The sequence below is a fragment of the Coturnix japonica genome, chromosome 1 (assembly GCF_054131305.1).
Source record: "Coturnix japonica strain WE chromosome 1, WE-NBRP24, whole genome shotgun sequence".
In the NCBI taxonomy this organism is placed as follows: domain Eukaryota; kingdom Metazoa; phylum Chordata; class Aves; order Galliformes; family Phasianidae; genus Coturnix; species Coturnix japonica.
The window spans coordinates 46,141,120-46,429,477 of record NC_140663.1 but is presented as its reverse complement, the minus strand read 5'-3'; the positions used below and the strand labels follow the sequence as shown (position 1 = coordinate 46,429,477).

At 39.9% G+C, this 288,358-nt stretch overlaps 6 protein-coding genes, 2 long non-coding RNA genes and 1 pseudogene across 33 annotated transcripts in view; 5 read left to right on the top strand and 4 right to left on the bottom strand.

Moving 5' to 3' along the window:
* LOC107317379 (uncharacterized) overlaps positions 1–14,069 on the bottom strand; it is a 45,839-nt gene extending 31,770 nt beyond the window's left edge. Inside the window, exon 1 of the long non-coding RNA XR_001556855.3 lies at positions 13,975–14,069. This is a non-coding gene — a long non-coding RNA (uncharacterized LOC107317379). The remainder of the gene's footprint in view (positions 1–13,974) is intronic.
* Positions 14,070–18,610: 4,541 nt separating this feature from the next.
* On the bottom strand, positions 18,611–49,330 carry SULT4A1 (sulfotransferase family 4A member 1). 3 transcript variants are annotated; one of them, XR_001556869.2, is made up of 8 exons: positions 49,103–49,330; positions 33,367–33,497; positions 31,923–32,003; positions 31,683–31,809; positions 28,369–28,463; positions 25,550–25,688; positions 21,819–21,948; positions 18,611–20,264 (listed from the first exon to the last, which is right to left on the bottom strand). XR_001556869.2 is itself a non-coding variant. In XM_015870044.2 (7 exons), exons 1-7 carry the CDS (start codon positions 49,269–49,271, stop codon positions 20,152–20,154), a joined length of 855 nt encoding a protein of 284 aa, XP_015725530.1. In that variant the 5' UTR covers positions 49,272–49,330; the 3' UTR covers positions 18,611–20,151. The 3 variants fall into 3 exon arrangements, 2 of the variants coding, with proteins under 2 accessions (XP_015725530.1, XP_085373980.1); XM_015870044.2 differs by lacking the exon at positions 21,819–21,948; XM_085517854.1 differs by lacking the exons at positions 18,611–20,264; positions 21,819–21,948 and adding an exon at positions 22,311–24,073.
* LOC146762393 (uncharacterized) lies at positions 26,593–28,194 on the bottom strand. The gene has a single exon (XM_085517876.1). It carries the CDS (start codon positions 28,048–28,050, stop codon positions 27,457–27,459), a length of 594 nt encoding a protein of 197 aa, XP_085374002.1. The 5' UTR covers positions 28,051–28,194; the 3' UTR covers positions 26,593–27,456.
* Positions 49,331–49,396: 66 nt separating the features above from the next.
* On the top strand, positions 49,397–91,518 carry LOC107317383 (1-acylglycerol-3-phosphate O-acyltransferase Pnpla3-like). 5 transcript variants are annotated; one of them, XM_085517697.1, is made up of 9 exons: positions 49,397–49,542; positions 78,053–78,285; positions 79,030–79,095; positions 81,948–82,157; positions 83,240–83,300; positions 85,059–85,274; positions 86,262–86,394; positions 87,582–87,698; positions 89,486–91,518. In XM_085517697.1, the coding sequence occupies exons 2-9, from the start codon at positions 78,160–78,162 to the stop codon at positions 89,772–89,774; spliced, it is 1,218 nt and encodes a 405-aa protein (XP_085373823.1). In that variant the 5' UTR covers positions 49,397–49,542; positions 78,053–78,159; the 3' UTR covers positions 89,775–91,518. The 5 variants fall into 5 exon arrangements, with proteins under 5 accessions (XP_085373823.1, XP_085373819.1, XP_015725494.2 ...); XM_085517693.1 differs by having other exon boundaries at positions 49,401–49,738; XM_015870008.3 differs by lacking the exon at positions 49,397–49,542 and adding an exon at positions 74,174–74,423.
* A 124-nt stretch (positions 91,519–91,642) lies between these two features.
* Positions 91,643–108,253, top strand: SAMM50 (SAMM50 sorting and assembly machinery component). 3 transcript variants are annotated; one of them, XM_085517708.1, is made up of 16 exons: positions 91,643–91,777; positions 93,685–93,795; positions 94,380–94,480; positions 94,804–94,905; positions 95,864–95,951; positions 97,711–97,817; positions 99,579–99,709; positions 99,926–100,013; positions 100,411–100,539; positions 101,163–101,234; positions 102,214–102,300; positions 104,656–104,726; positions 105,318–105,385; positions 106,652–106,798; positions 107,126–107,267; positions 108,044–108,253. In XM_085517708.1, the coding sequence occupies exons 4-16, from the start codon at positions 94,861–94,863 to the stop codon at positions 108,087–108,089; spliced, it is 1,221 nt and encodes a 406-aa protein (XP_085373834.1). In that variant the 5' UTR covers positions 91,643–91,777; positions 93,685–93,795; positions 94,380–94,480; positions 94,804–94,860; the 3' UTR covers positions 108,090–108,253. The 3 variants fall into 3 exon arrangements, 2 of the variants coding, with proteins under 2 accessions (XP_085373834.1, XP_015725513.1); XM_015870027.3 differs by lacking the exon at positions 94,380–94,480; XR_001556868.3 differs by lacking the exons at positions 94,380–94,480; positions 104,656–104,726; positions 105,318–105,385.
* A 9,328-nt stretch (positions 108,254–117,581) lies between these two features.
* Positions 117,582–253,836, top strand: TSPAN9 (tetraspanin 9). 10 transcript variants are annotated; one of them, XM_015871566.2, is made up of 8 exons: positions 117,582–117,652; positions 196,637–196,716; positions 242,947–243,138; positions 244,764–244,838; positions 246,383–246,484; positions 248,726–248,857; positions 248,954–249,037; positions 249,852–253,836. In XM_015871566.2, exons 2-8 carry the CDS (start codon positions 196,654–196,656, stop codon positions 249,921–249,923), a joined length of 720 nt encoding a protein of 239 aa, XP_015727052.1. In that variant the 5' UTR covers positions 117,582–117,652; positions 196,637–196,653; the 3' UTR covers positions 249,924–253,836. The 10 variants fall into 10 exon arrangements, with proteins under 10 accessions (XP_015727052.1, XP_015727041.1, XP_085373887.1 ...); XM_015871555.3 differs by having other exon boundaries at positions 117,582–117,682; XM_085517761.1 differs by having other exon boundaries at positions 117,582–117,708.
* Positions 253,837–262,565: 8,729 nt separating this feature from the next.
* On the bottom strand, positions 262,566–266,816 carry LOC107318155 (uncharacterized). The gene is made up of 2 exons (XR_001557216.3): positions 266,680–266,816; positions 262,566–263,216 (listed from the first exon to the last, which is right to left on the bottom strand). It is a non-coding gene; the product is annotated as an uncharacterized LOC107318155 (long non-coding RNA).
* Positions 266,817–266,863: 47 nt separating this feature from the next.
* On the top strand, positions 266,864–279,746 carry PARP11 (poly(ADP-ribose) polymerase family member 11). 9 transcript variants are annotated; one of them, XM_015871596.3, is made up of 9 exons: positions 266,864–266,913; positions 269,443–269,530; positions 269,963–270,091; positions 270,187–270,307; positions 270,643–270,718; positions 272,246–272,318; positions 272,413–272,543; positions 276,598–276,749; positions 278,252–279,746. In XM_015871596.3, exons 2-9 carry the CDS (start codon positions 269,504–269,506, stop codon positions 278,563–278,565), a joined length of 1,023 nt encoding a protein of 340 aa, XP_015727082.1. In that variant the 5' UTR covers positions 266,864–266,913; positions 269,443–269,503; the 3' UTR covers positions 278,566–279,746. The 9 variants fall into 9 exon arrangements, with proteins under 9 accessions (XP_015727082.1, XP_085373932.1, XP_015727072.1 ...); XM_085517806.1 differs by having other exon boundaries at positions 266,864–267,138; XM_015871586.2 differs by lacking the exon at positions 269,443–269,530.
* A 4,579-nt stretch (positions 279,747–284,325) lies between these two features.
* Positions 284,326–285,448, top strand: LOC146762392 (uncharacterized; annotated as a pseudogene).
* Positions 285,449–288,358: the final 2,910 nt, after the last annotated feature.

Sequence of the window (288,358 nt, the reverse complement as noted above, 5' to 3'; positions counted from 1 at the left end):
TCTTTCCTGATCATTTTTTTCCACTCCTTTCTCTATTTAAATCAGCCCTTCCCAAGACTGATCTTCAGCAGTTGCGTCTGACTAGAGACAATGAGAGAATTCCTACAGTCAAAACTAAACTTAGCACTTTGCCCTGGCGCTTGAAATATTCAAAGTCTTCCTGGCTTATCATTGCTTTACTGAGCAGGTTAAGAATAACTACAGTGGCAGCTAAGCTTGCTTCCTGCAGATACGATGAATAGCTTTGGTGCCATAAAAATGTGCAAGGACAGGCCTGGATCATTTGATTAAATGAACTGTCATCATGGCTTGGATTTCTAAGTTTAGGACAGTGATGAGAAACCCAAGGTTGTCTGTCAGGTCTTGGCTCCCCTATGTCTTTTCACTAGCTAGAAGATGCTCAGTATCACCTGCTGCTTTCTTGATCTCTTGATCATCATAAGTTATGATGTCTAAATGGAGGTATGTATGATAACTGGTCCTAATGTAGCTTCCTGCCTATACAAGGTGATAATTACTAATCCTTATTTTATTGTGGACATTAGCTACTTAAAAATTAAACAAACAAACAAACAAAAAAACATGAATGCAGATATAAATTCAGAACCAACCACAATCACCAGTATAAATATATCCTTGACTTATGACGGGGATCAAAAGAAGCAGAATAAGGTTTAGCTTAGGAAGTACATGTGCAGTATGTTAAAGATGAATATCTAAAAGATTGTGTGAACTCCTAGTACCTGAATAATTATGTGTATGTAGTTCCTTTACACATTTTGCAGTACTTAGTTAACTGAATTGTTCCTAGAAAATACAGGTAGCAGTAAACTTGCCCTAAGTTAATGATGTTTTCTGCTAATGTACTGAAATATATATAACTGCTGTATTTCACAAAGCTGTTAATATATATATATTATCCCTGTAAATTTAATGTAGTAGACATCTAATTAGGACTTTGGAAGATATTTTCAATACATAAATTCTGTAATAATAATACATTTCAGCTGTTTGGTTTTTTTTGTGGTATGAAATACTTAACATGGAAACGTAAATGTTAATCTTCAGTTAGCTGCATATAGCCAAATGAATAAAAGCTATGACATTAATAACAACTATACCCAGTCATGATTGATAGGTCTTTCTACAGTGAGAAAAGACTGTCTTGGATACAATCTGTCCTAACAGCCTTGCGATATGTTAATATTTTATTCAGGCTAGAGTGAGGATATATTCAGATGTCCTACCCAGTGGAAGGGAAGCAAATGGGTTGCAAATACTACTGCAGCCCTGAGGTGCAATAACAGCTGTGAAATCAGAAAGATTTTATTTCCCCCTCCCAAATTACAGGCCAAGTCGATGCCAAGCTCAGCAGGAGGTTGAAATTTCCTTGAATTTTACATCAGGTTATGTTTAATGTATTTCTTCTTCTACAAAGTGTCTAGTAGTGGCAGTAAGACTGTCACACAGTCCTCTAGAAGGGACAGAAGCGTGCTTGCAAATAGCAACTATTACCATGCCATGTGACATCAGGTTAATCTTTAAATGTCCAAATGCAGTAGATTGTGATGCTAATGGACAGGTTTGCATGGCTCAGTTTCTTACATAAATTAGTAAATTTATGTTTCTCGTAGCCAAATCACCACATCTTCTCCAATTCAAAAGTGTTTTCATGCTGTTCAGCAATGTGTCTGAGATGTAAGAAGCTTGAGCTCTTAGGCTGCTGAATATTTTTAAGAATACAAAATGGTTAAAATGCAATTCTCGTGATGCAACTAAATGTTTTACTTCTTGCAAATGGCTAAACAATTACAGAAGTTGTACTGGTATGAAGAATCTAGTTTCATAGCTAAGTCAAGCATTGTAATTCAAGGCATAAGCATCTAGTAACTAAGAAATAAAATCACAGTGGGAATATGCTAGCCCTCTGCCAGAGGTTTATTGCAAGACTTGAAGAGTGCTTCAGTTTTTGGTGCTAAAAAGGGATTCACAGCATAGATTAGAGACAAGAACATTTTAAAACACTTAGTATTATAGCATAAGAAAAAAAACAGAACAACCAAACCTTAAGCATACATAAATGACAAGATCTTCATAATGCAACAAGCCAATATCCTCTAACGTACATTACTAGACTGACAGCAATACATCAAGAGCACTACCTACTTATTATCTGAAATAAACTACTATACCAGCATGAGGTTTCTGTTATTACACTGGTCAACATACTTTCTTGGTGAGCAGGAATTCCAGCTGACTTAATATCATTCTTTGGTAACTTTGGTTTAATAAACCAAAAATAATAAACCAAGAAAGTTTAATGAACATAAACCAAAAGTTCACCACAGCACTATTGAAGACCACTGCAGGGACATCACTGTAAGAATTTTGTCTTAGCATGCAAACAAATAAAAATGCAAGAAAGCAGCTTGATCCTGCCTTCGCTGTGGCTGCTCTTCCCAGTTCCGTGCTTCTTACAGACAAAATCACAAAATCTGGATCCCTGAGCAGCACAGATGTGGCAACTGTCTCTCATCCACAAGCATGATGACTGTTAGAGTGGAATATTTTTTGTTCAAGAATGCTTATTTTTATTTTTTGCTGCTGTATGGGGCACAAGTAGCTAGATCTCACCCTTGGGATGATACAGGAATCACACGGTCAAGAAAACCGTAGTGACAGTTCTCCCCTCTTTCTCTCTTCAAGTGTTCCTTAGAGAACATTAAGCACCCTCCCCTGCACAACTCTGAGATCTTACCATCACCAGAAACATTTTAAATTTAAAATCTTTTTAAAGTAAAAGATGTGTTGCCTTCCCTTTACCTTTCTTTCCATAATCCATTGGCTTGCACCAAGTAACAGGCCAGGTCATTTTCGGAGTCAAATACCATCCAAGTATATTTTTCTAGTAGTCTTGACAGGTGCCAAATCCTACTCTTTCCATGCTTGTCTCATGTCTCAGCCTTAAGCAACTGCTTCTGAAAAGCTTTGAACAATTTTATTCATATTAATATCTGTGGGATGAAGTTCTCAAAGCAAACTTCTGCCATAATTTCAGCCTCTGATTTCAGTGGAATTGACAGATTCTTAAACAAGGGGATAAAGTCGTCCTCATAATCCCTTTTAGAAAAACTTTCGGAAAACAGCACCTGTACTGCCCTCCAGTGGTGGTTGTACAAACACCTATTTCTAACAGATCTCAATTCCACCATTACCTTTGCTTCCCCACGCTGTACTGTTTGAGAAAAGATCCCTAGTCAACGAACCGGCCAAAAGACAAGGTCTTCAAAGGATGGCCCCTATTTTCCACATTTTAGAGAGTTTAAAAGGAAATCAAGAGTAACATTCGCCTTGGATGTTAGAGGAAAATCTAATCCTGAATGTATAAAAAGCCGTACCATTTTATTATATTCCATGTAATAAGCAAAAGATTAACCTTTTATTCCAGGAAAGATCCTTCATTTGTTATTTAATTAGTTTTCACTAATTAATTAGAATTTTTAAGCTCTCCCGTCTCTCTGTGAGAGAGCCCCTCCCTTTTTCTGCTTTTCTTTTTGCTGCTCCTCTTCTTCCTCCTTTCAAAGTCCTAATCCCATTTTTGTATCCCCAGTATTACACTCCTTCCTTCTCTCTTTGTCTGAGAGTTTTCTTAGCTTTGCACTTGCTGGGAACAAAGTTGGACTGGAATATACAGAATATTTTTGAGGCCCAGATCATACAAACCCACAGTACAAACTGAAGGAAAAAGAACTTTCCTGCAGATTCTTTTTCAAATTTACAACCTTTATATTACACCGGGGGGAACAAGGAGGGGTAGAAAATGCAGTGGTGAAAAAATATTTACTGCTTCACTAAAGAACACTGCTGTGAGAGCACAACTTTGTTTTTTATAATTATTATTTTTATGTAAAATGCAGGTCTATTTTCTGTTTTACTTCTCAAGTATCATATTCCATTAAAAGGGAAGAACTCAAACTTAATCCTAGTTCACACAGAGTTGGCATCTTAATTTTACTGTTGAAAAATTACTTGCACTGAAAACAAAGAAAAATGAGAGCTATTTGATCCTAAGGAACTGGATTGGGAAGCATCTCAACATTCTGACTCCCTTATCTGGGCTTCTGTCTTTCACTTAAAGACGTCAGCTTTAGCAGCATGCTTTCGAATCTTTATGAAACTGCATTGGATATAATTTCTTTCATATAGAGTAATTTACAGTGTCAATTCAGAAAAGAGACAGATTCGTCTTAAAGATTCGTATTTTTCCAATATCAGATCTGTAGCTGAAGAGACTTGTCCCTTCCCTTTGGCAATTAGTCAACATTCCTACAGCAATTACATCAATTAAACATACAGGAAAAGAATTTATTGTATGACTGTCTTACTAGAAGCTTGCATCAGCAGCTCGACTCTGCTTTGAGAGTTAGATTCTTGACTATTCAGGAGCAATTTGGCTGCATAATACAGAAAGTTTAGGTTTTTAGTGTGCTGCTACCTCCAACAACTTTAGTGAACTGTGATAGGAAATCAAGATAGGGCGCCAGTAACTTTGCCAATATTTGAGATCTGTATTTCAATATACATAAATAAATACATGCATAAGTACATAAATATGTCCTTCATGTACACAAACACATAACATACATGTGCATAAATATGTCCTACAATGTTCAAGTATCGCCCAGGGAAACAGCGGAGTCCCCGTCCCTGGAAGTGTTTGAGAAGAGGGTAGATGTGGCACTGAGGGACATGGTTAGTGACTATGGTGGTGTTGGATCAGTGGTTGCACTGGATGATCTTAGAGGTCTTTTCCAACCTTAATGATTCTATGATTCTCCAGTGATAATAGATTATTTAAATACTTCATTTGTATTACTAATTTTTTTTTTTTTTTTTTAGTAAAACTAAATTCATCTTACTTTCTCTTTTGTTCTGTATATTATGCATTACTACTTCTCAGCAACTTGTCTATAATTAAGCAGAATATAAATTTAATGCTTCATAAATCCTCCAGCAAGAAAATACAACCTACAAATCTTCCCATCAAGTAAGACAAATATTTCTCAAATCTGTAGCTCTGTGATCTTTCACATGTACATATGAGAGCAGATTCATTCCCATCACAGAGTCACAGAATTGTAGGGGTTGGAAGGGACCTCCAGAGATCATCGAGTCCAACTCCCCAGCCCAAGCAGGTTCCCTATACCAGCTCACACAGGTAGGTGTCCAGGCGGGTCTTGAATATCTCCAGAGAAGGAGACTCCACAACCCCCCTGGGCAGCCTGTTCCAGTGCTCCGTTACCCTCACCGTAAAGAAGTTCTTGCGCATATTCATGCAGAACTTCCTATGCTCCAGTTTCTGGCCGTTTCCCCTTGTCCTGTCTCCACACACTGCTGAAAAGAGTCTGGCCTCACCACTTTGCCCCCCACACCTCAGATATTTATAGATCTGGATCAGGTCCCCTCTCAGTCTTCTTTTCTCAAGGCTAAACAGACCCAGTTCACTCAGCCTTTCTTCATAGAGGTGATGCTCCAGGCTCTTCACCATCTTTGTGGCCCTCTGCTGGACTCTTTCCAAGAGATCCCTGTCTTTTTTGTACTGGGGAACCCAGAACTGGACACAGTATTCCAGATGAGGCCTTACCAGGACAGAGTAGAGGGGGAGGATCAGCTCCTTCTTTTGTGCAAAAAGAGTGTTTAAAGTGTTTCAGGTGGGTGGGTGTGTCCCCAAGGGCAATTTATCATTAGCAAGGAATTTAATAATAATCTTAGCTGAAATGGGCTTAACCCATTAAGGACTAATTAGTTTGAAAGCAAATATTATTATATTTAGTTCAAGTATATTCGGGGAAGGAGAAAAAAAGGATATATAAAAAGATATAAAACTATTGCCTACATTTACAGGACAAAAATTAAAGAGTACAATAATACCAGTACCAATTGTTCAATAGAATCCACCCTGTTTATGACCAGTGTCTCAGTTGCAATACCATATTAATGCCCAACATTCCTTCAAGTTCAGTCCTACTATGGTTCATAAGTTAACAAATTGTGAAGTGTGCTGACAAACTCCCCATCCAGACAAAAAGCATCTGGTCTCCATCTCAGAGTTCACAACCTAATCCATGTGCATTTGTAACACTGCATGTATATGAATGTAAGCTTTCAGTGGTGTCACAAAGTCTGGTAGTAAATTGCAAATCTTTTGAATAGAAACATGCCACAAACAAAATATTTTTATACGGAAGTTGCTCTGAAAGTAATGCCTGCTATTTATTTCCATTAAAAATACAACAGACGCAAAAAGCACAATAACTCTATTCGATAGAGCACATTCTCAGCTACAAAACATTGTTTTTCAACATATTCATCACCTCTAGACAGTTTCCATGGATTAGCTATTTATTCAAAATGCTTTTGCAGGTTCTCTATTACTTTCACTTGAACTACTCATACAAGGTTTTAGCCATATTTATTTGTCTTGAATCTGCTCCCATTGGAACATGGAAATTTTGTTACTGACAGGTAGGAATAGCCTCTAAGTGGTTATAAACAGCAATGACTTATCATACTTCTACCAGCATAGAATCAAATTCAGATTTTGTTAGATAGATAAGAAAGGTTTCGGTTACTCTCCTGAATTAATCTTTTGTGGCTGTCAGGGTCTGCACAACATCAAGCACCTGAAATTCTTTTATTAGTTCATTTTTTTCAGTTGTCTTTTGAAGATCTGTCCAATGTCCTGTGAGAAGAACACAGGATCTAGGACAGAGCTCACAGATGTAGCTGTAAAATACATTAGATAGTCATGAGATACTCATAGCCAAAGTCATATTTTTTTTTTCTGAGAATTCAACAGAAGCTAGTTAATTTGCAGACACATACAAATAAATCAGCTTCTGCTTGTCCACTTGTCCACGGATTTGAAAGCAATAAATAAATAAACACAACTGTAATGACAAAATAACAGATCTGTAATTCCTGAAAGGGCTAGTTATTATTTTCTCTATTTTAAATGTAATTTTAAAATAAAAAATAAAAATAGATAAATAGATAAAAGATCTTCTGCAAAATAAAATCAGCATATTCTAATAAAATATTCCAAGGCCTGTCTTTCTGGAACTACAGCCAAAACACTGAAGTTTTAGAAACTGAAAACAATAAAGTACAGTGCATAAGTGCGTTATATGACAGTATCCCCCCTGCTTCGGACAACAGATCTCTTTGCTCTGTATTTTATTCAGTTACTGAGTTTTCTGTAGAAGCATCACATACTAGAGGGCTCAGCATTCATTATTTGTATGTTGAGCTCACAGGTAGCATGTATTTTAGTCCATGTCAGCCTCTTTCCCTCAAAAAATTTGCCCAGCGATGGAAAAAGAGCAAATGTCCTGACAGTGCAGCACAGTGTGTAGAGATGCCTTGTGTTACTTTAGTCACCTTCAGCTCTCAATGAAACTGAAAAAGTACTAGAAGAGGATCAGAAGTTTTTGCCTGATTTTCTTTTGGATTCAAAGTGAGTCAAATTCAGTCGCAGCATAAGCAGTTACCTGCAGAAATCTGAAAACAGAGACTATCTCATCTGTATTTATGTTTGTTCCAAATTTAATCTAGGATCTGCTCTTAAAGAAAGGACAATCACCTTTGGAAGAAAATTTGTTTGTAACAAGGAAGATGGCAAAAAAACAGGTTCTTGTTATTGGCAGCCTTGCTGCAGTCTTCTAGTAGGGAGTCTTCTAGTAGCATTCTTATGATCATCTCTGTCTTGCCCAGAAAATATATGATCATGGATGTCGTGTATGATTAATTTCTACTCCTACCCTTTCTGACAAAGGAATGAATTAAAAAAGCATGGTTGGATACAGCTTCAGTGAAATCAACAACGTCATCACTGCTCACTCCTACTCCTTCTCCCTATATCTGAAGCTCCATTGCAGGAGAGGAGGATGTGAGATGTGCCATGAAAGAGGAAGCCTTGCATGATGATAATTACAAATTACTTGCAAAAGGAATGTCCACATTGGGATTGACAGAAAATTCATACTTGCTTGGAACAAACGACTAATCTTACAGTTTCAGAAAATGGATTGTAAAAGGAGCGGTCATTTCAAGTGAGTACCCAAGGGACAAGATGTCTGTCTTATCTCGTAATATGTTGTAACTGGCAACAGTGACCTTGTAGTGATTTAAGAATATAAATGAGATAATAGTCCAAAGATCAAATGGACTTCAGAGAAGGGAATAAAATAAAGATGCAGTTTACCTATAGATACAGAAGCAATTGTAACAAGAATTAAGTGAGAAGGGCCATGGTTCCTTCTTACTCCCTCTTTCCACCAGTAGATCTAGATTGATGTTGTTAGTCTACAGAAGGAATGTCCAACCTACAGCCTGGACCAGACCATCCTGAGACTTTCCCCCACCCCACACCATCATGGTGTTGGCTCTGCCTTGCCATACAGCCCAGCCCCAGGCACATAACCATCGGTCAGCAACAACCACACATTGGTGGGCTATTAACACTATCTTGGCTTGGGTTAAACACTGTTATGTGAGCAGAGAAAAATACACTGCCATGCTTTCCATTCTGATAAAGGAATATGAGAAAAGGTTTCAAGACTGAAGAAAAAAATAATCAATTTTTTTCTATATTTGAAACTCCATTTTCATTCGTCATAAATATGTTTTTCAAACTGAATGTATAGAGAATATAGAGACACTGTGATATTCAACTCAAAATTCTGAACATGCCTCTTTACCAGACTTTTGTAAGACCTCTCTTACCAGATAATATCCCTTGCTTCACAATCCCACCTTATTTGTGTCATGACTTGTCAGTATTTGGCATTTGTGAACAACTGTTGTCATGGATGAAGCACAGGAAGAGCAGAATTTAATTAAGAAGTATCTCTGATGAGCACCTTGTAAGCTCACCACTGCCACTGAACTGATGCATTTGCTTCACAAAAATCAAGGTCAGATATCAGACCAGTTTTATGTTTTTGTTGTTCTTGGTTTTTTTACTGTTTTAAAAGAAATATTTTAAAAATTAGCTTTCTTATTTATATACATTAACTACAATACATATTTCAAAAGAGATGCTCCAAAAGCAATGCCTCCTATTTTATTATTTTGGCCTGCAATATCAGAGGTGAATGTTGGTAGTATGGCAGCAGAGGTTGAACCTTCCCACCAGTGTTCCATTACATTTTGTTGCTGTTTGACAGATGGTAGCAGAGGGGCAGTCTGACAAAACAGTGTCTGACATGGAAGTGTTCATAAAGCAAAGACATGCCATTGAATTCCTCCATGAAGAAAAAACGGCAGTTGTTGACATTCATTGGCACTGGCTGAACATTTATGGAGATCAAACAGTAGATGTGAGCATTGTGAGGTGGTGGGTGGTGTGTTTCAGAAGTGGCCACAGCAGGTCACCTTCAGTGATGCAGGTTTTGACAAGCACAGTAAGCAGGCTCTTGTTCATTGCTAGTGAAAATGGTGGTGAGTATGCTAAAAAATAGTGTTTTGTAGCTGAGAATTTGCTCCATCAAGAAGCGTTGCTGTGCTCTTTGTATTTGTTGAAGTTTCCACAGAAATAAAGAGAAGAAATTACTTTTAGAGCAATTTATGCAGTCAATTCCTCTTCATTTAATGCATTCCAGGCAAGCCAAAATGTTGGACACCCATGGTCTAGAAGATCCAGTAACCATAGTTTATCTGTGTGAGAGGACATCTCTCAAAGGGCTGAAGGAAATGTGCCCTGTGACAGAATAGCTCCTTGACCATCACAGTTTGCTACACTGAAAGACAGCACTGACTCCCAGCAAATCATGCATGAAGGACTGAGAGGACAAGACTATCTGAAAGTTATGATACGCCTTCTAAATCAAAATCCTTCAATCACCCAGTGCTACAAAAGCTTAGATTTCAGTACAAACCTGCAGCTGATTTAATTCAGTGCTGCCTTTGCCATGCAATGATGCTTTGTTTAGCTTAAAGTGAAGTCCTGGAACAAATGTGACTCCTTGAGAGGATGAGTGCAAGGCACTGAAGTCTTCCACATTTGTCACACCTATGGTCTCCCATGGGTTTATACTAGAGTTATCAGAATATACAAGAATATAGGACATGAAAGGAAATGATGTGGCTGGCAACAGCAGTAAGAGAAAAAAAGAATTATACCTTGTCATGAGACAATTTGCTGATAAAATCTTTGACTGTAGCAGTATTCAGTACAACCACAGATATTTTGATCTCCCTTCATCTGGTTGCTCTAGTCAGCAAGCGCTATGTCCTACATCAGCACTTTTTTTTACAGTTTAGAGCAGGAAACTAGAGCAGGAAATTAACATCTTTACCAAACAACACAGAAATATCAGTAAAAATGCTTTTAGTTGCTATCTTTAAGGCTATTCACACTAATGCAGTCAAAATCATTAAAAAAAAACAAAAAACAAACAAACAACCCCCCCAAACATTTTACAATTAAAAATAAAATCAAAAAACAAAAGCAAAAACCAAAAACAGAAAATAAAAACAGAAAATAAAAACAGAAACTCTGCTGTTTTATTAAACAGTTAAGTTGCTTAGATGTTTAGACTTCAAGGCTTTTGCAGGAGAAAAACACATGTACCAGACATCAGTTAATTACACTAATTACTCTGTTTTATGAAGAGCTATTATTAATTTTTCATACCAGGAAATCTGAAGCAAACTATATTGTAAGTATAAACAGAAGAGCCAGCTGGGAAAATAACAATCAGACAGGGATAGTATAGCATGGTATATACAACTGTTTCATAACTGTGGCTCACTGGTGACCTACGGGGCAATGCTAAGCGATGTTAAATGATCTGCATCTGCTCCGTGCAACCATACAACTTCAGCAGGGGTTACTATTGCAAGCACTGTTATGTGAGCTGTTGCCCTTTGGTATATTCAGATATGATGAGGCAAAGTTTACACACTATTGTGCCCAGTTCTGATCCCCATCATACAAGAGAGTCAGGGGGGCAGTGGAAAGAATACATCGTAATGCCACCAAGTGACTAGGTGATTAGGCTGGAGAGCAACTCTGTGAAAGGAGATCTAGGGACTATGTGCGTTAGCAGACAAAACGGTCATTCATACTCAGGGGAGTATCAGGTACATTGCTGCTAAGCAATTTATGCTGGTAGCAGAACAGCTCATGCACAGTACCCTACAGCTTCTCCAGAAGGGAAAAAAAAAAAAGGGGGGCAGGCAATGATCTCTGCTCTCTGGTGACAGCAATGGGGCCTGAGGGAATGGCATGGAGCTGTGTCAGGGGAGGGTCAGGTACTCCTTCACTAAAGGGTGGTCAGGTACCAGAGCAGGCTCCCCAGGGCAGAGGGCATGGCTACAAGTGTCTGAGTTCAAGCAACATTTGGACAATGCTCTCCTACAGCGTCTGAATTTGGAGTGGTTCTGGACTCAATGATCCTGGCAGGTCAGTTCCAGCTCCTGTGAGTAAAATCTTAGAAAGTCAAGCTTGTTTAGCCTAGAAAAAAGAAGGCTCATCAGTATGTACAGATACTTGAAAGGAGGATACAAAGAGGATGGAGCTGGCCTCTTTAGAGGGGTGCACAGTAACAAGAGCTGAGACAATCCTAAAACAAATCATAGAATGTCTGGGTTGGAAGGGACCGTAGAAACCTAGATTCAATTCACCTGCCATGGGCATTGTTGCCACCAACTAGTTCAAGCTGCCCAGGGCCCCATCCAATCTGTCCTTGAAACCTCCAGGGATGGAGCTTCCCAGCTTCTCTAGGCAGCCAGTGCCAGTCACTAAACATTATCCAAATAAAAAATTTCCTCACAACATCTAACCTAGATCTCTCCTCTTTTCATTAAAAACCATTCCCCCTTGTCCTATCACTATCAGACCAGGTCAGTCTCTGTTTTGTTTAAAAATTCCTTTAGTGCTGAAATGATGCAATGAGATCTCCCCAGAACCTTCCGTTTTCCAAGCTGAACAAGCCCAACTCCCTCAGCCTTTCTTCATAGGAGAGGTTCTCCAGTCCTAAGAGCTTCTCCGTGGCCCTCCTCTGGACCTGCTCCAACAGCTCTGTTTTTCTTGCACCAGTGGCCTCAGGCCCCCTCAGACCTCAGACCATCTGCTGCAGATGGTGCCTCATGAGAGCACAGCAGAGAGGGACAATCATATCCCTCATTCTGCTGGCCACCACTCTTTTGATGCAGCCTAGGATGCAGCTGACTTTCCAGGCTGCAGCCACCTTCTGCTGGCTCATATCAAGTTTTCACCCACAAGAATCCCTATGTACTTCTCTGCAGGGCTGCTCTCAGTATGTTCCCAGATACGCATACCTGAAATTGCCCTGATGTAGGTGCAGCACATTGCACTTGCTGAACCTCATTCCATCTATGTGACTCCACTTCTCAAGTTTGTCCGGATCTCTTTGGATGGCATCCATTCCTTCTGTTGTATCAACTCCACCACTCAGCTTAGTGTCATCTGCAAACTTGCTGAGGCTTGACTCAGTCCCACAATCTCAGTCATTGATAAAAGATGTTGAAGAGGACTGGTATCAAGACAGACCCAAGAGATGACCTGTAACTAGCCTCTACCTGGACATAGAACCATTGACTACAGTCCTCTGGCTGCAACCATCTAACCAGTTCTTTATCCACTGAGTAGTCCACCCTTCAAATCCATATCTCTCCAACTTAGAGATGAGGATGTGGTGTGGGACCACATCAGATCTTGCAGAATTCCAGGTAGGCAATATTAGTTGCACTTGCTTTGTCCACCAATGACGCTATTCTAACCACTGAAGGTCTCCAGACCAGTTAGGTATGATCTGCCCTTGGTGAAGTCATACTGACTGTCTTGGATGGTCTCCTTGTATTATGCAAGTCTTAACATTGCTTCCCAGAGGATCTGCTCCATGATCTTTCCACGCACAGAAGTAAGGCTCACTGACCTGTGGTTCCCAGGTCTTCCTTCCTACCCTTCTTAAAAATGGGAGTGATGGTTCCCTTTTTCCAGTAACCAGTCAGACACGACTTTTCAAATATGATGGAGAGTGGCTTGGCAACTACATCATCAAGTTCCTTTAGGACCCTGGGATACATGTTGTCAAGCCCCGTAGACTTGCACTTTTTCAGTCTCATCAGATTGTCTCAGACTCACTCTTTGCTTTCAGCAGAAGGAATTTTGCTCCCTCAGCCTCTGCTTAGAGGTTCAAGGATGTGACAGATGTGGGAAGCCCAACTGCCCAGAGAAGACTGAAGTAAATAACTCACTGAGTACCTCAGCCTTCTCTATGTTTGTTGATACCACTTCTCCCTTTACATTTATCAGAAGGTTAGGGTTAGGGTACACTCATCTTGGCCTTTCTAACCTGGCCAATGTACCGATAGAATCTCTTTTTGTTATTTTTCAAATCCATTGCCAGGTTCAGTTCCATCTGCACCTTGGCCTTCTGATTACCTCTCTACATATCCAGAGGGCATCCCTGTACTCTTTCCAGGCCACACACCCCTGCTTCCACTGACTGTACTTTTACTTCTTATCCAATAGAACAGCAGAAGAGATGATCACCTTCTAAGGTAACTTTTTGATTCCCACAACAGCGGAGGCTTTCAGCAACCAGGCTACCTTTCCTTAGCCCCAACTAGAGCCCCAAAGCAAAGCCCGCAGCATCAGCCCTGTCAGCGCACGAGACTCAGCAGCACCCAGCCAGCTGCTGAGCTTGCAGGAAGAGCCTATCCCACAGAGCCCCCTACTCTGGCCTCCAGAGCAGAAAGCCGCTGAGCAGCACTCAGAAGTTTGGTAGCCGTAAGGCAATGCCATTAGCCACCTCCGCGTTTGCTCCGAGTTACCCTTTCCCTTCCCGCCAGACGACACGGGGCCTTTCTGTCACTCCTCTCCTAGCGAGCCCTGCTCGGATGCATCTCCTTGCGGGCTCTGGGTCCGCAACCTGCAGACATTACCTGCCGCCCAGCGGAGGCGGGAAGCAGTTACCGAAGATAACAACACCCCACTCTACTTCTGCCTTCTGCCGTTGCCGGGACGCTGTTGCCGTAGTAACGACTGTCTTCGCTCCTGATTGGGCAGAGGGGCATGGCAGCAGTAAAACGGGCCCCTATTGGGTGCGAGACTCAGCCTGGGCTCATGTTGCTCTTTTAAAGCCAGGAGTGGAGATTTATAGTATCATAGAATACTAGAATGGCCGGGGTTGACTCTGCTATGTGCAGGGTCTCCAACCACCAGGCCAGGCTGCCCAGAGCCATATCCAACCTGGTCTTGAATGCCTCCAGGGATGGGGCATCCACAACCTTTCTATTTTCAACATGGGTTAGTATGTCCTGGCAGAGATAACCTACAGAATAAACATTTTATTTTAAGAATTCGAGTAATGGAATCATGGAATGGCTTGATTTGGAAGAGACTTTAAAGATCATCTAGATCAAATAGACTGGCCAAAGGAGGGATGAACATGCCCTAGAGGGCCTGCCATGCACAGAGGCCCAGACTTCTGAGCACTGGAAGTCTACCATGGACCCTCCTTTGTGGGTATGTGTCCTACCTCCTTGTCAAGGAATAGTCAGCATCATCCTTCTTTTCTCTGGTATGTTTTTCTGTATTCACTAAGCTCCACTCTTTTGATGAGGCATAAATAAAATACAGTGGGGCTTGAAATCCATGTTTTCCTTGGTTCTGATGTTGCTCTGATCAGCTCGCTCATACCAAGTGCTCTGTATTCATGTGTCTATGGGCAGCCCTCTCCCAGATGTATAGAAACAAAGGTAAAGCCTGTGAAGGCAGCTTTCACAGCACACTGTTACACCTGCTGAGTTGCTAGGGTGTGTGAAGATTATGTTATTATCAGTGTTGGCATAGGCTGGATTACAGGACCAAAGCTGGTGACCATGGATCTAACATCTGTGTGGTGGGTTCTTTATAGCTGATAGCAGAAGAGCTATGATGATTTGAGGAGACTGCTTCTATGTGAGGTGCAGGACTGGAGGACATTCTCTGACTCCTCACACAACTGCAGCCCACAGTTCAGGCTACACTGAAACCACCACCCGTATCGGTTTCAGTTAATGTGTTAGACTGGCATTACAGCAGCTGAGGAGCCAGCTCACATTTGCATCTGCTGTCTCTCCTCCGCAGTGGCCATTTCTGGCCGTGAGGCAGAGAGGACAGCTGCAGGTGATGGCTTTTAAAACTGCTCTAGCATGTATTCCCAGAGCTTGTCATCTGTGCACGGGGAGAAATCCAGCAAAAGCTGTTGCGTAGCATTATGATTTACTTGCAGATGAAATTGCAAAATCCATGGCAGTTTGTTGCAGAAACCTCAGTTAGGTCCCTGCATTAGCAGGAAGTGCAAAGACTTCTCCTTGTCTCTTTTGGTATTAACAGCTTTACTGTTTATAATATTAGCTCATGGTAAGGAGTCCTGCATTGCTAACAGAGAATAACTCTCACATAGAGTCATAAAGAACAGAAAATCCCCCTGCATTTTTGTAAACTTTTCTTGCATTCATGCACTCTTGTAAGTCCACACGGCTCAGATGTTTTCAAGACGCAGGATGTTATGAGCTCTGTATGAGTGAAGAATGATATCTGGAAAGAGGTTTTGTTTGGTTTGTTTGAAGATTCTGTTGTAGCTCTGCCATCTTTGTGAGAAGTTATTTATATGGAGAGAGTCCAAGATGGACTGGAATTGATGTTGCTGATTTATTTGCTGCTCCCTGAATACAGAGCAGCAATTTTCATTAAAGTGTGACTCAGCACTTAAGGTCTAAACCTCATGATTATGAAATCTGTGTATTTTATTTTTAAATGAAGATGCTCGTTTTGCAGACCCCCTTCCCATTTTAGAATAAAGTAGGTGGCTGGTTGCAATTACTTCTGTCTTCTCCTTGTGATATACAGCATTACAAGCAGCAGAAATACACATCTGCATACGTTTTGTGATTCAGACACTAGAGGACAGAAGTCTGCAGATCCTGTGGCAAAAGAGAATGAATTAGCAAGTGAGCACTAATAGCTGAGAAGGATGCAGTGAGATTACACACAACTGTTTCTGTACTATGTATGTCCTTTCTGTAGGTCACTGAGTCTGTGATATTTTTGTTAATATTATTTGATTTGGCTACTGAATTGCCTTTTTATGTTGATGGGAGAGGTAAAGGATGTGACTCCCTCTAAACCTTTGTTTTCACCTACTATGTGGCATTATTTACAATCCAAGCAAGTCTGAATGGCTTATGATAATGGTGATTCAGGCCTACGAATCTTTATTCTTATTGTCAGAACTACTGATGCCATGTTGTATATACAAGTTTACATGCAAACACCGAGAGTCTTTAATGATATACTTTCTGCCTTTACTGCCCAACTTCACTGTAAAGAATACTTAAATCTTCTATGTTCCAAACTGTACATTTTTTTAATTATTATTTTTAATCTAGGTCAGTTCCCATTCTGTTTCCTCATGCCAGCACTTAGGTGAGCCACTTAATGCTGCCAGCATTTTAGGCTCTCTTGGCTGAAGCTGCATGAGTAGATAGCCAGTGCTGACAAAGAACAGGTTAGAGGTTTTGGCCCTATTTCTTTACTTCCGTGTCCTTAAGAAGCATCACCTAGAGAATTTTGGCTAAGCCCTTTTGAGTGCTGCTTACTGTGCACCTGCTAAGAGAAGGACTGAGCCTGGGTGGTGGTGTATTGGCTGTGTTCATGAAGGCACATGACCAATGAAGGCTGGTTTTAACTAATTAATATTAAGGGTACTCAGTGCTTTACGGGTTAACTGCTGGCCATTTGGAGTACCATAGCAATGAAACCATCCAAACCTTCCCCCTGTATCATCTTGCTGATTTGGACCACTAAATGGGTTACCAGCTACGTAACTATAATAAATCTCACAAACAGTGACTTCTAACTTTCTAGCAGCTAGCAGAAGAAAATTTGAATGTTGAGGGAAGAAAAATAATTGTGATTTTTATGGTGTTTTTCATTTACACTAAGTTTATATCTGTAAGGCATTCTCTAAAAATACATCTTGGGGCACTTGGTCAAGGGACTTGCACAGAGAGTCATGTTGATGTTGGTTGAGCCCTGAAGGTTCAAATTGTCAAAATATGACAGAGATCACCACATATTGATTTTAATAGATTGAAATGCTTGGAAGTACCTGAAATCCAAAGGTAAAATTTCAGCATGGCTTCTATGGGAACACACTTTGGGCAGGCTTCTGGTTTGGATGTATTCCTCCCAATAGCTCAGGGCAGTAAGGTCAAGGGACTGGAGAGATGAACTCTGGCTGAAGAGAACCTTTCTGGAAAGCAGATTCTTAGCACACAGTAACTTTGTTGTCTAATACATGGAGTTCCAGCATAGCGACAGTAGATTGTCACAGAGGCTCCTGTTGTCTGTTTTTTTTGGATGGCACTATCTGTTCCTCCCCTAGCTTGTGTTAGATGGTGACTCTGTATATACTAAATTTGGCATTAGCACATGTATAGACTGCGGTGGCGCAGTGGTAGGAATGCTGCTTGCAACACCAGAGGCCTGGGTTCGAATCCCCCCTGTGGCACAAGTGGTAGAAGTGCCGCTCTGCTACACAGGAGGCTCGAATCCCAGGGGTTGGACTCGATGATCTCTAAGGTCCCTTCCAACCTGCACGAGACTGTGATAGACATAAGTGTTAAAATATAAGCTTAGAAGCCACTAGCTTTTGTTTGGGGCCTTAGGGTGATTGTCTTCTGCAGCAAAGGAGATAGATAGATAGATAGATAGATAGATAGATAGATAGATAGATAGATAGATAGATAGATAGATAGATAGATAGATAGATAGATAGATAGATAGGCTGTGCATGAGAATGGTAATATGATCCACTAGGGTCTTCAGAAACACAAGAAGCCTTTTAGGTGATTGGTAAGGATAAACTACTTGTATGTCATTAGGTTTAAGCAACTTCAGTGGATTTTTTGTGCTAATGAGATCTTTTTTCTGACTCAAACTTACATTAAGTTTGGGGAAATTTTGTTCTCTCTGTAGCAAAACACGGGAGACAACTATTCCTTCTGCTCCAGCCTTCTTGAAGGCTTACCAGTTTGTGGGTTCTGGCTTTCTGTATGACAGACTAGGACTCCAGAATAGAGCTGCCCAAGAGCTGTAAGAGAGAAGTGTGAAACCCTGAGTGGATGGAACAGTGACTGTATCATCCATCACAATTCAAGAACAAAGGAACATCAAATTACACTATGTGAGGGCAGTCCTTAAGCAAACAAAGGAACTCCTTTTTCTGCACTATGTGTGGAGTCTGTTGCCTCAGGATGCTGTCAATTCCAGCACAGAGGAAGAAAAACTCCACAAAGAGCTACTGGACACAAAGATGCTCACAGAATCCTGTGCTCTGTACTACATTCTTGCATAGGCATTTGTTACTGTCTGTGTGAGAAACAGCTCACAGGGTCAGACGGTGGTCTGATTTGATCCTGTGTTTCTGCAGTTCTTCTGTCTTAAGTTCGGATGTGTTGGTAGTGAAGAGGTTCTGTGTCCCAAGATGACATGGCTTGAATAGGAGGTCTACGAAATGAGCAAACCACAACACATGGAACACATCTTTTATTCAATAAGCAAGCAAGCACAGAAGTATAATGTGTAGTGCTTAATATTCATACAGTACTAAAAATATAAAAATATAAATAAAATTTCACAGAAAGCATTTTCACTCACAAATATACAAGGAAAAGTGCTGTCAAGCCACATCATGCTACACCACTTCCCAGCTGAACCGACTGTTTCCCAACAGAACTGAAACACCAAAAATCTGCTAGTCCTTCCTCACAGCTTTCAGTGAGACTGAGTATTTGACTATCAAAAATGGGCCTCCTGCAGCTGAGAACCTAAAAGGCATTGATGTTGTTACCTAACAGAATAAAATCATCCTGGAGAGCTTTATAGTGATAGTAGCCTACTTCAGGCTGTTTGTATACCTGTCATAGAAAATAAAAAAGATAAAGTAATAAACTTGATTTCCGATTATAATCCAGACAAGTCATAGCTTACTGTTACTGAACTATCATGCATACGGTACTCCCACCTGGTGGTGTATTTTTAAACTCTCTTCCTTCAGTGCTGCTGTTTCCTCTGCCTACTTACTGTGTCACACACAACCAGTCTTAAGTTAGGTGTGATGGAGTCCAGTAGCACAAAAAATAGTACTGAGTGCTTTTAAGTTTTGGTGGAACTGGAGGATATCCAGCACCTTATCTTCTCTTCCTGTATCTAACAGGTGAAATTCAGATTCAAACAGGAAACCAACATTAGTCAGACTGCTTCCTGAAGAAAGACCTCTACATCAGATGTTATGCTTTTAAGCTCAGTTTTGAGGGACTGAAACTGAGCAAGAGCTGGGGGCTTAAAAAGCTTTAGTTTTCTGGCCTTATGTATGGAGCTGAACTTCATCCATCAGGAAGACATGCATCTGAAACATGGGTGGGTTTTGTGATTAGAGTGGCAGTCACAGCTGTATTTCATAACAAGGCCTGTCTTGCAGAGTATGCCAGTACACAGAACCTACTCAGAAATTACACAGATATGGGTGCGCAGAACTTAGTGTGAGCCCCACTTTGATCAGCTACTATTTTGGAATGGGATTTATTTATACTTGATTTACCAGCTATAAAAATAAATATGGTGATTAACCCCTGAGATCATTCTAGCATACAGTTTTGGCCTGTTACTTGATTCCCTCTGAAATAATTTATTTGGTTTATGGACACTTATTTAGGTTCTAGTGAAAAGTTTTTATAAAATATTAAATAATCAATGTGGGGCTGAAAAGGTGTACATTCTAGTTGCATATATGATACATACCTTATACTGATATAATACATTCCATAACAGCTGAATATTCTAGTATTGTCTAGGAAGTTCTTGTGTCTGGATGAAGAATTAAAATACCAGAAAATAAACAGCTGTTTAGGATCAAAGATAATTGTATCTGCGATGGTTTACTTAGATTGAGTTTCTTTCTTTAAATCTTGTTACACATAATAGCTACAGTAGTTTGTCCAGCAGGTAATAAATGAATGCATAAAGCACTTCTAGCTATATCTGGATATCATATGCATGCTTTTTTTTTTTTTTTATAAATAAAAATCAAATGTGAGGTCACATTTTCCCATCTTCTGTTTATATACTAAATCAAATTTCTCATTCATTGAAACAGTGAAGATGTCTTTCCATAGCCCAACTCGACCTGAAACACAGAGAGGGAACACAAGTCAGAGAGAAGACAGGATACCAAATTTCTACAGTCCAGTTATGCAGGGCACCACATGTTATTTGTGAGAAGCTGATCAGTATTAGCTCTCATGGAAACCTCAGTAAGACCTGAGGCTACTTAGTATCTTCCCCATTTGCCCACTGCTGCAACTCTTGCAAAACCTTAAAGGGAGTACTATACCTCGTCATCTGGATTTGGAGAGTATTATAGAGGAAAAAATCCGATTACAAGATTTAGCTCTAGCCTGAATGAGCATTAAATACAGATTTTGTCTTTGATGTTAACTCAGAAGTTGATTTCTGGTGTCAGCGCAAAGAACGGACCTTTAATAATCCCATCACCTAACAACGCATTTCAAAATGACTGCGCCTTTACCATACATGGGCTGGAAAACTATCCAAAAGGTGCATAGAATACATAGCACGAAACAGATTATTGAATACTGATTAAATTTTAGCATAGCAAACTTCTGTTATTTTTCATTTAAAGATTAATTCAACAGATCACCTCATGTTTTTTGAAACTGAGAGCAACAATTTGTTAAATATGAATACTTAAATTATATCCACTGAAAAGAATGTGCACCATACACCCAGTTTGTGCCATTTAATTTTGTACGTAAGGAACAGCAAGCTTTCAGTGGATGTGCTATGGACACTGAACACTTTCCCAGTGTATGGAGTGTTGCATACTGAAGCCAGCTAGTAATATAACTTGCTGACGCTGCTGAAGACACCAGTCAAAGGCTACAGCTCCCTTAGGTGCTGATTCTTTGCAATATGTTTTATTTACAGCACAGTCAGTCAGGGTTATTTGCTGGCATCTCACTGATGTTGGGTATAAATAAAGACAAAATCCAGGCTCGTTCAGCTAGAATAAATGAAAGGAAAACTGAGATTGTGCTACCACTGAGTTTAATCATAACAGCAAGAGCAACACTACATGCAGGGAACTTAATTATGCATTTGATGCATACAAAGGATACCCATTTAATTACCATTGCTTTTATGCACCAACTCTATAATTAAGCCCAAAGACAAAACTGTTTGAAACTTCAGTAAATTACACATTTACACAATGAAGCAGTATGTGTAGCAACGACCATTTATGAAGCCAGGATTGCCCTATAACTCTCAAAGGTATGACAGTGTTGCTGTTTGCTTTCAGGATCCAAAGGGCAAAAGAACATGAAAGTTAAAGAAAATACATCATATGTATTTCTTCTGCAAAATTTGTCCTTTATTAAACAGACAGTTTCAACATTTCCTGCAACCATAAATATCTGATGATGAAAATCAGTTTTATTCTGGCAACTATAATTGCACAAAAGCCTGTATTTCCATTTCAATAATGTTAATAAAACATTTTCTTCTGCTGCTTAGGAAAGATAAATTTTTAATTTCTGAATCTCCCTAAAAACACATATAAACAAATTATAGGTATTATAAAGGCCATATGCAGTAGATTATTTGTAACATGTTCTTTGTTACCATATGAATGGATAGGATGTCAAAAAAAGTCACCCACCTGGTTTATGATTTGAATCATGCAACTGTGTAAACTATGATGTGATATGAGTCAAATATAAGTAATATATCTAATCATTTTTCTGCTTTCACAGAAGCTCAGGGTTATCTTCAGAGTAAAGATCAATGTGCTATAAAGAAAAAAAAATGAAGAACTAAAATAAAGCAAAATAAAGTAAATGTAACTAATAACAAATCAAAAATATTTGAAACAAATTACAATAAGCTGTCATGTTATTGCCAAAATTCTGTCACACAAACGAACAAAAGAACAAAGCTCTTTTAATGAAGCTACATTCTGAAGTAACAAAATATTGTAAAAGCCAAAGACAGTGAACAAAAGAAATACAAAATAAGAATATTTTTAATAAAAAGCACACATAGAGCAAATGACACAACGTATTCAATTTGCTGTAGTAACTGCCTTCCTTCTGCATCACAAAACAGAGGGATCTTTTGGAAAGATTTGTAGAAGGTAAGAATAAGAGGCTCAGGCCTTTGGGGGTTTGCAGGCTCTACTACAAAGCAGAGAACACTAACACTGCATATGGAAGCGTGCGTGCAACAAAAGCAGGCAATACCACACTTGTGTGGATGAACTGGGCAGTGGGGACAGTAGCTGACCTTTCTGCCTGTTGAAGTCCTCAGCAGCAGCTCTATTCCCTTTTCTCTGGTTTTTCTGATATGACAGTCTCACCTTCCTTTCACAACTGCATTTCCAGCTTTTATTAGACAAGAAGGAGTGATTTTAGCTGTGCACAGCAAGTAGCTGTGGTGCTGCTTCACAGATCTTTAAGGTACAAACTTAGGTTTCTGTGTTACTTCACATAATTGAACAGAGAATATGGCTCTGTTGTTTGCAAAATCTTGCTTGAAACTCTAAGATGCTCAGGATGCCTTACAAGGTTCATTTTTTTATCTTGTCTTCACAGCCAAGAAATGGGCTGGTAATCAGACAGGTAACCTGCTGTAAAATTTTATTGTGAGATGGTCTGTGGTTTTGACACAAAATGCAGCTTGTGTTACATGCTGAATTTTCAGTTTGAAGAAGCAGGGGGAGAGTAGGATGAGAGTTAAGATATCTAAGAGCAGAAAAACACACTGTGTGGTGAATGATCTACTGAAAATTAGAGGTCTTTCAGTAAAGCTACAGTCCTTTGTCCTTACCAGAATTTTATCTCAGGTTCGCAATCTTGAGAGATTTATTTCAAGCACTCATCATTTACCATAACCTAACTACACTGGGGCAAAAGAGGTGCCATATCACAGTCACAGAACTGCTCATAGAAGTTCAGTTTCCAGTAACAATTGGAGTGTACAGCTTCTACAAAATAACAACCTCTCCATGCCAGGTTCACAAATTCACAGATAAAAGCAAGGCTTTTTAGATAAAAATGGCTTTTTTAAAGTATGACATTCTGAAAAGTACATTACGACATGCACACAATAAAAATTACCGAGGGTCAATTACTCTGACTGTAGTATGGGCAGGGGGATGAAGACTGGCATAAAGCTCTGCCAAGAGAGACAAAGGCAGTACTGAATACCAGTAAACCTGCTTTCATGGGAAACAGATCCTCTCACACAAACCTGACAGAATGTTCATTTGATTACAGTCTGATTAAAGGTGATTGCAAAGATACAATAGACTTTCTTTAAGGCGTGTGATTTTTAGTACAATTATGTTCTATTGAGTTTACACAGACAGGTTTGAGGGAGCTGCAAAGGTGGCTTCTGTGAGAAGAGTTGAGGAGCTGCTTCACATATTGGACAGAATCAGTTCCAGATGGCTCCAAAGCAGACTCATCACTGGCCAAAGCTGAGCACCATTAGCTGGCAGTGCCTCTATGAGAACATATTTAAGGAGTAAAAGCTGTGAGACAGCTGTAAAGAGAGGAGGTAGAAACATATAAGAGAACCAACACAAAGTGAGGAAAAAAAGAGTGGGAAGGAAGTGTTGTTCCGTTCCACATGCTGCAGTGGATATCTTCTTGCAAGTACATGGAAAAGATCATGGTGAAGCAGGTTGTCCCCCTGCAGCCTACAGGACCATGATGAAGTAGGTTTTCATGGTGAAGCCTATTATGAGTCATCCACGCTGTAGAGTTTCTTCCTGAACTACTGTACCCAACAGCGAGGGCCCATGGTGGAATGGTTCTTGAGGAACTGCAGCCTGATGGTAACACCCATAGTGGAGCAATTCATGAAAGGTTGTGTCCTGTGGGAAGGACCCCCACACTGGAGCAGAGGAAAAGTCTGAAGAGGAAACAGCAGCAGAAAGTAACTGTTGTTAATGGGCTCCCCATTCCCCCTGTGGTACTCAGCTGTGGGATAATGAGAACTGAAGCCAAGACTTGAAAGAAAGGTCATGAGAAAAAGGTGTTCTCTGGTTTGTTTCACATTTCAGACTCAGTTTTTAATTGGAAATAAATTAATTTTCCCCAAGTTTGCCCATGATGTTAATTACTGAGTAATCTCCCTGTCTTTATCATGATCCATTTTCTCCTCCAATATTGTTGAAGGGAAATGAGGAAGCAGCTTGGAGGAGTACTGGCAGCAAGCTCCATGTTAATAAATAAAATGTATGATAAATGAATAAGCAACTGGCTAACTTAAGTAGTCAAGAAGGACTGATGATATTTGATGTTTTTATCAGAGATTTGAAAATACTTACAAAAATTAGAGTTAAGAAAACTTGCAGAAAACAAGAAGACTGGCTGAGAGAAATAATGTGGAAAGGGCTTCTATACAGAAACCTAAGAACAGAGTATTCAGGTCACGCTGCCCAGGTAAGGGACTATAACCTTTAAACGGCTTCCACTGAAAAGACTATGTGGCCATGATAAGCAGAAGGTTTACGTATGATGCTGTAACAAAAAGTGGTAACGTGGCCACAGACAGACAAATGAAGGAACAAAAAGTTCCAGTTAAAGTTGAATTATATCAGTGGCTGAAATGATTTTGTCAGTTTGCAGTCACTTTCAGTACTTCACAAGGGTGCTTGTGAAGCTGACACAGGAATTCTCCATCATGTTCTTAAGCCCTCAAACAGTTGTTAAGTGCTACATTAAATAAGTTGAGGGGGCTTCTTGAGTTTACTCTTCTACACTTATCAGAAATAAGAATTAGAAAATACTTGATTTCTTGACACTGTCAAAGGACAGATTTACTAGACCAAAGGGCACTTTGGATTCCTGCAGAAAGGCCTCACAAGAACAAACATCTATAAGCTAAACACATTTTAGACAGCCAAGGCAAACAATGAAAAAAGCACATGAGAAGAACTACATGTTCTTGTCATTTGATGACTTCAAACTAGAATTACCTGTTATTCCAGAGGATCTCATACAATGAAACACAAGGGTTTTTAAGCCAGGACAAACTAAGAAATTTTATGGCTTTGACTTTCCAAATGTCAGAAGGAGCTAAGAGGTCTTCTCATCATCAATAGCTTAATCAGTTGAAGTAAGCCAAAGTCATCTTATCTTCTTGAACAGAACAGTTTTGATGGTGTTGAATATAAGCTGTTGATCTTGAATGTTTCTGTTCTTTTTAGTCATTTCTATCTTCATTACAAAACAACTCCCAAAATTACACCAAAAATCAGGTTCCTCTCATCATCTATGTATCAACATTCTGCCAACACCTTAACATATCTTGAAGGTTACTAAGCTGTCAGTTGCTTTTTTCAACTTCCACTCTTAAGATTTTTACTGTGGCTTTTAAACATACCCCTGCCAACAGGAACTGCTTCTGCATTACAGCACTGATCAATGAGTTGATGGCAGTGTTCCACCATAGATTCCAGCTGTGCTTTGTCATAAGAAACTCCTAAGAACCTCACCAGTTGTTCAACCATTGTTGCCAAGTCCTGTAAGAGAGCATTTAAAGATGAGTTTATTTTGCAATATTTCAAGTGAATTTATAAAATGATTTGCAATATTACAAAACGATTTACACCATGATGAATGGGGAAAATACCAATGCAGAAATTCCAGAAATATCACTGTCTTAAAATGCTGCCACCTTCTAATTTGCTGAAAATAAGCCCACACACTCCAAGTAATTAGAAGAGGACAAGGAGGAAGCAGAAAGATGCTGTGGTTCTACCAGCTTTCAGCAGCATCCCTCAGTGTGCAGTTAAGAATGAAAATGTTATCCAAATCACAGGTTTCAAGTCATTGCCACTAAATTATTAACTATTCTGCTTCACTGCATCTTCTGTCAGAAAGTACAAGAAAAATACAAGCTGAAATTGTACACTAATTCTGCTTTGAGTTCTACCTTGCTCTTGTCTTTTTGGATGTTCAGACACAGGAGCTGGGTTCATCCTATGTCTGCTGTACGGGTGGCTAATATAAAGATGTTGACCAAGATGGTGGTAAATAGACAAAGGTTATTAGTAAAGAAAACTCATCAATGCCAATGCCTTGACCGGAAAGCTGAGGTAGTCTCCACTGGGGAGCAGTCTCCAAGAGATGCTGGCTCAGTGGTGGTCAGCCATTAAATGAGGTCTCAGAGGAGGTGGAGTTGAAGTCCACCCCTTCCAGGAGCACAGCTAGATTACTCTCACCTGTGCTCCCGCAGCTGACCCAACACTTGCCTCAGATGATTAATCTGAGGTTCAAGCTGTGATTTCCCATACACTCCACCCCTTCACAGCATGAACCAATTATTAGGTGAGTTTTCCCTATTACAGAGACCCAATGCGATGCTGATACAATTTTCCCATTGCCATAAATGTCGATATAATTTGAGTGATGATTTGATGGGTGTTCATAATCTTCCGTGGGCCAGTGTTTGATAGATGTTACTGGAGACAAGCCATCTTAAGGTGCAAGTCTATCTGCATTTCATCAGTCCAAACGAATCGTCCTGTGATGGTCCTAGAGGCTTAGAGTCTTAGGGAGAGTAATACAAATGTTTCAAGGGTACTAGGAGGGCAAGATACAGGCCGTATTCTTATCTTGGGTCAATACTTCTGCTTGTACCGGATTATGCCCTGGCTGCCAATACCATAACCTCTGGCCAGATATCTGTGGCTGTATAACTATATCTGGCACCAGAGGAGGAGTCTTAATTTGCCTTTGAATTTCATTGGGTCTCCGTATATTATAGATGTTTCTGCCCCGGTATCCACTAAGGCCATAACCTTTTGTACATTTTTCTGGGACCAATATATTGTTAATTCTACATAGGGCCTCCAGTCCCATCTGGAGGCCCTAGGGGGACTGACGTCCCTCGTCATGCCATGAATTGGGCTAGATTCAAATCTTTTACCTCTGAAGTCTCAAGTATCATAGCCCGAGACACTTGAGGTGGTTTCTTTTTTCTACTAGGGACAATGAAATCTTCTAAGTTCCAAGTTACTGTTGGCTATTGTTCTATAATTCTTATCTTTGGTCTTTTAGGACGGTTTTGGAATATTTGTTCATCCCTCATCTGTTTCCACAGCTGCTTCCACAGTTGAAGGAGGACATGGTTAGGCTGGCCATCAATTTTTGTAAATTGAAAGCCTGCCCGAAGATCACCAAACATTTATTTTTGGGACACTCTTATAGGTCCTGACTGAGGGGTTCGCAGGGCTGGTTTCCTAGTTCAGTAGGTGTGTAGGGGCGGGCTGTTACATGTAGGTAAGACTAGGCAGGGGGCCATTGATCTGGAGGCACCCTTTTTGGCCGGTCCTGGAGCTTTTTTGTCTTTGGGGTCACCACAGGACGGACTTCTAATAAGTCCACCTCAGGTGGTTCTTCCAGATCAGCTTTGGTGACTTTGTCCTGATCTGTTGTTTTAGGATCTTGTTCATCATTCATTGTAATATATCTAATTTGGGGATTTGGTGAAAAAAATGATGGATTTTTCCCCGTTAATAAACTGAGCTCGCTTTCTAGCTTTTCAATTTGAGCCTTTAATAATTGATTTGCGTGCTTAATATCATTTGATCTCATTTCGGCCTGATTTAAAGCGGTTAGTAAGGGCCAGGCTACTATAGATGCGGCCATTTGTCTTTCTCTAGTAATAAGTATGTCCTTATGTAATCCTTGAAAATATTCAGTTAAACGGAATGGGGACATGTTGTCCACCACCCGTAAGGGACCCCACTGTTCAATAATAGTCGCAAGTTGGAAAAATGGGGATCCCATGAATCCTGGGATTTGTCCAGGAAGGATCTTTCCTAAAGGAGTGGCCTTCTCCCTCTTGAACCAGCTAAACATATTCCACAAGAAAGACATCTCTTTTCCTGTGTCCACAGGCTCCTGGCTGGCTCGCCAAATGTAAGGGTGGCTAATATAAAGATGTTGACCAAGATGGTGGTAAATAGACAAAGGTAATTATTAGTAAAGAAAACTCACCAATGTCAATGCCTTGACCGGAAAGCTGAGGTAGTCTCCAATTGGGGAGCAATCTCCAAGAGATGCTGGCTCAGTGGTGGTCAGCCATTAAATGAGGTCTCAGAGGAGGTGGAGTTGAAGTCCACCCCTTCCAGGAGCACAGCTAGATTACTCTCACCTGTGCTCCCACAGCTGACCCAACATTTACATCTAACCTACCTTGTGCATATCTTCATACTTGAGGAAAAGTACATTGGCATCCATGTGATGTTCCCAAAACTCCTGGACATGTTCAAACCACGAACCATATCCTACTATGAATACAGAAGATATTATGATTGGCATGAGGAAAAATGAATACTGTTGTTAATAATTCCCCTTCAAAAATGTAAAAATGAGAAGACTAAATTAATTAGGGTGGTTCACAGCCCTAAGAGAACTGTCTGGTTTTGTTCCATCACAATGCACAGCGACTAACTTAATTGAAAACAAGCATTTCTGTCAGTTTGGAATACTCAAAAGAGCTAACATACCCAAAAGAAAAAAATATTCAACTGAAAGTGCAACCATATCTCACTATGGGCCTTCTCTGGAGCTCAGTAATGCCTGACTACTGCACCGAAGTTGAGCCAATATAAAAATTACAGAGATATATTTGTAAAAGGAAAACTTTCAGTGGCTCTGACCCATGAGAAACCCTGCAGTTGGTGTTATCACACTCCACCTTCCATCACTCAAAGCTATATACAACTTACATAGTGGAAAGCTATATATAGAGGAAAGTTCCATAAAGCATCTCCTGTGGTGGACGACGAACAACCACTATCCTTTCTTTATTACACAACTATTGAAGAAATACACATATTAATTTGCTTCACTGTCATTCTCAGAATACTAAAGATGTACCAATAGAATATTCTATTTATCATTACATCTTTTACTTCCTCTAAAATCTAAGACCTATTATCTTCCATTGTTACTTTCTTAGCATTTCCATGCAAACTACATAGGTTTGCCAGAACATGGTCTCAGACACTGTATCTAAGGTGGTACACCAGGACGGCCCATGTTCACAGCACTGCTGAGGCACTGGTTAATGAAAGCTTCAACCCCCTCAATTTTCTCCTGCTTTATTTTCCACTTCTCTGATAAAGTCCACATTTGGACTGGTTTGTCTGTCTCTGTGCGTATCTGAGTTACTGACAGTGGCATTTATTATCTAGAGAGTATTTTTGCTGCCAACATTAACAGAAAGGAAAACAAAGGAGTAATGCACTACAGAATCACAGAATTGCATATGTTGGAAGGAACCTCAAGAGAACATTGAGTCCAGCTCTCCAGCTAAAGAAGGTACACTACAACAGGTTGTACAGGTAGATGTCAACATGGGTCTCCATAGCAGATTCCATAACCTCTCTGGGTGACCTGTTCCTGTGCTCTGACACCCTTACTATAAAGAAGTTCTCCACATGTTTGTATGAAACTTCCTACATTCAAGTTCTAGGCCATTACTCCTTGTCCTACCACTAGAGATCACCAAGAAGAGCCTGGCCTCATCCATTTGCATCCCACTTTCCTTTAGCTATTCAGAAAAATGTATCAGATCCCTCTCTCAGTTTTCTTTTCCCTAGGCTAAACAGACCCAGGTTACTCAGCTTTTTCTCATACAGCAGATGCTCCAGAAGCTTTATCATCTTTGCGGCCCTCCACTGAACTCCTCCTAGGAGATCCCTGTCTGTTTTGAACTGGGGTGCCCAGAACTGAACATAGTACTCTAAATGTGGCCACACCAAGACAGAATAGAGGAAGAGGATTACCTCCCTCGATCTGCTGGCCATGCTCTTTTTAATGTATCCCAGGATACCTTCTTGGATACAATTGCACAGTGCTAAGTTCCTCAAAGTATCTCAGATAATCAAGGCAGAAGCTAAGCAAATACAGCAAGCAGTTCTTCACATTTTCTCAGTATTTTCTGACATTTTTATCTTTACAACAAAGCAACTTCAGAAAAGTATTAAACATCATTTCTAAGAAATTAATGCATGAAGTTTACACATCAGTAAGGCAAAAAACCCTTTTCCTATAGCTGCTCTTAACTGCACAGGGCAAGAACCTGTTAGCGTTATGCTAGCAGAGTTTACCTGCATTTTATATAAGAAATTCCTTTAAGCTCCAGAGGGTAGTGTCACAAATTAGCATATTCAAGATTAATCCCCCATTCAAGAGCTAACAAGTACTGAATCTGCTTCCAGACAGACAGATATAAGGAGGGGGAAAAAGAATGGGATTGCGTCATTCGGATTTAGTGCTTCTCCCTTTTGCACTACATTGAATGCTTATTCTTTTTTTGTTTCTATATTGCTTCCATGAGATGGAAACACTTAAATAAGTGCTATATTTACTGTATTGCAACACACTCACTTTGCATAATTATGGACACAGAACACGCTGCGATGCTTAACTGACTCCAGAAGGTTATGACAAATCGCACAGCTGCAATAAGATAAAGTTCTAAATAGCTCCTGGGATATTTGCACGAAAAAGAATGCAGAACCTTCCTCCCAACTTAGAAGAACCCATCTTTAATATGTCTCCAATGCAGAAGCTCCTGCTTATGGGTTGCAGACAAGATTCCCATTCTCAGGGAATGCAGAAGAAAAAGTTGAAGGTGGGTTGGGAATGGAAGGAGATTTACCCTCCTGCACAAAAGAAAGTGGCAAGGATTATAAAGCCTGTTAACTAATCCCCATTGGCAGGCTTTTACCTTTATCTTCTCTTTAGTATTACACAGCTTCTTTAGCATCAAGTCTTCCAAAATCCAGATCGAAATAACATTTTCTGCACTGGATCTAGAAGAGATCCTGGTCTCAGAGCAGACCAAGGTGTCCAGTGACTTCTTAGTATCACATTAGGGTACATAAAGATTTTATAGAGAGAGTAAAAAAAATGCATTGTTCTGTTTTTTGATCTTGCTAGCTACAAAGCATGGCAATCCATTGGCAAAAGGCTCAGTGACAGCTAGTTACATGAGAACACAAGCCTTCACTCCCTTTAAGGTTAGTAAGTTCGTGCAATGGAGCTAATTAAGGTAGTGCAGCCTGAAGGGAACACAGTGGGTGGGTATATAATGAAACAGCCCTTGCTCACAGGAGTTACTGAGCAAGCAGCTGATGAGCTGTTGTAACACAAGTCACATTACAGTAGTATATATTCAGCCTACAGTTACCTTCTTACAGGGGTCCACCAACTTACTAATGTACTCCTACTGATATATTGCATGAGCTCAGTCTCATACAAACTAGAATTTACCTGAGTGAAGTAGAACACAACTGATCCCACAGGGTCAAATACTGAAAGACAATTATTTACAAGGTATGACCACAGTTTGCAAGGACAAATCTAAGTTCATGCAGCACTGTATCACTAGCAACCTCCTTGCAGTACTAATGAAACAGCTGCATCTTTATCTTTTTTATACTTGCAGAGATGAAAATAAACATGTAACAACATGTGCAGAAAGAATCACTCCTTACACTTGTCATTCATAAACCTTCTGCAGAACTCCTGAAATGTTCCTCTGTAGCTCATGGTCCTTAAGGAGCGGTGAAACTGGTAATAAGACACCACCAGGTCTTTGGGGTTGCGAGCCATGTATATTACCTATGACGAGGAAGGGAAATTATCTTAATGAAAGTTTGCTTGTTTTTTCCATTTCCCTGAGGACATAAACAACTGTTGCTGGTTCAGTTAAACAAGCATGAATTAGTTTTTACCTTTGAATTGCCATTATGGAGGTCTGAAGGCAAAAAACGGTATGGCAGGTGGCTTTTTATGAGGCGAGGAGATGTCAGTTCCTAAAATAAAGCAAAGAAACATTTCTCACATTGTATTATTTTTTGGCACATCTTGAGTTGTCCTGAACTAATGTCCTTTACTTTACTGAGTCACATGCAGAAATTAACTTCTTAAATTAAAAGGGGTCTGGACTAGCAATTAGGTCAGGGAATTTCATCTGTCTTAAATCAAAAGGGTGGATAATGCATATGTGCAGAAATTGTTGTCTTATTTATTTATTTATTTATTTATTTGCTTGCTTTGAAACTACTCCAATTTGCAGGATCCTCTCAGGAAGACTAGAAGGGTTGAAGATTCTTAGCATAAAACGGACTCTGTTTTCACTGATGGTCTTACTAAAATTCAGTGAATAACATTAGAGGTGCTGAATGAATGGCTTCAAAACACCCTACCCTTAATTTTTCAACTTCAAAATTAGAATCCTGAGCTTATATTAGCCTCTGAATTAGACCCAGACAATGCAAAGGTTTATCTAAGCATATAAATACTTTTAAAGGTATTTTCCTATCATAATTTGTGGGGGGAAAAAAAACTGTCTTATGATACAGATCATCTTCCAGTGGTTAAAAGCTGTATAAACTACTACTGGATCAAGTAGATAGCAGAGAGTATACATAATGACTAAACCTCTCACTATTGCTCTTACTTATTTGTGTTGATATACCACTGAGGTCTCATTAGACTAGGGTCACAAAGATCTATCCATACTAGCCTTAGCTAGCTTAAATCAGCAAGCACTCTAGCAGTTCTCAGATGGAGCCTAGCATTTTGCATATCTTGGAATGATCAGGCCTGTATCTAAAGTAGAGCAACAACAAGATTACACTTAATATGCCATGACACTAATCTGAGTAATTCTTAACAACGTCTAAGTCATTTCATGCAAAATATTCCAAACTCCTCTAACTACACTGCAGAGTCTATAGATGATCCACAGACCCTGAGTCTTTAGGGAGCTGTATGTGCAAATTCAGAGTAGAGGGTCTACAGATTTACAGATCTCTGTATTTGTAGTTCTTCTGCAGATTCAGGGAACGGATCAGAGCAAATAATTCTCATTTGGAGAGCTTCTACTTGCATCAGTAAGGTAGGGCCGGAACTCTTTTATTCAAGGAATCTGTTGTCAATATATTTAGGACATTAAGAAAGCATTAGGACATTAAGAAAGTTTTAAAGCATTAGAGTATAATCAAGATTAATAAAACCAACTTCAAAATAACCTAGTAACACTCTGAATCATTCCAACAAACTGAACAAGTCCGGTGATGAGAAGGACAAGGACATAGGATGAGATGAAGTGATAAATATGGAGCCTACAAAGATATCCAAATGCTAAGTGAGTTTCTTTGCAATAAATTGTACCTTGATGATGTCCAGACCAGGCTGAGGGTACTCTAGGACTGGAAGTTGTTCATCTATATTCATTAGTCCAATCTCATCTGGATCAGCTCCCTGACTCACTAGATAAACCACTTCCTGTAGCAAGCCTGTGCCTGCATAAACCAAACAATGAAAGAGAAGAGATTGTATTACAGTCCTTATCTAAACAGAAGCATATGAAAGCAGACCCAAAGAAATCATAACTTTTTCCTCAACAGCCTGCTCTGATCTCAGTATATAGCCACTGTTTTAATGTAGTATGTCTGCTCTCTTTATTTTAAATACATGACAATCTCCTATCACATCAATTATCTGAGATTCTTCTTTAGCAGTAACTTAAATATAAATGTTACTGTATCCCAATCCTTTTAACCTGCGAATTGGAAAACATTTTACATATACTGAGGTTTCACTACAAATGTTAGTTAGGCAAATCTCACTATTTCAGTTTTAAGAATAAAAAAAAAAAAAAGTGAAGCAGACAGAGGGCATTCAAGTTCACAAAATACATTAGAGGTTGTACAGGGGAACAACCAGTGTCCTCTATCTAAAAGGTAGGCAATTCTACTGTTAGGTAATTATTTGAAAGTCTATTTATACTTCCATTATATAGATCGGATAAACCAATGAATGCATCAATGCACAGTGAGTTAGAAACAATCTTTAGAGGCCTCCGTTATGTACCACTCTCCAGTCTGAAGACACTTACAAAGCAACCATCAGATAAGATAGCCTTAATGAATGTGCTTGGAAAGTTAGAAGGTATTCTAAATAGAAGTTTGAGCAGGGAAACTACAAAAGTTGCTCCAAAAGCAATGCCTCCCATTTTGTTATTTTGATCCACGATATCAGAGGCAGATGATAGTGACAAGGCAGTAGAGGTTGAACCTTCCTGTCAATATTTTGTTACATTTTGTTGCTGTGTGACGGATGGCAGCAGAGGGGCTGCCATCTGACAGAATTATGTCTGACATGGAAGTGTGCATGAAATGAAGGTGTGTGAATGAAATCCTTCATGCAGAAACAGCTGCACCCATTGACATTCATTGATGCTTGCTGAACATTTATGGATACCAAACAGTGGCTGTGAGCACAGTGAGGCAGTGGATGGTGCATTTCAGCAGTGGTGACAGCAGCATGAAAGTCAAGCTGTGTTCCAGATGGCTGTGCACTGCTGTCACACCATGAAATTCAGAGACTATCAGATTATCTGCTCAAATCAGCTAACAGTAGCTACTACGCCAAAAAGTAGTGCTTTGTAGCCAAGAATTTGCTCTATCAAATACTGTTATTGTGCTTTTTGAATCTGTTTGTAGTTTCCATGGAAATAAATAGAAGGCATTACTTTTTGAGCAGCCTATGTATTTTAATTGATTTCACCTTCAGACATATACATCTAGACAGCAGGAAATTCACCAAACAGGCAAACAAAAATTCAAAGATATTTGATATTAAAAAGAGAAAGGCATTGGTGAGATTGAAGAATAGAAAGAGACAAGATCAGTGATGTAATTAAGAGACCCCCTATCTACTCCATATCCTTGGAAAGATTAGCTAAAAATTCATAAATCATGCCTTATGGTCCCATTTATGTTTGCAAATAACTTGCCAAGTTGCAGGTAACTTGTAACAGTCACCAGGCAACTCATGTTAGCTAGTATGATCATACACAGCAACACATTTTGCTCAAACTCCTGCATTCTGCTCAAACAAAATAAGAATCTAAGCATCATTATTCAGGTTTTTTCTTTTTAATTTAAACTGGCAGCGAGGAAAAGAAAAGAAAGAAAGAAAAATCATGCATGTAGGTACTGTTTAGATGGAACACGGCCTGGACGCAGTACGAAAGAGAGTACCTCTCCAAGAATTGCTTGGGAGAATAAGTACTTCAACACTTCTGTGTTTCCTGACTGATTGTTGGGTAAATTAAAATGGCTTGGAAAAAAAGAAACTTTCACATTATCATCACCAACAGAGGTGGCTGTCAGGGACTTAATATACACTTGCCCTTGAGGCTGCTCACTCTGCATTTTTAAATCCAAGCATGTATTTTATATATTCAAATTAGCATACACATGGTACTTCAGTATCAGTCCTTGTGACTTGGAATGAGCACAACCCTTGTTCTCATTAAATATTTATCCTGACAGAAGACATCCTGGTTTTCTATAATTTATTTCTGTATTTCCAATTCTGCTTGTAAAGAAAAATTGTATCACAGCAACCCTATTCCTTGAAAGGAAAAAGACTAACTGTTTAGGGATAAACACCAACACCAGTGCTTTCTGTGTCTCAGTTTTTCCCTGCTCAGCTGAACCTTGACAAAAGGACACTATCTCTGTGGTGCCTCAATACAGGACGGATGCTGAGGCAGGACTGCTGGAATTTCAGAAGAGAAGCATGTTCCCTACCATCTCTCCACCAGGTCAGCCAGAAAACTAAGAGGTGAAGTCTGGGGAGCAAAGCCCCTGGGGTCTTAGCTAGTTCTGCTCAAATCTGTGGACTTCAACTAGGTCTACGGACATGAACTAGACCCATGCCACTGAAAACTAGAAATTTAACTCTTGAGGGAATTCTGATTCTTTGTTTTACTTGTCATTCTTTGTTATCATTTGCCTCCAACACACACTCACAAAAGCACACAAAACACACACAAAAGCCATCATAAAAAATAACAATCAACTTGATTTTCTGTATTTAAAAAAACAAACACACATTACTTTGATTAAAAAACAAACAAAAAAGCTAAAAGCCTTTATAAAAGCATTAAATATATTTAATTTCTTCACATCTTCACTATGATTAAGAACAACTCAAATCTAAATCACAAATATTGACAGAGCTGAATGCCCATATGGCTTAGAAATGTTGGCTTACCCTAACAACAGACAAACAGCAGCCCAAGTTCCAACCCTAGCTCCTAGGGCAGGGTTTTGCAGTCCCTGAGAACACGAGCTGGATGGAAAACCAACCATCTGGGGTACTGTACACATGCCACCCAGAGCCACTCAGACCTAGACTGAGGCTTGCAGAGTTTATTAAATTTGTCACTGTGGAAACTGAACGAGTTTTCTGGCATAGCCTCCAATTGTAAAGCATCCAGAAATTGGCCACTTGAACCAAATGAAAGACCTTCTCCTTCTGTTTCTGAATGCACGAGCATGTACATGCATGCCTCACCTGTCAAGGTACAGAAAGAGTTAACAGTCACAGACAGATTAATCTGTCAGCCTTTGGGCATGAGGCACCAGATGCAACATTGATAAGTACCCATCAATTCCACCCTTCCTTCTTTCAGTTGCTGCAAATTTGCATTTCATCCTGGAGGAAGTCCCTGCTAGTCCCTGCTAGCTCCAAGGTCATACTGCCAAAACAGATATCAAAGTCATTTATGTCTATTCAGTTTCAACTACAACGAACCCAGTCAGCACCAGGGGAACTTCAGTGCACTGTACCTGAGAAACATTCTTCCCTGATAAGTTCTTCTGTTATGTCTATGCAATGTCTCAGGAGAAACAGTGCCCTAGTTTATCACATAGTATCTGGAAGAGATGGGATAGGAAATGGTGATGATAAACTATGGTCAGAATTGGTAGGATTTTAGGAGAGCCTTCTAAATTATCTGTGAAACTGCACTTCTACTCTTTGTAAGAGCAACTACAAGAGAAGTCCAGGCATAGCAGTTCGAAATTGTGTTTGCTGGGTTGCACTGTCCTTTGCAGTGCTGCCTAACAATACACAGAAATAAGGACTTAGGAGTCATTCCAGACTATAATCTTCTCTACGAGAGTCCCTGCAACGAATAGGAACTCATCATTTGTATCCTTTTTCATGGTCCATGCCTCAGCACCACTAGTAAAGTTAGCTCATAGATGCTTATCAAAAAAGCTAACTGCTCCAGCAACAACTAGACAGTGTAGCAAGGCAGACAAAACTGTGAAATACCTCGCAGTTATTACTTTGTTTGTATGGAGGGAGAAATACTCTGTAGCGCAACTGCTCTCCACCTCCTCTCACTACTTTCTGGTCATCAATAAATTTCAGCTGTCACAGACTGGTCTAGTAAATGCTGTAAAGCAATTCTCCGCCTAGTTCTTACAATTGCCTGCAAGCGAACTCCTCTTTTACCAGTTTCACAGTATCACAGAATTGTAGGGGTTGGAAGGGACCTCCAGAGATCATCAAGTCCAACCCCCCTGCCAAAGCAGGCCCCCTGCAGCAGGCCACACAGGTAGGCGTCCAGGTGGGTCTTGAATATCTCCAGAGAAGGAGACTCCACCACCTCCCTGGGCAGCCTGTTCCAGTGCTCCATCACCCTTGCTGTAAAGAAGCTCCTTTGCATACTGGTCTGAAATTTCCTATGCTCCAGCTTAGAGCTATTTCCTTCTGTCCTGTCACCACAGATTGCTGAAAAGAGGATGGCCATGTCCCTTTGTCGCCCACACTTAAGATATTTATAAACATAAATGAGATCCCCTTTCAGTCTTTTCTCAATGCAGAATGGACCCAGGCCACTCAGCCTTTGCTCATAAGTGAGGTGCTCCAGACCCTTTATCATCTTTGTGGCTCTCCACTGGGCTCTATCCTTGTCTTTCTTGTACCAGGGAGCCCAGAACTGGATACAGTACTCCATGTGAGGGCTGACCAGAGTAGAGTAGAGGGGGAGGATCACCTCCCTTGACTTGCTGACCATGCTCCTTTTAATGCTCTCCAGGATCCCACTGGCCTTCTTGACCACCAGGACATATTGCAGGCTCATGGCCAACCTGTTGTCCACCAGGATACCCAGATCCCTCTCTGAAAAGCTCCTTTCCAGCAGGTCATTCCCCAGCCTGTACCGGTGCATGTGGTTATTCCTCCCTAGGTGCAAGACTCTAAGCTCGCTTTTGTTAAACCTCATCTGGTTCCTCTGCCCAACTCTCCACCCTTTCCAGGTCTCGCTGAATGGCAGCACAGTCTTCTGATTTGTCAGCCATTCCACCCAGCTTTGTATCATCAGCAAACTTGCTGAGGGTGGCCATTATCCCCTCCTCAAGTAACTGAAAAAGATGTTGAACTAGACAGGACCCAGCACCCACCCTGGGGAACACCACTAGATACAGGCCTCCATTTGGACTCTGATGCCAATCACAACATTCTGAGCTCTGAGTTTCAATGTATATCTGCAGGTAAGTATGGCAGATTCAGATTCAGCCTGCAATAGTGGAGGGAAAACCAGATCTTTCCATTAGAGAAAAAGTAAAAAGAAAAAGTAAGCATCTTTTCTTGACCTCTCCTGAAATCGATGTGTACTAGTTCTCCTGCTTCGTGGAATTCCAACTGGCTTAAGAATATGGATTTTCATTTGTACCAGTGTTTTAATAATAAGAAATATTTATACACTTTGATACCATATTTTCCAATCATTTTGTTCCCAGATGTGATTCATGGTTTAGAATAAAAGCTGATTTTTTTTCATGTTATTTATTCAATATTTTTTACTGCCCTACTCCATACAGATTAAAAGGCTTGATTTTCAGAAATAACTGAAAACTTATCCTCTAAGATTAATGTCCCTTTTATGTGGTATGGATGTCCATAAATTCAATAGCCATCTGCCATATGAGTCTGAGGAACACGAGGAAGTTGAATACAGGTCTTCTGAATCTGATGGCAGCTGCTTAAATAAGACTGGATTTAAAGCAAATATTAACTTAATGACTTCCAATAATATTTAATAAGTAGGGTTTTTAGTTGTTAGACTTATTAATCAGTTTTTCTTTTGAAGCTATTGGCTTTAAAAAACCCAAAACCATTAAGCTATATTCAACTTGTCTTTCACTTGGCTTACATCAGACAACAAAGAAATGTGTCCATTAGGTTGAGATGTCTTTTGAATGTGTATCACCAGAGGCTGTAAACAACAAACTATGAAAATGGTATTCTATTTAGAACTAATACATGCTTTCTGTGTGGTAAAACAAACAAAATAAATACATGCACTACCCCTGAACCGATTACAAACATATATTAGAAACACTGCTTCTATATGTAACAGTACCCTTAAGCAATACCTCAATAAACTGGTTACAAAACAGCATTATTTTCAGTTTGTGCATTACTACTGTTTTTAAGAAATGGTCTGAATCCCAATTCTCCCTTACATTAGAACACTAACTACTCAACAGAATATAGGAGGAGAAGTGCAGAACAAAATGTGATGCATCTCAGTCCAGACAATGACTACAAAGACTTCATCACTGTCATAGTGGAAGGCAGGTGATATGGTGTGTTTCATTCCCAACAGCAGCAGAAGCAGCTCCAAAGAAGGCCTACTGACACCTTTTAGGAGGATGGATTCTAAAGCAACATAAGTAAATAAAATGCATCAGGGACTGTTCTCTGGAAGGACAAGAGTTGCAGGCTGGGCCCATATCCATGTAGATCACTGTGTTAGACTTGAAAAAACAGAAACAAGTAGCTTGAGTCACATGCTCCCTAAACACTGCATCCTAACCATGCCTAGGACAACCTGTCCCAATGGGAACTAGCCCAGGCCTCTTGTTAAGGACAGCTGGCACAAAAAGCAGTTCCCTTCCATCCCTCTCAACCAGCCACAACATCCTCACAGCCATGGGAACTGCCGCAAGTAGTAGGTGCAGGCTAACAGCACTATAAACTATGGGTCAGGTCCACAGACAGCTTTCAATCCCTATTTTGAACAAGATAACACTGCTTTGTCTCTTTGTCTCCTGACTGATGAGTCACGATTTGAGTTTTCAAGCTTGTCTCCACATCCATGATTCCACCATAACTACGTCTTACAGATTTTGTTACACCGATAGCTGATGCTGGTTGGTAGCTGATATCCAAAGGGGATATGTATTTTAATTGCGGACATTCTCTTTAAGATTTAGCTATGTTGGTAATATATTTCCCTGTCTGTAGATGCTCATGTCTGTATTAGATGTCATCACCAACAGAACAGTTCCTGTTCTGTTGCCCCAGTTCACTTGAAACTGTATCAGGTAAATTCGCCTAAGGAGTTTATCCTTCTTTAGGCATAAACTCACCTACCTAATTTTGCTGAAGACATACTAGAATGCATTCACACATAATGCTCTGCAGGCAGTACTTAAAGTGACAAGCAGCAAGCTAAGGACACTAAAATTCTGCGCTACTGCAGATGGTTATAAAAGAGGACATCTATCTGTACTCTTCAATTAATTCTCTCTGTTTTGCTCACCAAACTGAACATGCTCCCATGGCATAAGGCAGCAGAAAGAAAAAATGAGCAGTATAACTGAAAGGAGTGTGAAAATAAAAGATAAATGAATTAAAGCTCCATTCTTCCTTCCTGCCTTACCACACACCGGCAGACAGAATTACATCCCTCTTTACCCCTTCCAAACTTTATCAGGTCAAAAATCAACCCGGTACATTCAGTTGTTAACCTCTTTCCCTGGGCTTCACTCTTTGAAAATCCTCACAATCCAGAGACACAACTCCTTTCATAACAGCATACGAGCACGTCGACTCATGCAGTCATACCAAAGGGTAGGCTCACCAGGACGGTAATTCATGGAGAAAAGGGTGCTTACAATTGGCTAGCATATGGTACAGGGCAGATCCTACCTCAAACATGAGGAAATAATCTGGCAAATGATGGCCATGTAAACTGGCAATGGTTTTTCCTCAGAGTATCCCTAGATTTCTCAAATCCTACCTTCTCCCTGGAGCATAGTCAAGAAGGTGCAGGTCCTTACCCCAGTCTTACCTCAGCTGTATCCTGCCCTGCTGCTTCCTCTAGTAGTCTCATTCTCTATATGAAAAAGATACCCAAACTGCTTAATACATTACCCCAGCAGGAGCTCAGCTTAATCTCCAGTAACGTATTCCCCACACTGGGTCTCATTTCCCTCCATTTTCACATGGGTGACAACACTGTTCCAAAGAATATTGCAGAAGAGAACACTGCTGTAATGACAAGTCATTGTTCTTAAAATACACCCTCAAGGACTTCAATAAGTTACAGAGAAGTGCTTAGTTATCCTTGGAGTCACTGATTTCCTAGGACAACTATAGCACTATGTTCTGTTCTTCAGTGTTGGAATATGGACTGTGACTAAATGCAGGGCAGCACAGCAAGCTCTGCTGATTGAAATAGGATCCGAAGGCAGGATGGTGCATCCAAAACAGAAACCTGCATTGAGGTTGTCCTCATACCCTTTTGTTGTGAATCTGTTTCCTTCCCCTACAATAAGCAGCCTTCTAATGGATGACGGCCTTCACATCCTGCACCATAAATAGTGGGCGGGTAACAGCAGATGATATCAGTCTGCATTTTTAAAATTACAAATGTGTTTTGGTATCTAGTAACAAAAATCTCTGCTTAGTTGGTTCTCCATCGCTTTTCATTTTTCTTTTTATCTTTTACTGTCCCATCCACTGCTTCAGCTAGTTAAAATTTCCTTCCATGCTTTCAGTCCCCAATACACTTCCTTTCCCGACGTTCCTCGGTACACCCCATTCTCCTCACAGTGGGTCTCATAAGCGTACACACTCATTTGACTGAAATGTTAGAAAGACAACATACAGGGAGTAGTTTCTTCACCTCAGTATAAAGTGTTCATTATAGTGGAATTGGTAGGAATAAGAGAAAAGCCATTTAATAAAAGTCTGCATAACAAGAAGGAAGGGTCATGTGTGGTTAAGCCAGTTCAGTCCCATGTTCAAGCATTTTGCTTCCTTTCATTAACATCTTTACTATGGAAGATGAATATTAACACAAAATAAGAATAACTGTTTGGTCAATTTACATAATTTCCTAATTCTTCAGTTTTTGAGGTCATTTTCATATAATCCAGTCAAAACTGATTTCACTTATGTCCAGAATACATACTTTACACAGAGTAAAATCTTTTTTCCATGTTCTTTTCCTGAGCCAGCTTTCACAAAGCAAACTGGTTGAGTTTTGCACTACTACAAAGTAGGAAGGCAATTATACTACATTTGCAGGACACTGAACAATACCTATTAGGTAACAAGAGAATTCTTCCTCCTCTGAACTATTTGTTCCATCTCCAATAACACATCTTCAATGTCTTGATATATGGCTCATGAGAGAAATGCTGATAGCTAGATAACCAAAAGCAAATTTTCCTTAATGACACATTTTTCCTCACTACCTTTATTTCCTGCTGTAGGCACTTAAGAACCTATTCAATTCCACTCCCACTGAAATCAAGTCAACCAAGTCAGTGGCAAATTTTCAGTTGCCTTCAATTGCTAGTTATATGAAGTTTTCATTTATCATTTCTTTGTCTGGTGACATTTGGGACTGAGTCAATAGCAGCTGCTATTTTGAGCTACACATACAATGAACAAGAGAGAATCCCATTCCAAAAAGGCTTTCAAAGCACAAGAATCCAAAGGCGCTGACCCCTACAAACACTGGTGTACAAGTCTCACTTTCTGCACCTGGGTGGACCTCAATGGAGTGCATTTCAGAAGCAGAGTATTTGCTCTTCCAGTAGTTGAAAAGAACAAGATTTGCATCACCAAAACCAAGAGCATGAAATCAAATTCAAACATGAGCCCTATACTTCAGCCTTGAACAAGATGTCTCACAGGAAGTATCTCTATCACCTGAAACAGTTTGCTGATCCTTTCCAGTTTGCACAATTCCATTCTTTTCTGTCAATTGGTATGAGAAACAAAGCACCTTCACATTGCATTAAAGAGGTTTGTGATACTTGAGCTTTACAAATTACCCAAGAAGGAGAAACTTAATAACCATGATGTTACTAGAAAAGAGTACAAACATTCTGATTTCCAAGACATTAACTTGTTCATCCACATTCACAAAACTAACAGAGGCCAGGTATCTTTTCAGGTTCTTCCCTGTGACCTGTAAGTGCCCATACTACTGCCTCACAAACCAGAGGGCAAAGAATCCCAAGTGCATTTTGTTTAAAAATCTCTGGATTTTTAAGTAAATTTTGTGGCTTCTTAAGGCATGCCTCTGAGCCACTAACATTTGAATTGACTCTTTAGATGAAAACTGCTTAAACTTGAGGCACCAAAATCCTGCATAGAGAACGGGACTAAAAAAACAGACTAGCATAGTCTGGCTATTCTGCAAGAGGATAAACTTGTTAAAAATCATGTAGGGTGCTCCAAAAGTAATGCCTCTGCTTTATTTCCATGGAAACTACATCGGATACGAAGAGCACAATAACACTATTTGATAGAGCAAATTCTCAGCTACAAAATACTATTCTTCAACACTGTCACCACTATTAGCTATGCATTTTTGCCAGCAAACAAGAGCCTGCATGCTGTGCTTGTCAAAATCTGCACCAGTAGAGGTGATCCACTGTTTCTGTCACAACAGCTGAAACACATCACCCGCTGCCTTTCCATGCTCACATTCATGGTTTGGTCCCCATAAGCATTCAGCAAGCATTGATGGGTGCCATTTTTTCTGCATGGAGGAATTCAATGACAAACCTTTGCTTTGTTGGCACTTCCATGTCAGATGCCATGTTGTCAGACTGCCCCTCTGCTGCCATCTGTCGCACAGCAACAAAACAACAGAATATTGATCGGAAGGTTGAGCCTCTACTGCCACACTGCCAGTATCTGCCTCTGATATTGTGGGCTAACATAAAACAGGAGGCATTACTTCTGGATCAGTCCTCACACAACAATAAAATTCTTGGGAAGAATTCCTTTTAAGAACACTGGAAACCAAGGCAGATCAACTAATTTAGCACACAAACATCCACATGGAGGGTTCTTGCTCCCTGAGAATCTCCAGCTATACAGCATAAGGCCTTCTCAGCCCTGCCATTAACTGGGGTAAACTTCTGCAATCCACTGCAGCTAACTTGCTTCCCTGTGACTGACAGCTCTCAGTCCATAAACTCCCATAGCCAGGGCAGAACCTCAGGCAACCTTTCACCTTATTTCCTCTCCTTTGTGTCTGCACAAATCAGGACTGACTGTTGGTGCTATTGGGCCTCTGCATGTCTAGGTAGATAGGAAGAATCATGTTCCTCATGTTCACAGTTGTCAGCCTGCCACATTGTGGGGTGGCAACTGGAACATGTTTGCTAGTTAGGCAGTAAACCAGGACTCTGCAGAAGAGCAGCTTACTAGGCCACAGCTGGGTGTGCTCATGAGTAGGCTGGAGGACACATGCTGTGAGTCCCTGACATAGCATGTAATCATTGCAGCTCTGTCACCTACTCACTGACTGCTATGTCAGACAACTGCAGATTGGCTATTAGTGAATTAGATGGACACAAAGTGTAGGATGCACCTGCAAGCATAGTTTATGCAGAACCACATAATCCTAGTCAAGGAGTAATACTCTCTATGTTGAATAAGTGCATTTTTGTGCAGTACAATAACACTCAACCAGCAAGACTGGTTTCTGCTTCAGGTATGTGTCTAAAGTTGTATCATGAGAGGACAACAAGCAGGGTGGGACTGCACAAGACAAAGATTTCCACACAAAGTGCAGTCACTTGGTTCATTTTCTTTATAGTGTATTCAATTGAGACATTTTTCCAACCTGTTTTTGTCACAGTCTCACAGTTAAACAGAAAGTGAAGGGGAAGGAACAAGCAATCAGAGATAAGAAGTTCCTGAACATTTTTCATGGCTAGAAGAAAAGTATGTGCAAATACATTCCCCCTTTTGTCTCAAGTATAATAGCTTGAGCACTGGGTCTGATACAGTCAACATTCCAGATGCTTATGAGGATAAATCAGCTAATTTTATGCGGAGAATCAGACAGGTGAGAAAAATGGGGCTTACACTGAACACTATATCTGATTCACAGTCCAGACGTTTCCTCTACTGTTGTAATAGTCAATTGATCAAAGAGCTTCCCCCCATGACTGAAAAAAAAACCAAACTCCATGGGATGCATAGCAACTCTGGTATGGAAAGAATAACAGAGATTATGGTATGAGAAAAATATGCTCTTGAAGAATGTACACTGGGCACCAATATTTGATAAGGAAAAGGGAATGGGCAGTACAATAAACCTGAGTTCCTCACAGAGATGGCAGTGTCCCAGCAAGAGAAGGTGCTGCATCCAGGAGCACTGGAAATAGAAGAGGTTAAGCAAGTGGTAAGCATGTAGAGGCATGGGCAATTGGAGCAGACTGAAAATCAGTGATGTGTGCAACACACTTATCAACAGATACAATGAGAAGCACGACCTTCTTCTGTACAAATGGATTTATTTTAAGAAAATAAAATAATAGACAACTCAAATGAACTTCTTTTTGGCTGACTTCATACAAAACTGAAGGAAAGTGCTAAGCAAGAATTTGAAATATAAGAACATATACACAGGAAAGTTGACCTTGAACTGATCTGCAAACTCACTGTTGGCCCTTTATAAAGCCTAAGGCTTGTAGTCAGCCATCATATTCCCTCAAGTCAGTTGGTAGTTACAGAAATATTACTTGGCAAGGAAAATTCAAAATGTTATCTACATTATATCTACAAAAAGACAGACCTCCAGACAGGTGAAGATGAACACTTGCATTTCATACCAGACAGTGAGTCAGAAGAGGAAGAGTCCTCACGAACTGACTGGACTTAAAGCTGATGTCTGCCACAAGATTCCAGAAAATTATTTGGCAAAATAATCAACACTGGAGAGACGGCTTTGTTAATAATGTGAATAGTTCACTTTAACAAATTGCCAATTTTGCAAAAGGCAATAATCTGTGGGCTTTGACCCACGCTTGCACAATGCATGTTGCTACAGAACAAATACAATATTAAGAAAGCAATCCACTGCACACCACTTAGGAGTGAAACAAATGGACAGATCACATACAGTCAGAATTTGGCATCATGAGGCATGGCAAAAAAAAAAAAAAAAATCAAAAAACAAAACACCTAAGTGAAAATGGAGTCGATACTATATCTTAGGCATGGATTTAATTCCATTGGAATCGCTGACCTTAGGCAATAGGTGGACTAACTCTCAGTCACAGGTCACTGAGGAAATACCATGAAAAAACTTGCTTCTTCATTAATTTTATACTTTATTCAGTTCACGGAGAAGAATTTTAATTTCCATGCAAGGTACAAAAACCCCACAGGATGAGAAGGTTCAAGGAAAGCTACTATAGATGTAAAATGTACTTCCTCTGGAACACTGCATCTCATCTGAGAAGCAGTCTGTTGTGTGAGCTCCAGTTGTTTAGTGCTATATAGAATGATATTAGTACACACTTGCAGCCTACCATAAATCTCAATGAATGCTGTTCAGCTCTGCCCATTCTATACTATCAAGCTATAGTAGTCTTGAAAAGTAGTCTTGACTTAAGCTTTTCAACAGAGTAGATGCATATCTGATTTTAAATTAAGTACCATGACAAAAAGTTTCTCTATAAGTACTGTTCTAACAAATACATATGTAGAAGCACAAATGCACACCAACATATTAACATACATCTGTTCAAAGGAGCCACAAGATTTTATGTACAAGTTCCTCCTATTCCACCAGCTACCAAAAGTTGTTACCATTGATTGGATGCAGGTGTCAGGATTAATTAATGATACAAAGAGTATCATTATTCAGGCCTCCATCAGTGGAAATCACATTAAAGCAAAGTAATTTTCCATTAAGCTTATCATATTACTCCCAGTAAGGCCACTGGAACATTCAATTTTCTGCCATTACTGGACCAGCTTCTTCCTGGGTCACCCCCAAGGTACCAAAGTAATTCTTTCCAAGCACTATTTCCATCTCTCATTTAGGGCAGACTCATCCAGCCTTTCAGAGTTATGTCTGCAAAATGGCACACATGCTTCTTCATCAGTCAGATAAACCAGCACACAGTCAACAGCTACTGATGGAGCCTTTTGATTTTACATTGGAGTATCATGCAGAGCTCAGTAAGAGGTAGGAACTCTTTAGGATTACAGAAATCCTCATTGCCTCCAGTCAACAGAAAAATCTTTCTTGGTGCTTCTGAAAGACAGGAGGATGGAGCTGTAGTTAAGATAATAGATAGTTCTGGGTGTAATTTCTGGCTTTGCTGTAGATTTTCTTCATGACCTTGGGTAAATCAGTGAGAAACAACAGCAGGACTGTCCACCTTCTGGTGATAGTCCTGTTCATAGTCAGCAGACAGTTGACTCAGAAACCCTAAATAAGGCACTGAGCTGTGCGCCACGTAGGATCAGCAGACAACACAAGCTCCAAGAGTTCCAAAAGAACTCAGGCCACTTGAAGGTGAACTGTTTTCTCCTGGAGACTGCAGACATTATGGCTGTGTTTGAGAGCCTGTTCCCATGACAAGAACAACGGATTCCACAAGACCCACTCTAAATACCCTCTTTCCTGGCAAGTAAAATACTCTGGCATCCATTTTCATTCTGAGGCTGCCCCTCTACCTCCTCCAACTCCACTGTATCTCCAGCTCTCAGTCTTCCTTTTCCTTTTCTTTCGGGTCACCATATTAACTACTCTCTTGTCATCCCCCAGCTCTGCAAGTAAGAAGGTGCCTGTCGTTGACCTCAGGGCTGCCCTGAGAGTCTTGCTGTATTCATAAAGTAATTGTAAACCACATCTGACTCGGCAAGCTAGCTTCCTACAGCCAATTGCATAGCCATCCAAGCTAATCTATTGCCAGGTGCTGTATCACAGATATTTTGTGCCCGTAAACCAAGCTTACCTGAGGATATGTAGCAGTGTGCCAAGCTGGGTGCTGTAGTAACACAGGAACCCAGCTTCACAAAATAGAAATGCTTAAAGTAAAAGACCTGTGTTCTTTTTGCACCCTGCATGCTAAGTAAAGAACAGTACCTGCATGGCTGTCTCCTCCTAATTCAAGCATTTCGGGGCCACCCACCAGCCCACAAATTGCCCCCATGCTGTAGTGACTGATGCTTGATGCACTCATCAAGCTTCAGATAGACCTTAAGAGCATCGTTAGTAATGAACTACAATAAATAAAAGTGAAGACAAGCATTTCAAACTCCTTGAGAAATGGTAACATAATAGCGGCACACCAAGGGGAAACAGAAAAGAACCATTTTTACAATAAACAGTGCAATGATCACACCTGGTCAGAAACCTGTGATACCGAAGCATGTCACAGGGGTGTTTACAGAGCTAAGATCAGTCACCTCCAGCAGACTCTGAATTTTCTAGAAACAGATCATCCTGTAGCAGGGCAGTCACTCAGGAGCGAGCTTTGTAAAGAACCTGCTCGCTGCTGCTGGCGTTACCAGGTGGTTACAGAGCTACCATATTGCAGCCTCTCTGCACACAGCACCGTACCCACATTAACTCTGCTTCAGCATCTTTGCACAGAAACGGGGAGGATAAGAAAAGAAGAAACACGGTATGTGAAGCAGCTCCAGGAAGCCCTCAGAGAAGAAACGCAGGCTGCTGGATCTGGCAAGGCTATCTCTGGCCGCTCGGCGCAGCCACAATACACTCGGGGCACATGTTCACAGCCGCCTAGGAGAGGCGGCACGGCGGGGCTGTGGAACAGACGACAGGTACATCAGTAGATCACATCAGGAATACCGCGTGCCGTATCCGTTCCCGTCGGGCTGCCTTCCTCACCTCCAGCGGCGCCTTTACCCGGCGGCGGACGCCCTTCCCTCGTCCCCGGCCCCACCTCTCCCGCGGGGGCCGCCCCGGCCCTGGGGGCTCCCGCTCACCGCCCGCCCGGGGGCTCGGCCCGCCTACCTGACTTGGGATACGTGACGATCCAGACGTCGCTGTCCCTCACCGGGAAATTAGCGATCTCCTCCATCTTCCCCCGGCAGAAGGGCGGCAGCCGCACCCCATTGTACTCGAAGTACTTGCTCTCGAACTCCCCAGGAGTGCTGGGAGTCTCGGCCTCGCTCTCCGCCATCCTCTTTCCTGCTGGCCGCGGCGGGCCGAGATGCGGCGGCCCCGGGCGCTCCGGCGGGCGGGCGGGCTGGCGGCAGCGGGCGCGGCAGCCGCGGCCCCGGCACGCCCCCACGCCCAGCGGCGCATGGGCTCCGCGCGCGGTGATGTCATGCGCGGCAGTCGCAGCAGAGCTGTTGAAGGCCGCGGGCGCGCTCTTGTCTGTCCTCCTGGCTGGGGCGCGGCGGCGGCGGTGTACGGAGCTGGGTCTCACAGCCCGTCACAGCGCAGATGAGGTCTGCTCGTGGCTAGGGATGTGGGCTGGCAGGTCGGGTGCTGCTGCTCAGCGCGTGTAAGGCCTCCCGATGCCTGGCAGGAGAGCAGAAAAAGTTCAGTCTCTGCTCAGCTCTCTTTATACTAAAGAAATCGCGTGTGTCGTAGCTCTTTGGTCTGTTGTAGATAAGAGCCAGTAGTTCAACAAGCGCCAGAGAGGTCAGTAAAGAGTTTAGGTTTTGTTTGCCTTTTATTAGCTTCTAATGGCTGCTTCGTTTAATGGTGTATGTTTTGATAGGGATGTTAAGCTGTAATGTTCTTTGAAAGCTTCAGATGCGAAGGGTCTGTAAGAAGCATACAGCTTCTTATAGTAAAAACAACAAAGTAGTACAAGAGGATACAGTGAAATGGATCACCCTCTGTGTAAGACTGGATAGAGCTTGGAAAAGGAGATTTTAGAAAAATAATGAAATGTGTCATTAATATTTTGTCAAGGGAAAAGATTTTAAGATCAGAAAGAAGTATTTAACCCTGGGGACAGATTGGCTGTTCCCATGCTGTTTAGATACATCTGTGTTTTCTGGTCTGTGCCTACGGAAAGTGCTCTTCTTGAATTCCTGTATAATGGTAACTCAGTCTCCCAGTTCTTCAGTTCTGGCCTCTAGAACGGTGGAAGTATTTACAAGGCTACGTGAAGAGAAATTTCTCCTTATAATTTAAGTGCAAGATTGATGCAAAACATGTATTTCTGGTGCAATCCTGATCAACACAGCCCGAATGCAAGGGTTTCTACTTCTCCAACGCGTTCATAAGTGATCCTTGACAGAGCCAGTTGCTCAGGGTCCCAGGTTGCAGAAGACCAATGTTACATTTAGAAGCAATGCAAGTCACCTGGTGTTCCACCTAGGGCAGGTTCTTACAATATACCATATTTCACAAATATAAGGTGCTTATGAGGTGATAATATGCAGAGTTTCAAATTTATCAGACTTAGATCATAGACTTCATGCACAATCTTTATTCCGAGCACTATGCTTCCCAGCAGGCCACATAGGAGAATGTATAGACAAGATGAGTTTGTCTTACTGTCAGTCTAATCAGTGTGAGGAAGCATGTGATCGCTTTCTGATGAGTCATATGCATCAAGCTTGAAGTGAGGGCAGGGATGTAAAAGGCCTGTAAGTAAAAACAATCAGCACGCTGTGGTATCACCTCATAAGTACAAATGCATGAGGCGCACAAATAAAAAAATTTAAGTGAGTCAAAGCAAAGTTCACATGAGAAGATGATCAGGAAACAAGTTAATACTGTGGATTAATTGCTTTGGTTTTCTGAAAGATCAGAATTACAGTTTTGTGAACCACATCCCCGCCTCTCCCCAGATTACGTAATGATAATTATACCATGTAAGAGAATATGGGAATATCATGAATATGCAAACTAGCTATGCTCTGAGTACTTCTCTAGAGGGCTACAGATTGCTTTTGCGATCTGCAGATTTCCATCTCCATTTTATCTGCCCAGGAGTTTTAACTTGGTGCTATTTTTGACACAGTTTTTATTCAAAAGAGTGCTATTGGTAGATAAGGCACAACTTTGTCTGGGACTGAACCATAAGCAAAAACAATTTTCTACTTAATTTGTTCTAGGTTTCAGTGGAAACCTTCATAGAAGCCATGTGGCCTGGTAGGCACAGTGCTAGGACTTAAGCTATCTAAACTCCTTTGCAAATTCTTAATCAGGCATGTCAGGCCCATAGGCCTCATGTAGCCCAGAACACCTCACAGTGCAGCTCACTCCCTGCCTTATACCATCACAGCAGCGCTGCTCTCGGTGTGCACCCATTGATCTGCAACAGTCAAACCATCAGTGTGATTGGTACTGTCTGGATTGGAACCAGGGGAAAGGGTGGGCACAGAGTAGTGCTGTCTTTTCCTCTGGTGCCATTTGCACACACTCAGTCACAGTGAACCCCTGTGCAAACTATATGTGGCATGCACTTGTGACACTTGTTGAGAACAATGCAGTGATTGCCAGTGCTAGTATTTCAACCTACCTCATGGCATCTCAGAAGAAATCAGAACCCAGAAAAAGTCGTTATGAAGGAAGAGTGTTCAACAAAAAATGGGCAGATGAGTACTTTTTTTCTTCTTTTTTTATTTCTTGTCAAGACAAATAATATGGCACTATGCTTAGTTTATGGGGACGCAATGTAATTTTTCAAAGATTACAATTTGAAAAGACATCTGCAAAAATATGCTGCCAAATTTGATGCACGTTGAGGAATGCTTTCTAAAGACAAAACAGTGGAACTGACAAGTTTATCATCTCAACAAAATTGTTTTTAAGAAGTTAAAACTCAGACGGACTCTGTAATTAAAGCTAGTTAAGTGGTAGCAAATCTGACTGCGAAAATAAATCAAAACCATTTACTGTGGAGAGTTTAGAAAGCTATGTTTGGAAAGTGTGGCAGATACAATATGTATGTCCTAATATCTGATAATAGCTACTGATAGTACTCCAGTGATGGTCAGTTAAAAAGAGGAACTTATGAAATTGATAGAAGAAGATGCAGTTGCCACCAGCAACTCATATTTGATGAAATATCACTGCATCATACATCCAAGAAAAGTTATATAAAATAGATATTGCCATGCACATTGTTACAAATCATTGTAACAGGCTGCCCAAGGAGGTTGCGGATGCCCCATCCCTGGAGGCATTCACGTCCAGGCTGGATGTGGCTCTGGGCAGCCTGCTCTGGTGGTTGGTGACCCTGCACGTAGCAAGGGGGTTGAAACTGGATGGTCATTGTGGTCTTTTTCAACCCAGGCCATTCCATGATTCTATGATTACCAGCACTGAGAATTGCATAAACTCCAATCCATTGAATCATCACCAGTTAGAGCAGTTCCTTAAAAGTATAGATGCTCACTGTGACAACGTCATTTACTTTTCTGAAGGAAGGTGGATAAGTCAGAGTAAAATTCTAAAAAGATCTTATGATTTCCGATATGAAAGTAAGTTGTTTGTGGAATCAAAAGGAAGATTTGTGCCAGAACTTGAAGATGAAAAATGGTTCACGGTATTAGCATTTTTGGTGAATTTGAATGCTCATTTAAATGAGTTAAACATCTGTTTTCAAGGTGAAAATCAACTTACCTATTCTATGTTTCAAACCATAGCAGTGTTTGAAATGAAATTTAAATTATAGCAAACTCAAGTTGAGGCAAATAATTTCATACCTTTTGATGTGTTGGCTAAACACAGGTTTGTGAACAATGAAAAAAATGCAGCTTTGCTTTCAGTTTTGATGAAGGGATTTGAGAATAGGTTTCCAGATTTCATTCACCCATTTTTTGGTATTTCTTGGTTTTCAGATAATATATTAGCTGCGCATTTTCAAATGGAATGTATAGAGTTGCAATCAGACATTACATTCAAAGAACATTTTGATTATGTCTCTTTACCAGAGAGTGGCTCAGCCTACCAGACCTACCAGACAGCAGCTCAGCCTTGCATTTACAACTAATTAACTGGATGTGTGGATTTAAAAGCTTGAAATGATATCGGACAAGGAACTCTGCTCTGTACCTACCCTTTAGGCATTTCTGTAAAGCCACTGATGAGTGTCTTAGCAACTAGAGCTTTGTAAATCGGGCCTCTAGACTTGAAAGCTAAAAAGGTGCATTAAAGGGAATTAGCTGCTCCTGCTATGGAGTCATTTTCACAGTGAGGATATAGATATCAATAAGAGGTCATAGAAGTGAGGGGAGCTGCTCACCTGGACTTCCCAGGAGTGTCCAGAGTTACTCTAGTCACCAAAGCAGGTGTTGATCATGGTTTAGACTTCTTATGCCAGAAAGCAGTAAATATGTCATCTTCCACAATCTCTTATGTGAATGCAGAGATGTACAGAACAGTCTCCTCTACGAGCTACTTACAAACACTGCCTTAAACCAACATGGAAAACAAAATGGATATGCACAGCAGTGAGTCAGCTTTCTGCTTCATTTATTAATGAATCTGTGGGAGAGGAAAGGGCAAAAGGAATGGATTAGATTGATGGGAAGGCATTAAAAATAGATAAACAGACCTCTGCTACTGAGGTGAACATGTGAAGATGACAGGGGAAGGAACAGGATGACCAGAGAAAGATAGTGTGAAGGTAGTGTGTGTATGAAGAATAGAATTGTTTAACAGGTAGAGATAGAAGGATCTGAATGCTGCAATGAATGTGCCAAGTGCTTTCAAGTCTGGCTGAAGGCATTGGATGGCACTCAGTCTGTTGTAGTTAGGAGCATTAAAGGTCTCAAAAATAAGACAAACTGAGAATGATAGAAAATGAAAGACTACACAAGGGGCCTGAAAGTAACAGATTTATGTAGTAATGTAATCTCAAAATAAGCTAGTCTAATGTTGACTAGCACTTAAAATGCCAAGGTTGAACTGCATGTAACCTGAATTATGTAATCCTTGTTATCAAGAACTTGGCTAATTACACACTAAAAATTACCATGGGCATCATTACTTTATTACAGTGAGTTAAAGACATTAAAATTTGAAAACTTAAGTGGAAACTGATAGCAGTTATGTCCTGGAACGTCTGATGAAGCATTCTGTGTGGCACATAAATACTTCAGTAGTTATTTACTATTTCAGAGCAGATTTTTCAAGTTAATTGATGAATAGTTGTTATTGGTCTAATTCCTAAGAGTCCCTTTGTCATGTTACTGTTTTGTTTCTCTACTTTATATACTGTGAGTATGTGAACACTAACTATGACAGTAGTAATAATTCTCAAAAGCATTCCTGGAGTGGTTTTGTAAGTTAAATCAACTGATCCTCAAAACACACCTCAGGAGGTGTGATGTGAACCTCTATCTTAGACACTGAGCAGTTGGCCAGAATTGTTCTCTTCAGTATTCCTGCTTCTTCTTTTTAACTTCTGGGGCAAACCTGGGCTAAGAAGCAGCCGCATTCCATGCAAGACACTAAATAGCAACAACACAATTCTGTTACATAGACAGCCTGTTTGTGGTGCAGTAGAAAACTGAATGTAACTTTTACAGACTACAATCAAAGAAAAATCTTCCTTTCTTCTCTTTGCTTGGAACCTTTGGGCAGGTTGGGTCTGATGCGTGTTACCTGTGAACTTTAGATATAACAATGTTTCCATTCAAGACTACCCTCTGAATGAAGCTGAACATCTTGCATTATGAAAAAGAAACACCATGTATGATTTAATCATACAATTTAACTTACTTACTTCTTTCTTATCCATAGAGGAAGCTTTTATTTTATTTTATATTTTTTTATTATTATTTTTTTGGTTGCCTAAGGCAAAATTCTGTCACCGCAGCTGTGTCCTTGTTACTCATTTGATTCATATGTGTGTGGTAGATACAGAGGAATTGTAAGACTCTTTTTCATTCCTCATCTCTAATTATAGACAGTCCAGGATGACAGATTCTATAGAGCTAAATGTAAAGGAGACCTACCAACTTCTGCTGCAGCTAGTCTGAGGAAAAGAGGCTGCTAGACTCGAACAGAAAACTCAGCAGTAGGAGAACAATGGTTGGAAAGAACTTGAAGATGCAGAAGGAAGTGTGATGACAGATGCCTTGAGGAAGGTAGTTACTCAGAGCATCAAGATGTCATTCCTGCGGCTCACGCTAGAGAGCACAAGTTGTAAGTGTGGACTCTTGCTGCCTGGTGAATGAAGGGCAAAGTAAATCTCCCTCTCAATTATTCCAGATGTTTGTGCTGTAGAAAGCATATACTGCTTAAAAAGGGAGATTTTCTCATACAGTTGTTTGAACTATACTTCTTATCTGTGTAAATAACAGCAGACAGAACAGCTGTTAGCACTCAGTAAATTATGTGCTACACTTTTCCCACGCCTTGCTAAGGCTTATTGTGTGAGTGGCAGCAGCCACTTTATGATATCTCTCTAATACCATCTGTTGTCTTGTGCAGAGTGCACTCCCCAAAGGCCTGTGTGGAGCAGGAAGGAGAAGATGGGATGTCTCTTCTTTCCTATCTCAAAGAATCTGTTCCCCAGTGAGCAGATTAAGATGTGAGCAATGTCTGCACGAGTGCCTGCATGGATTATTTAAGGCATGGAGAACCGATGAATGACTACACAAATCTGACAGCCATGACTGGTCCTGTGACATTGCCACTACTAATTCCTAGTGGCCAGATATATGTAATGGAAATTAACAAACCGTGCTATTAGTGTACACGTTGTATGACAGGCTTCAACACCACTCTGCCCTGCAAATTCTGAAGTGATACACAAGTGGAAGAGCTTGGCTGAATATCTTCCAGTGGCACTGTTTGAATCAGTGGTAGCTTTTGGAAATGAAACAGCTCATCTTTCAGTTGCTGAAACCACCAAAGTTGTCAGTTGCAAAGTTCAGAGATTTGCTTGCAGGCCATCTTCAGCTACATCCTGATCTAGTACTTACAGACAGCAATACAGGTCTTCAGACAAACAGGCACAAGGACTACAGCACAGTATTGGCTGGCATGCTGGAGGTTTCATGATAATACTGGATGTATCATCAGTTGCGTCAGGAAGTCACCAGTGAATAGTTCGGATGTCATGTGTCTTCTGCAAATGGTTGCAGTCATTTCCGGTAGGTGGATCTGTAATGAGGGTAGAGGTCACAGTGTTTCAAGAGCATGTCGTATGTCCAGGTATAATTCAATAACCTGACTGGCCAATAGCCTTATATATATGTATATATATATATATATATATATATATTTTTTTTTTTTTTAACACTGTGCATTATACCTTCAGTAGCAAGCCTACCTGCTAAATATGACTTGAAGCCTTTGAAATATAGCAACCTGATATTATTCCTAACTACCTTTGTTACTGTTGTTTAGGTGATGACACCTAAACCTACTACACTGAGCCTAAGAAAAAAATCTGGTTTTCTTGCAGATGAACCTTTATGTTTAAACCAAAGGAATCTGAATGAAGGTCTTGCTAAACAAGGTGCAAAACACATGTGAACGATTCAAATCCCTATTATCCATCTTCTTGGACTGTAGCCCAGTCATTAGGTTGTGCACTGTGTAATATACATCCTATGGATGCCATGGACTAGAAAATTCTTGTGGCCAGGAGGAAGAAAAGCTTCAAGAGTGTCTCCCAGGAGTCTCTGGCTAGTTTCTTTTGGTCCTGGACAAGCAGAATTCTGGGGACCTTGTTTGATTAGTAACCTAATTCTCAGCAGGCTAGGAATTAGTTCACAGCTCTAGAACTCTGCAAGTAATACTTCTTATCATGTTATTTTTTTAGTTCTATTCTTAAAAAATCGTGATAGAGTTCCTCAAGCTGAATGTCTTGAATTTTACTGAGAGCGTTCTAATGAATGTAACTGAGACATTCTATGCTTAGCTGCAGATATCCTATCACACAATAGGGGTTGAAAGGGACCCCTCAAGACCATCGCAGGTAAAGCAGGTTCCCTGCAGCAGGTTGCGCAGGTATATGTCCAGACAGGTCTTGAATATCTCAGGGAAGAAGACTCCATACCACTCTGGGTACCCTGTTCCAGTGCTCCATCACTCTCGCAGTAAAGAAGATTCTCTTCTCAAAATATTAAATAGCAGATAGATAGAAATCAGGTCAAATTCAGCCATCACTGAATCTTTCTCACTACACTGAAATGGCTAGTAAAGGTGATTTCATTGAATGTGTAGGAAAAATTAACATGCCTAAAAACACTAGGTACACTTACCAAGCATAAACTGCATTGCTTTTCACCTCTCCTATCATAGGCATGAAGCAGTACTAGATTTAAACATGTATTTTAAGGCTTTGTCTTTAAAAAAGGATACCTCGACCTAAGTAATAAGTGCAAAGAGAAAGCAAACAGAAGTTTAGCTATAATAGTCTGTTTTCCTCACCAGTTCTAGGTACTACATGACCTAACTCTTTTAACATTTGTTCTAACTACTCTTTAATTATACTGTTGCATTTGCAAAAGCCAGGCACATGTTCAATGGGGCTATCAGAGCATCTTGATGCAATCATTTATTAAGAAATTCAGCTTAATGGATTTTGAACATCTGACCTTAAAGGGAGTATTCCTTCTTGTGCAACAAACAATTCATTTTTAGTTCTCTTGCTCCTGTTTGTTTTTTTTTTTCTCACGTGCCTAAACCAGCATCGCATTTCATCCTGTTACATGCAGATGAAACAAGAAAAAAATAATAAAAAACTTAAAAATTGGCGTAATAGATATATCTTTGGATTAGATAAACCAGAGCTCCCATTGCTTATATATGTGTCTTTTAGCTACTGAGGTTTTAAACCAAGCTTTCAGGCTAAGGCTGCATTAATCTGTGCTGTACTTGCTTTCTAGATTATTAGAGTTATAGGAAAAGCTGTAGAATTAGACAGTGATGGTTACTGGAATGCTTCCTACATATTCACTTGTAAATATTGTACTATCATTCTCTTTTTTTGGAAGTACCAACAAAGGTCTGCATATGATTCCTTGTGCCTTGCAAGTAATGGTTGATTGGTTAGATCTTAGATCTGCTTTTTCGTTCCCCTTCTGCAAAGGAATCTAACAGTCAGAATAAGAAAAGTACTGATTTCCTGTGTGTGTAATAAATACAGAAAATATTCTGTGACACTTCGAATCCTGAAAATGTGGCTGGATCTTATGACCTGCAGCAAGAATGCTTTATTACTATATGTATTGAACTTGCAGATTCATGCATACTTGATGTATGCTTCAACTTGTGAAAACGACTGTTCTCTGTTCTGTCATCTCTTTCCTGCTATTTTTGTTGTAAGGGTCACTTAAGAATTATAGGTCACTGAGTCTTTCTTTACACGGCACTCTTTTCTATTTGAAAACTGAAAATTTGACAAACTTGGTTGCATTGTCAATCTTTGCAGTGTTCTGAGAATCAAATTCATCTTGCTGTTCCTGGAAACTGCAAGCTAGGGTTGACACAGGAAAATTTTTAAGCAAAAGATAAAATCTATAAATAGAATTAGGATGGTCACTTAAATTCAATTAAAGCAGCTGTTTTGTGTGCCTTACACTTAACCATTCGTATTCTGAAGTAATGACAGCACGTGTCCCAGATCCCAATAAGATCAGCTTATGAAGCAGCAGTTTTCAGACATCCGTTTCACCATACTTTCTCTTGAACAGCTACTTCCCTGTGCCCTCCCTTTACCCAACCTCAGCTGTTCATTCTTGCTTTTTTTTTTTTTTTTTTTTTTTTCTTCTATACCAGCTTCTTGGTGGTGTTATTTTGATCTACTTCTGGACAGGTTAAGCTGCAATCTTCTGTAAGTGTGGAGTTTACTGGGAAGCAGAAATAAAAGGTGCAAGGATGTTGATAGTAAGTGCTTCAATGAGAATTATTTTCAATTTGGGAATCAGGCTTGTTGATAGAATGTCAGTGAACTGATCATTTATACAGAACGTGAGTTTTTCTTTACAAAAAAACCAGAAATATATATGTATTAGGAATAATGCACCATAGAAGTAATTCCTATTGGTACTGCAGGGCCTAGAGCATGTGCATTACTGACAACCATAGTACAAGAAAACAAACAGAAAATCTTGGAAGAAGTGAAAGTAATCTCACATGATTTTGTGTTCTCAGAAAATTAGATGTTTTTGTAGTCTAATATTGAGTTGATACCACATGGTGACTGTGTTTGCAATACTGAACAGGTTTTCTTAAGTTCATTTTGTGAATGCATAAGTAGTCACCCACTTGGGTTTGGTTTTTTTTGGCATTTTTAAAGGTGATGGAATCTGGCCACCTAGCTGCAACTAGAAATCACAGGGGGATCCAGGAGCAGTTTACTTTCACCTTTTCCTTAGTTGTTTCTTAGCTGAATCTGAAGTGTGCACACATTCTTCAGAATGAAGAATATATTAATGCTTCGTTTGGAAGACATGGTGTATTTTGAGGATAGGTTTGGTTTGCTTTGACTACTCACGAAAGAAAAAAGAATAATGGTGGTTGATTAAGAAGAGAACTGAAGTTCTGGGTTCACTAAAGAGAACAATGGATAATAAGGGAGGGAATAGATACCTTCACTCAGTGGACAAATCACAAGAGCTCACAAGATAAGGAGCTGTGGGAATACTTCTTTTTGTTATTGATTTGATTTTGAGAGGTTTTTTAAGATCTTGGGCTGACAGCCAATAGGGTTCTCTACAGCTCAGAGTGAATGAACTGCTTGAGGAACTTGGAATGTACACTAGGCAAGATGTACATAATAGGTCTCCCACATGTGACCTTCTTGAATTGGACCTTCTTGTGCTTTATCAGTGAGGGATTAAATGCTGGACAGTCAAGAGCTTCCAGTAGAACTTTCCCATTAAAGTATGAGGTAAACAAACCAGCATACACTTTCTGTGAGACATAGCATTTGGAACATAAATTATATATGAAATTGTGTTTTTTTGAAATGAACAGTGACTTGTAGCTAGTTTGAAATGGTCTTTAGACTTCTTCTTGATCGCCTGATTTAAATGCACAAATGTGGCTTGTCTTTACATGCTCCTCATCAGAATTATAGCATTATAACTAAGCTGAGTTGACCCATCAGTGGTGACCTCCATTAACATACTTTCAGCTGTAGACTTTATAAACCTCTTAAGGCATCTTAAAGACAGCATCAGTGTAAAGGTTTTTTGGATTATCTTTTCCATGGAGTGGACAGTTCTTGGAGTATGGTTAAGGGCTAGCTTTCATAGCTTACACATTCCTAACAGATGTTTTATAAGATGAGATTGCTTGTACTTGACAACAGGAACAAGTCCTATATTTAATATTTCCTCTTTGAAAAAGTTCTTTGGCCAGATTAATAGGAACAGAACTGTAGCACATGCTGGAGGAAGACTGGAGGGCTGCCTGGTGTTAAGGCAACAGAGGAAGTAGTCTGCTACCTACAAAGCATAAAAGGTGAAAGAAAATGTTTACCAATGATATAAGATGCGTAAAACACCACACACAACATATGCACAGTGACCTGCTTCAACATATAAAAAATAGGGGACATTCAAGCACAAGCAGGAGTATAGATATTAGCAGTCCTAATACCTGGAAGATGGTAGTCCTGGTAACGTAAGTCCAGTTGGTGTCACCTTCTTCCAAGAGTTGCTGCAATGAGTCACCATAAGACATCAGCTAATGAGTCTTGAGCAGGTGCTTCTGCTTGTACAGCCATCTGAGGTCATGGGGAGTCAGCTGGCTGACCACAACAAACTTCATAAGCTAGACAAGTGTCTACAAAACAATGTTCTGTAGATCAGTTTGTTTCCAGGCTTCTCTGTCTTGCCTTCTGACCTTCATCCTGTCCCATGTATAGCTAGACTTGTCATTATCCCAGCTTCCTGGCTTCTTCCATGCACCTGTACGCCTTTTCTTTGTGAAAAGGCATATGGATGTCAAATACCTCTTTAAAAATAACCTCTTGTGCTGGTATAACAGTTAGAAGTGGGAACTTTAACTTCAGCTGGTCCCTTGTATGGCTATGGTCAGAGAGATCAGCCAAAACTGAATTAACTGCTCAGTAACAGCTAGTGGACATGGATTGAGACAAATTGTATTCATCTCTGTGGCAACTGATCATGACTGAATCTTGTTATTTCCAGATGTTACATCTTGCTGTTTGAGACCAGGCTTTCTCTAGAAGGAACACGGAACAGCATTCTCTTGATACTTCAAAAGGCTGAAAAATATAAGCAGACACCAAGGCTAGTATGTGTCTGAGCATGCATGTGCCTACTTAGTTAAAGCATTTATACTTACAATCCCAGCTTTGTCACACAAAACTTAAATGGGTATTTGAATACCCAGAAAGAATTAATCTATGATTGAGTAACATCTTAGTCTACAGAACTGTGAAGGACCTATAGATGTATTTCAGTACTTATGTTGTTAGTACTCCTATAGATATATTAATTTCTGTGGCACCATGGCGATAGGCAAAGCTATATGGAAGTCTTCTCTGAGTGAGGAGAATGACAGCTTATCCTGACAATAAACTGAAACTTCCTGTACACAAAGCATGATTATCTAACTGAACTTTGAAATGCACCCATAAAATCATGCAAAGCTTCTAGTTTTTCTTGGCAAATATGATACAAGATAAAGATGAAAACTACCCAGTCTGGTGTTTTTGTTTTCTAAATAAACAGAACTTGTGTTTATGTTGATCTTGGCAACAAATAAGGTTAAAAGAGGTAACATTGCTTAACTACCTGTGCTTTTTCTTTCTTCTAGTCTTCCAGTTAATGTTCACTTGTACTACTGAGTAGCTGGGGGGAAGAAAAGTAATGGTGTTATTTCTTACCTACTTTAAAATTAGCTTCCCCTTTCCATGAACGTGGAGAAATTTTGCTGAGGCAGGAAAAAGCTGTTCTTGTGCTAGCAGAGTATGAAGTGTAAGAATTTGCTGTAGGAAAGGGTGTGTTCTTCCTGGCACGTGTTGCTGTCTTTACAAGTTCCTTTGCCCTTGCTGTGTTTCTTGGGAGTAATCAGTACCATCTTAACCTAGCGTGCAGAGATGCACAGCCAATTTGAGAGCTGACAAAGAAGCGGTTAATCTAGCTACCAGGACTGTGTTGTCTACTCTGAATGTTATCTTTGGTTGAAATGAGAATCACGGTTCAGCTGTAGATGTGAAGGGTTTTGGTCTGTGTTTCACCTATGGGGCTGAGTGGGAAGTCATTGGCCTGCCGACTGCAGACAGAATGCTTTCTTGAAGAGTGGGAATAGAAATACAGAATTTTCTTATCCAGAGCTTGACTTTCACTTAGACTAAACTTTTTTCTTTGCTTTTAAAATTGACTGAAGCAAATACCTTGTTCTTGGCTTATCAAAACCATTCTGTAATATTATTTGGCTAGGGGAAGGATGGTCATTATATTTACTCCTATTTCTGGAGTAGCGTCATTCATTCCATGTGACAAGTCAGGGCCGGATCTATCAATAGGGTAAAGTTGAAGTTAGGAATTTATCTGAATATACCAGTTGGAAATTAAGATCAGAGTCCAATTGTTTCACAACATAACTGACATATCACTCCACAGCCAAATTTCCTTCAGCAACTTGACATTTGGCAGCTGGGGAGGGATGGAGGAGAAACACAGTGACCTAGATTAGTCAACAAAAATAGATTATGGGAGAGAAGAAGGAGCGTGACTTTTTGATATATGGAAAAGAATTTAAGGCATGAGATGATGGTGGAACTTACTGTTGTATGTGACTTGAGATCACTAAATTTTAAGCAGCGTGGTCTACAGTATTACAGAAGTATATAGAAATATATCTGAACATGAGGGGGTTAAACAGCAGATTTGTGGGTAGAAGGGAGGAATAGATGAAAAAAATCCAATTTTTTTTCCTCAGCTTTTTTTTTTGTTGTTGTTGTTGTTCCAGACGCTTCTGAAGGAATGAAGAAGATAGCTATCTGGTTTCAATGGCATGTTTTTTTAAGAGTGAAAAATGGCAGAAGAGGTAAATGTTAGTCAATTCTCATGCCAGGCACAGCTGAATCACACACTAACCAACTCTGAATGGCTGAAATGTCACTGATCTTATTTACATGCACAAATGAAGATCGAGAGGTTTGAAAGTTCAGCTAACGTATCAATAGTTAATAATCAGTTTATGGAGTTCTGACTAAATAAAAGACAGCTCAACTTCATGGAAATGTGACAGCTGCAGCAGAATTACCTTTACACTTATACTTAACTTCAGCAACCACTTTGCTTTCAGTAAGGTAAAATATTTCATTTAAGCCTGTTCTAGTTGCATATTAATATTGTTTTTTCATACAATTTAACATGATTGACTTGGACATGGAAAAATAACAAATGTACAGTGGCAGTGTACAAGCACTTTTTCTTGAGAAACAGCAACAAAAACATCTGTAGCAGACAGCACTGACCTTTTTTGTTTAATAAAAAAACACCTCTAAAATGAATGTTATGCATATAGAAAATCAAATGCCTGGATCAGCTACATGTATTAGTTTCAGAACAATTAATTTAACAGGGAAATGAAATGCTTGTATTTTAACAGATGTGTCTTAGAATGGTCTGTAAATTAAAAAGCTTTGGTCTGTGTTAAATGAGACCTTCAGCATTTTCCTGTGGAGGCCAATAGTCTTTCTGATAGTACAGGCTCTGCTACATTGTTTATGCAAATTTTCTCTAGTCAAAGAAGTGGCCTTCACTATAACTGTGACAATAAATACCTAAGTTGTTCAGACACTAATGCCTCCTATTTACTTCCTTGGAAATGAGAACAGATACAAAGAGCACAATAACGCTATTTGATAGAGCACATTCTCAGCTACAAAACACTATTTTCCAACACAGTCACCACCATAAACTATGCATTTTCACCAGTGATGAACAAGAGCCTGTATGCTGTGCTTGTAAAAAATCTGCACCAGCGAAGGTGACCCACTGTTTCACAGCTGCTTTGATGGCGTTGTTTCTAGGAAAATGCTGCCCATGCAGTCCATCTTTCATCAGGCTGAACAGATGGAAGGTACCAAATCCAGACTATACAGTGGGTGTGGTAGGACAGTCCAACCAACATCAGCAATGTGCTGCATGGTCTTCAGACTGGCATGGGACCTGGCACTATCTTGTTACAAGACAGCTTCTCCTTCTCTGGCTTGACTCTGGAAGTTTGAACCTTCAGCTCTGACAGCATTATGATGTAGCAGTCAGATTTGATGGTTTGTCCAGGTTCCAGGAAATCCAAAAGTATAACCCCTTTTCTATCTCAAAAGACAGTGTACATTACTTCATCTGCTAAGGGCTGAATCTTGACGTTTTTATTCAATGCAGAATTTACATGTTGCAGCTCCACTGACTGCAACTTTGACTCCAGCTTGTAGTGGTGACACTACATCTAATCAACAGTAATTATGCTGTTCAGTACACCTTGACAAACTTGTGTAAGATGTTCTTTCCTGTGTGAGTATTCATGAGACACACTTGGTACAAACTTTGCAATATTCCACCATCATTTTCAATACATTGAAGCTGATATTCAGCTCTGTGCACAGTTCTGTGCTTGGCTGCCTAGAATGTGCCTTTTCTTTCACCCCACTGTTGCCACTTCTGAATGTACCACCCACTCGCTGCCTTATGGGCTCACATCTACTGTTTGGTATTCGTAAATGTTAAGCAAGTGTCGATGAATGTCAATGGGTGCCATTTTTTATGCATAGAGGAGTTCAGTGACACACCTTTGCTTCTTCTGCAGTTCCATGTCAGACACCATTTTGTCAGACTGCCCCTTTGCTTCTATCTGTCACGTGGAAACAAAATATACTGGGATATTGGCTGGAAGGTTCAACCCCTACTGCCAAAGAGCCAACATAATAAAATAAGAGGCATTACTTTTGGAGCATCCTTTGTATTAATGACTAGAGGGGGCAAAAGTCCATCTTCCAATTGTCATCCTACATGCTCTGAAATCCTTTTTCAATTTGTTCAGCTGTGTTACTTACAAGATTGTTGCACAACAGCGTGAGAAGTGGCAAGCCCAGACAAATGCTTGCTTTGTCGAAAGATTAGTTGTTTTACTCTCTCTTCACCATCATTTTTTCATTCTTGTCATGTGAAACCCAGGCCTTAATCTTCCAAAGCCTTATGCTTGTACTTAAAGGATATGTTCCAGAATCCTTTGTCAAATGAAAGACTTCCCCTAACTTATTATAGGATTGCAGAGTGAGTTTGAGTACAATGAGAAATTCCTCCTCATACAACTGCTGCAAAATTGCTGAGGGGGTTGCACTGGCCCAAGCACGCTAATCGTGGGCAGTGGACATTGGGTGACTTCTCCTTGTACATGTAGGAGAGAACTGTTGTGATTAAGCATTCCTGCTCTCACAGTCTGCCCGTCTTGTTTATTCTTCTTTGCTGTTCTTCTTCCCGGTCAGGTGGAGCTACAGCCCCTTTCTCTTAAGTCGCAATGACAAAAGAGAGATGGTAGTCTTTGTCACACCTCTCTCCTCCTTTCAAGCCACATAACTACATGCAGTCCATTTTCTAGTTATCTCTGGTCCTCAAATGATGTTCTAGCAGACTTACCACATAGGTGTAAGTCATCTGTCAGCTAATTGTTGCTGTCATATTTTATGGGTATAGAACGACATTTAGCTTGCAGATACAATTTTTATACCACTTTTCCCAGTGAAAAACATCACTGAAGCACAGGAAGCCCTATTCAAAGTAAAGGTTTTACTCCAGCAGAGCTGTTTTTCAAAATTACATGCAAGTTCACTGGATTTGAAGAATGTGCTGATTTACAGCAGTGCAAGTTTTAGACCTGGTATTTATTTTAACTGTAATAACAACAGATAGGTAACTGATTTATAATGGCACTCAAACACCTAATGACGTTGGAAGTCTATAGTAAAATTGTTACTGATTGTGTACTTCTGTAGGATTCCTGGCTAAGCTGGGAACATATAAGTTTCTCAGTTTCTGCTGTGCGTATCATCTGCCTACTGAACAGCTAAACAATTAGATATTACCTAATGTCAGCTAGATTAAAATGAAATTATTACATCTGCAATAGGAGTGGGGTGTACTGGCTGTTTCAGTTGCTAACTTGAAAACCTTGATCCCCTGGGATAAAATCTACAGTCCCGAATTTAGGCTATACTTAAATTCCATATGCAACAAGTGGGAAGAATTGTGAATTCTTCCAAATGGAATTTACAGTAACCAGGACTCTGCACAGTTAACAGCCTAAAGTAACTGATAAGAGAATGTGAGGACGGATGTTTAATTTAAGCCAGTGAGATACATAGCTTAGATGCATTCCACACTGAGTTTAAATAACATATTTCCTCTGTAAACAAGTAGAAAAAGCTCTCTATTCCTGATAAGCAAAGTTATAGGATGAAGAGCCTTGCCCATCACCATCCTTACACCAATTCAGTGATTAAAATGAAGTCTGAAGCTGGAGAAAGTCATTTTGGTCCACTTCTCTAACATCTCTTTGGCCCACAGATGAAGCTGTAGCCAGCTCTGATATTTTCATCTACTTTCTCTAATGGTATTCTCCACTGGTTGCTCCAAACTTCCAGATCTTCAACTTACTTCAGGATCCTCTGAAACCTTTTGGGAAAAGGCTGACTCAGAACTGCTTTTTTCATCCTCATATTTAGGAAAACTACAAACTAACAAGCTGCAGTATTAAACTAGGTCATGATGTATGTACACAGTATGATCATCTAACTTCTCTGCAACACTAGGATAGCTTAAAATCCTACCCTATGTATACAGCATAGTTGTTCATCTCAGAAAGGCTGCTAAGCACTTCATTGCATGCATTGTGTGTTGCATGCATTGTGCATCACATGCACCTAGGCTGCCTCCAGCCTCAGTTTCCTTCCCCCTGATATCTGCAAGGAATGCTCTCTTGTTCTGCTTTTTCTTGTACGGCTCTTTCCCCAAGTCAACTTGCTTGCAAAAACAGCAAGAAATCTTGACCACAGTGAGCCTGTGGGTTTAGCTGTAAAGGAGCAGAACTGCTTAGGTTGAGAAACGTCCCAGAGGAGAACCAGTTATTTCTTGGCACAGTAGTTCTTCCAGTCAGTCAGCTGTACACAGATGTTTGTACAAGAGCAGCAAAGAGCAATGACTTCTCAAGTTGGTATTGCAGTCCAAAAGCTCAGTATTTAATGTACTGAAAGACTAAAATTGTCTGAACTCCTTTGGGTAATCTTCTGTGGTGCTTTGCAATCTCTGCTCCCATTATGCTCTCATTATATGGTTGTGTCGACCAGTTATTTGCAAGGTACAACTGTTTGGTATCCATTTCTTCCCTTCTCCGACTGAAAGAAATACAGACATTTCAAGTCTTTGATATTTAAAGAATCAAGGGACTACTATAGTAAGCAGCTGCATTTGTACAGTGTTTATGTTTATCCCACCCACATACTCTGCTGACAGCATCTTCACCTATGCTCATCTCCTTAATCCTCTCTCCAGAATTTCTTACCACATTTTCAAATGTTAAGAAAGGGGCTAATGCACAATAAGCAGCTTACTGGTTACTAATTATACTGGTTCCTATTTATACAAGCAATAATTTCCTTTTATCACAAATGCTAGTTCCACCGTTTTCTATTTTCATCTTTCAGTGCTGTGTGAAGGATCAGCTGTTTCTGTAGCCAATTTCTGTACAGAATGGAAACCTCTGTAAGTAAGTGAATACAAAATAATATAAAATAATCTTAACATAAATTATCTTGAAATGCATCATAACTCTCAGGATGTTTTCTGCTGGATAAATTATTTATTATCTACATATCTATCTCTAGAGCAATTTCCTGAATACTACTGGTCCTAGAGTTGGGAAGACAAGACCTAATCTTTTGAGCAATAACAGGTTTGGAGTCTGTTCTTAGGTCAAGACCATAGAAGAGCTGTGACACTGTCTCAGCAGTTGTTGTAAGATGATGATTATTAGGTCTTTTTATGACAAGATAATGAGGTTTCTAAGTCACAAAATTATTTGCCACACGGCAGTAAACATGTATAGTAATAGCTAGAATTGTTACTGAAAACTACTGTTAATGTAGAAATGACGCAGTTTAAAAGAGAAAGCATAATTCTAGTAACTCCATTACAAGCAAAAAATGGAACTTGTGCTCTGCAAGACAAGATTTGAACAATCTAACTCGAGTGGAGGTCTGAATTTTCCCTTGAGTTTGTTAGCCATACCCAATTTTATTGCCTTCAGTCTTAAAAATTCCTAGTCCTTTAAAAATAACTAATCAGGAAAGCAAAGGTTGCAAATCAGCAGTGGGCACAATCACTGCTCTTTCTCATTAGGATATGTAGGATATATAAAGCAGCAAGTGGTCTTTTGCAATAGACTATTGCCACATACAAATCAGGCCACAAGGTTAGGAAACAAAAATGCTGTGAAAATCCAGCAGGCCAGTTTTTGACCATATTAATGTGAAATAGCATTAAGCCACTTGTTCTGTGTAATAATTATGAAATTATGAAGAATAAAGGCAACAGCTGTGGTGTCAGGCTGGAGAAGCAAATTGCTACTCTCAAGATTTATTTATTTAACCTTGAGGATGAAAAACAGATCACACAAATGAATTCAAGATATGAGAGGTTCCAGCCACTCTCCTAATGTGCAAATATGGACATTTTTAACTGATTTTTATTCATTCACTGTTGAAATTCCTTTAGCATGAGGAGGATAGTTGTACTTTTGATTATAACCAGCTCTTGATTACTGGTGAGTGGGTTCCATGTGCTGCAGATTAACTAGACTCTTGCTAGCAGCATAGTGATGCAGAGTACGTGATAGCATGTGTCACTTGCATCATATCTAAAATCTGTTCTGTTCTTTACAGAGACCTGCTGACAAACAAGCTAGTCAAAGGCAAATGTGCCAAATGTTTTGTTACTTAGCACATTTTTTGTAAACTGAATTCAAACAAACCACTACATTTTCTCTTCCCACATCAGCTTTAGTGAAGGTTGGTGGTAGAAGGAGCATTTCAACAGACAGTGTATTTAGATAAACCTACCTCAGAAGATTTCCTATCTGTTTCGAGATTCAACAACAGTTATAAAATAGCTTCCTTGTAACCAACCAAAGTAACCAAATAAAGTTCTTCTAATACAGCTTCCAGAATTGGTATTCAATTTTCCAAGAACACACAGCATAAGATATGAAATTTATCAAAGCTGGCTCTTTTATCCTCATGCTTCAGTCATTACTGGGAAAACAGGAGTCCATCTCTACAGAATGACTTAGTGTTGGATCCTAGTAAAAGGTATGTGAAATTGCTGTTTTATTTTCTCAGGTGAATTGCATGCTGTTAGGTTTTGTTTTTGTTTTTTTTTTCCCTTAAAAATGATTATGACAGAAACCCACAGAAAACCCCAGAGATAGCTTTACCCACTGATGGATTTTTGCATTGCTTCTGTCATATAAATTTTTATGATTACTTTCCCATTGCCTAAACCAGTGTATGTTAGTCCATTGCCAAATAAAACTCAGAACAGGTCTCTCAGTTTAGTTCAAAGCATACATTAGAACTAGGAAGTGAAGCTTGGAAGCTGCACTGAATCTGCTTAGAAACCATCAGCATCTACTGTTAGCTGAGTACAAACCAATTTTTGAGAATATATGCTGAAATTTGTGTAGGTTTATTACTAAAATAGCTTAGGAATATATTTACCAAAACATTAACCCAAACTCTAAACATTTTCTCCGAGACTAGCAAGGTCAGACCCAAGTCAAAAGCAGGTCAGTATCTTTCAATAAAATGACCTACTTTAAATCTCTTGCCAACGAAACCTGAGCAGTTAACCTGAGACCTCTGCAAGCCTAATGGGCCATGTGAACAGAAAAATATTGCCATAAACTATGTCTGTTGGTCAAAACAGCTGTTTTAGGAAGATCTGGAATCCAGTTATTGGCCAAGAATTATGTTTATGCCAAATGCAGTTTCTCTGTAAAGGCTAATATAGTAGAGGGTAATTCAGCCAGTGCTGCAAATAGATGAAAAACTATAACAGGCTATTTTCAGAAAAGCGTAAATAACATTCTCAGTCCTTGCTCTCCAGAAATATATCTTGTGGCAGAAGCCAGTAAGCAGAGCAGCAGTATGCATGTGGAGCCTTGGCACAAGGAATATAATGGGATTCCTTTCCAGGTTATGATTAGTATTTGTCCTTAGCTCACCTCCCTCTTTAAAGCAACACTCTCTTGTCCTGGCCCTGTGGTTCCTCATGCATTTTTAATAGCCAAGGCTTTGGTCTTCTGACCTCCAATTTAGAAGATAGTGCTGAAATAGTAGTAGGATGTGCCCAAATAACACAGGTTGACTTGAGATGTGAGATCCATTTGTTACTAATTATACTTAAGTCCTCTGACAGATTGGCATATTCAGGGTACATAAATGAGAGTTATGGAATAACAGAGACCAGAGCTCATACTCTTTCTCCCCTCAAGATCTCAGGCCTGATTACTTGTCACCTGTCCAGTAGCACTCCTTTGTTGCCTCCTACTTATGCTTTGTTCTGTGTGGTTCCTCTATCTACAAATAATATACCTTCAGTAAACTTAGTACTTCAGTGTTATCTTTCTTCTAAGTAGTGGTAAGTACTGTAGGAATACATTTTTTTTTACAATGGATTTAGTCTGTCTCTTAGGAAAATGGCACACCTAAATCATAATTAGGATTGTCGCTAAATGGAAAGGATTAAGGGAGAAGTTTTCAGTGGCTACATAATGGACAGATGGCACGCCTGCTGAATTTACATGCCAAGCACTGGGCTGGGTTGGCAGCTGTAAACAGTTGTTTAATCTGCATGCACATTTCCTGGTAGTTTGTACTCCATCAAACTACACTAAATTTCTATTACTTTGCCTGAGGCCTTACTTCATTTCCCTGTACTTACTGAAAATATGGCTATGGAGTGGATTCAGTAAAGGATTTATGATGCCTGCAACACCAATCGCAGCATAGTATATGTAGTGATATGTGAGATAAAATTGAAATTGCATACTGTACAACTGCAGTAAGGTTAATTGGCAGGGCTTGTGAAGAGGGTGCATCAGTTTTCTCAGATGGCCCAGTTTTCTGAGCTAGCTTATAGGGTTTTTATCCTAAAAAGCTATGAGATTCAGAGCAGATAAACCCATATCTGGAATTAAATGAATAAACCTTATGGGAACAACAACAACAAAGGATTTGAGCAGGTTTTGATAGGAAGAACAATTATCTCTATAGGCCTGGAGATAAAAGGGAGATGAGATAGGGCAAGTGATTAGCCAAAGGTTCAGTGTGTTAAACAAATCTACCTTTTTGATGAGGCAGCTGGTTTTCCAGGCAAGGGAAATAGAATCCATCCCATCTACATGTACCACTGGTGATATTTTGAATGAGAAGCTGTTTACAAAGCTGGAGATGATATAGTGAAGAAATTATAAGATCTGTTACTGAGCAGTCAAAGGAGATAAAAACTGGTGCTGAAAAAAAAGAATAGGCATATGCAAGAGGAAGGAGTACTTGTGTAGAGAAAACGTGATGTTGTGTAAGGAGAAAAATATTTCTAAAAGATAATAAAGTAAAATAAATATAAGCACCCTAAAAATAGCAGCAACAACAACAAAAAATCATCAAATAAAAAAAAAAATTAAGCTGAGATGAGGAAGGATTTGATGTATTAGTTGACCATATAATTAATCAGAATTAGATTCAGCTTCCCTAGCAACAACTGTAACTGTAAGGCTCTAGGGGTGCTCTGTCTGGTTACAGGACTGGTCAGGGCACATTTGCATCACCTGTCTCATGACAGAAGGCTGGAGGAGCCCAGCTACATGAGTGTCACAGATGAGGACTGACAGAGAACCAGGCTCATCACTCCATCACTGTCAGTGAAAGAAAGAGTTGCTAAAGTAAAAGAACAGAGAACAAGAATAGATCTTTATGAATGGCTGTGTATCACTGTATGGTAGAAATGCAAAGACTCCTATTAAAGAAATGAGGTCCAGGAACAGGCTTGTAGTGACAGCTTAGGGCTAAAAAATAATTTATAAAACGGAGTTGATCTCTATCTGCAAAATTGAGATTAGCACTGGAAAGTCTCTTGATGGAATAATTAATGGAATCCCTTGCTCCCCTGCTACTTAACTGGCTCTCGCTGTCCAGTTTCTGCAGCTGGTCAGAGCTGTCCCTCTCTGAGCACTTCAGTGCCTCTTTTTCAAAAGCATGGATTAAGAAATGGTACTTTCTTGCATGTAAGCTCTGAGTAATTAGTGTGAGAGCACAAGTGGATAGAGTACAAAAAAAACAAAACAAAACAAAAAAACAAAAAACCAAACCAACAAAACAAACAAACAAACAAACAAACAGATGAGATGGCTCGCTCTTTTAGAAGAAAATGGGGAGGAAAAACTGTTCATCCACTTTTAAGTTTAGGAAGTGTAGGATGTGGATCCCTCTCCATTTTCATCTCCTTCCTTCTCCGTGAGTTGAATGAAGAGAAGCACCAGAACAACAGGTAGGATTGGGTTGAGGACACTCTCTGCTCTGCCTATGGAAGTGTTGAGATGATGAATGAATGGAAATGCATAGCCCAAGCAGATGCAGGTGGCTGGAGAGCTGTTAGGGACAGGGAAACTGAAAATATGGCCCAGTGCTTATGGCGTTCATTTAGAGATAAAATTCAGACTTCCTCATGACAGCATGTATTTTGTCCAAGGATTATTCAAGATCTTGCTGGTGAAACTACCTTGTGACTTTTCAGAATTGGCTTCAAGCCCACTCAGGTGGAAAAACAGCTTGAATCCTGCTCTGTCTTCCTGGCAGTGTGCCCTGCAAATAAATTGCACAACACAGCCTCCCCTAGGTGTGTTTTTGAAAGTGTGTGCTCCTCTCTGTCTCTTTTGAGATGTTAGGATGGTGCATACAGGTGGCTGAATGGGTTTCCAGCAGCCCTGACAGGCAATTAAATCCTAAAGGGTTTCAGATTCTGCTCTGTTTTTCCTACAGCACAGCTCTGGGGATTTCATTGTGAATTCCCTGGAATTGGAGATGGATGGGGGTCACATACAACTACTGGTTCCTCTTACACTGTGAGAGGAAACTGGCACCTTTTTTCCATGGAGATAAATTCTGCCCCCAGATGCTTTTGAGATTTCCAGAGCACTTGAGCACAGAAGCATTTAGAGCACCTCTCAGGCGTGCAATGCAACTCTCCACAGGAATATCTGAGCTAGCAGCGAAGAAAACACCCTACAGACCTGAAAGTGTGATGGTATTGCTACACCAGTGTTGGCAGGAGTCTGGGCGTGCTGATTCAAGGATAGCACCTTCTTAATCAGGGCCATGAGATAGATTACATAGCCATGAGACAGCTCTTCCACAGCACTGCACTGGCAAATGGGTCTGCTCCCTGATGAGTTACTGGGGTGACACTACGCAGACCCCATTGCAGGTGGTTATGGGAGGGCATGGGTTGGTGGGTGGTGGGTCTTGATAGGTCAGGTGGGTGGTTGGACTTTGTGATCTTGAAGGTCCTTTCCAACCCAATGATTCTATGATGTATTATTCATCTATAGTCAATCGGTACTGCTGTGCTACAGAACTTCTGGAGGTGTTCGGGCACGTGGAGATGCCTGGCTCCTGCTGGTTGCTTGGGCTTTGGATGAATTGAGCTGCTCTCCTTATACTTGTTTGTACAGTGTCATGTGATGCTGTTTCAAATCATCATATGTACAAAATTATCTTTTCAGCCTCGGATAATGGGAAAACAGCTACATCTGCACTTTCTACCCCAAGCACGGGGTCAGAAGGCTGAGACATACAAAGCTGAGAGTTTCCCACCGAGCTACATTGTACCGACCGGTATCTCCCCCCTCACCTGCACACCAAAGGGCGCGGGGCCTCGAGCGGCCTCCCGGCCTCAGCGTGCCGCAGCCGCGCCCCGGGGCGGGGCCTCCTCGGAGGTCGCCCGCGGGTTGGCTGTGCCGCCTTGTGCCATCGCGACGCGGCGAGGAGCGGCGGGCGATTGGCGGGCGGGCGACACTGGGCGCGGCCGCCATGTAAAGGCGCAGGAGGGCCCCGTCAGTTGGCTGGTGGGCTGACTGCGGGAGCGGCCAGGACGGCGTCTTTGTGCCTCGCTGCTGGCCATGCTGGACCGCGAGCGCGGCTGGAGTGTTTCTTTTGCTGGCTGCGGTTTCCTGGGTGTTTACCACATCGGTGCGGCCACCTGCCTGCAGGAGCACGCCCCGCACATCATCCGCGACGCCCGGCACATCTACGGTGCCTCGGCCGGGGCGCTGGCCGGCGCCGTGCTCGTCGGAGGCGGCTCTCTGGGTCGGAGTTGAGCGGAGCGGGCGGGGGCGGCAGGCTGGATACGGGCGGGGCCGGCGGCGCGGCGGTGGCGGGCGGGCCGTGTCGGGTCGGGCCGCGTTCCTGCCTTGCTGACCTTGTTCATCCGGCAGCCCGCGGTGCCGGCTGCCCGCAGTTGTGCCGGGGTCGGGGCGGCGTGGGGTTGCGGAGCGGTGCTGCTGCATGGCGGTAGCAGCTGAGGAGCGGAGCGCTCCTTATGGTCCATCCCGTGGCAGTCCGGGGCGCCTCTATGGGAAACGAGCGTGTCCCTGCTCCGGTTACCTTTGCACTAAAGTTCCAGTTCGCTTTGTCCTGCTGTCCCTAAAGCTTCCCTTCCCTTCCCTTGGGGTACAGTTGAGTGAGGTACGATCAACGCTGAGGCTCGCTTCAGAGCGCTTCTCTTCTCTGGCCTTGGCATTGCACGGGTCAGCTAGATGGGTGGCTGGTTAAGGTGGTCAGTGTCAATTAGTTTTGAAGAATAACTTCAGAGGGAACTTGGGCTCTGGAACAGACTCCCCGAGGTCGTGGCACTGAGCTGCTGGAGTTCAAGCAGTGTTTAGTCACAGCTCTCAGATGTGGGGTTTGGTTTTGGGTGGTTCTGTGTGCAGCAGTGGGTTGGACACCGTGAGTCCCTCCGGATAACTCAAGGTGTTCTACCAGTCTGGCTGTGGTTTAAGTAATCGAGATAGTGCTATTTTGCATCTATTCCAGGTATTTCTTGGTGACAGATATTAGTTTGCAAGTAAATACAGACTCTTGTGAAGCATTGCTTGTCTGGCAGTGTGAGAAGCATATTGTGCTTCCACCTATGGAGGGCTTGTGAGAGCCCAGGTGTATTGGCTTAGTAAGTTTAATGTGTTGAATGTTAAAGCAGCTTGGTGTGATAAAATGTTAAGCTTTAAATAGTGGTTAGAACATATTTTGAGAAATGTATGAAATTCCTGCAAATCTATAATGATTTTCCTTTTAAGACGAAGAGATCTGTTGCATAAAGGCTTGTGACTCAGAAGTGACAGTCTTTGTTCATGGTACTCCTAACAAGCTTAGATCTGCAAGACTGTGCAGTGGGAGAGGAGGAAACGATGAGAACTCATATTGAACTGAGAGAGGGTTTGTTTTTTCTCTTCAAGCTTTATGGGGAGTTCTTCACTAAAATGGCAAAAGTTCTCAGCCTTCCAAGGGCTGATGCAGTGAAATGCTTCTCCCTGCTGCTCAGTCACTGGTCTGTACCACTCCTGATTAATTTCTTCAAAGCCTTAGCAATGCACATGTAATACTTGTTTTAATTTAACCTTAAGGTACTAATGTAACATGAGTTGTTATGAGCTTGATGCCAGCTTTTAAAACAAATAATGTTTGTCCACAGTAGTGATTTATTCTTGGTAAATATCTAGTATTAAGTTCTAATTACTCGTAGACTACTTAAAAGGTCTGGGAAGCTGCATTAAATGTTAGAAGTGCTTGTAAGCACAAAAATAGCACGTGTTGCTTGCCTGAAAATATTTGATATTAACAGCTTTTAAGACTGTTAGTGTTTTAAGAACTAAGACTATCAAACTTCATTTTATTCCAACATCATCTCTTTCTTATGTGCCAAATGGATTTATCTGCAAATAATATAATAACTAGTGTGTTTGTAAGCGCTACCCTTGGTACTAAGTTTTATGGGTGAGAGTGTCTCTCCTGGAAACCATCTTTTCTAACACTTGGAGTTATTAGAAGGCATATCAAAAGCAGCCACATTCTAACATCTTTGAATTGTTACAATAAGAGGGAATACCCATGTTAATCCTGCATCCTTTTAGCTGCTAATTTTGTGTGGTTGTGTGAAAGCAGTGGATTACCATTAAGGTCTGAAGAAACATTATAAGAATTCTGTACACTTCACTAGTTCCTACCGTGCAGCTCCTTTACACTGATATCATGTAATGCATGGTATTTATTTCTACAGTTGTGGCTGTACATCCCACATGTTTTCATTGTTGCCTTTTTCTGTAGGAAGAGAGACAGTCAGCTCTTCTGAGAGATGAGAGGTGTAAGGGTTAGACAGGCAGGGGCACAGCTGGAACATGGGAAATTCAGAGCAGATACTGGGAAATATTGGTGATGGGTGGACAGTTGAACTGGATTATCTTAAGGGTCTTTTCCAACCTTGGTGATTCTATGATAGAAAAGAGAACTGCCATGGGATGAGGAAAACATAGGGACAGGTGACCAGAGAGGCTGTGGGATCTCTGCCCTTGGAGATGTTCAAAACTTGACTGAACTCAGCCCTGAATTCATGTCCTGCACGTAAAATTACAATTGTGTTTGTGTACAGCATTTCTGGCTTAATTTGACTTGTATGGTTCACCTTTTGAAGGTTTGTAGCTGGATGTTTAAAATAAAGGCTTTCTTCGTGCTTTTTGTTGTCTACTGGATAGAGTATGTAGAACTTCAAGTTTGAGTTGATGTAAACAGCCATTGAACATGGGGGAAGGGGAGGGAAGGGAGAGGGAAAAGACTGTTCTTTGCTGGACTGGGGGGGAAACTTTCTTCTGTGATTTCAGGGAAAGATGGAGGGAGGAGGTGGCTGTACTTCTGTACTTCAGAAGGTGATGTGCATTTTAGGTTGATCCAAACAGGGGCTGTTGAGATGCTTACAGCTTAGGTCTTCTCCATAGGTGTCTTGGAGACCTGATGTTTTTGTGATGATGTCACCCACTCAGATGTCCATGCTTAGAAGAGGACAGTGTGATTTAGTATGCAAAGGCAGGTTAAGGTATTGCTACCTGAGGGGAGAAAATAACATTGTAATAAGATAATATTTGAAAAAATTTGAACTCAAGCTTAAGTGAAGTTCTTTCTAGTGCAGTGCTGATGGTTAGCTTGGCAAGTTGAATCCTATCTGTTCTGGAAGAAAGCCGTGTAAGTTAAAATTTGCAGGTTCTGGACGTATTTATGGGTGACCTTGTAATGTATCACTCAGGTTAATGACCTGTTACTTTGACCTTCCTTCCCCCTGCTCCCCTTCTGCTTCCAAGCTGACTGGCTTATCAGGCAATATCCCCAAAGTATGTCCTGGAGGAGCATAATACTCAGTATTTAAACAAAACTTTGTCAGGTGGATGAGCTGTTATGTTAGTCTTGTTAAACATGACTGTATGTGGCTGTTAGAGCAGTTGAGGTGTTCCATAGGAACAATGGTCCTTGGTAGTGGTTTGCTCTAGTTTCAAAATGCTGATTTAATTGGAGAAAAATTAATAAGATGTCTGTTACATATTGGCTTAAAAAAAAAAAAGCCAGTTGTGGAGACCTGTGTTGCAGATCTCCTCTGTGTTCCTTACCTACTGCTTTAAAAACTTAACCTGCTGAAGTTCCCTACCTTAAGTTTCTGCTAAATGTTTCCTATGCTGACAGGTGGTTTCCACAGGTGGGTGGTTGGTTTGTGTTAAAAATCTCTTGGGTTTTTTTGTTGGTTTTTTTTTTTTTGTTGTTTTGTTGTTGTTGGTTTTTTTTTTTTTTTTTTTCATTCTGCAGCCAGTTGGAGCTCTAGACATGCTTTAGTAATGGAAGTGTGTGTTTTGATGTTTATTTTGACTTCCATCTTTAAATGAAGTGTGCTTTATTTGCAGCTGAAGCATGCGCTGATGTTCTGGCATTAGCCAAAGAAGCTAGAAAGCGGAATCTTGGTCCTCTTCATCCTTCATTCAATGTGATAAAGATAATAAGAGATGGATTGATGAGAAATCTGCCAGAAAACACTCACCTGTTGTCATCAGGCAGACTGTGCATTTCACTGACTAGAGTCTCAGATGGTAAAAACACACTGATATCTAATTTTAACTCTAAAGAAGAAGTTGTCCAGGTATGTTTGTTTTTGGCAACTTTCTGAGTTTTTGTAATCTTGTGTCCATTTTATGTTTTCTCTTGTGTTTTGATTTTAAACATCTTAAGTTGCTGTTACTTTGACTGTACTTGAAAAATTAATTCAAACTTTATTATGGCACACATTTACAAGTTTTTCCAGTTAATGTAACTATGATTGGAGTGGGTAGGTGCGTGGGAGATCAGTCTGAAGAACAGACGTGCCTTTAAAGTGCTTTGCTTCTAAAGAAACTGTATTTGTCATGAAGAATATTTTGCAGGGTTATTCTTAGGAAAGCAGTGGTCAGGAAACATTTCAAAGTAGCTTTTTAGAATTATTTCTTAATATCAGTGTAAAAACTAGTACAGTATCGTTCCTCTGGAGTCGTGCAGGTGTCCTGAAGTAGTTATATGGCTTATTCAGGAATTGAGGCAATTAACGTTAACTTTTTCTTTCAAATTGTTGTTTCTACAGATGGTCTTTTTTTTAAATCCTTTTTTTTTTTTTTAGATGAAATGTGATTGCATTCATAACAAAATTGAATGTCCTCATCCTTTGTTAAAACAAACAAACAAAAAAAAAAACTTCCTTTTGTTTAGATAATTAGGTAAGAGTACTTCCTGGGTTTTTTTTTTGGTTACTTGTGCAGTTGGTTTTGCCAGCATCTGAAGAGGTGAATGGTAAGTGGTAATTTCAGTAACAGGGTGGTTAGTATTTGATTTATATCATCTTGTTTTCCTACAGGCATTGATCTGTAGTTCATTTGTCCCAATTTATTGTGGCCTAATTCCGCCATCGTTTAGAGGTGTGGTAAGTCTGTTAAGATCTAAAAATAATTCCATCTGTTCTGAAAATAACAAAATACAGTGTTCATGCTTTTTTTTTTTTTTTTTTTGTTATCATAGTATAAAATAAATCCTTTCATCAAAGCTCTTAGTACTGTAGCTATATGTTTGTTACAGGTTATCTGTCTGCTCGCATTAATGCACATAATCTCCTGGTTATGGAATCTCTAGATACTTCATAGCTATACTGAGTTTTCTAAAATTCCCCATTCAAGGGTTAAGAACTACAGATAACTTAGTGTAGTTGCTTGTAGGTCTTTGGGCTAACAGGTCTTGAAGCAGGTATGCGCTTTGTGTCACGTTAATGACTTTTTGTTATGGTGTTGCACTAAGCTGTATTTTCTTTCCTTCCAAATTTCGTTTTCTTTAAAAAAAGAGAAGGGAAGAATGCAGGAAAATAAAATAAAAAACCCCCAAACATTTTTTTAAAAGTCCTTAAAAGTGGTTGGTTACAGACTGTTCTCAAGGCTATCTGGAAGAACTAAAAAGGTCAAGGATAGCCATGAAATGCTTAAATTAAATCAAAAGTGATTAGAACTGTATGGGGATTTTTCTTTATCTGTATTTCTAAACCTTGTATGTCTTCTTAAACTCCTCCAGATTAAAGGTGTTATGAAAACAGGACGTTGGACTGAATCCAAGGTTTAGGTGGATCCAGGATAATCTGGCTATTCAGTCCTTGTCACCAGACAACAATGTTATTTTAAAAGACCTCATTCAGAGTACAAACACATACAAGTGATGCTTTATTTGGCCCTATTTTGAGGGGAGGGAAAGAAGGGACCTTATCCTTTTGTTCTTTGCTGTGATTTTGGTATCATTTTAATGCTTAGCAGACATGTTGTAACTTAGTAGGAATACCATATTTGCATATGCGTGGTATGGCTCCTGTAGGGTTTAAATATTGTAAAATATCCAGTATTTAAACTTGGTAGATTCTTGTCTTTTAGTGGCTTGGTGCCTCCTGTACATATATTCCTGTACATATACTTTAAAACAAAGAATGTGGATGATGTCTAGTAAGTGTGCAATATTAGTAATAGTATTTATTTTCTTGTGTGCATCTGTTGCAACTACTGAAGTTTGGAGTTTTTTCAGAGGATTAACTTCCAGACTGTGTTTCATTCCATTTGACAGCATGGTCAGTATCAGCAAAAGAAGCAGGTTTGCTGAAGGGCTTTAATATAAAACAACTAAACTTCTAGGCTGACTATTCTGTAAGTGGTAGAAATGCCAAAGGCTGGTTTCCGTTGGATTTGAGGCCCTTCCCCAACATGAAGTTTCCTTCTGCTCTCTTTTTTCCCTCCTGTCTTTAATAAGAGACTGTTATGTTGTGATGACACAAGCTATGTGCCTTACCAGGCTAGTGTGCACTTACTGAAGAGAATGACTGAGATCTACCAGTCTTTCACTCACTAGGTAGGAAGAAAAGAATCTAAATGAAGGTCACCTTTTTACCTAATTGCCAGTCATGAAGTGTGTTGGGTTGATGGTTGTTGTTGTATTTTGTTTGCTTTTTGTTTTATACCTTTCACTCATATCCATGGGTTTAGATTCAAAATGCGTTAAGGAAATCAGATAGGCAGAAACTGCAAAAAAAAAAAAAAAGCAAAAAAAACCAAACAACAAACAAACAAAAAACAAAACAAACCCAAAACACCCATAACAAAAAAAAAACAAACAATGACAACAACGGTCCCATTTGCCCCCAGAAACTAACAAAGAAACCAAATGAAAACCAATGTAATTCAGGCATGCGCTTCCACTCCTGAATAATTTAAAGAGAAAATTGCATTCTATGGCTATGCCTTTCCTTCTTGGCCAGACTTCTTATGATGGTTCCACAAAGAGTTTGGTGATTGCATTATACACCAGCAGGAAGTTTGTCAGCAGCTGCTTACTGCTGGGTCTAGAGTGTCCAATAAAGTTGGCAGGTAGGAATAGTCTTCCCTTGGAGAGTTGGTTGAATAAATCGTTCTGTGCTGTTGTTTTTCTCATTCCTAGTTTGTTTCTCACAGTGCTTGGGGAGTGAGTATCAATCCATATTAAACTGGTAATCCAGGTTGCTCCTGACCAAAGCCACTTTGCCTTTCCGTTTTATAAAAGGACCTACTGTTTCTGTCTGATGCCTTAGGAAGGTTAGGAAGGAGGAAAACGGAGCCACTAAAAACAGCAAAGTTGGTAAGGAGGTGATCTTTTGATGTTGTTAGAACAAACTGTCTAAAACTGGCCCTGCTGAAGAGAAGGCTGCTGTAAGTGACTGGTTAAGTTTTGCAGCTGCTGCATTACCGATCTGTTACCTTAGTATAGAACTCTTCAGTTCTTGGATCCCAGTGTTTGAGATGATGATGCATTAAAACTATGGACATGGGCAGCTGAGCACACAAATAGGTACAACTTGGGACATCTTCTACACTAGTGTGTAAAGTTTTTTTTCACTTTTATTTGTAATTAAAGTCTGAATACTTATCATCCTTTGGTTGTGAATTCTAATTGCAAGAGCGATTATAAGCAACTCCTTTTAAATAGAATGGTTTAATCCTGGGGAACCTAAAACTTGGAAGTGTAGAGCTATTCTCTTCTGTTCTTTCTCCAGGAGCACCCTTGTACCTCATAGGTTAGTGCTGTCCTTTGAGGAACAGGAGGAAGTTGTGCCAATTATTCTGTGGAACTACAGGACAAAGCGTGCTATTCAAAATGTTTAGTCTGCTAGCATAGTAGAGACTGTTTTGTTAATCTTAAATGCTACTTAATTCCTACTTGGAAAATCTGCTAGTTGGAAAATGTCAGCATTCTTTTTACTTTTAATTTCTGTAGCGCTATGTGGATGGAGGAATCAGTGACAACTTGCCTCAGTATGAATGTAAGAATACCATCACCATTTCACCTTTTGCTGGGGAGTGTGATATCTGTCCGAAGGGGAATTCTGCCAACTTTCATGAAATGAACGTGACCAACACCAGCATTCAGCTCAGTCTGGGGAACCTTTATCGTTTAACACAAGCGCTCTTTCCACCAGAACCTAAGGTAACTCACTGCCTTCATGTATTCTTTGTAAAAACATTTTTTCCATATAAAAGCTTTGCTTTTGCAGAAAGCTCCAGGAATTTCAGCACTTATATAAAACTTTTCTCGTGACACTTCTCATTTGCATTATTCATAGTCTAGTGTTTGTGGGGGTTTGTTGTTGTTTTTTAGTCTCTCTGACTTACGTTGGTATTGTCTTGCTCAGTTTCTTTAGGAACGAGCACAGGATTCTTTCATAAAATCCACACTGGTAACTTAATAACCGTCAGTTTAGTGTCCCTTCATGTTCACCTGCTAAACAGGTTCTTCAGAACTCTGCAGAAGTTCTAGACTGTTTACATCAGATATTAGTCTTGCTAAGTATTTAAATGCAGATGTGATGAGGGAAATCAACTAGAATTGAGGTTGCTGAAGCTGGAAAAAGTTGAGAACAGACTGCCAGTTGACTTGGGATGCACTGCAGAGGAGAAATAATGTTTTGATCACTGTAGGTGCTTTAATTTTTTTTTTTAACCACTTGGAAAAAGAAAAACATTAAATTCTACTTATGTATATGTTAATTTTTTCTTTTGTCCAGGACTACTGTGCACGTTAGTAGATGAGCTGGTGTTGAATCTGCTGAAAGATGTTTTCATGTGGAAGGCTTAGTTTGAGCTGGAACATGAGAATTGCACAGCTGACCTCTTGTAGCTTTGGGAATTGGGAAGCATGGGGAGGGAAGAGGGGAATTGATGTATTCCACCAGGCAACCCTGCTACTTTGTTACTTGGCTTCTGACATTAAGCAAAAGATGCGAAATGAGAGAAGAAATTCTTCTAAGCCATTGGAATGCTGTCTTTTTTACTGCATAGTTCAGTGCATCTGTGGGAGGTGGTAGATAAGCAGTCGTTTGCATGACCGTATGTGTCACACAGTAGATTTATTAACCTGAATCAATAGGATTGTAGCATCTGTAAGAAAATTTAACACTAACAAGGGTGAAAAATAACTGTAAATGGCTTTCTATTTCATGAACTTGTGATTTGAATTTTGAATTTCTTTTATTTGGTTATTTGGCTGACTTGTTTACCATTGGCTTGCAGGTGTTAGGAGAGATCTGTGAACAAGGATATTCAGATGCTTTTAAATTCTTGAAAGAGAATGGTATGTTACTCTTGTGGATAATTATTGGTGACATGTTGTTAACCTGTGTGTTTTTCAGTGCTTTTTTTAAAGAGGATGGAGGGGTAGCAAGGGGGTTTCCTAAGTTACATTTTCATTCTAAATCTCGGCTAGTAGAAATCATACAGTTTTAGCTACTCGCCTGAGGTAGCTGTCACACAAAAACTGCGCTTTTGAGGGTTTTCAGCAACCTTGTGTGAAGTGAATTCTAGTATCACTTAGGGAAATTAACAAAGAATTCTACTCATAATTATAAGAAAATTATATTAGTTTCTTTTGTGTTACTACTGAAGGATAGGAGTAGACTATGCTGTTATGCAACCTGCATCTTGTTATTGCTTCCTCTCTTGTACTGTCCAATTAAATTTGTGAGTAAAACATTACAGCCCAGAACTGGAAACTGTCTAACAGTAGTATTAAATAAGTAATGGATGAATCCTTTGTCTATATCATGAAAGACTTTACGAGAAGTCTTAAAATGTAGCAGTTACTGGGATCCAGATCAGTTTAGGAGTAACTGAGAGATGCTTTCTTTTTCTCTTGAATCAAAGTAAAATATTTATAAGTCTCATTCCTTGTTCAATTTTGAGACAGCCAAGTTAGAAACAATCATTTATTATTTAGCATGAAGATAACTGTATATAAGAGACGCAGTGCCCACACTCTTTGGGTACAGAAGCAAATAGTGCTGGGTTAGATTATAGGGATGGAAATTATGATGTTTGTACTATTAAAGTTAGTACCAGCTAATGTGCGATAATGTAGCTGTAGCTTGATGTGCTGATTTCTTATACTCTCAGAGCATGTTAATCATGCTTCCTTGATTCAGTTTCTTCATGTTCAAGAACATCCCAGTTCTGCTTAAGAGTTTCATTTATTTTAATATTGTTAAATAATTTTTAAGAGAGTTCCACTTTAGATCATTTGCCAGATAATTAAGAGCACAACAATGCCTATAGTTTAAGGCTGCCTGTGCAAAGATGGGCTGTGTTCAGGCACTGCACCTATGAGTTTCCTGCATGCACACTTCCATCTGGTGCTATATCTAAGATTTCTTGCAGGTCTTTCTTGGATCCTTCCCCTCACATCCCCTCTGTGTGGCACTATTTGTCCTCATTTTCATACTATTGATGTGATACTTTTGTTCTTACCATAGCCTTTCCAAACTCTTTAGTGATACATCTACTTTCTCCTTAAGCTGTTTCAACTGTAGGCGTTTGTTTCTTTTTTTTTCCCTATCTAGAACACTTTGATACAGATAATGTCTCTGCTGAAGTCTTTTGTATATTCTTTTGACGCTTAACAGCAACAAATGCTAATTTAGTTTTATACTTTGAATGTATCTTAATATTTACTGTCTTTCTTTTCACACCTTGTGACAGTGCCTTAGTCTGGTGCATTGTAGATGTTATCTTTCAAATGAAAATGAAGTCAGTTTTCCTCATTTCCTTTAAACCATTTGCTTTGCTGCTGGAAAACTGCTTTGGAAAATTACTGTGGTGCAGATTCTGTTTCAATTAATTGTTTGCTTTTTTTCATTTGCTTTGGAATTTGTTTTAAAATGAGGTCTAAATCTGCACAAGAGTAGTCATAATGATGAATAAATGTTTGTCTGCTTATAAGGACAATTTGACATTGGGTAGATAATGTTCCCTCAAGACATCCTGTAACAATAGAAGAGTTATATGTACTCTGAAGATCTGTGGATTGAGCCTAAGTGGAAGCTCTTGACTCTTTCAGGTATTCTGAATGACTCAATTTATGTCAGCTTGTCCTTCACAAAAACAAATCCTCATGAAGCTACACAACACATTGACTACATGAAGAAAAAAAATAAGTCTGAAAAGAATAGGGTGGAAACTTCACAAGTGGAAGTACTCAATGATCAGATGAAGCAAAATCCGTGGCCTCTGGAGAAGAGCATATTTGAGAGTCTACCTCCTAGGCTTCGTAAAGGTACATTCTTCAGACTGTGTTCTGTAACTTTAAGTGGCAATTAGTAATTTTCCATCTTATCCCCCAACCTGACTCTAATCTTATAATTTGCAAAAGATGTTCTATTTAATTGTATTACTCCCTATGAAATCAGAGATTAGCTGAACTCAGAAATGTTCTTAAAATTTCTTAGAAAATGGAAATGTACACCTTGATTTAGCTACAAAAGTAAGATTGAAACAGGGCAAAGGTTTGACTTTGTGGAGTCATTAATTAAATTCTCATGTAGTTTTGGATTTAGTTTGTAAGTCTACGGTATTTTTGTAAGTGTATATTTAACAATAAAGTTGAACTTCAAATCCAAACACTGGTTACCCCTGTCTTATTTTCATGGCATACTTCAGTAGATTTCTAACTACCTGGTTTTCCTGTTGTCATAACAAGGTGTTAATAGACCAGGAATGCTTCTGATATTTCTTAGTCTACAATTCTTACCAAAATTTTATTGTGGATGCTGATCAGTAATTTCAAGATCTGAAAATTGTAGTCCTGGTGAATTAGGAGAATAAAATTTGAAGTGTGAAACTTCTTAAAGCTATATTAAAAAAAACAAACAAACAATAAAACCCGGAATATGTGGAACTCTAGAATTTAAACTACTTTAAGTTCCACAGTCTCAGACAAGGCAAGAATGTTGTCTAAAATACATCAGGTTCACATATCTAAAAAATACTTACATCTCATAAGTAGTTAATACTTTAAATTTACTGCTTAAGAGATCTGAGTGATGTCTTTTTGTCTCTGTGTTATCTGCCAGTGCTTACCATATTTTAAAATAGCATTGGTTATGCTTATGATAAGTGCCTCGAGATTGCTTTTTCTAGTTTCTATCTGAGCCTTATTCAGTAATACTTGATCACATTGACTGAAGATTACTAAAACTTGAGTGAATTGTTTGAACAGTTTCCAAATAGTCTAACATCTTTCTCAAACACAATTACTCTTAAGCGCTTCAGGAAGCTTGCAAAGAACCAAATGGATTCTGTGCTCAGTTCTCTAAACTCTTCCCTGTCCGGGTGATATCCTATCTGATGCTACCATATACACTACCTGTGGAGTCTGCTTATTCTGCTGCTTTACGGTAAGAAAGTTTTCATGAACCACTTTGTAATTGCACTTGAGTATAATCGAATGCTTATTCAGTTTTATAGGTGCTCTCGTACTCTATAATTCAAATGTTAACTGTCTGAAGACAGTTACCTCTACCTACATAAAGTGTATCCTCCTAAAGCCTCTCTAATCTATATAAGCAGTCATACTAAGAAAAAGTTAAGTAATAAATTTACTGCTAAAAGCTGTCTTTTAATTCCTCAAGGGAAGCACATTTAATCCGGTGGTTGTGTATGTTCTTCCCTACCATTTCTGTATTCTTCAGTAGTATTTGATCTCCATCTGGAGTTCTGTGCTTTTGCTTCTCTCTAAGGTCAGGAATGAAATCTAAGAGCTTATTCACCAAACTTTCTTATTTGGTTTGTTTGGGTTTACTGAAAGTTGTTCTCTTGAAACAGTGCTACTTTAAAGGCTTTCTGACTCTTGCAAAGGAGGAATCATATGCCATGAACCGTAAACCGTGGAGCTGCTTAACTGAATTCTAGTATTTACACTACACATGTCATTACCTTATTTAGGAAATACTAGAAGTCAGATGTTCAGTGGACAGATCTAGGTAGAACTCTAGTAAAATATTTCTCTGTGCCACTTAAAATGATGCAAAACTGCCATGTTCCTCAAACGAGAGGCAATCAACAGAATTGTGTGGGTTTTTCTCCCCTCTTCTCCCCCAGTGTAAGTCATAGAATCACAAGGTTGGGAAGGACCTACAACTGACTTGTTAGGAGCATCTTCAGGGGGGAAAAGGCAAAAAAACATCTGTAATATTATTCTATGTCTGCTTTCACTTCCATTGTGCTTTTCTTTTGTTCTTGTTTCCTCTCTCATGTAACATTTAAACTCACCAGGAAGTTTCTACTATGTAGAAAGAGGGCTCAAAGACAGGAATTTTTTGTAGTCTACCTAGAACTCGGTAGAATGCATATACTGGCCAGATACTCAGCGTAGTTTGGAGACGTAGTGTTATGTGCTGCTCTCCTTCTCTTTAGGTTGTAGAGAAGAGGTGAGTGAATTAGATGGAAATCTAGAGAGGTTTGAAGATCTGGAGATATTGGAGGGAGTTAACACAGCTGCTGTTTTCTCCAAGCTGTTTTGTTGGATGCATTATATAGGAACATGAGCTCTGCTTACAAACTAACTTGTGTATTTTGATTGTAGGTTAGTAAACTGGTTTCCTGACATGCCTGCTGATGTTCAATGGATGCAAGAACAACTTCTTCAGATTGCTGGTACAGTTTATTCCCAGGCAAAAAAGAGGCTGTTCTGTACATCCAGGTAAACTGGTGTGCTGCTGCATGCAAATTATGTATTTTTAAAAGTGTTCTCTTAACAGAGCTTCAAGTACTAAATAAGTTTCCCTCTTAAAAGGATTTTATTTTCCCAAGAGTAGCATGAAATGGTGGTTCTTGCTTCTAACTCTTCTCTGCGTATGCTGTATGGAGTTCTTTGTAGTTCATCAGTGACTGCTGTGTGTTGCAGGCGAAGGGATGTTGCCTATTGGTAGACTTGTACTTTAAGGACTACTAGAGAGCAGTCGTTGGACTGAGAACAGATATCTTGTTTCTGCTCTGCTTACTAATAGTTAAAGCAATCAATGAGAAAAGAGGAGATGGTTGCTCAGAAGTTGTAAATCAGTGTAGCACTTAAGAACTGGAAGATGTTGAGAGCAAAACTGAATTTTTAGGAATCTAGCCAGGGCCCCTTGTTAGAGTATAAAACCAAAAACAATAAAAAAGCCCCACACAGACTAATATGAAGGTAAGGTAGCTAGAAGAAAACTAAGACAAACTTCCATATTTCCATACAGAGAGATAAGGACACTCTATTTCCATGGAAGAGACCTCTTGTGTAACCTAGTTGTAACTAGGTTAATTATGCTTCTATCAAATTGGTATGGGATTTAACCTTCCTGACTTACTACTTCTGTTAGTCTTCGTAGCACTGTGTATATGCAGGAATCAGTGACAACTTGCCCTGGTATGAATCTAAGACCTATTGCTGAGGAGTTTAGTGTTTGCCCAGGGATCTTGAAGAACTACATAATGATGACAGCCCACATTTTCCATTTAAAATAGACTTGTTGCTGTAACAGTGAGCTGAACAAACGTGTCAGCGTAGAACTGGTTTTTGTAGGCTGCTACAAATGGCTGAACATCTGCCTGTTGATGGAAAGTAGTGAATGACTCCTTTGTTTTGGTTGGCATGTAGCTTTTGCTTGACCTGGTAAACTGTGTTTATCTCAATACACAAGCTCTCATACATTTATCTCTCTACTTTCTTTCAACCATCCGCAGTTAGTGGCTGTGTAGTACTTGTCTGCCTCCTGGGGTTAAAGCACAGCAATGATTGCTACCCACAGAACCATTTTCACTGTCAAACTTTGCCGTTTTCTGAAGCCTTTCTTTAAATGGGTTTCCCCTTCAGATAGCTAGGTCCTATGGCTACATATGTAGAATCCCATGCTATAGGTGACTCTGTGGACTTGTACTATGATTCATTATCCTTCAAGAACATAATGCTGCTTTACTGAAATATGGGGAGTTTGTTTAGAGGGGAGTGAATGATGATATTCTGTTTGTTTTTTTTCTTTGTTACCCTAAAGGCACTGCAAGGGAGAGAGAACTTAAGGAGGAAAAAAAAAAAACCCACAACCTGAGCACTGTCTTTCCTGGTGAATGTTGAGACCGTGCTTGTTAATGTCCAGTAATTGCTATGATTCATGAGTGCACGGCCAGGGGAAATCAGAACTATCCAAGTGGTAGTGCACCAATTGGGTTTCCCCTTCTAAACATATTGGAAATAGTGTGGTGACTTGTAATGTATGAATTTTATGTATACTTCTAAAGGACATCACACAATGGTAGGATTCTTTTCTTCTATATAAGGTTGTTTTAAGATCTTTTTCCATCTGTTCTGTGTCTGAACTCGTTACATACATTTAGAGCTAACCTTTTTCTTATAGTGTTCTTTGTCATGAAGATTCCCTGTAAGAAATCAGAATGTTAAGAGAGACATAGTTGAAATGCCACTGATTTTTATGTTTATTATTGTTTCTTAAACAGGAAAGACAGTTACACACCACTGAGACTGAGTCAGACTGCCCCATCTACTGTGGAATTTCGTTCTTCATACTGCCATCTTAAAATGCCTCATTCTTCTGCAGATATTGAAACCTGGCTCTGGGAATCTTCATGTTACATGGACTCGGTTATGAAACATACTTCTAAGACAAAGGAGCAGTCAGTCTTAAGCTCCTATCCTAATTTTCTCCCAAATTCTGATGAGTCTGGTTTGGAAATAGATTTTGACTCTTCTTCAGAGTCAAGTTTCCAAACTGCTCCAGAATATTAATTTGGAAATAGATTCCACAGCTTCCAAAATTCCAGTTTGGCAGAGAAATTTAAATCCCAAAGGACTGCAAGTCACTTTGTTTATTGCCAATAAGTCTTGGAAAAATGTTTACAGCTTCCTGAGAAATCTGCCTTTGGAATTCTGCTGTTTTATGGATCATTGAAACAGTGGCTGCTATAGGAAGTGACGGACTACGTGTCTGTCAAAGCATCAGCTCAGTAAACTATAGTAAGGTTTGTAGTAAACAGCGTCTTTCTGGAAATGAGATTTTGTTTTTTAGATCTGCTTTCAGGACTAAAGTGTAAATTCTGTAAACATCTTGTTAAACAAACATTGATAACAAAAGCTTTTTAAAAACATAATTCCTGATAATGTGTTTTAGGTTTACTTTTATAGCACTTAATGAATTTGGATTTGTACTTCATAAAGGGAAATACACACTTGTGCTTTTTAGTGGCTTCCCATGTCTGTATGCCTTATGTTAAACATACTGTTCTATTTATGGGACAGTTGTCTGCATGAGATAATGTAGGAACAGTGTTAATCTATGTTTTTGTCCATATTGCATAGTTGATATGACTGCTCGGGTTCCTCTGTGACTCTTCTCCTTCTTAAACACTTCAGTGAAAAAAGTCATGAGAACTGGGATGCTTTCACCTCAGATGTAATCATGTACAGTTTCAGTGACTTCATAGGACTTCTGTGCGCTCAGTAAGAGCTTAATACTTGACTAAGTATTGAAAGGTAGGTTAAAGTAGCAGTTGCGAATAGTAATTTTAGGTGTTAAACTTTATGGCAGATAGGAACATACTTCAGTGTATATTGAGTGGTGGCTAATGTTTTGGTCTTCTCTCTAATTGCTGCCCAATCATTCTTGATCCATTTATATCACTTCTAGCTCAGGACATTTTTCTGCTCTTCCTTCACTTTCCTTTTGCTGGAAGTGAGTTGGGGGGGGAAGAAAAAAAAGGTTCCTTTCTGGCTCTGAGAGGCCTGGCAGCCCAAGGAGAGCTTTCCAAGAACTGCCAGACAAAGCAAATCTGTAAGACTTGGTATGAAATGGCAGTATCCAGGCCTTGTGCCAAGGGTCTCAAATAATGGGTTGGAAGTGGACCAAATTGCATCTGTATTGAGTGATAAGGGCTGTAAACACTTCCCTCAATGAAGGTTCTGTGTAAATGTTAGAAAGATGATGCATCAGTGTGTGAATACTTCAGAAGTAGTACCTGTTGAGATGAATTACCATCCTGCTGTTTTAGTATCGTGTTTGTTTCCTTTTGAAGTGGAAGGAAGCAGTTCTGTCTTTGGAGGTCAGGTTGCCACATGCTTGCAGCAGGTGCATGGTGTTTGCAGGCTTCATATGTGTGGATATCTCTTTCATGGAGTGGGAGCTCAGGGGGAGCACCGTGGTGTGGGAGGAGCAGGGCTAACAGGTATGTGAGGGAGAGAGAAGGGGATGTTTCCTTCAGGAGTGTCACTGTGGGTACATAAAGGTTTCCAAGGAGCAAGTGTTGCTGCATCGGACCAGTCTTAGAGCAGTTTTTCAGCTGCCATTCCCCTCAGCTTCAAGTACTAAATAATAGTAAAGCATGAAAATGACGTTTTGTTTGGGGGCCAAACAGCTCCACTGTCACGTTGTTGTTACGGACACCGGGTGCTATTCTACTTTACCTGTTCAGTTCCTGTCTTGTGTGTATGTATCCTCAAATAGAAATATTATTAAAACCACCGTTAAATGATGAAATGTCGGCTTTGGTGCCTCCATAAGTTACTTCACACTCCTACTCTCCGCCACACCCCGTCCCAGGAGCGCCACCCCGACTTCCGTCCCAGCTGTTCCGCTTCCGGGCACCGCCCCTTCCTCTTCCGTCGCCCAATGGGCTCTGGGCCGGGGCTTCCTGTCATGGCCGTGTCCGTGCTGCGATCTTGAACGCAGTGGTCCCGCGCCTGCCGCCGCCGAGCGCCCGCCAGCCCGCGTCACCATGGGCACCGTGCACGCCCGGGTGGGTGAGCGCCGCGCTGGGGGGAGAGGAAAGGAGAGGGGAAGACGGGCCTGTGGGGAACGGCCTTGGGGCCTTGCTCTTCCGGCGACCTTCGAGCGGGTCGCAGTAGCGGCACCCATGTATGGAGCGGCCGAGATCGTCTCTGGGCGCTGCCATCCTTCTCGCTCGCTGGGTCTGACCATGGTGGTTTTGGTGCGGGCGGCCCTCGGTCCCTGCTCGGCCGTGCCGCCGGGTGGGAGGTAGGCGGGCCGCGAAGGAGTCGGGCCGTATCGGCGGACAAGGTGGGAGAGGCTGGCGGTGCTGCTGGCTGTATCGCAAAGAAATCAGTGTAGATCGGCATCGTGCTTGGTAAAACGTGAAGTGCGTTTTGCTGAAGCTGCTTTCCCCTTAGAGTAGCCATGGGAAGCCAACCTCGAGGACAATACGGTGTGGAATCACAGAGTGCCCCAGGTTGGAAGGGGACCCTCAGGGATCATCGAGTCCAACCCCTGTCTCCACACAGGGTCATTCCAGTCCAAACTCTGTGTCTCAGAGCGTTGTCCAAACATTCCTTGAATTCTGGCAACCGCTGCCCTGTACCATGCTCCAACTTGTGACCAAGTTCAGTCCATTCCAGGGTCTGACCACTCTGTGGAGAAGAGCATTGCTAACCAGGTGTGGTCATTGAGCAGACAGCCTATCTGGAGCACGGAGCTCATCTGGGAGGGGGTTCTCCAGACCCCAGGCCCATCCTTCTCCACACATCTGTTGACTACAAAGCAGGCTTTTACATGGCACTTAGTTAACTGAGGAACACATTTCTGCAGAGGACTCTCATGGTTCCAGAGTGTCTAATTGCCACAACTAACTTAATCTCTATTTTAACATTTTTCGCATATTCTTAGTTTTGTATTCATAGAGTCAAAGAATGTTTTGGATTCAAAGGGACCTTAAGCCCACACAGCTTAAACCCCATGCTGCAGGCAAGGCTACCATTCACCAGCTGAGCTGCCCAGGGCCCCATCCATCCTGGCTTCTTGATTTCTGTCAGATATGGGGCACCACAGCTTCTCTGGACAGCTATGCCAGGTCCTCACCATTTGACTCTATTCATCTGCAGTATGTATTGCTACACAGCGTTATGTGGTTGCAAACTGGAGAGGACTGCTTGTTTTTGTAACTTAATTCTGATGTGTAACAGCAGTTTATTACCCTAGTGCTCCTTAAATAATTTAGCATGTGCTATATTAGTGACTTAAGACTAAAAGTGGATTTACTGAGTTACCCAACTCTGACCTCTGCTTCTGCAGGTAACCCTGCCTTCACTCATGCTTGAATCTGTCATCTTGTGATAAGAGTCTGACTTTAGGACTCCCTCAGGTGTGGTAAATAAAGCCATATTCTTTAGAATTAGCCATTCTAATTAAAACGTTCACCTTGAAAGCTTTGATGGCTAGGACCTGAACATCATATGGAGGGATACTTTTAAATAATATTGAAATACAAAAGCATAGAGGTATATGTAAAGTGAAATAGCGCACTGAAAACACCTTTTTTTCTTCATTATTCATCATTCACACTCCTCCCAAAAACCCAGACAAAGTATTGGCTCCCTGATAAAAAGAATAAAATGTTCATGTTTAACACAGAAGGCGTGCTTTAAAAGTAAGGTTATTCTTGGAAGAGCTAAGATTGTTTCTTTTGAGTGACTATTTGAAGAGTTTTAAGATATTTGGCTTTCACTAAAATAGACAGCAGACACGTAGGTAACAAGTGTGCTGGTAACTCCCCCCATTTAATGGTTCTTTTCAGGCTTTTTACCCATGACCTGTTGAGCCCAGAGTCAGGAACGGTCACCTTTCTCCTTTGCAGAAGACAACTTACAAACCAAATCCTTCATTAAAGGCCAGTTATTTGTGTCCTTCCAGAGTTTGGAGCCCCTTCCAGCAAGCGGGCCGGATTTTGGGGCCTTGGGAGAAGAACCTGAATTGGTTGAAGTCGAGCCTGAAGCCAAGCAGGAAATTCTTGAAAACAAAGATGTGAGTCCCCAGGCAACATCCTGGGTTTTTTTCTTAACAGGTGCTGCTCTTCACCATCCCTCATAAGAAGTAACCTCATCTGTGGTGCTGTTTAGTGTTGAACCATGCAACTGCCCTTAATCTGCTTGGGTGCAGTGTTGGCCACATTTGAGTAAACTGCCACCTCGTGAATTGTGTTGCTGTGGTAAATGCTAACTGCAGAGTATCTCTTTGGCCCATACTATGTTTAACCTTGCTAGATGGAAGAGGTATCATGCATTATCTTTGTTTCTATATAATTAACCTTTGCTTTATACTATAGTCTCTTTTATACAGTTTTAATAGTTTGAATACTTATAATTTGTGGCATTGTGTTGTTTGGTTTTAACTCTTTCCATATGTGTAGCAGATAAAACACATGGCTAGCTACAGCTACCTACCTATGCTGTCTGAAATGTGTAAATATTTTGATGTGATTTCTGTGATGACTTATTTGTTCATCTAACACCTATGAAATCCCAGGAACTATCTCTTCAGCTTGAAACAGTGCTAGATTTCGTATAAGCATAGGAAGTTATGCACAAATTTGACAAGAACTTCTTTAGGTGAGGATGATGGAGCACTGGAACAGGCTGCCCACAGGGGTTGTGGAGGCTCTTCTGGAGATATTCAAGACTCACCTGGATGCCTACCTGTGTGACCTGGTGTAAGGAACCTGCTTTGGCAGGGGGGTTGGACTTGATGATCTTTGGAGGTCCCTTCCAGCCCCTACAGTTCTGTGATACTGTGATTAGAGCCTTCTTCTTTTCTCTTGTTAGAGGAACAATTCTCCAGAATTGTAGGCAGCACTGATTTCTTATAATGTAGGTTAGCAGTAATAGATGTAGGAATCTTTGGGTTTTTCATTTGGACAACAGTATGGGTGATTTTATGTAGGTTTGTGTGTGTGTGTTTATTTTATGTGTAGATGGTTTTGATACTCGTTAGATGCAAATCCAGTGTTTGTGTTTAAACATGGGTTGCATTTAGGTGGTTGTTCAGCACGTGCATTTCGATGGACTTGGAAGGACCAAAGATGACATTATCATGTATGAAATCGCAGATGTTTTCAAGGCTAAAAATCTCATTGATGTAAGTACCGTGGTGAATAACAAACCTACTGTTTAAATATTCAGGTCATGATTTTCTCTCTCTATTTGCCTGCATTGGGCTGCGCTTTTCAGACACGAGGCAACTTTGCCAGTTTTTGTAATGATTTTGAATTTATCAAATGGAAGCCAAACTGAAACATACAGTACTGGTAGATACTGTATTTTCTGATGTATTCAGCTCAAAGGTATTGAGAGATGGCAGACAGCACTCTGAGATATTTTCAGGTTCACCATTCCTGTTTGAGAATTGCTAATTCCACAGGTGAAACTTTCAGTTAATTTCCTTAAGAAAAGTGCTCAGCACAAATGACCAGTGCCCATAATGTGGGTGCCAGGAATTGTCTTCCTCTGGCTATATAGGGCAATTGCCCACGTAGTCCAAATTCTTCTTTTGTATGCAGTTTCTTTGCATATTTCCCCCTGTAGCACTTGGTTACACTGCTGAATTTGTCATGAAATTCACAGAGCTTTATCTCCAGATAGGGTAGAAATAGTACATGTGTGAAATCAACATGCAAACCATGCATGCTACCTATTTATTTGGGGCATGCCTGCTTTCAGAACAGTAAAAAATGGAATCAAAACTTTTACCCATAAACTAGTTTAGATTTAAGTGGATTAATGTGTTTGTATTTGTTTTTTTGTCAAAAGCATGGGCCCAGTAAATAGGTGTATAAGTTCTAAGTACTGAAACCAATTTGAATAATAGGTTTAAGCATCTGAACAGTTAGGTTGCAGGCTTGGTAGGAAATCTAGCCGGATGCTCTGAGTTTAATTTCTTTATGGATTTGAGTGTTAAAGTAGTTGTGATCTGTTTTGAAAGCACGTATATGTCTTTTTATATGTAATCTGTGAATACTGCGTGACTTAGCAGCATCTTAACAATTTCATCCTAGTTATTTTCAGTAAGATGAAAGACTGAGCTATTTATCCTATAGGTGATGAGAAAATCCCATGAAGCTCGTGAAAAGTTGCTTCGTCTAGGAATTTTTAGACAAGTAGAGGTTCTGATTGATACCTGTCAAGGTACGTATTGCCTCAGTAACCCTCAGCTGTTTTACATAAACTTCTATAATGCACATTTCCGTGTGTGACAGGTCGGATTGTTTTTGTTTATATAATTTACAAAGCTCCCTCATATACCTTTGTATATTTTATGTGAAAACATAGGTGTTCTATGCATGAGTGTGTGTCTACATCCACAATCTATATGAAAGTGATGTATTCACATCCAAGCACACATACAGATTAGACAGCAGATGGCTTGAGAGCAGCCCTGAGGAGGATTTAGGGATGTCAGTTGATGAAAGATACATCATGAGCCGGCAGTGTGCATTTGCAGCCCAGAAGGCCAACCATATCCTGGGTTGCATGGAAAGGGTGACCAGCAGGTCAAGGGAAGTGAAGAAATTACTTACTGTGACAGTGGTGAGACACTGGAACAGGTTGCCCAGAGAGGTTGTGGATGCCCCCTCCCTGGCATTGAAAGCCAGGCTGGATAGGGCTCTGAGCAACCTGGTCTAGATGGAGGTGTCCCTGCCTATAGCAGGGGGTTGGAACTAGGTGATCTAAAAGCTCCTTTCCAACCCAAACCATGCTATGATTCTGTGATTCATTGTGACTGCATGTGTGTGTATGTGTGTAACTCTTACTTGAATACATGCAAAAATGAGTTAACTACCAACACTAAAATAGTCATGGTGCACCTGCCATAATCCAGATTTTCAGAGGAATAAACACTTGAGGTAAAGCTTGAAAATGCCTTCTATGCTTTCATGTTACAGGTGGCTTATTAATCAATTTGTTTGTGCTTAGTAGAGTTACTAGTAGTTGTATCAGTGCTTCTAATTAAAAATGACCTTATAAGATACATGGGGCAGCTGAGTGTGTGCAGGTTCCTCATTAAGGCTCATTTTGCATTTTCTGCCTTGTGGTTGCTTTGCAAACTTGCCAGTATTCTTTCCAGCAAGAGAAAGGTACACTATTGAGAAGGAAGAGCACTGCAGCCCCACAGGCTGTTAGCAATGGGTTGCTGTCCCAGCTGCTTCAAGCAGAATTAGGTACCCTTGACATCTGTGTTTTGGAACAGCTGCTACATCCAGAGCCCAAGGGGAACCAGTCAGTTTCTGTTGTTTGGCATTTAGCTGTGAAGTGCTGGGAGCTCTGCTCTGGTGACAGCATTCCTCTTGCCATGTATGGACCACTGTATGAAATTCTGTATGCACACACAAATGACATAGAATTGTAGAATATCCTGAGTTGAAAGGTACACATGTGAGCCATTGAGTCCAACTCCTGGCTTATCACTCAGAAACTAAACCCTATGTCTGAAAATGACCAAACACTTAAATTCCTCTCACCATGAGGCCATGCCCACTGCCCTGGGCAGCCTGTTCCAAGGCCCAACCACCCTGTGGTGCAGACCCTTTCCCTCACCCCCAGCTGCCCCTCCCCTGGCACAGCTCCGTGCTGTTCCCTCGGGCCCTGTCGCTGTCACACAGAGCAGAGCTCAGTGCTGTCCCTCTGCTCCCTGTGAGGAGCTGCAGTCGCCATCAGGCCTCCATCAGCTCCTCTGCTCTTGAGCACACCAAGGGACCACAGCTGCTCCTATATGTCTTGCCCTCCAGACCCTTCTCCATCTTTTTACCAAACTGTTTTTCTTTGTAATGTAGTTTCTTTATTATCATTCAGTTCAACTAGATTTCAAAGAACTGAAGTTTTCTTCTGTCTGTGGTTGTTTGTTTTCTAAATAGCTTTCTAGAGATACTGTTCTTTCTTTATTTAGGAGATGATGCCCTTCCAAATGGTTTAGACGTAACCTTTGAGGTGACAGAATTACGAAGGCTAACTGGAAGCTACAACACTATGGTTGGCAACAATGAAGGCAGCATGGTATGGATCATTTCAAATAATTATTAATTCCTTTTGATAGACCTCTTACTTCCATGTTTCAAGTGTAGCAAGAAATTTAGTGATTAAGTAAGTGAAGACTTGATCCAAACCTAATTATTTTCTTGATCCAGCTTTACTAAAGCTTTGTTGGACTTCTGTCTTTAAAGAGCCTTTATATTAGTCAGGCTTTCATTCAGCAAAAGCCTGTTTTGTGCTAGGGAATAGTGTTGTACAAATGCAACTCAGTCATTCCACCTCAGTAGGTTGGGTTTTTTCTTAATTCTTTTTTTTTTTTAATATTTAAGATACTCTGTCTACTAAAGAGACCAGTAGCTTGGCATTTAGCTTGTAAGAGATCTATATATATGTTGTTTTTTTTTTTCTCAGTCAGGATGCTTTATATTTGACTTAGAAGTTGTTTTTGTTTCTCACTAGTTTCAGCTCTGTAACAGTTATTCTGGGCTGCAGAATACTGGGTTTTTCACAACCACATCAACTGTGGAACTGATATCCACTTGATTCACTTGAGAATGCATTCGATTAAAATCGTGTGTGAAGAATATTTACCAACTGAAAGAAGTAAATGCTGCGCTGTTTTGTTAACTTGATGTTAACAGCCATGCGAGTTTAAGTACATCCTGCTTTCTTACGCTTATTCCTGCTCCCATTCTACCTTTGCATGTGCATAGCATGGTTCTTCCTGGGTCTTGTCCATAAGCCAGATCAAGGGACTCATCCTTTTCTTCTTAGAAGTATTTTTAACCTGGCTAAATTACTGCACAAGTCAGGTAATGGTGTTACATAAGTGCAGGGAGAATTGGAACCAAGTGGGTTGAGAAATGCTTGTCCAGCTGTGCTGCTGGTAGCAGTGTCCAGGATGTTGCAGTCCTAGTGAAACCAATAGGAAATCCCACTTGAACCACCTCCTGTCTGATCTCAAGCAGCTTCTGCACTCTTCTCACTGAGAGTAATCCTGCAGCCCCCAGCTGTGAAAAGTTTGGCACATAAATCCAATATGTGATTATAGTGCTTTTGAAAACAGTCTTAGAGCTGCCTTGGTTTCTCTTTTTATACTTAGCTTTCCTTTCTACTTGATGTTATTTTGTTACTGAGAAGTAAAGTATTTGGGTGATAAGAGCATGGTACAAACATACATTGGTCTTGACAGCAGCTTTTGTTTCTTCAAGAGTTGAATTGATTTGATATTTATCCTAACCCATAAATTCATCTAAAACCTGGAAAGTTGTAATGGTGTGTTTTACTGCTGTAAACGTCTTGTTCTTCAGAACAAAAATACCAGCGTGGCTCTGTACTGATAATCTTCCATTGGCTTATTGCTGTGGTTCCAACAGTCCCTATCTGGCAGGTAGTTCTTCTGGTGATCTGCTGAAAAGTCTGCAGTTGCCAAAGATTTATCCAGCCTTTTAGACTGGCTGGGAGATTTTGCTTGAAATAATAGCAGTACTAGTGATATGATGAGAACACATGATGTCAGCAGGTACTGCACAGCACTAAAGACTGAGTGATATACTAACTATCATGTGTACTATCATGATGGCTGTTGCTGCCCCTGCAAATAAAAACCTATCTTACAAGAAAAATCTATCTTACAAGAAAAACTTGCTTAATTGCAAGTATATTTAATGCCTACTTTTCTCATTCACAGGTTAGAGGTACCTGTCTTCAGCATGTGGTTCAGATGCAACTTAGCAAACTATGAAATCGTGTTTTGATGGTGGTTTTTTTTCCTAATTTATATAGGTACTTGGGCTAAAGTTCCCCAATCTCTTTGGACGTGCAGAGAAGGTCACCTTCCAGTTCTCCTATGGAACAAAGGAAACTTCATATGGTCTGTCATTCTTCAAGCCACAGCCTGGAAACTTTGAAAGAAAGTAGGCAATACATTTCTGTGTGTCTCTTTTTTTCCTGAAGAAATATAGAACAATTAGTAAGATCTTTCACTGAGTAGTAATCCAGTCTGTTCCTTTACTGAGGGTCTGTTAGTCTTAAAGGATCAGAGCTGGTTTCTTAATTTTTTTGTGATAATGTAAAATTCCACCTATTTAAATAGTTTCACTTTCAAACCTACCAGTAATGTTGTGGTTCAGTTTTTCAGTTAACCTATATAAAGTAACTGGACAGTTCCCTTGGAGTTCTCTTCGTGAAACTGACAGAGGGATATCAGCAGAATTTAATGTAAGTGTAGCACAAATGTTTGTGGATCACATGCTTCATTTACATTTAATTCAGGTCACAGCTGGCTTTCACAAATATCTGCTTTACTTTCGTAATGACCGAAACACTTCTGCTTATGCACAGGGCAGATTTGTTTGAAAGAGACCTTGGAATGTAATCTTTATGTTTGCCATATAAAAATGCCTCTGCATTTTTCTGCAAGTTTTTAAAGTTTAGACCACTGTTTTAGAAAAGCAGATGATTGTTTTGCTCACCATATTAACCCGTCTGGGCTAAATGGGGCAGTGTGCACCTATTCGGAGAGTTTTTCCAGGGAAACGTTTGTATTAATTTTGTAGCAAAACTGTCTTCCCATCTCACTTCTTTCCTTTTTCCTTCTTTTTCTTTTCTTTTGTAGTTTCCAATCTGGAAGACCAATCACACATTGAAGTGGGAGGGTGTGTGGAGAGAGCTTGGCTGCCTAGCTAGAACAGCATCCTTTTCTGTTCGAGAAGAAAGTGGACACTCTCTTAAATCATCTGTATCTGTAAGGTTTTTTCCTTGTTGTAAATGGGGTGTATGTTATTTTGAGTAATCTCATTGTTACAAATGATTCCAAAGGAGCTTTTTGTCTGGCTTTCTTAGTAGGTAGTGTGTTTTTCTTCAGGTAAGTCTTCTACTGTGCTTGGTCATTCACACAGTCATCCAAAGAGAAAATGGCTGTTGCATTTTGACTGTTGCATGTGCTTGTCTGTTCTTTCTTCAAAACTGTATAAAAGGCCCTCCTTGTCATCTAGCATCTATTGTTGCAGCATTGATTACTTATTATGTGCCACCACTGCTAACCTGTGCAAATAAAGTTGAATTGTTGCAGGGTAGTGAAGAGAGCACAGGCACATCCAGCAAGCTGTTGCTGGGGATCTCATACCCAAAAGTTATTGCTAATCAAGTAAACAAATACGTGTATGTATTTGATGTGGCTTCCTCTAAAGTTAAAACTAAGTTAGACTGTTAAGACATTTCTCCCAGATCCGTGGAGCTGTGCAAGCCTGGAGCTGTGGTTGTCCTCCATGTCCTCCATGTGCACAGGTTGTGATGGAAAATAATGGTGTCACTTTGTGATATTCAGTGGATAAGAGAACTGAAAAGTAATTGTTTGATTCTTTCCAGCATGCCATGGTAATTGATTCCCGGAACTCTTCAATCTTGCCAAAAAGAGGTGCTTTGCTGAAAATTAATCAGGTAGTATTAAATCACTCCTGTTGTTAGTGGATGTTGTCTATGTATGTGATCGTAAACTGACTAGGATAGAGTGATGACCAGTAATTACTTTTTATTTTTAGAGTGTGCCATTTAAAAATGATGATTTAATTTTATTTTTTTTTAGTGGGAGCACATTTTCATTTCTGTATTATGCTCAAACAGTACAGTCCGTTTCTCGCCATTAGCACTCAATTATTTATTAGCTGAGGTGCATTATCACAGATGGTATCTCTTCTATACTCAATAGGCAGTAGTAGTCTCTTGTTTTCTGCAGCTATGCTGTAAAGCTACCAGTCTCTGATTGTATTGCTACTTGAGAAGTTTGAAAGACGAGATAGAAATAACTGAGTGGTGTACACATGGTTTTTACTCTTGTTGCGTTTAAAGCTTTCAGAAAACCTGTCTCTCTTGCTGTGTGGTTTAGCACTTCAGAAGCACTGACTTCTGCAGGGCTGCAGAAGCAAATTGCTTTGAAATCCCATTGGAACCAGAAGTGCTGCTGCTCTGAGTGAGAATGGCAGTTCTAATTCAGGACTGAGTTAACATACCATTTTTTAGATGCTGCGTGTAACACCAATTCAGTCATTTCTTATATTCAACTACGGTTCATGTAATACTACTATTTGTATTCGGTTCTTCAGCCCCATTTTAGTACCTGTGAAATCTTCTCAGGTGCTAAATAAATACCAGAGATTTTATTTTGGTTGCTTGATTTTCAAGCTTTTTTATGTTGTGTTCTTGCTTGAAAGAGGGCTTAGAAAGCAACAGGCTGGTTTAATATTTAGGAGAGGGATAAGTTCTGAGAGTCACATGTACTTTTTCATTGGTTCAGAATTCATTTGTCTCAATATCTGATGTGCTTATTACCCAGAAAACAGTGCTTATGCAGATGCACACATGATGAATTTTGTGTGGGAAGAAATGCCCAGCACAACTCTAAATTTGGTTGTCTTTGCAGGAACTGGCTGGATATACAGGTGGAGATGTGAGCTTTCTAAAGGAAGATTTTGAATTTCAGTTGAATAAGCAGCTTCTCTGGGACTCGGTAATTTCTTTAAAAGATATTTTAGTAGTTGAAATAATGGATGAGGTGACTGAATCTGTGTCTTACAATGACTTCACTGTGGACTGGAAAAAGATGATAGAAATGAAAGATGATGGTAGATATCTTAGTGTGGGTTTTTTTGGGGACTTAAATACTCTTATTTCTGAGCTGGTGTTTCTGCCATGTACAGTCACTTGAGAATTGGACAGTTTGGAAAGAAGGAATTATCCTACAGTTCCCCATAGGAACTGTTTTCATTTCAGAAGGAACACTGGCCATGTATTTTCTATGTAATTTTTCTAAAATTGACTTTTGATAAACTGTAGCCTTTGTTGTATGTTTTTCATTTGACTGTGAATAGTCTGGCTTCTCTTTAGTCAGGTTTAGTTAGAATTATAGACTCATAGAATCACAAGGTTGGAAAGGACGAAAGGACCATATAGTCCAACCATCTTCCCTTTACCTACAGTAAAACCACTAAACCAGATCTGCTAGCTCCCTATCCAGACACCTCTTGAACACTGCCAGGGATGGTGACTCCATCACCTCTCTGGGCAGCCATTCCAGTGCCTGACCACTCTCTGAGAGAAAAAGTTCCTTCTTATGTCCAGTCTAAACCTCATCTGATACAACTTGTGGCCATTTCCTCCGGTCCTGTTTGTTGCCTGGAAGAAGAGGCCAAGCCCCTCCTCTCATCACAACCTCCCTTCAGGAAGTTGTAGAATGTGATGAGGTCTCCCCTGAGCTTTCACCATTTGAAATTCGGAACACGTGGCTACTGATTCTGGAATCGTAGCATGTATTATATGATAATTATCTCTGATATATAAAATTGCTAGGAAAGAAAGAAGTGGTTTCACTACGATACTTAAGTGCAACTTGCATTATGAAGCTGTAAAAATGGAGGTGGCACTAATTTCCACCCCAACATACTAAATTTAGATAAATCCTGTTTAAAAAGTTGAGACCATCTCTGCCACTTTATAGCTTTCTAAAAAGGATTGGTATCATGAAGAGACTGGAAGCATGTTAACATTATGCCAGTGCTAGAACTGGAAAAACTCAAAGCTGTTTTTCTAGTGCAGATATTAACAAACTGGTTCTGTAAGGGTCTGACTGCTGTTATTCTGTATGCTGTCTGTATGCTTTTATTCTGAGGAGATTCAGCTCAGTGAAGTTTTGGGTTAGATCAGTTAGGCCAACATAGGAAAGCATTTTAAAGCAATTTGGTTATACCCCTTTCTTATTACATCATGTGGTGGGAGAACAAGCATAGCATGATAGGTGTGCTTTTAGTCATCTTACATGTATTTGCTGACTTTTCATTGAACAAAACAGCATATTATCCTAGGAAATAATTTAATGACTTCGTGGCTATGCAAAAAGGACTTTCTTTTTTCTCAGTCATGACTAACTAATAAGGTTATATTGTGAGTAAAAGTGAAGCACATCTCATCCTGAGGTATAGATAATTCTGTGAGATATATTGCTTTTGAGTATGGTCTGGGCTGCACCTGGCCTTTGCATATGCTGTGTAGTACTTAGTTAACGAGATGTGCATGCACTTGATCATGGGCTCATCTCTGATCATGACAGAGAGATGTATTGGGTCTCTGGGGACAGAAGGTAACAGGAGAAATTGCCCAGCACCTGTAGTCACAGTGTTGACAGTAGACCTCACTGCTTGGTACTTCTGCTTTGTATGCAGATAGGGGGCAGATCATTAAATGTATTTAGTACAGTGATCTGACTTCTAGCAGTTACTGTATAGATGAACAGTAATTATATGTATGTATTTAGTGCCAATAGAGTGATCTGTGGAAGATGGTATCATTTAGTTTTAAGGCTAAGTCAGTAACTGTAAGTAGTTACAGTCAGGTGATAATTATAAAAAAAGGTATTTCTGTTTTCTGGATTTAACCTCCTACTGGTTTAAAATTACAAGGAATAATTTGTGTCAGCAGGGTTTGTCTTATTGTCTTATTTCAAGGCACAAAAAACAATAAGAACGTCAGAGCTGGATGGGTGCACCCTTTAGCTATTGTGGAAGCAGCACTTGGTTTAAAAGTCCTACTTTAAACTTCAAGTTGCAGCACTGCATAGTGCAGAAAGAGGGCAGCAGTGACCAAGAGTTTCCAAAGAATACAGCTGTTGAAGATCCACACATGCCCTGTGATCAGCTGAAACTTTTGGTTCCACTAAAGGGATCTGTGCCTTTAACTGAGCAATGGCATTTTATTGATAATTTGTTTTTGTTGTTTTTTTTTTTGTTTGTTTGTTTTTTTAAGTGAAATAGAATACTGCATATTAGTAAAAAGGAAAAAAAGAGAAACAACAACTTTTTTTTCTCCAAAGGTTTTTTCAGCATCACTTTGGGGTGGAATGCTGGTACCCATTGGAGACAAGCCATCCAGTATAGCTGATAGGTAAGGTTTGTTTTTAATGCCTCTTAATTTCTTTCAGTCCACCCAGGTAATCTATGAGAAAAAAAAAAAAAAAAAAAAGTGCAGCAGAACAGAGAAGCAGAAGTAGTTCTGTTTTGGGAGATAATAAAAACAAACTACTAAGTAGCTTTTTGTGCACATTAACAATCAAGGCATGCTTTCTAGTTTTCATTTTCATAGTGGGGAGGGATAATTCAGTAAGTAGTAGCTCTGCCTACCAACATTTGCCATTTCTAAGTGGTATTTATCATCTTCAGTATTTTGTATTGGGCATAAATAATACGGCAGGTATTTTTAGAAGTAAAGCCAGGTAATAACTTGGTTTTTTTTAGCAATTTTGCCCTCCAATGCCTATTTTTAAAGATCATCAACGGAAGGCATTTAGACTTTATTTACATTAAGTACTTATTGTCAGTTGTGTTAGCTTTACATGTAATAGATCTTAACTGGAGTATTTCTGTCAAAGTTGTTACAGCAGACTTTACTACATTTGTTATGAAGTCACTTGCTATTTTGCAAACCAAAGTTAAAAGTGTGAGTGGTTTCAAGTGAAGCACTGTTTGTGTTTACTAGGTTTTACCTTGGTGGACCAACAAGTGTGCGAGGATTCAGTATGTACAGCATTGGACCCCAGAGTGATGGTGGGAAACTTTTAAATCCTGCTCTTCTGACAATACTGAAAACATTAGTTTGTAACGAATCCTCAAATTCTGTCCTTCAGCTTTCTGTAGCTTTAAGATAGTTGCTCCCTTTATGTTGTTTGATTCTGAGAAGAGTCACTTCTCTGATCGGTCATGATATATTAGTTCATAGTGGAACAAAACCAAGTAGTTCTTAGCTAACCTGTAGCTACTTCTGTAAACCAAGCTTGCCTTCTGACTTTTGTAGATTACTGTTACATTTGTTCTTCTTATATTAACCTCAGACCTTTTAATGTATATAGAATACATGCGATTTTCTAATGCTCCTTAAAGTGAATTTCAGCAGTGCATGGCTTTACCTAAAATAAATCAAGGATATGCCAGAATTTTCTTCTTATTTTTTAGCCATTGTTTCTTTTACTTTCACGACTCAGAACTTCTAAAACCACATTTTCATCTCCAGGTTGACCCGTGGTCTTTAGCAGGGGTGACCAAGTTTCAAACTTCCATTATGTCTCTTTAATTAGTAAGCTTTTGAGCTTAAAAAAAAACCTGAAAGATAGTAATAGTTTCATTAAATCTCTTTTTGATTCAGCATAAGTTCAGGTAGCTTAGGGGAAAGGTTATCTGATCATCAGAGGTGTTTTGAGAGCCAGGAGTTTCCTCAGCTCTCTTTCTCCTGGCTTGCCATTGTTATAAACTATTTGCTTAGCTGTATCAACTTCCTGTTTTTACAACTGAGGTGAATATGTGGAAGAGCTTCAGAAAGTAACTTCTGATGAATTGCAAGAAGGTGCATGCCACAGGTGGGGGCATGAAGAAAAAAGGTTGATTCACTTGGAAAGCGTAAAGAATGGTGTAAGTCATAGAATCATAGAATGACCCAGGTTGGACAAGACCTTGAAGATCATCAAGTCCAACTGCAGCCTAACCATAGTTCCCTAACTCTAACAACCCTCTGCTAAATCATATCTCTGAGCATCACATCCAAATGGCTCTTAAACACATCCAGGGATGGTGATTCAACCACCTCCCTGGGGAGCCTATTCCAGTACTTAACTACCCTTTCTGTAAAGTCTAATTTCTGCTTGGTAGTTGTGAGGTTGGAGGGAGCTAGAAGCAATTGGTAAGAGCTGTGAAAGGGTAGAACAGTAAGAACAGTGAAGTGTAGAGCAACTTAAAGGATGTACTCTTGTCTCTTTGAGACCTGGTTCTTGTAAGGTATTCCACAGTAAGTGCTTTGATTTCAATGTTTTCTGTAATTAGGTGATTACTTGGGAGGAGAAGCCTACTGGGCTGGAGGTTTGCATCTCTACACTCCTCTACCTTTCCGACCAGGCCAAGGAGGGTTTGGAGACCTTTTCCGAACACATTTCTTTTTCAATGCTGGAAACCTCTGCAATCTTAACTATGGTAAGCCTCAGAAGAACTGTATGTAACAAAATCTGCTACTCTGTATATATAATTTGTGTACTCTCTCTATATATAAAAGCAAAAAGGAGAGAAGAACTGCTAAGGGCCAATTGGCTCAAAAGCATTTTGGTTACTACATATATTTCAGTGGCTGTCAAAAAGCTGTTGCTATGAACTTGTGTTCTTGACATACTGCCAGAAGTTTTCCTAACTCTTTGCAGGAGGTGCTCCTAGGTAATCTGGCTTCTAGCTGTGAAAACCCAACTAGCCTTCAAACATCTCAGCAATCTCCTCTGATTCCTTGTTTTCCTGGTCTTTTGCATTCAGGTGATGGTCCCAAAGCTCACCTGCAGAAGCTGGCAGAGTACATTCGATGGTCTTACGGTGCCGGAATAGTGCTCCGACTTGGAAACATCGCTAGATTAGAACTTAATTACTGTTTCCCCATGGGAGTACAGTTGGGTGACAGGTTTGTTTTTTACACTGATTTCTTTAGTAGTAATTAGTTTTCAAAGCAACTGCACTTCTGTGTGCTTTTGGAAGAAAAAATTATTGTCTTTTGTTTATTCAATGCCAGTTTTGAGATTTCTTTTTAGCACTTTATGCTCTTTCCTTTTAGCTGGCTATGTCCATGTTTGTTTCACAGTACTTCTTAGTTTAAGACTGTTTATATCTCAGGTTTCACAGTTCATAGACCTGGAGATCAGCTGTTGAGATGTGTGAGTAGCTGCGTAGCAGATTTAATTTCTTTAGGGGAAATGATCACTCAAACAGCTCAATGGATTTTCCTAAGCCTTCCAAAAACAAGTGATTGGATAAAGCACAAGTTCAGTGTCCTTGCCTGAAAAATGAACACAAGTATAATTATAGAAAAAGAGAAAGGGAGAACAAATAACTTGTTAGCAACCAATTATTCTACACCAAGGAAATATTGTAATACGTAATAGAAAATATTAAGGGAGCTCTTCGTGCCTGTGCAGTAGCAAAAATACTGTGTGAGATACTGTTTCCTATAGGACTTGGGTTACATTTCTACTTGTCAGTCATGTGAATTGTAAACAAGTAACAGTAATTTTAAATGTATGGACTTTTATGGATGGCACATTGGCAAAGCCTTTGTCAGCTAAAGTTTGAGCTGTAACCCCCCAGACATTGAAAAGCTTGGAAATTGAGGCACAGGGAAAATTGATTTTATCAGTACCTTTATTTTTTCATTTATGTTGTTTATTGTTTATTTCTTCTCAGGATATGTGATGGCGTTCAGTTTGGAGCAGGAATCAGATTTCTCTAATGTGGAAACACTTCACGTCAGTAATAAGAAGATAAGCTCTGATGGAAATCAAGACTTCAGAATAGCTTGATACAGTCTAATTATTTTCTTGAAATACTGATACGCATTTGAATGATTTACCTTCAACTCCACAAGGAGCTACATTAAAAAAATTATGCTTTAAAGGTTCTTTGTAGCTCTGATTCTTATGGGAGAATCTCTAAGATGGGAGAATGTTTGTGGGATTCTAGCTATTTTAATTTGCAGCTTTTACTTGTTATTTGCAAAATACTACAATTGCACTGGGAAACTGGTTCTTGGATATTTTTCACATGGTTGTAATTGTCATTGGCCTGTGCAGCATTCAGGCTTCTAACTGAAGGTCTCACAAGTGTTGGGATGACAATGCATGCGCAAGGTCAATTTTTACCAGCATCAAAGCGCATAAAAGTTACTTGATGCAAAATTTGTGGTTATAAGTAAAATAAAACGTGCTCTTTCAAATACGTTTCACTACTGTAAAATTACCTATATGAAAGTGCCTCCTACAGTCTGAATTGCATACTATAAAAGTTCAACTCCAGCTATCTACCATACATGTGGTAAGGGGCCTGTTGCAAAGTTAGGTCCCTCATTCCCGCTGAGAATTTAACCATGTCTGGGCTCTAAAATGTGTCCTCATAAATTGCCTCCCTCATACCTAACTCTCTAATATAATTCTGAAGATCCTCCGTGGAAGACCATAACCTCACATTTAGTGTCATATCAGTTTTATTTGGCCAGACCATACGGCAGGCAGACATTAACCAGTCCAGAATAGAATGATTTTCTTTTGGAAACTGGGTCCCTTCATAAAATCTCTGCCTGAGGGCAGGATGGTTACAGTTGCCAGTTTAGATACCTCAGGCCCAGGACCATCACACTTTCTGCTCCTGAGTCCCATAAACACAGTAACCAGGTTGGTACACTTTCCCTGGGTCTTTGGCAGAATCGTTGTACCAGGCCCGTTAATTCTGTGGCCACGTATGGTCAAGCCATCACATGAAAGCAAGTTTCAGCAGGAGGCCATTGATCAGGGGGTACCCCTGCCAGTCTATCCTGGACATTTTTTGTTTCTTGTGTAATAATGGACAGAGTTGTAAAGGATCCATGCTAAGGGGTTCTTCCAAGTCTGCCTTAGTACTTTCATTCTCTGGTTTAACCAGAACTGTTGTACCTGGTTATTATCTATTGAAATATTATGAATTTGAGGGATTGGGGAATGTAATAATGGTCTTCTCCACATCAGAATATTGAGCTTATGTTCAAGCTTTCTGATGCAATCTTTCAATAATTGATTTTCATGCTATAAAGTATCTGATCTAATTTCTGCCTGATTTAAAGCAGTTAATGGAGGCCGTGCTACTATAGACGCAGCTAATCATCTCTCCTTTGTGCTCAAGACATTGTATAAACCTTCAAAATATTCTGCCAGACAGAACAGGGGAACATCTCCCACAACCCGTGACAGACCCTGTTGTTCAATTATGGTCACAATTTGGAACCCATAAATCCTGGGATCTGCCCTGGGAGCATTTTCCTTAAGGGGGTAGTGTTCTCCCCCTTGGCCCATTTGTACACCCACCATAGCAAAGACATTATAGCCAAGTCTCCTGCCTGGCTTGCCAATTGCATAGTTGGACTAATACAAGTGTATAGTTGTAATTTCAAAGTAAATAGCCAGAGGGTATCTAAGAAAAGACTCACCGGTGCTGAAGCTTCCAGTTGAGATGAATGCTCACCAGTATTGAGGTACTCCACAAGAGAGTAATCTCCAAAAAGAGATGCTACCTTAGCGGTGGTCAGCCCTTAAATGGGATCTAGGAGAGGTGGAGTTAAGCTCCACCCCTTCCAGGAGCACAGCTGAATTACCTTCACCTGTACTCCCCCAGCTGATTTGTCACTTGCCTCAGGTGGTTAATCAGAGGTTCAGGCTGTGATCAACAGTTTCCCTTATATCTGTGGAGCTTATCGTAGTAGGTCTCTGACTGTATCCTCCTGAATGGTGGAGGGTTTTGTCTGCTTCCTAGCCAAGACTACCAGGTCAGAGAGTGGAGTATCCTGAGGATAACTGGCCTGACTTTTAAACACAGATGTAAATAAGGCATTCAGAACCTCTGCCTTTTCCTTATTATCAGTGTTCATATTCCCAGCCTCATCCAGTAAAGAATGGAAGTTCACCTTGGTCCTCCTCTTACTGTCGATGTATTTGTAAAAGATTTTCTTGTTCCTTTTCATCCCAGTGGCCAGGTTGAGTTCAAACTGGGCTTCTGACTTTCTGATTTTCTCTCTGCACATCTTAACAACTTCTTTGTTTTCTTTCTGAGCTGCCCATCCCTTCTTCCACAGGAGGTAGATTCTCTTTTTCTTTTGGAGCCTCAAGAGTAGCTTCCTATTCATCCACGCTGGTCTTCTTTCCCACAAGCTCATTTTGCAGCTCAGGGGGACAGACTGTTCCTGCACCTTTAAGACTTCTTAAAGACTGACCAGCCGTTTTGGACCCCTTTACTCTCTAAGATTGAATCCCAGGGGACTCCCCCTACTGGTCTTCTGAACTTTTCGAAGTCCACCCTCTGGAAGTCCAGGGTATCAGCTTTGCTGCTCCCTCTCCTGGCTCCCCCAAGAATTGAGAACTCTACCATTTCAAGGGCACTCTGTTCAAGACAGACCTCAAACCTCCACACCTCCCACCAGACCTTCTCTGTTTGTGGACAGCAGGTCTAACGGGCCAGTTCCTCTCTTTGGCTCTCTCATCAGATGCATCAGGAAGTTATCCTCCATATAATCCAGAAACACAGACTGCTTCTTCTGTGCCAGGTTGTATATTGTCGGGGAAGTTAAAGTCCCCCATGAGGACAAGGGCTGGCAATTGCACAGCTTCTGCCAGCTGCTTGTGGAACACCTCATCTATCTATCCTGGTTTGGTGGTCTGTAACAGATACCCAAGCCTCCTCATTACACTGACTTTGATAGATCACTGTACAGCCAAGATCATTAACTTTAGCATAGGAAGTTCCGCATGAATGTGTGCAAGAACCTCTTTACAGTGAGGGTGATGGAGCACTGGAACAGGCTGCCCAGGGGGGTTGTGGAGTCTCCTTCTTTGGAGATATTCAAGACCTGCCTGGACGCCTACCTGTGTGACGTGGTGTAGGGAACCTGCTTTGGCAGGGGCGTTGGACTCGATGATCTCTAGAGGTCTCTTCCAACCCCTACAATTCTGTGATTCTGTGTGATTCTTTTCAGCCCTTCCCCTGATCTTTACCCATAGGGATTCAACCTTATCATACCCAACCATAAACTCAGCAACATCAAAGCACTCTCTAATCTAGAGAGCCATGCTGCCACACCTCCTTCCTTGACTGAAGAGTTTGTATCCACCCATTGCAGCACTCCAGTCATGGGAGTGGTCCCACCATGTTTCTGTAATGGCAACTAGGTCATTGCTTGTCTGCCACACTGTGGCTTCCAACTCTTCTTCTTTGTTGCCAGTGCTGCAGGCATTGGTGTAGATGCACTTCAGCTGAGCCCCTCTCCTCACCCCTAATCCCATTACTGTTTCCCCAGACTCAGTGAGCCTGGTTCTATCCCCTACCCCCTTAATATCTACTTTAATGTCCTCTCTACAAGTCTTGCCAGCTCCTAGGCAAGGATCCACTGAGGTCTGGGAAGGAGTGGGAATTATGTCTGAGAAGGAGTGGATCCTCCCCTGGCTTGGCCCTGCTTTCCTAACAGGTGCTCAATCACTGTTTCAAGACATAGCTTAGCATTTCCACTACACTACCTATGGCTGGTAACTAAAGTCAGTCAAGTTTGGATGAAGGCAAGCCAAGCACTTTAAGCATCTAGAAAACAGTAGCTCAAATTATTTGCTGTTTTGTATATTACATGAGAAATTTATGCAGTCCTGCTCTTGTCCATTGGATATAATTTCTAACCACAGTGAGGTGTGAAATCACCTGGAGTTGAATTATTTACTTCTCTGCAACACAACCAGCACCCACAGTCACCCACGGAAATATGAATAGCATCAACTGACTATAGCTCACTATCAGTACATGCACTTGCCTGTACCAACTCCGTGCAGTTTCCTTCCTAATCTTTGGATAGAGTAGAAAACAAATCAAATAAACTTCATTAATGAAGCAGTAACTGACTTTTGGGAAAAGTATTTTTTGCAGAAGTAGAAAACAAATATGTTTAGAAATTGAAGCCCGTAAATATAAAGGGCAGCGCTTAATTCCCAGCAGTGGATCGTTTATTGTGGTGTATATTAACACACTTCTGCAAATGTAAGCTTGCATGAACCCACTGCAGTTTTGTACCAGCTGAGCTGTTGCCATGGAGAAGTCTCTAGCAGAGATGAGATCTAGAATTCTACGTAGTCTATCATGAATAAAACCAAGTTATTACAGTTATAATATTTTATCAAGGCAATGAAAACAAACCAACCGGCAAAAGAACATTTAACATCTTAAGACAGGAAATTTAGGGACACCCACACAGGTCTTTTTGCTCTAAGCAGCAATCTAGCAGCTAGGTGCTTCTGCCTCTTCTCTGGAACTTTTTCTTCCCACTCTTGCTCTTGGAACTTGGGGCTCCTTGGTGTCAGTAACTAGAATCAGAAGATACCTACTCTTTATACTCAGGGGAATAAAAGCCAAACAAAACAGCAGAAAATTAAATGTTTAGAGAGCTCATTTTTATTGAGGATAGCAGAAGTAGATGGAGTATTGGAAACCCTGATCTTTTGCACTGATTATTTGACATTTTTGTCTGGCTGAGTTATTTTGCTCAAGGTTGAAGCTCCACTTCTAAGATCTACGTGTCTTGCTTATTTAGGAAAAATAACCTTTTTAGGACAGGATGTTTCTCTTCAAAGATTCAAGATGGCCATAAGTAAGAAACAACAAGGACAGATATCCTTGATATGAGACACAAGTCCGAAACAGTAACCAATCAGAAGGGACTAGGTGTATTTGTGCCCAATTATGGATAAAATGAGGACTAGGATATCTCCCTAACTGACCACCAAAGATTACCTAAGATCCCCCATGGAAGTACAGATTCAAATATAACATTTTTCATTAGTTCTTTGACTTCTTGAACTAGATAAAGGAGATGAAGAATTTGAGTGGTGACAGCGAAGAACAAGAACTGATTCACACTGGTAGTTATGCCCTCAAACTTGAGTTAAAGATGTGGTGGTGACAAAAAAGAACATATACTGCTAGAGAGTCATGCTGCTTCATCAGTCCTGCATCACTAGACTGCATCAATACTGAGGGAAGCATCTCCCCTCTTTTCAGTATTGTGGCAAGAATGTTTGCCAGTCAATGTTGTCAAAGCCCAGGTGCTGGGTTGCTAGGATGAGGGTGTCAAGCTTAATAATATGTGAAACATTTATATCAAATACAGCATCTGCAAGTCCTCAGTAGGTCTTTAGATGAAGTTGCTGCAGGACAGAAAACCCTGTGATTTTCCTGGTGGTCAGGAATGTCTCCACCAATATCATCTTCTGAGGACTGAGCGGGTGATTGTGTTCTTCTCAGTGAATTCAGAGACTAGAGTATGGTTAGAGTATTGTGCACTGAATAATCAGAATTTGATGTGATTTGCAGAAGATTCAAGGAATTAAAAATTCTGAGATGATTAAAAATTCCAGTTAACAAAAAAGCAAAGTACTAAATTTCAGTGTAACAGAACCCTACATGTGAATCCATGCCCAGTAGGTTTGCAGGTGATGCCAAGCTGGCTGAAAGTGTTGATCTGCCTTGGTGGCAAGGCCCTGCAGAGGGTTCTGGATGGTCTGGATAACTGGGCTGAAGCCAATGGGATGATGTTCAACAGGACCAAGTGCCGGGTCCTGCACTTTGGCCACAGCAACCCCAGGCGGCGCTATAGGCTTGGGGCGGAGTGGCTGGAAGACTGGAGAAGACATGGACCTGGGGGAATTCATTGATGCTCAGCTGAATGTGAGCCAGCAGTGTGCCTAGGTGGCCAGGAAGGCCAGTGGCATCCTGGCTTGCATCAGAAACAGTGTTGCCAGCAGGAACAGGGAAGTAATTTTCCCTCTGTACTCAGCACTGGTGAGACTGCACCTCAAGTGCTGTGTCTAGTTTTAGGCCCCTCAAAGAAAGAAAGACATCAAGGCCCTGGAGTGTGTTCAAAGAAGGGTAACAAAGCTGGTGAGGGACCTGGAGCACAGGCCTTGTGACGAGCAGTTGAAGGAGCTGGGATTGTTCAATCTGGAGAAGGCTCAAGGGAGACCTTATTGCTCTCTATAACTACCTGAAGGGAGGTTGAAGTGAGCTGGGGGTCAGCCTCTTCTCTCCTGTAATTGATGATAGGACTAGAGGGAATGGCTTCAAGCTGCGCATGGGGAGGTTTAGGCTGGACATTAGGAAATACTACTTCTCTGAGAGAGTGGTCAGGCAGTGGAATGGGCTGCCCAGGGAGGTGGTGGAGGTGTTCAAGGAATGTTTGGACGTTGTGTTGAGGGACATGGTTTCATGAAAACTATTGGTGATTGGGTGGATTGTTGGACTGGGTATTCTTGTGGGTCTTTTCCAAACTCAGTGATTCAATGATTCAATGTTCCTATGATTATTTACTAAAATAATTGTATAACATTAAGCTCTGCTGATTGCTAAAGGTTTTTTTTTGTGTGTGTGTGATATTAAAGTTCTAATCATAGCAACAACCCACTGTCACCACTGCTGAAATACACTAGCCACTGCCTCACTGTGCTTACATCCACCGTTTGGTCTCTAAAAACATTCAGCAAGTGTCAGTGAATGTCAGTAGGTGTTTTTTTTCACACAGAGGAATTCAATTACACCTTTGCATCATATGCACTTCCATGTCAGACACCATTTTGTCAGACTGTCCCTCTGGTGCCCTCTGCCACACAGGAACAAAAAGAAATGAAATACTGGTGGGAAGATTCAGCCTTTACTGCCATAACATTAATATCTGTCTCTGGTGGGCCAACGTAATAAAACAGAAGGCATTACTTTCAGAGTAGCCCTCATAAAATATACAATACTGCTAATATATAAGCAACAATTTTTTTTTCCTAAAATGTTAAAAAAAGAGAGGAACAAAACTGGAAAGCTAGTGGGATATTTGACCTTGTGAAACCAAAGCATCATTCTGATTTGATGGCAGTGATTCCAAGTCTTAGTGAGGTCTCAAGGTATTCATCAGAATTTTTTATGAAATTTGACTCTTCCTGTGCTTCATCCTTGATAATAACTGTTTCAAATGTGTATACTGACAAAAAACAATGACATGAATATCTGATTGCTACTCTAAATATTCCTTTTGAAAATTTGCAGGTTAAATATTTATATCAACTGAAAAAAGTCTTGCAAATGTAAATTGACTTTTTTTTTTTTTTTGGCAGTCTTGAAACTTCAAGCTGTGTGGTGATGTCAACATACCCAAGAGATGAGATGCAATTCAGAGAGACCTAGATGGGCTTGAGCAGTGGGCTCAGGAGAATCTCATGTGATTCAACAAGGCAATTTCTTCTACCAGTATAAGCTGGGAGATGAAAAGATTAAGCGTTTCATCCCCCTGCCAAAAAGGACCTGTGAGAACTGGTGCATGGCAAGCTGGACATGAGCCAGCAATATGCCCTTGCAGCCCAGACAGTCAACTGTATCCTTGGCTTTGACTAGAACTACAAAAATACAGTACACTTGGATGTAATGCTGCTTGTGCAACAGGTAAAGAACTTAGTATTGTGCTGTCTCTGCTAAGACAAAAAAAAGCAACTGAACTGTCAGCTTGTTGCTGACAGTTGCCTATACTCATTTCTTGTACTCATTTTTGAGGAAATGGTTCTTTACTTCCATGATACTCTTATTTAAAGATTCAATACTATTCTTGAATGAAGAACCTTCAGTTCTGAGGTACGATAGGAGTTACTACATCACAACTACAGTATACAGGAGATGGAACTTCTTTGGAACCTAGAAACAAAGAGTCAAATGAAATTGTCTTCAGAGGACTCTATCTCCTGCTGCATTGCAGGAGAGATTTCCTTTGTTATTTGCTCTAAGATAAACACATAGCAACATTTGTGTACATTTGTACCTAAACAAATGAAGAACAGAATACTGCTGCTCAAGCTCTCAACAGAAGTGGGAGAAAAACTTAGCAGTTGCGTTGTTGGCATCATGATGGTCAGAACGCTCAGAGACTGCTATATATCAAGCAGTACATAAGAATACACACACAGAACAGGTGGAAAATATACGACAATATATTGATGTAAGTACGCCCTTAAGTAAAGAAGTGCTGCAACAGGGAACGAAACATGTACAAATAGATCTGCAAATGTAAAATTCAGCTTCCTTCTGGAGAAGGAAACTTCCCTGTCCCTGGAGGTGTTCAAGGCCAAGTTGGATGTTGCCCTAAGCAGCCACTATAAAATGTGGAGGTTGGTGGCCCTGGCTGCAGTGGGGCGGCTGGAGTTTCATGATCCTTGAAGTCCCTTCTAATCTGGGCCATTCTGTGATTCTGTGCTCTATGCACACTGTCAAATACAGTTCCTCCAAACAGGCCTGTGTCCATAACTGCACTGCTCTACTTTTGTAAATATCTCTACCTCAATTTGAGGCCGCTTCCCAACTAGTGATCCAAACTAGAACTTTCCCAAGCTATGTTAGTACTCTGAAGGCATCTCTGTATAATACCACGTCCAATAACTTTTTGTTGAACTTAACTGATGCTTAGAAGAAGGCAGGTGGTGGTCTTTATGTAAGCTTTCAGATCTCTTTCATTGCCTTCTCTCATGCAGCATCACAGATAAAATGTAATGTGCAGATGTAGCCTCCTGTTATAAGAAAAATCAGACAGGCCTATTAGAATCCACAGCAATATATTGACAGTCAGAAGCTTGAGAGCAGCTAGCAGTTTAGCTGTAAGTTTGCCAACTGCAGTAGCCAGCTTCACTTATTCATTCATTTCAGTTTGCTGGCTGACAGCTTAGCGTGCCGAAGAGCTCCACTGCCCTTTAGAGCAGAGGAGGTGTTAAACCGCAGGCCTTTCAGGGCAGCAGAGGCAAATGAGGGAAGGAGATATTAGATGCTCCTCCAGCCTTTGAGTGAGTTAACCTTGGCGCAGTCCCCTAATTCTGGGAGAGTGCAGAAGGGCGCCGCCCCTGGCATCTACCCTGGGGTGCCTCAGGGATCTCTCGTGGTGCGCGTGGGCGGCAAACGGGGCAGGCCGGTCATCTCTGGTGAACAGACACTAGGCAGAGCTCTCAGTCAGGGGAACCGGTGCGCTATGGCCGCACCTTTCTCGCTCCGAACGCCACTTAGCTGGTACACAGGCTAGGACGAGCACGTAGAAGCTCAGATCCGCCAGAGCTCTCTCCTCCCGCGAGGCCGGAGCTTACCCCTAGAGCAGCGCTCCCCAGCTCCTCCCTACTTAGCGTCAGTCCAAGCCCCTCCTTCCATTTCCGCTGGCAGGATCTGGAGTTGTTTCCTGACGCGCGTCTGCAGATTTCTCAGGACTCGGCCCGACACAGCCAGGTCCGGTCCGCTCTAGTCTAATGAACGAGGGTGAGCTCCGAAGCCGCGGGCAGCTGGTGGGAAAGTTGCAGATACTTCCCGGTCTTGGGTGTAGGAAGAGTGGGGTGGCGTGGGAAAGCTGGTCGTCATGGGTGCTGTGGGTAGCCAGTTGTACGGAGTGCAGGAGGGAGACTGGCATAGTCCCGGCGGGCTGGCAGACTTCTTTTTCTGCCTCTTGTTTCCATCTTGGATTTTATTGAATTCCAGGAATAAAAACTGATGGAGCTAATATAGCTTCTGCCTCCAGATCTTTCCTTTTCAAACTTTCAGACCTGTGCTGTTCAAGCTGCAGTTCTTATACCCTAGGCCTTTTCTGTAATGCAGTTTTGAAAATTCTGGCAATTTTGGTTTAAGGCACGTGTGTTTTATTTTTTTTATTAATAAAGCTCATTACTAATAAAGCTGCATGAGAAGACTATGGGGTCAGAATATTACTGCAGCATCATTTGCATCCCTGCAAGAGAGGCACTAGGGGAACACTCCACAAGTAGCAGTGGATCTGCATCCCTACTGCAGCAATGATGATTAATGGAGACAGGTTCCTGCTTGGGATGGCAGGTGACCCCCCTCCTGGCCTACCTCACCTCCCTAGCTTTCTTTGTATATCAGGTATGAGGCCCTGGGACAAGAAAGATGGGTAAGTGAAGAAATTGAAGAAAGTCTATCCAGAGGGCTGTCTAGAATGAGACAGTTAACCCCATATCTCATAACAATCTCTTTCAGTATCAAAAGAAAGCTAATTGTCATATGAGACTCCCTTCTGAGGGGAACTTAGGGCCCAGTATGATAACTGGGCCTTCCAGGGAAGTCTCCTGCCTCTTAGGGCCCGGATCAGGAATGTCACTCAGAAGTTTCCTAATCTGGTGCAGCTCCTAGTATTTCAGGTAGGCAGTGATGAAGTTGCAGGGAGGAGCCTGAGGGCTTTCAAGGGGGACTAAAGAGTTCTGGGACAGTTAATTTATGGAACAGGAGCTTGGGTGGTGGTAACCTCCATTCCTTTGGTAGTAGGAAAAGAAACTAAGAGGAGTAGGAAGACCCATCTGATAAACATATGGCTAAGAGGCTGGTTCTGTCAGAAGTGTTTTGGTGGGTTTTTTTTGATCATGGGATGAATTATTTGGCACCAGACCTGCTGGGTGGGGACCATCTTAGTCAAAGGGGGAAATGGATTCTGGCTCAGAGTTGTCAGGGCTCTTTGACGAGGCTTTAAACAAGGTTTGAAGGGGTGAGGGGATAAAATGGCTTGCATAGGGGTAGCGTTCCAGGTTCAGGAGTGAGACCAGTAGTCTAACTGAAGTGCATCTATACCAGTGCACCCAGCATGGGCAACAGGAGGAGCTAGAAGCTGTGGTCTGACAGGAGGACTATGACCTAGTCGCCATCACTGAAACATAGTGGGATTGTTTTCATGGCTGGAGTGCTGCAATGGAGAGCTCTAAGGGATAGGTAAGGAAGGAGGGGCAGTGGGGTGCCTCTCTGTGCATGAGTGTTTTGACTCTGTAGAGCAGTCAAGGAGGTTACTGGTGTATGTGGAAGATAACCTCCTGATGCAGCTGGTAAAAGAGCCTACCAGAGGAGGCATGCCATTGGATCTACTGTTTATGAGCAGAGAAGGAATGGTGGGAGAAGAGGTGGTTGGAAACTGTGTTGGGTGTAGTGACCAAAAAGTGACTGAGTTTTCTACTCTTGTTGAAGCATGGCATGGCAAACCCAACTGGCAGTGAAGACCAAGACGGTGATCTTCTTAAGCACCTCAGCCTTTTCCATATCTGATAAAGCTAGTTCTCCATTCTTCTTTATTGAGGGTACGCTAACCTTTGCCTGTCTCTTCTGACCAGTTTGTCTAAAGAATCCTTTCTTGTAATTTTTCATGCTTCTTGCTAAGTTTAATTTCATCTGCACCTTAGTTGTCCCAATCGTTTTCAGCAGAAGTCTTTTCCTGATCGCCCATTTCTCTGGTATATCTAGCACTCTTAAAATGGTAGTCATGCTCTGGAGCAAATTCACTGCATCTCCTAGTATTGTCACCCTCTCCAGAGCCTAAGAAGGACAAATCTTAAGATAGGCTTCCATGTTAACTTATTTTCACTGGCCTCTGGGTTGAGTATAGTGTTTCAGTCACTGCTTTTTGAGCCCAGCATCCCAGTCAGCTTTTCTCTTACCTAATTGTCAACCTATCCAGACTCTAATGATGCACAATTACTGTGGGAGAGTATTGAAGGACTTGCTACAATGGAGAGAGGTGATACCTAGGGCTTTCTCTTTGTTCACAAATCGATTTGTTTTATTGTAAGAGGCTATTAGGTTCATGTTATATGAAATATCATTGTTCACTGTGATTGTTTTCATTCACCATCATCTTCAAAGCCCAGAAGTGTGCTCCAAGAGTACCTTCTTCGTGTACCAGTACCCAGTGTAGGCCGAAATTCTGGAAGACAGTTCTGCAGAAATGGACTGTGAGGTCCTGGCTGGCAACAAGCTGACCATGAACCAGCCACACACACTTGTGGCAAAGAAGTCCAGTAGCTACATTAGGGAGAGCAGCATTGTCAGCAGCTCAAGGAAAACGGTCCTCTTCTCAGCAGGGGTGAGGCTACCTCTGAAGTACTGTTCCTCAGTAAAAGAAAGATATGGACATATTGGAACTCATCCAGAAAAGCTTCACAAAAATGATGAAGGGATTAGGGCATCTTTTTTATGCGGAAGGGCTGGGAGTGCTGTGACTGTTCAGCCTGGAGCAGAGAAGACTCAATAGGCAGATCTTATCAATGCATAAAACCCAGTTGGACACAGTCTTTTGCAACCTGCTGCAGCTGACACAGCATAAGTAAAGAGACTGAACTAAATGATCTTGAGAGGCTGCTTCCAAACATCACAGTTCTGTGAATTCATGATATTTTTGCAGGTACCAAAGTAGAATTGACCCAACTACTTAGCTAGATTGTCTTTTTCCCTGTTTGAAAGCATATGAAATATTTGCCTTTCTCCAGTCCTCCATGATCTCTGAAAGGTTTCAAACACGGTAGTGAACAGTCTTGCTATTGCATCAACCTATTCTTTAAGCATCCTAGAGCACATCCTGTCTGCTTTTCAGGTACTTCTCTGGGTTGAGGTTGTTTGTTTTCACACATCTGTGTCTCAGTCCTGGTTGTTATGTACTTTGAGACCTATCTCCAGAAACAGGGACCTGAGACTTTTCCTGTGAAGGCTGAGGCAAAGACATTAAGAAACTCAGCCTTATGGGTATCTACTGACATTGCACCATTTGCCACTCAGCAGGCCCATGTTTTACTTATTTATTCTTTTACTACTGAGGTAGCTTTTCTTGTTGCCTGTGATGTCCCTTGCCAGTTTCAAATGCAGTTGAGCTTTGGCTTTCCTGGCAGTACTCTAAGATGTCAGAATCCCTGCTGTGAAGAAGACTATACCCTGTGTATAGAAGACTATACCCTGTCCTCACTTCTGTCTCCTGTGAATGTTATCTTGATGTAGCAATCCAGATGTGATAGTGACTTTTTTTTCCCAGTAACTAAAACTTAATTTGGACTTTCCTGTCTTAGTCTCACTGGATAGCTTATCTTGATAGATTTTTTATTTTTTATAGCACTTCTTCTTATCTCTGTTTCTTGTATTTTTAGTATGGTGTTATTTTGTTTTTGTTTGTTATTGGTATTCAGGAGTTCACTTCATTTGCTGTAAAAGGATTTTATGCCCTTCATTTACGGTGAGTAGGAAGACACCATAATAATTTCTTGTGTATTTCAGCCTTCATCTTGGCCAGCTTTTACATTAATTTTAACACTAGGTGGCAGCTGAAACATTTTAGGAAATGCTCTTTAGGAGAGAAGCTTTCTTCATTGCCAGAAGAATGGAGATTTGTTAACTTTGTATTATATTTTTATTGTTAGCAAATAATTTGCTTTATTACTTTCAGTTCTTTTAAAAACTGCCAAGATCTAGTTTCTACCAGCACCTGTGTGCTTTTGTAGCACTATTGTACAGTTGTCTGATGTGCAGTCAAGGAGTAAGAATAATTTTTCATTTTAGTAGCTTCGAGAGCATACTACTTGTGCTTCCTGTGTGATTAAATGGCTACCTTGAACTATTTTATTTCAGAGAGAGGCTTCAGTATATTGAAAGGCAATGCTGTTAACTTTTTCCTTAAGAGTGCAGAAGTACTTCTCCTTTGTTTCATTGTTTTTTTTGTTGATAGGTAATTTTGAATTCATTTCCAGAGCACTTGAGTTGGTCTTCTCTTATTCTGTGCTTCAAAGTTATTTTTTTCCCCAGTTTTTGATTTTTTCTGGTATGATACTGTGCTTTTGTTTTAGAAGTAAACAATGTTGATAATACATTTATATTTCTAGATGTTGCTGGGGAGTGTCTGTATAGTGCCAAGGATGTTTCAGTTTTCTCAGCTTCTCATACTGTCCTGCCAGCAAGAGGATTAGGGGCTGGGATGGGACAGAATGAGGACAGCTGACCTAAACTGTCCAAAGGGATATTTGGTATCATATGAGATAAAGGAATGTTTGAGAGAGGGGAGTAGCCTATGGCTACTCAAGAGACTAGCTGAGCATCAGTCAGCAAGTGGTGAAGAATTATTTGTGCATCACTTGTTTTATATATATATATATATATATATATATATATATATATATATATATATATATACTTATGTGTTGCAGGGTACATTTGGATCTGAGTGACAGAATGTCTCAGGAACAAAGGCAAGCAAGTTACACACATAGAGCAGCACAGAGGGTTAAGAGTTTTAGTCAACATACACACACAGGCATTCATTTTTAGATAATCCTCATAAGCAAGAACTGGAAACTCCCTAAGGAAGTGCACTTAGATTGCAGTTTTCCCAGATTTTAGATTAGAATGGATTGGACTATAATCAGTGAGTATGGAAAAATTGTATCGCTTTTTGCTGTGTGTCTTTGCTTGGTTTCCCCTATCATTTCCATTTTATGCTGTACAGAATAGCTATTAGTACACTTTCATGTAGTGAGGCTGATGTGTTTCAGAAACTTATGATTTTCCTAGAAAGTGAATTCTAGCACGAAGGTTTAACCACATACCTGGGTAGTTTCTGGACATCAACTGTGCTTAATAAATTAAGACTCTGGAGAGATGTAACAGGAAGTCGGATAATCAAAATGATATGCTTAAAGTTGTAGAACTGGAAGAATTTTTGTTTTGGTTTGGTTTGGTTTTTGTTTGTTTGTTTTGTTAGACTAAGGATGAAATAAAAACAAAGCTGCTTCCATTTGGATTGAAGAGGCTAAAGTGACACAGAGAGGAGGAATGGACTTTCTGGACATTTTACATAGAACTCAAGGTGTTGGTTGAAGTGTCAGCCTCTGCTGTTTGTTTTGATTAGGACAAGTTAGAAACCTAGCAGAAAGATTTCTGTGAATTGTTCCCTCTCTAGTGCTCTTTAAGAGCTATGAAGTCAAGAGCAAGGTCAGCAAAACTGCTACCCTGGAGTTCTAGAATGCAGACTTTGGATTATTTAGGATGACAGCTGGGTGAATCCCTTGATAGTCAGACCTGAAAGGCAAATGGGTCAGTCCAGGAGTGCCAGACACTGCATATTAAAGGTTCAGGAACAGGCTGTCCCCCTGTGCCAGAAGATGAGCCGTCAAGGAAGAAGACTAGCCTGGCTAGCAGGGAGATTTTGCTGAGATATTTGGGGAAAGAAGAGAGTTCATGTTCTTTAGAAGAAGGATCAGACAACTCAATAAAAGTAGAAGGATGTTGTGAGGGGTATGCAGAGGAAAAATTAGAAAAGCAAAAGCCCAACAAGAACTTAGTCTGGATACTATTGTTAAACATTTTTAATTACCAGCAATAGGAGGGCCAAGGAGAATCTCTTGCTTTTATTAGAGGTGGTGGGAAACATTGTCACTGAGAAAGGGAAAGCTGAGCTTCACAGTGCTTCTCAACGTGTTCTTTTGTCTTTGATAGTCGGGCCAGTTATCCTCAGGGTTCTGAGATCCCTGAATTGGAAGATACTATGAGCTCTAGCAAGACCAAGCACTGCCTCCCGCATTTTGGTTACAAAAATGTAACATGCATTGCTACAGGCTTTGGGCAGTCACTGGCAAGCTGCAGAGAGGAAAAGGGTCTGGGGTTGTTAGTTGACAGCTGGCTGAATGTGAGACAGCAGTATGCCCAGATGACCAAGAAAGTGAACGGCATCCTAGTTTGTAAAAAAAAATAAAAATAAAAAAAAATAGGGTAGTCAGCAGGACTAGAGAGGTAATTTTTTTGCTCTGTACTCTACACTGGTGAAGCTGCCCCTTGAGTGCTGTGTTGCTGTGTTGAGTTTTGGGCCACTCCCTAAAAGAAGAACATTGAGGCTCTGGAGCATGTCCAAAGAAGGGTAACAACTTTGGTGAACAGTCTGGAGCATAAGGCTTATTAAGAGTGGCTGAGGGAACTGAGATTGCTTAGTCTGGAGAAAAGGAGGCTCAGGGGAGACCCTATTGCTCTCTGCAGCTACCTGAAAGGAGGTTGTAGTGTATTGGGGGGTTGACTTCTCAGGTAACTACAAGTAAGACTAGAGGTAATGACCTTAAGTTGCCTCTGGGAAGAATGTTCAAGTTGGATATTAGGAAAAATTTCTTCTCAGAAAGAGTGGTGAGGTGTTGGAACAGGATGCCCAGGGAGGCAGTTGAGTCACCATCACTGGGGGTTTTTGAGAAAAGGTAGATGTTGCACTGAGTGGTCAGAGGCGTGGGCTGATTGTTGGACTAAATGATCTTAGCAGTCTTTTCAACCTTAATGGTTCAGTATCTTTCACTCTGTGTTTCTGCTGTGTGGAGGGATGGGTATTCCTGTTAATCTCTCTTGAGAAGAGTGGAGGGTTAATCATGAGTGTCAATGTTATCTAAGATATCATGATTGTTTTGTTATGCCTCAGCTGACCCTGTGTTGACTAGGTGACCTAAGGTTTGTTCCAGCATGTATTCTCTTATCTGTGATAACACTGAAGTGATAAAATTAATTTAAAGGCTGATCTTAGTATCAAAATGTACAACATAATTTTTTTCCTTAAGTTCTTTTGAAATTTTTTCCTGTTACTGTCCAAATTCCCTGTTGTAATGGATAGTCTGTCATGCTGTCCTAATGCCCGGTATTTCTGAAGGTGGAAGTGACTAATAGCTATTGTGTTTATTTCCATAAACTGTTATAAATAAAAAAAAAAAAAAAAAAAGCATTTTGCATTAACTAGTAAAAAGCTGATTGTATTTCTGAATTTGAGTCACTGCATGTCTCTAGTAATCAGCTGAACTGTGGGAACTAAGCATTAATGAGCATTAATGGTTGTAGTGATGTTGTTGAAATAGGACTGTCTTCTGAGTACAGACTTTGCTGATTTATGGCTGCTTGGACTGGTCTGTGTATTCTCATAAGCAGGGTATGATGAACCTCATACATTTGTAGAACCATCAGGTCTGCAGACACAGGAACATGAGAGCTCTTCCTTATGTGGTATATCTGGGGAGGTGATTGGGCTAGACTGGAGAAGGAACTTAAGGGGAAGTAAGTAGGCTAAGGGGAAGGAAGGGTGAGGTGGTAAACTGAACAGAGAGGAACAGAATTAAAAATGATATGTTGTACCAAGCAAATCTGAAGGAGCCTTAGCTTAAAAGCTTGTCACTTTGTACTAGGAAACTAAGATCAAATCCTAAGGAGTAGGGAGCTCCGTGGGTTTTCTGCATGTTGGTTTTCTGGTGTCTAGTAAGTTTATTCCTAACTGAAGTCATTTGAACTGAAGGATTGAAGGAGGCCGGGTTTGAAGTTGAAATCAGGGTGTTTGGGTGACTAGTGGGAAGAACTCATAAGAAAGATGATGTAATTGGTAGAATTTCATCTGGGGTTGCACTGTATAACTCCATATAGTATACTTACACAAGTGCCTAGTCTTTTGCAGTTTGATAATAGATGCTGTCTCCTTGAGTGCTGATTGGCAGTATGGTGATGAACACTGTTTTCTGTTCTGATTGCAGTCATATGTAGAACTCATGTTAAGCATGGACAAGGAGATTTTCTGTTTGGATTTCCTGATTTCTAAAGTTGCTAATTGCTAAATTTGCTAAATTTCAGTAAGTTTTCTGCAAGTGTAGGGTTTTTGTTTGTTTGTTTGTTTGTTTTTTGGTCTTGTCTATTTATTTTTTCACACAACTCTGTTTGCAGCTCAGTGGAAGGAGGTTCTGCCTACAGTGTTCAGCTGACTTCATTTTGCAGAGTTTTATGTCTACTTATCCCCAAATCAGTTTTGCTGTCCATTTTATGTTCAGATTTTAGCCTTCTGTGAATGAAGGCTATTGCTTTGCTCTGAGTAAAGAAAGCGCAGGTGGAGTTATGAAGGATTGAAACCAACACAGAACTGCAGAATCTTAGGGGTTGGAAGGGATCTCTGGAGATCACCTAATGGAAAGTACCTGCTAAACTAGATTCCCTAGTTCCCTAGAGTGAGTTCCACAGAAATGTATCCAGGCAGGAGACTCCACAGTCTCTCTGGGTAGCCTGTTGCAGTGCTTTGTTGCCCTCTAGGTAGTTGTTTCTCATGTTGATATGGAACTGCTTGAATTCAGGTTTGTGCCAGTTGCCCCTTGTTGTGTCACTGGGCACCACTGAAAAGATTCTGGCCTCATTCACTTGGCATTTGCCCTTAAGATATTTGTAAGCATTGATAAGATATCCAGTACCAGGTCTTAGCCTTTCCTCAAGAGGGAGATGCTCCAGGCCTGTGATCATCTTTGTAGCTCTCTGCTGGACTCTCTAGAAGTTGCCTGTCTTCCTTGAACTGGGGAACTGGAGACAGCATTCCAGATATGGCCTCCCCAGGGGAGAGTAGAGGGGGAGGATCACTTCCTTTGACCTGCTGGCCACACTGTTCTTGATGCACCCCAGAATACCAATGGCTTTCTTGTTCACAAGGGCACTGCTGGTTCATGGCCAACCTCTTGTTCAGCAGGATCCCCAGGTCCTTCTCTGCAAAGCTCCTCCTCAGCAAGTCACTCCTTAATCTGTACTGATTCGTGTGGTTATTCCTCCCTTGGTGTAGGACTCTGCACTTGCTCTTGCTGAATCTCATCAGGTTATTGTTCACCCAACTCTGCAGTCTATCCAGGTCTTGTTCAATGGCAGCACAGCCTTCTGGTGTGTCAGCCACTCCTCCAAACATTGTATAATCAGCAAATTTGCTTAAGGTGTATCCTAACCCTTCATTCAGGTCATCGATTACAGTGAGAAACCAGACCAGTACTGACCCCTGGGGAATTCCACTAGCTACTGTGTATGATACAATGATGCATATTGAAGGAAAACATTCATTTAAAGAGTAGTATAATTAAAAAAAAATTCTGTTGGTCAAGTTTTGTGAATATTTGTTAATAACCAATCTCTCTCTCTCTCTCTCTCTCTCTTTTTTAATACAGTTGTTGTAGATTGTATGAGATTTTTAAACACAAGAAATGATACTGTTCTGTGATTATTTTCCACATGTTTTGTGGAAGTCTTCATCACATGCTGGCTGGTTTCCTGTTTCTGCAGTAACCTTCCAGCATTGGTGTGGTGTGTTTTAGACTCGAAAGTACCATGAACATTAAGTCTTTTGTTGTTTGTTTTTATGTGATTTTTTGTTTTTGTTGTTATAGCAGTGGTCAGTCACACTAGAAATAATGAGACCAATCAGAAAAATGGGACTAATAGAGGAGAGTTCAGCAGGAGAGGTCTTGGCTAATCAGTTCTTGTTGCTGTAAACTTTTAGTCAGGTGTCTTGGTGGCGATAGCATGCCTAAATACAAAAGGAGGGGTTAAACTAGTAGTTCTGATATATTTTGGCACACAAATTAATGTTTACCTATCCATAAACTTCTGTTTTTCCCTCAGTTTCTGTTAGTCTGTTTTAATATTTTACCTGTTGTCAATATTTAAATTCATGTCTGCATGGAATCAGTGTATTATGACCTAGAAACCAGTGTTTAGACTTGTTCCTTTTGTTCAAAGGAGGTGGGATTTGACACAACTTCTTTTTTTTCTTTTTTCCCTCAAGCCCTCATTTCCATCCTCTTGAAGATTTATTTTTTTTTTAATTTTTTTTTTTTTTTTAATTTGAGCTTAGTCCAGAAGGTGGAAAAGTTCACTTTACCCTTCTTCGGCTCTCTAGATTTGCTCTGAAACTTTTATGGAATCACAGAATCACTCAGGTTGGAAAAGACCTTTAAGATCATTGAGTCCAACCATAACCTAACCACACTACTGTAACTTACAACTCTGCTAAATCATATCCTTGAGCACCACATCCAAACAGTTTTTAAACACATCCAGGGATGGTGACTCAACCATCTCCCTGGGGAGCCTATTCCAGTGCTAAGCAACCCTTTCTGTAAATAAGTGTTTCCTAATAGCCAACCTAAAATTCCCCTGGTGCAACTTAAAGCCATTTCCCCTCGTCCTTTCACCTGTCCCTAGTGAGAAGAGACCAACCCCACTCTCACTGTAAGCACCTTTCAAATATTGCAAGAGAGCAATAAGGTCTCCTCTCAGACTCCTCTTCCCCAGACTAAACAGCTCCAGTTCCTTCAGTCATTTTTGTAGGGCATATTCTCCAAGGCCTTCACAAGTCTTGTTGCCCTCCTTTGGACTTGCTCGAGCATCTCTATGTCCTTTCACTATTAGGTGCCCAAAACTGACCACAGTAATCAAGGTGAGGCCTCATCAGTTCTGAGTGCAGGAGCAGGATTACTTCCCTAGTCCTGCTCACCACACCATTCCTGATCCAAGCTAAGATGCCATTGGCCTTCTTGGCCACCTGGGCATACTGCAGGCTCATGTTCAGCCAACTGTCCATCAGCACACCAAGGTCCCTTTCTGTTAGGCAGCTTTCCAGACACTCCTCCCTATGCCTGTAGAGTTGTCTGAGGATGTTGTGACCAAAATGCAGGACATGACACTTAGCCCTATTGACGCTCATGACTGGCCCATTGATCCAGTCTATCCAGGTCCCTCTGTAGTGCCCTTTTCCCTCGGGCAGATCTGCACTCCCTCCCAACTTAGTGTTGTCTGCAAACTTACTGAAGGTGCACTCAGTCCCTTCAACAAGATTGTTAATAAAGATGTTAAATAGAAGCTGCCCCAGTACCGAGCCCTGGGGGACACCACTCATGACCGGCTGCCAACTGGGTTTAACTCAGTTGACCACAACTCCTATGGCCTGGCCATCCTGCCAGTGTTTCACCCAGTGGAGCATACGCCCATCCGGACTGTGGGCAACCAACTTCTCCACGAGTATGTTTTCTGGGACAGTGTCAGAGGCCTTATGGAAGTCTGGGTGGACAACACTGACACCTTTACCTTCATTGACTAAGCAGGTCACCTTGTCATAGAATGAAATCAGGTTTGTCAATCAGGATCTACCATTTGTAAACCCATGCTGACTGGGCCTGATCCCCTGGTTGACCTTTAACTTGTCCATGATGGCTCCCAAGATTATCCGTTCCATAACCTTCCCTAGCACCAAGACGAGACATATTATTTTGTCATACATCCCATTACTTCAAGTATGAAAGATCTTTGTGAAGGACACTTGCAATAAGCCAATCTGATCTTTAATGCTGCTTACATTAACATTAAAGGAAGATGAGTATGATTAACAATGAACCCTTATGAAACCTTGTTGTAGTCTATTAATTCCTTGGCACAAAAGAGAGAGTTCAGAGTAAAATGGTTGCTCATGCAGTTGCATTGAAGTGTTCCCCAGTAACAAAGCAAATGTAATGGGAGAGGACAGTAATTCTAACTGTCTGCTAACATTGTTCTTCCTCTGCTTTCCTACCTGTCTCTGGCATTTGGAGAGATAGGAGGCAGGGAAGAGCCTGCTTTTGATCTGGTACAAAATATCGTCTATGTACCACTTTCATTAACCCTTTCATTAATTATGAACCCTTTCATTTATGAATTATGCAAGTGTACACTTAGAGACTAGCTTGGAAGAACAGATTGTTAGCCTTATGTTTGCTGTCCTATGCGTGAGCTGCAGAGCTATTGCTTTGTGTTTTTATATTCTTTTTCAGGAATATAGCTTTGCCTATATTTGGCAAGTGGGTGTACTACACTGCATTTCCTGCCTTTCATTGTGTTTCTGACAGAGAGGAATCAGGTTTTGAACCTTCTGTGAAATGAAGGGAGAGAGATGGGATGGAGAGACTTTTTTAGTCATATGTTTTGTCATGTCATATATTCCACACTGAGGAGTCCCAGAAGTGGGTTCAGCTGAAAGATAATAGTCTTGACTTGCCAAGAACTGTTGCCTGCTTTTTTGCTGCTTATGTTGAACTTGTAAAAACTACTGTAGGCAAGGAATGTGTGCTGTTGTACATTTGAGGATGAATGATGAGATATTATGGTCTGTGATAGGAAAGAATCTCCTTTGGGCAGCGGCAAAAGGCAAAGAATGTATTAGATGAGGCTAAGAAAACGAAATGTTGAAGCTTGCTTTTACTCTTATGTAAATTATCATTACAGTCGATGCTACACAATGGCTAGTGACTCAGTCTTAGGAGTATGGCATTGATCCAAAAAATTGTTTATGTAAGGGAGAACAGAAGGTATTTTTCAGTGTCAATGCAGTAGTTTTGTTGTCCAGCTACTATGGAAAATCTGACTTGAGTGTTCTGTGTGTTTTTGGAAAAGAACAAAAACAAAAGCAATATGTATTAAGAGGTGAACAACTAGTTTAAAATCTGTACTTTTTTATTGGGAACAAATAATTTCTGGAACTTTCTCATACAAGACAGCACACATGTAGTTGGACAGCATTAAACATTCATACAGGTAACATCTGTATAAGGCAGCATGCTACAGTGTATCAGTTAAAGAATCCATGAAATTTCATGGTGCAGCATGTAAGCCACCTATAAAAAGCATTGGTTTAGGCATACAGCATCTCTTTTGTATGACTGCTGGGTGTTAACATCTAATAATGATTGTTTGGTTTAGTTTGTGCATGTCTGTCATGATCTGAATGTTGCTCTGTTAATTCCCTTGTCCTAGTTAAGCTAGACTTTACTCCTGGGTGAGGAAGGACACCAGAGAAAAGGTAGCTGAAATGGTTGATTTTTGGCCTAGGAGTTTCCTTACTGTTTCTTTTTTTGCCACATGTTATGATAGCAGTACTGTGATCTTTTTTTATCTTGTTTCCATCTCTTTAAAATTTAATACTGTGAAAATTATTGAGGCATTTACTGTGAAATTTAAACTGTCTTATATTATGAAATTGAGAATTCCCACAGCAGCCTTAACTCTGCTCCCAGAAAAGAAAGCATACCAAAAGAGTGTCTTAAGTTACATGATTACGTGAGCACTGGGCACTATATTTGTACTATATTTGGCTAATGTTTACATTACAGATCTGGTCCAAATCCATGGCACTGTTGAAACACTTAGTATACTATACTATATAATTATACTATATGATCATGTTATGCTTGCAAAGGGGCATAGGTTTGATTTCTATAATGATAATATGTGAAAGAATGTGTCGCCTCCCGATTTGGCGACAAATCAAGGCTGCCTAGTGACTTTACCATGTCTCTGCGCACAGGGAACAGACGGGACACACACACAGTGCGTAACGCTGAAAGTACAAGTTGAATGCCTCACAACAAACCCTATATAGTGGTACAGGCCACCACCCCTGGCAGACCCTCCTGACCTCCCTGACTCCACCTCAGGTGCACGCAGGCACAACCTACCCAATATGCAACATCTCCCCCCTCTTTATCATCTGTATGCAACAGAATGCATGTCAATTGAGAGAGAAAATAGGATATTTCAAACATTTTTCTTGCATGTACAGGAATATGCAGTTTTCTGCGCTTTCCATTGTGTTACTGAAATCTGTTTCACAGTAGATTTAAAGATTAATGTCCCGTATCTAATGCAGGCCCAGAAATTCCATTGGTTTCTTTGCCTTGATGATCGGTTTTAACTGTGGGATTTCAGATAGCCCTTTTCTGTAACTCAAGGTTTTTGTTTTTGAAGGTGTTGATTTCTGTTTAGGAGAAAGGATTTTCTCATGTTTAACAGAATAAGAAATGTGCTTTTTATTGTCTATGAAATATATTTACATTTGTGCATATCAAATTGTTTTAAAGTATTGAATTTTGGGACACATCTATTTTTCACTTGTCTAGTTAGTTTTAAACTGTAAGGAGGGCTAATAGTAATGCTCCCAAATTCTTTGTACTGCACCAAATGGAATGAGATACAGAGAGAAGGGACTGAGAAGTACTGTACAGATACAGCCTGTGCAGTTTAACCCAAAATGAGATCAGACAAGGAAGGTGGAAGAATTATGTGAACAGATTTTATTAACTTATTTGGCTGGCTTACAATTACGGAAATAAATTGTTGACCTGACTGCACAGATGTGTGTTTATTAAGTAGATATATATTAATATATACATGTTATTATACATATTATATATACATGTATATATAAAATTTTAAATGTATGTATGTAGCACACCTAGGTGTTCTCCAGTCCACCTGATGTTTTGTTTGTATCTCATTTGAGTTCTTGACATAAGTCTACGTTCTTTGTCATTTACAGAACTTGTGCAATTAAATGGGTAGCATTAGGCTTGGTGGTCAGGGATGTTATTAAAAGTCCTGCTAAGATAGCTTGAGGAAGAGATCATTCCATGAAGCAGCAGCCTTGGGATTGGCCTTTTACATGGGAAGAGTAATTTTGTTTATTTTTGTTTTGCTTGTCTCTATTTTAAACTGGATTCAAAGATCTCAAAGCAGAATTAGCCCTGTCCTGTTTGATGCTAAGTGGTATGATATAGATAAGTTATATTATGCCATAAACATTAATCTCCTCTTTAATGTGGAGAAAAGAAAATTATTTGTCACAGAGATACTGTTAATTACTGGTTCTCCTCAGGTTGCTTGAACCTGGAATTTTTGTTCCCATTGTTAATTAAGAGGTGCTATTTGATGTCACCGTTTTCTTATTTCTTCTGACCCAACAGAAAATTGGATTTATGATCCTCTCCCTCAGGAAGATTTTTCTTCCACATTAAAAATCTTAAATAACATTAACTTTGAGTGTTTATTGATGTATGAAACCAAATCTGCTTGAAAGACTGAGTGAGGCTTTACTCTGCCTTGATTGAGAGGAATTTGAAAATACAGAGATGAATATATTTACTGATAGATTCTCTGGTCTTCCTTAGCTCATTTTCACTATTGCTTTCCACAAAGCTTCTGCAGAGCTGTGGTTTTGGAGAAGGGGAGGGAGAAATAGAAATTCCAACTCTCTGTTGAGACAATATAAAATTGTTTACTATTAGCGTGTCTCCAGGGAATCTGTCCATTTGCTACAGATTTCCATACAGATGGGACTCCCTCAAGAAAAAGGACATAAGTTTTTTTCTGGTATGGACTATATTTCTTTTTTTTGTATAGTGTGTTGTTCAGGATTATAGATGTCTTCACTAGGGTAGATACTTGCACTGAACATTCAGTACATTTGAAAAAAAGTTAAGCATATATCTAGGTGAAAATAACCATTGCTACTAGTTCTGTCTGCTCTATGAAGCTATCTGTGAATCACCCTCCCCTTTGTGTTCTTACTGGAACACAATTTATTTACTGGGAAGGTATTAACTTGTACTCGTCTCTGTATTGTTTGTGGCTAAAATATATTATTCAGCTGTTTCATCTTTTCCTTCTTGCCCTCACTGCCTCCATCTATCCATCTATCCATCTATCCATCTATCCATCTATCTATCTATCTATCTATCTATCTATCTATCTATCTATCTATCTATCTATCTATCTATCTATCTATCCATCCATCCATCCATCCATCCATCCATCCATCCATCCATCCATCCATCCATCCATCTTATTATATCTATATATATATTGCCCTTGGGCTGATATGGGGATTAGTTGACCTAGTGTTGTAGAAGCTTTGATTTGAGGTCCTCACTCAGAGCAATGCATAAGAAGGAAAACAGGAGAGTTAGTCAGTTAGTTAGGATTCAGCATTCAGTATCTGGGGACAAAAAAGCAACACGGTAACATTAATGGGAAAAGCATAACATAAATGCAATATTGCCATATGGAGCTCAGGATGTAGGAGATGGAAAAACAGTTGTATTTCCTCTTATTTGCCATCTTGTGTTTCAGAGCCTCTTAGAGAGACTCCCAAAAGTAGCTCTACAGGAAACTTACTGTTCTAATTGAGCTGTATCAATCAAATTTAATTTAACTGATGCAATTATTTGAGTTGACAGTTGATAAAACTGCTTTAGATTTCTTTAAGGCATTTAGTACAAAACCAGACATTTAAGTCTGATGGAAAATGAAAGGGTTAGTGATTTGAAGAAATAATTACACAAAATATTCTGTTAATATATCCCTATAAGCCTAGCTGGAGTAAGCATTAGGAGTAATGCATGCTTGCAACACCACAGTAGCCCTTAAAGTGTTATGAATGATATTTGTGATGTAGCATTGGAAATGGGGAGGCATATTGTATCATGCAAACTAAGCTTGATACAAGCACTACCCCCATGCATCCAGTGCTGTCAATAATAATACCTGCTTAAAAGTAATAAAACTTTTGCTATTAAGCCTCTCCTCATCAATTTCTTTGTTTCATTAGCAATCAACCAAAGTCTGTTGTGTGGCCAGGGAATAAGTTACAGGCATTTTAAATTGTCCCATTCGATGCTAAGCAAGATAAAATATCAGCTCTATGTATTTAGTTTGTGTGATCATTTTTACCTTTTCTTCTAGAGGTGAGCATGTAGCCAGAATTTAATAAACATTGCTAGCCTTATTAAGATAGACAGAAGGCTCTGTGGGCATGGAGATAGAAATTTGCATGGCTAAGAACAGAAATGGAATTCAGTGCTTGTGACACTAGGCAGGACAGGTGACACGGATTTGTGGGATGCAGTTGCAAAAGCAGGAAGACTCCTGTTTACAGGATAGTTTGAATTTGGGTGGAAAATAACCTTAAGGAAGAATCAGACTATGCAGGGGCTTTGCCTCTGACATGAGAATGCACAGTCTCTTGTCACTAGTTATTTTTCAGTTGTACCCAGCTGAAAGAAATGACAGTGAACTTGTCACGTAGTGCTGCTGGGAGGAAAAAAAAAAAGGTACTGAGCAAATCTCATATGATGAATATCTTTTTGTCCTATTAATTTGTTATCTTTAATTTAAAGAGTTTGTGCAGTTTAAGGTGGAAATAGGTAGTATCAGATGCATTTTATTTTTCAAGAGACTTTCATTTTTAAAAATATATGTTTTTTTTTAACAATGCTTGCAAAATTTCAGATGAGTCAGAAGTGTTGGCTGCTCTAGTGTTGGCTTTTTTTCTACTTTAAGGTTTTGTACACTGTGTTTTATTTGTTAGCATGATGTACTATGCTGTGGAAGAGCTGATGTCAAGGAATGTACATTTTTAATGTTTCCTGCTTTTGTTTTTCATGCAAATGCTTCCTTTCATAGCAGCACATAACAAAACATAGACTAAGCTCTAAGTTTGGTGTCTTGTTTGGTTTTATTTTTTTTAACAATTGTTACTTGTTTGGGAACAGTGGTTTACAGTTGGCTTGTACCAGCTGCCTACAAGTAGTGGATGAGGGTGCAGTTGAAGGAATCCAGCCAAGCTCAGCCAAATTCCTGACAAAGTTATTGTGTATGTTCTGTTATCTTTCAATTTGGTAGTCTTGCAAGTTCCTTAAAGAAAGGTTTTGGTTGCTTTCTGGCATGGTACAAAAAGGGGAGGTTCACTGAAAGGCAAATGTGGGAAAAACAGTAAGAGATGTTGTGTGACAAGCAGTATACAGTCATTATAGATTGTAGAAGTTATTAGAGTTGATGATGGGTCTGTGAGTTTAGAGTATTTAAAACAGTTCTGGAGGTATAGTTACATAATGAATATACACGTTATACTAAAAAAATCTTGCTTGGCAAGGGATTTTGTATGTTTGGGTTTATCTTTTAAGTCTACCCTATACTCATTATGTTTAATTAGGAATTTTCAAGTGGGGACAATTTCCCTCATCTGAGACTCACTATGAGACACTGAGCTCTGTAAGATTTTTGTAATTTCTTGTGAGAATGTAGCAGTTAGCATTTCAAGTGTGCACACAATCCTGTGTTTTAACTGAAGAGCTGTCAGGATGTGAACTTTAAGTTTGCTCCAGTCTGAACAATGTGCCTGTACATTTCTTCTCAGGGAACCAGTGAACTTCTGGTATTGTAAGAAAGTTCAATCACATTGGATCCATGTTTCTTTGTCAGCAAAAACAGTGGCATAGTGCAGCAGGACTGCACCATGGGAGCATCAGGAAAAAGAAGGGAAACATGCTGCAGACCCCCTGGGATTACTCTGCCCACTGTTGTGGAACAGTCAGTGCAGAGGATAGGCGATTCCTATATAATACTATGTGTGATGGTTGTAGTACGTGAGCATACCTATGCAGCAGTAGTGCTGAGAATGTGCACAGAGCAGCAGGACCAGCATGGCGATATGTAGCTGAGCAAAAAGTGATTTTATAACTTCTATACTTCCTGAACTCTGGTTTACTCAAGAAACTTTGACACTCCTGTGAAATATATATATATACATAATTCTCTGTTTTAAAGCTCCTTTTATTGTTTGCCCTTCTGAATATTTATTTAGCTGTGCTTCTTTGAGACAGGCTGCTTACTGTGATGTAATGCTTACTGATTACAGTGGTGTGAACAGTATTGAATTTTTTTTTTTGTCAGATTTCACAAAAATGCTGAATAAAAGTAGATGTGTAATGTGGGTGACTGTTTCTCTATGTGTAACTGAGGGTCATGGGATCAATTCCAAGCCAAGTATTACATCACACTTGTGTGTTCCAGGCAGTGATTTGATTTGACCCTGCTGGGTTACTGCTGCTCTTATGTGTCAGTAAATCTTTTCTTGGTTGATCCGAAGTCTTAATTTAGGTAATGACATTATTAGAACAAACATGATGACTACCCACCGCAGCAGCTTGGATGAGTCAGAAACCCAGAAGGGCCACAACATTTCAGGAATATGCTTTTAGGAAAGATCGGCTGGCAAGGCGGGGTGGTGGAGTTGCTCTTTATGTGAGAGAGCAGCTAGAATGTATTGAACTCCACCAGGGGGAGAGTGATGTAGAAGTCGAGAGCTTGTGGGTGAGAATCAAGGGCCAGGCTGGCAAAGGGGACACTGTTGTGGGTGCGTACTACAGGCCCCCTGATCAGGAGGAGGAGGTTGATGAGGCCTTCCATAAGCAACTGGAAGTAGCGGCACGCTCCCAGGCACTGGTACTTATGGGGGATTTCAATTATCCAGATATTTGCTGGACGACCAACATGGCCAGGCATGCGCGTCCCAGACAATTCATGCAGTGCATTGAAGATAACTTCCTGATACAGGTGGTAGAGGAACTGACGCGGGGTGGGGCGTTGCTGGACCTTATTCTCACCAATAAGGAAGGACTTGTTAAGGAAATAAAAGTTGGGGGCAGCTTGGGATGTAGTGACCATGAGATGGTGGAGTTCGAGATCCTGAGTGGAGGAAGCAAAGCAAAAAGTAGGATTGCTACTCTGGACTTTAGGAGAGCCAACTTTGATCTCCTTCGGGACCTACTTGGGGCTATCCCGTGGGCCAGGGTGCTAGAAGGCAAGGGGGCCTGTGAGAAATGGTTAGTGTTTAAACGGCTCTTCTTCCAAGCTCAGGATTGGTGCGTCCCTGTGACTAAGAAATTGGGAAAAGGTGCAAGGAGACCTGCGTGGATGTGTAAGGAGCTCATGTGCAAGCTCCGCGGAAAGAAGAAAGTACATGATATGTGGAAAAAGGGTCTAACCACTTGGGAAGAATATAAGAATGTAGTCAGGGCCTCCAGAGATGCGACGAGGAAGGCAAAAGCCCACCTGGAGTTGAATCTAGCTAAGGAGATAAAGAATAATAAAAAAGGCTTTTTTAAATACGTTAACAGCAAAAGGAAGGCTAGGGAGAATGTGGGCCCCATACTAAGTGAGGGAGGCGCTCTGGTAATGGGGGATGCTGAGAAGGCGGAAATACTGAACAACTTCTTCGCTTCTGTCTTTAGTGAAAGGGCTCTCCCTCAGGAATCCCAGACCCTGGAGGTTGATGAGAGAGTCCGGGGAATGGGAGATTTCCCTTTAGTCAGGGAAGAGGTGGTCCGTGAGTGCCTATGAAACATTAAGGTCCATAAATCCATGGGACCTGATGGGGTGCATCTGTGGGTGCTGAGAGAGCTGGCGGAGGTCGTTGCTGAGCCGCTCTCTGTAATCTTTCAGAGGTCTTGGAGAACTGGGGAGGTGCCTGAAGACTGGAGGACGGCCAATGTCACTCTGGTCTTCAAAAAGGGCAAGAAGGAAGACCTGGGTAACTATAGGCCAGTCAGCCTCACCTCTGTCCCAGGGAAGGTGATGAAACAGCTTGTGCTGGATGCCATCTCCAGACAACTGGGTGATAAGGAGATTATCAGGAGTACTCAGCATGGGTTCACCAAGGGGAGGTCGTGCTCGACCAACCTGGTGTCCTTTTACAAAGATGTCACTAGCTGGGTGGACAGGGGGAGGGTGGTAGATGTAGTCTACATTGATTTCAGTAAGGCTTTTGATACTGTCCCCCATGACATCCTTATAACAAAGCTGAGGAAGTATGGGATAGAAGAGTGGACAGTGGAGTGGGTCGAGAATTGGCTGACTGGCAGAGTGCAGAGGATTGTCGTTGGCGGTGCGGTGTCTGGCTGGAGGCCTGTAACTAGCAACGTCCCCCAGGGGTCTGTACTGGGTCCGGTCTTGTTCAACATCTTCATCAACGACTTTGATGAGAGGATAGTGACCACCCTCAGCAAGTTTGCTGATGACACGAAGTTGGGAGGATTGGCTGACACGCCTGAAGGCTGTGCTGCCATTCAGCGAGACCTGGACAGGCTGGAGAGCTGGGTAGTAAGAAACCAGATGAGGTTTAACAAAAGCAAGTGTAGAATCTTGCACCTGGGTAGAAATAATTGCATGCACCAGTACAGGCTGGGGGAAGACCTGCTGGAGAGGAGCTCTGCTGAGAGGGACCTGGGCGTCCTGGTGGATGACAGATTGACCATGAGCCAGCAGTGTGCCCTTGTAGCCAAAAAGGCCCATGGCATCAGTACTGGGGTGTATTAAAAAGAGCGTGTCCAGCAGGTCGAAGGAGGTGATCCTCCCCCTCTACTCTGCCCGGCTGAGGCCTCATCTGGAATATTGTGTCCAGTTCTGGGCTCCCCAGTACAAAAAAGACAGGGATCTCTTGGAAAGAGTCCAGTGGAGGGCCACTAAGATGGTGAAGGGCCTGGAGCATCTCCCCTATGAGGAGAGACTTAGGGAACTGGGTCTGTTTAGCCTTGAGAAAAGAAGGCTGAGAGGGGACTTGATCCAGGTTTATAAATACCTGAGGTGTGGGAGCCTTAGTGGTGAGTCTGGTCTCTTTTCAGTAGTGCGTGGGGATAGGACTTGGGGTAATGGGATGAAAGTACAGCATAGGAAGTTCCGCACGAATGTATGGAAGAACTTCTTTACAGTGAGGGTGACGGAGCACTGGAACAGGCTGCCCAGGGAGGTGGTGGAGTCTCCTTCTCTGGAGATATTCAAGACCCTCCTGGACGCCTACCTGTGTGACGTGGTGTAGGGAGCCTGCTTTGGCAGGGGTGTTGGACTCGATGATCTCTAGAGGTCCCTTCCAACCCCTACAATTCTATGATTCTATGATTCTATGATTCTATGATTCTATGCTGGTGGTGGACTCGGTCGGTAGTGCCAGCAGGGTATCCCATTTCAAAGTGCACTTTTCCTCTCTTCCCTACCACAGCCTCTATCCTGCTTTTATTCTCCCCGGGGTCTGCAGGGCTTTTTCCTCTTGTATGCTATACCTGTGTGGTCAGTGTGTAATACAGAGCCCAACAGGAACACCTTGCAAAACAAAAACCAAGTCTTTGTGAAAACAAGATCAACTACCAGGGCCAGCTCTCTCTACAAAACAAGATATTTGCAGCTACAGGCACAAATATCAGTCCCCTTAATGTCAGAATACATTGTTCCATCCCAGGATCCTTCTTTAGTCTGGGGCTTTTAGGTCCTTGACACAGTATTTATATATATAATTGTCAATTCTCTTTTTCCTTTTCTCTATTTTAGTTTTTATTTCAACCCACGAGTTCTAGTTTTTCTCCTGAATCTCTCCTCCATCATGTTGTATTAGGGTGTTTGGAATCGGGGACGAGGTATCCACACAAAGTGTGTGTTCAGACGCAGTAATCCAAAGCAAGTGTTTTGGTGTTTTATTGCATACACATTGATCCACCAGGAGATCCCAGAAAGGTTATTAGCCAGCACATCTCGGATTGGATGTAAAGTGCAGGATTGATAGGCTCAGGACCTTCTGGGCATCCATGCAGAGGCTACGGTGTCCTCTGCTTAGGTTACCTCACCCTCCTGACCTCCTCCCACCTTGAGCTGGGTAATGCACTCTACACATGGCCAGTGTATGAATGCATGATGCAGCACGGTGGGAGGGCTACCAATCCATGAATTATAGCTGGTGTCTTATTACTCTTATGAAAACACAACTTTGGCCACCAAAGTTCCTTTACTGTTTCAGTGTGATTTCTGTGCTGTTTTTCTGTGCTATATTTTCTGTGATAAGGTCTGTTCTGCATTTAGGTTTTCAGGTTCAGTATGGCTACTGTGGCTGCAGCTGTGCTTGTGACACTGAAAATCATTTCAGTTCAGGCATGTAGGCCTGAAGGTTACCTTCAGGCAGTCAGACAGTCCGTACACACCCCTGGGAAGGGAGGGAGTGAGCAGATGACTGTGTGGTGCTTTGCTGCTTCCTAGGTTAAACCACAACAGCCTAGCAGGGCAGGTCCTTGAGATATAAATCTGATGTGTTTATTGTGTGGTACTGTGCCACCTAATGATCATCAGCATCCATTGCAAGCTGTAGAGACTGAATAATGTCATACAGTGTAGCAGCAGTCTAGTCATAAATTCATGCATTGAGTAAAGATGTCTCTTGAGGAAGCTGTGGGAAGCAGTGCAGTGTAATTGCCTCTCCTATGAACACAAGCTGAAAGATCTGGGGCTTTTCATTCTGGAGAAGAGAATGCTCTTTGGTGATCTGATAGTAGCCTCTCAGTAATTAAAGAGGAGCTACAGGAAAGAAGGGGACAGACTCTTCATCAGGGTCTGTGGTGATAGAACAAGGGGAAATGATTTCAAGCTCAAAGAGGGTAGATTTAGGTTGGATATAAGGAAAAAGTCTTTAACAGTGAGGGTGGGGATGCACTGGATCAAGTTGCCCAGAGACATGGTTTATGCCATATCCATGGAAACTTTCAAGAGGAGGCTGGACCAGGCCCTAGACAACCTGACCGAGCTGTGTATGACCCTGTTCATTGCAGGGGAGTTGGACTAGATGGACTTTAAAGGTCCCTTCCAACAATAAGGATTCAATGATTCTATGAGGTGCAAGATAAAAATAGTTCAGTGGGCTATGGCCTCTAACTGACACCATTCCTGGCGCATCACAGAATCACATAATTACAGAATAACCCGGGTTGGAAGGGACCTCAAGGATCATGTAGTTCCAGCCCCGCTGCCTAGCAGGGCCACCAAACATACACATTTACTAGATCAGGTTGCCCAGGGCCCCGTCCAACCTGGCCTTGAACACCTCCAAGGATGGGGCATCCACAACCTCCCTGGGCATCCTGTTCCAGGGCCTAACCACTCTCCTAGTAAAGAACTTCCCCCTAACATCCAACCTAAATCTTCCCTCCTTCAACTTGGATCCATTTCCTGTAGTCCTGCTATTGTCAGCCCTTTCGAAGAGTAAAGAGCATCCTTATTTTAGTTTTGCTTAAGCACCCAATTATAACTCTTTGAACTGAAGATGAAGATAACATCTTCTCACGACATCTAGCTAATGGCAGGGTCAGCATCCAAGAAGACTGATAGCACAGACACACTATTTGAAGTATAACTGTCCTTGGAAGTTGAACACGTTTTTTGAGAAACTTAAGATTTTTTAAAAACTAGATTAACACATTAGTTGCAGTAGGAACTGTTAGAACGGTGCTTAGATTGTCTCTACGTGTGGGTTCTGTGAGCCTCTCTAAGTGGAGAGGAAGGGCAAAAAGTAGAGAGGATAAAGAGAGAAAAGAGAATAATAAAATGTCAGTTAACCTTTATAAATACAACAGATGCTGATTTGTGTTTCATCCCCCTTTCTGTAGAACTGGCCACCTACTTTAGAATTAAGATGAGATGCAGCTAAGATTGCTGGGCATTCCGGCAAATCTATGTAATCTCTTACTAGTCTGTCACTGGGGCTACAAAAATAAAATTCTGCTACATTTGCACATCTTTATTTTTTATTTTTTAGTTAGAAGTAAGTTGAATGAATGATTGGCTCTGGAATTAATAGGTACTTAATAGTTCTAATTATTTTCAGGGCTGTGGATAAGGCAGCTGTAGCTAGGAAAATTTATAATAGTTGTATACTATTGTGATGACTTTTTTTCTTTTATTGAAATTGTTCAGTCACATTAATTTGACCCCATAGCACGTCTTTCTGTAAACATTAGATATTATATATTTTCATTAGAAATTATTCGAAATATTAGAAGTACTCTAGCTTGCCTGATCGTGTGCAGGAATGCAGAGGCAGTCTGACTCTCATTTGTTATTTAGTTTGAGTGTTTGAATGTATTTTTGCTTAGTTCTCCATCTGCTTTAGTAAGAAAAAGTTTTTTTACAATAAGGGAAGTGAAGCACTGGAACAGGTTTCCCAGGGAGGTGGTGGTTCTCTGTCCCATGGGACATTAAAGGTCAGGCTGGGCAAGGCCCTGAGAAACCTGATGTATCTATAGATGTCCCTGTCCATTTCTGGGAAGCTAGACCTTAAAGGTCCTTTCTGACTCAAACAATTCTGTGATGTTATGATACCTAGGTCACTCCAAAAGTAATGCCTCCAGTTATTTCCATGGAAACTGTGACAGATGCAAAGAGCACAGTAATACTTTCAGAGAGCAAATTCCTGGCTACAAAATGCTATTTTTCAACATAATTAGCTATGCATTTTTGGCAGCAGTGAACAAATGCTGTGCTTGTAAAAATCTGCACCAGGAGAAGGTCACCAGGAAATCATGTCTTTGCTTTAGAGATAGAAAGATTTTTTTAAGTGTGCTACTTATACTTAAAACTATAAATTACCTTTCTCTGATGTGATTGAACAGTTTAAAATTAAAGAATACTTTTGCTTCCTTGGTGGGATTAATTGAGGTTATTTATTTTCTGTTGGTGCTTAAGCTCACAGAGAATACTTCAAAACAATGATCTGAAGTAGAAGTACACTTGAAAAAACATATCTAATCTTGTTCTTATTGTAGAGCTGCAACTGAGCTTTTAGGAGAAAGCCTGTAGTCTTTGAATGCGGTCATGCAAACTGATTTAGCAGAAATGCTAATTCATGGCCTGAAACAGTGATTGAGTACCTGGTGGGAAGGCATGCAATGCACCCGAGTGACTGGAAAAGATGGAACCAGAATCCACGTCTTTCCAGACCTCATTTAAGGATTGGCAGCAGAGGTGAGGGTATCTCTCTGGAGATCCCTGCATGTCAGAGGTCTTGCAAAGTTAAGCAGGGATTTTTTTTTAATTTTTTTTTTTTCCTCCTTTGTTTATGTGTTGTGACTATGGTTGCTGTATCCGGGCTTGTTCTCATTTACTGTAGCCTAACACTGTGCCACTCTGCAGTTATTAGTCTATCACATTACAGCACTATGCCTGACAATATAGAAATTCCTAAAGTCTCAAGTAACTACCTTCTGATTTATTGAAAACAAAATGTGTATTTGAACAAAAATGGATGTTTTTGGTGGTATGGTGATTTGGACTTTGGTTGATGAAGAAATTCCATATGTAACTTTTTTTTTTTTAATAATGGGGTCATTATCAAGAATAAAGAGTGTGTAGAAGAGTAGCTGATTCTCTGTAGATACATTTTCGTTTGCTTTCCAGTGATCTGTAGATGATTTGCCTGGAGTGTACTTAAACTGAACCGTAAGCATGCCTTACGTTGTCCCTGTTCTTTCCTATTACCTGCCTTCTGGGCATTTTATTCTTTAACCATCAGTTGTAAATGTGCAGAACTGTGGCATGGAATCATAGAATCAACAAGGTTGGAAAAGACCTCCAAGATCATCCTTTCCAACTGTCCACCTATCACCAATATTTCCCACTAAACCATTCCACCACTACAACATCTAAACACTTATTGAACAGATTCTGATCTGTAGAGACAGAAACACTCTATGACCCCAAATTTACAAGAAGAACAGAATTATTCTTGTGCTTCACATCTTTTATCCAGGTAGGTAAATTCTAAGAATTTAAGAAGAATTACAGACTGAAGGTAAACTTCAAAACTATATGATAAAGGAAAACAGTTTTGTGCAACTCTTGATGATCTGTTTGCTGTGGATAGAACACTGGGGAAAGCAGATGGGAAAAGTTCTTTTATTTGTACTTATTAGAGACTCTAGATGGATGTGTTTACTGTTTTAAAGCCCTGCAATTAGTGACTTCTTAGTGTGCTCTTTAGGTCAAGCACTCATATAGACATCTACATGAGAAATGTTAAACCTGTAGCCATTCCTTTTTTAAGCTTCACAGAGAATAAGAAAATTCAAGACTTTGCTACTTAAATTTAATGAGAGTCTTTGTACTTCCTAAGATGAGCCCCTGTGATCATATCAATATGACTGAGTCTACCATCTTTACCCATAGTGAGCAGCTGAGAGCTCCTTGAGTTCTCTTGCACAAAAACAGTTGGCTGTATGACTGGATCCCCTGTTGAGAAGAGAAACCTCTTGAGAGGTGAAGAGATTCCTTACATCATAATATTGATCTGCCTTGCAAATATAGGTACTTGGTAAGTGAATAACAACTTTAAGATTCTTAAGATTTTCTAAGACTGTATCTTTGATTGCGCACATATAATCCCTTAGACAGTAAACCATTAAGTCTGGGAGTAGGACTGGATTTGTCTGTGCCTGTGTGCAGCTTACCTCTGTGGTTCGAGAAGTGTAGAAAGCAAGGGGCTCCACTCTGAACCACCGTGTGACTCAATGGTGGGGTCTCCTGGATGAATGTGTTTAACCCTGTCTTCTGTGCAGTAAATAATTAAATGTGCTTTGCCATCTCAAATCTTCAGTCACTGTCTTATTTACAACTAAGCTTCGTTAAATCACTGTGATATATCAATAAGTATGTTACTGCTTCTTAAGTGCAGAGTGTATAGTTTTTGTCCATTGCAGCCCACTGACTTGTTCCATTTCGTTCCCTCTGTTGATCTATCAGTACCTTTTCTAATTGTCGTGCTCTAAAGAAGGAGAATTCTGAGGTTATCTTTGCTCATAATTATGGTCGAATTAAGTGCAAGTCAAAATCTCTGTACTTCCTTTAGAATTTATTCCAAAGACAAACATAGAATTTCCTGGGAACTCGCTTTTACTTCACATCATAATACAATATGCAAGAGAAGTGTTTTGTTACCTGTAATTTAAGCTGTAATGACTTGTCCAAATAAGATAGGAAGGCTGTAAAAGCTTGCAGGCTTTTCGGGTTTCAGATATAAGCATATGCAAAGCGCTAAGCAGATAAAAGCAACTTAGTGTCGCAAAATACAAGCTTGTTTGGATTAGAGAGCAAATATAAGTACCAGGACTAGTTGGTGGGATGAAGAAACCTCAGGACAAGTTAATCAGTCAGGTCTTAATAAAAAATGGATTATTTTACTGGCTCTGTGTAGCCAGCATTTTGAAAATTTCCTAATGATTTGCTGTGAGAAAACTATTTGCTACAAAAGCACTAGCAATCTTCAGTCAATTGATTTGTATATTCAGTTCTAAATGCCAATTAAGAATGCTTACTTTCTGTAATAAATTTAGATGGCAGGGGTGTCTTCAGTGTGTTTTGGATAAGTTTATTGTATTTCAGTAAATTCTGTTTCTGAACCATATAGAAATTCTACCATAATGGGAATCTTTGCCTCACCTTTTTATATTTTATACTTGTTGGCCTTAGCTTGAAAGTTTTTTGTTTTGCTTGTTAGTATTTTCTCAATTGTAAAGACCACTTATCAATTCTATCTGATTGATAGTTTGATAACTTTAGTGTTCTACCAGAATACTATTATTGTGCAGTTTATATTATTAATTCCAGTTTTAGGATGCTCTTCAGGTTTTGTATCATGTATATCCATGTATATGTTTATGGTAGATATTAAAGAAATAGTACTTGTCTTAGTAGGTGATCTAGATGGGCAGCAGTATTATAGCTGTTTCTGGTACAACATGGAAGTATTCACAGACCTATAAAATAACTAGATGGAGAAATGAAGCTCAGAAATTATCAAGACTGCTGGTTTTGGTAAAAAAAATGGTAGGCTTTGGCTCGGTACTCTGTGTAGTTGGAGGGAAGAGAACAAGACCATTAAACAATGGCAAAGCAGAAGATGTAGATGGCTTTCTGTGAAGTGAATGAAGTTTGCTGTCTTGAATATTTGAAGTTCACATTTGAAATTAGTTACCAAGTTTTTAATTTGGATAATTTTCTACAATAATGCCGTGAGGAAACCTTTGCAGAATATGGTAGTGCAATAGTTACTGCCTTACTTCTGCCTATGCAGTATTAATGCCAATTGTCTTCAATACTATAGAATAATTAGTAAGTAAGGTCATTCCATGAAGAACTGGGTCTGAATCGCAATCTTGTAAATGCAGTCATTTCCATAGGGAAGTACATTACAGTGTATTCATATATTGTATATCTTTGCAGATGTATAATAGTAGGTTGCCTGTTGGAGTTGCAGTTCAAATCATTTATTTTAAATAGAAAGATAAAACAGCAAGTAGAACTTTGTTGATGTAATGACAGTATCATTTTCCAGTCTCCTTGAAGTTAAGGATGAGACTGGGGTCACCAGTGCTGCTTTACTGTTAAAACTGAAGTGTAGAGAAATAACCTCAAGACTTTGTTGGCCTTTTGGTGGCAGTACTGGCTAAAGTAATGCTTCGTGGACGGTGTACTTTGCCCATTCATTCTGGTCCTTAGAGCTCTAGCCTTGCTTTAAGCTTCTTTCATTTGCTTGTTTCTGTAAGTACTGTTAAAGGGTATTGCAAAGGCTGTAGCTTGAGGACTGTTGGTATGTGATATGCTGTATCTGCTATGTAGAATATAATTCTAAGTTGAGATCCTTGAGGTGGTGATGGAAACTGTATCTGTTCAACCTGTATTACATGATGTGGCTTGGTTAAGTTCCTTTCATTCTGTAACCCACAGAGTTTAAAATAAACAGGGTAAACTTTGCTCATTTACAATGAAAATAAAGGGGGGGGGGGGGGGGGGGGGGGGGTGGAGAGACAGGACTAGGGAGAGGGAGAGGGAAAGGGATGGTGGTATCCAGTATATACTTTGTAAATGAGTTTCTTGTTGAACTGAAGCCTGAACTGGACTTGGGGTCAATGGAGATGCAGTAATGCAAAGAGTCACTGTATGAAAGTGGTGGAAATCTGTAGTGAAAGTAAATAGTCTCAGGGCCTCATCTAGCCTGGCCTTGAATGCCTCCAGGGATGGGGCATCCAAACTTCTCTGGGCTACTTGTTCCAGTGCATAACTACCCTCTGAGTGGAAAAAAAATTTCCACCTAATATTCTAATATGAATCTCCCCTGTTTTAGTTTAAAATCAATGTACCTTGTCCTATCACTTTCAGACTGTATAAAAAGTCATTATCTTTCCTCACTATAAGCTCTTTTTATGTACTGGGAGGCCACAGTAAGGTCTCCCCAGAGCCTTCTCTTCACTAGGCTGAACAAGCCAAGCTCCCTTAGCCGATCTTTGTAGGAGAGGTGTTCCAGCCCTTCATCTTAGTCTGACCGCCATTGTTGAAGATAGTATATTTATAAAAACATTATTTTTGTCAACAGCAAGATGTGAGCCAAGGAGAATTTCCCACCTTTATTGGATGTGACAGGGAATGTTTTCACTGACGATGAGAAAAAGGCTGAGGTTCTCAATACCTTCTTTACTTCCATCTTTAATAGCCAGGCCAGTTATTCTCAGGGTTCTCAGCTGCCTGAGCTGGAAAACAGGGATGGGAAGCAGAACTGTTGGGCAAATAAGGGCAATGGCAGAGCCTTTATTTGAGAAATAGGTGCTATAGGAGAAGATATCAAAAGGAATTAACTCACCCCTACAGGTAACTGCTTGGAGAAAGGGACGATTAAGGAATGTGACCCTCCCCCGTTTGTACAGTCGTGCTGAAGGAGAGGAAGGGGGGAACCCATGCAGACTCAGATTGCATGGAACTAGGGAAGCTCCAGGCACTCACATACTCTCTTAGCTCACTCATTGGTTCAGACTGTGACCCTGGAATTCCACTAGAAGAGTAAACCCTCCACAGTTCAGAAGGAAACAGTGATCTTTTACTCCACCTGAGCTGTCATAAGTCCATGGGGCTGAATGGGGTTCACCCCAGATTACTGAGGAAGCTGGTGGAGGTGATTGCTAAACTGCTTTCCATCATTTATCAGTAGACCTGGCCCATTGGGAAGGTCCCAGACAACTAGACACTTGCTAATGTTACACCCTTCAACAAGAAGGGTTAGGAGGAGGATCTGGGGAACTACAGACCTGTCTGCCTGACCTCAGCACTGGGGAAGGCCATGGAGTGGCTCATCTTGGGTGAAGTCACATGGCACGTGCAGGACCACCAGGAGATCAGGCCTGGCGAGCCTGGGTTCATGAAAGGGAGGTTCTGCTAGACTAGCCTGATCTTCTATGACCAGGGAAAGGCTATGGGTGCAATCTACGTGGATTTTAGTAAAGCTTTTGATTCTGTCTCCCACAGTATTCTCCTGTAGAAGCTGTCAGCCCATGGCTTGGATATATATAGTCTTTGCTGGATGAAAAGCAAGGAAATGCACTGGCAGTGGAAACAGGGACAGGTACCTTGGGAAGTCTTTCCTTAACTTTCTTTACACTAGTCTGTGTAGCGTTGGGGTCAGGAAAGCTAAGGCACAACTTGAACTAGGAACAGGCACAGTACTGTTCTTTTTGGCTAGGGATGCCAAAAAGAACAAGAAAGGCTTCTACAGATACCTCAACCAGAAAAAGAAAGTCTAGGTGAGTATATTCCCCTGAGTGAGTGACACAGCTATGCTGGTAGCAGCAGACAAGGAGAAGGTAGTGGTACTTTTTTTTTTTTTTTTTTTGCCTTAGGCTTCCCTGATATAGCCATCAAGCATTTCATTTAGTAGGAAGGGATTGGGGAAGCAACGTCCTTCCCAGCATAAGTGAAGATCAGGTTCATGACCACCTGAGGAACCTCAGCATCCACAAATCTATGGGTCCCAATGAGATGCATCCCAGAGTCCTAAGGGAACTGGCTGTCATGGTTTTGTAATGTTGCTGTCAGTATTCCACATCATAACATCATGTGCAGTATGGATCATTAAAAGGTTCATATTCCTGTTCTGTGGAATAACATCCCGAATACTCAGCTCTCAGAAGAAAACTACATATCCCAGAAGACTTCGCTACCAGAGATAAGTCACGGGAGGAGGACATAAATAATCTCACTCCCAGGCTTGAGTTCTCTCTCTTGGACTCTCAGAGAGTGGGAAGCGTTCCAGCCGTGTTGCCTAGAGTTCACAGTAGGCCTCTTGGTTTTTGGGGACTCTCTCTCTCTGTTTTGTTCGATTTATTAGCCTAAATCATATTGTATTATATTGTGTTATCTTGTATTCCGGTATCATATTTAGTAAAATAAGTTTTCCTCCTTAAATTGCTGCTACTGTTCTCTTTTCCCATTCCCCTTTTTCCCTTCCTTTTCGGGCCGGGGCCCTACGGGGCGGCTGCCCCTGTCACAGGCACAGGTGAATCTAGTTAACCCGTGACACTGGCTGATGTAGACGCCAAGCTACTCTCTATGATATTTGAAAAGTCACGGCAATCAGGTGAAGTCCATGATGACTGGAAAAAAGGGCAATATCACACACCCATTTTTAAGATGGGTAAAAAGGATGACCCTGGGAACTGCTAACTGAACAGTATCACTTCTGTGCACTTCAATATGTCCAGAGAGGGAGAATCCATAACCTCCCTGGGTAGCCTGTTCCAGTGCTCTTTCACCTTCACTGTGAAGAAGTTCCTTTGCATATTGGTGAGGAACTTTTTATGCTCCAGTTTACGGAAGTTTCCCCTTGTTCTGTCCCCACAGACCACTGAGACTGGCCATGTCCCTTTGACTCCCATAGTTAAGACACTTATACACATTAATCAGATCCCCTCTGAGTCTTCTTTTCTCAAGGCTGAACAGACCCAGGTCACTCAGCCTTTTCTCATAAGGGAGATGCTCCAGGCGTGTAATCATTTTTGTGTTCCTCTGCTGGACTCTCTCCAGGACATCCCTGCATTTTTTTGTACCAGGTAGTCCAGAACTGGGTACAGTACTCCAGGTGAGACCTGATCAAGGCAGAGTAGAGGGGAAGGATCACCTCTTGAGCTGCTGGCCTTGCTCCTTTTAATGCATCCCAGGATGCCATTAGCCTTCTTGGCCACCAGGGTACACTGCTGCTCATGGCCATCCTGTTGTCCACCAAGACCCCTAGGTCCTTTTCCACAGAGTTCCTCTCCAGCAGGCCATCCCCCAACTTGTACTGATACTTGCAGTTATTCCTTCCCAGGTGTAAGACTCTACACTTGCTTTTGTTAAACCTCATCTGGTTACTTGCAATCCAGTTCTCCAATATGTCCAGTTCTTGCTGAATGGCAGCAGAGCCTTCAGGTGTGTCAGCTGCTCCTCCCATCTCTGTATTGTTGGCATACTTGCTGAGCATGGGTGCTATCCCCTCATCAAGATCACCTGATGAAGATAATGAACAGGACCAGACCCAGCACTGACCACTGGGGAACACCGCTAGTCACAGGTCTCCAACCAGACTGCACTGCCAATCACCACCCTCTGAGCTCTGCCAGTCAGCCACTTCTCAACCTTACTGTCGACTGATTATGAAGAGCCTTGCTGAAGTCAGGGTAGATGACATCCACTGCCCTCCCGCCATCTACCCAGCTGGTCCTGCCACCACAGAAGGCTTGACAAGGTTGGTTGAGCATGATTTTCCATTGGTGAATCTGTGCTGACTGTTCCTGATGACTTTGTTCTCTTCCAATTGCTTGGAGATGGCACCTAGAACACGATGTTCCACCACCTTTCCAGGGACAGAGATGAGACTGACTGGCCTGTAGTTTCCCAGATCTTCCTTCTTGAAGACCAAAGTGACATTGGCTGTCCTCCCGTCTTCCAGTAACTCACCTGGTCTCCAAGACCTGTCAAAGATGATAGGGAGTTGTTTGGCAATCATATCTGCTAGCTCCATCAGCACACGTGAATGCATTCCATCAGGGCCCATGGATTTGTGCACGTTGATCCCACCTAGACACTCCTGGACCACCCCCCTCCTCAGCTAGAGGGAAGCTCTCAATTTCCAAGGCTCTCTGTCTTCCATCCAGGAGTCCCGAGGCAGAGTGAAGACTGAAGCAAAGAAGGTGTTCAGCATCTGAGGTTCAACAAGACCAAATGCTGGGTTCTGCACTTTGGCCACAACAACCCCAGGCAGCGCTATAGGCTTGGGGCGGAGTGGCTGGAGGACTGTGTTGAGGAAACGGATCTGGGAGTACTGATTGATGCTCGGCTGAACATGAGCCGACAGTGTGCCTGGGTGGCCAAGAAGGCCAATGGCATCCTGGCTTGCATCAAAAACAGTGTTACTAGCAGGAACAGGGAGGTAATCGTCCCCCTGTACTCGGCATTGGTGCGGCCGCACCTCAAATACTGTGTTCACTTTTGGGCCCCTCACTGCAAGAAAGACATTGAGGCCCTGGAACGTGTTCAGAGGAGGGCTACAAAGCTGGTGAGGGGTCTGGAGCTCAGGCCTTACGAGGAGCGGCTGAGGGAGCTAGGATTGTTCAGCCTGGAGAAGAGGAGGCTCAGGGGAGACCTTATAGCTCTCTATAACTTCCTGAAGGGAGGTTGTAATGAGCTGGGGGTTGGCCTCTTCTCTCGTGTAATCGGTGATAGAACTAGAAGCAATGGTTTTAAGCTGCGCCAGGGGAGATTCAGGCTGGACATTAGGAAGTATTACTTCTCGGAAAGGGTAGTCAGGCATTGGAATGCACTGCCCAGGGAGGTGGTGGAGTCACCGACCATGGGAATGTTCAAGAAACGTTTGGTTGTGGTGCTGAGGAATATGATTTAGCAGGGAAGTATTGGTAATGGTTGGACTAGATGATCTTCTAGGTCTTTTCCAACCTTTATAATTCTGTGATTCTGTGATCTCCACCTTCTCAGCATTCCCTGTTACCAGGACATCCCCATTGTTCAGCAGGGGACCCACACTGTCCCTACTCTTCCTTTTCCTGTTAACATACTTTAAAAAACGCTTATTATCCTTTATCTTCTTTACAAGCTTCAGTTCCAGGTGAGCTTTAGCTTTCCTCATAGTTACTCTGCAGGCCCTGACAACACTTCTTTACTCCTCCCAGGAGGGCAGGTCCTTTTTAGACATTTCATAGGCCTTCTTCTTCCCGTTGGACTTATCCATGAGCTCCTTGCTCATCAATCCAGGTCTCCTTCCTCCCTTCCCCAGCATCCTACTCTTACAGAGGCACTGATTGTGAGCTTGGAAGTACTTTTTAAATGTTGCCCTGCTCTCATGGGCCCCCTTACCTTTTAGCACTCTAGCCCATGTGATACTGCCAAGTAAGTCCCAGCAAGAGTTGAAGTTGGCTATCCAAAAGTCTAGGGTAGCAATCCTACTTTCTGCCTTACTTCTTCCACACAAGGTCTTGAAATCTGTTTCATGATCGCTACATCCCAAGCTGTTACTGACCTATGTTACCTCGATTTGGTAACCTGGAAAGTCAAGTCCCTTTGTGAATGTGTATCGACGGCCCCGACCAAGTCACAGCTGTTTGTTACACCATTATGGTGAGCGGTAAAATGGCGTTTATTGGAATGTGAGGGTCCCTTATATAGGTATCCAGTTTCATCCTTATCTTTTTTACATATGCATGACCCAGCAGGGGAGGGCCTATCACGTTACATCCCGAGGGTCTGATTTCGCCTAATATAACAGACCTATATGTCCCTAACAGCCCTGTAAGAACAAGGCCCAGAAGCACCCCCTGCCTTTTTGGCTCCTCCACCATGTGTTTGAGAAAATTCTCTTCAGTGCATTGTGGGAATCATCTGGACCACGTGTCTCTGGCCACGTTGCTTACACAACAGATGTCTGGATGATTTTTTTTTTTTTTTTTTAACTGAACGTAGTGTACTATGGTTTTGTTTGTTTGTTTGTTTTTTGTCATATGTTCAACTATTCCATGTTACTAGAATCAGTGAAGCAGTTTAAACTGGGATGTGTTTTATTAGTTGGCTTTGTCTCTGTCTTAGTACAGAGTAATTACTCCATCTCCATTTGAGGTAGGAAGACAGAGGGGCTGAGATGAAGTGTTGCAGTAGTCTTATTTAATCCAGTTCCCAGAAATGCCAGAAGTGAGTATGCCATCAGATACATTTTGTGCACAGTGGTCCTGACCACCTAGGACCTGGCTAATTGCCAGCAAGGATTTCAGAATGTGCCTGTGGTGGTTATGAGGGTCAAATTTCTGATGTCTCCCTGAAGTGAGATGTAGTAACAGCTGTGCATTTCTATCCTGCTGCCAAACAGGAGTGGGATTCATTTTTTGATTCTGATTCATACTCATGTGCTAGAGTATATTTCTGATCACCTTTCAAATGGTGTTCAACTCACTTTCAGTTGGGTGTCTTGAAAGTGCTTCATATCAGAAGACTCCAGGAGTTTCAAGTGAAGGAACAGAAAGAATAATAATCAGCAGTTTTTGAAGGTTTTGTCAAGGATCGTGGGCTGAGAAGGAGTTTCTTTGCAATATAAAGCATCAGTGACCCAGTGCAAAAGAATATTTTCAGGGAAATAGGAAGTTCTGTTCCAGGTGCTTTAAGCCACTTCTTAGTATTGGTTTGGTAGTTTTATCAGTCTCTGCTTCAGTATTCCAGTCAACTTCATTGAATACTTCTCATATGATAAACTGTTGTAAGATAAGATAAAAACTTGACAAAATGAAATTCACTCTCATACAGCTGATTTGTATGGATGATAATTTCTATTATAAGTTGGTGTAGAAAGTATACAGAAAAAGAACAATAAATAGAAATGAGTAAAAAGTATTCAGTTCAACATTTTATGCCTTTGTTTCATATGATTACATCATTGTGTTTAACAGATTTAGTTCCTACCAATAAGATGCTGGTGTGTGCAAATTCTTGTAAGACTCTTCTTTATTTTCCCCTCTTATAAAACTTGTAATAAGCTGCTGATTCGTAAGGGTTTCAGTTTCAGTTTGCCTTGTGTTTTTTCTCTGCTCTATAATTTTCCTTCCTGAGGTCCTCAGCCCAGTCTAATTACTGTCAAGTGCAACAGCTGCTGCCACTGCACTGCTTAAATTGGTAATAATCTCTGTGTGTCTGTTCGGTCAAGTGAATTCACCTTTAATATCCAGCAGAGACATACCATTCCCACAGTGCATCTTGTTTTCATTTCCTGTTACCTAGTAACACTTTAGTGTACAGTCTGCATTAAAGAGAACAAAGTAAAGCAAAACAAAAAAGCACTAAATAGAACTGTTTTTTTTATGAACAAGTGCCTTGTTTAAAGCATTATTTTTGAGATCCATAGGCAGAGGGTGGGGGATGTTCGTGGTTGGAAAATCGTACTGTACATCTTCATGTTATGCTGAACTCATTCCATTGAGTTAAGATCAGCTCTCTTTCCCTACAACTTATTGTTTGATCAGGAGCATACAAGTATCCAAGATATAGAGCAACACAAAGGGTTGCTGTGTCTGTTCATGTAGCATAAAAACAGAAGATGAGAGAACATAGTCTGAAAACATACTTACAAAGAAATGATGATTAAAAAAAAAAACAAAAAACGTAAAACATAATTCCTCAAATATTGGTCCTTTCAGAACAAAGAACAAATGTGACTAGTGGGGAGGGGGGTGGGGGGTAGGGGGGTTTACACTGATATTCCAGTAGCTGCATTTTTTTTCTTTGCCTACAGGAACGCAGTGGAAGAATTAATTAAATAGACAGTAACTGTAAGATCGCAAAATAACTACTAGTAGTGTGTTTAAGAATCACCTTCTGTAAGCTTGCTTTCATGGCTCTTTTTAGTGCAGCGTAAAGCTCATATAATGAGCGTAATGTGTCAGTAAGATATGGGGGAAAACCATGTAAAGGTTGCTTTTAAAGGTGTTTGTTTCTTTTGTATATCTCATTTACTTAGTTTGTTCATTCCCATACACTAGAAACTCAGATGCACCAGCAATGTGAGGTAAGGAAAACTTGTGGCTGTATGAAAGAAGGGAACTGGAGATAGAAAATAAGAGGAAACGGGAGGCATTAAAGCTTTGCTCTTCTCTGCCACTCATTTTATTGTAAAGTCGTTTTGCATTTGCCATTAAACATTTTTCAGGCTTAGTTTTCATGATTCTGTAGAAACTCAACAATCTTGCTAGTATAATTGAACAAAATATCTGCAATTCCAAAACTTACAGTACAACTATGAAATTGCCAGGTGGTAGTAATGCTGCATGTTTGTACTGGTGCATCTAAGGAATGTGGTCGTTCCTTGACACTAGCACACTTGTGTGCACACTTAATTTTATGGTAGTAGCCATACATTGACTCTTCTGTCTTCCATCTCTTCCTTGTTTCCTGCCTCTCACTTTGATTGTAGTTTCCTCTGTTTGTACTTAAATACACTGTGAAACTGGCATACTAAAAACAACTTGGAATTTGCAAATGGTGTGTTTGAGTTGTCTCCTTATTAAGGTAAGAGCTGTTTTATGGCTTCTGTTTAGGCAGAGCAGGGCAAAAGAGAAACTTGCCATTTGCCTGTGATTTTGTGATGTCCCTGTCAGAACTACAGGAATTTTATGAGCTCATAATACTCAGTGCACTCTGTGCAGTGCATGTATTTGGACTTCTTTCTTATGCTTTTTGTATGGTCTTCCTCTGCATTCCATAATATGTCCCATACTTCTAGGCAGTAGCCCCCTGATGTAGTTGTTAGGGTGACCCTGGGTGCCTTTCCAGTTGCCTCATCTGCTGAGTGTCACACTTGGGCCATAGAGCTGGTTGAGGCATCCTGGGGTGACTGTTTTCTGAAAACTGTTGGGGTCCTCCTTGCCTTTGTGCCTCTGTGTGTGCATGCATATATGTGCATGCAGATAAAAGCCTTTGAGAGGCTGATTAATTTCCTTTCATGGCCCTAGTATTCCCTTAAATTGATTGATCAGAAAACTAGGACTCAGGGGTGTTAGAAAGCAGATGATGTTCTTTATTCTTGGTGCCAAATCCTTTGGACATCCTTTTGGACATCCTTTGCACAAAAGATCTTCAGCTTATACATGTTACATGTGTTACATATGGAAAGGTTTTCCCATACAGCTCATACAAATTCAGTACTTCCCCCAAAGCCATTAACATAAGATTCTGACTCTTTGCCTTGATTGCAGGATACTTGCTTTCACAAATAGCGATTCAAAGCAGAACTTTCCCTTATCTGCTTGATGAGAAGACTTGAGGGAACTCCCTTATCTGCTCAGTACAGAGTTCAGCGTATCATCCTTATCTAACTATTGTTTTCTAAACAAGCTATAGGTCCACCCATCAATAGGTGTTAGCAAACTTAACAATATAGTTACAACCAGCCTGGTTCTGTGACTAATGGGGTAGGGGGACCCACAGACTCACACCCACGGGAAGGGGGAAAAGGGGAAAGGATGAGGAGATGGGCCTAAAACCAAAACGGTGGCAACGATCTGAGGAAGAAAGCTAATTTACTAAATGAGATTTTGGAATGCAAAATAACAAAGTGTAATACAATATAACTGTAATTGAAGCCAAGAAATAAAATAAAATGAGAGAGCATGTGCGAAAACTGAAGGCCTTACTCTAATGCTGAAGACAAAATGGCTAGGGAGCACACACGCTAGAGACCAGCAGAAGGGGAAAAATGGGACATCTCGTGAGCTGCAAAGAGTTTTATCTTTCCCTCTGAATGGAAAATGGAAACAGAACAGTGAACAGTCTTCTGGGATATGTAGTTCTTCTTTTCTGAGACAGGTATACCTGAAACTACGGACAGTCCATGAAACTGGAGCATTAACTTTTTAACTCACAGCGCTCTGCATGATGTTATGTGGAATACCAATAACAAAAATCGTAAAACCTTGACAAACTTGAATCACTGGAAGTAACTAAAAAGAGGTGTAACTGAGGTTTCCTCACCTAACATAGTCTCTGTGCTTCTTCATGAATGTGGAGAAGAGCTTTTTACCAAATGACCAGTCACCATCTGCGGTAAAGGTCAATAAATAGACTTCAGCCTTTGGGTACCAATTAATTCTCTATAAAATTGAAGTAATCCATTTTTCTCCTCATTTCTCTTTTTGTATGACTCTTATTTGAGAATTCTCAAGTACTGGATTGCTGCAAAACTTCTTTGTATAGGATGCGATTAGTGATTGATGCATGGTTGTATTTCTAGTCTTTTTTTTTTTTTTTTTTTTTTTTTTTTTTAATGTAAAGTAGTTTTCTATAGTGTGTTTAAGTGTTCATACAGAGAAGATTTGTGCTGTGATGAATGATGACCTGAGTTGATAAGAATGATTCTAGGTAATTTATGCACTCCTACATTCTTTCCTGTAACTAGAAATATATAGTAGAGATAAAAATGGTGTGGGATCTCCAAAGATATCTCTTGTCTTGTGCTGATCCAGCTGCTAGCTTTGTTCCAGTCCTCTAGTATCCCCACTCTGTGTCCCTTTCATCAGTCTTAATTTCCTATTAACATCACAGACCCTTAAGTTTCAAGGGGGAATGTCAGCTGTGTGCCTTGCATATGGACTGTTGTTGGGTGATTTGTCTCTAATATATTCAACAGCGTTGAAAAGCTGTATGTCTTGTTAAGATGCACACTTAAGACTGAGAAATGCTGAATAGTGAGAAATGCATACCCTTCAGAAATTCTTAAACTTTGTTGGTATGATCTGCCTTTTAGACACCTTTGTACTGTTTTTTGTCATATCAGTATAAAATTTAACAATAGATGGCAGTAAATTTATTCCATTTGGCAGTCTTAATGCCAAGTAACTCTTGTCTATTTCCCCTTGGATCTCCTTAACACTATTCTTACTTTTTTCTTAGTATATAATACTTGTGCAGAGAGCGTATTTGCAATATAAATCACAAACCCTAGGACAACGCCTGTATATTTAATTTATAAACCACCAGGAGACAGAATAGGCTTTATAGTCATGATGGACAGGAGGCATGTTGATGTGTACCCTATATGTGTGTATCTGTGTACCAAAAGAAATGGTGTGAGCATGGATGAATAAAAAGTCATGGAAAACGTGTTATCTCTGATGTGGAGCTTCTGCACTTTTTCCATGTCTGAGCACTGCGGATGTGTTCAGTGTTACATGTCATTGTTTGTTGACTCATTTGAGCAATGGATGCATGTTGTTAATTCCGTTGTGCAAACATGACCTTACTTTGTGCCACCTAAGACAGTTTAAAGTCAAATACTGCTCTCTGGACTTTCTGTTCTTCTCTGTCAGAAAGTGGCAAGGGTATTTGCATAACTCTTGGACAATTCTGGATATTTTTCTCTGTTCTAATGCAGTTATTTCATTAAATCCTTTGCAGAGAATAAAGAATTGTTCTTTTGCAGTTTTAGTTCTTTGTACAATGCATGGTTTTAGGATGCTTTCCTGAGGGCAGGGGTTGCAGAGCTGAAGATTTGCTGGAGTGTAATGCTTGACATTGGTGTTTACTTTCTGTGATAGTGTATCATGCTGACAACACAAAACCAGTCATGCTATTATAAATTAATAAGAAAGAGCAGCACTGTGAATTGTACAGAATCCCGACACTGGCAGAGGAATGCCTCAGTGAAGCATTGAAATGTCTGTTACTTAATCAGTTGTGCAGATCTTGTCATCTTGTGAATGTCTTATTTTTCTGTTTCTAGTTAACACAGTATGATGAACAGACTGGAGAAGGGGTGGGTTGTGAATTTTTGAGATGATGTGACTAAAGCACTAAAGCACTATTTTGAAGAAGGAGATCATGTTTAGAACAGAAACAGAAAGGAAATTTCTCTGCAAATGACTGATCAGTTTTATCTATGACGACTTAATCTCTGAATGATTACTGCTTCTCTGCTATGAGCAGAATACAGCAATTACTCGAAAACTTGTCAGCATCACTAAAATAATTTTCCACTTTGTATCTTGCTACTGCTCTTCTCTTTGAGGCTGCCATAATTTTGTTTATCATAGAATCATTTGAGTTGTAGGGGATTTTTAAAGGTAACCTTGTGCAGTGAACAGGGATATCTATGGCTAGATCATGTTTCTCAGAGCCTGGTCCAGCCTGACACTGAATGTCTCCAAGGCATGGGGCATCTACCACATCTCTGGGCAAGCTGTTCCAGAACTTCATTACCCTTTTTGTAAAAAGAAACAAACAAGCAAACAAAAAATCAAAACAAAAACTTTTTCCTTATATCCAATCTAAATCTCCCCTCTTTTACTTTGAAAAAGTAGCTAAGGTACTTCTGCTTTTTGCTTTGAACGTGCAAGGAGACAAACATCCATTGTCTACCCATATACTTATGGGCTATGGGGTAGATAAAAGTTTGTAGAAGATTGTATGTAGAGAGATTTGAACCTTTGAACTACAGAGATGTTCTGCAAGAAGCACAGCTGGTCGCCCATTTTTCTGAAGAGAGATTAATGAAGTGAACACATTGTGGTGTTACCCATTCTGTATGTTCAGTTACTGTACTGGAGACAGCTACTGCTCATTAGTTTTGAAATCCATAGTTATATTGTGTTTAAGGAAGGTTCCTTAAGTGTGAATTGTTTGCTAGCAGAGCTGGTATGCATTGACATCTCATATCTAGTAGTAATTCTTAGTGTGGCATGCTGAAGAAGATGAAGTGGTAGCAAGTACAGTTTCATTTATTTCTCAGTTACTTTCGTATCTCAGAGTGAATGCAGGGTCTTGCTGTGTGACCTAGATGGAAAGCAATGAATGTATGACTCCATTGCACAAAACCTGAGAGTGTTTCTCCACTTTGGAGCTCTTGGAATTCCCCAGTGATGAGGACTGTATGTGTCCACTCTGTGTTTTAGTACTTCAGGAAGGCTGCTCTGTACTGCAGAATGTTTACTAATATGAAGGCAGAAATTAATACCTTTGGTGCTCATCTTTGATTTTGTAAGTTGAAAACATCCTTGGTTGAAATCTGTATGAGATTTTAAGAAGCTTGAGGATTGCAGATGGTGTCTCAGTATGTGAATCAGCGCATTTTGAGTTAATAGGGATGCAGTGGTATTGCGACAGTCTTGGATGGATCTTTCTGTTTCTTAGTTTTACTCATCAGGAGAGATTTGCTTTCTTAAACTGCCCATGACTTGCTGGCCTCATTATTTTATTCTGTTCAGGACAGAATGCTCAGCCTCCTTCCACTTGGTGTTGAATACTAGTAGTTGAAAGCTCCATCTGGTATGGTTAATATTCTCATTAAGCAATGCTGAAATTACATTTTTATCTTGTGTTTTCTGACCTAAAGGTTGTGATTACTTAGATGTACTTTAAGCAGTGCATTTAAACTCTGCAAGCACTGGTCTGAAAAAAAGGTGTTGAAAACAGACTTCCAGCTTGTTCTGGGGTTGTGGAACACTTATGTGGTTTGTTCTGTGAACAAGGGTTTTAGTATGGACTTATCTTTCTACAAATTTCATCAAATCCCGTCTACTTTCAAATTGCCAAACATTGCCTGGTAATCTACAAGTGTGTTCCTTCAGCTTCATTATGTATAAATAATAAAACCTTTTTTTGGCTTAAACACGTACAAGTCATTGACAGAAGTTCATAGCAGCTTATGTATAATGTGCTGCATCTGGCAGTGTTATTTGAAGAACCAGTGGTACTGTGGAAAATCAGCCATGCAGTGTGATGTTCCCAATAAGCTTTTTACGAGAATAAAACAAAGTAACACATCTTTACTATGCACCAGAGAACTAGGTATACTAGACTTTAATGTACTTATCATTCTGAAGCTGAACAATTGACTTCTTAGTCATTTGCAGGATACAAAGTGATTTACCTGCAGAACTTCTCTATTTGTCCTTTCATATGTGGCATTAGTAACTAGTGATAAGTTAAACATTTAGACTGTTGCCAAAGCATTCTAAACAATTGCTTCATAAGCAATTCGAATAAGTGCTTTGAATTATTTTAAAATTCTGTCTTCTTACTTATTTTACATGTTGTGCCTTAAACTTCTGCTCTGTAAAAATAAGAATGGGAGTGTCATCAAAGTTGGGAAATAACTTAACTCCCACGTTGTGTTAGAAAGCAGACAGTCTTTATTAATAACACTAGTGATGGATATCCTGGGCCAAGCCAAGTGCACTGGCCCAAAGTCAGATACATAATTTATACATTCAGAATATACATACGCAACACAACTTCACATATTCATTACTTTTCTGGGAACTCATTGAAGATATGTTAATTTCACTTGAGTGTGTGCAAAACAGCCCTCTGATGGTCATCAGTGGTCCCAAGACCCCTGTTCTTCATCATTCTTCATTTTCCTCTTCTTGACTGTTAGATGACCCTTTTTTATTTTCTGACCAAGTTGGCTGTTTTTCACAGTTGTTTCTACAAGGATAAGAGCTGCTTCTGTCAGTTAGGCCCTCTCTGTCTGGTCCCATTCTTCTTTGGAGAATGGCTGACCACCAAAGTCAGCATGACTCTCAAAGATCAGTTCATTGTTCATAAAGCTTACATTAGCCTAACCATTATTATTGGCCTTCAAATTTTAACCTTTTTGTGACTTCTATCTATGAGTTAATTAACTTTATTAGTATCAGTAGAGTTGCACACTCAATCTGCAGTGCCATTTCCAAGGAAAGAAAAGCAAGGAAAGTCAGATTTTGTCCATGTCATTCACTTACAAGTAAGACTAAAAGGCTATTGACATTGGCTTTCCCTTCTGCCAACCCCACTTCCCCCCAAATAGTTATAGACTTCACATAAGAATAAAATCCCTTTAGCTGGGTTCCTTTTTATGAGAGGTCTGTATTATATTACATGTTTCTAGCTGCTGGCTCAAATTTCTGAAGTAGGAGAAGTAGGATTTTTCTGATTACAAGCTAAAGTTTGAATTTCCAGCCCCACTGCGTACCCCTGCAAACCTGCTGGCTACACCAGGCTTGTGGATTTGTTGATGTTCAAGCTACATTCTTACCATTCTTTTCTCACAGGAAAATATCTGGAATTTACTGTCTATAATTCCTTTCTCTGCTGGATTTCCTGTCACCCTCAGGAACTTTTGTGCCTTCTTTATTTTGAATATTAGTATACCTCTTAAAAATAACCAGCCTGGGGAATGGTGAAAGATTGCCATTTGGGTAAAGGAACATCTGTTGAAGCATGTAATTCCTACCTCCTTTTAAAAGCATGTGTGCTTGTGTTCATTAAGCATGTTATTTCTAGTTTTTATTCATAAAGCAGCGTTATTGCAACACAAGTTTTTTTAGTTGTTTAATTCATGTGTCATTAGTTCCATTAAGATTTGGTGCTTGATTTCACAAAGGTTTTCTTTCTATTTCTAAAGTTTTCATCCATAAAGTTTGGTGTCAACAATTGTTATATTCCGGTGTACTTTGACATACAAAAATAAAAAATAAAAAAAGTCCAGCTTAAGCAAGAAAAAAAAAAAAGCAACAAACCTCCAACTGTTAACAAGGGCATAAGCTAGATGCAGTCTTGATTGATTTCGAGACTTTCTTCAACTTCAAGACAAACTGGCAGATTTTTACTTTTTTTTCTGTTATTCCTGATATTACTCTTATTGCTTCTTTTGATTCAAAATAGATAAGCAAGGCTGTCGTTACTGGTGTGTTTAGGCCAACATTTTCAAACTTGCACATTTAAAATATAGACTTGAGTGTATTTCCATCTTTTTTATTAAAATATATTTTTAACAAATTTGTGTCAGTTTTAAAATTTGAGCTTAAATATGATTTTCAGAGTTCTAGCAAACAAATTTCAAAATTGAAGGTGTGTAATTTTGACTGGTAATAATTAATCCAATTCTAATTATGATTGGAATGTGAGGTTTCTATGTCTATCTGAAGAGTTTTTGCTTGATATTCTTACTTGCTAATTTCTTTTAAAAAATCACCAGAACTTAGTTGTTACTCAGTTTAAAAAACTTGACAGGACATTGCAGAAATGCCAAAATAGTTAACATTCATCATGGATATTAATCTTGAATCTCCAGTGTCTTTTTGTGTTGGTTTTTTTTTTTGTTTGTTTGTTTGTTTGTTTGTTTTGTTTTTTTAAGTGATCTTTAAAAAGTTTTGAAATTAACTAAGCTTACTACCCCAACTTATTTCTGTGAATAGATAATAACAAAACATTTCATAGAAGTTCTTTCCTGTGCTACTTTGACTCTCATTTGCTTTCTCCTTTTGGGTAGCCTATTAGATTTTACAATAATCCTGTCAACAGCAAAGATAAGACAGCTAAGATAAAATCTGGGCCCTGTTGAATCTGTTCCTATAGTTCACAAAATCGCAACATGGTTAAGGTTGGCTGAGGACTTTGAGTGCATATGGTCTGACCCTGCTCAAGTAGGGATGCCTAGAACAGGTTTCCCAGGCCCACATCCAGGTGGCTTTTGAAGATCTCCAAGGAGGAGACTCCACAGCTCTCTAGGCAACCTGTGCTAGTGCTCAGTCAACTGTATAGTAAATGAAGAAAGTGAAAGAATCATCAAGGTTGGAAATGACCTCTAAGTTCGTCTAGTCCAGCTGCCACCTACCATAAAAAGTGTCAACTAAACCGTGTCCCTAAGTACTACTATCTACCCTTTCCTCACCTCTAGGGACTACCACCATCCTGGGTAGCTGGTTCCAGTGCATTGCTACACTTTCTGAGGAGAAATTCTTCCTGATATACAATCTGAACCTTGCATGGCACAACTTGAAGCCATTCTTTCTTGTCCTATTGCTGTTACTAGTGAGAAGAGGCCGACCTCACCACAGCCTTTTATCAGGTAGTTACAGAGAGTGAAAAGGTCTTCCCTGAGCCTTGTCTTCTCCAGACTAAACAATCCCAGTTCCCTCAACTATTCCTTATAAAACTTGTGCTCCAGACCCTTCACAGCTCTGTTGCCCTTCTCTAGACACACTCCAGGGCCTTGATGTTCTTCTTACAATGAGGTAGCCCAAAACTGAGCACTGTATTCACTTCATGTTAGATGGAACCTCGTTTGTTGCAAGTTTCTAAGTAACTATTTCCCTAGTTACTAAAGTACCTTTAAATATTGCTGTATGAGTCAGTTAACAAATTAGTTAGGATCTTCTAGCACTGTGCTTGGAGCAAGAACAAAATGAAATTGTGTCTTCGTTTAAGAGCTAACTTCTAGCTGTACTGTATCTGTATCCAAAGGTGTCTTAGGAGTGTGTGCAGAAAGTGTTACATTACCTATAATCTGAGGATATGAGAGTTCTTGCCTCTCTGCGCAGTTGACTGCCTGAGTTGGATAAAAGCATTATCCTATGCTTCATCTGTTGCAAGTGAAAGGGTGGGATATCTGCAGCTGTTGGGAAGACCTGCGCATATAAAATCATAGTGTTCTTATAAGCACTACCTTATGAATTTCAGTTTTAGGTTTTCTAGTTGTTGTATTGACCATGGGGGTTAGATGCTTTGTATGTGAAGATGAATATACTGTAACAATATACTTATTGGCTGTGAGATGACAATCTGTAGACAGGCATATGCAACAAATATGAGGCGATATTAAGTACTTTGTTTAAGGAAAAGTCCTCTTGCTCTGATTGGGTAGTAGTTGGGACTTGATTGAATCTTACTTTTTATTTCTGATAATTTAATTTAATTGCAAAAGACTTAGTGACAGGAATATTATAAACGTACTTCTGGGTACTTTGTAATACAAAGCATTTTTAGGAGCTGTCAAGTTTTGAACAAGCTGCATTATCATACAGAATATCTAGGAGCATATGATTTATGCCAAAGGTATTGTAACACTGCATAAATTTAAGACTTTTATTATTCAGAATAAAAGACCACATTAATACATTAAAATAATTATAGAATGCTGGCAATACAGTGCTATTTAAGAAAATGAGTGACTGAATGTTAAGTCTGTTGTCTGTTGTTTGAAATAAAATAATGCTTCTATATTTAGAAGAGAAAAAAAAAAAAAAGAAAAAAAAAGACAAACCCTGCACAAGAAGTTGAAATGCTGCCACTGCCAAATGATAGATCATAACACTGGAATTGAAAGTGACCGTATTTGTGGAAAAATTGTCTGTTTTTTTACCTCTTTTTATAAACATGCCTCACATTATAGAAAAAGACTTTGCAACTGTTGATATTTGGAGAGATCTCTGCTGCTGTTGACTTTCCATGTTGACAGTATAAAGTTGTGGGCAGTAGTCTGATACGAACTGACAGACTGAAACCTGCTGTCATTGCCTGTACTCAGTGTCAATGTATTCTTTCTTTGAGGGGGAAAAAGTCATTAAAAATCCTGATGCAGTGGTACTCAAAAATACTGAAGCGTTAGACCTTGTTTGTATACTTAGTACTGTGTGCTATGCTTGATGGTTAGTGTTTTGGTGCAAGTACTCACCCACACCTTGAACTCAGAACCCAAGACTGCTTTTCTGTGTTGTTTTCTGTAAATTGGCTTCCTTCACGGCATCCATAGAACCTCTGTGGAGACACGTTTGTGCTGAAGGAATCCAGATTGTTTTCACTTAGGCATGTTGTTCATGAGACCTGTAGAGAAGGAAGAGTTCACAGAAAAGATCAATTCTGTCATCATTGCTCTTGAAAACTGATTAGGTTAGATTTACCAGCAAAGTATTACATTTATCTTTATCCGACAATCTAGATGAAAAGCAGTATTAAGCTATGAAAAAGTCTTAAGGAAACGGCAACAAAAAAACAAGCTTTGTCTGCTATGAAGAACAGCCTGAAAAGACAGTCTGGAATCCAAGAACCTGGATAGTCAGTAGACAAGGCAAAGAAGTGATGCTGAGAGATGACCTCTTTTAAGCTATGTACCAACTTTGTATCAAATTGAGAAGTAGCAGCCAACACTCAGGCGTCCTTTCCTTATGCAGTACTGTCTCCTGTTAGGCTGTAATCAGCACTGGTTACCTATTAGTAGCCTACAGCTATGTGGTGAGTTTTGGTGTTGTCCAAATGTAATCCAATGGAAGCAGTGCAGTTGAGAAAAAGGAGAGATTCTGTGAGGAAGATGCCTGCTTTGATGTTGATACAAGTTGCAACTTGATAAGACCCTTAATGGATAACTTTGTAGTTTGTTTAGATGATGGGAAGGGTGTGTGTCTTTGTACTGAATAGATAAGGGAGATTTCCCAAACTTTGTATAAATAGGGAAGGATACACAAGTCTTTGTATGGAACACCTCTAGGAAGACCTCTTAATGTATATAAACTGAAAACCTTTCTGTGCAAGTTGTGCATGACAGGAGGAGAGTATCTCCCATGCTTCCAGCACATTTAAGAATGCCTACTTACTGACACTCCAACTTGAGTCTCAGAGAGTTTCATGATTGGCAGCTTTATGTAAATGTTGTAGATATTTTGTGCTACTACTCCTTGACTCCTTGTGCAACCCTTATAAGAGCCCTTAGTGTGACTACAGTGTTAATGAGACGACTGTGGTGTATCACAAATTGTTTCCTTTCAGCCATTTCTTACTCATCATGAACATGGAAAGAGAAATGGAAAAAAGTGCAGAAGGGGAGAAGTAACTGATAAATATCTGAAAAGCAATTAGTATCAGTTCTTTATAGGTCAGTATAACTGACACTGGCAAAAAAAAAAAAAAAAAAGCCAGTCATGCTAGATTTTTTTATTTTTTTTTTAAGAGCTCACACACTTGATATTTGAGGTGACCATTCCAGATGAGGATGTGATATGTCTTACTGTTTCTTATTTTATTTTATTTTGGATGTGTGTGCATATATATATATATGTGTGTGTGTGTGTGTATCTTACACTTAATGTAAGATATTCAGTTTTATTTCTTTTATTATTCTGAGCATTCTAATCTTCTTTTTTTAAAAATAAACCTAAACTATTTATGTTTTATAGTCACCTATAAAGTGGTGTGATGATACAAACACATACCTTACAAGAAAACTACTTCTAGTACTCAATAGCTAATGTGAAGATATTAATTTGTCTTCAGTAGATTTCAGTAAGTTATGTGCATTTAGTCTTTTGTGAAACTGTGCTGTATTCTTATAAGGTAGATTTAATTCCAACTTTTTAAAAACAAGTGGAAGAAATGTATGAGGCTTGACTATTGCAATAGTGACCTGTAAAGAGGGAAAAAGTGTTGAGCTTCTTCATAGGTTTTGCTCTGTGCTTTTTAAAAAAGCTTGAAAGCTTGTCTCCATATTTTTATCACCTTAAACTTACCTGGTTAAACTTTAGAAGACCTTTATTAGTAGAATCACATCTATCCAAGTACTTGGACTTAGAAATAAATTAGTTTTTAAAAGATCTCTTTTTTTGTTTGTTCGTTTTGTATCAATGTATTTTTAACTCTTTCAGAATTCTAAATTCTAGACCATCCTTTCCCCCCCCCCCCCCCCGCCTTTTATTTTTTTTTTGGTGTGTGTGTGTAGTACAGTTTTAAGTTGAATGTGGCTAAAAATCTGGAGCTGAGTTAAAAGTGTAGAAATCTGTTGCTTAGTTACTTAAAGCTACATTAATTGTGCTGAGTCTTAAAGACAACTGTTTTTACAAACATGCTTTGCATTTAAAATAACTATTCTAAGTAAAGTGTGCCCCGGTGGCGCAAGTGGTAGGAATGCCGCGTTGCAACACCTGAGGCCTGGGTTCGAATCCCCCCTGTGGCGCAAGTGGTAGAAGTGCCGCTCTGCTACACAGGAGGCTCGAATCCCGGCGAGTTGGACTCGATGATCTCTAAGGTCCCTTCCAACCCGCACGAGACTATGATACTATGATACTATGATACTATGATGATAAAGACCCAAGTATCTGTGGTATGTTAAGCTACATTTGTTCTATTGTGTTAAAAATATTATCAAAAACCTGTGTAATGTTTTTTGTAGAAATGAAAACAATTCTTTTTTTAAAACATCACTTCATATGAAGTGATGATGGAGCTAAACTAGTTGCTTAGACTGGAATGAGAGGAGTAGCCTCTTGAAAACATTGCTGCTGTCAAAGGTGATATCCCTCACTTCAGTTCTATACTTTGTTTAGCAGCAAAACTAGAATACTTTATAGGTTTATCTAATTAAAAACATTTTAGTATCTTGTCCTTTATTAGACCTTGGAAATTGTCATAATTTGAAATTTTTAATAATTTAATTTTATATGAGAAATATGCCATATACTTGCAGGTATTTCTGACTTTTTTAAAAGCATTCTTTACTTACTTTTTTATTCTTTGGAAATGGCATGGCTTGTATTCAAAATGAAGCAATCACCCTTCTACTTCAGAGAATTCATTTTTCTTCAGTTTCTTTGCACACATAAGCTTTTTAATTTTTCATCTATTAGTGAATAATCATGTAAAGTCAATTATAATATTGATGTTGCTTTTTGCTACAAGATAAACAAAATTATGGGGTGGTGTTAATTCTTGCAAGATTTGGTGTAAAGATGCTGAAATATATTTTTAGTTGCTATGCCAGACTGCTGGAGTAGCTAGTTTCCCAGCAGGGTTTCAGTTTCAGAATGAAAAAGACACATGGATCAAGCAGTCCTTGCACTGCCGTGTTGCAGCAGAATCCCATAAGGTGAGGTATCCATCTGTAATTCAAAACTTCAGAAGGGGTCCAGCTGAAGCAATGTAGGTCCTACTTTTGGCATTCATAGAGCAGCTGCCTGGGCACTGTGCCATTCATCAGAGGCAGTACACATTCCTTCTCAATCCTGCAGTGATTCCCTTCGCTCTCTCCTGTTTCAAATGCTTTAGTAATGATAAACTCTCTGAACTTTTATCAGAGGAAATGAAACTGATGTTGCTCATTCTGAACATACCAGGATTATTCTTCCAAGTTCACCTCACTGAAGGTTTATTATTGTTTTTCTCCTGATTGCTCCTTTTTAGAGCTCAAATAGGAGAATACTTTATTGTAAATATGAGAAAAAGAGCTTTCCAAGCACAAATAAATAAATAAATATTAATGTCCTTTCACTCTGAGCTGTATTGTTTTACTACTAATACAGTCATATATATATTCTTACAATATGTATATATATGACAGTTTTTATTTAAGTATATTAATTATATAAGATATTCATACATTTATAAAAATCTTTTGGAAATGAAGACCATAAAATACAAACAGCTTTGATCAGTCTCAGTTATAGTAGCCATGAGATTCTATCCTTGAAATCAAAGTAGAGGTTTGTAACTTAATTTTCATTGCTTTTTGTTAAAAATGGTTTGGCAGGTTTTTGTTACCACGTTTTGTGAGAAGCTATAGGTTAAAGCATGTATATATATAGAACTTTAATCTGTCTTCTGGAAAATAATGAGAAAATCCTCAACTTGTCATCATGAAATAAACCTCATGGACCTCTGTACAAGAGCATTTGTAAGAGGGAATGAATACCTGATGGGTGTCTTTCCATTACGGAATGCTTGTCTCTTTCTCTCATAAAAGCCTTATTGTTGTGAGAAGGCTGATGAGCATTGAGATGAATTCCGAAGGTATAAGAAGCTTTCAGTTTTAATATATACTGTGGTGTATTCAATTTGTTTAAAGCTTATTCCAGAAGTTTCCTTTGTATCTTAGTGGCTACATATGGAAGTAACAAACTGCAGTGTTAAAATAGATGTGGATGTAATTTCTGCTAAATGTAATCATAAATATTAATGGCTGAAAGAGCCTGAGTTACTTCTGCTCAAGAAGAGAATGTACATGTAGAAACTTGAAGACAGTGCTCTGAATTGCTTTTAAACCTTTTGAGTTGTAGAGCACTGCAGCTTGCTTTTTCTTGCTACCTATGTCCCTTTATGCCTTTCCCTTAAATCCAACCTTCTACTGTGTTTAAGGAAGAAAGTGTGGAAGGGTGAATTACATGTGTGCAGTGGTCTATAATAGTCTCTGCATATCCTTATCATTGGTCTGAAAGCTGCTGCCAACTGGTAGTTTTTTGGAGAGCTGTAAGAAATGAATTCCTGTTCAGGCTTTAGTGGATAGACACTTTTGCTACAGAAAAGCAGTCTCACTGCTTACTCCCTGTCGGTAGTATCAGCACAGATAGTGGGTCAGAAAAAGCTCAGGCAACTGCTGAACTGTTCACTGTAGCTGTGAACATTTTGCCTTGGTGCAGAAAAAGTGATTGTGATTCAGGACTGACAGTAAAGAAGAGAGAGGCTACAGAGTATATACAAACACAACATTATTTTCACATAACATGGTATTATTAGCAAATACAATAAAATCAATGAAAATAAACCATAATAATTTTACATGCTAATAAGGAAACTGAGAGAGCATTACTGAGGTTGCAGAAGTTAAGCTCTGACAAGAAGTAAGAAGCAAAGGAGATTTTCTGTTCTTAACATTGATGAAAGGACAGTTGTGGAAATGATTGGATGAAGAAGGTGCAGAATCTCCAGCCTTGAATGCTTTTAGGAACATGTTTTGCACAAGCTATTTGTGTATTTGTATGGAAAGTGCAGTCCTGAACAGTAATTAGATTAGATTTTTCTGAAATTTTTGTGAAGACACAAGATAATTGTCACAGAGGTGTGAGGCTAATGTGTTTCTTCTGGTTTCCTTGATAGAGGTTACATAGCATTTCCCGTTTCCCAGCTGTGAGAGTAGCATGCAGCATCTGGCAGGACTGGAACTGGCATAGAGATTCTTGCTGAGCAACTGACTCTATCTTTTGATACTCCTTTTGGAAAGAAGGGCATGCTATGTGAGTTCTTGAATTCTACTTTTCTGTGAGTCTAATTCTGTGAAAGTTAGGTGAATAATGGGTTTAAGGTAACTTGCATGACTTTAGTTCATTTGCCTCATGTGGATTCATGTTGATGCCACTTTTCAGCGAGATCACACCCAGCTGTTCCCTTGAGATGTTGCTTTATATTGTCTTCAAGGGGCTTGCAGTTTTGTGCAGCCAAGGAATGGTCTTTTTCTTTTTTTTATAGTTTAATTAGTGTATGCGATTCATCCTTTGCTCCAAAAACAGCCTGTATTGACCTTATTGTGATGATATTGGAATGCTTCAGACTTTTAGGACGTGAGGAGCACTTATTTGTGTACTCTTTTACATATGGAAGTTCAGAGACTCTATTGATTGTGAAATAGCTTTGTTGTACTTTTGTTTGGATTTACCCTAAAGGATAGAATCATTCTATTTGTTGTTAGTTATGGACATATGTAAAAGCCCAAACATATACTTTATAAGGCATAGAAATCGGTATGTGTTATATACTCAATATAGAATATGATTCATAAACTTCTAATTCTGCTCTGTGACATTGGTACAAATTTATTCAGCATGTGTTTCTTCTGATTTTGGCAAAAGGTGTCTTCTCAAAACATTCAAGGAACAAAACTTTAGAGCTGCTAATAATGTATTAAATGTATTATAATAAGAATGTATTAACAATGTATTATAATAATGAAAAAGAAAAAAGAAAAAAAAAAAAAGCCAAGAACTTCAGGGTTTTATTTAGATAAGTTGCTCTTCACTTCAGGATCCTAAACATGAATTTCTGGAATTCTGAAATTTTTACCAGTGGTTCTGTTACAGGACAGCTGACTGACTGGCAAAGTTGCTTTTCTTATATGTCAATTTAATGACTTTAAAATAACACTTCCTCTGTCTTCTAGGATACCAGCTCTGCAAAGAAAGCTTCAAGTAACAGCTTCCAGTTGTTGGGAAAGGCATCTCCTTAATCATGACAAACCTAAAATCAGTTTCCTGCCCCTTCTAGAAGCTTCTTGTTCAAGCTTTTGCAATTGGTAGCCCTTTGCTTAGCCATAAAATGGCATGTATCATTCTGCACAAGAATATCCACTGAGTGAATCTTCCAAGAACAGAAACGTTTAGGCGGTAGTTGCAGAGTATTTGAAGTTAAACTTAAATAGTGATTGCTGGGATTGAGATTTGCCCTCTCTTTTCTCTCTGCATGTTTTCATTATTGTGCTTTCATTATTATAGTACCTTGTGAAGCTACTTTGATCAGATTAATTATATTTTATTTCATAGGAATAGTTTTCAGTCAGTTCATTTTCTTGAAATGGCTTACTGAATGGGTACATAGGTTGCTCTGAACGTAATGCCTCCTATTTATTTCCATGTAAATGACAACAGGTACAAGTAGCACAGTAACACTATTTGATAGAGCAAATTCTCAAATACAAATCACTATTTTTCCCCAACATTGGTCACCACCAATTTGCATGGATGACCTGATTGAGATGCACTTCATTTCATGGATTGACAGCTTTGTATGGCCATCTGAAACAAGGTTTGTGTTTCATGTTACTGTCACCATTGCTGAAACAGACGACCTGTCACATCAGTGTGGTAACACTTACTCGTAGGTTCTCCATAAATGTTAAGCAAGCATCAATAAATGTCAGTGGGTACAATTTTTTTCTGCATGGAGGAATTCAGTGACACACCTTTGCTTCATATGCATTTCCATGTCAGATGCCATTTTGTCAGACTTCCCCTCTGCTGCTGTCTGTCTTATGACAACAGAGTGTAACAGGATATTGGTAGGAAGGTTCAACTTCTACTGCCATACCACCAACATCTACCTCTGAGGTGGTGGGACAACATAATAAAATAGATGGCTTACTTTTGGAGCAGTCCTCATACCCATGGCCACACCTGAGAAGTGTGGAATGCTGCAGGAAAAGTGAGAAGATGGAGGAACTCAGGAGCTTGAATTTGCAATTGATTACTTTAAGCTGCTAACCCACTGCAGCCTAGGAAGAAACTTCAGTGTTAATCATGAGATGATTGTGCTGACTGAATACCTACATACAGATCAGTACAAGGAAACCTTGTTCTCCACAGACATGGTTCTCCTTTCTTGAAAGCTTTCTTTTTCTTCTCAAAAAGGCTTTGCAATGCTATCTTCACTTTTTTCCTGATAATGGGCTAATTTGGAGGATTGTGACTGTTGTAGAAAACTCTCAGCCAATCCTGAGCAAGTGGGCAATTTGCTGCTCAGTTGCCTGCTTGTAAATCTATGGGAACTGTTGTGATTCATCTGCGGGTTCTCAAAGATCTGACTTATGTCATCACAAGACCTCTCCCAATTAGTTTTCAATGGACTTGGGAATCTGAAGAGGATCCATTTGACTAGAAGCTGGAAAACATTTTTCAAGGATTTTCAAGAAGGGCAATAAAGAACACTCTTCTAATAACAGGCTAGACAATCTCATTTCAAAGACTGGCAAATTTATGAGGATTATTCTGGGATAGTGAAGAACACCTGATTTCACAAGCTGGGGAAAGTCCTGCTTAACAGACTTTATTTGCTCTTATGACAAGGTTACCCAACTAATTTATCAGGGGAAGTCAGTTGATGTAATCTTGGAGACACTGTCTCCCACAGTATTCTGCAGAAGCTGGAAGCCCATGGCTTGGACAAGTACACTCTTGGCTGGATAAGTAACTGGCTGGGGGACCGGTCCAAGAAAGTGGTGGTGGGTGCAGTTAAATCCAGATGGCGACCAGTCACTAGTGGTGTTCCCCAGGGGTCAGTGCTGGGGTCTGTCCTCTTCAATATCTTTATCAATGACCTGGATGAGGGTATTGAATGCACCCTCAGAAAGTTTGCAGATGACACCAAGCTGGCTGGAAGTGTTGATCTGCCTGGGGGTAGTGAGGTCCTACAGAGGGATCTGGACAGGCTGGAGAGCTGGGCTGAAGCCAATGGGATGAGGTTCAAATTTGGTAAGCAAGCTGGGTAGACCATTAAACTTGATTCAGTGGGGGAGGGGGATGGACACATCTGTGACAGAGAAGAGCCAGGAAACATGTCACTTTAGGAAGCAACAGGAAAAAAACCGCAGATTTGTCACAAAGGAACTCAGGACACTACTAGAAAACTATGACCTAATTGCTATCATAGAAATGTGATGAGATGAATTGTACAACTGGAGCATGATGATTATGAGCTACAAACTTTTCAAAAGAGGTAGGCAAGGGTAGCAGCCCTCACTGTTAAGAAATAAATTGCAAAGAGCTGCCTCAGAGAAACTGCCATGATCAGGTTGAGAACTTGTAGGTAATAGTCAGGGACCAAACCAGTAAGGAACATCTGGTGGTCAATATCTACTACAGACAGCCTGATCAAGGGTAGCATATTGACAAGGCCATCTTGGTTTAGCTATAAGAAGTGTCATGCTTGCAGGCTCTCATCCTTATGTGGGATTTCAGTCACCCAGATATCTATTGGGAAAGCAACATAGTAGACTGCAAGTAATCCAGGAGACTCCTAGAGTGCACTGGAGGATAACTTTCTGGTACACATATTAGACAAACCAACTGGAGAAGAAGCATTACTGGACCTGGTGCTCAATAGTACTGGTGAACGTAGTCTTCCAGGTGTGGCCTCACCAGTGCTGAAGCATTACCTACCTCGTCATGGTGGAGATACTTTGCCTAATGCAGTTCAGGATGCTGTTAGTCTTGTATATTGTAAGGGGACATTCCTGGGTCATGTTCAACCTTGATGTTCACCAGGGGTCTTAGATAACTTTTCTTCCAAGGTGTTGTCTAGTTGGTGGGCTCCCAGCATGTACTTGGGGTGCTTGGGATCATAGTATCATAGTATCATAGTCTCATGGAAGGGACCTTAGAGATCATCGAGTCCAGCCCCCGGGATTCGAGCCTCTGTGTAGCAGAGCGGCACTTCTACCACTTGCGCCACAGGGGGGATTCGAACTCCGGGCCCCAGTGTTGCAAGGCGGTGTCCTTAACCACTGCGCCACCGGGCAGTTGTTCATCTCCAGTTGCAGCACTTCGCAGTTCTCCTCGCTGAACTTTATAAGATTCCTGTTCAGAAGAGGACAAATAAACCATGTGGAAAAGATGTGAAAAAGAAATATAGTTTGCCAGCAAGCGATTGATGACCTGGATAAAAATCTTCACAGCAATCAAGATCAAGTGTGTACTGCACTTTGATTACAAATATGTAGCTAGTAAGTCAAGGGAAGGGATAATTTTTGTTTCTTGTTGCTCAGTACTTGAGGTTACATGTGCAGCATTCTGTCCAGCATTAGATCTAAGATGCTAACAAGTAAATTCAGAGAAGAACCAGTAGGAGAATTTTAAGGATCTGGAGTACATGATGTTTACAAGTCCTAGGTATCTGGTTTTCTTTCCCAAAAAATAAGCTGATGTACTTACTTTACTCTGTGTAGGGTTGTGTGTAGAGCAGACAAAGTCTTCTCAGACATTCACAGTAAGGACAAGAGGCAGTGGTCACAGTAGGTTGTTGAGTAAGAATGGAGACAAAGAATAAACTCTTCCCTGAGAGTGCTTCTGTAGGAAGAAGTTACAGTAAGAAACTGTGGGATCACCAGCCTCAGAAGTTTTCTGAATTCAGCTGGACAGGATGTTAAATAATGTGATACAGCTTTGAATTTAGATGGAGTAGGTGATCTCTAGAGGTCTTTTCCAACCTGAAGTATTCTGCAGGTCCAAACAGTATCACTAACTTGTTTCTTGTAGCAAAAGCATGACTTAAAATTTGTTTTAATGCCAGAGCGATTAAGGCAGTGTTTGAAAAACAAATTATTTTTCTCAGTTCCACTACAGACTTTACATGGTTTGGGTTCAGCAAGCCATTTTAGTGCAATAACTTGATGACTGTTATCTTTATGCTAAAATGAAGTGTCTGTAGGAGTGAAAAGTGCTGACCTTCAAAAGGAAGGCAAGGTTTTCTTAGGAATTACTGTTTGAAAAGTGTAACCATTAGAAAAATAATGGAGCTGATATTAAAAAGAGAATCCAAAGCTGTCTTCAAGGTGATAGAACTGTAAACAGTAACAACATGAGTTCATAAAATGGATCTCACCAGACAATATGATTGTTGTTCTGATGGAGTTACAAAATGAATGTTTTTAGGGAATGAAGGGAAAATATGTATATCTGTGCATTTAGTATATACATATTAAATCTGTGCATATAGAGAACATATGTTAGCTTTCTAACGTGAAGTTTAATTGAAATTAGTTTAGGTAGGAGGGATATTGGTTGGATTGAAAATTGGTTAAAAGGTATTAAACAGAAGTTGGCTATCAACAGGAATGAATTAGTTACGTACATTAGGAGTTATACTGTTATGTAACATTGTTAATGATACAAGAGAAGTGGGATAGAATGATCTTAATGAGCTTTAAAGGTAAACAGAACTTTGACCCTCAGAGCAGAAAAATAACACAAAGGGGAGGAGTAGTGATAGATATGGAAGGGGAAAGAAAAATGTAATTTAGTTTGGAGAACTTTTAAATCAGCACATATGTTTCATAGAGCATATGCACTAAACAGAAGCAGGGAGAGAGGTGCTTTCAATACAAATTTATGGTGCAGAAAATTGTAGTTAGTGTCCTAGAACCCTTCCTGAGCATCAGACTTCACATTGCTCATGCCATTAGGTAAGGATGCTTTTAAACTTTTGCATATGCATTTGGGCCTGGACAATGAACTGTTCATGGAAATTGCTTACAGTAAACTTAGTTCTATTGCATGAGTCAGTACACCCTCTGTGAGCATTTTGAGGTACTAGGATGACCTGTAGGTAAAACTGGTTGTCTGGAAGTGCCTAGAAGCATTCTAGGATATGATGGACTTGAAAGTGATAGAAGGGAAGTAGTTGAACCCACAACTTTTCAGATCATGGATTAAATGAACTTTTCCACACAATTGTGGGATTATGGTGCTTAATATAACACTTTACTATGGAAGGTATACTAGAAAAAGGGTAGGCAACTGACTGTGTTTTAGAGATAGATCTTCTGAAGGCAACTTCTCAAATAGTTTTCTTGGCATCTATATTTTTATGATGAGTTGTGTGTGTTGTTTCAGAATGTGCTGTATGGTCTCTGCAGTCCTCTGAATCCATGTAACAAGAATGTGGATAACATTTTTTTTTGGTTGTTACTTCAGCTTCCTTTTTATAAGCAATGGTATAAGAGTAATGTAAAGGTACCAGATTCATGGCTGGCTTTTTTCAACAAGAATCATGTGTAACTGCTATGAACAAGTTTGGACAGTGCCAGTTTAACTGATATTTTGTTGATATTGGTATTGCATCTTTGTTTTAGAAACTACTGGGAAGGATTAGGCTTTAGAGCTGTAAAACCAAGCAGAAAGTGATCTCTAGCTCAAAGTTTAGTATAACTACTGTGGTACCCCTCAAATTCTTTATCACTGTTGATAACTTCCCATGGCCCTCTAGGATACAGAGTGGTTCAGTTTTACCAAGCTAGATGCGAGTTGAGAGCTGATTATGAACTATGCCATTTAGTCTGATTTCCATGAAAATATGTAGTTTGCACATTTATCTCATTGCACTATTTGAAAGAAATAAGGAAGGTATGTGACAGTAAACAAACCTCGCTGTTCTAACCTGAAAAGCTTGTTTGACTAAAAAATAATGATTTATTTATTTATTTAGACACAGTTAAGGATCAGGGCAAGCCATAATCTTTTTTTCCCTTTTTTTCTGAGTATCTGAGATATGATGTAGATAAGGATGGTTTTTATACTTGGAAAAGGAATTTTAGGATTAATTTTCTGCTTAAATTGGCAGTCACAGGGTTTTGGGGAAGATAAGTTTCAAACAGAACATAGAATCATAGAATAGCTTGAGTTGGAAGGGACATAGTGATCATATAGCTCCGCCATGAGCAGTTTTCCAACATCTAGATCAAGTTGCTCAGGGTCCCGTTTAACATGCCATCGAACACCTCCAGGGATGGGGCATCCACAACTTCTCTAGGCAACTGTTCCAGTGCCTTTCCTCCCCCTAAGTAAAGACTTTTGTCCTAACATCTAACCTGTCTCCCATCTTTTAGTTTAAAACCATTCCCTCTGATAATATCATTATCAGACCATGTAAAAAGTCAGTCTACACCTTTCTTTTTTTTTTTTTTTTTTTTAATAATCTCCATTTAAATACTGAAAGGCCACAGTGAGGTCTCCCCAAAACCTTCTCTAGGCTGAACAAACTCATCTTCAGCCTGTCTTCATAGGAGAGGTGCTCCAGCCCTCTAATCATCTTCGTGGCCCTTCTCTGGATAAGCTCCACATCTTTCTTGTGCCAGGGGCTCCAGAACAGTTGTCTTGATGGTCTTCACAAGGGCAGAGTAAAGGGAAACAGTGACCTTGCTCACCCTATTGGCCACCCCTCTTTTGATGCAGCCCAAGATGATAAGGTAGGCTTTCTGGGCCACAAGTCCACACTACTGGCTCATGTCCTGCTTTTTGTCCATCAGAATACCCAAGTTCTTCTTACAAAGGCTGCTCTCAAGGACTTCTTCTCCCAGTATGTACTCATGTCTGTGATTACTCCAACCCAAGTGCAACAACTTGCACTTGGCCTTGTTACTTAAGTTCATTTGGGCCCACATCTCAAGCTTTTCTAGGTCCATTTGGGTGGTATCCCTTCCTTCTGTTGTATCAACTACATCACTCAGTGTCATCAGCAAACTTGCTGAGAGTGCACTCAGTCTCACTATCTAAATAACTGATAAAATTTTTAAAGAGTGTTGGATAAATAAGCCCATGGTGAGTTGCTTATATGAACGTACTGCATGAATACTAGATCCTAGATATGATTCTGTGATTCTGTGTTAGACTCTTGAAGGCTTGTTGGCTGACTGAAATGGAGAAATAAGTTTACTTGGATACTTAGATGGATATTAATATTATTTTTCTTCAGAAACTTAATGGCTTTTACTATTGTTAGTATTTTTGTCTTCTTTTTAGTCTTAGCATTTATCTTGTGTTCTCAATGGTGTTAGGATGTTTTTTCTCAGACCTTCAGTGACGTTAGAGTGGTCTGTGTTACACAGATTTCTTAACACGTTTCTGCCAATTGTAAAAAAAGACTGCTGTGGTTAAAAACAAAAAACACAATAGCAAAACAAAAGCAAACAAAAATTAAATCTGGATGTTGTTGGGATTGGCCAACATTTGAGCATTGTCTGAGAACTGCAAAAGCTGCGCGTCAAGCATTTTATATGTCTGAGTGTTTTGGAATCATTTTATCCTTTATCAGTGGTTATATGAGAACAGCCTTTAAGATGATTTTCTGCCTCATCTTCTCCTAGCAATTATTGCCTTCATGTCAGTTGTTGTTCAGCTGATAATTTCAATCAAACTCCACTCTAAAGTTAGTGAAATGTTCTATCAGCTTCAGAGCTTTGGCTCTCCAATAAGGCTTGACATATCTTTTAGCTCATGCTCCAGATTATGATTCCAGTCAGCAGTTTGCCCTTGCTGCTAGGAAGGATCGTGGTATTCTTGGCTGCCCTGAGGAGAGGATTGCCAATGGGTCAAGGAAGGTGTTTCTTCCCCTCCTGAGTATGGATGTTGTTGAAATAGTCCAGTGGAAGGCCACCAAGATGATCAAGGGACTGGAGAATCTCTGCTATGAGAAGAGGCTGAGAGAGATGAAACCTGAAGAAGAGGAGATTCAGTGCACAAATCTTTACTATAAATATCTGCAGGGGGGGTGCACAATAGAGCCAGACTCTTCTAAGTGGTGCCCAGTGCCAGGACAAGGCACAGTGGGCACAAGCTGGAGTACAAGAGGTCCTGCTTGAATATCAGGAAGCACTTTATTGTGAAAATGACCAAGTATTGACACAGGTTGCCCAGGGAAGCTGTGGAGTCTCCTTGGAGGTCCTCAAAAGCCTATTAATTAAATTAATTAAAAGTATTAATCCTAATAGGTGTAGAAATAAAAATGATGTTCATGTTAATATATGGAGATTCTACCATCTCCAATCAAGTCATGATGCCTTTATGATGGGAGACCATAAATTCCCTTCTAGAATACCCTGCACTCAGTGAGTCTTCTGCACATGGCTGTGATTCATTGGTAAAGATATCAGACTGTCATTACCTTATTTGTGAATATCCCTGCTAATTTTATGTTGTGTACTTGAGAATTCACACTTGAGTGTGACTGCCTAGCTGCAATTCTGTCTTGCACATTTTAAAATTCTGCTAAAGCATAGTGCATATGTCCTGATTTTCTTTTGTACTTATGGTTTTGATTGACCTCAGTAGTCTCTTTATCTTAGTCATTGTCCATCCCCCCAGACTCCAAGCCCTCCAGCTGACTTGACATCCCCTGTTTATCACTAACTCAGCTATGAATGCTAATAACACAGAACACAGAATGCTAGTCTGGAGTCATGCACATGCTTTACTCTGGGAGAGCTATTCTGTCTTGCTGTTATCAGTATGTCGAACATATCCTACTGAGTGTTGTGTTGGATTTCCAGGGCATCTGTTACATCCTGTCATCTCCCATCCCGGATCTGATTGCAGATTTTGAAGCATCTAAAAGTTACTGAAAGATCATGATGGGTCTTCTTATTGCATAAATCTCATTTCCACAAAAATACAGAGTGAAAATAAGTTGTGTGGTTTGGGGAAGTAAGAGTGACTAGAATCTGTTGCTAACACCATGCCACTTACACCAACCTTCAATTGTATGTAAGGCAGGAGTTTTGTGCTTTTGTTTATGTTCTTGTTTTGTTTGTGTGCTTGGGAATTGCAGAAGCAGAGAGGCCACCAGAAATAAACTACAAGGGCTGCTTCAAAAGTAATGCCTTGTATTGTATTATGTTGGCCTACCATGTCAGAGGCTGATGCTGGAGGTATGGTAGTAGAGGTTGAATCGTCCCACCAGTATTCTGTTTTGTTGCTGTGTGACAGATGGCAGCAGAGAAGCAGTCTGACAAAATGGTGTTTGACATGGAAGTGCGTATGAAGCAAAGATGTGGAATTGAATTCCTCCATGTGGAAAAAATTGTATTCACTGACTTTTATCAATGCTTGCTGAATGTTTATGGAGACATAAGAGTGAATATGAGCATAGTACATTTTTGCAATGATGACAGCAACATGAAAGACATCTGCTTTTTAAAAATGTTTAACTTGTTTAAGTGTGTGCTGAAATTGCATGCTAGCATGCTGAAATAAAAATTCTAAAACTCTTAGGGAGACATAGTTCTGTTAATAGAACTGCTATTTTTTATTAAGCCTTTTTATGCAATGGATTTTTATTTTGGACTGCAGTGAGTTATTTTTTTCTCCAGGTTATGGCAGGCCCTAGATTAGAACATGATCACTTGTTATGAGGAAAAACAAAGTATTATCCTTGAAAAGGTAAATCACGTCAGAGAACAAAAATGTTTAACAATGAAAAGAATGTGCACTACTTTGCAGGTATGTGAGTAGGATTGTTCAGTTTGATCATAAGATTTAGTGTTTAGTAGTGTGGAAGTTGTGAAATAAAACATTTTAATTCCTTCAACAGTTTTCTTACAATATCTCTTTTCATTACCATCCAAGGAACAAATTCATGTCTGTTTTCTTAGTATTTTATGCTCCTTGTAATATAGCACAGAAAACATAAAACACAGCAATGGAGGTATTTCCATATGCTGCTATTTGCCATTAGAAGTGGATCTGATGCAAAGATGCAGGACTAATGCTTTAGTCACTCTTACTACAGTAGAATTTGTGATTCCCTGAACTAAGGTGAATGATTGAACAAAAGGTTCTTTCTCCCCTGTTGTCCCATATCCTTCCTTATTCTTCCGTCCCTTTTCTTCACTGGTTGTGTTTGTGCAGTTTCACACTCTTTTCTTCTTCTTACTGAAGCTATAAGGAAAAGAAAGAAAAATGCTTATAAGGATAGATGAAAGAAAACTATGGCTACAGGACAGATTTGTAGCAGATGATATATCTGAACCAACTTAGAAGTCTGTCTGCAAAAACTAGCATTAGCTTATGCTGGTAATGCAATGTTAAGAAAATAAGCATGTCTAAAATTGTATAAACTCAAATTGAAGTTGTTAAATAGCTTTCCACTGTCGTGACACATTTTTAGCATCACAGTAAATTTTAGCATCTCTGTGGTCAAGGATCATGATTTCTTCTACATAAATAACTTCAGTTTGAAATCTTTTGGAAATCTGTTTTTGAGGAGATTAGAACAGCCCTTCATCTGTGTTTCTCTAGGTTATAGATTTATTTTATCAAAGTCTTTAAATAATTATTAATCCCCATGTTTGTAGATAAGTTATATTGTTGTATTTGGGGAAGGTCTTGCATTCTATTGAATACACCCATGTTTTGGATTGGATTGGATTTGGATGCTCTAAATAGGGTGGAAAAAATACAGAATATGATGATGGAAGAGGCTGAAGTTTGTTTTGTCATTTATTCTGTCAAATGTGGATTTCAGCAAGATAGTAGTCACCACATTAGGAAGAATAATTACCAGATTAAATCAGTCGAATATCAAAGGCTTTATGCTCTTTGGATACTTGATAGGATAAGGCTGTTGCTAATTTGAAAAATCTAGTTACTGGTAAGATATTTCTCCTCATCAAAGTGTTAGCAATTACATTTCACCAGTTTTTCAGTGCCTGTGATTGTACTTACATTCTAAGTAAGTGACTGCTACTCTGAACTTAGAGACCTCTGTACTATGGAGTTCCATCTAAGTCTTTTACATTCTGGGGAGGAGTTAAGCTGTGATAATCACAGCGAAACTGCTTCAATAGTTGAATATCAGAGCAAAAAGTTATAGTATTAGAAATGTCTGTATTGGAAAAACCAACTGGAGACTGTATTGTTCAACCTTCTGTTGAAACCAGTCTTTGTTTACGTTTTCCAGGGATAGGTCAAGTGGAATGTTGAATGTTTCCAGTGACGGAAGTTCCATCATCTCTCCACATTATTTTTTCCAGTATTTATTTAGTCTCTCACTGAATGTTATTTTTTCCTTACATCCAAATTAAATTTTCCCTAGAAGTCAGTTATTTCTGTTGCTTATCTTTTTACCTTGCGTCCTTGTGAGCAAAGTATCATTATCTTCTATAATTTATTTTAGCTACTGGAAAGTGCTAATTAGCCTTTTGGAAAGTATTTAGATGTAGTATTAGATGGAACATCTGATCATGAACTTTGTGTCTGCCTGCAGCCCCAATATTAACATTTTATGGGCTGAATGTTCTATTTCAAAATAGCATGTAGCACCTATTGAGCTTATCTTTATTTGGCATTCTGCCCCTAACCATGCCTTTCCTCTTCTAGAAGTCATTGGTTTCAAATTTCTCAACATTTAGAAATATGTGTCAATAGTCTATAATCTAGCTTTTAATTTTGAAAGATCATCGGTTACTTTCAATGAGTTGTTTACAGAATGTGTGTAATTGCTACCAGTAACTAGCCTGAGAGAGAATCTGGTTGACAGAACTTTGCAGCAATTACATAGCAACATACTAGCCTTTAGTGTTTTGTTTGTTAATTTCCCCACTGAGAATGCAAGACACTATAGAAATCTGCTTTGGATTCTTTGAATTGTATTTGTTTTTTATATAAAAAGAAAAAAAAAATCTGGATCTTAAATATGAGGGTTGTTGTAAATGTATGTAGACAGTTCTGTGACATTCTGATGCCTGTGAACAATTTTTTAAGGAACAGTTCATAGTGAAGAATTCATTAAAACCTCCTTCCTCCATCCCCCCTCCATCTGTAGATTTGATGTAGTCTTTCAGACTTGGAGATCACAGATATTTGAGAAAACCTGTATAAATAGCTTATGTGTTAGGTAGGGACAAAGCTGAGACATCTGTATAAACTGTGGAATCAGAACCACCAGGTTGGAAAGGACCTCCAAAATCACCCTGTTCAACCATCCACTTATCAGCAGTATTTCCCACTACACTATCTCCCTTAGTACAACATCTGAATATTTCTGGAATGGCTCCAGGTACAATGACTCAACTGCCTCTCTGGACAAGCCCATTCCAGGTCCTGATCACTCTTCTGGAGAATAATTTTTTCTTAATATCCAATCTGAACCTCCCCAGCACAACTTGGGGTCATAGTTTACTTGCTGCATGATGGCTTTCAGCTTCTTCTGTTTGTGAGTTGGTGTAGATGCACTTCAGCTGAGCCCTTTGCTTCACCCTCAACCCTGGCATCGTTCCCAAGGCTCATCTCTCGTGAGCCTTGTTTTAACTCCTACTTCCTCCATACCTAGTTGTAAGTCCTCTCAATGAACCCTGCCAGCTCATGGGCTGGGATCTGTTTCTCCCTTTGAGATAGGTGAGACCCAACAGAGCAGTCACCAAGTAAAGCATCTCATGGTGAAAAAAACAAACAAAATTACTGTGATTTCACCAGCCTCTTAGCCATGTATTCATGAGATGGGTTTTCCTGGTTCTTTCAGTATCCCTTGCTGCCCCTGAAAGGATAATCCTGCTCAGTCAGCTAGCTGCCCCAGTCCCCTGAAGTCTCTTCTGATAACCCCCAGGCTTCTCTCAGTGACTTCATTGCTGCCAACTTAAATTATCAGTAAGGGATAATAATTAGAGGGGTGAACCAGAGTAGGGGGACTCTGACCCAGTCCCCGGGGAGGCAGCACACTTCTTTAAGGGTAGGATTTCGCCAATGTGTGGGGCCCTCCATTCCTCTCAGAAGGGAATCACCTACCAAAATTACCCTTTTTTCCTTACTGATACAAGCAGTCTTGAGGTGTGGAGTCAACTGTCTTGCTGTGGACAAACTGCTGGATGGACCTTACCCTGCATTCTCACTCATCCGTCCCTCACGTTCCAAAGCCTCAAGCCTATTACACAGGGGCACCCCGGGAGTTGAGGATATGGTTTGCCTGTTATGCCAAGCTGAGACCTGTTTTCTTTCCTCCCCATCTATTAAATCCCCTTTCTGTCTGATGGTGGCAGGGCAGCGGGTCCACCACTGTTTGAGGGTATCACCCTGGTGCCTTTCATGTAGGTATGGCATGGAGTTATTCCATCAGCTATTCCACCTGCTCACACTCCTTAACACTCCTTGACCTCTCTAGCTCCTCCTTGAGTTCTGCCACCATGCTGAGCAGATCACCTTTTCAGACGTCACTTAGGTAGAATCCCTGTTGTCCTTCACTGGTAGCAACAGGCTCAGGCACTCCTTGCAGCTAGAGACCTGAAGAGCCACCATCTTGGGTAGGCACTCTAGCTGAGTTGCCACATTGTTTTTAGCAAGAGTTTTCTGCGTACCAGAAACTGTGGCTGGATTTGTGCCTGGGAGGCAGATGGTTGGTGAGCCAGTCTCCCATGTGGGGAGAGATACTCAGCACCCCCGCTCAAATGCCTAGCTTGAACTGCCCATTCTGTGCTTCTCTGATGCACTACACCATGTTTTCCCATGCTGTTCGCTGCAGTCCTGAGTTGCTGTGCTCCTTGTGGGCTGGCTTTATGCAGACAGAGGGGTTTGGCTGCTGTCACTGCAGCTCCCACACTGTATCAGTACTGCAGCACCTCAGGAGCAGCCTTACTTTCCCAGCAGCTTTTTTTTTTGCAATGTTTTGCTGAAGTTTTACCTTTCTGTGAAGAGTTCCTTGGTGCAAGCTGAAAATGACGCTAAAAACTATTACAAAATAATGATAGGCACTCTTAAGGAGGCACTGAACTAGAGTAAGTATTGTTTGATTGCTTGTTTGAAATAATCAAGATGATTTCTTAGTCTTTTTCTGTATCATTGTATATAAACTTGGCATTGAATTATAGAGCAGATGAAAAGTCATCATTCTGTTTGGAAAAGGATTCTACACAGAAAAAATTATACCTTACAATTAATCAGATCTGTTTTCTTTGTGTATCCACAATTCTTGGTTGTATTGATTAAACTTTTACTGCTTTTTGTTTTCTTGTAAGCTATAGATCTTCCGTAGTACTTCTGCTATGGAGTGAAGTTTATTTTTTATTTATAGTCTTAGCTCAGTTACTTAATATGTTTACAATTTCAAAACCTTTGTTTTCAGTGTACAAGGCAGCAAGCATTCACGTTGACAGAATAAATGAAAGTTATGCAGAACTTGTGTAACTTGTAGTAATCCTTGGAATACAAGAAGTATGGGATTTCAGAATGCTTTTTATACAATTGAGTTTTGATTTAAATTGTATTTGTGCATAATATTTCTTCCAAACAGAGACAGATATACAGATTTTCCTGAATGTCTCTGCCAGATTTTCCTGGTGAGTTTGCAGTAGGAAAGGAAAAGATCCAGTTGTTAGCAATTTAGAATAGTTGAGTTTCAGAAATTAGGTATGATGATGAATTAGTTATGGTTAAAACAGCAGAAGCAAGCAAAGCATTTCTATGTAGATTACATCACTGCAGATTTACTGTTAAAGTTATTATTTGAGGGAGCTGGCAGAGGTGATTGCTGAACTACTCACTGTCATCTTTGAGAGATTTTGGAGAATGAGGGAGGTGCCTGTATACTGGAGGATAGCCAATATCACTCCAGTCTTAAAAAAGGACAAGAAGGAAGATCCAGGTAATTGCAGGCCAGTCAGCCTCACCTCCATCCCTGGAAAGGTGATGGAACAGCTTGTGCTGGATGCCATCTCCAGACAATTGGAAGAAAATGAGGTTATCAGGAGTAGTCACCAAGGGGAAGTCATGCTCTACCAATCTGGTAACCTTCTATGATGTTGTCACTGGCTAAATGGATGGGGGGAGAATGGTGGATGTAGTCTACCTTGATTTCAGCAAGGCATTTGATACCGTCTCCCATGACATCCTTATAACGAAGCTGAGAAAGTGTGGGATAGATGAGTGGACAGTGAGGTGGGTTGAGAACTGGCTGACTGGCAGAGCACAGAGGGTCATCATTGGTGGTGCAGTCCAGTTGGAAGCCTGTCACTAACAGTGTTCCCAAGGGGTCAGTGCTGACTCAGGTCTTGTTCAACATCTTCATCAGTGACCTTGGTGAGGGGATAGTGGCCACCCTCAGCAAGTTTGCTGATGGTACAAAGTTGGGAGGATTGGCTGACACACCTGAAGGCTGTGCTGCCATTCAGCGAGACCTGGACAGGCTGCAGAGCTGGGCGGTAAGAAACTGGATGAGGTTTAACAAAAGCAAGTGTAGAGCCTTGCACCTAGAGAGGAATAATTGCATGTACCAGTATGGGTTGGGTGATGACCTGCTGGAGAGGAGCTCTGCAGAGAGGGACCTGGGCGTCCTGGTGGACAACAGGTTGGCCATGAGCCAGCAGTGTGCCCTTGTAGCCAAAAAGGCCAGTGACATTCTGGAGTGCATTAAAAGGAGTGTAGCCAGCAAGTTGAGGGAGGTGATCCTTCCCCTCTACTCTGCCCTGGTGAGGCCTCATCTGGAGTACTGTGTCCAGTTCTGGGCACCCCATTACAGAAAAGACAGGAATCTCTTGGAAAGAGTCTAGCAGAGGACTACAAAGATGGTGAAGGGCCTGGAGCACCTCCTGTATGAAGAAAGGCTAAGTGAACTGGGTCTGTTCAGCGTTGAGAAAAGAAGACTGAGAGGGGACCTGATCCAGGTCTGTAAATATCTAAGTTGTTGTGGGCAGAGACCAGACTCTTCAGCAGTGTGTGGAGACAGGACAAGGGGAAATATTCAGAAACCAGAGCATAGGAAGTTCCGCACAAATGTGCACAAGAACTTCTTTACAGTGAGGGTGATGGAGCACTGGAACATGTTGCTCATAGAGGTAGTGGAGCCTCATTCTCTGGAGATATTCAAGACCCACCTGGTCACCTACCTGTGATTTGGCAGGGGGGTTGGACTCTATGATCTCTGGAGGTCCCTTCCAACCCCTACAATTCTGTGATTCTGTGATTGTGTGATTAACTTGTTCTGCTGAATGGAAGACTTGGAAGGCCTTTTTAATAATCACATTAGGTTTGAAACTGGGTTAGGCTTGAACATGGGGGAGACAAGGGAGAAAGTTTGTGTGCATACTGTCATTATCATCTTTAAAGTTAACTCTTTGAACTCCTAAAAGAAATGTTTGTAACTTAGCACCTTCTACTACTATCTAGTAGTATTATTTTGGAAGCCTTTTGTTTTGTTCATGTTGTTTAAAGACCCACGCTGATTCATACCAGTTACTATGCAGTTATGGCTGTGTATTTAATAGATTCCTCTGAGCAAATGTTCAGAGGGTGACTTGAAGCATCTGCTTGTAATGAATTAATGAAGTTCTACTTCAAAAGGGGAACAGATACTTCATAACATAAATATTGCATACTTGTTACTCTCTTAAGTAGATCAGAGCCGACTGAAGGATACACAGTTTTCCCCATTCAAAACACCCTTTTTTTTGGTCTTTCAGTTGCCACTAAAGAATTGCAGCCTTTTGCAAGGTTGTTAGTTGCTGTCTGCTGATCAAAGTTATTTTTGGTTATCTTTGAGACACTGATGGTATAAACAAGCTTTTCAAAACTGGAGGAAACATGAGCTTGGGTTTTAAGAAGACTCATGCTTGTATCCATTAATTACTCCTCATATTAGGCTCTGACTGCCTGTTATTGCAGCTAGTACACAGCCAGCACTCATGAAATGTAGATGAGTCCACCTTAGTACATAGAAGGTCGTAAGACAATGTAACGTACTTCCGAAAGAGTTTGTTGATGTCCCCTTCTTGGAAGGATTCGAGGCTAGGCTGAATGGGGCTTTGAGCATCCTGGTCTAGTGGGAGGTGTCCCTGCCTATATTAGGGGGATTGGAACTAGATGATTCAACCCAAATTGTGTGACTCATTCTGTAAAGGTATAGGTTATATTTAGTCATAATACTACCCTCCTGCCTTTAAAGTGGCTGGCTAATTAATATGCTTAAAAATTAAATTCTTACACTATAAACCGGATAATTGATCTTCAGCGTACTTGTGTCTTTGCAGACAGGATCATGTTAAATTGTATACTTTTTTTTTTTTTTTCCCACTTTCTCTTCCCCTCATACTCTTACAATGAGCTGATCACTACATTCACTAATAGCTGTACCGTTTCCTAAACCTGCTGCATTACAGCAAGAATTTTACCTTTGTTTCATTTTTACACCCTTTCTTGTATCTTACTCAGAGTGAATGAGAACCATTTAGCCTCCTTTCTTTGAGATGAATATTCTGGATAAATTATTTTTCTCTTCTGAGGATTGTTGTTGGCAAAGAAAAGAACACTAATTGCACAACTATTACATTATAGACAATAACACTGAATGTTACCATAAAGCATGCAAGGATCTTTATTGTAAAGTTAGATACAGGTGCTCAAATAGCATTACTTTTATGTGTCCAAAGGGCTTCAAGGCAGGAAACTGACTGTGGACTTTGTTCCAACTAGATTTTGCAGAAGCTTGTTGGAAGCCATTGAAGAGTCCAGCCCAAACTAGCAGGATGGAATACGGCTGTTACCCAATAGTTTGGTCATAACTTGAGAGCTGTTTTTAAAGGCACTTTGAGTACTGCAAATTATTACTAAAGAAAACATTTCTCATGATTTCAGGAGTGTTTCACTTGGATGACAAAAGAAGTGTGTGAGAGGAATTGTTAGGCATTATAGCTTATTACCACAGCTGATAGACCTCAGGGAGAGCAAGGATCAGGCAGAGGATTTAGCCATTGCAGAGGTTAGCTTCCACTGTTGTTAGAAGATATTTCTGCCCCAGGTCATGCTGAGGGCTCATCAGAAGACAGTTCTGTGTTCTGCCTTGAACTCAGCCTACTCTGCAGAAAACTTTTTGTTCTGAGGCTACTGACTCTGGGCCCTTAGCAGATAATTAATCTGGCATTGTGACTCCCATATGAAAGCTGTGGGCCTGTGCCTATTGGACCTAAGCACTGAACCTATGATCAGGTTTTGCTTGGAAGTGCTTTTGGTAAACAGTCTTTTGATGATTCGTGCATCTCTGATTGCTGTCCAGTCAGGCAGTCAGTTGAACACTTTCAGGTTAACATGAAGGCTGAGGCTGCTGATTACATAATAGGAAAGGGAGTCTACAATAATGGTGTAAATTTATTGACTGTTGTAGACATCTGGGGCTCTGCCAGCTCTAGTGCAGTGACTTTAAATGTCCATATTCATGAAATCACAACAGTTTATGCTCATAAATACTTAAGACAGGTTCTTCACTGAGAGGGTGGCTGGACACTGGAGCAGGCTCTTCGAAGCAGTGGTCATGGCCCTGAGCTGCTGGAATTCAAGAAATGTTTGGAGAACACTCTCAGAAATGTGGCTTGAATTTTGTGTAATCCTTTGTGGTGTCAGGAGTTGGACTCAGTGACCCTTATGGATCCCTTACAACTCAGCATATTCTATGATTCTATGAAATGCCAAAATACGGGCATTTTAGCAATGTAGAAATTAACTAAGTTATGAAGGGAATGTGCCTTAAAATGTTCTTTCATGGCATCAGTGTGCAGGTTTGAGAGATGTATATTGCATTTAAAAAGTGAATTATGTCATCCTCCTGTCTCTATTCAGATGAAGCATTTTGTGTGAAGGTTTTTCTGTTTTTGTTTTTGTTTTGTTTATTTTTGTTTTAAGGTTTAATAGCTACATTAATACATAGCAACCAGCTGTCAGTTAATTGGGAAGAGCAGACTGCTAGTGAAATACAGCCTCTTTAGAATAGAGATTAACCTTAAATCCAAGGGACTTCTACACACTGTAGAGAATTAGAAGAGTTCCTGTATTAATAATGTACTCCCAGAGTGACCAAGGGGAAAATGGAATGCCGTCTCTCACAACAGGCAAAAGACTTCTGCTGTTTGATAGGTCTTTTTATACTGTAATTGTGCAATTGCAAGCTGTTGCACTTAGGCTGGGGCAATCCCAGGTGTTTATACAGGTTGGGCGAAGAACCCTTTGAGAGCAGCTTCATGGAGAAGGGCTTGGGGGTCCTGGTGGACCAGAAGCTGGACATGAGCCGGCAGTATGTGCTTGCAACCTGGAAGGCCAACTATATCCTGGGCATTAAAAGAAGAGTGGACAGCAGGGAGGTAGGTGATTGTCCTCCTCTGCTCAGCTCTTGTTAGGCCCCATCTGGAGTACTGTGTCCAGACCTGGGGCCACCAGTACAAGAAAGACAGAGCTCTTAGAATGAATCCAGAGGAGGGCCATAAAGATGGCTGGAGGAGGGCTGGAGGACCTCTCCTGTGAAGAAAGGTTGAGGGAACTGGGCTTGTTTAGCTTGGAAAAGAGAAGGCTCCAGGGAGACCTCACTGTGGCCTTTCAGTACTTGCAGGGAGCATGTAAACAGGAGGGAGAACAGCTGTTTATGAGGATGGATAGTGAGATAGTGATAGGACAAGGGAGAATGGTTTTAGATTGAGACAGGGGAGGTTCAGGCAGATATGATGAGGAAGTTTTTCATTCACAAGGTGGTGACGCACTGGCACAGGTTGAAGCCCTGTCCCTGGATGCATTCAAGGCCAGGTTGAATGTAGCTCTGGGCAGCCTGGTCTAGTGGTTGGCAACCCTGCCCATGGCAGTGGGGTAAAAAGTAGATGATCATTATGATCCTTTTTAACCTAGGCCTTTCTATGATTCTATGATTCTGTGAATTGGGAGAGTGCAAAAGTCAAAACTGAGGAGTACTGAAGTCTTGTACTGTACTTCTGTAGATTGTAAATAAGAAGAATCTTCTCACATTTGCGGCTTTTATTCTTTTTTTTTTTCTTTTTTTTTCTTTTTTCTTTTTCTAAATTTCAGTCTTTTACAAGGGGAAAGGTTCTTTTTATTTTCATATACTGCTTAAATACATTTTTATCTATGTTTTGACTTTATAACTATGTGGTTGTAAATATGTGTGTAGAATTGTTCAGCTTTTGTTCGGGTTTGCATCATGATTCTAACAAACGGTACAAAAGCTAGTGAAGTGGGAAGAAAGAAGCAGAGGCATTCATGCACAGTCCAGCTGTGTGTAACTGGCACTGAAGTTCTGATGAGATAAAAATAAAAGTTTATTAAAAGTACCAATAAAAACTGAAATTGTCAGGATCTGGTATGTTGTTTCCAGGAGGGGACTAGGTAAATCAGTATTAATAGCAGAACTAGCATGTTGTTAGGGCATTATTATTAATAACCTTCCTTTTCATTGTGACATTCATTTGAATATCTGGTGTCTGAAAATGGTCTAATACCACTGCAACTTGGCTGAGCCCATAGATGGATGTCCCAGGCTTTTGTGTGTGGAACTAAGTTTATTTTTTTTTATGTGGAGACATCTTTCATCAACAAAATTCTGTTTTGGTAATTGGAAAGTAATGAAGTACATAGTGAGCTTTTGAATGTTTTTCATGCCGTAATTACTCAACAGAGGTAAGAACCGCAGCAAAATAAAATGTTTTCTTTTTGGAGCTGAGGTCCTACTTTCAGGTGGGACAGCTATAATGTTGAATGTCCTCACAGCATCACCTGCCAGTGAAGTGTCAAACAGAGACAGTTAAGTGTAATTGCTGATGAAAATATAGCTGGAGGATCGGAATACTGCTTTCTTCTTTGCTTGTTTTTTTCACCAAGTAAGCAGTTCTGTGTGATATATTAACTGAGCTACTAAAAACTTAGTGTTTACAGCTGGAGGAGGTAGCAACTTATCTGTAAAGCTACAGTGACAGAAGGTTACTGAAGCTTGTAAGGTCTCCTTGGTTGTAACAACATAACCACAAGAGAGAGTCATATGTTTATTTTATGCACAGCAGAAGGGGAGGCTAATCTTGTTCATTTTGCCCTAGTGCTAGTTAGTCAGACTTTAATTTTGAAATTGGATATTGTGGCTACACTTATTTCTTTGATTGTTCTATTTTATAAACTGTGGTGCTGGCCAGTCATGGACAGCTCTTAGTGATAGGTGCTCTATAAGTAGTGGTCAAAGAAGCAATCCCCCTCACCTAAAAGTCTTAGATGAGGAATAGAATAACCCCTCCACAATTCAAGTAGAAACAGTTAGAGACCTGCTGCTGCACCTGAACTGTCAGAAATCCATGGGGCTTGATGGGATCCTTCAAGGGTTCTCAGGGAGCTGGCGGAAGTAATTGCCAGTCTGCTTTCCACTGTATGTCAGCATTCCTGGCCAACCAGAGAGATCCCAGAGGATTAGAGGCTTGCCAGCATGACTACCCTCTACAAGAAGGGTAGTAAGGACGATCTGGGGAACTGCAGGCCCATCAGCCTTACCTTGGTGCCAGGAAGGGTTATGGAGCAGATCATCATAAGTGAGATTATATGGTATGTGCAAGACAACTGGGGAATCAGGCCCAGCCAGCATGGGTTCACAAAAGGCAGGTCCAGCTTGATCAACGTGATCTCCTTTTACAGTCAAGCAACTGGTGGATGAGGGAAAGTCTGTTGACATAGTCTGTGAGGAGCAGCTGATTGAACTGGGATTGTTCAGTCTGGAGAGCATGATGCTCAGTAGAGACCTAATTGCTCTCTTACAACTACCTGAAAGAAGGCTGTGGTGAGGTGGGTGTTGACTTCTTCTCCAGCATAATTAACATACTGGGAAGAATGGCTTCACGTTGCATCAGATGAGATTCAGTTTCTACGTTAAGAAAAACTTCTTCTCCAGAAGAGTGGTTAGGTGTAGAAGTGTGCTTCCTAGGAGGTGGCGGAGGTGTTAAGAAAAGTCAGGATATTGGTCATGGTTTAGTGGGAAATACTGGTGAGAGTTGGACTTGACTGACTTTTTCAGCATTGGTGATTCTATGATTTTGTGGAAAATATCAAGATGGTCTGCTAATAAAAATAGGAAAAAGCTTGGGGGAGCATTGCATTGCTTTTTTTTTTAACCAGCAATATTAAATGTTTCCACCATTTACAGACTCTGGATTTATTGAGATTTTTTGTATATTATAAAATACACAAAAATATCCTTTTTTAAAAAGGTGCATATAATTTGTTATTGTAATGTAACTGTTAGTAACTGAGACGTATTTATAATGCAATATTTTCCACAAATACACAGCTTTTTTTTTTTTTCCCTGAGTATCTAACTCCTTGCTTTTTAGTTTATCATTGTAAATATTCTTGAAAACTAAAGAGTAAACAGAAAAAAAAAAAATGTTAGACTACAGACTACTTGTACAGTCTCATTATTTTTTACTGAGAGCTTATTTTGATAAATTCTGAAAGTAACTAGCTTCAGCGTAGGATTGAAATGGCAGAACTTCTCAGTCAGTGGATTTTCAAGTAAATTTTTAAGGAGAAGAGTGTTTTCATTCTTCTAAAACAAAACTTAGGCATTTGCTTTGTGCTTTGAATGCTACTTGGCCTGCTTGTTCCAGTGTCTCAGGAAGATTCCAGGTCACAGCATGCCAAATTTCCATGTCTTTGGATTTTTTTCTCCTTGTGTTACATGCAGAAACTTTTCTGCTGCAGTGTTTCACTTTCTTTATCACATAGTTGCAATTATGATGGAGAAACCTGATGCAGGTAATTCTGAAATGACTTAAAAAACAGTGAATAAGCGTGCTTAATGAAGGTTTGGGTCTGCTTGCTAGAATGTTATTCAAACAAGGGGATAAGAATTGTGCATTCACAGATACTAAGTATTTTATGGCATGAAGCATTTAATGTTTATTTTCATAGGAAAATAAGGATATTTTCACAGGAAAAGCCTGTCAATAACAGTACATAACTGCTTTAAGAAGATGATTCCAATGTTGGAATGTAAAAATAACAGAATTTTAAGGAGCTGTTGGGCATAGATATCTAAGAGTAAAGAAATTTCACAGGATTAGTTCTGATTTTGCGTATTTTTTTATATTTTTTTTTCATTTTCTGGTAGTTGTATATCTTTTGTAGCGGCCTCATATTATCCTTTCTTTGAAAAAAGAAAATAAGAATTTACAGTTTAAATGTTTTCTCAGTTTGCAACATCCTTGTGGTATGTTTACAGTCTTGACAAAATGACAAATTTGAAAGCACCAATTGTGATCAGAATTATTGCCCTTTTCCCTGTGCCACTTGAGCATAGTCTCCAACACACATGCACACTTCTGCCTTCTCATTTTAGAGTCCTGCCAGGCATGTTGTGTTACTATCTCGAAAATAAATGTGACATTTGGGTCACTGTTTCTAGTTCATAATCTACTTACAGCATAGGATGATACATTAGCATACACAAGAATAATCTCTGATTTACTAGTTAAGAAGACTGTAAATAGAAGGAGGTTAATTATTTCAGAAATGATGGTGTCGCTGTGTGCATGTACAAGTGAGATATGTATCTATTCAGTGTATGCTGGCTGCTAGTCTGTTCCAGTACCTTGTTACATGATGTTTAAGCCCAAAGAAAATTCTGTTTGTGCAGTCACTGTTCAATTTGTGTACAACGAAAGGCTAGTTTTTGGCTCTCTAATGTATACTTGAACATACATAAACTGATTGCATTGGAACAGTACTATTACCTCACAGTTCTAGCTCATAAATAGCTAAACAGTACTTGACATTTAAAGAGATTTTCTGTTGTGCACTTGTATAGTCAAGTGTAACTCTAATCCTATTAAAGATACTGTGTCACGGAGGCGTGCCCTGTGGGAGAAGGCTTCTTCTAACTGGTCAGATGGAAAGCAGAGGGGAGGAGCAAGAAAGAGGGTGGATTTATTATTTGCTATTAGATCAGGGATTTCTGTGGGAAATGCCCAGTTGCGGATGATTTCTCATCAGCAGCGAAACACAGAGTGCACTCTGATAGCTGATTATTGAATGAAATACTGTAAATGGGTGGGAAAAAAAAGACAGCACGTGAATCAGACAGACTCAGAAAGGGAAGGTTAGAGCAAGGAAAGTGGTCAGGCTGCAGGGAGTTCTCCCAGGTGTACTGCGGAAGCTTTTTGGAAATGGACGCAAGAACCATCTGCTGCCTATAGATTAGAAGGCTGTAAAATAAGGGCAGAGAGAACAAGCCTGTGGCTCTTGAATAAAAATTGAAGTTCTGCGTAACTGATTCATCAAGATAAATCATGAGTCTCTGCACGCATAGGATATTAATGAATAAATCCATGCTACAAATAGAGTACAGCCTGCATTGCTATAAAAAATAGATAAATAGCAACAATGCAGTGAATAAATTCTGCACTAATGATCTGATTTATGTATGAAGAAAAAGAGAAGCAAAATACAGACAGCCTGTATTGCACTGCATTTAATACTGAGAGATGCTGTACATTGAATCTGACAACTATGGAAAGAGAAATCATGGAGAAGTCAAGCAGCGAGGATTCTTCAATTCACCGGAGTCCATCTTTGGATAGCAAAGACTCAGATTCTGCTAAACCTTCTACCTCAGGAAGGCAATTCAGCCGAGGTTTTACTGCCGGAGCTTTCTATGGCACAGCTGGATCACACACACAGAACCACACTGGCATCAAAACCGGATCTGGGACTGGCATAAAAAGTGACAAATACAGTGCACCCAAAGGCAGCAAATATGTGGTCTTTTACCTGGATCTATCCTTTGTTTTCCTTTTAGAATTTAAGAAGTGCAACATGACAAGAGGCTGCCTGTGTTGTTTGAAATATACGATGTTCCTTTTCAATTTGATATTTTGGGTGAGTACTGCATTTTCAGTTGCCTTCATTTGTTAGTGTTGTCTGTACTGCTGCATTACATATATAGTGCATCTTTGAAGCACTACAGCAAGTTCTTCCCCTCCCCCCAGCTGTCTCCTCCTCCCTTCTCACCCTGTCTCTCATACTTGCATGGAGTATATTCAGTATTAAACCTGTGCCTAATGAGAAAATGTACATTTTTAGGGTCATTATTATCATCTGGTTGCTGTATTTCAACTAATAATTCGTGAAACTCAATATTCTAACATGTTTTGAACTGGATTATTTAAGAAATAGCAAAACTGTTTTTCGGGAAGAGAAGAATTACTGTATGGTTAAAAACCTGTGATAACAGGTTTCGTAACTTGTTAAGCTGTAGTTAAATATAATTTTGAAGTACATTCTCACTGTTGGCATAAATCTCATTTGTTGTAAACTTCACTGACAAGCTGCTTTTTTGTTTGAAGGAAGTTCTTTTCCATTTCTCTAGTTAGAAACAATGAATTGCCTATTTTCTAACCTCTTACAGTATCAGCTTAAATGTGAAATAACTGGAATGATGAAGTAGTTTGGGTTCAGTTTCAGCTACAGTTGTCCACACTGATATGTGAAATTGGAGGTTCGCATTTACTTCTGAAGGATCAAAATTTATTTCCCTCCGTGAGCCAAGAGGCAAGAGGAGTTGCAACTCCTCAACAAACAAAAGTATAAAGACTACTTTGAACAAAATAACGCGAGGTGCAAGGAGGGGAGATGTTCAAATCAATTAGCAGCTAGGCATCCTTGATTGAACAGTACTGCTGAGGAACATAAAGTCTAATACTTGATATGTGTGAGTACTGCTGAAAATAAGAGCTTGCTCCATTTAAAAGCAAAGGTCACTGTTTTCCCAATATTACAATACTTGAATGTATGAACCATGTCATTAATGTTTGTGGTCCAGAAATATACTGTATATCTCATAAATAACCAAAGACATCTTTTCTAGGTTTATTTTAAAAAGAAGGGCCGTTAACAGTACAATTCAGGTGGTCTAGAGTCAGTGTTCTAGAGTTGTAATCTTACTAGCAGCTTCACTGTTCATCTTGACACACTGAAATAACTTCTAGGAGCAAGCATTAATGGGAGATTTGGTATAGCACTGAACCACTCTAGCAACAGTGATCTTTTAACAGTAATAGACTAAAATGTTTCAACCACTGAAATAGTGTGAATCTTACTTAAATAGAACTAGATAGAAAGGAGTGAGAAACATGTCATTGCAGTTCATGTTTTTTGTTATTTTTTAATCTTTTGTATACAAACACTACCAGGAAGTTACCTTAATTGTTCCCAGAATTAATCACTTTTATTCAACCTTGAAGTTGCATTACTTTGACACCTTGGAAGATTTTTTTTTCATATGATGCTTGTCACTATTATTTTTGGAATGGCTCTTCTGATATAATTGTGTTCTCTGTAATCAATCATCAGTTATCTCTTTACCTTCACTTACTAAAATACATGTGTTTCCTTAGTAGGCTTATATTACTTCTTTTTCTGTTATTAAGCATTGTCTCATCTGATGCTCCAAAAATGTTTTTTTGTATGAGCTATGCTACACAGAATAAATACAGTACTACAGAATCACAATTATAGAAAAATGCTAAGGTGCAAGATGTCAAGTACTTTTTGATGTTACAACAGAAATTTGATCAACCAGCCTGGTTTACGTTGTTCACCTTAACTGTATTAAATTCCCCCTTTCTTCTCTTTACCTGACTTGAATTCAGTTTTGCCAGCCAAACTTGACATCTTGTGCATCATTCAAGAGGACTGAAATCTTGCTAGATTCTTATTTTTCATAATCAGACTACATTATTATCCTGTGTCTTAAGCCATTCAAGTAAATAGGCCATCTCATTTTAATCACAGAAACGTGAACTAGAATGAAGCGTGCTATAGGCAAGTGTACTTTAGTTTGCCACCTCTGGCCTTGCACCTGGAACCTTTGATTGTACATTATTGCTGACAGGCTTTGGGTGTTTGACTAAGTGTGCGTGTTTCTTGCTTACTCTGAAATTTTCAGTGTCTCACTCCTGCCTTGAACTCTCCTGTTAGCCCAGCTCTGGGCTTTCTAGGCAGCTCTGCCACTGCCTCCTACTTCTACTCCATACTGAAGCACTCCCTGCTATTTCAGTCTTAACTTTCCTCTCAACCCTTTTTCCTCATTCCCAGATTTGCCTGGTCTCATTAGTCCTGACTTTCAGCATACTGATCTGTTAAGTACAGAACATTTCCCAGCATCGCTGACAGAGCTGTGTCAGGATAGGATAAGGCAATTGTGCATTTAGAAAGCAAGTAGGCAGTTGTAGTGGAGGGAAGAGGCACAAAGAGAAAGGGGGATGATCAGTTACTGAATGACTTAGTCTTACACACATCTCTACATATTTTCAGTGGAACTGAAGGATGACTCAGGATTTGGCTGTCAAATGGGCTCATTTTTGAGAATTGGATGAAGTGTTCAGAGAAAGGGAATTAATAGAAAAAGTTAGTAAAGAACTCCAGAGAAAATGAAATAGTTCCTGGTTATAATGATGAGTGAGTTTTTGATATGAAGTAGACAGAATATTTTCTAAAGCAACTCTTACAAGATACTGCAGTAGTTTCTTGAAATACTTCTTAATTCTTATTCTTTTGTGAGTTGAGATTCTAGTGTTGGTTTCATGGGGAAATTTTGGAGGAAGACATTCTGCTTTCTTGTATATAGGTCACTCAAAGTAGTGCCTCCTACTTCCATGGAAACCACAGCAGATAAAAGTAGCACAATAGCGCTATTGGACAGAACAAATTCTCAGCTACAAAATGCTGTTTTTTAACATAGTCACTGCCATTAGCTGTGTATTTTTGCCAGCCATGGACAACATCCTGAGTGCCTTACTTTTAAAAATCTGCACCAGCATACGTGACCCACTGTCACTGTTTCACAGTTGCTATGATGGTGGTGTTGCTGACACTGTCCATGTTCAGTCAACATGAACAGGTGGAACTCAGAAAAGAATGAAACAAATCTGGACTGTACCACTGGGTGTGGTAGGACAGTTTGGTGAAGACTAGCAGTATGCTCCAGCTTACTGTGGGGCCTGGTGTTATTGTGTTACAAGAGAAAGGTTATCTTCTTCCCTGGCTGGGAACTCTGAGCCTTTAGCTTAGTCAGCACTGTGATGTAGCGTTCAGAGTTGATGATTTGTATGGGTTCCAGGAAATCCAGAAGGCTCACCTGTTTCTTGTTGTAAGAGATGGTTCGCATCATTTTACCCACTGAGAGGCTGCATCTTGAAATTTTTCTTCAATGGGGAATTCCCATGTGGCCACATCAAGGACTTTTTCTCATATTGGTGACACCATGTCTCAGCACTGATAATGATGAGGCAATCATCATTATCAATTCAGGAAACTGTCACCTTCAGCTTCATATTGGTTCAATAGATCCTGACAAACTTGCATATAGTGTTCCTGTGAGCATTCGTGGGATCCACATGGCACAAACTTTAAAATGTTCCAATGTTGCAACCATTGTTTTCAATGCGTTGGAGCTGATATTGAGCTCCATACATAGTTCCCTGATTGTAATGTACAGATTGTCATGGATGAGCTCATTGAGATGATCTTCATTTTGTAGTGTGACAGCTGTGCATGGTCATTTGGAATGTTCCTTGCCTTTCACATTGCTGTCACCACTGCTATAATGCACCACCTGCCGCCTCACTGTGCTAGCATCCGCTGTCTGATCTTCATAGACATCCAATGCATGATGAATGTTAGTGGGTAACATTATTTCTACACAGAAGAATTCAGTTCCACTCCTTTGCTTCTCATGCACTTCGATGTCAGATGCCATTTTGTCAGACTGCCACTCTCCTACAGTCTGTCACATGGCAACAGTGAATTATGGCAGGAAGGTTCAGTCTCTACTGCCACACTACCATCATCTGCCTCTGATGTCACAGGCCAACATAATAAAATAGGAGGCTTTACTTTCAGAGCAGTCTTAGTATATAACACACACATATATGCATGTATATGTACACACACCATATACACATGCATACATATATATGTGTGTACATGTTTTATTCAGACTTATCTGTATTGACATGTATATGCATGGAGGTGATGAAGAAATGCATTGCTTAGTTGATTGTCCTTGTCTCCATGTAACAAGCATATTGTTGCTGAAATAACTATGATAAAGAGTCAGTGTATTGTTTCTGTCCAGCAGGACATAAGTTTTGTTGAATTAGATTCATGACAAAAAATACATTTTTTGAAAGCCAAAATCAGATGTATGAGCTAATGTGGAAGGACTGCACGTGATTTCCACACATAAATTTGATCTAAGTGTGCCTGAGCAGTAAGTTGAAACAAAAGGTGTTTTTCCACCATGGTATTAAAAGCTTCAGGTATTTCCCTGTGGTCCTCTAAGCAGTTGTTCGTGGCCATCTGGCATTGCTTTCTTTCAGAGATTAGGGAAGTCTGAGCTGAGGGTTAAGGAAGCTTATAGTATTTAAATATGTGGCTGGGATGATGATTTATGCTGAATTTATCTTAAGTGTCGAATGTATTTTGTAAAGGAATGGGACAAGTGCAAATGTTAGTTGACTTAGTTTGCCTTCTGAATGTTTATGGGCAAGTATATAGAGACTGAGGAGCTTCCTGTGTAGCTCTGCAGAAGAAATCCAGTGTTGATGTTTGCCTTTACAGATTGTGACTTAGCTGTCAAGAAAGGCATTCACTAAATTAAAAAAATTAGGTTATATGCATTTATAGGATAGGTTTCACTTTTCACTTTTTTTTTTTTTTTTTTTTTTTTTTTTTTTTTTTTTTTTTAATCAGAGGAAAGGATTACAGGAACTGTTTTCACAGACTTAATCAGAAAATCATGTTCTGTATAAAATGGAAATTTTATAAACAAAAATTTTGAAAAGAAATTTCATTCGTAACACAAGAATTTGAAAATGAGAATTAAAAAGTAAAATTTGAACTGACAATAAATTATTAAATCTTCAGTGGAGAACCTTGCAAGAAAACAGTCTTCAGAAGTTTTACTTTGTTCTATTAATTAAGGTTAATGAATGCATATACAGTGAGGCATTTATAATACATTTAATGTTTCTTTAATTTTTATATAAAATACATCTTATTGGGGGAACTATACATCTGTCAAGATGATTATAATCTCTGATCTTCTGTATTTCAGAGAGCTGGAAAACTAAGTATAGTCAGAAAGATCCTTAATGTGTCTTATTGGATGTTTATATTTAAACTATTTCAAAAATGTCTCATAGGAGCAGTACTAGTTTATTATTAATAGTATAATTATGAGGAAAAGTTCACATCTAAGTTAAATGGAGTTAAATTTCCAAATTCAAATATTTTATACTCAGCTTTGAGGTAAATTTATAGCAGATTGTTAAGATTTTCTTTTTGCTGACATGTAAAGAGCAGACAAAGGTGCGCTGTAGAGTTAGCTGACCTTGAAGTATTAGCAAAATTTCAAGTACAGCAAATTTTCCATCAATTCTGTGTTATAGATAAAAACTATTGCTCCTGATGAGATTTTTCTGCATTAATTAATTGTCTAATTTATTCTTACAGCAGGAGTGATTCATATTGTCTCTTATAGATGAAAAAAAATGTGCGATAATCATTGAACATAAAAGACAGTGTTACGGCAACCATGCAAGTCACATTTTATTAAGTCTCAGATCAAACTATAAGAAAGGGAGCATGTCCATATCTGTTTGAGATAGTATATATGAAGTCAGACATAATGGTACTGTAGACTAGGCAGAGATTTCAGAATGGTTTATTTATGGTAATCCATACTTAAATATTTTTTACCCTTAACTGGAATGTATGAAATAGCACACCAAAGCTTTAATGCTTATTTGAGCCTGTTGGTCAAACAGTTAAATCTTGTGAGCAGGCTTTGTACCCTCTGCATAACTGAAAGTTAATCTCTGAGGCTTAAGAGGGACAGATGGTTTGTCCCTGAAATGAGAAAAATTGCGAATTACTGACATCTTAGAACAGGAAGCATGTTCAAATTATCTCTTTTATTCTATTGCTCCTGGCTGTATTATCTGATAACCTCCATTTATTGACATAGGAAATAATGACAAGGAGAGATAGGCAAAGAATGACCCTGAGATGCTTATCCCTTGCCATAGCAGAGATATCTATTTCTGTCATATTTTGACTGTGATGTCATAAGACAACAGCAGAATAACAATTGTAGTATGATCCCATGAAAGTAAGAGAACTGAAAATAAATAATAATTTAAAAAGTTACTCAGAGCAATACAATGAAATCTGGAAAAGAAGTCATCCTAATTTTCTAGAGGCTGTTTTCAGTCACATTAGCAGAAGAACTCAGTTTATAATATGTTTGAGAAGCTGTGAAAAGATTCCATATTTAGTTTCAGTTTCCCCTCCAAGGGGTATACAACTCTTTAGGTTTCCTATGCAAATATACACATCAGTGTTGGAATACAGATAGCAAAAAAATATTTTGCATGTCAGTGATTTGTCTAGAAGGAGAAGGAAAAGTAAAATGTAGTTCAAACAGCATCATTTCCTAGTGAATATGCTGTGAATAAACTCCATTAAACGTAAATACTGTTATAGTATAACAGTTAAATGTTATTTGAAGCCTGAGGCTAGGTTTATTTTAAAATAGTGAAGCTTACTTCACAGCCGATCTAGACATTTTTATCCATGTGTCACAGGCCCCGTAACTGTTTTTAGATTTTTTTGTTTGTTTGTTTTTACATTTACATTGTGGAATCACTTAGATTATGGAATAGATTATGGAAGTCTAGGTTGGTAGGGATCCCTCTGGATCATCTGGTCCAGCCTTTTGCTGAGTGGAAGGCCATATTACCCATGGCCTGATCAGCCTGAGCCTTAAGTATTTAAAGGAAGAGATACTCCATCATTTCTTTTGGTAATCTCTTCCAGTAGTTCTCAGTTCATTCCGTTTGTTTTCATTTTTTCTCTATGTACACAAAAAATCAGTGCAGCAGCTTTTGCACATTGCTAATCTTGATGGTGTTCTGTCAAATGATCTCCAAGTTTTGAATATATTTCTTGAACTGGGAGTACCAAACCTGGACATAGTGTGATTTAACAAGTGCTGAGTGCAGCAAAATAGTTGTATACATTGAGTACATTTAAACCAAATGCTTCTTTCAGCACTTTTGGTAACCTGTCCTGCAGCTGTGTCAGTGTGAGCTGTTCAGCTTGAAGGTACAGTCAGCATAAGCTAACAAAAAAAAAATTGCTCTTATCAGTCCTGCATTCAAGCTGCAGTAAAGTATGATTGTGTTCTCTTGTACACTATACTGTCTTATACATTGTTCTACATGCTACACTGCTTCACAGTATTTTTCTGAGCTGTTTAGTTTTTTTGTTTGTTTGTTTGTTTTATTTTGTTTTGTTTTGGCTTCTGGGAGAAGCAGTGTTTCTGCAGCTTGACAGGCATTATGTGCCCATTCCCAGCTTATTCCAAATGATTTGTCCTTCTTGAAGCCCCCCCTTTTTTTTTGTTTACGTTTATATCAATTCCATAGTTGTTGTCTATCTCAGTGTCTGTGTCTTGGGAAACTCTCAGCAGAGCAAGAGAACCTATAGCAGGAGTGTAGGGTAGAAGAGCCAAAACAAGAGAAAGGAGAAAAAAATTCTGTTTGGATCTGAATGGTTTCTGTTTGCCTATTAATCAACAACGCTGAAAACCCCAGTTAGATCCTGATTGTAGATCTCTGAAGAGTTTTTAAACAAGCTTTCAAAGGGAAGTACATGGAATTATATTAATAAAAGGAGCAAAACAACACTATTTCAGTCCCATCTGGTCTCCTACTTGTAAGAATACATAAATGAGACCATTTCTGTACTTTAAAGTTGTGCTATATACACCATAAAAAAATACGAAAGATATGAGATTAAAAGCTTACTCCGTTTCTTCCCCTCTACTCTTTTCCTTCTTCCTTTTGTCAGAATGAATTTCATATGATTCTGTTGCTGCTCCAGATCTACCTTTATTTTGCCCATGTCTTGTCCACTCACAGCCTTACTGATTCTAATGTCACACCTGCCCTGCAGGTTCAAAATCTGAGTAACTGTTGGGGAAGCAAAGGTCCTAATCAGGCTATGATCAAGTTTCTGAGGAATAGCTTGTGATTACTTACTTGCTTTCATTCTCGGAGAAAGCTAAGAGGTTTCATTTTCACTTGTGTGGCATTGTCATTTTAAATCAGTGCTATGCTGGCATGCACAGTTTGACTGACACGACTTCAGATTTTTGAGTGAGTAGCAGGTAGGTTTTTTTCTTAGATGTTGAAAGAACCTCTGTGCCTTGTAAAGAGCCTTGTTTCTGGTTTCAGCTTACTGCTAAACTGCTTCTAGAACCCATAATAATAGCACCACTTTAATAATGACTTCCAGCATACTTTCTTGCTTAATTGCGGCTTTGGGGAGAGGAAGGCTTATTCCTTCATTGTTGCTGCCCTGTAGTGTCTCCCAACTCTGTTCTTTTGCAATTGCCATCAGAATTGACATTCATTTCAGTGGTGACTCTTTTTGCTGCATTATGTGTAGAGGTTTTTGGTGGTCACTGATGAAATGTATTTTCTAGCTTGCTGCTTTAAGGTTATCTGTGTTATATATGGTAATGTGGGCAGGTCTAGCAATGGAAACTTTCAGACCCAAGAGTATGAAAAGGAAAAACAGCCTTGCTGAATTAGGTCCGCTTAGTATTATACAGACTTATGAAAAACCTTGGGAGATCAGAGCTTGCCACAGACACATGACAGTATCATTCCTATTCTGGACAGACCCTGAGTTATTTTTTGTTTGAAAGATTAAATAGTATTTGTGGTGCTTGTTTTGGTCATTAACTATTAACTGGTCATTAACTAGAGGTTGAAAAGTTGCTGAGAAATATCCCAGCATTTTTCTTTGATGAGATTCTGAATGAAGAAAGGTGCTCCTAGCAGTTGAGAGTTTAATTTGAAATGGGTGAGGCAGAAACATCAAATAATTCTCCATATATTTTACAGGTGGTGAGCTGGAATATAACGTAAGAAAGGGATTTATGAAACTGCTCCAGAGTTATGAATAAAGATCTCAACTGACCCTTAATTCCCTTAGGACCTCTAGATGATTGAAGATTGTCTTCCTATTAGAGATTTTTTGATTCAGTAACTCTACAGACATAATTCTCTCTGACAGGTTTGTTACATTAGTAAAGGTTAGTAGACCCCAGTAAGTCCCTCACTGTATTAGTCACTACAAAGAAATACAAAGGAGCCCTTGCCCCATTAAGATTCATAGTTAAGAAATTTGAGTGTAATAACTGACACCCAGTTAAAAATTGCAAATTAAGGGGAAGTAGCAAGTTCACTGGTGTGTGTTAGGTTTTCTGTACTCACTCCAAATCTTGGCTGGTGACAGTGAAGCTACTTGCAAGCAGCTGGTCTCCATTTTTACAAAAACTTTTAAAAGAGGACTAGATCTGTCTTTTCAACTTTAAATGTTGATTTGATCCTAGAATTGATCCCATGTAGTTAGGCACGCAAAGATGGATGCAAACGGTATTTGGGAGATAAAGATGTCAATGAATGCTTAGAAAACATGCTTGAAAACATATGTGTTTCAAGCCTGGCAAAGAAGTTTTTATATCTGAAGCAGTGAGATTGTACATTTGGTAAGGAACTGTTGCAGGTGAGTGCATGGAAAGATGGGAGAAGCCTTTTACAAGAAAATGTCACTTCATGACTTGATCTTCAGTGGCATTGCTTCTTCCAGAACCAGTTCCTTATTTAAAAAAATGTAAACAGCATCCTATTGTAAATAGCATCCTATAACCACTATCATAGTGGTAGAAGTAACTCTGTTGCTTTTATGTTGAGAGTTGTGTAATTTCCCTGTGTTAACATAACAACTACTTCTAAACTGAGATTTAGTATCTAATTGGGAAATTAAGTCATTCATTCAAAATTCAGCCATTACCTGGTTAAAATGCATCACCAGCGACTTCTTAGTCTGGTATTTAAATGGTAGTCATAAGAAACGCTTTTTTGGAGATGATGAGTCTTGACTCTTGCAACTCTGGGGTCAGTCAAGGCTACTACAATCTTTCTGTGTCACTCTCTTATAGGTCTGTTAATACATTTCTAGACTTTCAGAAATCAGAAAGCAATTCTATGTATTCTTCCTGCAAAGAAGTGGTTTTGCTGAGCAGATGCATCTGCCTCAGCCCCTGATGGTCAGAGCATCTCTGCAACTTTTCAGTTCCTGTGGAGTCCAGGAAGATCCTAAGTGGCACTGGGATTTCCTTCAGCAGTGTGTCTAAGGGGCAAGGAGACTGTTGACACCTCTCATACAGATAAGGCAATAATCTTTCAGAATCAGCACTAGGAAGCTGATTTTCCCTCTCTATTACCCTCTCATGAGACGCCACCTGCACTACAGTGTTCAGTTCTGAGACCCCTAGCATAACTTGGACCTGTTAGAATGGGTTCAGAAAGGGCTGGAGCACTTCTCCTATGCAGATAGGCTAAGGGAATGGGAGTTGTTCAGCCATTTTTTCTGCATAGTGGAATTCAATACAGAATTCTTTTGCTTCATACTTACTTCCATGTTAGATGCCATTTTGTCAGACTGCCCCTCTGCTGCCATCTCTCACATGGCAACAAAGTTTAATGGAATATTGGTATGAAAGTTCAACCTCTACTGCCAGACCATCAGCATCCGCCTTTGGTGTTATGGGCCAGCAGAACAAGAGGCATTACTTTTAGAGCAGTCCTTGCAAAATATACAATAACATTCACATATAAGTAAGAAAACACATTAATTTTAAACATTTTCCTTAACATAAAAAAAAAAAAAAAAGAGAGAGAGGAGGACAAAACCTTAAAACTAGTGGGATATGTGACCTTGTTTTCATGAAACCCTCACACCAATCTTGTTTGATGGTAGTGGTTGCAGTTCTTAGTGAGGCTTCATAGTATTCATCATTGATGGAATTTTACTCTTCCTATACTTAGTCCTTTACAATAATTTTCAAAATGTGCATACTGCCAAAACATGATTACACGAATATGGTGTGACTGTGAAGCAAATTAGACTTTTCTCTGCCATGATGGGGAATATGAAAGTCCAGTAAAGAGACATGATCAGATTTTTTAGTTGAATATCTGATTGCAGCTCTGTATATTCCATTTGAAAATTTGTGGGTCATGTATTTATATCAACTGAAAATGGTCTTGCAAATGTAAATTGATTATTTTTTTTTTTCAGTCTTGAAACCCCAAGATGTGGGGTGCAGTCAACATCCTTGGAGGATGGAATACCATCCAGAGAGACCTAGACTGGCTCAGGCAGTGGGCCTAGGAAAACATCACAAGGCTCAACAAATCCAAGTGCAAGATCTTGCACCTGGGTCAAGGCAACCCTTTCTACCAGTACAAGCTGTGGATGAAAGGTTTGAGCACAGTCCTTCTAAAAAGGGCTTGAGGGGTGCTGGTGGGTAGCAAGGTGGACATGAGCCAGGAGTATGCCCTCACAGCTTAGTCTGCCAACTGTATCCTGGGCTGCATCAAAAACAGTATGGCTGGCAAGTCAAAGGAGATGATCCTGCTCTTCTACTCTGCCCTGGTGAAGCTTCACCTGGAGTACTGTTGTCAAGAGGTTGAGTCCTCTGTACAAGAGAGCTGTGGACCTCCTGCAGCGCACCCTGAAGAGGGCCACAAAAGTGATCCCAGGGATGTAACTTTTTTCCCTGCAAAAACAGGCAGGGACTGGCCAACCTGGCAAAAAGAAAGCTGAAAGCGGCCTTCCAGTATGTAAAGCGGGCTATAAGAAGGAAGGGGTCAGACTCTTTTGCAAGGCCTGTTGTGATGGGATAAGGGGAAATGATTTCAAACTTGAGAGAAAATTTACATTGGATACAAGGAAAAAGTCTTTTACAGTGAGGGTTATGAAGCCATGGCACAGGTTAACAAGAGATGGGGTGGATGTCCCATCCATAGAGACATTCAAGGTCAGGCTGGATGGGGCTCTGAGCAACCTCATCTAGCTATCCATGTCTCTGTTCATTGCAGGAAAGTCATACTAGTTAACCTTTAAAGGTCCTTTCCAATTCTAAGGAATGTATCATTCTGTTTTCAAATTCCTTTATCAAAACAAAAAGCATGACTGTGTATTCTTCACTGTTCAGAGCCCTTTGTTTAGCCAGTGTATCAAAATGCATTCAGTTATTTGCTGTCACTTGATTCAGCATTGCACAACACTGCCCTCCCCATGTACTGCTTTCGGTTGATACGGGGTTAATAGTGTGCTGATGGTTGGGCTGTTGCCGAGCAGTGGATGCATTACGCATTGTGAGCTGTGTGGGGCCACATATGGCCCATGGACCCGTGGTTGGATGTGTCTAAGCTAGTGGAAGGTGTTTCTGGCTGTTATAGGGAAGCTGGAACTAAAGCAATCTTTAAGCGATCTTAAGGATTCTATGATTTATGATTCTATGATGTATATCATTTTGGAAGCTGGCAAGATTAAAAATAAGCAAATCATTTGTGTGCTTGACATGCTCACTCTAATATGGATGACTCTGATATGGATTAACCTATGTTGTGGGGTTTTGTTTTGTTTTTGTTTTGTTTTGTTTTGTTTTTATTTCCTTATCTGTTTCTCATATGGAAGGTACTGTAAGCACAAGACTTAACTATAAAAACTCTTGAGCTAGCAATTCCTAAATACATTGTGTTTCTTGAGTTTTATGAGCCTGGCAGTGCACTATAGATATACTCTGTTGTATTGTGTTAGATTATAAAGAGAGATTACCAAATTTGCTGTCAAGTAATTATCACTTTCTTAATTCAACATCCTGCCATTATGTCATACTTCAGTGGTACGGTGGTGGGAGATTTTAGTGCTATTTCCACTGTAAGGCCCTATGTGAAAACTCTGTAACACCAAGAAAATGGCTTTCCTGTGTCATTACTTCAGAAGGAGGAACATTAAGGTCATCTTAAGTTCTGTAGATATTTACTAATAGTAAGGAACAAGATGATAAAATTACCATCATTCAGTAGTTATCCTGTCCTCACATGTGAGTGACATGAAACACAGATTAATGAATACTGAAGTCCACAGTCGTAACGTACAGAAATCCAAAGGTCTTTACACTTATTCACTGCTAATTTGATCATGTTTGGCTCAAATAGTGACTTTTATTTGTTTTATTTTATACTGTTGCTGTTTTGCTTACAAATTGAGCACAGACTGCTTTTAAAATCCATGCAGAGTAATTGCATTATGTCTGTAGTTTAAAGACATTAGCAAGGTAAATGTGCTATAGTAGCAATTCTTGGGACAAACAAGCAATTACAGCTAAATTACATCTTTTACCAAGCTAATTATAACTTATTTTTACACTATACGTTGTTAGATTGTTAGTGTGGAAGGAGTGATGAAAAACCTCAGACAACTGTCTGATTAACCATCTTGCAACATCATTTTGGTTTGAATGGGAACTACAGTGTGATATTTATAACTATCAATGGTGAATTGGTATTTTATATTTTTTTTAAAAGTATTTTTTATCAAACGGCTTTTTGATTGCATAGCTTGCATGTTTGAGAAAGTAGCAGGTACAAGCAGTGAGAACATTCTGTTATGTCTCCTTTTTTCTTAAGATGCTTATGGATCTTCTGCAGATGAAAAGAATAATAAGCAATGATAATTAACAAATTGATAGAGGCAGGGAAAGGTGCTAAGTGAATGGAGATTACTTCTAAATTGTAATGTAAAATTTACTTGGCAAGGCTTAAGGTTGACTAAGTCCTTGAGAGTGTGTTTCTTATGTTGTATTTCTGATAGGAAAGATTAAAGGAGCATTGCCAGTGGAATTTCACTTGTGATCTCCTGCCAGGTATCAATAAGAGAAATAAGTAATATGTACAAGAGTTGTCATGGAAACACGTAAGCACTTACCTAGACAGCAGCTTAGATAGAAAAGATCCTTATTCTCAGCTGATGTTGTAGAGTGGCCTGCAACTCTCTGATGCATGACAGACAAACAGTGACAACTGTCATAAACCATTTACAGAATCACACAGAATCACAGAATTATCAAGGTTGGAAAAGACCTAGATCATCCACTCCAACCATTACCAGTACTTCCCTGCTAAATCATATCCCTCAGCACCACATCCAAACGTTTCTTGAACACTCCCATGGTCGGTGACTCCACCACCTCCCTGGGCAGTGCATTCCAATACCTGACTACCCTTTCCGAAAAGTAATACTTCCTAATGTCCAGCCTGAATCTCCCCTGGCGCAGCTTGAAACCATTCCCTCTAGTTCTATCACTGTCTACACGAGAGAATAGGCTGACCCCCAGCTCACTACAACCTCCCTTCAGGAAGTTATAGAGAGCTATAAGGTCTCCCCTGAGCCTCCTCTTCTCTCTAGGCTGAACAATCCTAGCTCCCTCAGCCGCTCCTCATAAGGCCTGTGCTCCAGACCCCTCACCAGCTTCGTAGCCCTCCTCTGAACACGTTCCAGGGCCATAATGTCTTTCTTGCAGTGAGGGGCCCAAAAGTGAACACAGTACTCGAGGTGCGGCCGCACCAATGCCGAGTACAGGGGGACAATTACCTCCCTGTTCCTGCTAGTAACACTGTTTTTGATGCAAGCCAGGATGCCATTGGCCTTCTTGGCCACCTGGTCACACTGTCAGCTCATGTTCAGCCGAGCATCAATCAGTACTCCCAGATCCGTTTCCTCCACACAGTCCTCCAGCCACTCTGCCCCAAGCCTATAGCGCTGCCTGGGGTTGTTGTGGCCTAAGTGCAGGACTCAGCATTTGGTCTTGTTGAACCTTATTCCATTGGCTTCGGCCCAGCTCTCCAGCCTATCCAGATCCCTCTGTAGGGCCTCGCTACCCTCAGGCAGATCCATACTCCCGGCCAATTTGGTGTCATCCGCGAACTTACTGAGGGCACACTCAATGCCCTCATCCAGGTCATCAATAAAGATGTTGAAGAGGACAGGTCCCAGCACCGACCCCTGGGGAACACCACTCATGACTGGTCTCCAACTGGATTTAACTCCATTTACCACCACTCTCTGGGCCCGGCCCTCCAGCCAGCTAATTACCCAGCCAAGAGTGTACCCATCCAAGCCACAGGCTACCAGATTTTTCAGGAGAATAGCAGTGTCGAAGGCTTTGCTGAAGTCTAAGTAGACCACATCAACAGCCTTTCCTTCATCCATCTGATGGGTCACAGGATTGTAGAAGGAGATCGGATTGGTCAAGCAGGACCCAGCCTTCACGAACCCATGCTGGCTAGGTCTGATCTCTTGGTCATCCCACACCTGCCACATGATCTCCCTCAAGATAATCTGTTCCATAGCCTTCCCTGGCACCGAGGTCAGGCTAACAGGCCTGTAGTTCCCCGGATCCTCCTTACAACCTTTCTTGTAAATGGGAGTCACGTTGGCAAGTCTCCAGTCTTCCTGTTAACAGGGAGTGCTGAAAGATAATGGAAAGCAGCTCAGCGATCACCCCCACCAGTTCCTTCAGCACTCTCGGATGAATCTCATCCGGACCCATGGACTTGTGACAGTCCAGTTGGAGAAGTAATTCCCTGACCTCTTCTTCCAGAATCACAGGGGGTTCAGTCTGCTCCCCAGCCAAGACTACCAGGTCAGAGCATGGGGAGCCCTGGGAATAACTGAGATGACTTTTAAAGACAGATGTAAAATAGGCATTTAGAACCTCTGCCTTTTCCTTATCCTCTATGATCACATTCCCAGCCTCATCCAGCAAAGAGTGGATATTCCCCTTTGTCCTCCTCTTACTGTTAATGTATTTGTAAAAGAGTTTCTTGTTTGTTTTTACCCCAGCGGCCAGCTTAGTTTCAAGCTGGGCTTTTGCCTCTCTGATTTTCCCTCTACACATCTTAACAACCTCTTTGTAGTCGTTCCAACTTGCTCTTCCCTCCTTCCACAGGCAGTAGATTCTCTTTTTTTCCCGCAACCTTAAGAACAGCTCCCTATTCATCCATGCCGGTCTTCTTCCCCGCTGGCTCATTTTGCAGCTCAGGTTTTAGGTTTTTATTTTAGGTTTGCAGGCTTATGATTTAGATTTAGATAATTTTCAATAATCAAGTCCTATCAGTCAGCTTCCTGATAGTTTCTTAGTGCTAGGAACACTGCAAGACATAAGACCTGTATTTTATAGTACCAAAAGGGTAAAAGGTCCCTCAAAGCCAAGTTATAAATTTTTTTTTGCTTAATAGTGTCATTCCTGGAGGCTGTTTGTGGGTGGGAGATTTTGAATATGATCAGTAAGCTTATTCCTAGTGATTTCAATCATACAAGCTTTTTGTTACATTTAAATGTGCCTCATCTCTATACTTATTTAAATCTAAATCTTTTCCATTGATTATAAGGAAGTAGATAGATCTGACATGTGCACGCATCTTGGAGTTTTGCAGAATCACAGAATTCTAGGGGTCAAACTCTAGAAATTTTAAGTTAATGTAAACTGGTAATTCAAGCAATTACATGAACTATATGCTCTATATGAAGAAGTCTGTAGTTGAAAAGTTCAGAGGGATGCACCACTTTTTAAAATTACAGCCATTTTTAATAATGGAGATCACTGTGAATACAACATCAAAACATTTGATGTTTTAGGATTTTTGGAGAAGAAAAATTACTGCTGTGAAGAAAGCTTGTGTGCCATATAGAATAAAAGCTCACTGCAACAAGCTATTAGTTGCATAGCTGAGACTTCTAAGTGCAGCCTTAATTTTGCAAAGTCGTGTCAGTTATATATAGAAGATAGTCCACAGAGCAATCTAGCATGTCTTGTGACAGTTATGCCTATATTAAATTGCATTCTCTGGTGACATTTTACTGATCAAACAGGACTATAAACTCAAAAGAATAGGGTTATTTAAAAAAAACACTAAATATGTCTTTCTAAGCCCACTGGCACTTTATCTTTGTAGGTATGGAACTTACTAAGTTGGTTTTTAAAGCTTAAAGGAAAGCAGTTTTTGCATCCCAGATCAGCACTGTCAGTATTGTTCTTATTCCATAAGTGTGACATTCTCTTGGTATGTTGTATGTGCTTGCTAGAACTATAAAATCATAGAATGTCTTGACTTGAAAGGGAGCCATGAGCCAAATCTAGTTCCTGACTTCATGCAGGGCAACCAAAGAGGTAAACCACAAGTCTATGAACGCTGTGCATACACTTCTAACCTATCCCCAGAGAGAGAAGAAAAGCATCTCCCTCTCCATTCTCTGTCATGAGAAAGTTGTAGACAGAAACGAGGTCACCCTTTAGTCTTCTCTAATCTGAATAAACCAAGTGACTTCAGCTACCCCTTGTAAGTCTTACCCTATAGTTATTTCACTGTCCTTGTTTCCCTCCTTTGGACACACTCCAGTATTTTTATAACCTTAAAATTTGCCCAGAACTGCACACAGTGCTCAAAGTGAGGCCACATTAATGCAGAGCAGAGCAAGGACATTCACTTAACAGAATCACAGAAGCATAGGGTTGGAAGGGACCTCCAAAGATCATCGAGTACAATGCCCCTGCCAAAGCAGATTCCCTACACCAGGTCACACAGATAGGCATCCAGGCAGGTCTTGAATATCTCCAGAGAAGGAGACTCCACAACCCCCCTGGGCAGCCTGTTCCATTTCTCCGTCACCCTCACTGTAAAGAAGTTCTTGCGCACATTTGTGCGGAACTTCCTATGCTCTGGTTTCTGGCCATTTCCCCTTGTCCTGTCTCCACACACTTCTGAGAAGAGTCTGGCCTCACCACTTTGCCCTCCACACCTCAGATATTTATAGACCTGGATCAGGTCCCCTCTCAGTCTTCTTTTCTCAAGGCTAAACAGAGCCAGTTCACTTAGCCTTTCTTCATAGGGGAGATGCTCCAGGACCTTCATCATCTTTGTAGCCCTCCACTGGACTCTTTTCAAGAGATCCCTGTCCTTTTTGTACTGGGGAGCCCAGTACTTCAACCCTTCCTTCAACCTGCTATCAGTGCTGTGCCTGATACATCACAGGATGGATACAGTTGACATACTTGGCCATCAGAGCCTGTTTGTGATTCATCTTTACCTTGCCATCAACCAAAACCCCTATATCTCTCTATTAGGACTGCATTCAATCCACTTGTCTGCCATCTCTGAACATCTGTACTGTCTCAGGTGCAGATTCTGACTTCTGCTCTTGTTAAATGTCACACAGTTGATGACTGCCTTGCACTCTGATTCATCAGTATCTGTCTATAGAGCCTCTGTATCCTCAAGGGAATCAGCAATTTCTACCTATTTATTATTGTCCCCAGATTTAATGTGCAGTCAGTTCCTGTGTCCAGATCACTGATAAAAGCATCTAAGAAAACTCTGGAGAACAGTAACACTATTTTTCAAGTCTATTTTTCACCACCATTAGCTTGTCATCTTTGCCCTGGATGGACAAGAGCCTGCATGTCATGCTCATAAAAAGTCTGCACCAGCAAAGATAAATGGCTGGCTCTGTTGCCAGTGCTGAAACTCACCATACTCCACCTCACTATGCTAGCATCCATTCTCTGGTCTCCATAAACATTCAGCAAGCATCTATGGATGTCAGTGGGTGCCGTTATTTCCACGTGGGAGAATTCAATTCCACACCTTTATTTTGTATGCGCTTCCATGTCAGATGCCATCTTTTCAGACTGCCCCTCTGCTGCCATCTGTCAGATGGCAACAAAATGTAACTGAACATTGGTGGGAAAGCTCAGTCTCTACTGATATACCACCAATATCTGTCTCTGATGTCATGGGCCAACATAGTAAAATAGGAGGGATTACTTTCAGAACAGCTCTCATAGTTTCCTCCCCTGCAAATGTGTGAGCCGTATTCATGAGAAGATATTTATTGCCGCACGTGCTGAAACTTAAATATAAACTTAAATCAAAGGCAGCCACTGGAGAACAGTACAACACATCAAAACAACCAACAGGGAGATCAAACTGCTGGATCTGGAGTGACTCAGGAAGATCAGGATTTGCAAGGTAAATCATTTAGGGATTTGCAAGGTAAATCATTTAGGGATTGTTGAACCCATGACACCTTAGGCTATCAAGATGCAATATATAGATGGGCTCAGGAGTGAGGGGTGGACATAACCATCAATGCTATTGCACAGCAATATCCACTGGCACCGGATCAAGTTGCCCAGAGAAATTCTGGAGGCCCCGTTCCTGTAGGAAGGCCAAGTTGGATAGGACCCTGGACAACGTGATCTGTTGGTGGCAATCCTGACCACAGCGGGGGTTTGGAAGCTCATCTTTAAGGTCCCTTCCAACCTAAGCCATTCTATGATTTCAGGTTCACTGAAAAAGACACAGAGCTCAGCAAGTGAAAGAGAAAAACCACTGACAAAATGGTGAAGGAGTCTGGAGTCTTGTAGTAGAGCTGAGAGATATAAGTGCTTTCTTCTCTCTGTACTCAGCCCTGGTGCAGCCATATCTTGAATACAGTGTTCATTTTTGGGGCAGTCTGTACAAAAAAGACACTGAGGCCCTGGGGTGTGTTCAGGGAAGGGCAATGAAGCTGGTGAGAGGTCTAGAGCACAAGCCTTATGAGGAGTGTCTGAGTGAACTGGGATTGTTCATTCTGGAGAGGATGATGCTCAGTGGAGACTTTATCACTCTCTATAAATAACTGAAAGGAAGTTGCGGCAATGTGAGGGTCAGTGATAGAACTAGAAGGAATGGCTTCAAGTTGTGCCGTGGGAGATTCAGCCTGGATGTTAGGAAAAACCTCTTCTCTGAAAGAGTGGTCAGGTACTGGAATGGGCTGTCCAGGGAGGTTGTGGAGTTCAACCCTGGAGGTTTTGAAGACAAATATATGGAAATATTGATGAGAGGTGAGCAGTTAGAATGGATGATCTTAGAGATCTTTTTCAACCTTGGTGATTCTATGATCTAGGACTCACCTTCAGTAGACCAGGAATGTTGATGTTGGATGGGATGTAACTGACCTGAAGGGGCAAGAATATCCTTGGCAGCAAGCTGGCTGGGCTCATCACCAGAGCTTTTAACTAAATTTGATGGGGGAGGGGGATGTACCACTGAATGACAGAAAAGAGACAGAAAATACTGCTGCCATGGTAGGCAGTGGGGGAAAATTTTGGATTTGTTATGGAGGATTTTGAGAGGGCTCCTCCAGGAAATTAATGTGGCTGATAGACCAGCTGAAAAGCCTCTGTACTATTGCATGCAGCGTGGGAAATAAGCAGAGGAGATGGTGCAATTAGAAAGCTGTAATTTAAGTCATATGTGGAGGGACAATTCACACAACTGGAATACTGTGAATGAAGGATACAAGTAAGGACAGGCAAAGCAGGAGAGGTAGGTGAGTTGCACTTAGTGGATAGACTGCAAAGAGCAGTGTCTGAGAAACAGTCACAAACAGAACTGAGATTTTGAAGGTTAAAATTGATGTGCTCTTTGATGTTTCCAGGTAGAAAATGTAATACAAAGGCAAATCAAATGCAAGCCATAAGTTTAATATCTGTATTTTTCTTGGAGAACCAACACCCATGAAACAAAGTGAAAGGGAAGTATGTTCGCCCCTTCTCTTCTTCTATGTTCTCAGCCTCTTCCCAATCCTCTGCTTCATATATTTTTCCTTCCTATTTTCTTTCAAGACATATCAAATTTCCGTTTCTCTCCTGCAGTATTCCTACTACCCTATTTCTTCTGCTTTATACACGTTTATGGCAGTCAACTTTTACCATTTTCCTGGTTGGGTATTATACTACAAGCGTATTGCTTCTACTTCATTCCTTGTTCTCCTCACAGTACTCAACCAGTCTACATAACAGAATGAAATTGCCTGTCTTTTTGTAAGGTTATTGCCTAGTACACAGAAATAAGAGCTGTCAACAGTTCTCACACAGGAAAGAAGAGAAGCAGCACACTGCTGGCTCACGTTCATTTTTTTATCCACTAGAATCACCATGTCCTCAGCAGGGCTGCTCTCTGCAAATTTTCAAATGGAATACATAGGCTTACAATCAGAGAGATATTCAAATAAAAAATGCCCTTTTACTAAACTTTTATAAGATTTGTCTTCACAATAATGCCTTATTTGTGTATTTTTTTTAACAATCTGAACAATTGTGAACAACTATTTTCAAGAGTGAAGGACATGAATAGCAAAAAAAAAAAAAAATCTCTGTCTAACATCCTGAGAACTCACTAAGAATTTCAGACACTTTCTTTGAACTAGACATTGAAGTTTCACAAAAACAGCATAAAATATTCCATTAGTTTTGTGTTATTGTTGCTCACTCTTTTTTATGTTTTAATTTAAAAAAAAGCACATATACCAGTAAGTTCTATTGCTTATATACATTAACTGTATTACATATGAAGGCTACTCCAAAAGTAATGCCTCATGTTTTATTATGTTGGGCTGCTACACAGAGATTAATCTTGGGGGTATGGCAGTGGAGTTTGAACCTTGCCACCAATAATCCACTAAGTTATGTTGCCATACAACAGATGGCAGTAAAGGGCCCTTGCACTTGGCCTTCTTGAACCTCATTAAGTTTATGTGGGCCCACTTCTCAAGTCTAGGTCCCTCTGGATGGCATGCCTTCCTTCTTTTGTGTCAGCTGCATCACTCAGCTTACTGTTATCAGCACACTTGCTGAGGGTACACTCAGTCTCACTGTCTGGGACATTAGTAAAAATGTTTAAGCGTAGTGATCCAAAGATGGACTCCTGGGGGACACCAATCATCACCAGCCTCCATCTGAACATAGAACCATAGACCACAGTCCACTGACTGTGACCATGCAATCAGTTCTTTCTTTGTTGAATAGTCCACCCTTAATATCCATTTATCTCTAACTTAGAGATAAGAACGTGGTATGAGACCAAGTCAAAAACCTTGCACAAGTCCAGGTAGATGACATCAGTTGCTTTTCCTTTGTCACTCCATGTGGAAGATCATCAGACTGGGGAGGTATGATCTGTCCTTGGTGAAGCTGTGCTGGCTTTCTTGGATTACCTCCTCATCTCGCATATTCCTGAACATAGCTTCCAGGAGCATCTGCTCCATGATCTTTCCAGGCAGAGACTTGAGACTCACTGGCCTGTGTTTCCTTGCATCTTCTGTTCTCTCTTCCTTAAAAATTGGGGTAATGTTTTCCTTTCTCTAGTCACCATGGACTTCTCAGGACAGCCGTGACTTTTCAGAATTGATGTGGTTTCTGAGCATTGCCAAAATGGCAGCCACATAAGCTTTTTTCTTCGGTACCCTGGGATGTATGTCATCTGTCCCCATAGGGCTTGTACACTTTCAGTGTCGTGAGGGGGTCTTGGAATTTCTCTTATTTTTCACTGGGAATTTTGTTCCCCTGATCCCTGTATAGTGACTGAGGTTGTAATACACATGGGAAGCTTTATTGTCGGTGAAGACTGAGGCAAAGAATGCATTGAGTACCTCAGCCTTCTCTGTGTCTGATGAAGCTCTTTTCCCTTTATCAGAAGGGTTACACTCACATTTGAGTATCTATTCTGAACAGTGTACCTGAAGAATCTTTTGTTACTTTTCACATTCCTTTATGAATTCAGTTCAATAATAACGTTTGGCTTTCCTGATCCCATCTCTGCACATCCAGACAACATCCTTATATTCTTCCCACACTACCCATCCTTGCTTCCATTGCTTACACTTTTTCATCTTTTCCCTTGATTCAACCTGCAAGTCCTTGCTCAGCCATGCTGGTTTTCTACCTCCTTGCTTGATTCCTTATTTGGCAGGATGTATTAATCTTACTTTCTGTAAGAAAAATGGTCTTCAGGAGACTCATGTTCTTTCTTAACTTGTGTGTGTGCTATCTGGGGATGAACTGTGGGCATGGGATGCAGTATGGACTCTGGTTGTTAGGTGGCATTATAAACCAAACTGGAAACTTCAGATGAGGAAGTGCTTCAGTAGGCTGTTTTCCATCTCTTCCTGCCATGTTCCAAATGTGACCATTAAGTGGGGCAGTCATGCAGGTAGCCTTGTTCCAACAGGTGGTAAAGAAGAGGAGATGAAATTTCATAGTCAGTCTGTAGCTTTACGCAGGTAACAGTGCAGCCACAAGTTTGGTAAAATGTCAGTGCTGTCCATCATAAATGGACTTTGGGAACTGAAAGACAATTGCATTACAAAGTTAAGAAGAATGACTCATACAGGGTTTTTCTCGAAAGGGCGAAATCTGTTTTGTACTCCCTGTCCTGTCCTCCCAGCTCCACTTTGAAGCATGCTCAGTATTCAGGCTTAATTATAACTAATTATCTTCAGTTTTTCTATTTCATGGAATTATGGAATTCCTTGCCCTCAGATCACTAAATATGATATCTCTCTCTGGAGTTTTTCAACACATACTGTTTACCAGTTCTGTGCTGGAAATTGCTACCGACGCCGTTTTTATCACTTCTATTAATAGCAAACGAGTCCTAAATTTAATTTTTCTGCCCCAGATTAGGCTAGCTTCCTAATTTTATTTTTATTGGCTAATGGATAAATGAGGTTTTCTTTTTCACATTTTAGTAAGACTTCCAAGTTCTGAATAGACCTGTCAGCTGTGCATGTCATCTATACTTTCTAAATTTGTTCTCTTACTGTAAACCTACATTAACTGGCATTACTTATCACTAACATACATTTAGCTCAATTTAAAGAACAAGAGTTGCCTTAGGAAATAGAAATTTTTAAAAAAATATTTTTAATGCCACAGCTTTTTTCACATTTCATTAAGAAAGTTAAAACATCAAAACTAGAGTGCTAGTATGACTGGTTTAGAAGTAGCTGGGGAAGGTCAGAGAAGAAGCAATATAAACACAGTAACTAAGTGTAAGTTTATCTGTGCTGCTGCCATTGATTTCTGGGAATTTTTAAGGTCAAAAGGATTGGCTGAAAGGCACAGCATTTGGGAAGCAAAGCTGCCAGCCAACAACTGCAATTTATGTTAGTTAGTGAACAGTCCATTAAAGCCAGCAGTTGTCTGTCTACCTTTTGGTGAATGAAGAGAGTGAAAAAACACTGGCCATCCATTTGCCTTAAGCAAACAATCCTATCTAATGGTTTTGGTTTTTTTGAAGTAGGTAGTAAACTCTCAATGTGTGTGCCATCAGCTGAGATTGCTGTGCTGTGTGCCACTTTCCATTTGGGGGAGGTTATCAACTTGACATCCAGAGTCAGTATTCATTGTGCTGACCAATCTGACCCAGTCTGACTAATCTGTACATGTGGAAATGCTGCCAAGCTAGTTAACGCCAATTTTGTTTTTGAGCATTGGAAAAGAATAATCACTGTGAATCGCTTCACATTTATCTTTATTGAATTTTACTTCAATACATTTCTGTTTTCTCCCTCAATCTGTCAGTTTCATTACTAATTTGAATGTTAAGTCTAAGCTTCTTGGCAATATTTTAATTTTAAACCTACTTCATAATGAAATGACTTAATTTTTTAAAGATATAATCAGGAAAGCAAAAAAAAAATTTCTTAGAAAACAAAACATACTTGGCATTTGAGGTTGAATGCTTGTACATTGTTCCATTGGAGAGCTTTCTATTGTTCCTTTTTTCACTATAGTTTCTCAGGTTTTTTATTCTTCTCTGTCTTATGCCAGTTTAGGATTTAAATATATTTGTTCTAGTCTTTTTAAAAGTCTGTATCTCAGACAGAATTCTTACAGAGGTTAGTGTTTTTGAGTATGGCATTTTGAAGTATGCATTACTTCAGAGGTTTATTTCTTACTTTAGCCTCCCCACGGTTTCAGGAAATTTAATTTATGCAGATTTAGTTTCAGTTATTAACTGACTACCCTCTCCTTATTGGAGAAAAAGACAAGAAAAGACATGAGAGAACCTGATTGTTTCACATAGCTACTAACAAGCATAGCTTCTGCTGGCATTTTACCTCATGGTGTTGTGCAGTGGAGGCGGGGTACAAGTTGGGAGGCAGGGAAAGGGAAAGGCAGCAGGGAGAGAGGGAGACTCAGCTTCCAAGGTTCTTTGCTCTAGTTTATGTCACCCACTTAATATAGAACAGAATTCTACCAAGTGACACACTATGTGAAAATAGACGCTGTACTGTGCTCTCAGGCTAGCGGCTGTCTTCTTTGATATATCAGTTTCAGCAGTGAGGTGGTCACATGACTTTAGTAAAAAATGATCCAATTATTTGTAAAAGTCCTATGTAGGTTCAGTGAGAATCAGCAGTAGAATTTGTCAGCAAATGAAGCCAAACAGCTTTTCTGCAGAAAAATAATACTGCCAGTGATACCATTTTTACATGGATTAGCCTAATGACCGGCTTTTCACTTTTGTTTTCTAAGCTGCTGGCCTTTAAAAATTGGCAGTGATCACTTATTTATGCTCAAAACAGAAGTATTATCTTTGACTCTCTTGGAGTAGTAAATTGCAGAGGCAGGTGACTTTACAGTTGAAATTGCACATGTTGGACTGAGAATGTGTCACAGTGATGTGATGTGTTCATCTTTGTTCTGTGCTGTCTTAATGCTTGAGCTTTATTTGCATTGGGACTATGGGGATAAAAATTGTATTTCCTAGACAAAGGAGTGATACTTCTTCATTCTGAAGATACTTTTAGCACTGAAGGAGAAAGCCTACTCTACTCTTTGATTCAAAGAGCTTCAGCCAGTATGAAGAGCCTGAGAAGGCTGGAACTGTTTAGTTAAGCAATTAAGTGAAATGAGTTTGTGCAAGTGCAAATAGTGCAAATAATGAAACATTAGAGAGAAGCCAATCTCTTCATCTTAATTCACAGCATGTGGAAAGTAAATATGTAAAGCACTTGTGGCTCTAATAGTTTTCGAAGTGTTGCTCTTGTGGTGCTCACTTCTGCTGTGGAATTCACTGTTATAAGACGATATCAACAACAGAGATTCAAAAACAATTTGGGCTTCTGTTTGATAAGGCATATGCACTAATCAAATATCAGTGAAAAGAAAGTTTCAGTTGTTAGGTGACATAATCTGATCTTTGTCTCTAAGTAATCACTTGACAGAATTTTAAAGGGGTGCTTAGGTTTTTTGGGCTTGCTTAGGATGCATCTAGTTTCATCCACTTGTAAAAGGCTAACTACTGGAGTGATGAGGGCTTAACTTTTGATCCTGTGTGGCAGTTCTGTAGTAGCATCCTAGAAGTTTTGATACTGAACTTGGAATAAGAAATATGATTGACACTTTACCCCTTGACTTCATATTGCTATATAAAGGTATATGTATGGCATCACGTCATGTCATGGTAGCTTCTGATCCTACCTGGAACTGCCCAACTTCTATGGGATAATTTTACAGTATTTCAGTCATTTGTCATACTAAGTCTTGCGTTGGTAGTATTAATAAGATTAAGGATCAGAATCATAGAATCATTTAAGATGCAAGAAACCCTTGAAAGTCATCTGCTCCAACTCCCCTGCAATGAGTAAGGGCATCTGCAGCTGTATCAGGTTGCTCAGAGCCTGGTCCAGCCTGATGAATGTCTCCATTGGATGAGGCATCCATCGCCATATCTAGGCAATCTGTTTCAGTGCCTCACCACTCATACTGGAAAAAAATTCTGCCTTACATCCAATCTATATCTCCCCTCTTTTACTTTGAAAGCATTTTCATGTGTCCCATCCCAGCAGATCCTGCTAAAGAGTCTGTCCCATTCCTTCTTATAGTCCCTCCTATAAATACTGAAATGCTGCTTTCAGGTCTACCTAAGAACCTTCTCCAGGCTGAACAGACTCAGCTCTTTCAGCCTGTCATCATAGGGGCAGTGTTTCATCCCTTGGATCATTTTGTAGCCCTCTTCTGGACATTCTCTAACAGGTTAGTGTCTCTCCTGTGCTGAGGACTCCACATTTGGATGAAGTAATGCAGGTGAGATCTCACCAGCACAGAACAGTGGGGCAGGATCACATCTCTTAACCTCGTGACCATGCTTGTTTTGATACAGTGGAGGTGGCTGACAATTTGGGCTGCAAGGTCACATTGCTGGCTCATGTCCACCATACCATTCACCAGTACCCCACATCCTTTTTTGGCAAGGCTGCTCTAAATCCTTTCATCCTCCAGCTTGTATTGGTAGTGCGGGTTGCCTCAACCTTGATGCAAGATCTTGTGCTTGGTTTTGTTGAACCTCATGGTTCTCCAGGGTTCACTAGCCTGCCTAGGTCTCTCTTCATGACATCCTGCCCCTTGGACATGTTGACCACACCACACAGCTTGGTGCCATCTGCAAACTTGCACTTGATTCCACTCTTGATGTCACAATAAAGATATTAAAGGACATTAAAGTGCATTTAATAACTATTCCTAATTTCAGAAATGGATAAAACTCAAACTCCCAGAGCTTACGGTAAGTGACTTGGAGCCTTTTTATCTCTTACAGGACTCTTTTGTGGGACTTAAGCTTGTCAGGGAGCAGTAAGAATAAGTTGTTCCACAATGGGAGGTGAGCTCAAAGCTGAATGTGACAGCAAAGTATTCTGTAGCAGTGATGTCATTGACCAGGGATACTGTGTGTCAGTGCTGGACAGGGAGTGAAAAGGGTCTGGTAATAGTAGTCAGATTCAGCCAGCAGTCAAGTGACCGCCAGATACTTCTGTAATTATGAGGTAGGCCCAAAGTCAGGCCGGAAAGACAGGTCAGGTTGGGGTTCAAATTTGTAAGGAATGTGTCCAGAAAAGCTGCTGTGTAATTCAGGCAAGGACAGTGGTTAAGAGTCTGAACTTAAATGCAGTTATTAGATGCAGATAGAAGGGATAGAGGCTTCTAGCAGATTTGTTTTGTTTTGTTATTTACACAGGCCTTTTCATGATAGTTTTATTCAAGGCCCATGAACTGTATCATATCAGAGCTAACTTTAAGCACAACTTTAAGCTAACCTGGGTGGGGTACTCAAGGCCTTCAAACTATAAAAATTACAATACATCCTTTGAGGATAAAGTTCTTTTATCCTTAGTGTCGAGACTAGCCCAACCAAAGCATACGAGAAACAACTCATATTGTCAAAATATCAAGTGAGCTCTAGGTGTAGAAATTGAAAACCCTTGGTTGTAGCTTTTCAGGAGAATAAGCAATAAGCAATTAATCCTTTCATAAAAGGAAGAATGACACTGAGGTAAAATAATAATAATAATAATAAAAAAATCCCTGAATTCTTGCATGATTCTTAAACTGGAGCATGCAGTTCTGCAGGTTCTTAAAAGCTAATTGGCATCAATTCCATCAAAGTGTTTACCTTTAATCAGTAAGCAGTCTAGAATATAGCAAAGGCAGATTTAGCTGCCGGAATTTAGAGAAGCTAATGAAATCTAAAAATAATAAATGCTGTTATCTTCTATTCCTTATTGTATAAAAACAAACTGTAAAGTAGGATTTATTTTTTCTTCTTGAAAAACAAGTGGCTTGACATTAGCTTTCGTCATAGTAAGACTGATTAATCTAATAGTGCTTTCTGTACCAGGTCATCTTGTATGAAGCTGAACTTTCTGACTTTCTCTTTGGATAAGGAGGAAGTGCATGGCTGTTAGAAAAGGGAACAGCTGATCATCATTTGCAATTAAATAACTGAGTAAATGTTAAAAGGAAATAATGTTTAGTCATTGAAATATTCATGATTACTTTTCAGTAAAAATTACGCACACTGCTTGTACATATGCAAACCAGATGCAAAAAGCGATTTTGGTGATGGTGTGGTTTTTTGGAAAGTATGTGGCTTACTCATTCTGTATACATGTGCCTGTGTGGAAAAAGAGGAGAACAAAGAGAGGGAAAAAGGACACTAGCTGGTTGCTTTTTCCTGACCCATGTTTGGACTACCCTGCTATGATTTCTGTTCTAACCCACAGACATTTCTGCTCTCTCCTATATTTTACAGAGGAGAGTGTACACTTCAATCATATGTAACTGAAAAAAGACTTGAAAAACTACTCTGTTCATTACTGTAGAGGAATAGCTAATGTATGAAATAAGGTAGCTAGAAAATAAAACTGAATATCAGCTTCAGTGTATCACTGTATTTGGCCTGGCTTGGAATTGTGAAATCACTACAGTTAGCAACTTATATTATTGAGTCTGGATCATATCTTATTTATTCTAAGCCTATACTATAATATCTTCCTTGGTCTGACTGTGTACAGTGTTTTCCAGAAAGTATATATAACACTAAATTTGAATGGAAATTGATTAGGTTTGGTCCTAAACTTTCATTTTTAGTTTTCAAATATTTTCTAGAGCCTTCTTCATGCATTTTCTAGGAGATATCACAAATTGTCCTGAAGGTCTGTGCTCTGGTTGTTGTAGTAGTGACTTTGACTGGGATTTTTGTTGGTTTGTTTTTTGGTTTTTTTTTCCTTGAGGAAGTGAGAGGGTAAGAAGGAGGACGAATGTTGTAGTCTTCTAAAGAATTGGATTTAAATTATAATTTCCATGTATGCTTGTTGTTATAATATAGCATGCATGAATTTGTAAGGTTTTTCTACTCTAAAAAAAATTAATCCATGAGTCTTCAGGGATTCATGTGATAACCAATCTCACATACAGTACAAGGTATATACTTGAGTGCAGCATCTGCAATTAAGTATTCTAAGGGCTTTTCATCCAGTAAACAAATGTAGACCAGTAGTGAGGAGATATATTGCAGCTTTTGGTAGTATTTAGATATTTGGAAGTATCCATATGCTACTTACTTGTGTTTCCCTTTAATCTACTCTGATTATGCATGTACAAGTAATCCATTACAGTATGTGCCTTGCTTAGACGCTATCTCCAGAACATTTTTCTAAATAAAACTTATCTGATTGAGACATGGTAATAGTGAGAATGTAATGAGGTCATATTCAAGAAAAACAGTACTATGATGCAGGAATACCACTACAGTGTTGTTTGGTGTTTGTTTTTTTGTTTTTTTGGTTTTTTTTAACATCTGAGACACAGGATAAAGGAAACTGCTTGTCTGACTGAGATACAAAACATTGCATAGCAGGACTCAGTTTCAAATCCAGTCCAGGTTATTTAGTAATAAACATATGGTTTTCTATTTTATTTTTATTTTTATTTTTTATTTTTTGTCTATGATGATACATTGATTTATGTATAAAAACCTGGAGAGGATTCAGCCTAATTCCCATTGAAAAGCAGGCTTGGAGAGGGTGACAGACCACCTAGAAGAACTTTGCTACTGTAAGAGGAAGATGGACTAAGTCTGTAAAGAGCTATTTCACTTTTAATGTTCTGGCACACGGGATCTTCCAGATTTCTGATAGTTCTGATTGTTGGGGTTTGCTTTCACATCATGTTTTTGAAGTTCAATTAGCAGTGACTATCCTGATGAGATTTCTTCCTGATGATTACTGTCATCGTACTCATATAGAACCTCTGAGTCCTAGATAGATCCTTGTGCAAACACAGAATCAAAAGGTGTGTGTGACCAAGTTTTGTAATGTTTTTAATCAGAAGATTTAAAAATGTTTCTCAAGATAGGTAAATACCCTTTAGATCCATTTTATTAATGGAGAAACCAAGTCACAGGCAATGAAAACACTCCTTGAATGCCTTTCATCAAGCCATTCATGCTGAATACAGAGTCTAGGTCTTGAGAGTCACTGTATTCTGTTGGTCATATAATTACTGGCATTTCAGACCTCATTTACTATGTTGGTGTTTTACCTTCAGTTTCTTATGACTTCAACAGAACTTCTGAATAGCCTGTATTTCAAGAAATGAAGCGCTTCTTAGAAAAAAGTCTACATCAGCCTGTAACTTGGATAGCAACATGGAAAGCAATGTTGCATTTATGAAGCCATTCTGCTTTTTTTTTTTTTTTTTTTTTTTTCCTGCAAACTGTTGAATACTGATGTGTAGCAGAATGCTGATGGAAGGTTTCAACTTCTACTGCCATACTACCACCACCTCTGACATTTGGAGCCAATGTAATAAAATAGGAGGCATTACTTCACCTAAGTGATGTCTTACTGAGTTATTTTCTTTCCCATCACTAAACATAGTAAAATAAGCACAGGGAAAGAAGTATGTTGCACCTTCAAAACCAGCTAACATCCCCACCAACAAAATACTGTCTCTGGGAGTCCCGATCTTATTTATATGAGTGAAGCCCTCTTTAAAAGTCCTTGTGTATAGTAGAATAAGTTTCTACATTACTTACAGTAACTCCTAATTATACTGCAAATCCTTAAAGGAACAAATTCAGATCAGATAGGCATTTCTGCACTTTCAGCTGCCCTTTTGAAATGGAACAGCTGGTCTCCTTCTCTAATTGTCAGCTACACAGTATAAAGGTCATTCTTTTCACATTCTTATTGCATAACTATGTGCTCCAGGAATATATGGGTATTCTTTCATATTTATCCAGGGTATAGCCATCTGACAATGCATGTAACACATGAGCTACTATTTGGCAGTGTTTCATACTTTAAAAGTCCTGAAATTCTAAGTGCCATTAAGCTCTCATGTTACTGCAATCCTGTGTTATGTAGATGAACAGTTCTTTACTCTTTTGACTATGTATTTGAAATGCCTGTTCTTAGCTGGTTTTGTTCTGTTCAGTTTTAAGTTGTTGGACTAAAAATATGATAATATGTAACTTTTTGGTAGATGTCAGGAATACACTACGTAGAAATAAGACCAACATCTTGGGATGCATTAAAATGAGTCTTGAATTTCATATACTTTCTTAGTAATTCACCAGGCTGTATTTCATCACCTGAGATGTGCATAATGATCCAAGTTAGAAAAAAACGTTGCTATTGTTGCTAGTGCTCAGTCTTGCATTAGAGTAACTCACAAATGCAGTTAGTCAGTTGTATCTTCAAGTAACTAAATGAACTTCTTCAATACTCACTTTCATTTGATTGGGAATTGATAAGCTAATCAGAGAAACTTAGATCTGAACACTTGCTTCTGCAGTCTGCACTGCTAGTGCTACAAAATGAATATTTAAACCTTTGTGTCATGGGTTTTTTTTTGTTTTTTTTTGTTTGTTTGTTTGTTTGTTTCTGTGAACTGGCCTAGTACTTTCAACTTGTGGAAGTTTATTCCTGAGTTCAAAATTGAAATCTTCAGTAGTAGTAGTGGCCAATCTGCAGCTTTTTCTCAAGCTGATTCTGAACTTGGTCTGTGTCCAGCAGAGTAGCAGTTATTTAAATCTCAGGCTGGTTGATGACCTAGCAGAGTCATCTGGGGCTGACTATGCCAGAGACCTAGCTTTGTGTTCAGAAGAGGGGCAATAGGATTCTTTGAATCCTGCTATTAGCTCTTACCTGTCAATTACAAGCTAGGGTCCCTGCCCTTGTTATCATCTCCTTCATCTCTGAATTTTTGAGTTCTTTGTTGTATGTTTTTGCAGTATGAAAATTTTAGTGTGAAACAAATCAGGAAGGCTGACCTCCCCTCCTTTATGTGGCCCTGCTAAAGTCAGCAGAAGTTATGCTATTGATTTCACTGAAGCCACAATTTTATACTTCACATTTAAGAAAACAGTTTATGTTCAGACTTCTCTTACTATGTTATTTTCCCATTATAGTCACAGTTCTATCTCTAATTCATTGCTATGCAGAAAACAATGGGTCACTGTCTCATTCTTTATGATAAATGATAGATATGAATGAAATATTTTGAAGTCTCTGTGTTCTGTATAACTTGTTCTCCAGGCCTAGACATTTCAAGCACATGACCGCTATTTTTTTTTCATGTACATACATATTTTGCAATGAGAACAAGATAAAAAAGACTAGTTCCAAAATAAGTTTTAGAGTAATGGATTTGAATGTAATGTGTTCCTAAAATGAAATTCAATCAGCTTATCTCTGCACAAAACCCATCTGATCTCTGGATTAGTTTAGCTAAGGCTTAACTTAATCTGAAATCTTAATCTAAATCTGTTCGGAAAGTGATTTACAGTCTGTATTTATTATGGACAGTATTCTTTTCCTAAAAAGAGTTTTCCTCAAGGCTTTTAGCCTTTCTTAAAGTCAGTGAATGACTGAATCACCATAAGTGGGACACATTGCTACTTCTGTCAAGGTAATATTTAAGCTTCTTCAATTTTTATTTATTTATTTTTTAATTCTCAGAAGGAATGTTAGATGATGAACTAAGTACCCATTGTGCCCTAGAGACTTCTTGGAATTTATGGATGAAATAGCCTTTGAAATTTTCTGCTCTGGCAGAGAAATCACCACATAGAGCTTTCTTGTCACTAAGAAGGGATTAATTTAGCAGAAGTTAATCTTCAGCTGCCTCCTCATTATTTGAACAATGCCAATTCTTGTTAAACACAAAGCAACTGATGCATAAATAAATGATCCCAGAACATTTCATTTATGTACACTAGCTTTGCTTATTTTCTGACCTTCATGTTCCTTCAGTGTTTTATATAGTGTCAGCTGTTCATTCTGAATTCTTAGGGGTTATTTTTAGTTTCTACCTTTTTTTTTTTTTTTTTCCTAGAGGTTATGGAAGAGTCTCTAGTTGTTCATTTTAAACTTGGTTGTATATCCACTGGCAAGCAGTTTAGTATGTGCGCAGTACTGTGCTGAGAGCAAATGGAGAAATCTAAAATGGCTTTGGGAATTAGCTCAATAGTTTTTTGACCAAGAAAAACACTACATTAAGGGGAAAAAAAAAAAAAAAAAAAAAAAAAAAAAGGTTCAACATGTTATTCTTCTTAAGCATTTTGCAGCAATGGGTTCAGAATCAATAGACTTCTGAACTGGTGTGTTTGTCTGAGCCACTAATTCCACTCAAAAGATAGGACAGTCCTCCTAGGTCCTGTCTAGAGTCATTCTAGGTTTTCATCTGCCTCTTCTGAATCTAGGACATTGTAACCTGTGTGCTTAATTCCAGAGTTAGCTTGTCTAAACTGTGCTATCACTGTATGATCAGTGTGCTGAAAAGTATATTTAATTTTCTTCTTGAATGGGATTCAGGGGAAAGGAATAAGGAGTAAACTGATGTTGATTGTACTTGGCTGTGTGGTCTACCAAGTGTAGAATCATAGATTATTTAGGTTGGAAAGATCATCAAGTTCACCACTAATCCATGTCCTTAAGTGACATATGCACACATCTCTTAAATACCTCCAGGATTGGGGACTCCAACTTTTCCCCAAGCTGTCTGTTCCAATGCCTAACCATTCTTTCTGTGAATAAATTCTTCCTCTTGAGAACAGAGACCAGTACCCTCCTTCCCACAAACTCCTTTCAGGTAGTTGTGGTGAGTGAGGAGACCCTCAGCCTCCACTTCTCCAGACAAATTAGCCCCAGTTTCCTCAGCCACTCTTCATAAAACTTGTGTTCTAGTTTCTTCATCATCTTTGATGGTCTTCTCTTCACAGGTCTGAGCAACTCAATATCCTTCTTGTAGTGGGGAGCTCCAGTCAGTACCTCATTTGAGGTGCATTCCCAGGAGTACCAAGTACAAAGAGACAATCAATTCCCTAGTCCTGCTGTCCACGCTATTTCTGATAGAAGACAGGACTGGCCTTCTTGGATACCTGGGCACACTACTTACTCATGTTCAGCCAGCTGTTGACCAACACCCCTAGGTCCTTCTCTTGTGAGCAGTTTTCCATCCACTTTTCCCCAAGTCTATGTCACCACGGGGTTGTTGTGTCCCAAGTGTGACATATGCCATTTTCACTTGTTGAATGCTATACAATTGAATGCACCCCATTGGTCCAGATTATTCAGATGCCTCTGCGCAGCCTTCATACAGTCAAGCAGATCAGTGCTCTCACCCAATTTGGTATTGTCTGTAAACTTACTGAGGGTGCACTCAATTCCTTTATCTATATCATCGATAAAAATATTTTAAAAAAAAAACAAACAAACAAACAAAAAAAACTGGCTAAAGTACTGACTCTGCAGAAAACCACTTGTGATTGCCCACCATCTGGATTTAACTCCATTCACAGCCATGCTTAGTGTCCAACCATCCTGCCTGTTTTTAACCTCCTGTACAATTTATTTATCCAAGCAATGAGCAACCAGCTTCCCCAGTAAAATGTCTGTGAGAAACAGAATCAAAATACTTTGCTAAAGTCTAGGTAAATAACATCTGCAGCTATGTGTGTATATCCACAGCTATACTTACATACAACTTTTGATAGATTAAGTGTTTATGGAACTAAATACACTTACAGGTTGACAATGAAGATGAGATGCCATTCTAGTTCAGAGTTATTCTAACATTATGGGTCAAAGAAGGCAACACATCTAGCTCAAATTGTGAACTGACTAGTTCATATGACATGTCTGGAGACAGTTTACAAGTTGAGTCAAAGAATGCCATGTGCCTGACATAACTGCTATACAGCCTCTACCATGACAGTTAGGCTGGATTTTGTTGCAGCAATTATGTTGTCTTTTTTGTGTGGCCTTAAAGTGGTCAGAGCAAGAGTGACAGCATGAGTGACAGTTATTAAGGTGACAGTTTGCACAGATGGGGATGCAAACATGGCAAAAAACTCTGCTCAAGACATCATAAGACTCCTTGGAATTGTGCAGAAATGTACTTGTTCATAAGGTGCATATTTGATGACGTTGCCTTGAGCAACTGTCCTGCTATACTGCAAGCTTTAGACCAGGCAGAGCCTCTGAAGGAGGATAGAATCCAAGCTTTGGACAATAGAGTGTACCCACCACCTGTCTATGAGTCTGTATCCTACAAGGTACATAGGCAGTCACCTATTGACCTTACATGTTACCTCATGTGATCTGTGACAGAGTGCAGACACTAAAATATATTACCCCCCGGGCTGCTCATCAACGTATGCACCAGTGATACTGTAAAGGGAGAACATAACAGAGTGACTATAGGGCTCTGGAACCAATGTACTGTTTTACTTGTTCCTGCCAGTAGAGCAGAAAGAGCTGGGTAGGAAGGCACTCAACCTACTGGTTAACATATTGCATAGCCAGTGTTTCAGGCAGAGCTTTGGTTTTTATGACCACACTTTTCATCAGAAATGAAAAAGACTGGTGTCACGGTTTTATGATTTTTGTTACTGGTATTCCACATCATAACATCATGTAGAGAACTTAATTAATGCTCCAGTTTCATGGACTGCTGATTTTTCCAGGTACCTGATTCTCAGAAGAGAACTATATACCCCAGAGGACTTTTCATTTCATTTTCAGAACCTGATAAATTTCCACAGTAAGACAACCATTTTACTCCAAAGAGTGGAGAGCAGTGTGTGTCTTGAAGTTAAGCCACATACTCCTTGTATGTTTGAACAGTAACTTGGTAACCAAACATTTGAGATATGGCTTAGATAAGTGAAAGATACAGTGGGTGAATAACTGTTGGATTACTAGGCTTAAGGGTTGTAATCAGCTGTCCAAATGTTCTCAAAGAGAGTTTAACACTTCCATTTCTTAGGTACTGATATTAAGGCCAATGTCATATAATAACTTTTTTTTTTTTTTTTTTTTTTTTTTAAAGACGGCACATCAAGAGACATTACTATTACATTTTATTTGGTATTTAACCTGGACTGCTTTGTTTGTTTTTGTGTTCCTCATTGGAAGAAAGACATAGACATCCTGAAACAAGACCAGGAAAAATCCATCAGGATCATTTGGGAGTGTTGAATGTATGACATACAAGGAGTATTTGAGATAACTGGGTTTGTACTTTTGGTCACTGGAAGTCAAGACCATGCAGAACTATGCAGTGAGGTTAAGCAGTATAATTACGTACAAATCAATGTTGTGTCATAGTCAGCATAAATTCTCTCAGTTCAGCCTCTGAAAGTGTTATTCATTTCACAGTGGCTTCTTTTTAGAAGTGAAATTTACTTCCACATAATTCACTGTTTGTGCCTTCCTACATATCTTTAGGCAATTTCAGTTTCAGCATGGTGAGTCCATTAGACAGACTCCATAAAGCAAACGTTCCTTCAGCAGTTCTGCACGCTCCCTTCTGGATTGTCTTTTTCATGTATCCTAAAATTTTCAAATCAGAGAAACTCTCTCTTTTTCATCAAAACAAATCCAAGTAGGTAGTCACTGAAGTCAGTATGTATCCTTACCAACCTTTTTTTCTGGTGCTTTTTTCTATGTGGATGGTCTCTTTTACCACAGACACATGCAGACCTCATCTGTGTGGAGTGCCTCTGGAGGTTTGATCATAGGATGGGCATTTCCAGCTTTTTTGGTTAATACCAGTATTTTGTCAAACATCATCTTTCAGTTGGATCTCTATTTTTTATTGATCCCACTTCTTCTCTACAAATGCAGGGTAAATACTTCTTTGTGACATGCAAGTAGTTTGAGAAAACAAGTTTATAATGGCAGGTATCTGTGTGCTATATGTTCTCCTGTTGCACATCTGTTTGCTGTTAAATATTGATTCCCAGTGTAGCTTTAATGTTTGATGTTATGATGGCACAGCTAAAGCTGGTATGTAATATTATATACTCACAGTAAGCAAGCCATGAAACAAAGAATCACAGAATGGTTGAGATTGGAAGGGACCACTGGAGATCGTCTTGTCTAATCTCCCTGCTCAAGCACATTCACCTAGAGCCAGTGGTCCAGAAACAGGGAGGGAGATTCCACAACCTCCCCAGGTAGCCTGTTCCATTGTTTAGTTACTTGCATTGTTTCCTGATGTTCAAAAAAAGCTACATGTATTTCAGTGTGTGACTCTTGTCTCTCACCTCTCACCAAACACCGCTGAGAAGAACCTTTCTCAATTTTCTTTGCAACTTCCCTTTAGGTCTTTGTATATACTGAAGAGGTCCTTCCAGAGCCTTCACTTTTACAGCCTGAGGAGTCCTGCATGGAATAGAGAGCTTGTTAATTTAAATATTCCATCATATATTTGAATACAAATCTGATTTAAATATAATAATAATCCAGTTGATAGGACTTGATGAATTTTCAGAATCATCACTTTGCTGGATATTCAAGACAGGTTTCATCTGTAGCATTGGCAAGTGACAACAATACTGCATGGTATCAGAATCATCACAGAATGGCTTGGGTTGGAAGGGACCTCAGTGATCACCAAGTTCCAACCACCCTGCCACAGGCAGGGTCATCAGCCTCCAGATCTTGTACTAGACCAGGTTGCCCAGGGCACCATCCAGTCTGTTCTTGAAATTATCTGTGTTTAAATATAAAAATTATGGCAGTGATAATGTTTCATAGCTTTCCTCATACCAAGGCACTATCATTCATCTAAAAATACAGAACCAATACAGTGCTTTTGTCATACCATGCATCGATACAACTTCATTAAATTGTTTGTTTCAGTAGGTTGCTGTTAGAATTAGACGAGTTTATGGAGCTGTGGAAGTACTTAAAAAATTTGACAAATAGTTGAATGTGCTGGACCTTGTCACGCCAATAGGTCTCTAGGCACAGTAAAAGTCCCATTCCAGTTAAGCAATGGTCAGAGGATTTCAAAGCAAATTGCTGTCTTGGAACTTCATAGTATCATAGTCTCGTGCGGGTTGGAAGGGACCTTAGAGATCATCGAGTCCAGCCCCCGGGATTCGAGCCTCTGTGTAGCAGAGCGGCACTTCTACCACTTGTGCCACAGGGGGGATTCGAACTCCGTGCCCCAGTGTTGCAAGGCGGCGTCCTTAACCACTGCGCCACCGGGGCACACTAACTTCTGCTGCTTGAGGAGAAATTGCTGCTCCTGCCTCTCATCTTTTTTTTTTCTTTTTCTTTTTTTTGGGGGGGGAGGGGAGGGGCTACTCAGGGCAACCAACATGGAAATGAAGGGAAAAGATCAGATTCAAGCCAGTCATCTTAAAGTTAGTGACAATGTTTGTTTTCCTACATTTGATGAGATAGATGGAGCATGCCACCCTCTGATACCTGTACAGTCTTTGGTCCATATATATTGCTGTTTGCAGTCAGATGGTAGCTTGGCTGGATCAAACTGAGCTTTTTAATAGGACAGTTACATTACTTATTTTAGCAGGTGTACAAGAACTGCTTAATGAAAGGGATACTGTAGAGCTTCATTCATGGTCCTTGTTTGGCAAAGAAGATAGAATTAATAATGTCATTGCACTAAAAGTCAGCTGTTCAGTGGTCAAGATAGCTGCCAAATGTTACATGATGCAGATTCAGGAATACTACATCCATCTGCCAATACTTTCAAATCATTCTGGCAAGGTTTGTATTTCTATTTTAAACTTTGTAAACGGAAATTGCTCTCAATCTTTCAGTGCTGAGAACAGTGCATGAAGGACCCCAGACCTCTAGGTGTGCATTCTGTCCCACAGTGGAACAAGTCCAAGACCTCCTCATGAAACTGAATACATGTGTATATATAAGTCTATGGGGTCAGATGATATGCATCCCAGGGTTCTGAGAAAGATGGCTGATGTGGTTGCTGAGCCACTCTCCATCATATTAGAAAAAACATGGCTGTTGGGTGAAATCCCTGGTGACTGGAAAAACAGAAACATTACTCCCATTACTTCCTCGTTACCATGTTAAAACACATACAAGATGAAGATGTGATCCACGAAAGCCAGCATGGTTTCACCAAGGACAGAGCTTGCCTGGCCAGTCCGGTGGCCTATGATGGAGTGATGGCTTTGGTGCACAGGGGAAGGGTGATGGATATCATCTACCTGGACTTCTGCAAAGCCTTTGACATGGTTTCTTCTCTCTAAATTGGAGAGGATTTGAAGAATGGACTGTTTGATGGATTAGGAATTGGTTGGCTGGATGCAGCCAAAGGGCTGTGATTAAAGGTTCTGTGTCAGGGTGGAGGCCGTTCACAAGTGGTATCCCACAGGAGTTGGTCTTGGGACAGGTACTCATCAGCGTCTTCATCAGTGACACTCTTGCACCCCCATACCTCTATGTGGGGACCAAGGGGGTAAATCCCTCCCCACTGTAAGGGTAGAGCAAGTCCGAGAGTGCCTCCTTAGACTGAATGAGTATAAGTCTATGGTGCCAGATGGCGTGCATCCCAGGGTCCTGAAGGAACTGGCTGAGGTGGTTGCTGAGCCGCTCTCCATCATATTTGAGAAGTTGTGGCTGTCAGGTGAGGTCCCGGATGATTGGAGGAAGAGTCACGTCACTCCCATTCACAAGAAGGGGAGCAGGGAGGACCCGGGTAACTACAGGCCGGTGAGTCTCACCTCCGTGCCTGGGAAGATTATGGAACAGATCCTCCTGGACAACATGCTTGATCACATAAAGAACGAGCACGTGATCCGAGACAGCCAGCAGGGCTTCACCAGAGGAAGGTCATGCTTAACTAATCTTGTGGCCTTCTATGATGGAGTGACGGCGTTGGTGGATGAAGGGAAGGCGACCAATGTCATTTACCTGGACCTGAGCAAGGCCTTTGACATGGTCCCCCATCACATCCTCATCTCCAAATTGGAGGGAAGTGGATTTGATGGGTGGACAACTAGATGGATAAGCAATTGGTTGAAAGGCCGCAGACAGAGGGTGGTGGTCAATGGCTCTATGTCCAGGTGGAGGCCGGTAACGAGCGGTGTCCCTCAAGGGTCTGTCTTGGGACCGGTGCTCTTTAACATCTTTATTAATGATATCAATGAGGGAATGGAGTGCACCCTCAGCAAGTTTGCTGATGACACCAAGCTGAGTGGTGCAGTCGATATGGTTGAGGGAGCAGATGCCATTCAGAGGGACCTTGACAGGCTGGAAAGCTGGGCTCGGGTGAACCTAATGAGGTTCAACACGGCAAAGTGCAAGGTTTTGCACTTGGACCGGAAGAACCCCAGGCACCTGTACAGGCTGGGAGGAGTTGTCCTTGAGAGCAGCTCGGCAGAGAAAGACCTAGGGGTCCTGATAGACGAGAAACTTAATATGAGCCAGCAGTGCGCTCTGGCAGCCCGGAAAGCAAATGGGATCCTGGGCACCATCAGGAGGGGGGTGGTCAGCAGGGATAGGGAGGTGATTGTCCCTCTCTACTCTGCTCTTGTGAGGCCCCATCTGGAGTACTGTGTCCAGGTGTGGAGCCCTCAGTACTAAAAAGACATGGAGATTTTGGAAAGGGTCCAGAGGAGGGCCACAAAGATGATCAGGGGGCTGGAGCACCTCCCCTATGAGGACAGGCTGAGAGAGTTGGGTTTGTTCAGCCTGGAGAAGAGAAGGTTGCGGGGTGACCTCATTGCAGCCTTTCAATACCTGAAGGGAACTTACTCCCAGGAGGGGAGTAAACTCTTCGAAAAGGCTGATAATAGCAGGACTAGGGGAAATGGTTTTAAGTTAAAAGAGGGAAGATTTAGGTTGGATGTTAGGGGGAAGTTCTTTACTAAGAGAGTGGTTAGGTCCTGGAACAGGCTGCCCAGGGAGGTTGTGGATGCCCCGTCCTTGGAGGTGTTCAAGACCAGGTTGGACGGGGCTCTGGGCAACCTGATCTAGTAAAGTTGTATGTGGTGGCCCTGCTAGGCAGGGGGGTTGGAACTACATGATCCTTGAGGTCCCTTCCAACCTGGGTGATTCTGTGTGATTGTGTGTGTGACACAGATTATGGCATCAAGTGCACCCTCAGCAAGTTGAGTGGTGCAGTCGATATGTTGGAAGGAAGGGAAGCTGTCCAGGGAGACCTAGACAGGCTGAAGATGTGGGCCCAAGTGAACCTAATGAGGTTCAACAAGGTCAAATGCGGGGTGCTGCATGTGGGACAGGACAATCCCAGGTATTTATACAAACTGGGGGAAGATCTCCTTGAGAGCAGCTCTACAGAGAAGGACTTGAGGGGTCCAGGAGGATGAGAAACTGGACATGAGCCAGCAGCCTCCCAGGAGGCTCACTGTTCCATTTCTGTTTTTTGCTCAGAGGGAAAGATAAAAACTGTCCACAAGTCATGAGATGTCCCTTTTTTTTCCACTTCTTGCTCATCAGCAGTTGTGTGCTCCCTAGCCATCTTGCCTTCAGTGTTAGAGTAAGACCTTTAGTTTTGGACACTCTCTGTCTCTTTTTCATTTTACCTGATTTGACACAGATCTAGAGATAACGCCATGACACTGTATACATGAATTATCTCTTTTCTTGTGTGTGTGTGTGTTGTATATAGAATGCTGTTGTGTACTTTCTTTGTACCCAAAATAAATACCACCTCTGGGTGTACAAGTAATTTTCTGAAGGTGTATGTGTTTTTCTACATAGGCAGCCCAGGATGATGGAAATTTTGAGTATCGTAGGAAAAAATGAAAATTATAGGACAGAGGAATTTGCAATTTGACCTGAGGTCTCCTATGTAAAGTGCTAAAATACTCTTGAATATAATTCTAAGTAGCTACAGTGTAATGAGTATTTTGGGGGAGAATAACTTACATATCTATGTATATCTTTCTTAAGCATGAATAACCAAGAAATTACATACAAGTCTTATTATTAGATTATGAAAATATGGATTCATATTTGTATTTTCATTAGCAGGTATGTACCTGGATAATTTCTTAGCCAAAGAACATATTGGCAGCTTGACAACTAAAGCAGTCCATTATAGTATAAACTGAAGTAATCTAGTATTGCAGCTGTGCTTGTAATGGTAAAGGGTTACTCATGGGAAGCCTCACATTAGATTTTCATCTGTTTTTTTGTTGTTGTAAAAAAGTTGGATGAGAGACCAAGAAAGATGATAAATCTTTTGTTTGGAAAGATATGTTTAAAATAGGCATTCATAACGAATCGCCTATTGCCATAATTTGTTGGTTTTCTTCTCAGTAGTTGCCCTTTAACTAGTTCCATTAAGACTCTAGGGTAAGTGTATCCAGTAGCCTAGTAAGAGATGATCCAGGGAAATTACAGGTGTGTATACTCTGGACTTAACAAAAGAACATCTGTACATACTACCTCTTACAGATACTCTTTTAGTAGATGTTTGATTACTTGATAAATTCCTTAAATGTGACCTGCATAAATAGGATGAAAAAACAAAAACAAAAACAAAAAAAAAAAAAAAAACCTTTGAGGCTAACATGCTCCGTATATAGAGAGTATATAGCTCAAAGTGTATCTCTGTTGAATGCTTACAGAGTACAGGACATAGTGCAATATATGAAATTCCATTAACAGTCTTGTGGGTTTATTTTCAGTTGAACTTCACTTCAATTTTAGTGAACTCTACAAAGTCAGAAATAAAACTGAATCTGTGACTCATTAGTGGGCATAGACTGTGCTTCCCTTGGAAGGAGCCTGCAGAGTAAACTCCATCTTTATCAGATGTTTGAGAATCCACACATAAGCAAGTTGTTCTAAGTGTCCTTAAGGAGGGGCAAGCATTAAAAGATATTAGTTCACAACAGATCGGAATGTTGAGAATGCAATGATGAGTCATAAATTTATAGGAAAATGGCCTTAAGTTGTGCCAGGGGAAGTTTAGGTTGGATATCAGGAAAATCTTTATAGAAAGAGCTGTTAAATAAGCACTGGAATAGGCTCCCCATGGAGGTGGTTGAGTCGTCTTCCCTGAATGTGTTTAAAAAACGTTTGGATGTAGTGCTCAGGGACGTGATTTAGTAGAGGATTGTCAGAGTTAGGGTAGTGTGGTTAGGTTGCAATTGGACTTCATGATCTTTAAGGTCTTCTCCGACCTGAGCTATTCTATGATTCTGTTCTATGATTCTTTTCCCCATACTGAACAGACCCAGGTTACTCAGTCTTTCCTCATATGCAGGATGGTCCAGGCCCTTTATTGTCTTTGTGGCCTTCTACTAGACTCCGTCTAGGAGATCCCTGTCTTTTTTTAACTGAGGAGCTCAGAACTGGGCAGAGTAGTCTAAACATGGCCTCACCAGGGTGGAATAGAGGGAAGATCACCTCTCTCAACCTGCAGTTGCAGTAGCTGTTTTCTATCTGGATTGCAACCAATTCTGCTTGTTTTCCATGCCATGTGCATTGGTATAAAGGCACTTCAGCTTGGGCGCATTATCTTCTCAGAGAAACCTTCCCTCATTCCTTTAGGACAATTCACATTTTTTTCCCTGCTGCTTCCTGAAGTGTTGGTGCTCCCTGGCTTTTCTCTGTCAGTCAAAAGTATATCTCCATCCACTGCTGAATCTAGTTTAAAGCTCTGCTAATAAGATCAACCTAGTCATTTCCTCATGCGAACTGTCAGCTTGCTCCAAAAAATTCATCAAGCCCGGCATACTAGCACTCATGACACCCAACTCTGCCCACAGGCCACAGGGAAACTTCCAGATTTTGGAGTTCCCTGCAACTGAAGGTTTGGGTAGTATTCCTGGAATTTTCATTCAAAGAATCTTCGTATGGTAGAAAGGATCAGTGGACATGAATCATAAAACATTGTGGAAATGGGTCATAAAAGAACTGTGTTATTAGTCTTTTTCAGATGCCAAGAGCACTTTATTTGTGTAGAAACAACTGCAGTAAAGAAGAGAGTATTGCAAAAATGTTGAGAAAGACAAGAGGCTATTTCACTTACATTGCTTTTTTTTTCATATACCATAATGAAAAAATTTTCATATTGAAAAGGTAAGACAATGATTCACTGTACACAGATAAGAGATATAATGTTATTTTAGAACCTGAAATGTTGGAAAAAGAGACCAGGACAAAAGAATACGTAGCCACCTGACTCTGAATCTCAGAAAAAAAAAAAATTAATAGGTCTTGCAATTATTTTACTCTAACAAATGGGTACTTATGATGCACTAATAGTGTTTAGATGGGCATGGCTAATAAATCAAAGACAGCACAGTTAATGATATAATGATTTCAGAAGAACAGAAGGAGGTAAACTAGGCATAGATCAAGAAAAGACAAGAGAAAGCTACTAGAGTAGGAAGACAACAAGGACATGTGGGAGGAAGAGGAGATGCTCACTTATCTCTTTTTCACACGAGCCAGACAAGTTGGGTCAGCAAAGAAAAATCCAGAATCATAAGGACTCACAACAGACAAAGAACTTTGAATACTCTCATATGTGAGGAAAAACCCTTTATCATTAAGTTTAATGATATTTGGATTGACATTAGGAAGAAATTATTTACTCAGAGAGTGGTGAGGCACTGAAGGACATGCCTCATCTCTGGAAGAGTTCATGGCCATGCTGGATGGGGCCCTGGACAGTCTGATATAGGGGGTGGCAACCTTGTCCACAGCAGGGGCACTGGAGCTCAATGACTTTTAAAGTCCTTACCAACCTAAGCCATTCTGTGATTCTCTGAAGAGTAGATTTGACACAGAACTTTAATAATGCTGTTTAGAATATCACAGGTTTAATGAAAACACAACTAACTGTCTACTTATGATTTCACTACACAATGATCACATATCAGATGGGAAGTTCTATATCAGCCATTTTAAGCAAGTATTAAAAAATAACCAGCTTTCAGTCCCATTGTAGTACATGCAATACTCTTGGCCATTCTTCAGAAGACCTGCCCTGTGACTGGTAGAGAACCTTATTTCTTTAACTAGATATGGTGTTGTTGAGAGTGATTAGAAGAAAAAAGTTAATTTTGAGTTTTATTATCAGTTTTGCATTTCCTCTGGATTCTGCTACTGGCAGAGTAATGGAAGTTGAGCTTCCTGTAGATAATAAACCTATAAATCTGATTGTTACTGAATAATGACAAACAACAGTAATGCTTTGAGAACTTATCAAAAAACTTATCTAGGCTACTGGGACATTATGACAAATATTTATTGAAGTGATGATGTTTTAATTACCTCTATTACTTCTTTGCTTGGCCTAGAATGAGGAGCTGTGGGGCTGGAAACTCTGAGAGTTTGTAGATGATTGCACAAATATGTGCAATAAGACATTCTTTCAAATAATACTTTTGTCCTTCCTACAGAAAACTTGCACGGGTTGTGTTGCTGGGAGATAAATTGGTAGCCCTGACTTCATCTGATGAATCTTAAAAAGTAGAGTTCTGCCATCCAGTGGCATTTAATTAGATTTATCAGTATAAATTACATGCCTAGGTTTAGATAAGGACATCTAGTTTAATTTTGTTTCAGCACCAATACAGTGAGAATATTACTGCAGAACTGGGAATTTGCTTGAGAAATTCCTTCCTTTCAGAGAGCAGAGGAAGGAGTCAATGATTAAACCTTTATTTTATCTCTTTGCAGTTATGCGGCTGTGGGCTCCTGGGCGTGGGCATCTGGCTGTCAGTGTCACAAGGAAACTTCGCCACATTTTCTCCTAGCTTTCCATCACTTTCAGCTGCCAACCTAGTCATTGCCTTTGGCACAATCATCATGGTGACCGGCTTTCTGGGCTGCCTAGGTGCTATCAAGGAGAATAAGTGCCTACTTTTGAGTGTAAGACATCAATGCTTATTTCTGTGAATACTGTTGCTTTGTGATTATTTTATTTAAAAATATTTTCACTAGTGCAAAGCAGTCCTGTGGATCACTAGCATTTCCCTTAACTTATTGTCTTCTGTAGGGTTGCAATATGACATTACGCAGGTTTGGTCACAGTAATATCACTGGTGCTTTAGCATATGCATCCTTGTTACTGTGAATTCTTATGTATTAGATGCCAAAGTACATTACACAGTTACCTCTGAATGAACATGAAGTGTGGGGTCAAATATCTCTTTTGAAAATGTTAGAAGAACTGACTGGAAAATCTTAAGCACAACTGTTTTTGAATGCCAGTCATAATAAATAGCTCATGGCTATTTTCTACTTTGTCTTTAGATAAGACCTGTGTCAGAGATTGGTGGAATGCATCTGACCTGAAGTCAGGGTCACTGCCTGGTATTACCGTTAAAAAAGATTTTAAAAAATAGTAATCTGGTAATTGACAACATTTGTCCAGCAAGGAAGCAGAGTTTGAGAACCCCTCTCAGAAAACATGCAGTGAATCTCTTGCATAAACTCAGGAGGTTTCATCATGATCCTCACCACTCTGAGGGTGAGAGAAGGGCTTCCAAAGAAGACAAGTTCCAATTCAATTGCAGTTTGTGAAACACAGGTTCTGTATTACCAAGGTTCATGTGAGTTTTTTCACGTGTAAATGTCTCCCTTATATGCTGTTGGGGAGCAGCTAAGCAGTATAGTCTATACCACTTAAGCAAATTAACTGGAGGAGAAACATGCATTTGCTCACTCTCTGCTGGTGTGGGGTTTTTTGTTTGTTTGGTTTGGTTTTTTTGTTTTGTTTTTCTTTTGTTGGGTTGTTTTGTTTTGGGGTTTTTTGTTGTTCATTCTCACAAACTACAGTACCAACAGAAACAACTTTTTTTTTTTTTTTTTTTTTTTTAAGTGTATGTTTGTATTCTTAAAAGGCTCTGAAGAAGTCTTTTGATACAGATTATTGTATGTTTCTGACTTTTTGAGTACAGCACATCACCCTCCATTTCTCCCACTGTGTATATGGGGATGCCATGGCTATGTGACATACCTCTAGTAGTTAGAAGGTTGCTACTAGACATGAAAAGTAATGAGAAACTGTTGAAGCTCATACTTGGGCTGCTCCCTGCAGAGAGAGATTTCAACCACAGACAGTTAGAAATAGAAATGCTGAGTCATATAATGACTGTTCAAACAGGCAGTCAGATCTAGTTAATGCCTATGTATAAGGGAACCATTCCTGTGACACATCTCATTTACCTCTGCAGTAACGGGTGGCATTTGTTCTGTAGATTGTTTGAGAGAAAGAGATTGACTTTGTGCACTGCTGAAAGTTGAAAACTGATAGTAGAGAAAAATCTGAGATTTAGAGATTAGTAAACAGCGTGCTTCCTCACTGATGGTAAGACATACAGGAACTTTAGTGACAAGATAGTATTAACAATTAACATACTTGAACAATTTGAATTCAATCTTGCATATTTTTAGCAGTAGAGAAAAGGCTTGGAAAACAAGGCCTATAATATCTCCAATTCGTAGCTGTCTATTTTGCAAGTGTATATTCACAGTGTTTTTCTTTGTTCTAGTTTTTCGTCATTTTGCTGATAATTCTCCTGGCAGAGCTGATATTACTCATTTTGTTCTTTGTTTATATGGACAAGGTAAGCAAATATGACACACAGATTAATTATCTTTACTAGCAGGGAAAACAGGTTCCAGTTGCTTTTGTTTGATGAAAACACTTTCATTGAGGACTTTCTTTGCTCTTCAGTTTGGCAGAGGCTTAACCCTTAGGTCTTGGCTGTTTTCTGTAAGCTGCTTCTGGGAGAAAAGGAAGAGAGGAAATTATAAGGAGAGCAAATAGGAGAAAACATTTTCCTCCCTGAAATAATAGGCATAGTCCAAAGCCTTCTGTTTAGTCTTATCCTAAAAGTTACCTATCAACATCCTATGTTGATACTTATCAACATAGTTATTTGATGTCTCTGCAAAAAGCTAATGATCTTATGGATCTGGGTTCTGGGAGGTCCTGGTTTGGACTTGGTTATCTTCTTAGGGCCAACCCTTCTACAGAACTGGAGGAGCAAGGAGCAAGTTTGGGGAGTAGATGAAGAGGCAGCTTCTCATAAACCTGCTATCTGATGATGGTTAAGTCAACAGGTAATGCTGACTGGCTTAGCAGATCAGTAAGACTGGAAAAATTCTGGCAGAATTGGAGATCTCTGTTAAACATAGGACAGAGCATATCCAGACTCATTTCAAAAAGGATCTCTTTCCATATTGTATCTCTTCCCAGGTTGTCATGATGATGTCTGCCACTTTCAGGGAGTTGGGGTGAACTTCTTTTTTTGAATAAAATGTGAAAGAGGAATGAAATAGATCTTACAAAATAGTTGTCCTCAATACCAGGATTTATACATAGGCTAACTCTTTCTGTTTTGCCAGCTCACAGCTGAGTTGGCAAGCTGAGTTGGCAAAACTGCAAACTGCTTCCTAGCCTTTTTCCAAATCTCCTTTGTATTTGGCTGTCAGAGCCAAGTTGCACTCCTACTTACATCCAAAATTTCAGGCGTGAACAGAAATTTGTAAGAGAAATAGGACATATGAGATCTCTTGTTAAGCATTCCAACTACTTCCTTTGAAGCAAGAACACTTTTGAAAATTTTAAATCCTGCAAGCATGTTCCAACAAACAGAAGGATGATAATGCCTTTTCACAATTGATTTCATATTGGCCATTAATTATACCCTGCCTGAACTTATGCAAGGAACAACTAAGTTTAGTTTGGGAGATGGAGACTCTGGTTTTAGGATATTAGCAAATTTATGTAGGCCGTAAGTCACTGTCTGGAGAGGCTTCTGTGATATATTGCCAACATCTGTCTGTGACAAAATTAACATAAGCTCAGCTTATGCTGATTACTTCAGTTAGTTTGGATCAGATAACTATATGATAGACTCTTACTAGATGGGAAGGTGTTTAAATTCTCATGAAAATTAATCCTGGAGTAATTAATCTGAGAGACTGACCTCGCCTTGGCAGGTGCTTGAAGAGACCTTATGAGAGTATTGAAGCTAAGAGAGATCTTTTCTGCCTGTGTTAATTTTGTATGTGACAAAAGAAATGTATTCCATATTCAGGTTGTGCAATTAGGTCCTTTCCTACAAATAGCAGTGCACTGACGTTCAGTATTTGTATGATGCAGGTCAGTGAGAGCGCAAAGAAGGATTTGAAGGAAGGTATGAAGCTGTACAATTCAGAAAATAATGTTGGACTGAAAAATGCATGGAATATCATTCAAGCAGAGGTAATTCATTTTCTCATTAGAAAAAAATAGCAATCTGGCTACAAAGGTTGCCACAGTCTGTTAATTCTAGCATCTTTTTTCAATTTAAAAGATGGCTAATGCAGGCTTTTGTTTTGGGTCTTGCACTCAAATATCCAGGAAATACTCTGAATGTCAGGATCAAGGAATACTTTGTAAGGTGAAAGTTGCATACCTTTGTCTGAGAACTGTGTCTTGTCAAAGTATAGTCTGTAATAGAGTAAAAGTAACAAAACCTGTATATTTAGAACCATTCAGGACTTGCAGGCAAATGCAAATTACCTTATGTTTTGGCATTTGGGCTTATGAATCTGAGACAAAAATGCTAACACACGTTGGATATAGTACTGCTTTGTTTTTGTTCTTGTTTTTGTTGTTTCCTTATTTCATTAAGTATTTGCTTTTAGCTATCACTAGGCACAAAAAACAAAACAAAACAAAAAAACCAACAACAACAAAATAAATAAATTGAAAAACAGTGGTTTAGAGGCTGTAAAGAAGAGCCTCACCTCAGTGCCTGGTATGATTATGAAAGAGATCCTGAAAGAGATATTCCTGGAAACTATAGTAAAACATATGAAAGATGGTTAGAGACAGTCAACATGGCTTCATCAAGAGCAAATCATGCCTGATGCAGCTAGCAGCCTTCTCTGGATGGAGTTACTGCATTGGTGAACAAGAAAGGGCTACTGATGTCATCAGCCTGGATTTCTGTAAGGCCTTTGGTACAGTCCCCTACAGTACTTTTACAACTAAATTGGAAGCCTATGGGTCTGATAGATGAGCTGTTAGATGGCTAAGGAATTGGCTAGATGACTGCATCCAAAGAATCATAGTCAATGGCTCCACATCCAAACAGAAACCAGTAATGAGTGGTGCTTCTCAAAAATCCCTTCTGGGACCAATATTACTAAATATCTTCATTACTGACATAGGCAGTGGGATTGAGCACCCTCAGCAAGTTTGTGTATGACACCAAGCTGAGTGGTGCAACTAACACTTCAAAGGAAAGAGATTTCATCCAGATGGACCTTGACAGGCTTGAGGATTGGGCCCTTGTGAACCTCTTGAAGTTCAACAAGGACAAGGTCCTGCATATGGGTTGAGACGATCCCTGATATCAACACTGACTTTAATGAATTTATGGAGCACAGCTCTCCAGAGAAGGACTTAGGGATACTGATGGATGAAAAGTTGGAAATAAGATGGAAACGTGCACTTGCAGCCCAGAAAACCAGTTGTATCCTGGATGCTTCAAGAGAAGTGTCTAATTAGTTGAGAGAGATTATTCTCTCTCCCTGCTCTTGGGAGACCACAGACTGGAGCTCTTCAAGTTCAAAAATGCAAGGACATGTGCTATCTATAACTACCTGAAGGGAGGTTGTAATGAGCTGGGGGTTGACCTCTTCTCTCGTGTAACTCGTGATAGGACTAGAGAGAATGGCTTCAAGCTGCGCCAGGGAAGATTCAACCTGGATATCAGGAAATACTACTTCTCTGAAAGAGTGGTCAGGCAGTGGAATGGACTGCCCAGGGAGGTGGTGGAGTCACTGAACCTGGAGGTGTTCAAGGAACATTTGGATGTTGTGTTCAGGGACATGGTTTAGTGAGAACTATTGGTGGGTAGATGGTTGGAGTGGGTAATCTCATGGGTCTTTTCCAACCTTGGTGACTCTACGATTCTATGATTCTATGTTACATCAGATCCAAAGAAGAACCACAAAAAATGATCAGAGGCTGAAACTTCTCTCCTATGAAGAAAGGTTAAGTGAGTTGGGTTTTTTATAAGCCTGGAACAGATAAGGCATCAAGGAGACCTTATTGCAGCCTTCCAGTGTATAAAGTCAGTTTGTAAGAATGACTGAGAAATACTTTTCTACTATACTACCAGGATATGTAGTGACAGAACAAGGGGTAACGGTAGATTTAGGTTGGATATAAGGAAGAAATTCTTTATGATGAAGGTGGCTAGATACTAGAGGAAGTTGTCCAGAATAGTAGTGGATGACTTGCCATTAGATATGTTCGAAGTCAGGTTGGGTAGGGCTTCAAGCAGTAAAAGATATCCTTGCACTTTACAGAGAATATGGAAATAGATGACCTTTAAGGGTCCCTTCCAACCCGAACCATTCTATGATACTATGATCCTAACTAAAAGTTTGTGATGATGTACTTTTCACAAATTGTGTACAGTTAAGATAATTTATTAATCTTTTGCCATAGATGAAATGCTGTGGTGTAAATGACTTTACGGATTGGTACCCAGTACTGGGAGAAAACATTGTCCCAGACCGATGTTGTACAGAAAACTCTCAAGACTGTGGACGGAATTCCACTGAATTAGTGTGGAAAACGGTAAGGCCAAGTCTTAGAGAGGGGTGGGAAGGAACAAAATAGAGGGAATGCATATGAAAGAAACATAACATTGAGAATTCAATTTTCATCTTACAGGGATGTTATGAAAGAGTTATGACTTGGTTTGATGAGAATAAGCATGTTCTTGGCTCAACTGGGATGTGTATCCTTATAATGCAGGTAATGCTGGTATGATGTGTATCAACACAGATTTGACTTGCTCTGAACACCCTTGTTTCTGTTATGTGAAAAGTGGTCCTCAACTGCTTTGAGTTCGATCATGTTCTCAAAAATGTCAGATTTATTTTATGAGCTTATTTGAGACTTTATCTTTGTAAAGAATACAGGTCAGTCATCATGCTGACCCTCAAAGAAGACATGCTACAGTGGGGTTTCCTTATTTGCATTTTGACTTCAGAGCACTGCTTTGGGGTTACCAGTTTTAGTATCCGTTTGTTACCTTGTATTTTAGAGGACTGTACTTTTTTAAATTTGGAAGCAAGTTCTGGAAATTCCCAAAATGAGTTAAATCATGGCTACTGAACTGAATAAGTTAATATGTGCTTAAAAAAGGCAATACAGAAGTATCAACATAGTCAAATATTGTTTGGGCGCTCCTGCATAACTGCTGTACTCTGTACAGATTGCCAAAATCTGATGTTTTCAGTCAGAGGTTTTTGGTTAATCAAGCACAAGATTTTGGGTAAAAGAGTGACAGACCTGTTTTTCTGAATTTTTATTTATTTATTTATTTTGGATGTGTGACAAAGACCCCTGAGAGATTTTTGCCTCATAGATGTATCGTAGATAATACATCTTCAGGCACTGCTGTGTGCCTTCATAATATGCATCCTGGTTTACTGATCAGCGTTGAAGACTGAGAAATCTGACTAGTGTAGAATGACTTTTAAAACTGAAGTTGGACCATAAACACAGGTAATGTAATTTTGGCCATCTTCTTGTACTGAAGCCTTCATTGTTTGCTTTCCTTCAGATTCTTGGCATGGCCTTCTCCATGACACTCTTCCAGCAGATTCACAGGACTGGCAAAAAATATGATGCCTGAAGCCTCTGAAACATTATCACATCAATCCTTCTGTTTGATCATAAAAATGAACAAGAGAAGTGACTGCAGAGAGTATCAAGCCAAGCCCTGCTGAGTGAATCCGGCCCACTGACTGGTCTACTTCGTTGTTACTTGTACAGTTATTATCACTACTTGTTATTTGATTCGTATGTTTGTCTGTTTCACATTTGCCATTAATTTGCCAAAGAAAGGGAGAAAAGCTCCCCCAAAAATGGATTTTCTACACAACATCTTAGATCTGTTCTAAGACTATTCCCTTGATTTAAGAAAACATTTTGCTCTACCAATACATGCTAAATGTGCAACAGTTACATATGTTAAACTTTAAGGGAGAATTCTTCAAAGTCTTCCATTACATTTTCAACCCTCATGTTCAGTTTACTGGAAGTCTTGTAAAAGCCACCCTAACTGGGAGTCCTAGGAATTGGAGCTGCTTTGCTTTGCAACTTCTTGTACCTGATGTATACTATTTTGTTATGATAATTATGGTTATTATTATTATGATAAATATAGCTTAGAATTTAGTAGCCTGGTTGATAGCTTCTTACTGTATCTGTTTTAACACATTTATTGTACGTTAGGTAGAAACCACTGTGCAATCTCTTGAGGACATGTTTTTCAGAGTTGACAGTTGGGGGGGATGGGTAAATAGAAAGTTTCTCAAGTTCGTGAGGAGCTCCCTACACCTATGAGGCGAAATTTCAGTGTCTTTACCCACCCAAAAAGATTGTGGCACTATAATTGATGGCCCTTGTTAGACTGCTTTGGTGTTATGCTACTTTGAAATCTGAAAGTATTGGCTAAGTGAGTGAATTCTCCTTGGCATAAAGGAAAAAGTTTGCAGTCTGACCTTCTGGTCACTTGGCAGCAGATTTCATATACTGTATTTTCTGTTTCAAAACATTTGCCTAAAGCATGGCGTGCTACTGGATATTAGAAGGAAGGGTAGCAATTTTATTAGTTTTGTCATGCTGTGCCTTTCAGTGAAGGGGCTCCCTCAAAGAGATGACAGCTATCTCTCTGAGCTGGAAAAGGTGTCCCTGGACAGAGAGGAACATGAGTTTGGTTAAAGAAGACCAGATTCAGAAAAGGGGCAGTATCCAAAAGAAACTCGGAGAGACTGCACTGTCACACCTTCAGCACAGAATTGGTTCATGCTGGGAGATTGCCAAGTCTACCTAATGAGGTGATCCAGCGTCAACTGGGGTGCAATGCATGATTTTTAGCCATATTCTGGCTACAAATTTTGAACTTTTTTTTTTTTTTTTAAATGAGATCTTTCCTAAGTTTTATAGTTTCATGAAAGAAGAAAAGGCCATTGGAGGATGTTGTGATTTAACTCCAGTCAGGGCTCAACTCAGATCTGAAAGGAATTCTACTGCTTTTATTAGTGGCAGTTAGAGGGGATCTTTGTAGGTTACCTCATCCAATGTCACTCTCAAAAGAGAGCTGTGACCTATGTGAGCTGGAGTTGATTATGATGTTATTAGACTGAATAACAGAAACTGCTGAGGATGGAGATTTTATGCCTCTGTGGTATCCCATTCAGAACCGTGCCATGTCAAACTACTCCTGTGGAGAGAAAATAAATTTCTCGGGAGGAGAAATACATTTCTCTTAATGCCCAGTCTGAATATTTATGCTTTAAACTCTTAAAATATATTGGTTTCATTGTATAATTCAGCCAATCTTTTCATAATGGGCTGAAATAACTGTTGGGCCGCTTCCTATCTGGGAAGTATGAGTATCCTGTTTATCTTCCTAGTAGGTTCTGTTTGCATTTGTAAATTGGACAGCAATAGCATTTTGTGTGGACTCTGTGTGACTTTTTGAAGTTCCTTTGAGCTCAGTGTCACAGAAGGAGTGTGAGTGCATAGGACAGAGAGATGAATTTGGATTTGGGGTATTACAGTGAAGAAAGCAGTTGCTAATCTGAAAGCATGGCCTTTGACCACATGACCATGATGCCTAAAGTTTCACAAATCTCTTGTTTCCCACTGAAAAACACTGTATGGGCTCAGCTGTTTTAATTTGTATTGCCTTTGAAGGAAAGCACAGTAACTGAACCCAGTTTTAATTCAATTTCTAACAAAAATTGGGACCAAGAACATCTGAGCCTCATTGGAGATGTTGCTCAACAAAGAAGGGGCTCTGATGCCCAGTGTACTTGCTGCTACATATAAGACTATATACAAAATTACTAAAATGTGTTACTATTTCTACAAGAAAAGACAGAACAGTTTTCATCTAATGGCTCTATTACATTCTCACTCTGCGCAGAAGTGCTTTGCTTTCTTTAATTTTCTCTGGAGTTCAAGAAGAAGGTGCATCACATAACATCTGTCCTTTTGGGTTGCACAGTGGTACCTACTACAACTTAAATTTCAATCTACATATAGTTTTTGTACAAAATAAATAAATAAATAAATAAATAATAAAATTTTAGTGGAAATAATAGGAAAGCTTTAAAAATTTTTGAAAAACTTTATGAGTAAAACAGAGAAGAAATGCATAGTTGCGAATTCGACTATTTTGCTTTCCCTCCAAACTTTTTTTTTCACAGTTTAACAGTAAGTAGCATAGATCCTAATCTAAAGATTACTTTTATAATTCTAAACACAATATTAATTGAGGTAGTTACTCAAGCTTTGTGTATTCATCTCTGTGAAGCCACTCTACAGCAAGGTAGTCAAGAGCAGGGCTGATTTGTGTCTCTAGCTAACTCACTGATGTGGGACAAGATGGACATCCTCAAAGGAGAGGAAAAGTAATGCCATTTTCTAGGCAACAGAAACAGCCTTGAAAACTGTGAGGCTGCATCAGTAAGTTTATCAGGGAAAGCACTGGCTGTCTTGTAATTGTTTGGTCAAGGGGAGCTTTGTCTCATTCTTGCTTATGTTGATGGGTGGCTGTCTATGTGTTTTCCCCAAACATCATTTTGGTTATTTAGCTGCAAGTTTTTAGCATGTTTATATATTTAAAAAAATAAAAAAAGTAATGATTCAGTAAAAGTATATTTAGTATACACAAATGTTGATTTGTATCAATACATACTTCTCTGCAATTCTAATTCAGGAAAGCACAGTTCAAGTGTGTGAAAATGCTGATTGAGTATTTCTTCAGATCATAGCATACCTGCTGTCTCACTGTGATTTATGTTTGGAAGCTGCATCAGCACTTAGCAGAGACATATTGAGAAAACTGCTTGAAAACTGTGGAAGTAAAGGCAGTGAATTATGTTCCCTCTTGGTGGTACCCAGGTTTTTACTTAAAGGAATTGAAGGTGGAGAGCACTGAAAAGAGCACACTCTATACATAATTAATTAGCATGTGAGATTTTACAAACAATGGCATAAGTAAGTTTATCAGTACATCAGATTAGATGTATGCTATGCATTGAGTTCTTGGACAATGGTCAAATTATGCCAGCTCTCTTACCTGTGTCCCTTCCCACTGTCTCCATTATTATTAATATACATGGACTAAAAACATACACAGGAGAAGTGCAAGCTGAAGACAGCAGAATTGCTCCTTGTGGTCTTTCTTGGGCAGTATATTGGTCAGGTAAAGAGAAGACAAGAAAGGAAAGGGTATTTTCGAAACAGATGTTTTTTGGGAGCAGCATGGAATAGGGCACACTTTCTGATGTAACTTACTTTTAGAGGGTTGAACAGCTTCATCCAGTAGCCTATGTGGGGAAACATGGAGATGTTTGCCTGCAGACTAGTCAGCCATCTGTTTTGCAGTAGTTAGTAGACATGAAGAAACAACATGCCATTCCTACCAGGTGATGTTTGCACCAGTGTTTCTTCTATGCAATACCTTTTTTGCCTTTATACAAAAGCTTTTTTTTAATAGGATGATACACAAATAAAGGATATTTTTAAAGGTGCTTCTTGGAGCTCATTTCTTTCCCGCCCTTTTTATCACTAAAAAATAAATACACACAAAAAAAATACCTAAAAGATGACTCACAGAGATCCATCCCTACATGAATGTCACTGAGATTCTGCAGGAGTTGCTTGAAAGGACTGGTAAACAGTGAGCCATTTGGGCAGGGTATAAGAAGGATGTGGCTGAAGCAGAGGGCTGAAACCAGAGAATATGTACATAGAAATGGAGATATAATTAGTCAGAAGGAGAGGACTAGAATTTGAAGCCACTTAGGGACAAAGAGGGAGTGAATAGTTTAGAGTATCTAGTGTTGAGTGGGTGGAAGCTAGTAAAGTATGAGCTCTGAAAGTATTGTGTCTTGCAATCCAAGGACTGGAAGGAAACTGGAAATTTCATACTGTTTAGTATGTGAGTTTAGTGTGAATCCAAGAAATAGATGTGTAGAAACTTAACAGCAAAGTCTTGTTACTGTTAAGTTAGATGGTCTTTATTAGCAGCATCAGGAAGTGCTGGGGATACTTCCACCATAAGCACTTCAAAGATTACATGATTCAGAGTTCATTATATTTCCACAGATAGTACATATTCATAAATTACACATGAGATAATTAATATATACACACTTACCTCAGACAGTGATTTATGAGGTTTCCAGTCTTCTATTCCATGGTCTCTTCTACCATCTATTATCCTTTTAGCATCATGACAGTCCTTGTACTTCATCCAGTGATCTTTCTTGCTTGTCCTCTAGATGAACTTTCTTCACCAACACATCAAAATAGTAGCATTTGTTCACTCAGCACTTGGCCATTATTAGACATAGACATCTGCTTGTCCTTGGATAGAGGTAAGTTTGGCAACTCATCTATATTTGATAGATAGACAGACAGATAATAGATAGATAGATAGATAGATAGATAGATAGATAGATAGATAGATAGATAGATAGATAGATAGATACTGGGGAGTTAACCTGCCCTTTAGTGATATATACTGGGGTGCAGAAGGTAAAGAGGATAGTGAGGAGTATCTTGATGGCTGCCTGTTGCACCCCAACCTAATCACAGAGTGAGACAATTTGGCCTTGTGTGGAGGTCCTAGCTTTCATTTTTGTGTTTCTTTTGGTGAGGGTCTCTTATCGAAACAGAATAGGGGCTTACAACATGCTTTCTAGTTAATAATACTACATCCATACTATTTGCAACATCTAAAAGCTATTAGAGTAATGCAAGAATCAATCACATAATACAACAACTATATTTTTAAAATATGCTACTAAAGTATATGGTATTTCTACTTTTTTCTTGTCAGATACAACAACTATATTTTTAAAGTATACTACTAAAATATATGATATTACTACTTTTTTCATATCATCTGTTTCTAAAAACAAGCAACAAATTACTTTGTGCTCTACTTCAAATCAAGTGGAAGAAGGCTGGAACTGGAAGTTTCACTGCAGGCTAGAGCTGGAGAAAGTATGTGAGGTGAGAGCTGAGGGGCCTGGAATTGGAGACTAATTGCAGACAGAATGAGAAGACTAAAACTTTGCCAGAAGAAGAGGAATGGGTATGGAAGCCATATATACTAAGAGAAGGATAAATAGAATTTGGAGTTGAAAAGTATGTTGGAGGCAAGGGTATGTCTAGAGAAGCACAGAAAAGATTGTCATTGGAAGATGCACATTCTGAGGGAAAAAGAGACGAGAGGTACAAAACATTGTAAGATGATTTTGTAAGAAGACAAGAGGAAGAAGGCAAGAGGATATCTGTGTTGAGAGAGACTTAATGATACTATGATTTCATTCATTCTTCAAGTGACAACAGTTTTCAGAGAAGAAATCTCTTTGCAGCTTTCACTTGGTTTTAGCAGCCCCTTCCCAATCCGACTCCAACTGCAGCCTTTCTGTCAGCCCTAAACAGAATCCAAAGTGACCCATAGTCCAAAGACTCCAATCCATGAATAGACTCAAACAGATGGGCTCTAATTACAGACTGCATTACCTTTTTCCGTCCCTTACTATTCCCATTGCACATGTAGCACTCTATATTCTCTTTAAGTATCTTATTGGTTAAGAACCTCCCCTTTCTCGAGATCCTCAGTCTTCCTTCATTGCCTGGACCTTTTCAGTACCACTGTAATATGTTTTTGTGCTTTCTTCTGATTATCAGCATTTACCATAACAAGTAGGCCCTTATAGGATCCCACTTTCACCAGAAACTTATTTTTTTCTGAGGGAAATTTTATTTGTAGCTGATGCTTTTGTTTTGGCAGTCTCATTCCAGTTGCACTTGTCATCCAAAATCCAGAAAGAAAACTTGAAATCCAGTGCGGTGTTAGAAAGCAGCATTCCTTTTTTCCTCATGATATGTATCAGGCAACTTGACAAACATGCACACACTCTGAGTTCAGGTTCTACATTTAAACAGCTGAGACATACATATACAGTACATTGACATACATATTGATTCTTTTCCAAGAACTTATTAATATATGCTAATATCCCTCTGAGCATGTGCAGTGGTGTCTTGGGTGGTCACTTACTTTATCCCTATTTTTCCATCATTAGCTTCATCGCTTTTGGCTGACCTTTACCTGGTTTTCCCCAGTTTAGCAAATTTCCATTGCTTGTTAGGCCACAATGAGCAACTTCCAAAACAATATATGGGAAATCTGAAGAAGACGTCCTTGTACCTGTTAAGTGCAAAAGATAAAAATAGTCTTTTATGACTCCAGTGCTTCTTGTGACAAGACTGTTCACAGAGACTAAGAAAAGAAAACAAGGCTGTTCACACATTAAGCAAGGTTGAAATCAAAAGTTTTAGAACTAGCACTCATGGATTCCTTTTGTTAAACAAGCATATTGGTCCTTAAACTAATATACTGACCCCTATTGCTAAACCAGCCTATATCACAATAGAGTTATGACTTTTAAATATAACCTAATTCCACAAGTTCCACACTCATGAGAGAGTTCTTCTGCAGTCCTGACTTTCCTTTGGCAGGTTCTTTCCAGCCCCACTCCAACTTCAGTGGTGTACTCAACCATAATCCAACCATAATCCAAAGGACCTTACTCTCTTCTCAGATGTATTACTGAGAAAATATTTTTTTCTGCAGCCATCACTTTTCTTTAGCAGTTCCCTTCCAGCCACATGACAAATGTAGCATTTGTAACACAACTTTATCTCAGTCCTAGCCCTGTGCTGAACTATGGTCCTGGGGTAAGATTCCTCCTTTCACGGGCTCTGTATTACTCCTCAGAAGCAAATATGAGTGTTTTCTACTTTTGGCAGCCCTACTTCAACTGTAACACTATGCTTTCTCTTCCTCCACCCTAAACTTTCTGATTCTACCTTGTGATTGAGAGAAAATCCTGGGACCTAGCTTCCTGGAAAAAAAGTCCGTGTTCCTTAGGGAATTCTTCTATGGACCAAAGTTTATTTTGGTAGTCCATTTCCAGCAGCATTGCAACTGTTGTGCTGTGCTTTCGCTCTCTCAAATTTCTTAAAAGTATGGATGCTGATTGTAGAGAGATCATTTACTTTTCTGAAGCCAAGTGGCTAAGCTGAAGTAAAATGTTAAGTAATTTTATGATTTGTGAAATGAAATTAAGTCATTTATGGAAACAAAAGGAAAACTTGTGCCTGAACTTGAAAATCATAGAATCATAGAACAGCTTGGATTGGAAGGGACCCCAAGAATCATCAAGTTCCAACACCTCTGCCACAGGCAGGGCCACCAACCACCACATCTTGTACTAGACCAGGTTGTCCACAGCCCCATCCAACCTGGTCTAGTGCACCTCTGGGGATGGAGCATCCACGTCCACTCTGGGCAGCTTGTTCCAGCACCTAACCACTCTCTGTGAAAAACCCACCTTTGACATATAATCTAAACCTTCCTTCTTTAAGGTTAAAACTAATCTGCTTTGTCCTATCACTATCCACCTGAGTAAAAAGTTGATTCCCCTGCATTTTATAATCCCCTTTTAAATACTGGAAGGCTGCAATGAGGTCTCCTTGCAGCCTTCTCTTCTGCAGACTGAACAAGCCCAGCTCCCTCAGCCTGTCATTGTAGAGAGTAAGGGAGGTGCTCTAACTCTCTGATCATCTTTGTGGCTCTCCTCTGTAACATCTCCAACAGCTCCATGTCTTTCCTGTATCAGGGTCCCCAAGGCCATGCTGGTTGTCTTGGATCACCTGCTCATCTCTCACATGCATTAACATGTTTCCTAGAAGGATCACAGAAAGAGTAATGCTTCATTATGCATCTTGAGAACTCTCTAAGAAGTGCAACAGTTCCACCGAACCAGACAATGATGCACAAATTTCACAAAAACAACACAAATTTTATGCTTTTGTTGCTCCTTTTTACATTTTAATAAAAATATATAAAAAATAGGTTTTCTTACTTATCTACATTAACTATATTTTGTATGCATCCCAAGGCAATTCCTCTTCACTCATTTTGGACCAGGCATGCCAAAAGGTTGGACACCCATGCTGTAGTCAGAGTTGCTCCAGGTAGTATCACTGGTGTCCTCATGGAAGAAATAGCAGGGAGTAAGAATCATAAAGGTGGACATATGTACTCTCACAACAACATCCCAGATCCAGACAAACAGCAGTCTCCTCTAGATGACAAGCCAGGTTATCAGATTGGCCTGTCGACTGCAGAAGGGAGTTGCACACTACTGTCACTTGCCATTTCTTTCTGGAGATCTTGCATCACAGAGTGAATTCACTCAGATGCTTCACATGAAAGCATAACTAGCTCATCCTCATTTTTGAGAGTAGTGAACCCTGTAGTTTTAAACCTGTATGTGGGCCCTTCCTCTCAATGCCAGAGGTCAATACCTTTCACTCTTTGCCTTCCCCAGAGGTTGTACTTAGCATTTTATTAGGAACAGACTCTGCTGAAGTCTTCAAGCTGTTGCATTTCTGAGAAGATCATGTCTGTCTCTCTCACCTGATCTCATCTTTCTCCAACAGAATATTCTAATAAAAGAGAAATAGGTCTGAAAGATCTGCAAAGATCAGCAAATTGTTTTTGAGAGCCTGGCAATATAGGAAACGATTTGTACATGTTCCAGAGAATAAAGAGTAGCCTCAGAGAGGAGAAAATATTGGAAATATAGCCAGAAGTCTCAAAGAAACTAGGATAATTGATGAAATACTGAGACAGACAAAGATCACATTATAGTCTCCCAAGTGCTTGCAAAGCCCAGACAAAACAATGAAAACAAGCAGAAGCCAACAAAGCAACAGAGTCTGAAAGAAGTTCATAGAAAATGAAGCAGTCTAAAGGAAAGTAAAAAAGCCTGTAAGCTCCAGAGGGAATAAAATGTTGCAGTGCTAGAGAGGCCAAAGAAATCAACAAGAAAAATCACCCACCCAGAGAATACAGAAGAGCCTCTGTTATAATACAAGAGCATCGCAGAACTTAAAGGGGCTCTGGAGTACCCAAGGGTTTTTAGAGGAAAACAAAACAGAAAAAGACATAAAGCTTGAAAGTACCCTAATAGGAATATCAAAGATACTCTGTAAAAGATTCAGAGAATACAGCGTAGCCTCAAAGAGGCAGTAAAATAATACTAGTAGAAAGGCTAAAAAGAACCATGGGGACCACCACAGACCTTGGAGATGACAAGAAAGCAGAAAAGATTCTGGAAGTTCAGAAGGACAACAGAGAGTACCACTGCAACTTCTAAGAAAGGACAGAGGATAAAAGAAGGATGGAGGATAGCCCAGGAGCAGGGAAGAAAAAATGAGGGAGGCTTTCTCCCAGGAGAAAGAAGAGTAGCTGCTGAACTGCCAAGAATCTTGAAGACAGTCTGAAACAGAACCAGAAAACCCAGATGAACTTCTGGAAGGTGAAGAAAAAAGAAGCTGTAGAAAGACTGGAAGTGCTTCAAAGTCAGCTTAGAAAGGGAAAGGAACAGACTAAAAGCCTTAAAAGGAGCCATAGCAGCTCTGGAGAGGCAAGGAAAGCAGTGAAGTTGTTGAAAGAGTTCAAGAAAATACAGAGAAGCCTTGCAGAGGCTAAGGATCTAGAACAGAGCATGAAAGAACACCAGTGAAGTCTCAGAGAAGGTAAGAAAATAGCATAAAGCCTGCAGGCCTGAAGATGTGAAGGATAACAGAGACAAGTCTCAGAAAGATAGAAAAAAAAATAGCTGCAAAGAGACATAGTATAGAATGTCTTTGACAAAGCACAAAACTGACATAGCACAAAACTGAAAGAATGCAAGCAGAGCAGAGAGCAGACTCACAGAGACCAAGAAAAAACAGGGATGTTTAAAGAACCCTAGGAGAAGAGAATACCATCGGAAGGCAAAGGAAGTAGGAGATAGATTAGAAGAACCTTCTGAATGCAGTGTATGCTTAGGACAGAATAGAAACAAGCACATAGCCTCAAACAGGCTTTGGTAGTATGCAGAGGAGCTCTTAGTGTGACAGAGACCTGGGTGGGTTGGTTGAGGCTGCAGCTGAGAGGAGGGCAGAAGGAGCCTTTGGTGAACCTGAGACAGAGACTTCCAGTCTTCTTTGTGTTTAGTCTCTGCCTGGAAACTGAACAGGATTTGTTATGTTCTGTGCTTGGACCTGCAGAAGGAGTCTTTGTGTCTCCATTTTCCAAATCTCATGTAGGGCTAGAGTTTCTGCTGGGACCCAGCACTTTTCTTCCTTTCAGAGTACTGCAGTGCAAAGACAGGAGAGCCACAGTAGTATCTACACAGCAAAAATTCTTATGAGTTTACAGAGAACACACTTTTGTTTGTACATAGAGTGAGCATGCTGGGACATATGCTTGTGGTTCTGCAGTTTTACAAGTTGAAGGCTCATCTTCAGATCCAGGAAGGCTGACAGGCAGGAAATCAAGAATGGTAGCAAGAGGACAGTATTTCATTCTTGTCAGTGCAATACAGCCATGTAAACTCCTGATTCCAGCCATGTCAACTGCATCCTTTCTGTAAGACTGTCTTGCTGTTGACACATTGCTGAAGCCTAAATCTTCACTCCTTGAAGGTCTAGGCATTCACCAGATGGCTCAGGGATGTCTCTGCAATACTGGAAGGACATCACTTTGCCAGGTTGCAAAACAGAGGTGTTCTAGCTCATTACATTTATAGACATTGGAGCAATGTTTTGTTCTCACTAGAAAACTGTTAGTTTTCAAGTTACACCAAGCTACTTAGGGCCTTAGCCAGTCAGGCTAGGAATAACACCATCAATGAAGAACCTACAGCTGCTCTGAGGAACCTGTCCTAGCCTTTAACTACATTAATGATGTGTGCCCCGGTGGCGCAAGTGGTAGGAATGCCGCCTTGCAACACCAGGGCCCGGGGTTCGAATCCCCCTGTGGTGCAAGTGGTAGAAGTGCTGCTCTGCAGTACAGAGGCTCAAATCCCAGGAGTTGGACTCGAAGATCTCTAAGGTCCCTTCCAACCCGCACGAGACTATTACTATTACTAATAATTAAAAGAAATATCCTAATAGCTAACAGGAATTTTAAATTATCTAACTTAGTCCGTCCTTTCACTCTTTACATGTGAGAAAAGCCCACCTCTGTTTTATCCACACTTTCTACTTAGTTAAATTAAGACTGCAAGTGAGGTTTCCCTTTTCTTCCTAAGAATAAATTCAGCTCTCTCATTTTTTCCTGATATGTGTGAGATAACTGTGACAGTTTTGCAGCCCCCAAATTATCTTAATGGTATGCCATTGGATTCACACCGGTGTTAGTATCTTCTGCTGCTGGGAAGCCCAAAATTGGGAACAAGTACTAAAGTTCCAGTAGAACATTGAAAATGGAAAATAGAAATAGAGGATAATAAATTATCTCCCTTGTCGCATTGTCTACCCTTTTGCTAATACTCATCAATAAGATTTACTGATGTCATCTTCTGTAAAGATGCTTTCTTTCAGATTGGCCCCCGATCTGTACTGTAGGATGGGGTTATTCCATCCCAGCTACAGAATTTCCTTTATTTTTCTCTTACTGAAACTCAGAAAATTCCTGTTTTCTTCATTCTGTTCTGTCTTTTCTTCAGTCTGTTGAGAGCTGTCTACATGGTAGACCTCCCCTTCAGTGTATGGACCACATTCCCCTTGCTGTAGGGTACTCCATCCCACTGCCCAGGTAGTTAATAAACAATGTTGGCACCAATATCTACCTCCAGATGGGGCTGAGTGGGGGGACAGTGAAAAGGTACATAAAGAAGAGGGAAGATGTGCTTTACATGCACAGATTAGTGCCAGAGACTCTGGGAAGAAGAATCACACTGGTAGCAGTCAGAGGTCCCTTGAGTGCAAATAAGAAAACCAACCACATAGGCAACAAAGCCAGGATTTGGCTCAGCTACATCAAAAGGAGCTGGAGAAAAGGGGAGATTATGCTGTTTTTATTGTGTGAAAATACCAAAGAGGAACCTGAGCTACAGGATGTGATCATTCCAGTTCTGAAACACCAACTCCTCAGTACTCATGTAACGGACAGGAACAACAAAAGGAAGGGAAGAATTTGGCAAGATTTTCAAGGATGCATTGAACACCTTTCACAGAATGACTGAGGTTGTAAGAGGTCTCTGGAAATTATCTAGCCCAACTTCACTTCTCAAAGCATAAGCCTTGTCCAGAAAGATTTTGAATAGCTCAAAGGATGAAAACTGCAGCCTCCCTAGACTAACTGTGTCTGCAATTGGTCATACACAATGTAAGGGTAGTATTAAGTTTTTCTTAGGTTTAATTGGAATTTCCTGTATTTTCATTTGTGTCCATTGCTGCTTGTCGTTTCACTAGATGCCACCAAGAATTTGATTCTATATTCCTTGCTCTGCCCCCACTATCAGCTGCTAGGTTTTGACAAACCTTCTATTCTTGAGGCTAAATAATTTCAGATTTCTCACTCTTTTTACATGTCAGATGCTCTAATCCCTTAATCATATGCACGGTCCTTATGCCACTGGAAGCAATTATTTGAGCTCAGCAGTTCAGGTAGTTTCTCTCATTAGGAAGAAAATTGTTCCACTGGAGAATTTAGTCAGACTTGATATCTCTTTGGAAGTCAACTGCCAATTACCTTCATATTACTGAAAATAATTTCCAGAAGGATTTGTTCCATCACTTCTCCCAGAATCAATGCCAGGCAGACTAGTCTGTTGTTCCTTGGATCCTCTTTCTTGCTTTTCTTGAGATTTGCTCTTTTCTAGTCCTTAGGAAGCTGTGATCATTATGACATTCCAAGGAAAACTGAGTGCTGTTGCAACTGCATCATCTGTCTCATCTGTATTTGCATGATGGCAAGTCCTATGGATGAATATATGTCCATTCTGTTCAGATGTTCCCTGATGAAGGCCTTCAGAGATACCTTTTGGGTCTGGAAGTAGAAAAGATATTCCTGAGAACCATGAGGATATACAGTGCAGAGACATGGAAATTAATTTTGCTTCTTCTTATGGGTGGCTGTGCTCTTCAGAGTTCCTAGACAACCTGATCACAGTTTGCAAAGTAGGCTTTTCTGCAATCACTTCAGTCTCGCTAACTTCATTCCCCAAGCAGAGAAGAAACTACCCACAGTTTCTTCTGTTGCACAGTGTAATTAGACACAAGATTTTCTTTCTTCTGAGAAGTCTTTGCCCAAAACTGGGAGCAGAGATAAGAGAGCCTACACTAAGAAGCCATTCCCTACATGAACATCATTCACTAGGGTTGAGCTGAGCAGAAATGACCTCTCCTGACATTGATCAAGGTTGGTAGTAATCCCTGAATCCTTTTCTTAGGGTACTGCAGGAAAGGAGTGCACCAAGCTGCTGGAAAGCCTCTTTTTCTCTATGTGTAGAATTAACCTTTCTATTGAAATCTCAGATTGAAAGAGTTCAGTGCAGACATGGTATGTACACTAGAGCACAGAAAAACTACACTATAAACACAGGCAAAGAAGTGTGAAGAGCAAAGTTTAGTCATTAAAACAGTGTCCAGGGAGCAGTCCCATTCAGGCACTTGGATCACACTTGAGAAACTACACTGGTGTTGGCAGCCTTCTGCTCTTTACATTATCTGATTCTCTGACTTCATCTCATTGTATTTCAGCTGTTTTTCTCAGACCTTGATGTCATTATGATATGCTATGTTTAATGGTATGTGATTCTCAACCTAGAAAAGGTTTGTCTGTATACCTAGAAAAGGTTTATGTTTTACATGCAAAGCATTGTCAGCACCTTTTCAAAAAAAGAAAAAGAAGAAAAAAGAAAAAAAAAAAAAAGAAAAAAGAAAAAATAAGTGTATTTTGCAACAGGTAAAGGGATAATCCTCTCTTATTTCTATACTGTTTGTAAAAGCACAGAAAGGCTACATCCTCACAGTCATGTTTTGTTTTTTTTTTAAAAAGATGTCCCTACTTCTGGAAAATTGCTTCATTCTTGAAACCTCACATTCATGGCAGTGAAATACTCTCAGCAATTCATCAGATGCTGTTCAAACTCAGAAAAGATAACATTTTTTTAATCTCAGAGGTGAGGTCAGCCAGAATCTTGACATTTATCCTGCCTGACATTCCTTTAGAATATAAGAAACTTGTCATTAGGAAAAATTATTTTCAGAATGAACAGTCAGGCACTGGAATGGGCTGCCCACAGAGGTGGTGGAGTCACTGTCACTGCAGGTGTCTAAGAAACATGTAGAACTGGTATTGAGGGATATGGATTAGTGGGAAATATTGATGGTAGGTGGACAGTTGGACTAAATGATCTCAGAGGTCCTTTCCAACCTTAATGATTCTATGATTTTATGATTTTAAATCCACCCTTTTTCTAATTTGGCTTTTCTTTGTACCAGTTTTGACTGAGATAGAGTTAATATTTATCAAAGTTTGTATGATGCTGTGCTTTAGATCTGTGATCAGAAAAGTGGTCATAATACATTAATGTTTCAGGTGCCTCTTAACAGAGCTTACACAGTACCAAGGCCTTTTCTGTTTCTTTCACAATCCATCCAGCTGGGGGTGCAAAAGAAGATATGAGTGGAAACAGCCAGTGTAGGTGATCTAAACTGACAAGGAAGATTTACATACTGTAAAACATCATGTTAAAGCAGCAGTTAAAACTAGATGAAAAGATAAGAAATGGGACTGCAGGGAGATGTAAGATGATAATGTTATTTTCCCAAGAAACTGATATGCATGGCATGCTCTGCTGTACTGGAAACAGCTGAACATCTGCCTGCTAGTGAAAACTAGTAAATGAATTCCTCATCTTGCTTTGCTTGTGAACACAGCTTTTGCTTTACCCGTCAAACTGTCTTTCATACATTTTAGACATTTTATCTCAACCTGCAAGTTCTCACGCTTCTACCCTTCCCTTTCTCTTCCATACTATAGAGAACTGAGCAAGAAGCTGTGTGGTTCTTGACTGACTGCTGAGGTTAATCCACAACAGTTGCCCAGTGAAAATCCTTCACAGCAGGACATACTTCACAGGACTTGCACAATTTTACAACAATTGATATAGGTTGGATTTTTTTAGCAATAGGGATTAGTACATTAGTTTAAGAACTAATATATTAGTTTAGAAAAAGGAATTCACAAGTGGTAGTTCTAAAACTTTCCATGTCAGCTCTAGTGGGTGAACAGTCTTGTTTTTCCTCAAAAATTTTGCACTGGGGACATAATAGAATAATTCTATCTTCTGCCTCAATGATTTTGCCTCACAAGTAGTACTGGAGTCACAATAGAATACTTCTATCTTTTGCTTCAGAATGTGCAAGGACATTTTCATTGGTTTACATTGTTTTTTAAAAAAGTGGCTTACTATGGCCTAATAAGCATTAGAAATCTTCCAAAGCAGGGAAAAGGAGATGCAAGTGAGCCAAAGGCTTCAGTGATTGAGCTGATGGTGAAAAGGGGGGAAGAAGCAGGTAGGCACTCAACTACTCTAGATACCAGTGAGCATGCCCTATTAGCATGTATTTATGAGGTTTTTAAAAAGAACAAATGTGTACACCGATGTACTGCATATGCATGTATTAGCTGTTCAAATGTAGAACCTGAACTCTAAGAGGGTGCAATTGCTTTTCAAGTTGCCAGGTATGTTATCGCATCACGAGGAATAAAGGAAATTTGCTTTCTAACACCACATTGGAGTTGGAGAGTTTTCTTCCCAGATTTTGGATTACACAATGGCCTATCTGCTAGCTTCCAGCACAGTTTCCTAAGACTGCAACTTGCATCTATGGGTTGGACAGTGACAGCTCTTCCACTCAGCAGCTCTCATCATAGAGGTTTCCCTTGAAGGACTCGGGTAAGGCATGTGTATGACTATGTCCTCTTACCAGAAGCCCTTCCTAGAGCTGCTGCCACTTTTCGATCTTGATTACAGGTAAAGCTGCCCAGAGTGTTCATTTTTCATACTCTGAAGATCAACTTGATGGATAACATGGTAGGCTGCAGCTTTTATTCATATTTTCATTAGATAATCTTCTTAGAGCTGCCTTACCTGCTGGTGACACAGATGGCTACGTGCAAAGAATATATATAAAGGCTCTTAAGGAAAATTATGGGCTGTGAAAAATCTTTTGCAGAGAGGAAGACCCTTCTTATCCACAAATACAGCCAATAATTAAAAGAACACATCAGAGGGTGGTTAAAAGACTGCCGAAGAACCTACAACTGACAAAATGTCACACAGCTGCTCCAGGGAGACCGGCCCACACAGCCAGCACACCAAGCCACAGCTCCACAGAGCGCCACTCAGCGCTGTCTCTTCGTGGCACGATACAAAATCAAACACAAAACGCTCCCTTACATCCTACTTCAACCCCGCCCACTCCGCTAGAAATTTGCATACCAGGCCTCGCCTCTCTATGTGACGATCCGATGTAGCGTTGCCAGTAACAACTGTTGCCCCTCCCTTTTCTTCTGCTATCGGTAACGGAAGCGTCCGGGGTGTAAGCAGTGACGTGACTTGCACTGCTACGCTTGGCCTGCTTCCTTCTCCCCCGTCTCCTCCCCCAACACGTACACTCCTCCCCACTCTCCGGCCAACATGTGGGGAGCGAACTCGGGGTGGGCGGCAGATGCGGTGAGTGCGCGCGGGAGGGGGACGGGGGTAATGGCCGCTCCGTTCCATATGCTCCTCACCCGCCTCCTCGCTACGTGCTGCCGTTTCCTGGCCGGCCCCGCCTCACTCCATCATACCCGCCGCAGGCGTGGGGAGCGACAGCGTTGCAACATCGGGGAAGAGGGGATGGTGGTATAGGCCGCCATCTTCTCCATTTTCGGAGGAGCATGAGAGACAGATCGGGAGGTAGTGGTGCCGTGTGTGGATTAACGCTTTTCCCCGTACAACGTTGCCCCTCTGTACTGTGGGAAATGTGATATAGATCTGGAGGTTATCACGTATTGTTCCCTGTGCTTGTTCTAATGCAGTTCTTCCTTCTCACTTCCACTTCCCAGCCCTATACTCTTTTTTAAGATCACATACCTGATCACATACCATGAGGCCATACATAAGAGGCCACAGGCCATGGTGCATGTTTTCACATCAGACCCTTGGATAATGTTTTTAGGTAAAGCAGTCTTCAACAGTAATATGCTAAATGGACGCTGCAAGAAAGCAGCCCATCTGAATGTGCCTTAAAACATGCTTATTCAAGTTTAAAAGAGCTAATAGGTATATGAGGTTAGGAGTAATAATAAAGCCACACTAGTCACAGCACAGCACACAAATTAGCTCTATTTAGAAGGAGAATTTTGTTGTCAAAAGTAGTAGTGTTGCCTTTAAGATGTTTATGGGACCATTTTTGAAAGTGATATTAATGGAAATCGACATGTTTAGAAATAGCATTGCTAATAAAATTCTCACTGCTGCATCTTTGATAGTTGACAACCTGTCATCCAGAAAGTCCGTTGATACATTTCTGTTCACTATGCATGTGTTCATAGGTTTTGGACAAAAAGCTACATTTGCTTTATAATTGGTGTGTATATAGTGGTTAAATTCCTCGGTAAGCTGAGTAATTTTCTTCAAGCGTTTTACATTTGCATCACTTTTGAGAACATCTCTTTTGTTGTGTTTATGTATTTGAGTCATTCTTCCTTAGAAGTATCTGGAACCTACTTGTTTACCCTGTACTTCCCGTCTAAAGGTAGTGCCTATGGTCTGAATTTTTAAAACTGTGGGAATACTTCTGTCTTTAATCAATAGTTTATTCTGGAAGCTGTGTTCTTTCCATATGCATAAATCTGTTTTGATGGGGCACAGGTGAATATGTCTTCACTGTTCATAACTTGTTTGAAAGCCAGTACTGATGTGAATTATCAGATTCAGGGCCCTGAACTAATGTTGGCATGTTGCAGCAATCTGACAATTTTAGTAGAAACATAAGGAAACTTAAGATTACCAAAAAAGCCTGGATTGTATTCCTCTTAGCTGTAAAAATGTGTGTGGACTACAGCATATCAGCCTGTAGAATAGAACAGGGCCAAATACTCATGTAATCAGAAGAATCAAGTTGAAGGTGGAAGTTGATCATCAGAAGATGTTTGGCCAATTGTGCTTTAAAACTAAGTGAATGTAGGCTCTATGGCTTTGTATTGTTGTGAAGAATGGAACAGAGAGTGGTTTTCTTACTCTTATGGCGCTTATGGTGATAAACAGTCATTCCACATTTTAGATGCAGACTTTAGCTGCTTCCATGAAGAGGTTTCTAGGATTGTTTGTAGAACAAACACAGAGAGCAAATAAGGCAGAGGGTGTTGCTAGCATTTTTCTGCTCTGAACTCCTGCCCCAGTGGCACTGGCCAGTTGGTGCCTATGTCTAGTTTCTAGTGTATGCATTCTTCAGGTTGCTATTTACCTTTTTCTGGGTTGAAGTGTTCGTGAAGGATCTAAAGCATTCAGGATATTAACTGTACTTGATTTGGATTATTTATACTAGAACACATTGTTCTACTACTTGAAAGAAAAAGTTAAGTTGAGGAAACTGATGGGAAGAGTGCAGTCATGGTTAAGCAGTTTGTCTGGATGAATTTCTAGTACTTTCTGGGAGGAGGTCATACTTCCTCTGAAAGTTCACCCAGTGCTTCATATTTTGATGTTTGGTGGTGGTGGGGGGGGGGTGTTAAAGGTTAGAGCTGGTATGTTAAGCTGTATATGTAATTAGAGTCAAATACTTTCAGGGTTTTCAGGATTTTATTGTTGAATGAGGGAAGGGAACTGGCTAAGATAATTCAAACGGTATACTGGCATAGCTGTTGGGAGGCATGAACTTGTTTAGCCACTTCTTAAACTTGCATAAACTTGCAGTATCCACAGCATGATGTAGAAAGCAATATCACAGTTTGCCATCTATTATGAAGTTTCTCTTTAGATTGTTGTGAACTTAACACATGCAAACACTGATGAGTGTCTTTTCACATAGAGAGAAAATGTCATTAGTTATTCCCTACTCAATTTTGCTATACTTTTATAGACCTGTGTTGTAACTTTTCAAATGTTATTTTTTCCCCCTAAATATGGTGGTAATAGTGTTTGAAAGCCTGTTTTTTTTCTGTGTGATCCATTGTACCAGAACAGAGTGCTAAGTAATTTTGTTGTATCATTTTTAAGTTAATGCAGTGTTGAGAAGCAGTGCACTGTGGACTTTTATTTTTATTTATAACATCTCCTAATGTCTGGTACGATCAGTTTATGCATGGTGAGTATCTATCTAGTAGATGCTTTTGTCAAGCTATAATGCAACTCCAGCACCTTATTCCTATGTAGTGCATTTGACTGTGTTTCGTTATAAGAATAGCTTGTTCGTAGGGTTATCAGTATAAGAAACTTTCATTGGTATGTTATAGCATATAGATTCCTCCTGGCTGGGCATGCTTATGGAAATATGAGAAAGAGTTAGCTTTAAAAATGTTTAACTAGCATGAAGGATAATAGCGAATAAGTAGAGTACAGAGAAATTTCCTCTGTAAAACAGAAAGTAACCTAACCATGTTTTTTTGTTTAAGAGTTGCAATTCACTTCTTTATTATTATTCTTTTCTTTTTTTTTTTTTTCCTTTAATGAATTTCTCAAATAATGTACTTTTGCAAAGAGTATCACAAAAAACTTGATATGCGTGCAAATATTTCAGGAAATGTTTCAAAGAACACCTGAAGAACTCTTTCCAAAGATGGAAAGTTCAGTTGAAGAGATGGATACCTCAGATACTCAGTGGGGCTGGTTTTATTTGGCTGAGTGTGGTAAATGGCATATGTTTCAGGTAACTACAAACAAAGTTACATTACTTTCGACCTCTGTATGTCAAACAACCTATTGATGAAAATGTCTAAATGTACTTTTTCATTTATTTTGAAGACTGATTCAAATAGTCATTGCTCAGTTAGCAGTGAAGATATTGAAAGGAGCTTCAGAACAAACCCATATGGTTCTGTTTCTTTTACTACTGCAAAATTTAACTACACACTAGACTTTTCAGGTATGTATATTCATAGGGTTAACTTAAATAACAGAGATGTCAGGTACACCAGTTCATTTGCTTTGTGTAGTGTTCTCAATTCTTGTCAACTCTTATGAATAACTCCTAATAGTGAGGCCAGTATTCTGAGTTTTTTATCTAAGATGTTGGTTTATTAATTGTTGAAATAGGAATTCCTTTCAAGCACCTTTTGATGTAATAATGTTGTTTGGGGGGAAAAAAAGCAACAACAACAACAAAAAAAAACAAAAAAACCCAAAACAAAATAAAAAAAAAAAACATATGCTATAGATGAATTCCAGAAGCATTTATCGTAACTCTTGTTTTATGCTCAGATATGAAGCAAACCAACCTAACTACCCTTAAACAACGTCCAATAAAGCGAGCTCCCTTTTCTATCAGCGCTTTCAGGTAAGGAAATAAAATGAAGCCTGATTTTGATCTTAAACCTGATTTTGATTTTAAAATGGAACAAACATATGTTTTATATGGACTGTCTATATTTATTTAGTTTCTTTGTCAAATGATTTGAAAATATGAGAAATCTAGTCAAGTAATGAAGGAATAAATTTTAGAGGGAGAATAACAAAAGGATTTATTTATTGTTTGTTTGTTTGTTTATTGAGAAAATATTGAGGGATATGATTTAGCTGGGAAGTATTTGTGATGGTTGAACTGGATGATCTTCTAGGTCTTTTCCAACCTTGATAATTCTGTGATTCTGTGAAAATTTGGGTCTTGTAGTGGGAGAGGCAGGGCATACTGAATATTGGTATCCTTTGGCAAGCTGCTTAAATTTGTGCCTGACTTCAGCTGTTGAATTCCGTTGCAGTAAATAACCTGTTCAATCAGAATTGCCGATTAGAGAATTGGAGGAACAGCAGCAGAAAGAAATGGAGTAGTTTGTTCTAGTATAACAGTGACTTCCTAAATTACTTAGAAGGAACACTAATGATGTAATGCTCTGGCAGTCAATAAAAACTAGTATACTTAGTGGTAGTACTACAGATAAAATTGACCATCTCTAATGTGGGTTACTTTTTCCAAATATTTCTTAAACAGAATTTCAGTTCTGAATTATAATCCTTCCTTTCTTTCTTTCTTTCTTTCTTTCTTTCTTTCTTTCTTTCTTTCTTTCTTTCTTTCTTTCTTTCTTTCTTTCTTTCTTTCTTTCTTTCTTTCTTTCTTTCTTTCTTTCTTTCTTTCTCAGCTGTTTTTCACTGGGTGTTTGCTGAAGCGTACATGCAGTAATCTTGCACTTCAGTTTTTTATGTTTATTGAAGAATAACTCTTCAATACTTCTGATAATTCAATCAACATACTCTTTTTTTTCACATACTGATACTATTCTTTACTTTGAGATTACTTCATTTAGTGTCTGTTTCCAGGTCTAAAGTTGCTGTAAATAAGTACATACTTAATTATTTTTTAAAAATTATTATTATTTTTAATCTACTATAATTTTTAAATGTGTGTATCCAACACGATGACTTCAGATGACTGGCCCAGCGAAGGCCCAGTTTTCAGAGTCTAAGACTGATTTTAATTCTTGATCTATCGAAATGTTCAGGGCATGTCTGCACTCTAATGTTTCTAGATTAGAGTTGCTCTCCTAGTGCAGTCAGCTACATCTGACTATTCCTTTCAATTGAACTTTGTATCTTTTTTTGGACAGGCGATGTAATAACATTGTTACCATTGTTTGTTTGTAGTAAACTAAGCCATAATTTGAATACAGAGTAAGATCTTTCCCTTAGACCTTACCAGCTGATAAGAAGCCTCTTTTAGAATTAAACACCAAGTAGTTTTCTGTTAAATGGTTGGGATTTTTTTGAATTTTATTTTTATTTTTGGCATACTCTTGTTTGGAGAAAGAGTTCATAGGAGAAAGCTTTCTGGCCTTGTTGTGATATGCTCTTGCCATTTTTTTGTTTGAAGTTTCATCTGTGAAAATGAGTCCATCCCTATACCTTCACACTGGGAGAATGTAAATCCCGAGGAGCCGTATCAGGTAAGAGCTGGTATGTAAGTCGGAAAACACATAATGAAATAGTACATCATGTTGTAATTGTGCTAACTTTTTTTTTTTTTTTTTTTTTCCCCAGCTTATTCCTTTGCAAAAGAAAACAAATGAATACAATGAAGTTTCTAGTCTCTTTGGAAAAACAATGGATAGCCACCGAATAAAAAGAATAAAGAGAATACAAAATCTAGACTTGTGGGAATTTTTTTGCAGGTGAGATTATTTTTAAAACCAGCAGTCTTAGGATTGTAACAGAGCAAGGCATTCAGTAAGAAAATGTTTAATTAATTATATTTTTATATAGTAAAAATGTGTTACTTTAATTATTATACAACTAAAATATGTTACTTTTATTATTCTTTATTTGCTTATTTCTCAATTTCTGACAGTCCTGAAAACAGAACTTTGAAGACTAACTTCTACAAGTGCAGAACGATAATGCAGTTATACTAGTATTACATATATATGTGGCACAGATGTTGAAATTTATCATTTCAAAATATTGTAATGCAAGAAGTTGCTTATAAATTGGTGTGTAATGTCTTAATATCACAAGCATGAAGCATACAGTTGTAAAGGAAAAAGAAAGACACAAAAAACTAAGAGTGGTTGAGCCATTTACTTCTGTAGGTTAGCACTCCCTTCGTGCCTTAACTTCAAAGCTTCTAGGGTGGTGCTGAAATTAATCATAACTTTAGCATAGGGAATCTAGCTCTGACTTTGGAGCCGTATTAAAACTAATCATTCCAAGATTTAAAGGAAAGACCTATTAATTATTATTGTGCTGCATTTAGCACTGTATTCCTTCTTTTTCAGTAACTTTAATTTCTTGGAAAATATTTACAAAGACACTTTTAGCATTTTTATAGATAGTTTGATATGAACTAAACCTTTCTTTTGTTGTGAAAAGGCAAAGTGTTCCTATCTATGTAAAAATGTCAGCTTCTCTTCAAGAATAATGAGATGCTGAGTTTTTTTAGTTTCATGACTGATATTAAGGCTAGAAAGTATTTAAGCAATAACTGATTGGTCAAGTAGCAAAGAATATGTGAAAACAGCAGCAGGTAGACTATCAATATCATTTGGCTGTGTTCACAAGGATGGCACCAGTTTTGTGGGTTTTTTGTAAGTCCTCCAAGTCTGAGTTTACTGTGTTCAAGTATGATCGATGTTCAGAATATCCATGTGGTAGAGACCCATACTTACTCATAATAACATAAGGAGAAAAAAAGTAAGTCATTTTTAGTGACCGCTAGAATATTTGTGATTTGTCTAATTTCTCAACTTCATGAAACACAGAGCAGAGTTAAGTGTCCAATTACAAAATGCTACAAAAGCATTTTCTAGGTTCTTTTCCTCTTCATATCGTGTTGGCCTGGAAGAATTGGAGGTAGTGAGTTTCATTTCTACTTCATTCCTAGTATCAAGTTTTAATTATTAAGGCTTATTTGCTTGGCCTTGTGGTTTAACCGTTACCTTTCTATAAATAAGTTTCTGTAGATGTATTTATACCACCTCAATATATCAGTTTTTGAACAAAGAGATAGCAAGCAGACTTTAAATGTCCTCTGTGTCTGCAGCGTAGATGATAGGGGCAGGGAAGGGGAGGTGGGGAGAGAACATGTTTGCTTACGTAAGGAACAGATTTAATTTGAAGAACATAGTAGTTTACCTGGCTAATCCACCAGCGAGAGCAATCCATAGCTTAGGAACTTGGAATGTATGGGTGATACGCTAAGGCGTTTTTAAAGTCCAAAACTGAGAATGAGAATTTGAATTTTATGCATGAGAAGTATTACATTAAAAGTTTTTACACATCAGGTGTATTGCTATAGAACTATGAAGCAAGATACGTTTTAGTAGTTTTATCTTTATTAAAGCATATGGAGAAAATTGTGTTTTAAAACATTTTTCCTTTATGGCAAAAATACAAGTAGCATAATAAAGGTTGCTAAAATATGTGTATGCAGTTGAGATTTAAGTGCTTTTCTTGTCTGTCCATTTGAGAGGCAAAATACAGATTTTTGTATGTTACTGTTCTGCTATTTGGTCTGTATGGGCTTACACACTCGTGTGAAGAAATTATTATGTTACAGAAAAGCGGGTTTTATAGCATTTGAAATTCACTAAAAGTTCTTCTGGTGTCCCATGAGGGACTGCAAAAATAATAAAGGATGAATCTTAATCTAGCGTATGTAGGCTTATGCATCTTGGTTTGGAATTGTACTGGAAGTGGCTGGTCCGATGGCAATGGTAGTTATAATAATTGATCACAGTCCATTACAGATTTCTTTATAATTGATCACAGGAACAGAACAAGTAGCAAAGGATGTTTGGTCAGTGAGATTGTTGCCCTCGTATAGAAACAACCTATGCGCTGGCATGTATACAAGCAGCATGTTACTAGATATTTAGTTTTGCTTTAGGTTTCTCCTTTATTGAGTGGGCTGACAGTATGAGAGCCTGCTTAGGTGGTGGGTCGGCTGAATTTCGTTTTACTGGATTAGTTTTTCTCTGCTGGTGAAAATTGTTAAGAAGATCATTTTTAGAGGATGAACTCTAGATAGAATTGAGATAGAATTGAGTTCTGCTTCAAATGAACCAAAAAATTTTGCTGTGGCATTTCTGCACTCTAGAACCAGTTTTTCCAGTACACTCCGGATATTCTACTATGACAGAGATTTGCTAATGACTTTTGTGTTTTTGAGAAAGTGTTTTGTTTCACTGATAAGGTCTGTGTTTAAATATGAGCATTGCTTAAATGGCTATTTGTAATATCATCAAAACATACTGGTCTGTTTTAATAGTTACTGTATTATTGGATTTTGAATTATGAAATCAACTGGCTGGAGATGTGAATGACTGTTAGAAAATATTTTTGGACAAATGATTATTCATATTTTTCTTGGAACAAATGTGTTCTATTTCATCAGAAGCTGAAGCTGCCTTTTTACTTTGCTAGAGATCACTAGCCAGCAGTAGAGGATGACTGAGTGAAAAGTATTCAAGCATTCATCTTTGGTAGCCCTTAGCTCAGAAGTATTGCTTCACACAGAAGTTTTTCATAAGATACGAGGAATCTTGACTCCTTCACTTTGTCAAAATGTTTACAGAGTGGAACTTGAGTGACTGGGACCTCTCTGCCTCTGACGTAAAATGCCACAAATGAGATAATTAGTGAAAGCTCCCAGATGCCTTTGACTTCATACTGATGTTCTTCAGATTTGGAAAACAGTTTTAAAATAAGAATGTATTTTTTAAAAATTGTGAAGACACTTCTTAGTTAGTTACTTCACACTAAATAAAAATATAAAAACTTAAAAATAAGACAATTTAAACATATCTTAAAGCTAAGTACTGCAATATGTCAGTTCCTTTGAAATGTGTTTATTAACGAATCATAAATAATTGCAATATAATGCCTTTAATATGGTGATGAATCTTTGCTGCCTCTCTCTCTGGATTTGGTTGATAGGAGGTTGATGTATGTAAACTGTAGACCCTGAGAATGCCTCCCCAGTTCATGTCTGCGCTACAGTTATAATCTGATTGCTTAATTTGATAAACCTAAAATTCAGGTACATAGACAAGTACAAAGGTATGATATATCTCAGTTTTGTTCGTGTTCCATGGCTTTCTGCCCGTAAGACTGTAATATAGGCTCACCTGTTTTATTTGTTTGTTTGTTTGTTTGTTTGTTTCTTCTCCTTTCCAAAGTTCCTTAATGGTGTAATGCAAGACTTGGCTCTTCCAGAAAGTATGTGACCCATAAATTCAGAAAACCACTGTCATGTTGATAATTTTGCCTAAACATTTAGATATTTCTATTTTTAATGGTTTTGTTATTTTACTGGGATAATTATAATCCATTAAGACTGTTATCCCTCTAGCCACATGGTTTATGCAGTCAAAGATAACAAAAACAGCAACAAAATAAAAGAATGTGGTTTTTTTTTTTCCTGAGCAAATGTGCAGAAAATGACTGTACTTAAACTATCACATAAATAGAATTGATAAAATTATTTCAGAAGACTTTTTTTTCCTAACCTTAGATTACTTCTGAAAATAGTATGCAGCATCCAGACATGATTTCTAAATGTGTGTCTTAAGAATTCTGATCTCTTTTAAAATATTAAGTCATATAGACACTTGCAAAAGTGAAATTCATGAAGTTTTAAGTCTGTTGCCTCTCTGCAGCCTTTTCAGAGTGGGAACTTATTTGGTTTTGTACAAATGCCTATAGTACTGCATTGTATGTTCTCTGCAGGAAAAAAGCTCAACTGAAGAAGAAAAGAGGTGTCACAACTATTAACGAGCAGATGTTATTTCATGGCACCAGTAATGAATTTGTGGAAGCAATATGTATTCATAACTTTGACTGGAGAATAAATGGAATGCATGCTGCCGTGTATGGGAAAGGTAAGTACTTTTTCACCTATGGCAGTTTTGCAGTCCAAACTGTTTGACATTGTGTTCCTTATAGAATGTTCTTTGTGATATACTCCTGTGTTTTTATAGGAGATGTTTAATATCGCTCTGCTTTTACGTCAAGTGTAATTAAGAAAGTAAAAATATGGTAAATAGTGTAATCAGCATGACTGACGGGTAGGACTTGGGAGCGGGGTGGATGAAGGGTGAACAGTGAAGCAGTGTAGTTCACAAGGAAAGTCTCCCTGCTAAAATATTCACGCAAAATACTTGCTCGTGTTCCGTAGGTTGCTCTGAAAGTATTGCTTCCTATTTATTTCCATAGAAACCACAGCGGATCCAAAGAGTAAAATAACAAAGTTTGATAGAGCACATTCTCTGCTACAAAATACTATTTTTCAACATTAGTCACCATCCATGAACAAGAGGCTCCATGCTGCACTCGTAAAAATTGGCACCAGCAGAGGTGACCCACTATTTCACAGCTACTGTGACAATGTTGTTGATAGGAAAAATGCTGCCCATGCAGTCCATCTTTCATTCGCCTGAACAGATGGAAGCAAATGGTGCCAAGTCTGGACTATATGGTAGGGTGGTCCAGCCAAGACTGGCAATGTGCAGCAACGTCTTCAAACTAGTATGGGGCCTGGTGTTACCATGTTGCAAGAGAAGGTTTGTCTTCTTCTCTGCCGTGACTCTGGGAGTTTGAGTCTTCAACTTAGTCAGCATCACAATGCAGAGGTCAGAGTTGATGGTTTGTCTGGGTTCTAGGAAATCCAGAAGGATCCCCCCTTCCCTGTTCCAAAAGACAGTCCACATCGCTTTACCTGCTGAGGGCAGCGTCTTGAACTTTTTCTTCAGCAGGGAATTCAGATTTCATAACTCTATGTACTGCTGTTTTGACTCCAATGCACAGTGGTGATGCCATGTCTCATGACACCAGTAATGTTGTGATCCGGGGGACTGTCACCTTCAGCCTCATTCCATAGGTCCTGACAAACTTGCACGTTGTGTTCAAGGCCATTTGCAACTTGGCCTGTCTTAAGCTTTGCTGTCACCACTGCTGAAATGCACCACTCACTGCTTCGCTTTGCTAACATCCACTGTTTAGTCTCCATGAGCATTCCGTAAGCATCAAAGAATGTCAGTGGGTGCCATGTTTTTTCTACATGGAGGAATTCAACGACACACCTTTGCTTCATACACAATTCCTTGTCAGTCACCATTTTGTCAGACTGCCACTCCGCATCCTTTTGTCACGTGAAAAAAGATTTTAATAGAATATTGGTGAGAATTCACAACTTCCAGTGTTATACCATCAGCATAAATTCATACCTCTGACATTGTTGGCTCACATAGCATTGGGTTATCATGATGTCAGTAAAAAATCATTGGATAGAACAGTCTTTTTCATCATCCTGATACTTACCTGTTCATTACAAGTCAACCTATCATGATAAGAATATAATAAGAATTTGCTTTTTATTTGGAAGGAACCTACTTTGCAAGAGATGCATCATATTCCAGTCGTTTCTGCAAAGAGGATATGAAGCATGGAGATACTTTCCAAATTCATGGCGTGAATCTGCAGCCTCATCTGCACAAACCAGATAAAGTCATGTTTCTTGCTCGTGTATTAACTGGCGACTATATAAATGGTGATTCAAAATACATGAGGCCTCCTTCAAGAGATGGAAGTTTTGTAAACTTGTTTGACAGCTGTGTGGATAATACTTGGAACCCAAAGATATTTGTTATCTTTGATGCTAATCAAATCTATCCTGAGTACTTAATAGAATTTTGCTAAGTTTAATGAAGCTGAACTGCATATTTGTGTCTTTGTGGTACTTCTTTTCCTTCTGCAAAAACAGCAACATGAAAACCTGAACTCTGAAAGAACAGAGGTGAAAGAAAAGCTAACGTATGTTTATGAAGCTGTTAAACATTTAAGAGAGATTGTCCATCTGCTTTTGAAAATTTGTAAACAAGCTTTGCTAATGCCGTTTACATAAGGGAGTAACAAGTCTGAAATTGCTTAATGAGTGCATTAGTAAGTTTTTGTTCAAAGGCAAGATTTATGTTCTCAGTTCTTAAAAATATATTGCAAGTAGTCATTTTTGTGCTAGTGATATGCTTGTAATACTATAGCTCTGTGATTAAATAAACCTTTCATAAAGATTGTCTGTATGAATTAAAGCCAAACCTGGATGACTTCTGCTATGTTTATGTATGTGTATCTTGTAGTACGCATTTCAAGATGTACAGAACCTAATGATCAACAAAGCTGCTACATTTAGCTTGAAGGTAAGCTTCACTTATATCCTTGCTTGGTTACAAAACTCTTTCACTACAATTTCAAGTTTGTTTTTGACAAAAATGATACCCTAAAGCTCTTGTGGTTGGTAGCTGTTCAGTGTATAAATACTGAACTCAGTGCTGGGATGTCATCACTGCCATATATCTTTCTGAGTTCTTGCTCTGTAGTTTTGCTATGTCATTGTAGTATGTATGTGCATGCATATATTTGCATGCAGATTGTGTAATCTTGTCTGATCACTTTTTAAGAAGCACTCAGTGCTGGTTTACTTGCTGTTACTGAAGACAACGTAGGTTAACTTCACCAAGAATAATACAGAGTTCAACCAACAATGAAAATTTTCAAAAGATATCATCCTTTTGTTTTCTAACACCTCAATAAAAAGCTTTTAATAACATATGTTTAGATAGGTTTTCTTAGCAGAACTTAGCAGAAACTCATGCTGTTGTTACTTTGATTTGTTCTTTTATTTCTTCTGAATTCCAAACTGATCTTTATGAACTAGGAAACAAGGTTTATTTTATTTGTTTTGCTTTGTTTTGTTTTTTAAGGATCTCATAGACACGAAATATCAGCTGTACTGATCTTAAGTATCTTTTCCAATGGTTTGTATTCTGTCCTCTTGTTTACTACTAAATTAAATCAAATCTTTACTGTACTAAATCACTGCACAATTGTTGTTTCAGCTCTTATTGAATGTAGTATTCTGATTCCCAGTGATTATCTTTGTGCTGATGAATCTTGATCCTTAAACTATCTGTTGGGAAAGATATCTTCCTCACACTGGCAAGGGGACAGAGATTATAAGTGCAATTAAAATCCAAAAAGGTAAATGGTAACCAGTACAATAAATAGTTGGGCTTAATGAAAGGAACATTGAAAGAGGAAGAAAGGAAAATATTTTTGGGGGGTGGCTAAGGAGTGTTAAATAAATGAAAAGGGATTTAGTGTGATTATGGAAAACAAAAGCTGCTATTGTTAAATACTGTTACATGTTGTCAAACTTTTTTTCCATTTTCTTTTAAAACCTTTGCAAAAGAGCATGCTCTTCTCATGTGTCTTAATTGAGGTTAAATTTTCTTATTAAACTAGCTTTATTGCAAAATGTTTTCACATAGGCTTAGTATTTTTTTAAGCTTATCTCATTTCTGTATTCTATCAAACTTCATCTTCCAGCTTTACTTTTTAGAATAGTTGTGTGTTTGATTATGCTGAAACATTTCATCCAGAGCATTCTGAGAGAGTGTCAACATTCATTCTAGTTCATTTATAGTGACAGTTTTACAAACTTTTGTATCTAAGTGAAAATTTGCAAAACCAAAAGATTTTAGCTTTACTGTTGTATAGAAACTGTCCCCACATACCCAGTGCCTTGCTATGCACTCACTTCAAGGCTAGATTTGAGATACTAGCTAGAATTAGTGACTTAATTCCAGGGTAAGCTGAGTGCCAGAACAGCTAGTGGTTTGAAGACAGTACTGATCCTTGTTAAAACATATCAGCAAATGAGACCCTAACAGGAAAGTTAAAGGGAATTTATGCAATCTGTGTAATTGGTATTATTTTCAGGAAGGAGACTTATCAGTTATTGATGTGCTTTGAGTTGGCTACCTATACCTAATGAGCATGTGTCAGACTTAAAGTTCTTTTGATCAGTATTGTGCATCACTGCTGCAACTGATATTATTATTAGGTACTGTACAAAATAGTGTGCTCCCCCAAACTAGGTCTACTCCAATATACTTTATCTACTGTTAAAAGAGAGGGGAAAAAAAAGTGGGGACTGAGGTGAAATACTTTGTAACAGGCTTGTATTTCTCCCTTGCTTTTCTTTCTTCTCTCCAGTGACACAACTTTGGATTAGTGTGGCAATACAGAGGCTTGATCTTTGAGCAGCCAAAATACATTGCTGGTTGTTTGGGTTTTTTTGCTGTTGTTTTTTGTTTTTTTGGTTGCTTTGTTTGTTTGTTTGTTTGCATTTCTTTTGCTGTTGTTTAACAAAGACAGAATCTGCTCACATTGCTCAATAATTTAGTTACATAATTTCTGTCATTTGTACAGTAGAAAAGCTTATGTCATCAAGCTACACTAGAGATCAAATGTTTTTTGGAAAAAAAAAAAGAAAAGGAAAACAAAAAAAAAAAAGAAAACAACAAACAAACCCATACTGCATTGCAAATAGTGTGGTCACAGGAGTGGTATCCTTGTGGGTTTTCAGAGCAAGTTTTCCTTTCTCCAAGCTTAGTTCCTGAGAATGTTACTCAAACCTCCCTCATTCCTTTAACTGGTGTCAGCATGCACCAGTAGCTGGCACCACAGGCTAGGGATGCCTACACTCCCAGTCTGTCTCCAGTAGCTAGCACTCAGCCCACTCATATGGACCTCTGTAGCTGACACTCTGAGTCTGTTTAGCCCTTTTACATCCTCAAGCTATGGCCCCTTCAGCTACTAATGCTAGGACCCTTGCTCAGTACAGTAGTTGTTACCAGAGGCCAGAGTGTCTACTCCCCTAGTCTGATACCTGTAGCTGAAGTCACTTGCACACATACAGATCTTACCAGTAGCTGGCACGTAGTCCTTGCCACAAATATACACACAGAATAGAATGTGAGATTATGCAGGGCAATAGTTAAGGAAAGATTTAATAAGAAGCTATGATGATATGGGAGGGACCGTGATGATGAGGCCCAGGTCTGACTAGAATACTGATCAGCTCTGTTTCATATGATGTCAGCTCCTTTTATCCTCTCTTCTTTTTAAGTTGCCTTTGTTCCTTCAATTTACCAGTGGCAAAGTCCAGGCTAATCTTCCTGTAAGTGGCACTTGTATTTTCTTGATAGCCCATCAGTTTGCATGACTAGCAAGTTTTGTTTCTTGTAATTGTCTCCACATTTGCTTTGTTAGGTCAGTGTCTGTATACTTTGTATCTGATTTCCCTGTTTTTCCTTTTGTTTTCCAACTGGCAGGGTCCTTGATCAGATAACCTTACTGGAATAAACATTCTCACATTCGTACATATGCCCTTATCAGTCATACTGATTAGGTTTGTTCTCATCGCTGCTTCCCTTACCATGTCAGCCAGGATGGTGTGCTTGTATGTGCTTGTTTGCTTATGGCTTCCTCTCTACCGTATTACCTTACCCCCTTTTGTACTGGAAAAGGTCCTTGACCAGATATTTTTAAAGGTGTGGGCACTCTGCTTCTACATGTCCTTACAGATAATTGTGCCGCATAATTTGTTTGTTTGTTTGTTTTACTCCTGTAAAAATCATCAAACACCAGACCATGTTGTTCAGAGATGTTGTAGAGATTTTCCTTGGAGATTTTCAAAATCCAATTGAACAAGGCCCTAAACAATCTGCTGTAGCTAACCTTGCTTTGAACGACAGATTGTAAGATGACAGCTAGGTTTGTCCCAAGATTAAAGCTCATTTAAAAATCATTTTAAATATATATTTAATGCAGTATAGCACAATCAAATTTATCTTAGTGCAGTTCATATTAGCATGATGTCAAACATAGATTTCCTTTGCTTTGGCAAGTGGGAGAATTTGAGAGCAGGTCAAACTGGAAGATCTCCAGTTTCTTAGATGTCAATATTATTGCAAATTTGTAAATTTTTTGCACTGTGTTTAGGACTCCTGTTTCAGTGACTTTTTGTCATGGTTTTGTAATTTTTGCTATTGGTATTCCACACCATGACATCATGTGGAGTGCAGAGAAGGAGAACTATACGTCCCAGAGGACCTCACAGTCAGAGTGGCAAATACGTCATGGAAGTGATGCTCGCTTGCTCTCTCACTGCCTGGCAGTGGGTCTGGGTGTGCTTTCAAACCATGGCGCCTGCAATTACAAAGTAGGCTTCTCGGTCTTCGGAAACCTCTCTCTCTCTCTTATTTTACTTGATTTATTAGCCTCAGTTTCAATTATATTGTATTATATTGTGTTGTTATCTTGTATTCCAATACTGTAGTTAGTAAATTAAGTTTTCCTCCTTAGATCTTTGCTGCTTCTCTGTTTGCTTCCTTGAGCCCAGCCCCCATCTCCCTACCCCTTTCCCTTTTTTTCCTTTCCCATTTGTCAGGGGCCTGGGGCCCATGGGCCTACTGCCCCCATCACAGACATAAATTGATATTGATAACTCCATGACAGTTTTTTGGTGGAGAATGAGGGTATAAGCATAAGATTTTAAAGTTAGTTAAAAGTTTGTAAGAAAGAACAAAAAACAAAAAGAGATTTCTTTAAGCCAGAGACTGCAAAAGCATTGCTGTTTGACCTTTATAGATTAGACTGTAGTCTGGGCAGTCTGCCAAACTCTGGACGCTCTACAGAGTGTCTTCTGTTTTGTTTTTGTTTTTCCCTTCTCTTTTTAGTGGCTACCAGCTATGAATCCACTCTCACTTCTAGCTGCTCTGTTTAAGAGATTGAAAGCAATTATGATCGTATTGGCTGATTATTAACATCCTGTTTTATTGTTGTGTAATCATGTTCATATATAACCAAATAAGGGCACTGATGGAGACACCTGCCCAGTACTTATATGTGATGTGGTATAATTTGAATTCTGACACATCCCAGATGGAATAGCTCATTTTACAAGCACTTGCATCCCAGATGGAATAGCCAATTTAACGACCACCATGACGTTCAATCTGGTTTCCAGGCTGTCTTCTCAGTTTCTTGCACGCTATTCGAAAACTGAGTTAGTGATCATGCTCATGTTCATATTCAAACTCATGTTAACAATCTCCCTGAATGTACTCTTCTCCATTCTATGTGAAAGTCTCCTCCAAAACCAGAGAATGCTGACTGGCAGGGAATATGGAGAGGTCTAGGAAAAAATCTTAGAAGTGTGGGAGCCCACAATGTTAATGAGATTTCACTCTTGAACACCTGTGGGATCCCAAGAAACTAAGCCAGTATTTGAGTCAGGGATGTGCAGCTTAGGTAAATCTAATGAGGTATAACTTATTTGGGGCTTGGCTTGTGCTTACCATACTCTATATAACACTATTCTGGAAAGAGAGTTTCCGAGCTGAGGTTCAAGCCAAAAGGGGAAATCCCCAACTCAAATCTGATCCAGTAACAATGTCAGTTGCCCCTGTGGAAGGCAAGAAATGGAAACAGAAGCAGAGGAGGATGCAGCAGAAGATCCAGGTGATGGGTCTGGATCAGCATCAAGAAAGGCAAAAGGAAAAGCTAAGAGGCATGAAGAAGAGATTAATGAGGAAGAAGTCTCTATTACTTTTTGTTGACCCCTGAAGATGACTGAAATCCAAGGCTCAAGAAAGGAGTTTACAAGGCGCCAGAATGAATCTCTTGTTACCTGATTGTTTTGCTGTTGGGACAGTGGGGCCAATAGCTTGTCTCTATATGGTAACGAAGCTCCTCAACTAGGAGGCATTTCCAGAGACCCAACTATTGACAGAGGGATTAGAAGATGTTTGGATGGTGCCACCACCCTCTGGGAGTGAATGTTAGTAGCTGTGAGGGAAAAGCTTCCCTTCAAAGACAATCTGAAGCCTCTGATGAAAAAGTGGGATATGATTGAAAGAGGCATCCAGTATTTGAGAAAAATAGCTGTGGTGGAAATGTTGTATAACCCTAATATTGATCCTAGCAACCGTTGCCAAGAACATGATCCTGAGAGAGTGAGGACGACACCTGATATATGTCAGAAACTCACCAAAACAGCACCAGAAATGTACGCCATTACACTAGCAGCAATGTTTCAAAGGTATGAGGAACAAGATAGAAGACCCCTAGTTTTTGAATTGGTTCTTACACTGCAAAACTTTGAACAACAATTTCCTCCAACTCACTTCTCCATTTCAGCCATCTCAGAAGTAACAAACAGACTGAATCAAGTGGAAATCAAGTGTCTAGGTTCATTAATCGTGATGATCCCGTAGTAGTATCAGAAACAATTGATGAAGGTCAGGATCAACAAGGGAGTCTAATGAAGGAGCTGATCAAACTAATGAAAATCCAGATCCAGTGAATTAAAGGTGGTGAACCCTCCTCCTCACCTGTATCATCAAAAATCTCAGGTATTAGATGCAAACACTTTCCAGCTCAAGCAAGGAACAACAGTAAGACATCATGTATTGCCTTGTGGCGTTGCCTGCGTGACCATGCAGAAGACATGAGGAAGTGGCACAATCAACCTACTCCTGTACTACAAGCATGGGTGAAAGAACTACAAAACAGACCAACCACCAGTACAGCTGCTCCAGTTACCACAGGTAATGAATAGGGGGGCCCTGCTATTTATTATCCCTGAAAGGGATAATAGAGTTTATTGGACTGTGTGGATTTGATGGCCTGGCACATCAGAACCACAGAAATGTAAGGCTCTGGTGGATACCGGTGCACAGTGCACTCTAATGTCCTCGAGTCATGAAGGGACAGAATCGATCCATATTTCTGGAGTGACTGGGGGCTCTCAAGAATTGACTGTGTTGGAGGCCGAAATAAGCCTCACTGGTAAAGACTGGCAAAAACGTTCTATTTTGACTGGCCCAGGGGCTCCATGCATACTTGGTACTGATGACCTCAGAAGGGGGCATTTCAAGGATTTCCAGGGGTATCGATGAGCCTTTGGCATAGCTGCTGTAGATATGGACAACATTAAGCAGCTGTCTGTTTTGCCTGGCCTGTCAGAAGACCCATCTGTTGTGGGGCTGCTACGAGTAAAAGAGCAGCAGGTACCAATTACTACAAAGACAGTGCACAGATGGCAGTACCACACCAACAGGGATTCCTTGCTCCCCATTCATAATTTGATTCACCAGCTTGAGAGTCAGGTAGTGATCAGCAAAACTCACTCACCTTTTAACAGCCCCATACGGCCAGTGCGTAAAGCCAGTGGAGAATGGAGGCTAACAGTAGACTACTGTGGCCTGAATGAAGCCACACCTCTATTGAGTGCTGCTGTGCCAGACATGTTAGAACTCCAGTATGAACTGGAGTCAAAAGCAGCCAAATGGTATGCCACCATTAACATTGATAATGCCTTCTTTTCCATTTGTTTGGCCACGGACCGTAGGCCACAGTTTGCCTTCACCTGGAAGGGCATTCACTATACTTGGAACCATTTGCCCCAGGGGTGGAAACACAGTCCAGTCACTTGCAATGGGTTGGTCCAAACTGTACTGGAACAGGGTGGTGCTCCTAAGTACCTGCAGTACATTGATGACATTTTTGTGTGGGATGATACAGCAGAAGTTTTTACAAAAGGAGAGCAAATAATCCAGATTCTTCTATGAGCTGGTTTTGCTATTAAGCAAAGCAAAGAAAAAGTACCTGCCCAGGAAATTCAGTTCCTAGGTAATTCAGTTCCTAGGTATAAAGTGGCAGGATGGACGTTGTCACATCCCAACAGATGTGATTGACAAAATCACTGCCATGTCTCCACCCACTAGCAAGAAAGAGACACAGTCTTTCCTGGGTGTAGTGAGCTTTTGGAGGATGCACGTTCAAAACTACAGCCTCATTGTAAGCCTCCTTTATCAGGTGACGTGGAAGAAGAATGATTTTACATGGGGCCCTGAGCAGCAGCAGGCTTTTGAACAGATTAAACAGGAGATAGCCTGTTCTGTGGCCCTGGGGCCAGTATGGATGGGACTGGATGTAAAGAACATCCTCTGCATTGCTGCTGGAGAGAAAGGTCCCACCTGGAGTTTGTGGCAAAGAGCCTCAGGAGAGACCCGAGGCTGACCCCTGGGATTTTGGAGTTGAGCATACAAGGAGTCCGAAGAGTGCTACACTCCAACTGAGAAGGAGATCTTAGCCGCGTATGAGGGGGTTTCAGGCTGCTTCCAAAATAGTCAGTACTGAAATGCAGCTTCTGGCACCTTGACTGCCAGTGCTGAATTTTCAAAGGAGAGGTTCCCTCCTCCCATCATGCTACTGATGCCACCTGGAGCATGTGGATTGTGTTGATTATACAACAAGCATTGATGGGGAACCTCAGTCGCCCAGGAATTTTAGAGGTCATCGTGGACTGGCCTGAAGGTAAAAAGTGTGGAACATCACCAGCAGAAGAGGTGTCACGTGCTAAAGAGGCCCCACCATACAACGAACTACCAGAAAATGAAAAGAAATATGCCCTGATCACTGATGGATCAAGTTGTTTTGTGGGGAAGCATTGCAAATGGAAAGCTGCTGTGTGGAGCTCCACACGACGGGTTGCAGATGCTGCTGAAGGTAAAGAAGAATCAAGTCAGCTCGCAGAGGTAAAGGCTGTCCAGCTGGCCTTAGATGTTGCTGAACAGGAGAGGTGGTCAGTGCTTTATACTGACTCATAGATGGTGGCGAATGCCTTATGGGGATGGTTCCAGCAGTGGGAACAAAATAACTGGCAGCAGAGGGGTAAACCTATTCTGGCTGCTGAACTGTGGAAAGAGATTGCTGCCCAAACAAAAGATATGGTTGTAAAGGTGCATCACTTGGATGCACACGTGCCCAAGAGTAGGGCTACTGAAGAACAACAAAACAACCATCAGGTAGATCAAGCTGCCAGAACTGAGGTGGCTCAAATAGACTTGGACTGGTAGAACAAGGGTGAATTATTTCTAGCTCAATGTGCCCATGAGAACTCAGGCTATCAAGGAAGAGACACAACATACAAGTGGGCCAGAGACCAAAGAGTGGACTTAACTATGGACGCTATTGCACAGGTTATTCATGACTGTGAAATGTGTGCCATAATTAAACAAGCCAATAGGATGAAACCTCTCTGTGGGGAAGGGCGATGGCAGAAGTATAAATATGGGGATGCATGGCAGGTTGATTATATCACATTGCCATGATCTTGCAATGGTAAGCATTATGCGCTTGCCATGGTGGAGGCAACCACTGGGTGGCTTGAAACATATGCAGTACCCCATGCTACCACCTGAAACACCATATTGGGTCTTGAGAAACAAGTCCTGTGGCAATGTGGCACCCCAGAAAGAACTGAGTCTGATAATGGGACACATTTCAGAAATTCTCTTATAAATACCTGGGCTAAAGATCATGGCATTGAGTGGATTTATCATATCCCCTAGCATGCACCAGCTTCTGGTAAAATTGAATGATACAATGGGTTGTTGAAAAGTATGTTGAAAGCAATGGGTGGTGGAACATTTAAGCACTGATGAAAGCATTTGGCAGAAGCCACTTGGCTGGTCAATACTAGAGGATCTGTCAATCGTGATGGTCCTAGCCAATCCAGCCCCCTAGGGGAGGGAGATACTGTCTTGCTTCAATTTATAGGAGGGAGGCAAGCCAGGAAGCT

What these genes read in the sequence shown, in the direction of transcription:
- LOC146762393 (XM_085517876.1), bottom strand. Translation starts at nt 28,050, where the DNA reads ATGTCTTTCTTGTGGAATATGTTTAGCTGGTTCAAGAGGGAGAAGGCC.
- TSPAN9 (XM_015871546.3), top strand. Translation starts at nt 196,258, where the DNA reads ATGTATGAAGAAAAAGAGAAGCAAAATACAGACAGCCTGTATTGCACT. An exon ending in TCTTTGTTTATATGGACAAG is followed by an intron (nt 244,839 to 246,382) that starts GTAAGCAAATAT and finishes TGTATGATGCAG; the next exon opens with GTCAGTGAGAGCGCAAAGAA. An exon ending in GGAATATCATTCAAGCAGAG is followed by an intron (nt 246,485 to 248,725) that starts GTAATTCATTTT and finishes CTTTTGCCATAG; the next exon opens with ATGAAATGCTGTGGTGTAAA.
- PARP11 (XM_015871586.2), top strand. Translation starts at nt 266,878, where the DNA reads ATGTGGGGAGCGAACTCGGGGTGGGCGGCAGATGCG. An exon ending in CGGGGTGGGCGGCAGATGCG is followed by an intron (nt 266,914 to 269,962) that starts GTGAGTGCGCGC and finishes CAAATATTTCAG; the next exon opens with GAAATGTTTCAAAGAACACC. An exon ending in TTGTGGGAATTTTTTTGCAG is followed by an intron (nt 272,544 to 276,597) that starts GTGAGATTATTT and finishes TGTTCTCTGCAG; the next exon opens with GAAAAAAGCTCAACTGAAGA.
- LOC107317383 (XM_015870008.3), top strand. Translation starts at nt 74,237, where the DNA reads ATGCTGGACCGCGAGCGCGGCTGGAGTGTTTCTTTTGCTGGCTGCGGT. An exon ending in CGCCATCGTTTAGAGGTGTG is followed by an intron (nt 79,096 to 81,947) that starts GTAAGTCTGTTA and finishes TAATTTCTGTAG; the next exon opens with CGCTATGTGGATGGAGGAAT. An exon ending in ACCTCCTAGGCTTCGTAAAG is followed by an intron (nt 85,275 to 86,261) that starts GTACATTCTTCA and finishes ATTACTCTTAAG; the next exon opens with CGCTTCAGGAAGCTTGCAAA.
- SAMM50 (XM_015870027.3), top strand. Translation starts at nt 91,757, where the DNA reads ATGGGCACCGTGCACGCCCGG. An exon ending in TCTGATTGATACCTGTCAAG is followed by an intron (nt 95,952 to 97,710) that starts GTACGTATTGCC and finishes TTCTTTATTTAG; the next exon opens with GAGATGATGCCCTTCCAAAT. An exon ending in CATTGGACCCCAGAGTGATG is followed by an intron (nt 105,386 to 106,651) that starts GTGGGAAACTTT and finishes TTCTGTAATTAG; the next exon opens with GTGATTACTTGGGAGGAGAA.
- SULT4A1 (XM_085517854.1), bottom strand. Translation starts at nt 49,271, where the DNA reads ATGGCGGAGAGCGAGGCCGAGACTCCCAGCACTCCTGGGGAGTTCGAG. An exon ending in CGTCACGTATCCCAAGTCAG is followed by an intron (nt 33,498 to 49,102) that starts GTAGGCGGGCCG and finishes TGGTTTATGCAG; the next exon opens with GCACAGGCTTGCTACAGGAA. An exon ending in CTGGTCTGGACATCATCAAG is followed by an intron (nt 32,004 to 33,366) that starts GTACAATTTATT and finishes GCTTTATTTTAG; the next exon opens with GAACTGACATCTCCTCGCCT.